The sequence below is a fragment of the Nipponia nippon genome, unplaced genomic scaffold (assembly GCF_047370975.1).
Source record: "Nipponia nippon isolate SJK-2023a ecotype South Korea unplaced genomic scaffold, ASM4737097v1 scaffold_5, whole genome shotgun sequence".
Taxonomy (NCBI): Eukaryota; Metazoa; Chordata; class Aves; order Pelecaniformes; family Threskiornithidae; genus Nipponia; species Nipponia nippon.
In genome coordinates, this window is record NW_028262369.1 from 53907304 (window position 1) to 54157274 (window position 249971).

Below are 249971 nucleotides of genomic sequence, written 5' to 3' on the forward strand. Positions count from 1 at the left end.
TTTATTGCTGCCTATCTACCTTAGAGAGTTCAGTGGGGGCAGAAAAAAGAAGTTTGGACAGAGGTGGCATCCTGCAGTATGTCCTATTGTTTCTATTTAAGAGTAGGTAAAGGAAATAGCAATTTTAATCATTATAATTTCTAAAACTTGAAGGAAAAATGAAACTCCTTCAAAATAATCCGTAAAGTAGCAAAGTATAATATCATATCTATTTTACTGTTGGAGAAACACACGTTTAAGTATTTGTTTCAAAGCCACAAAATGAATCTATTTTGGAAGCAGGAGTGTCTAGCTAACAATTCTGTTTTATATTCATTTGTTCCCTCCCCCACCCTTTTTTATTAATTAAGGGGAAAGAATAGGAATAGGAACCTATAAAATAGTATAAATGGATGTTTTCAAAAGCAAATCTTTCGGCCCCAAGACACCAGTTGCTGACTAAGAATCTCTGTCAAAAAATATAAATGGATTCCAGAAACACAGATGTGTTTCTGAACAGAAATGAAATGGTTCTCCTCTACCAGTAGGATCAGTCTTTGTGGCACTGAATGTTCCTTTCAAGCTGGCAATTACTTGTCTGGAAAGTACCATTCTTGCACGCTGCATGTATTGCGTGTGACTCTTAATTGGAGAAAGCAGCACATGATATAGCATTTCCCTGTGCTACCCTCTGACACCAGCATTACAGAAGAAATGGTTTGCAGGCACAGGTGCAGTAACCCCAGCCTCTGATAAGCAGGTGTGCATGGTCACACAGCCATTATTTTGTGGACTAATCTGTTGTAAAGGTCTCCACCTTGTGGCTGCTACTGTGAAACGTGCAGCCTTTTGAACTATAAGCACCATTAATACCCTTTAATTAAAAAACTTAAAGTCAAGCTGTACGCTTTGCAATTGTCTTCTTGCTTTGCTAAATAGCCTGTTGTGAATCGTTAAAAACATATAGTAATATGAAAGATGGCTTTAAAGTGGTGGTCTCCTGGGCTTCTCTGTAACTCAGTCCTAAGATTCATCTGAGTGACAGAAGTATGGTGTCCAGCAAAAGGGAGATGAGATGTGCTAGAGCTTTACACCATGCTGCGCATAAAACCCAAATTTGCAGGCTGTGCTCCAGGTGGCAGGGCCAATTAGTTTCACAACTGCTGATTACCCTAAAACAGTAGAGAGTGATAGAGATGTAATGAGACCTGCAAGCCTTTATTTCTACGATGATTTGCAACAAGAAAAGACCTGTGTTTAAGTTTTAGAGCTGACAAGTAGAAAAGCTGTCTGTGAGCATAATTGGGATCCGGTGTATTACAAGCTGTGTATAACGCTATTGATGCAGTCACTTTTCTGAGCAGATCCTGAGTGAAAAATTATGGACAAAAGGAGAACCCATCTACACAGAAATTGGATAGACATAGCTAACTATTTCAAATTAATACTTTGTTGGTTCAGAGCAATTCTGTATGTGGCTGCTGCTGGTGGGTACTAACACATAGACTCACACCGAGATGACACAACCAGAAGAGTTATTTCCAGGACAGTGTGTGTAGAACTGCGCTCAAAGGATGCTGTACTCAGATAGCCAAGTGTTGATGACTAAATCTGCTGTCACGTGCCTCTTCTTCACAGATCAGGATAGGAATGAACTCAGTTAGAGCAATACTAATTTGCTTAATGGTAAGCCATGTCACTGGTGCAAACCAGGCAGGCAGGCCATCCACACTCGAGAGTAAGAAAATAAAAATATCCACCACATAACATGAGGCAACCTCCTTTTGACTTACTAATTGGCTGCATAGGCCACTCACTGCTATTAGGTTTTAGGAGCCATTATTATAACAGTTTTTATTTCACCACTAAATGCTGATGGTGAATGCTATAAAAGACGATTGTTTTAGATAGACCTAAGCTTTTGTCTCCAATTATTGTGTGTCGTATGGAATATCTTATTCATGTTGACAGAGTTTTTTTAGAGATCACCTTGTAAAAAATTTTGCCAGTTTTTCAAAGGGTGCCTGTTAAGGGAAAAGAGTCGGTGGCTTTAAGAGAGAGACTGTCTTCAAAGGCAGGGCATCATTTCACATCAGCCTTTTCTGTAATAATTCCTACTGAGAGCTAAATGATGCACCATAATGTTGGTTGCCCACTTGAGAACAGAAAGAAGCTATTATGTTGCCGTTTAACGGACAATGCAGTGCTGTTTATAAGCAGTGGACTGTCAAAGCACTTGGTGTGCAATGAAATGCCACAGACTGGAAGCTCCACTGAACTTTTTGCTGAAAAATAATGTCACTGAGAAATCTTGACATTTGGAGTCTCCAGACACAATGTGCACATCTGCCAGTGACACAATTCTCTGTCATGTTTCTAAAGGAGATTGAAAAGAGGAGAAGGATGCTGTTTGCATTCCTTTGCATTGTTGTGCGCACTTTGCTTAACCTTTAGCAGACCTATGGAGACATCAGCCTGGATTGGCCATGCTGATGTGCTGTGTGATCCTATATCTGTACTCAATTAGGCATCTCGTAAGTGCAGATCAGGACTGCAAATCACCAACTGTGGAAAAGACAACTTTATAGCGGGGTAAAGGGAAAAGCATCTGAGGAATACTGCATGAAAATACCTCAGATGGCAGAAGAGAGCTAAGATATAGGTCAGATTTTGTATATAGTTGCTGGCTAAGAGACGGCACTGGAAACTGCTTGTAGAAACCTTTTGACTAGATATGGTTGACCAAGTTTAGAATGGAATAGAATAGTTTCAGTTGGAAGGGACCAACAATGATCATCTAGTCCAACTGTCTGACCACTTTAGGGCTGACCAAAAGTTAAAGCATGTTATTAAGGACATTGTCCAAATGCTTCTTAAACACTGACAGGCTTGGGGCATCGACCACCTCTCTAGGAAGCCTGTTCCAGTGTTTGACCACTCTCTTGGCAAAGAAATGCTTCCTAATGTCCAGTCTAAACCTTCCCTGCTGCAGCTTTGAACCATTCCCAGGCATCCTGTCCCTGGATGCCAGGGAGAAGAGAGCAGCACCTCCCTCTCCACGTCCCCTCCTCAGGAAGCTGTAGAGAGCAATGAGGTCGCCCCTCAGCCTCCTTCTCTCCAAACTAGACAAGCCCAAAGTCCTTAGCCGCTCCTCACAGCACATGCCTTCCAGCACTGTCACCAGCTTTCTTGCCCTCCTCTGGACACATTCAAGTGCCTGAACGTCCTTCTTAAATGGTGGGGCCCAGAACCGCATACAGTACTCCAGGTGGGGCCGCACCAACACCGAATACAGTGGGATAATCACTTCTCTTGACCGGCTGGTCGCGCTGTGTTTCATGCACCCCAGGATGCGGTTTGCCCTCTTGGCTGCCAGGGCACACTGCTGGCTCCTATTGAGCCTGCTGCCAACCAGCACCCCCAGATCCCTTTCTGCAGGGCTGCTCTGCAGCCACACTCCTCTCCTAATTTATACTTGTGTCTGGTTATAATACCTGATGGAAGGACAGTAGAAACTCCGATAGCATTACAGAATTATTCATGATTCAAGTTGTTGTATCATATAATTATTAGTGTAATATATAAAATCAAGAAAAGTCATAAACATAACTAAAAAGTTCTAAATGCCTTCACAAAACACATACTACTCTTTGACTTTGGAGCAGTCTTCTCTCCAGTATTCTTAGCAAGATTATGGCCATCTCATGAGACAGAGAAAGCAGCCTCAGCCAGAGGATGATTGAATCTCTGCTTACTCTCCCAACCCTGATTAGCCCGACCTTCTGAAGTAGCTATGCTGTGTCTCAAATGTGCCATTTCCAAGAGAGAGACAAACACAATTGTGGTGCATTAGGCCAGCCCTTTTAAGCAGAACCTGTTCTTTCATTCTTACCTTCTCCATCTCTGGCCCCCACCCCCAAGGAAATATGAACTGATTCTCAGTACAGGACTGTACACAGCTGTATTTTAAATAGTTGTGTTTGATCACGGACACTGGTATTCTGCTGAGATTACATATCTGTGTTTGATCATGAGAGCTGGTATTCTGCTGAGATTTGTACTAATTCTAGCTCCCCACTTAATAAGGTCTTAGAATATATTCTGAAAAGAGAGTTTTGTTTAAAAAATGAAATAAAATCAATCTCTGGAAGTCCCAAGGTACCCTGATCACATTCATTTTCTCAACTTTTATGAATTTTCTTGCTCTCTAAAAAAAAAAAAAAACACACAGGCTTCATCAAGACTCTAACTAGATTTAGCTACATCAAAACCAAATGGATCATCTTCCTTTGCCAAGTCAATTTTAAAAGACTGTGACAAATCTGAATTCTATAATTATTGATATTAATTAAAAATAAACAGTGGGTCACTTCTTGATTTCATCCATCTAAACTTTCAGCAGGTCATACTATTTGTTTCAATATTATCTTTCTGCAGAAATCCAGTGAGAACGTAAACAACTTAGAAATTTATATAACTTTCATTTTTGTACAGATAACCTCCTTTTTCTTCCCACATCTCAATTCTCTGGCAAAATTGCCCTGGATTGAAGATGGTCACACCACATTCTTTACCCACTGTTTCCATTTCAATGCTCAGAGGAATACAAGTCCCAGCATCTTAATAATTGAGTAGTTGCGCCTTTGGGTTTATGTAAATGCTGCCTTGTTCGGACCACAAGATCCAGTAAATGTCTTTGCATTAGATCACTTATATAATCTATACCTTTGTTACTATGTCCTGGCACGAGGAGATACACTTTGCATAGAAAGCAGAGCTGTAACTGTGCTATGTAAGCAATATTTGGTACAGCAGCTTCTGCTTGGTTCGTAGAAATGTAGCTTAATCACTTAGATACCTATTAGTCGTTACAGCTGTATGACTTCAAAATCTGAATGTCAGGTAACAAGCAACTTTAAGTCCAAAAGGGAAACCAAAGTTGTATCAGGGAAATAACATGACTGTTTGTTAAGAGGATAGTTGTCTTGAGAGCTCTGTACATCCAAACTCCATTCAATATATGGAGAAACCAGCTCTAATCGCAAAAGCTTTAGTGGTACCAGTGCACAGTTTATATCTGATGTCTTGCAGTGAAAGCAAGATCCTATGTCCTTCCTATTTCTGAAAGCTGTTTTGTTAGTTACATAGTTAAAATGCTGGAGAACAAACTCAGACTCAGTGAAATAAAATGCCTTTGTTTAAAACCAGTTACTGAAACCTTTGAATATTTTATTTTGCAAGAAAAGGTAAGCCTTCTGTTTCCAGATGAACTTTTTAATTGAAGACATGCAAGAATAGTGTCCTGATGAGGCCCTCTACAGTACAGCTTATTCTAAAATACATTTTAGATATTGCATACTAGTATTTATTAATCTACAAAGAAGATCCATTCCCAGCTCCTTGAGTTACAGAGCCTGTGCTGGAAAACTTACACTATGCACACTGTAGTGTGGCAAATAACAGAAGAGGTTAGTTGGATGCTGAATGTTGCTGTTTAGCTGTACATTCCCTCTGTTATAGTTGAAAGTAAATTGTCATCAAAGTAGACTGGCTTTCCCAAGACAGCTGCGTGTCCTGGCTCAGACATCGTCCTGTCATCGTAACGTGTGGACAGCGGGAACTTGGCCTACGGACTTAAGCAGCAGTCCTGCTACTCTAGTCCCTGCATTTGTTGAATTATTATACGTGACAATACACATGACACATAATCAGTGAAGGAAACCTCATAATGGAAATTAAGTGCAGAAATAGGAGAAATGAGAAAGTTGATCAGACTACTTCTAGTCTGTTGTGTAGCCTGTCATGCAGTCTCTCGTACTGAAGTAGCAGCTTATGCTGGGTACAATCACATTGCCTGTATAAAAAGCAATAGTCTGATCCAGAGATGGCTGAAAATGACGTGAAGAAGCCCCTTAGTCTCAGTGAACTTCAGTTCAGGCCAGTAATGAGTTATTGTTTATATTTAGCTGTAATCAACATTATATCTGATACCTTTCTACATAACAGACAACATTTTGCTTTTAAACTCAGACCCAGGAGCTTGAAGACAGGAGGTAAATCTAACTTGAGTAGATAAACACATGGCAAGAACGGAGCATTTAAATAGGAATTTGTCTTTTTAAGGGTAGCCATGATTGTTTTCTTACAGAAACTCAGAAACTTTTCTTGTGTATAGACCAGCAGCTGTAGTTGCAGGAACAATTAGTTCTTCCAGCTCAGCTAATGTTAGTTATCCAGGATGTAAACTTACAAAGATCCGCTGGGGTTCTTCAGAAAGGGCTTGTCATCAAGTTATACAAAGTAAGGAAAATATGCAGCTAACTCTTTTGGACCAGAGACAAACCACAGGCAATGACCAAAGCGTCACTTGATGCTCTACCGAGTTGGAGTAGAATGGGTTTGCTTGTCTCATACGCCACTGTGGTTTGGCTTCAAACCAAGTTTCTCTCTTGCAAGTTAGACTTTATAAGAGAAGTTTAGCCTGTGACACGGCACTGGCAAATCTCATTTTAGACTGAGGTCTTGAACTAGTGACAGCAACCATTGCTGCGCTCTGACAGCAGCCGAGGGATCCAGTGACCATAGGAAAATTACTGCTGCTTCTTATAACTGGCTTTAACCACTGCACTGCTAGTACCTGGGGGTTTTTGCCATGCTGCACTAACCTCATGAGGTCCATATGGGACCTCATTTTACACCCACTATAGCTGCAGACAAGCTTGTTGGCTTCAGTATGTTTTTTGTAAGGTAAAGCTGAAAAGCTGGTGTAGACCAGCTGCAGCTGTGGGTATTTATGCAAACAATTACATTTTCTCGAGTCTCAGAAAATGAGCTTGAAATCTTGCCAACATAAATTGGTTTATAAGTTCTCCGATAACTCCTGCTTTTAGTTAGTCTGGAAACACTATATGAACAGAGCTTTTTAAGGGTACCAGAATCGGAGTTAAGTTCTGGTCAGCCATAGGAGCTGGTGAAGCATGCAGAGAGCAGGAGAAATGGAAGTAAGAGCTGGCTGACAGCTCCAAGCTGCTCGGAGAAGTCTGGCTCCTGATTCACATGTCACAGCATCTTAGTGAGTGGGTATGAGTAAAAAACAAACATAGAGTTTGACGACTAAAGCAATTTTCATTCATCTGGAGCTTTATATGAGAAATCAGGTCCATTGTTTTAGTTTTTATTGAGGTAATAGCATATCCTTCCTCCCTGAATCCTTTCTATAGTTCCTCTGAGGGACTAACAGGCGCACAGTATGAGCATCCTTACCTCTGGAGTGGCAAAAAGAAAACAAAAAAAAAACCCCTGTTTCATACTAACATCTTTTACAATTACATATTTAGTCGCTAAACACAGTACATGGTACCATTCTTTCGTTTCTATCCTTGCCTGTCCAAACAGCTGTGTTTCATTAAAAGACACGAGATTCTTCTACAGCTGTGTATGGGAGAAAAGTGTACAGAGTAGTAGACTACTATGTGGCTACTAAATAATATAGTGTCATCCTTAATGCGTCAGACCATTTGCTTTAAAAGATGCATGCAGAAATAGCACAGATCTAATAAGGATGGTTGTGTGTATGCATCGTAGCATCCCAGCAAAGATGCTAAGTGGTATTTGTAGTGCATGAGGAATCGAGAATATGAAATGATGCATGTCAGAAAGTATGACACTGTGTCCAGGGACACCTGTGGCTTGTGGTCTCCAGCTTTAATAGCTAGAGGGCTGTACCTCACTTTGGCTTTTTTTGTTCAAGCAGATGTTTCTCCTGCTTCTTGTAGTGCCTAAATAAGAGAAAATCTGAGTCACAATTCTGAGTGGCAAAACGTATTTGTAGTTGGAGGGACTGGAATGCCACCTGACTAGTGGCAAATACAGATCCTTGTAGGAAGTACTAAATTTGAACTTTTTAGACTGACTAAAGCAACTCAATTTTTGACAAAGGAGAAGAAAACAGCTCCTAATAACAAGGACCTGATTGCTAAGACTGCTCAGCTGATTCAAGGAGGTAAGGATCAAGGGCTGTGCACTTGGACATACCGCTGCATTCTGGATAATGCTGTCAGCATCAGGCTGAGCACCTCACCCAACACTGATCTCAGAGTCCCTCTCTGTGGAGCGCAGGTTGGGCCCTCAGCTGGCTCTACCTTCCTCAGCAACCAAACAGCAGCTGTGATCAGAGTGGCATTGGTCCACTTGTGCTGACTCAGGAGGTTGTATTCTTTCCATCTGGGATGCAGAGCTCCTGGTACTGGTGGTTCATACTTTGGGCACCATTTGGCTCCCTGCATTGTGCTCTGCATAAGTCTACTTTTAAAATCCATTCAGGAAAGGATACAGATGGTCTAATCTGGAGCATGGAGTGTTCTTGGAAACACCTGAGTTCTTTTGGTTGAACAATAACAAAATTACGTCAAAGCAGACATTTTATCTGGAAAATTTCAGACCAGACCATCAGTCTAACAAAACCATGGGGGCCTGAAAACAGGGTCATAATGGAAACCGCCACGTAACTTCATGATAAAAAATGAATTAATCTAGCCACCTGAGTATGCATGTAATGTGTGCATGCATATAACAACTATCTTTTATAAGGGGAAGCATTTTTTATCCCCCTTTCCTATGAAAGGCTTTTTATTCTTGTTATGAATAAAAGCTTGGGTCCATTCTTATTTAACTTATCCCTTTAATCCTAGAAAATGATATGCCTGACAGAAGTCTCCCATTTCCCAGTAAAAGGAGCGTCAGGCTATAATGAAAAAAATGATATGAAAAACATTCCAAGTTGTAAGAACATCTCCATTATGCCAAGAAGAGTGTGATTGTGGAGAATATAGCCCATCTTGGTCGTAAAACTAGCACTCCAGCTACTTAGAAGTCTTGGAAAGTTATACTTGGTAACTACTGGTGAAGTGCTAACTTGCAGTCTGGCAGGATTTTAAAGGATGCCTTGGTCTTTATGGGCTTAAATGTAAAAACTGAAATTGCAGACTAAAAAGATCACTCAGAAATGATAAACTTATACACTGGGTGACCTTGGTTTCTTCAAATGCCAGGAAAACACACTTCACATGCCTGATGATATTTAGTGCTGTCTTGCTGAAGAAATTTAAAGGAGGATATTTAATAACGTGAGAAATATTTAAATCAGCCAAGTCTACACACACAAAAATATTGAGATCGAAACTGTGAGCTAATTCCTGTAACACTTTCATGGGGATGAGGATAGGTAGTGGGACAAGTGCCATGTAGTTTTCATCATAGGCTTAGCCTGTATAGACAGATGCAGGGAATCTGGACTTATAGCTGTTTTTAAGCAAAATAAGTTTCTGACAGGCTTAAAAGGAGCAAAGCATATAACTCCGGAGAACTAAACATTTATTTTCTTATTTTCTTCTTTGTTATGTGAATGGCACAAACACCCAAACTCATTTGTTATTTAAGGGAGTAGTTTTATTTCATGATTTATGATCAAGGAAGTCTAGATCTCTGTTAGTAGAGCTTTGTGAGAATATACCTATAAGGCAGCTCTGTTAATTGGAAGGCCTTTCTGCCAAGAAGTGTTAATATGATGCTGTACCCTAACTAGCTCCTCCTGAGAAATTAAAAATAGAAGAGTTCATTCCAAGGCACGAGGTGCAGTAATTAAGCTCACGGGCTGCAAATCTGCCAACTGCATTCCAGAGGGTAACTCCTGGTATGAGAGGAATGGGATGCTTTTTGATGTTATCTATTATTCGAGTATCTATCATTGACTCCAAAACAAGCTTAAGTCTGTGGACTGAAGTGGCAAGGCAGCTGCCCTTTGTAACAGCGGATTATGATACCTGAAGTAATTTCCTCTTCTTTCGGGAACTTACTCTGGTCATCAGCCAGGAAATATTGCTGCTTGCCTGCAAGATAAGAGATTGCAGAACTATATTGCTAGACTAATTCTGTTAGAACTGCATCAAATATCTGATTTCAGATATTCTTCTTCAATGTATATGACTTGCTTCTAGTATTAAGATAATCGAGAATAATTCTTTGTACTGAAAGTTGCTGTTTGCATAAAGTGATGGAAGTTTTGTAGATTTTCAGAGTTTCAGAAGCAAAAAAGTAAAATAACTCAAAAATATTAATGATACAACATAAAACTACTAACAAATGCTAGATTTTCTCTGGTCAAATTAATTAAACAAATGTATCATTTCTGGGCCAGTTTTGAAAAAATATGCCCTAAAGAAATCTTTTTTCCCCCAACTGTAAAAAGTACACTTGCTATTTGAATTCTCATATCACTAGAATCTCTCTGTGAAACTAAACTTACTTTCCAGAAAACCTTTCCTGTAGAAGAGACTTGTGTAAAGGTTATGTACAAAACATTTGGATATAGGGATGGTGTCTGTGTGTGTTTCTGTGAAATTCTTCTTATATTTTAGGGTTGGTTTCAACCTTAACTGTGAAAAAATAATTTCATATCATATTCTCTAACTTTATTAAAATAATAGTAAAAATCCATACTTTCTGTAACCTGTTTTCAAAACATTTCATTCTGATTTACCGGTAGAGGGAGATAGTGTTCTTGAAGCTCAACCTGAACTTGCTAGTTATTTTTATAATACCGCTCGGTTGCCTAATTGTTTGCAAACTCTGTTGAAAATCCGGACTTGGCCAATAGAATACCTTGACATGCTTGAGAATACAATCATTGTCAATGATAAAATTTTTAGAATACCTTTATAAAGTGCTGCAGGAGTTGTGCAAAAATTCCTGTATCCAACAAGCAATTACTCAAGTGGTGAAAGCAGTAACTGTGTTGGTAACATTATCTTATCTATTTTGTTACATCTACATATCTAGTTCTCTATAAATGTAATTTGGTGAAAAGTTCATGAGTGCAGTTTAATGTACATACATGAGCATTTCTTGGAGAAATCAAATGGGTGACTTGGCGATTCTCCTCAGTGATACGGCAGATCTGTACTGTATTACGTTGCATACCTCTGATCCGGTGGTCTTTGCTTTTTCTTACAGTTGCAGTGAAACAATATAGTAGCACTTTATGGAAACCTAACTTGGAAAAGTCTTGGAAAAGTTATTTCAAAAAGGACCTTCATGCAATGATACTGATAACCTTTCTAAAATCCTGACTCAGAAGTTTAGATTAGAACTCAGAAGAGATCTGTAAGTAAAACAGTAGGGACACATACAGTTGCATAGAACTGTTATTGTATAGGTGGCATTCATCACCCTCAGACTAGATGTAGGTATCTGCTGCATAGATGATCCTAGTTGAACTGGTCACCTCTGACTCCCTTTATTATCCATAAATTAAGGCCTAGATGCCATTCACTATATTGATCTGATCTCCATGGACTGGAAAAGGAGCTTAAGGTGCTTAGGCTGGATGTGGACATCTATGGTCAGTGGAAATATTTAAATTTTTGGTGTGATGAAGCCCACACTGCCTCATGCACCATATTTAACATATGGCCATAAGTCAGGTTTGCATGATGACATGACTGTGGGTAAAAATAGTTCTGATCTGTGGAGAATTAGCATGTATTTCTTGTGTGCAGAAATTTAAAAAATTAGGTAGAGGATTTACTGATCTTCATGGAGCTGGGCTTGAAAAATGACCTTTATGGCATGGTTCTTCTTTTGCTTTCAGTGTATGATACTGCTCCCATTGTTTTCATAAGAAAATACATTAGCTTGCTCATTAGATATTTCATATCTTGAAATAGCACTCTGATACAGATTAAAAAGAAGTACATTTCTTAGTAGCTGTTCAGACATGGTGTAGATATTTCTAAAACTGGCAACATTTGGACTGCAATTAAAAAACAGAAATGATTGATTGTGAGTACGGGCTCTTTTTAGTCAAGAGAATGCCAACAAAACATCTTGCAAATAATAAGGAAAAATTTAGTCGGTGGTAGAAACTAAGCTATAAAACCTTTTGAAAGAGACTAGCAAAACTTAGGAAACTTTGCAATGGAAAAATTTTACTGAAATACAGACTATTTTCACTTTCAAGGCTATCTCTACAGCAAATAACAGGTGTTTTGTACTTTGCTTGTGTTTCCCTCCTTACAAATATTCAGGGGAGGAAGAGATGCATAATTCCCTTTTAGTGCCAAAGAATCTTGAGGTACAGAGAAAGGAGAACGATGACCTTAAGCGAGGTGAAATTTAGGTCTGTGTTCCTCACTATTTCTGCTACAGATTTCCTGTGTGATTTTCAGTAAGTCACTTAGTCCTTTCTGCTTTCATTCCTCATTTGTATGATGGGAACTATGGAGCTCAAGGTTATGGAGCGTACAGATTTTGTAAGGATATGTTGATTAGAAACGCATTTGTACTTTGTGCTCAGAAGTGCTTAGGCTATAATGTGGAGAGTAAAGGTCGATAAAGAGATCAAGAGTGCCTTGTGCAGTAGGTACAGGCCCCATACTTTTGATTATTGTGTTTCTCCATCCATCATTTTATCTACTCTTTCTATCCAAGTGAGCAAGGAAGTAGCACAGCAGGTCCTAACTTGGTCCTGGTCTTGACAGATAATTGTATTACTAAAAGCAGCAAGTCTGCTTCTGAGCCAGAAAGAAAACTTTTGGCCCCTGACTTTTACTTCTATGTCATGATCACAGGATGACCTGTTTTATAAAACAAATGTTTTATAACCAAAAGCAAAGTGATTTCATCTTGCAGATGAGGGATGATTCAGTGCTATAGCAGGGTGAAATGGTCTCTTGGCTCAGGCACATGGTTTATTAAACAAACTACTCCAGTTGCTACAGCTACTTACTGCTTGTGTCTAGCTCTTTTTCACTATTATGTGATATTCTGAAATGCATTGAACTGTGGATCAACTGATATCTATATTTAAGCAAACTTCCGTGGAGCAAAGGAGATTGAAAATGGCAAAAGATTATCTCTGTGTGACTTCTAGATTCTTTACAATTCTTTACTCACAGCATCTTAAAAATGTCTAATTTTTACAACTTTTACATTAAAGGCTGTCTATCATCTAGAAATGTTTGCAGAACACATAGAATCACTACCATCTGCCTGTCTACTCTGATTTTGCTGTAAAGCATTAGTTGCCAAAGCCATGAAAAATTCCAGCATCACTGTGCCGATAATGCAGGATGAGTTTAAAAAGGAAGCAGCAGCCAAAAGGTACTGGGTGGTCAGAATTCAGGCAGACATTATAGGTGTGAACAGTTCAAAACACAATTCTGGGTCCAGCTTATCTCTTTGCACTGATACCTGAAGGGTAGGAGTAGGAAATATAGCCCTTATCTTGATTTCAGATTCAAGCAAACCTTTTGGGAAAGTGGAGATCAGAAACTTGCAGTTCTTTGGAATCTGGATTATCTAACAAAAGCATCAGTTCCTACAGAGATGTGATCATGCTAGAATCCCAGGGTTTCTCTTCTTAACAAAAGCAGGTGGTTTCTAGTCATATGGATTTGGGAGAAATCTTACCATACATGACCCCTCTGAAGATTCAGAAGCCAGAAGTCAAACAAAAGTTACATACATGCCATTTTTATATTACGTCATAGGTTTTGTATTGTTGGCAAGGTAATGTATCTCTCAGGAAGATGTGAATCTTCTGTGACTAAAAACACTAAAAGGCATCAAGATTATTGGGTATAAAGGCTATCTTGTTCTGTCTGCAGAAGAGCTTTTAATTGTATCAGGCAAAATGCCTTGGTCACAGAGAGGAAAGACGAGTACTAAAAGCATACTGTCTAAACGTGAGACCGTCTGCATGGCTAAAACAACACAAGTCACTGGCTGGGAAAAGGTCAGTGTTTACTTGATCACTTCAGATTTTAAACCCTCATCGTATAATGGCATTCACGTGACAAGATCTCCCCACAAAAGTAGTGCTGGTCTATTCGTGGTCTTTGTAGATGAATGTGAAGATTTTGCCACATATAACCAAAGATTAATCTATCAGTCCTTTCTCTTTTCTGCTCCTTGTTTGTCTTTCCTTGCAGATCTGTTAGCCGCAGCTCTAGGGAGCTGCCTTACCTGGTTTCAGGCTCCTCAGCATACCTGCTAATTCCTGTTGTAGCATTCCTCTTCTAGGATGGCATTTTAACCCTACCTTTCCCAAAAGCAGCATAGGTTCTGCCAGCACACTACTTCAAAGCACAGAATTTGAGACCCAAAACATTATTTTCAGTTTCAGAGTAGTGACTGGCTTTGATAAATACAAAGTTGTACCTCTCATATGCAGGACTAGAGTGTGTATGCACATAAAATACAAAGACAGGATTAAAGACTGGTTAAGAAAACATTCTGTTTGCAAACTGGAGATATCTTACTATACAATACATACACTTCTCACAGAGAGAGACAAAGCCAGATACCCAAAACAAACAGTAATGATTCCCTCCTTTTCCACAACAATTAATCAAGTTTAAAAAAAAAAAAAAAAAAGGAGGGATGGGACTTTGAGGAGGAGTGGGAATAAAAGCTTTAAATGTGTATGGAGTTCCAGAGAAAAAAAATATTGTCAAACGTCTGTGACAAAACGGTTCAGAGTATCTGGTATACGTGCAGAACTTGCTGACCAGAAAAGAGGTGTCGTGAGAAAGAGCTCTGGTAGACGCAGCCTGCTGAGAGCGGTCCATGGGATCCCAGAAGGAGAATCTGTTTTGGTATCAGCAGTTTGCTCTGTAATTAGGGAGTAGCACCAGCTTTAAAAACAATCACTTTGGTATTCTCCTTCAGATGGAAACTTCAGTTTTTGAAGTGGATGCTTGTTTACTATAAATGAGACTGAAACTGACAACTCGTTCTTCATTAGCAGCCATCGGATATTAATAATTTTTAGCTGCAAATTACAAAATGGAGCAGATTCAGACACAAGCCCAAAGGGTGAAAAGTACTTTATTTCCTTCTCAATCTTCTAAACTAGTGTATTTTCCCCACAGCATACAAATTTTATGCTTTTTATATTTGAGACAAGCTAGAAAGAGAGAAGGAGTTAAATGACTTAACCCTTTACTCCACCTCATCTAATAATTTACAGCTATCCAGGATAAATGTACAGGCCAGACTGTTAACACTTTGCTCACACTCAGAGTGGCAGTGTATGAGTGTGGTGGGAAGGCACTGGACAAGTCCACTTGTGTTGAATTCTTCTATGCTACCAAATTGCATAAACAAACTGTCAGATTCCAGCCCCAAAATAAGCATGAAAATAATATCAAGGTGAAGTTAGAAATGTTCAAAATTAGGAAGTAAGTGTCAAAGACAACTGTAATATCTGTGCATACAAAAGAGATGCTGAGACTCTGTGGGAAATCATGAAGGTGGTGGCCCGCTGTGGCACAGCTAGGTCTTCGGGGAGGTGGGGGGACCTCTCCCCCCTGGGTGTACCCCAGCCCGGCTCCCCTTCCCTCCCCCTGTCCCCGGCCCCCCTGTCCTGATAATCTCCAGGTGTTTCTGCTACAGTGTGCTTTGACAGTGGCATGGGCCTGACCTCGGAGTGTTTGTGCTTAGTTATTATTCTGGCATGCTGTCAAAACTTTACTGTAGAGCATGTCAGAAGGAACATAGTGAGGTTTTTTTTTTTCAATAGATGATTCTTTGGCAAACTATGAAAATAATTTCATTGGAGAAGAAAAAAAAAAAAAACTGTTCCTCTTGCTACAGGGCTTTCTTCCTGCAAATTTCAAAGGCCTGCTATGAATAACACTATGAATAATAGAGATTCCAAGCTTCAAGGATATTTTATAGTGGAAAGTGTTAGGCAACCAAAATAAATATCAGTTTCCACTGTTACAAAATTAAGATTTTTCTTTATGTTTTACCTTAAAACCCATGTTAAATGGCCCTTTTTTAGTGATGCAGCACTATGTGTCCAAAAGGGTTATTTTTTTCATAGAGACACTAGGTTTGTTCTAGCTTGTTTACATCTAAATGAGAAATAATTTAAGACAGAAAAAACATGATGGCTTTCTTTGTGAGGAAAAATGTAACAGGAATTCATCTTCATAAAGGACTGAAGAAAATCCTTAAATCCAAGTGCTGCCAGTCTGTAGGGTGTTCAAAACACATATTCCTATTTTATGGCTTGAACACATCTCTACTTACAAGATTTGTGAATATTTTTGACAAACCTGGTCCGAGTTTTCTTCTAGCAGAATTACAGATGAGGCAAGTTTTCCATGGTTTGGGGTTTTATTGCGAATGCTTTGCACAGCTCTGGTTATGTGTGTGCTTCCTTCTCATGACATCAGTGCTGAAGGGGAGAAAGAATGTAAACATCTGTTTTTTATAATTCAATTCCAGGCTTATAACTTGATTAGGATAGGCAATGTTTCTACATGATTAATTTTCCAGTCACAATATGATGACTTCGAGCGTGCAATTTTAGCACCAATTTTAAGATTAGTAAAATAAGGAGGGAAACTAATGAGGTAAATTCTGCTTCATGGTCTACCTTTCCTAGCTGCAGCAAATGCTGTGTGCCTCATCCACCTCACTCATCCCACTGAAAATAAAGGATGCGATTTCCCTCCCAGTTGGTTTTTACAGTGATGTCGCAGTTGCTCCCCGCAGTACACGATGCAGCCGATGGGAAGGGAGGCTCGTGATGGCAGCACTGAGGTGGATTGGATGGCAGCAACGTGGATTTGGCTCCTGGCTCTCCCCCCAGTCCTTTTGTGTGGCGTTGGATCTGCCACGGAGGACGGGATTTTCAAAAGGTGCCTGCTGGGATGTAGCTGCATCCTTAAACAACTAAGGAGCTCTGAACTATAGAGCCTTTAATCTCTTCCATCACCTGAGCAGGGTTAAACCACCACTCCGGCCACTTTCTTTTCTTCCTTGTTCAGCCTTTTTCTTGCACCAGACTGCCAGTGCCTGGAGCCGTGGTGCTGATCACATTTTTGGGTCTTTTCTACCCTCTTTGATAGTCACTGTAAGAATGCTTTCATTCATTTCATTTCATTTCATTAAGAATGCTTTGATAGTCACTGTAAGAATGCTGAGGAAAACTGAGGCTGGAAAGGGCCTCGGGAGGTCCAGCCTCTGGGTTTCAGGTTGTAGTTGTGGAAGCGTAACCGAAGCGACAGGAGAACCAGGGCAGCAGTGCAGGTAGGAGCGATTTCAGTCTCCTATCAGGCTTTTATAATAAGAAAACAATAAATACACTCATCTGCCCTCGTAGGGATGAGCTCGAGTCAGCACGGCTGTCCTCACACCCGGGCAGGTGTGGGCACAGACGCCGGCCCGTGACGGGCAGGTCTGCACCTCACCCTCCGGCGCCCCGCTCCCGCCAGGGAGGCTCCCCCGCGGGGCCCGGCGCCCGCCGGGGCCGGGGCGGGCGGCTCGGGGCGGAGCGGGAGGCAGGAGGCGACCAGGTGCGAGTGGCGGCCCCGGCCCCGGCCCGCCCCGCTAACGGTCGCCGCGGGAAGGGACCCTGAGGTGAGGGCAGGGGCCGCGGCGGGCCACGGGAGGCGGGGCCGGGCCGGGCGCCGCCTCAGTCCGCGGCCGGGGCTCCGCAGGCGGCAGCCCCCGCCGCGCCGGCAGCAGCTCCCGCGCCCCGCGGCATGGACGGGGCTCTGCCTTCTCCCTCGGGGCGGCGCTGCCCCAGCCCTGCCCGATAAGAAAGGCGGAGCGGGGCCACAGCCGCGCGCAGACAAAAGCTGCGGCGCTTCCTGCCCTCCGCGCTGAGGGGAGCGGAGCGGGCGGTGGGCGCCAGTCCTGCGCTCCTCCGGGCGGGGCGTTGCAAGTGCCTTTCCGGGCCGCCGCGGGAGCTGCGCAGGCTGCCGGGGAAAATGGCTTTCCGTGGGGGCAGCGGAGCGTGGGGGGCGGGTCTGGGCGCGGTGCTGTTGCTCGCCCTGTGCCCCCGCGCTGCCCCCGAGCCCGGCGCCGAGAGGGAGCCCGGCGGCGAGGCGGTGCCGGAGGGAGCCTCCACCCTGGCCTTCGTGTTTGATGTGACCGGCTCCATGTACGACGACCTGGTGCAAGTTATCGAGGGGGCATCCAAGATCCTGGAAACGTCGCTAAAAAGACCGAAGAGACCGCTTTACAACTTCGCGTTGGTGCCTTTCCACGATCCAGGTAGGGGTTTCTCCCTGGAGGGTCCGGGCGGGATCCGGGCAGGGGCAGGGGCGCGGGGGCTCCGCCGCCGTCTCCCGAAGCACGGCAGGCGCCGAGGTGGGCTCGGGGGCGGGACGGAGAGCCAGGGACACCGGGAGGACAGCGGAGGAGGTCCTGCTTAGGGCTGGCTTTAATAAAAGGTGGTGTTTCCTGGGCTTCCAGGGGACCGGAGCGTAAGTATTTCTGTCACATCTTAGCCGTGCTTGCCACACGGGTGTCTCCGCCGCGGTAACTTGCCAGCAGCGAGTCAGGCTTTCTGAATCCCCTCCGTGCAGACAAATACCAGTACCTTCCAAAAGCCCTCAGGATGAACTGAAGTGGACTCTGCACTGTATGCACCAACGAGTAGTTTAGGGGATGAAATACTCCTCTTAATAGTTCTAATACGAGCTGCAGTAGTTTCAGTGACCCTTTTCTCCTAGTAGAGAACACGTATACTAAACTAGTAGTGAAGCTACTAAGTTTTTTTTCAATGCCCGTCTATGGAAATACACTTATGAACATATATAATACAGTTGCAATTTTCCCCTGGTCTTGTTGTCCCATGTTTACATTGAGAAACTTGCACTGAAATGATCCAGAAGCTTTACATGGTGTGTTTTTTGGTTTGGGTTCTTACTTCTTGCCCTCATTCTACCTTTTTTTCCCTTCTGCTGTACATCGTGTGTTCGTTTCTTTCAGCATCTGTTTTCTATTCCCTTCCTATCCCTTTTCTCTAGCTTTCTTCCTCTTTCCTTGTCAAATATCTTCTGGTGACTGGAAGAGGAAATAATGCCTGGGGCATCCTGTTCTTAAAACCTTTAAAAAAACGGGGGGGGGGGGGGGGGGGATATCAAAGAACAGGGAAAAAAGCCCTTGAAAATTACCTTTCTGGTTGTAGTTTCCATGGAATATCTCAGAATATGATATTCCAGAAGTCAATTCTTGAGAGTTCAATTTTTGGAGGGATGTCATCAAATGAAAACAGACATCTCTTCTATTTCCCCCCAGTCATAGATACTTGGGCCTACAAGATATGTGTTTGCTGTTGTTATAAATACTTTAAATCAAATGCTTGGAAAATTAGAGCAAAACTTGTCTTTGCAAATTTTGCTGTTTTGTTATCTATAAGCTTGTATAAGTTCTCTGTTTTTTTTCTTATAATGAGTCCATTGTTTTGGTATCAGAGTGTTGTATCACAAAAGGATCTGTTTATGTACCTTACTGTTTTCATCTTTGGTGTCACTTCTCTTCCCCCCCCACTACTTTTTCATTATTTTATGGAACAAACATGTATGGGACTTAAAAAGCATCAGGCCACAGAAGTAAGCAAAAAGGAAAAGATTTTGGGCAAGTGTAGAGCCTAGAACTCTTTTATATCCTTTTGGAAAATCAGGCTGGGAGTTGTCCTTGGAGCTCCTTTTCCTTGGATGGGGCAGAAGATCAACATGATGGGTTGGGAGTGTTTTGTTTTTATTTTCTCTCCATAATCACACTTTATACATCTTCCTTTTCTGCTCACCAAAGTGATCCACTGTAAGAATTGATAGTTCTCTTTTCCAGAGGGCTTGGGTATCTACACCAAACATGAAAGCAAGAAGATCATCTTGAATGGTGCACTTTTAGGTTGCAGGTTTGTGTGGATGGTCCTTTGTTCTTGTGCAGCCTCAGTAGAAAGAAGTTCCAGCTTTTATATCATGGGTAGTTCCAATGCTTAGCTTTCATCACAGGCCACTTTCAAATCTTTTGTTTCAATAGCTACTTTTTTTTCATACTTATCCCATATGTTTTCTCTTCCTCGTTCAGTTTTTCTTCTGCACATTTTCTCCTTCTCATTCCTTTTCTCCCATCTCCCTGACCCTCTTGCTTCCACTGGCTCTCCGGGATCTTTTCTTCTGTTACAGACTGATTCTTTTAGTCATGCTTTCCTGTACCACCACCTTCTTGCTCTGTACATACTTCACTAGCAACAAATCCACTGCCACCTTCCTCTACTTGATTCACATTTTTTTCCCTCACAGACTTCTTGCTTCCTTGCCTCCTCCCCCATTCCCTCTGTTTCCACAGGAGATCCCTTTCCTTGGCAAATGTTAGATTTCATTCAGTAGAGTAACTGAAACTTAAACCTGCAGAGAGCTGACCTATACAACAAAGAACTGCTGGCAAACATATATTGGTGTATCCTGTTACATGTTTCTATGTGGAAGTCCAACTTCCCTGCACAGGCAGAGGGGGCCTTGCTTTTTAGCATTATGGATAACTTGTGAGGCAATAAAGCTGTTTGAAACTGGAGAATGTATAATTTTAAACTTAATTTTGTCTGAATTTCTGAAAACTATTTCTCTATGTCCTTCTTAGAGTTAGAAGGACACACCTCAGTCCAGTGTCTTGAATTTTATGGATGTAGCAGTTGAGATTGCTGGTAATCTGGTGTCTTATATCTGATGATGACCAAGCCTAGGCACTTGAAAAGAAAATGCAAGAAATATTGTTGTGACCACTTCAACATCTTTTTTAATCTATAGAGAAGTAACTTTTCTCAAAAATCTAATAAAAAATATTGCTTGGCTTGTATTTCACAGTGTCCAATTCATTTACCTAGTGCTGTTCTTTCTGAAGACTGCTCAACTAAATTGATAAGCATGAGGTTATTTTTTTTTCCTCCAAGTTGTCTGGTTATTTGCTCAACTGATAATTTTTCTTCAAAAAGAGCTTTATATGTAGCTGCCCCACAGACAAAGTTTCTTGATGTTTTTGTGAGGTACTGTAGTCCATGAGGCAAATGGGACTCTAAAAGGAGTGCAACATATAGTTGGACATCTGCTCCAAGGAGCTTCTCTTTGTATAAAGCTGTCCTGATCCAGATACACTCATTATTGATAGGTAATTACAATGTAAAGTTGGTGTGGATTTGGCTTTTAACTCCATTGTTTTCCTAATTTATGTTGCACAGTGTATGCTGAACAGTGCCCTAGTCATTCACTTTGCAGTACTGCTTGATTAGTACTGATCAGTGAAACAGCTCAAGTGCTTTATAAGCACCATAAAGAGTTGTTGACAAGGAGAGTCTATTCACCAAAATCATCAAGAATCTGTCTTGGAAGAGTCCTTGACATCGCACAGGGTACATCTGAATTATAAATAATTTGAGTTATTTAAAAATCCTCCTATATTCTACTGGACTACATTGTTACCAAAGTGCTGCATATTAATGCTGCATTGTGATATGCCAACACATGGTGGTCTTTGATGGTAGATTTAAATGTAATGTTATGACTACTGCAGTGGTATTTTGCTCAGACTGTGGTGTTTTGGTAAAATGATAATAATTAACAAGTATCGAACCTGAGGTTTTGGCATAGCCCAGACGTATGACCTACAGAAAAGGTCTGTAATGGGTTTCACATTCTGATACTGCTGTACCATCTGGTGGTATGCTGAGATCTCCATTTTGAAAAAGCCTTTTGTTTTGGATTCTGCTTCATGTGTAAGCATGTGCAACACTTTAACAGGTTACAAGAATTTTTCTGTTGTGGTGTTTCAATGCCTAAACATGATCACAGAAGTTTTGTAGGTAGTGAAAAGGGCTGCTGACAAAGAAATCTCTTGCCAGACTTGTGTTCAATGGAAAAACTGGGGGGGAGAATCCCGAATTAAGAAGAGTTGGCACAGGAAAATTTTGAATTGGAGCTAAAGCTTAAGATCAGCAAATGCTTTTGTAGTTGTGCATTGTGGGTCCTGATCTCCTACTAACTGACTCCCATTGTATCCTGTGGAAATGGGACTGGACTCAGAATGTCTTATTTAACACCTGTGGCCAGCTTTTCTGTTTTTTCTTTATGCCATTAAGGAATTTTGGAATGGAAAATAAGCCTAAGAGGACAAATTCACCCCTAGTATTTTTCTGTAAAGCTAATGGAATTATACCAGTAATAACTCTGACTCTGCATGATTTAATCAAGCATTCCTTTAGTGTGAATGACTATTTTATAGACCAAACTCCATTAACTTACTTTAATTACAAGAAAAATGAAGGGAATATATAACCTCTGGACTTCTAGTGCACAGGATGATGTTTGCCTGTTAATACTTTGCATGTCTACAAATCTCTGATATGAGCATCTCCTAACCCTTTTGCTTACAAATCAGATAGGCAACGTGTTGCCTATGTGAGAAAAGGGAGAATGTTAATACTACTTCGTTCGGATGGGAAAATAGTATTGAACTTAAGTCATTTACCTAGGGTCACATAGTAAATGTGTAGGAGAACTAGAAATAAATTTTTTTTTTTCTTCCCTTTGATCCCACTCCCCTCTTTTTGAGAGTAAAGCTCTGATTTTATCATGGAGTAAAGGCACATAATTATGTTTAACTTTATAACCTGGGGTCACCTTTATTTAACAGGCTTGCAATGCTATATCCATAACAACGGTTAGGCTGCTGAGCCACATACTAGCTTGGAACAAGTTCAGAAGGTCATATGAAAGGTCTGGGAACTTTGGTTTTTGCAGGTTTGATAGCTTTTTTTAGAAGTCGTAATGAAGAAAAAATAATGGTTTTTCCAGTGGAGGAACATAAAAAAATCAAAATTAGGCTATTAATGGAATTAAAATTTTTTGTACTTCCTGATATAAAAAGTATTGCAGTTATACAAATGGATAATAAAGGGAGATGGAAAGCTGTGTGTAGAAATGGAGAAGTATAAGCTCTCCTTTACGTGTTAACTTCTGCCTTGAAAAAAACACTTGTGAGTGGTGAAGAATAAATTGTCTTCTGAGAGCAGCAATGAGCCACCACTTTGTCATTTCTGTATCTACAGGTAAATGGTATTATTGCCTCTTCGCTGCCCAGCGGGTTTCTTACATCAGGCTCTCCTGTTAGCTTTCCTCCAACGTGTTGCCCTGCACTTAATCTTTTGCATTCTTCTGTCACTTGAGGTCTTTGGCCTCAGGCTTTACTCTCAGATTTATGGGTGTCTTTTAAAATTTTCAGGCAAAGGCTGAATGTATATAAATCAGTTGTCCAAAACCTTTTCCCACTTGGGAGAAGCTGAATGGTCCTTCTGGTATAGCCTGAAGAAGGAGGTCATTGTCTTCAGGATTCCCTCTGGTTCCTTTGGGTGGGGGAAGAAATGCTTCAAGACTTGGTATTAGTTTTACTAAAGAACAGGAACTTGCCTGTGGAGAAACTGTATGGCAGTGGTTTCCAAAGCAGGGGGGGCAAGCTTAAGGGAAATACAGTATTTTGTACTGGTATCTGAGTGTGCCAGCACCACAGAAGTGGAGTTTGTACAACAGATGGGGGCAGTACAAGAAAAGTCTGGGAGCTCCTGTGGTGTGCCATTCCCTTCCAGTTCTCATTCTGGGGGTCATGTAGAACTGTTGGTGTCATTGCGTTTGTGGGTAAGTAATAGCACTTATTTGAGTCTGGTCTGTTATAAGCCATGCTGTGGTGTGGTATAAACTCCCTTGGTACTTCAGCGGGTGGCATTCAGCACTGTGTGAGTGTAATACAGTGGTTTTTAATTGAGTTTTGAGTGCACTGTGATGGAACTAGGGGGGTTAGAGAAGGGGAGGGGGGAGGAATATTGCCAGTGTTTTACAGTATATCTTTTGCTTAAGAAAGAGAAGATTCAGTGGGTTGCTGCTGCATGCATGGATCTTGGACGGACCTTACGTCAATCTGTTGTATTCTGCAAACCAAGCAGTGGATGGAAATGGGAAACTGCCCATCAAGAACCGAGGATTTGGTGGGTTCTAGGAAGGTCTGCTTGTTTTTGGGCATTAGCTCTTCCTGTCCACATTCAGTGGGTCTCCTTACCTTCTTCAGTAGGTAAAACTGTTTGAAAGCTGTCTAATATTTGAACTAGACAGATTATTAGGTTGGCAAGGAGGAATAAACCGCTTGCCAATGAAGTTCCTGTAGGCAAATGTTTTGCAAACACTGGTACTTAGCAAAATCCCGTAGTTTTTATAGGAAGGAAAGAGGAGAGTTGCCCCAACTCTGTTTGGTAAGAAAGAGTAAGGTCAGAGGCAAAGAAAATTATTCTCTCTACTTAATTCAAATAGTCTTCTTGATTTGAAAGTTGAGTGGGTTTCATGTTATTCCCAAAATCCCAAGTGGGAAAAAAATGTACTAGCTGAACAAGTCCGATCTCCCTGTTCTGGTGCTGTAGCTCTACTGATACATCACAGAATATCAGGTTAAAGTTGTCACGGCTGATCTTTCAGAGTAGTGTTCTTTGGTGGTCCCAGAAATTTCTGAAAATCCTATCTGAAAAACTGAAGGTTGTGTAAGTTTTTTTTGGGTGGGCGAGTTTGGTTTATTTTGGACTTCTTTAGACATATAGTGACAGCAGTAATGAGTGCACGTCCAAGTTTTGAGTTTTTCTTTCATGTTTTAGAAGACGCTGTAAATTTACAACTGTTCAGTGCTGTCTTGGTATGTCTGACATATGATAAATGATAGCCAGAACTGGGCATAATAACTATTAGATCTGCCCTTTTGTGCTCTGACTGTTGAAGTGTTACTATTACCTATTATTTCACCGTTGACAACTTCAACAGGAAATACTCTGTTTCCTTAAGGCTCAAATACTGCCTCTCTGTTGTTGTTACTACTAATGAGCTTTATTGTTACTGTCATCAATTGAATGACCATCACCAATACTGTATAATAGTGAAAAACTCTGAGTTGATAAGGATAAAGTCTAAAGCACCTACAGGTATTTTCCATCTCTGTTGAGACTTCTATGATAACTGTACTGACCGTGTGTAACAGGTGTTTTGAAACCTTATTGTTGTCCTTAAGGGAGACATTGTGATGTCTTCAAAATCAATTCTATGTGATTACGTGGCTGTTTTCTTGGTCCTCTAGAAGGATTTATCTGGGGTCCTTCAAAAAGTAGCTGTTTATATAGATTACAGAAGACAGTATTGCTAGTGCCAGAAGCTCCAAAATCTCTGAGACACTGCAGAAGTGTAACATCATCCAAAAGCCTATTAGAACATCACTTAAAACTTATTTTTTTTACTGTCTTAACTGTGCCTGTCCAGACCTGAAGGTATGCACAATGGAAAATTTTCCTACTGATTCTTAAATCTTTTTTTTGCAAGGGAAAGGATTTTATCCCTGTTTTTGCTCGAAGATGAAGTGGAGATTGTCTTTTGCTTAGGAAAAAAAGTGATAATGCCTCAAATATGTCATTCTATTCTGCTTTGCATTATGAATTATTTTTCATGTCACATTTGAAATTGTTGCCTACTGAACTTATACAGAAGCTACTTGGTCTATTTTGGTTTGCTATCCCCAGTTCCAAGTGGTGACAATTATGTGAAAAGCTCTGTAGCTCATTAGTAGTGCATCTCAGTGTTATTCTGTCCCAATAATTGTTACTGATGTCGTTTGGCAAATGAGGCTTGCTGTTTAGCAGTGTACGCCTGTTCTCTATAGCCTCTGGAGTTTACATAGAGGATACTTCCCATGTTTTGTCCAAAACAGCAGTCACTATTACAGTGCCATTGCAAACTCAACCATTAGGTATGCAACAATGTGGCAAATGGTAGAGTTTTAAATTCGCTCCCAAATAACAGTGGGTGTTAATGTGAGAGCTTTCTATCAGTTGCCTTAGATTCTTTTCATTACTATTATCCCTCCATGCACCCGAAAACTCTTTTGCTTCCCAGTATAGTAGCTTTTCCTTCATATCACTTACTACAATTGTATTTTCTGAAGACTAGTAGTAGCAAAATGTAGACAGACTTTGCTGGAGGATCACACACCTTGCTGAGAAGGGAAGGGTGGTGTGTAGGTTCTGTAACTTCTGCTCCAGATACGATTGTGTCTTTAGATCATTTGCAGTGAACAGAACCTGTTGAGAAGCCACACATCACTGTTCTCAGGGACATCGGTATAAAAGTATAGATGTACATCTCAAAATACGCATTTAAAGAGCAGCACAAATCCACACAGTGACGGTATAGTATGAAGCTCCGGTTGGTCTTTCAGCTGCTGCTGTTCTGCACAAAAAGATTTGTCCCTGCCTTCCCATTAGAGATTGCTGCCCCATTATTTCTGTTACTCTAACTATTTGCTGATTGATCTTGAGGTAAATATAACACAATACTGAACCAGATTACAAAGTGATCAGACTGGTGCCAGTTAAACTGAAAAAACAGTGAACACTTGCCCCAGATAAAAAGTGGCTGGACAGAATATTTCACCATGTCCTGAATTACCCAAGCAGTGAATATGGTTTAATCTGAAATGCTGTGTGGAAGGAGGATCTGTTGAAGCTGTGTTCTCTGCCTGCCTGAGCAGGTGAGGACTGTGGTTTCTCCTCCTTGTGAAGCAGAGAATGGTAGTTACTCTTGTCTAAGGTAGCAATGTCTGATAACTGGGAGCAGTGGGGAGAAGGTAGATACCAACAGTGTAAGAGCTGAATTTGCAGTCTTCTGACTTCCTCCGTGCTCCTTCTCCTCTTCTTCCCCCCACTTTCAATTTATTTCTCAAAAGTTGCAGTAGCTTGTGTTTCCACACAAAGTCATGTAGAGAAGCCAAGTTAATTCTATGTGTGGCAATAATTGTTTAACAGTAAGCCACATTGGCTACAAGTCTTGATAGGAGCTCCATGGTATGGAAAGAAAAGAGAAATTGCTGATGATGTATGCATTTACTGAATTGGTTTAAATGCCCACAACTCAAATTTCTAATGATTAATAAAAAGCAGATATTTGATGCAGATCCTCAAGTGCTTTTAAGCTATGACTAAGCTGTCCTGCCCCGAGATTCATATATTCTGTCTCTCATCTGGAGAAAACAGTTACTTTCTGAGAATGCACAATAGTGAAATGAATAAGGAGGCATAAATATTATATACATCTTCATCTCACTTTAGCTGAGGTGATAGCACTCATTGTAAGATGAATTATCAGTGAAATATACAGAGGGAAGTTGACAAGGAGGCAAACCATAGAATTTTTGCCTCTTGAAATGCCAACCACACTCTTTTAAAGCAGCAATGCTAGAAGATAACTGTGAAAAACAATGCCTTCTGTGGTGGGGAATTAATAGCGAATGCCTTTACTGAAGAGAGGAACTTGAGTTCTCAGAGGAGGATGAAGGGAAAAAAACCCAAGAACTGAAGGCTGCTGAAACTGAGACTCTGTGATCCTTAATCTACCACCCAGCAGTACCAGCTTGATTCGAATCAGGTATGGGGACATGTTCGTGTGCCTTTTGAAAGCTCTGTATTGTGTGATACAGAGCTGGGCTGCGTGTTAACTGCAGGAGGGTAAACAATACTTGTTCATGTGTAGGGGGCCATGGAGTGATGGGACTCCATTTGCTGGTACAAATTGTGCTTGAACTTTTCTTAACCAACAGTGAGCAAAATGAATTTATATTGGGTCGGTGCTTTGTTATGTGTCTGTGACATTCTTCATCCTGCTGTACCAACTTGCTAGGAACCTCAGAGCTATTTCTGTTATGCTGTGTGGACTTGAGGTATGTGTCTCTGTAGTCTTTCTGACTTGTGCTTTACACTTTTTGTGTGTGTATTGGAGGCTGCCTGGAATTTATACTAGAGTGGATTCAATTCAGTCAGTTGAGGGTCTTGATAAGCTGGATTAAGGAGTATGGAAAAAGACCAGATATTTCATTTAGTTAATGGATTTTGAATGCAGCCTAAAGAATAACAGGAGGAACCCTTTAGATGGAGAAAGCCCTCAGATGCCAGTTGGTATATATTTTCCAATCAATGATTTGATTTTTGGCATATGCTGTGGGCTTTGGTTTTGAAGGAGACGCGTACATCAGAGAAAATATTAGGAACATATGGTTTTCAGTTTGCAAATGGCAAAACAATTTCTCTCTTGAAAGAGACTGATGGTGTTACTTGATCAGCTCACCATGCCCTGATAATCAACAGTTTTGTTAGAAGAAATAGGATGGATTTAATGAAATGTGGTCTGGGCTGGCTGTTTCATGTGCTTTCTTTACTACTGCCAGGGAGAATGTGTTTTACCCCTCAATTACATTGTTGAATATAATTCATTTTTTGTAACTATTGCCAGTGTTTAGGATTTCCTGTTTTAGGTGTGTTGCTCTCGGATCTGATCTATGAGATCCTTCAATTATGCCTATTGTGAATTTGTGCTGTGCAGTTGTTGGGTGAACTCTGCGTCCAAGATTTGCATTTTGTAGAGGGATAGTTTGCAATGTTATGTTTTTTAAGTGGGATCAGAGTGGTTTAGGTCACGCATATCCCTTGTGGTTTATGGTTAAACTTCTCTTGTTGCCTTTTGAAGAACACGTGCAACCTATTCTTTGGTAACGGTAGATGTGAGCTGAGCTTTTCCCTGTTTTTGCCAGAGGAGAAGCACAATGACTTCATGTTCCTGAAGCACTTGAATGGGATCATGTTATGTCATGATACATGAAGCCATGATGCTGAGGACAGGATTCATCCCATTTCATTTTAGGCACTTAACTGAAGAACCTCAGCTGAGAGACTAGCCACCCAAAGGCTCTTTCTGTAATTCACAAAAAGAAATTGGTACCTTTATGGAGCAATTCATTGCTTGTGAATTTTTAAATACTGTTCGGAGGCCTCCTTTCCTTTCACTGACTGTAGAGGGAGCAAAGGTTAGTTCAGTTGAAGCCTTGAATTTAGGAGGTATGAAGTCAAATGAGAAGCTCTCTACTTCCTGACGTTTTCCCGCTCTGGGGCTGACTGTCCAAATAATAGACACTGAGATGTATTTTCATACTGTTTGTCATCCTACCATATGGATACTGAGTGCTCAGACGAGCCTAGCTCACATGGAGGAATAGGTTATGGTGTCCTCCCTGGTTCTGATCTAACCCCAGACCTTCAACCCTGCTGAAGAACCTCCCCTGGTAGGGTATTTTGAGCTACAACTGAGTAATTCTCAGAGGCAGCCTGTGCAGGCAGCTCCAGCATAAATTGAGGGACTTCTGCAGATCTGCTTTGTGGAGGGTGTTGGTGGATGCCTAGTGATGTGGCTAATCGGAACGTCTTATACTTCATTTGCCCTTACCGCAGGTTGTCAGCAGGATTTGAACCTTGGGTGTTCAGCAGAGACCCTTTCTGTGTAAGCTAAAGGAGTGATACTGGCAGCTATGAGACTGATAATCTCTGTGGGGATAAGCCACAAATGGAGGATGTGATGCACATTGTTAATGTGTATTGCAAATGTAAACAGGCTGTGTGTATTTATGAAGATATGTTAACTTATTGTTCTGTATCCCATGTACTCTTCCATCTTGATTTTCTTTGGCATCCTTGGTACTCCTCTTCACAGAGACACTGTCTGCAGTCTTCTAGCTCTGCTCAAGTTGTAGCCCTTTTCCTAAAATATACTTAGCCACAGATTTCAGTCTGCAGAGCATTACTGATAAAATATATGCATATTTGAAAGTGACGTGTTCCCAGACACCAACCCAACAAGCTGCATACATCACATGCAACGAAAGATAATTGAAAGTGTTGAATTTATTTTCAGTAATGTGTCCCTATTAGCAGTCTCATCTGTTCGCTCTGGAATAGCGGCTTCCTTACCATATGCTCTTGTTAATACAACAGTTAGTGTGTGATATTAGGTACACAATGAATCAAGCAAATAAGTGTTCAGAGCCTATGCATAACATAATGGGACTCCCAAAATAAACTTGGATGTGTGAGCGTTGTGCAGAGAGAGAGTTTTAAACTATTCTTTCGAGGTGCCTGAGGAAGACAGCTGGCCCCCTCATGGTGCAGAGCCTATTGCAGAACTGCAGTTGAGAGGGAGTGAGCTTTATCTGTATAGTTCAGTGCTTCAGTGTTTTCACGGGAGCTGTAATTCTTCCTTCCTCTGCTGTTTTTTTTCCCAGCCATAGGACTAGAAAATATGAAGACAGCTTTAAAAGACAATTTCATGTAGGCTGATATATAGTAGGTCAAATTCACACTATCAACTTTATAACTATAGGATAAATTGCAACCAGTAGAGCTTGCCTGCAATGAGATGTAACCAAAAGCAGAATGGGACCCCAGGTTTTTAGACTGGAAAAACCCTGCTGAAGTGGAGTGAGTGGGGGTGAGCTTGCATAAGTAAATGAAAATGAAGGAATGTCTTGTGTTGCTGTAGTCCCAGCTAAATGTCTGGTCTGTTTGCTCAGGATAGCAGCCCTAATCTATGACTATAGGTTACTGCTGGATTCCTGCCATCTTGTTTAAATTAGATTCATAGCCTGGGGGGTGGGGGGTGTAAGCAGGAAGCCATTGTAACTTTCATGCTTTGGACACCAGTGTATTTTCATGAGCTGAAGTTAAGTGTCTCTGGGGATGCTGAATATCACTGAAGCATTTCCTGAGTTCTCTTAAGCTGTACAATGGTATGTCCGAGTCTGTTTTCCAAAGGACAGAGCTTTTTGTTTAGTTAGTGAGGTCTTAGTTGGTTCACTGAACTAGTATGCTTTTGCACTTATAATTTATTGAGGAACAGAAGAAAAGGAGGAAAGTTGTGCAGAAAAAAACCAAAGTCCTCAGCCTTCGAACAGCTAGGAATACTGTGGTTTCTTTTATGCCCCCATATTAATTTATATTTCTATTTACTAAAATACTCAAGAGACTGTGACTTTACAACTACTGTGTTTGAGCTAGTTTTTTTAGGCTGTAAATAGGTGAAATGCTTAGGCAAGCACATGGTTTTAAGTAAAAGAGCAATAGCTGGAGCACCCAGGTAGAGAGACAATGATTGCTGCCAATCTTTGGGCAAATCACTTTGCATTGTGGCACTTCTTTTCCATTTTATGTTACTTAGCTTGTAGAGCACCAACACGATAGTAGTGTGCTTTTAATTAGAGATCTTTAGCATTGCTATGCACACATTAACTACTGTCTTTTGCCAGAGTTTGAGTACCAGAAGTACTGCTAGCCCCCAGCAAGTGGCACAGGCAAAGCCAAGCCCCAGTGTAGCCCGTGGTAGACTGCTGAAGGAAGACATGGCGTGCACTGGTTGGGACAACATTTTGACTGGTTTCCTACAGCATTGGGAGAACATAACATGGTGCTTAGGCAGTGGTGCTTGTCCAGGAGTGTTGCCTCCTGATTTTAACAACATATTACTTAAAAACCTACATCTTGCTGTCTTAGGACACTTCAGATGAATGGGGTTTTTTGGTGTTTTAGGTTTTTTTTGTTTGTTTTTGTTTTGGTCATGTCTTCCCCCTTTAAATTTTACATAAGCTGAATCAAAGCACAGGAAATTCATGTGACTTACACAGTCCTCTGTGTTAACCACAAACCCACAAATCACTTATTTGTCCCTGAAATGTTTATTCCTTCTTTTTCTTCCCTAATCTGTCAGACTCCCACATGTTTTTATCTTCTTTGTCTCTGCCTTCAGCCCATTCCTTCCTCAAAGTTTCCATTGACCCTTTTCTCCCAGAGGTTCAGTGTCCCTTCTCAGCACTCCCCTCCTTTATCTCAAGATTTCTTGGCAGTCTGGAGTATATTTTGCTTATACAGACTGGATCCTGGTGATGAAATATGTTGCTGCTAAAGGCAACGTGTTCTTGCTCTGAAAGAAGTGCTGTGTTAACCACAAATAGGTTTGTGCAGGAGATGATGGAGAAATCTTTCCCTTGCTCCTTTCAGTGTGTCTGATGGCTGATGTTTACCTTAGCATGAATGAGGGTGGTAGCATGGACACGTATCATTCTCGCTTTGCATATTGGCCATGCAAGCGAGTGTGTTTCTAGAGTTTGTTCTGGGTCTGAATTGGACCAACTGACTCTGATATTTTGTTCTCTGAAACTTTGGCTGAATCTGTGGACATACATTTTCTTAAAGGTGTAGTTATATTGGATGAAAAAATTACTGCTCTGCACTGCTATCTGCTTCTCTCTGAGGTTATGGCCTTATCTGATCCCCAGCCATGAAGGCTGCTTTGCAATTCTAGGTTCATTCCAAAATGGTCCAGATTAGCAGAGACTGCTGAAACTCTTTGAGCTCGCTAGCTTAGTTAGAAAGAGTGTGTATGAATCACTTTGCTGCCCAGTGGAGAAGGTGATGACTTGTGTTAGGACAGTTCTGGAGAGCAGGGCTGGCAGTTTGTTCGGCTGGCATAGCTGCAGTGGGAAGGGAATGAGCATCCCTAGCACTAGTGAACTGAATTGAACTGGAAAGATTGAGCTATGCAGCATCTCTGTGTGTGCAAATCTAGACAGTCTCTGTGAATGCTGACAATGGGAGAAAAAAATGCGGCTGCTTTGTGTGTCAAGCTTTGTTCTAAATATTGCTGTTGTTGCTCGTGCTTAGGGTGTGAAAAGCGGAGATCATGTCATTACTGTAAAAAGTCAGCCCTTTCCCCACCCTTGAAAGTGTAATTGAATATTGTTCTGTTACCTAAAGTGAACCATGGTATATGAAGATAAAAATAATGTGTGTTGGCTAAATTGCATTTTAAAGAATTTGGCAATTTTATCACTTCAAGCAAATCTTTTAAGCTCCTGGTGGTTTGGCATAGTCACCTATACTGATGTGTATCCATGTTTTTTCTTTCAGAGGGAAGACACAGAAATACTCCACAGTGTAGAGGTGTGTGGTAGCTTATCGAGATGGAGCTCTAGCTTAGCAAGTGGTATGAGAGGATGAATTTGTTTCTGTAAAGGGCATGAGGGAAGCAACTTAAGAGATGCTGTTGCATGCCTACTCCATGGGGATGAGTTTTGTTTTGTAAAGAGTAAGGTTTGAGATGAAACAAGCAAACAAGAAAAGCCCTAAATAAGTGAAGCGTGTTTTGAATTAACTCTTTAGTTTGCATAAAGCTTGTTTAGAGGCAGATTTGAAGTGCATAAAACTTTCAAACTTTAGAAATTTTGGCCATGGATATTTCGGTGATGGCTCAAGCCCATCTCACCTTTGTGTTGTAGCTACATACCATTAAACAGTTTCTTAGTTACTTGCAATGAAAAGTCCCATTGTGTAGATAGAAAAGCCATTTTTTCCACTTCAATATTCTGTCCCATTGAACAGGTTTTGATCTTAGTTAACATGGAGTAAATCCAGAGTAATTCCATTGCAGTCAGTGATGTTAGTTTGGATTTACACCAGTATAGCTGAGGTCAGAGTCTGGCTTTGGTTGTCTGGTTTCTTAATTTGTTAAACATTACATATTTCTCAAACATCCTTTCACATCTCCTCTTCAGACCTTGCAGGCTCCTCCTACTTTCCCAAATTCCAAGAGTAACAATGTAGGTGAAATTTACTTGATGAAAGATTGTTTAAGCAGGGTCTGTTTTTTATTAGCTCAGCTGTTTTTCATTTTTTTCAGCACTGTTTGAAGTTTCATTGTACTCAGGATAGGGTCTGAATTCATCATGCTTTTCCTACTTGACTCAATTTTGTCAATTAGAAGTGCGATGTTTTAAATTATAGGGTGCTCTCCAACGTTATCATTGAGTAACAACTGTATGCCTTGGTGACATTTCAAAGCAGTTTTTAACTCCAAAGATCAGAAAAAGGATAAAGGTTGTGCCTTAAGGCATCACTGTTAATCAGCAACATAACGTGTTTGAAAGAGCTTAGTAAATGCAAGATGTGACTTCGGAGAATGAGATGAATTAAATTTTTCCTGGTTTTGTTTATATTTCCTGACATGACGCTAGCTTTGTAGAAGTGTACTCTGAACTTTATTATGGAGAATTTTAGTTTACCATGTGTGAGAGAGCGCTGGAATTTCATCTAGGTTATTCTGTTAGTTAAATTAGGTTTATTATTACGGTTAGATGTTTGGATGGTTTTATCTGTGTTTATATAGTTTAGCTGGTACACTGGGGTCTTAGTCCACATAATCATACCAGAAATGAATCCATAATATTTGTATTAATGTCTTTACAGTTGGACTTCTACTGTTACAGTATCTCTACTTTCACGTGATGATAAATAATCCTGCCCAGAATAGCCAGCTGTTACTCTAGGGATAAAGAAAGGATGGGAGATGGGAAACACCACCTCCTTCACAGTTTGGAGACCTTGGGCACAAACAAACTCTGTCTGTAGCTAAGCAAAACACTTAAGAATGTTTTTGTATAGATTCGGTTGATTTTGATACGATTTTCACATATGCTCAAGCGTTTTTCTGCGTGAGGCCCTAAAGATTTGCCTCGGGCAACAAAGAGAATCTTTGGCAGAACTAGTGATTTAAACCCAAGTGCTACAGTCTTAATCATTTGGATGCCATTTCGTACTGCAGAAACCTGAATGAGAGCTTCACAGAGACTGAATCACTATTCATGTCTGTACCTGAATCTCTCCTAAATTCCATGTAGTGACAATCTACATCATGACTATACCAGTGGGCAGTTTGTAAAAACAGATGGTTCCTTGATCCTGCACAACAGACTGTTGTTTAAAGAGAGTTAGTCATGCACTTATGGTCTTTGTTCCTTTTTCCTAGTGTTCAAGAAACTTAGCCTGACTATTAACGTACACAGAAATTTCATGTTGGTTTGTGAATGCCATTAAGAACTGCATATTTTGTTGTGGTTTTGAGCCTTCTTTTCGATGCAGGAAATAAGGCATAAACGAGAAGCTCTGAGTAACAGTAGCACAGCCATCAGTTTGTATACTTGCGCTTTCTTCTTAGAAAAGACACTGCACTGGGCTCGACAACTGCTCTCGTTTCTCAGTCAGTCAGTGGTGGAAGCCTCATGGCTGGAATGAGAAAGTTCTTAAGAATATCTTCAAAAGCAGAAAGGGGGTTGGCAGAGGCTGCCTTCTAAAGAGGAAGAGAAAGCCATTCCATTATCATGTGCTGTCCCGAGGCCTGAGACTTGCATGGAGCAGTGAAGTCCCACTGAAGGGGTGACATTCAGAAGTATGTTTTTTTTCTTCAGATCTGCACTGCTTATGCTGTTTAAAAGCATCTGTGGTTAAGAATGTTCCTTTTCTAGGACTGCACTTCCTTGCTTTACAGCTAGGTTGTGCCTGGACAGTATAACTACCAAACCAGAGCTCTCATCACTAGCAGGCCTTTTGTTGGCAAAGTATTTTTGGAAAAATGTGTAACTGGAGGTGAAACGGGCAGTTGAAGATTCAGTGTTGAGTCACTACATGGCTGGACTCCCAAGCCTTGCTGCCTGTGAAGGACATCAGGTATGAGATTGGCACCTGACTGTTACAGAGAGACCTTGCAGCAGGAGCACAAAGCCACCCACAGCAGAACAAAGACAGAATACAATCTATAAGGGCAAGATCAATCTATTTTAAGACTAGCTTCAGCTAGAAGAATATATTCTGAGAGATGTATAACTAGTGCTCTTGTTCTTTAAAGAAAGATGAGTGATGTGTTGTATGATGATTTGGGCCACTGAAGTTATTAATTCATACAGTCTATTGAAAATTATTTTTTTTCCTTTCTATTTTTAATGGTGTAGAGTTTTTGAATGAGTTTTATTTTCTAGCACTACTGGAATGTTATCAAGCTCTCATAATTTTAAAAATTGTTCTGTATTATACGTGAAGCCACTTGGCTTTGCCCTGAAGAGGCTGAGGAGTGCTCACTTGCTAACTCTGAGAGGACAGTAGTAGTGAACTACTTGAGGGTGGACATTGCTGTAGTAATGTCTAGAATAACTGCTGCTGTTTAGTAAATGAATGTCTTAAGATTTAATGATATGAGAAGGCTAGATGTGTTGTGTCAGTCTGACAAAAGAATACGAGAGATGAGAAGCCCATGGAAAATGTGAAATAAACACTGAAATTGTGCCCCTACCCATTCAATTATTTGCTAGGACAAATGGATGGGAAACTTTGATAACAGGGCACCTGAAAACACCATCAATTGTAAGCAAACTTCAGCTGATGTGGGTTGGCCTGTGAGCCCCTGTATTTCTACTGAACAATAACGGAGAGCGACAAAAATCTCAGATTGCACTAAAAGCACACTTTCTGTGTTCACTGGTGGCATCCTCAACCACTGGTGGCTGCCAGCTGCAGCAACTAAGAAATTAGCACTCCCCTTTCACCTGTCTTGACTCTGGCAGGGGAGTGGTTACCATGTAAAATATCCCAGCATGAATTGTCAGAGTGTATTTGAAAGCACCTGCATGTTCAGAGAGTGAGTATTTTTCAGGGCCTGCATTGCATCTGGAAGAAAATATGCTTTTTGTTGACCTACATAAACACTACAAGTCAGGTTGTAGCGTTGATTTTTGGAGCTTGATGGCTTCAAGGCCACAGATCCAAATTCTCCAAAAAAGAAAGCTTTGTGCTCTGTGCTGTATAAACAGGCTGAACAATTTATTGAAAACAATAATCGTGGTAAATGCATTTGTCACGGATGAGTGGTTAAGCTTCCATTTTTAAAATTTTAATAATTCTTTAAGAGTAACTCTGGTAATTATTTAGTGATTGGTTATTTTATTTCCATGTGAGAGTTCCGTGTCTTTCTAATAGTCAGCGGAGTACATCCTGGTCTTGTTGGACCAGGCCAGACAGAAGGTGAAACTGGGAAATACAGGGATCAAGACAAATAAGCTAACTTCTGTCTAAACATCAATAGTGGCATGATTTCAAACAAATTTTAAAAGATGAGCAAACAGAAAACAAGGTTTCTGCATAACGTGTTCCTGTTTAGCTGATTTACGTTATCCTCATGTGAAATGAAAAAGACTATTTTGTGTACGGTAAAAAAGTTAATGTTCTCATAATTTTTTTTTTTTTCCCCTTCCTCCTCCCTCCCTCCTCACATCTGCTTTTTGAATTAGTTTGGAGCATGCTTGCATTTTTACACTAGTAAAACTTAGTGGAATTTTATAATCCACAGGTAATATTTAATGTTTCCCTCTCTTCCACAGCTTCCTAAAAACTATTAAACACTCAAACCTGCATCAAGAGCAGAAATATTCTTATGACTTTTCCTTTTTCTTCTCCCAAAGCCATGAAACAGCTTTCCTATGGCTATTAACCTGTTCTGTTGACGCATCCCACTGCACGCTTGGATACGCAATGTCATGTTCCCTGCGGTCAGTGTCAGGGCAACGAGCCCTTGCAACGGGGCGATAGAAATCTGCACAGAACGTGATTCTGCTCCTGCCGAGGCTGCTAACCGCAGCCAATTGCACTGAACTGTGGTGTGTAGATAAGCGTGGGTAAATCTAGATGGATTAGTAGCTACCCAGTTAAGCTCTCGTGTATCTTGCTGTAATGAGCTGCCTAGAGTTATTGCTTGCATAGAAGAGTTGGCAAAAAGGCAGTGTCTTTGTGAGCGAGCTGCCAGTGAAAAGAAACAAATGCCACTTCTGGGACTCACAGGTGGCATCTCAGTATTACCGCAGGCCAAGTGGCAGGGCCAGGCCCTGTAATCTAGATGTGTCTGTGTTATTTTTGTGAGCTGTGCTTTGTGGCCTTAAAACTAGTTTCTTGTAAAACACTTTTGATGGCTTAATTCTGAGTTTATCCTGAGCCAAACCTGCAGATTTGGCTGCCTGCTTGAGTTGGTAGCTGCTTATACAGGGAGTGAAGACATTGCACTGTACTGCTACTAGTGGTTAGCAAAGGCTCTTGCTTTACCTGTTCAGAGGGTGGGAAGGGGTAACAGGTAAAGCTGAGAGTTTATTTTTCTGCTGTGGAGTCCAAACATTGATAGTCTATTCAACTTTAATCCATGCAATTTTGAAATCCTTGTGTTTGTATCTTTTCTGTGGAGACACCTGCAACATCCTTCAGCCTAGTAGGGCAGCATCATGTATTTGAAAAACTTCTCATGCCCAAGAGATTTTAGGTAGAGTCTGAAGGATGAGGAAGAAAGTGACTGATGAACTTTTAGGATGCTGACTCCCAAGTGGAGCTATTTCACACTGAGATGGCTCAATAGCTGCTGCCTCCAGTTCCCTGTGTGATTTGCTCTGTGTGCATGGCTGAGCTGTTGGTGATGAAACCCCAGAGCTGCTGTTTCACAGCTGGAAAAGCAAACAGAAATTGGTGCTTTCTGAATGAGTGCATGACTCTCTTCCAGCTTTGGTTCTTTTCTAGTCTTTTCTCAGTTGATTTTTAAAATTATGTTGTTATATTATAAGGTGTTTTGCTGGCTGTCTGAGATCTCAATTTTATACACCAAATGACTGTCAGCAGAAATGATGCAGGCATGAATTGGGGGATTGTTTACGTACCATGGAGCTTACATAGGGTCAGTGGATTTGCAGATTCTCTTTCCAAAGTGATAAGTAAACATGTCTGGCTTGCAGCCAAATCCTTGGCAGCACAGTCAGAATTGGAGACTTGTGTGTAACAGGATTTATTTAACAAATATTCTCAGAGATTAATTGTGTGACTACTGTGGGGGCAAGTTCTGGGTTTTGATTCCTCCCCCAGATTCAAAGAATAAAGTAAGTGCAATGCTACAGAGTGGGGAGAAGAACATTTTGTTACTTCCCATGTGGTTGTTAAATGACTCCCAGCAGCAAAACTTATGGGGACTGCATTGTGCCAGTTAGGAGAGTTGATTATGTGGCTGGTCCTCCTCCGTATAGCCTGCACTGCTGCCATGGAGGCCTGTGTGTGCTGCTGTTCCAGAGTGAGAGCTGGGAAGAACCAGAAGCCACACTGCAAGGCGTTTTCACTGGTTTGGACCACAGAAAGGAAGGAGACACATAAGAACATTGTCACCGCCAAGCTATTCTGGCAGCCTTGGAGAAGCTCCTCAGCCTGGCCGCGTGACTCCTTTCTCCTCTCCTTGGGGTTGTGGTGGCCATTCAAGTTTTTTCAAGGTCTTGGTTCCCTATGGTTCTGCCATAAGTTTATCCCTTACTGAATAATTTCTGCTGCTTAAAAATGTTTTTGTTGGTGCCTTTTAGAAAATTACACAATTACAAATGATACAGGCAAAAGTTAAGGGATGGGAAAGAGCTGCTTCCAGCTGACTCTCCAGTTACCAAAGTAAACAGTGGTCTAATGAAGGTATTGAGAGGCTTATCTGGCCATGAAAAACTTGCTATATCTTTCTTTTTAAATTGACATCTAAATCCAAACCATGTTTTTTTTTACAAATAGAGCTAAAATGTTTCAGTATCCTCTTCTGCCCAGATTGGCTTTATCAGATAAGCAATTTTGCAGTCGTGGCTTCTGCAGCTTTTTCCCATCACTTTCTTGTGCAATAGAATCCTACAACAGCCCAGGTTTGAAGGGACCTTGAAAGATCAACTGGTCCAGCCTATCAAACAGAGCCTCACCAGGAGTACGAAAAGTGTCTGTTAAGTAGAAATAGAAAATGAACTATTTACAAAGTCTTTACTGTTAATGTTAAGAATAGATTGCTAAAAGGACCAAAAAATTAACTTGAAGCTGGTACACCAGTAACTGACCTTTTTCTAGAATCTTTGAGTAGACACTTTAACATAACAAATTAATTGATGCTTCTTTATTCACAGCAGTACTCGAGGCAACATTGAACCATCATTAGAGCCCTGGGGGTAATATTCACAACTGAATATTGTCAGAGTGAATAATCAGTATGTACAGTGTTATCTGCCGTAAAATTCCATGTTCTGTCAGCTTCATGTGGATTAGTTTTGCGAAGTGGACGTTTATCTAGAATGATGCATGGGGATTTGAATTTGCAGTTATAATGGCTAAAAGCAAACGGTTTGGGTTTCTAATGGTTTTACACTGGTAATCCTTTAGCAATTCATTTTATAGTGTAATACTTAGAGGGGAGCTGGGGCCTGTGCTAACTGAAATCAATAAAAACCTCTGTTATTGACTTAAAAAGAAAGCAGATGCATTCTTAATACTAAAAGGAAAAAAAGAAAATTTTTGGTACAGAGTAGGCTCATATGCAGAATACTAGGAGTTTTGTACTTAATATGACACATCTTCTGTCCTAGCAGCTGGTCTCAGATTACTTTTTTTGTTATGCTTGGAAATCTCCATTCTCAAAGGATGGCAACTTGATATATCATAAAGCATTTTATAGTATTGAAATGATGATGTTCATGCACATATAAGTATGTGCATATACATGCACACACAGAGGATGTTATCTCATGGAAGCTTGTTTATATTCTAGAATTTTCTAAAAGAATTTTTTCTTCTTTGTGTTCTTTTGAGAGACAGGTGGCTTGGTATGAAAAGTGAGGAAAATTTATTTAGTGGTGTTTTTAATTATCCAAGGGTAGGTAGGTCTGTGGCTAGAGTCTCATTATTATTGTTTTTCTTTGTTTAGGGCTAATTGACTAATTATGTGGTTTGCTGATAATTTTCAGAGCAAAATTTATTTAAATAACTTTTCAAGGATTGTGTCTGGCATCTGAAGGAATTTTAGGTCAGTCTTTACTTTTTTGTGTTTCTCTTATCTTTCTATGGAGGCAAAAACCTGTTTTGTCCCAGGTCATGTAACTCCCTCTTGTCAAAGAAACCCCAACAGACCCATTTAAATATGATACACCATATTCCATCTATGTTTTTGGTTTGTTTTTTTTTAAATTATCTTTTACCACGTGAGGGCATTACAAGAACACGAGCCTGTTAAAGAACAGCATAGGACTAATATGATAACTTATTCCAGAAAGTCCTTGTTTCCGTGGTCTCTTGACAGTTTTAAGCACCAACTGATTAGTGCTGTAGTCTCCATAAAGCTTATTAGGAGAATGGCTCCTTCAAGAAAACATTGACTCCTAGTTTATTAATAACTGGGCAGTAATTACACACGTTGAGTACTGTTCCTGACTTGGGATATCGCTATATGCTACGTAGTGTGAATATAGCGTATTTATCATCATCATGGACTGAGTTGTCCTGGTCTCAGGATGCTCAAGTTGCTGTTGGTAACTTTATTTGCTTACGTGGTCTGTTTTTATATAGATGTGGGTGCTGAATGCGTTAGTAATTTCATATCCTTCATGAAAGCAATGTGGCTGCGGTTTCAGCAGGAAAGAGCCAGTTGCTTTTTCAGTGTTGATCAAGTCTCATGATCAAAAAGCTGACTTGGCTTGAGTAAAGTAGCCCTCTCCAAGGATCTTCCAAGTTTCTTTGAAGGAAGTAATCTGCAAATATAATCTTCCGAGAAGCAGAGGCTTTTAATTAGACTTTGTAATTGGATTCATCTAGTCTGGAAAAATAAAAGAAGCTGTGATTTGTTTGGTTGTTCTGTTTTGTTTTTTGCCAGCTGGCCTATGGACCCCTCCTATGGTGAGATAGATTTGGGGACACGGTAGGAACCACAGTTCAGTGAAGAAAGAGAAGGAGCCTTATGGGCGAGCTTGCAGTAACCTGCAGTGCCAAGAGGCTCCCGACGGTGGAGCTCAGCTATTCCTAGCTGGCAGCAGCGCAGCCAGTGGTGTGGGCAGCAGCTCAAAATGAATCGTTGCTAGATGTTGTAGTAAATATGTTCATTTTGTAATGCAATACCAAATATAAATTTTGAATTTAAAAATGGAGTTTTAAATTGTATTTGATTTGACTTCAACATGTTAAGGTTATTAATCACAAAACAGCACTGTAAAATTTGTAGTTATATTCATTCCTGCCCTATTCTTCAGTGTAAGTTCTTTATCCAGTGCTGTTACAAGTGTTGAAAGTATTGCCAAAATACACAGACCAAGAGATGAGACAGAAATAGACCTGGACTGAACTGGAGTTCAGTCTGGAGAAAGAATTTAAAGAGCATTATGAACTGGATTTTACTCAGTTCAGATTGTTGTTAACAAGGGGAAATAAACAAAAACAGAAAGTAATCTGATGACCTTTTCAGATGTTCAGTGTGAACTAAGAGCGTGGGCCAGCTTCGGGAACTGATTGCTGCCCCCATGCTGTACAGTAAGGAAGCTGTCGTTGTAGTTCTTATCAGCTGTTTATTCTTTACTGTAGACTGAGGAAAGCAAGTTTAGTCAGTCAAAGCTTGCATGCTGTATAGTGTCAACAAACGCTTTTTTTTTTTTTTGTGTGTGTCTGCTGGTGCTTTGTCTTGTTAGAAAAGAAAAGAAACAATATGAACTTCTGCACTCTTGGCAGTACTGGATGGACAAGCATAAAACTGAAACCCTCTGTGCACAGAAGAGATGCATAAGAGCATGGGCCGCAGTTCTGTATGTAGTTAGTTCACTGGGATGGCTCAAGCCTTGAATGTGGGGGACCACCTAGTTGTAAGAGACTCGCATAATCTCCATAGCTCTTCCAGTCCTTTGGCCTCCCTTAGGGACTGTCAGCCAAGTTGCCAGCTGTGGCTGTGTTTTTTGTGATTTGGGCAATCATCCATTGAGAGCTGGCTAGAGACAGCCAAAGCCATTTCAGAAATGATGGCTGCTGGCCTCCTGATGAGAACAGACCTCCAGCGCTGTTCAAAGAACCAAGGGAAGGGAGGAGGAAGGGGATCTCCTGCAGATGCCAGGATTCTGTATGTCCGTGTGTCCCCAGAAAGGAAAAAAAACCTTATGTCATGTCAATCTTTTTACATCTGGGACATTTAATAGCCACTGGCATTACTTTTACATTTTAACCACATGGAGTCAAGTTTTCTGGTCTCTTTGTCTATTGCTGGTGCACAAATAAGAGGCAAAAACTTCTGACCTACTAGTGGAAGCAGAGGGGCTGTTCAAATAAATTATTTTCTCAGAACAGAAATCAACCTGTAGACCTATTTAATTCAGGCTTGGTTTTTCTTATTTCCAGCCCGAGGGAGCAGATTTTCTATCAGTGGTTCCACAGTGAGTATGATGTGCCACCCGTGCTAGGGGCTTGAGAGGCTCTAAGCCTGTCTTGTGCATCATCCATTTAAGAGAGAATTTGTAGCAAACCTAGACTTATTTTAAAGGTCTCTGGGTAGAAGAGGTTACTCTGCACATCCTGTGGTTTATGACTGTAGTTCTTAGAAGGAAGAGTTAAGAGTGTGCTGGTTGTTATTGTACTAGGCAAATCAGCACCTGATTTTTATTATTTGTTATACTTGTGGTTAATAACTTTTAGACCAACTGCATTTGAGGCCCATAAGCTAAACTTAGTGCTGGTTGCAGTAGACAAAAGATGATAATATTAGATTTTTATCCACTGTAGGTCTCCAAGCTAGCTTTTCTTTACTTTTCTAAGAAATGTAAACGTACATAATGCCCTTTCTTTACCATTGTTATTTTCCTTTCTTAAAAGGAGACACAGGCCCATAAATGTTATAACAATGGGAAATAACAATACAAATATGCTACTTACTAAGGCACATTTTTACTAAAATTTCTGTTAAGTTTCTGATCTCTAAGTTTCATCGAGGCTTTGGCTACTGCCCTGAGATGATGGGTGAAGAATTCGATGTACAAGGGTGATGGCCATTGCCATCCATGAGGATGGAGCTTCATAATGCTCCACTAATGCTCTGTTAGGCACCTTAGCAGTGCTTTGCAGTTTGCATGGACTATTTGAATAGCCAACTAAAGACAAACTCCATGTGCAGTCTGACTCCTTCCAGTCAGTTGTCATCTTAAGCTGAAGTTTGCATATTAAAGTTAATAGTCATAAGTCATGCGGCTGAAAAAACTATTTAAAAAAAATAAAAGTGACTGCATTAAGGAAACATGTGAGCTTGCTGTGTGTGTTTGGCTTTTTTTCTGTCTGGTTAAGAATCTGGTAAAAGTTGCTCACTGCAGATCTTGGCCTCTTTAAAAATTTAATTATACCCAGGTTAGAGTCTGAAAGCTAGAAGTAACTCCAGTCATGAGGGAATATCATTTAGGAAGAAACTTTAAATAGCTTATTACATGTTCCAGTGCTAAGCATCTTGGCTTACTCCAGTGCTCCCTGAGTCCATTGGGAGGGTCTTTCCAGTGGGGTGTGCGTTAGCCTTGGGGGACTCGTGATTGTAGGCATCGCCAATGCTGCTTGTGCTTCTGGAAGAATTCAGCCAGGCATTTATCCACACAGCTCCCATCATCTTTAATGTGAGTTGAAGGTGTCCTTCACTTCAGAGCATGAAGTAGAAGGCTATAAGTTTGGGGCTTTTTTTCCTAGGTGGTGGTTAGTAATACTCGTCTAGCTCATTTTCAGAATCCACTGCTTGGGTTTAGTAGCCTACTACAGAAAATTGTAATCGGTTAGAAGTGGAGCAGCATTTTAATTGCAGTAATGGTTAAAACAGTAATTCTTCTCATTCTGTCTAAGTATGTTTTTCAGCTGTTTGAGGAATAAAAATGTTCACTATAATTTGAGATGGCAATTAAAAGTATTTTTCTTTTATTTAGTTGTACCTGTGATGTCATACTCTGGTATTGGAAAGGACAACAGAGCACTGTGGAACATTTCTGATGGCAGCTCATGAGTGATCTGCAGTGGTGTGAGGTCCTGATGTATAGGACCCAATTTGCTGTTAGGAAATTAAAGGTTTCTGCTTATGTGCCCTTAGGACAGACAGCTGGCTGGAGGCTGGTTTAGAGTAACTGTCATTATTCTTATTTTCCTAATCCTCGGCAGGTAGCTACTCCTAAAGGTCTTCAGAAGAATTATAAGCAGAGCTTTACAATGAATTGGACACAGAAAAGGAAGCTTGAGAAGAGAGCATTAAATCACATAAAGCTCAATGCTTAGCACTGTTAGTAAACAGCTGTTACAGAATAATTGTGCACCAATTTCTTTTGGCAGCAGTCCTGGCGTAGGCATTTTAGCTGTCCCAGCTGATCATTCTCAATCCTTTATCATCTCTTCACTTGTGGTGGTAGAAGTACTTGAGAGCGTGTACAGGAAACGACTGGAAGACAGATCTGCTACAAACGTTTTAATTTTTTAATATATCTAAATAAAATATGGGCAGGCAGGGGTGTGTATGTATATATGAAACCCATATTAGTCTTCTGATCTCAAAAACTGTCAAAAATGCCATAGCTGGGAAGCAGCACTCAGATGGAAAGGCAAGATGAGAACTGCTTAAGCTGGCACTGATCATGAGATGAATGTATGTAACCATGCCCAGCATGTGATTTTTATTTTTTCCCCGCCATCAGACATACATATCTCAAAAGGTAAGTCCTGACATATGTTAAAAATGTATGCTAGGGTGCCTCCACTGGATTACCTAATTCCCATTCGCATCATCAAAAATCTTTCCTTCTTCCCCCCCAGTCCTGGCCCTTTGCCATACGTGCATTTTCAGTGATCCCAGTAAATCAGAATCTCCCAAAAGTGTGTGAAAATAAGACATTTATTTGACAGCCTGAAGATATGAATAACTCATTTGCATAGTGTGACCTGTAAATTCTTATTCATACTGTTTCACTTGAATCATGATGCTTAATGTACAGTGAATGGTGAAAACAGTGATTGCGTTGTAAATGCAACTTTCTGATGAAGATGTAGTGATCTTATGCGACTCTGAAAATGATTTTTTTTGTGGACCCACGCTGGAGCAGGGGAAGAGTGTGAGGAGTCCTCCCCCTGAGGAGGAAGGAGCGGCAGAAGCAACGTGTGATAACCGACTGCAACCCCCATTCCCTGTCCCCCTGTGCTGCTGGGGAGAAAGAGGTAGAGTAATCGGGAATGAAGTTAAGCCTGGGAAGAAGAGAGGGGTGGGAGAAAGGTGTTTTAAAATTTAGTTTTTATTTTCTCATTACCTCACTCTGATTGGATTGGTAATAAATTAAGCTAATTTCCTCAAGTTGAGTCTGTTTTGCCTGTGATGGTAGTTGGTGAGAGATCTCTCCCTGTCCTTATCTTGACCCATGAGCCTTTCGTTATATTTTCTCTCCCCTGTCCAGTCAAGGAGGGGGAGTGATAGAGCAGCTTTGGTGGGGCACCTGGTGTCCATCCAGGGTCAACCCGCCACAATTTGTTATTAAAATATCAGGGTTTTGTTGCTGTTGTGTGGTGGTTTTTTGGTGCTTTTTTTCTGTTTTTTTTTTTTTTTTTTTTTTTTCTCATTTGTAGTGTACTAGTTCTGAGGTTTATTTGTTCTTCGGAAGTAGCCAAAGGTGTGGTGTTTATTTGGGGGGGGTATGGTTTGTTTTGTTTTTTAATCCTGGGTATAGTTTTGCATCAGGGAAATGTCCTTGCTCTGAATTAGAAGAAGGAATTCTGTGGGTGAGAGCGCTCCACAGGACTTAGCATCTCTGCCGAAATTCCTTCAGCTACCAAGTATCAATTAGAGCTTTTTTCTTTTTTTCTTCCAGAACAAACAAATTTAGTGTTCTGAGTTGATGAGAGCTAGGGAAATGGCTTCCATATTCCTTTGCCAGATCTCCTAACACAATCAGCTGTCCGAAACAGATATTTGGTGCAGATGTCTTATGTGGTCAGGATTAAGGGAGTGCCAAATTTGCAATCGCTCTCAGCAGCAATTATGTGTGATTGTGTGTCATTGGGTAATTTGTGGTTTTCCCAATGTGCTTGCTGTTCGGCTTGTATATAAACATGCAGCCATTTGAGATGTGGAAGAAAGTAAAGGAAAAACATCAGCACCTATCAGAATGGCCAGTTTCTCAGGTTGCTAGGGACTTCTCTACTTATTTACAAAGGAGATGATCCTTCCTGGGGCAACTTTGGTAAAAACCAAGCCTCTTAATCTCTGTCAAATGGACTGGTACTCAATTTGATGTTGTCATATTTCTTGAATTGCTTAGGTACAAGCTCTAACACCATAGTGGGTACATCAAGTTTTCTGATTCAGTTTAGGAAGTCAAGGCTTTGTTCAGTAATGTGCAACCATTCCTTTAAAATGTTTCTTTTCCGATGTTATCAGTTTTATGCATGTGTGCGATATTAAGTCAGTTTGAAAGAACTGACATTTACATTGTACTTTAGAGATCAGAGTTTAGTTGCCGCCTAAGAAAGACACGCCGTCTTGCTGTGTCTGTATCGGGTTTTTCACCTCTTGCACAATCACTTCTAGAGGACCAGGGACAGCTTTGGAGTAGAATCACAGAATGGTTTGGGTTGGAAGGGACCTTTAATGGTTATCTAGCCCAACCCCCCTGCAATAAGCAGGGACATCTTCAACTAGATCTGGTCGCTCAGAGTCCCGTCCAGCCAGACCTTGAATGATTCCAGGGATGGGGCATCTACCACCATTCTGGGGAACCTATTCCAGTGTTTTACCACCCTCGGAGACCTCTGTAACACACTAGTCTCAAATATTTCAATATCAGTGCCTAAAAATGGATTCATCGTTCAGCATCAGAAAGGACATATTCTGTTAGAATATTTCATGTGTTGATCTTTGCCTAAAGAACTAATGAAGTTTAAAAAAAAAAAAAGGGTTTTTTCTTCTGCTTTTACTTGGCTTGTTTGCAGGATCTAGTTTCTGAGTAAATATTTTGTATTTAGAATGATACATTTGTAACTATGCTTGATTTGAGGAATGCCTGACTTGGGTGCTTGGCTTCTGCATGCAGTTATTGAGACTTGGGGCAATTATGGATGTGGATAAACGTGCAATTAGACCTGAGTTGACTGGCTATATGTGTACCATTAAAGATGCACAAAAGAGCAAAGTTGTGCCTTCACTGCTTTTCTCAGACACCAAAACCTATTTTGAGTACTGAAACGTTGGTCTCTTTCTTTTTAAATGTTTACTATTTTCTTTTAACTTGACTGTATGCTTTTTTTTGATGTCTTCCCTTAGTTTAATGCCACAAAGCGTTTCAGCTGTTTAGATGAAAGCTCTTATACGAGGTGGACTTTTACAGCGTGCTACTGTAAACCTGTAAAACCCTTTAAGTTCCTTCAGAAACTCTGCCTCAACTCATGCTTCACAGTTAGCGTCTTCAAAATGCTAAGAACAATTCTCCATCATGATCTATATAATTCTTTAACAGTGCTGTAGTGTAGCATTGCACAGGCACTGGTGTTTCACACCTGCCTCTGTGCATTCGTTCTACAGAGCCACGTCCAAATTGACGACTGCAACTTGATTTAGACTTTACAGTTTTTGAGGTTCTTCCCATATCAGTAATCTAACCTTCCTTAAGAACTTTCTGTGGTGCTTTGTGAGACAACTTGCAGTTCTTTCCCAAAGTCTTTTTTTGGAAATAGTTTCAAGCTGGCAAGTAAACTTAATGTACTTCTAGTAATGTCTTCTCACTTTTATCCATTCTGACCGTTTTGAAGGCCTGTGTTTACCTGCACTGATGAAATGGTGTTGCTTGGGTTGCACTTTGAGGTAGCAGAATGAGGATAAAAAAATTAACTTGGCGAAGGCTATTTCAGCTTTTTTTGCAAGCAGGTCACATAAGCTGGTGGCACGACAGCATGTGAAAGACAGTAGATGCTGGGTTTTTGGTACGAGTTGGCGAGCATTCAGATGGTGAGAATCAGTCACACCACTGTGTAGACCTAGAATGGTGGGCTTGTAAGCTACATGTGAAGAGTACTGAATAACCTTCATACAACTGAGAGAAGATCAGATCATGTGGATGGGGGAAGCAGTGCCAGCCCAGAGTTGGATGGTTATTGCCATTCCAGATGCCTTCTGTATCGGTAATCGATTAGTTTAGTGTTGGCAAACTGACTGTAGCTGTAGGTTTACATGAAGTACTAGCATCATTGCTTACAATTGGAAGGAAATATTCCTGATGGCCCTCAGATAAGAGCTGATGTAGAGAGACATGGTTGCTGTCTTATATTGGGAGTGTCTGTCATTCATATTGCCACTGTTTGTCCCTTAGAGGAGATCATTATTACTGAAGATGTGAATGATCCTATTCACTCCTTTCTGGGGACTTGCTTGGCTTCAGGGGAAGCAGCTGAACTCTGGCCTTGGTTGCAGAATTGACTAGGGAGATCCGCCCTCTGCATGGCTCCTGTGAAGTTCTCGGTTCTGTCCTGACGGTAGATAACTCTCTTACTTGATGCTGACTAGGCCATGCTCCCTTTCTAACCTCTGATCTAGGTGCCATTTCAAAGATCTGCTCTTTACTGAGCTCACACCAGAGGGCGGCCAGAGCCTTGGCGTGATCCTGTGGCGTGCTGGCAAGGCCTCGGGCTTGGCATCTGCGTGTGCTGCTGGAGCGAGCCCTTGCTGCCTGCGGAGAAACAAGGCAAAATTCTTATCCCATCTAAACTGGATGTGCTGTTTTAGCTTAGCTGAAGTAATGCTGCTTTTCAGATCTTTATTTTACAGGGAAAGAAAGCCTTTCCAAAGGATTTACTGCTCTAGAATTGAAAAATGTAATCCCTCAACTGTGGGGGAATAATGGAGCTAGTGGTTTTACTATATGTATAAAACCCATTCTATTATATGCTTTAGAACAATGGTTGGCAGGGAATAGATTTGAAGCAAAACAATTTGGAGGTAGCTTTATTATAGGCATTTGCTTTAGAGAATACCCAAAGGAGGCTGGTACCAGGTGGAGTGGTAAGAGCGGGAGCATGGCAGGATGAAGTATGTGGAGGAACAGCGAGTCCTTATAATGGCTCTTTTGATGGTAGCGTAGCATTTTAGTAAGTAACATTCACAAATAGATGGCACAAATCAAAGCCATACAAAAAACCTCCCCTTAAGACAGTTTAATGTTCTAGGAGAGGTTTTGTGTTATCTCTTGGGTGACTTTCAAACAAATTAAAACCTACGCTTAGCAAAAGGAACTCATAAATAGAGCCCCCCAAACAAACGCGCGTGAGATTATAGTAGACTTTAGTCGTGGCTGTTGTTGAAACACCAGTGAAATAAAACTTTGGACTGTTTAAAAAAGAAAAATGTCTAGATTATATGGAAGATAAGTACATACTAACTTTTACAGAGCTTGGAAAGCGCTGTATGGTCTGTTGAGGCAGCACTTGCATGTAAGCTACAGCTGCATTAGGTTGGCACCACTGCAGTTTCATGCTTTTCTTTCACCCTGACTGCATAATTGTACCCCATTTTATATGCTGGTACTCAGCTGATCTCTGAGTGGTTTGGGGCACTGAACTAGCAGAAATCTATTCACTTTTTTCTTCTTGTGCCTGTCTATTTATTTATTTATTTTTGGCTTAGCACCCTGAACCAGCCTGCTGAGCTAGATGAATGCTGTTACTGGCGCGAGGACAGGGCAGCAATGGCTGCCCAAGACAGGGAAAGAATGAAGTGCACAAGTGCCAAGACAGATTAAGGTAAACTGTCAGGAAATCACAGCCATAGGAGAACAGCTGGTTAGAGTCACATTTGATACCAATTAGGAAGGCAATTGTTGAAGGGGCAGAGGGAGGCTTGTGGTACAGCTAGTGTGATTGGGAAACGCTCAAATATGTGCTGCTGTTACTCACACACACCAGTCCGCAGCCTGGTAGACTTCAGTTTGATGTCCTGCTGTTTCTCAATATACAAAGACACGGCAAACACCACAAATGAAGTTGATTCTGCTTCAGTTCTTTCTGGCAAATGCTGCTAGATACGCTGAGGTTGGGCATTGGGCTCACACCAGGCTTTTCCAGCTAGAGGGTACATGTTTTTTCAGGCAAGAGATGTGGTTCTTTTTTTTTTTTTTTTTTTTTTTTTTTATATCAGTCAGTGAAGCTTGTATGTATATTCTGTTTAGAGAGGCCTCTCCTTCACGTTTACCTATACAACTGTTTCTGGGAAAATACATTATATTTTGGTGCAGCCACATTTGTTTGGGGGATTTTTTATTCCCTTCTGATTACTAAGAGCAATTAAATGATTGGTCAAAACTAAATGTGAGAAACAACACAGAATGCTTTATGTGCCTATAAATGTTTAAGACACCTAGAAGTTGGTAATACTGGAATGATATTAGAGTTACTAGATTTAGAATCATAAATTTCAGTGCTGGGTATATAATTCTCAATTATTCCTTTCTATTAACTGCTTTTAATTTGTTTTTTCCTACCAGATTTTTATGAATCTGAAACAGTTAGCTCTTCAATTGAGGTTGTATTTTGATAACTTTGTTTTCCTCATACTTTCCAATTTTTTTCATCCTAGAAATTGGTCCAGTGACAATAACCACAGATCCCAAGAAATTTCAATTTGAACTCAGGGAACTTTATGTTCAGGTGAGTAACTTGTTCGTTCTCTATGTGGTTGTAGCAAAGGCCCTGTTTCCTTCCTCTGATCTTTCCTCTTGTGTTGATGTTTCTGCTACAGTGCTTCATCAGGATGTAGGCCATCTATTTCTGTCATTTTACCTGCACAAACTGTTGTCTTCCTGTTCTCTGGACATCTTAATTTATGATTATGATTAATTACGTTGTCTTAGTTTACATCATTGTAAGGGGACTCAGTTCAATGACAGAAGAAAGAATAGTTAGATAATGCTAACATTTATTTTGCATCTTCGTTAGTCCTGCCACTTGTTCACAGACACTTATAAAGTGTTGTACTGTGTTCTGGAACTTATTTCCATGAAACCCCTTCATTAGCTTTAACTAATTTAGGTACGAAAGGACTGTGAGACCCATCAAGTATTACTTAGGTAGTGCCTCCCCTGCCATGTGTTCCTTAGCACCTACTGATTTAAAGGCATCAGGTTGACTCTATGCAAACCCTGTTGAATTGCTTCTGTAGCTGTGCTTAGGAGACAAGTGGCAGTTTCTGAACTAGCACACCCGTATGTCTCCCTTGGTGGACTTTCCCTGGGTGTGAATAAACTACAAATGACATCTGGATTGGGTGATGGAAAGAAAGGGAAGTATTGGAATGGAGTTACCCTTAATGAAAGAAAGTATGATCCTATTGTCTTGTCTTTTAATCAAGCTAATTGCTTCTGACCTGTGGAGAACCTTGCTGGAGTCAGTAATGCCAGACAGACCCTCCCTTAGAAACTGGCACATGGTGTAATCCCTGTAATAAAAGATTGTTTGAAAGCCAATAGCACTAGTTTGGGAAGAATAAGTAGTTTAAAAGTTGGCAGAAAGATTGAAATTCAGAGAAAACAATAGTAAATCTTCAAGGAGGCAGAAAATGCCAGCCATTATGCTTTTCTCCTTCATAGGGAAATTTAAACTTTAAAAATCCTTCCAGTCTTTACTTTTTTTTTAAAAATAGCTATACTGGAAAATAATTGCAGCTATTTTTAAAAAGTATATGATTTAGATGAAGCTTTTGGGAATTTAAAACTCTTCATTTACAAGCAAGTTGTTTAAAAGTCTCTGTCTAATGAATTTAAGATAAGATTTCTTTCTTTAATCCTGATTGATTGCATATTTTGTAATTACTTTCAAGATGTCCTTATTCAGCTAAATTATGACTTTTACTGACTTGCCTTCATTCATTATATTGGTGAAGGGCCAAAAAATAAATTAAAAAAAGTGATTAGAGTAGGACTGATAGGGCATCTTGAAGTGGTTCTCACAGAAAACGTGAGCAATTCCTACATGTTTGTTATTAGTATTTTTCCTAGAAAGGCAGTTAAAATATGCAAGAATGAATATTGTGGAGGTAGGGGAAATTTTAAGGTAGGTTCATTTTGAAAAAGGGTGTAGGGCAAATATTCTCATTAATGCACAAAGCTAAAATTAAGGCGAAGATAAATTATTTTAAGGACTCTTATGTGTAAAAGGTATTAGATCAAAATATGCTCTCCAGGAATATTGCAAAACTTGTTCTCCCTGGACATCAGGGTAAGCTCAGCTCTTGTTCTCCAAAAAATTCCATCTGGTCCTAGAACGATTGGAGGGTCCGTACATGACATTAGAAATAGGCTTTTGACTGGCATTTGACATCAGGTAAAAATTGGTCTGTATACATTTCACTGAAGAAACTAGGACCTGTTCCTTTTACATTCAAAGTGATAAAGGAAGTATTCCTTTGACATCTCATAAGTTTATCCTATTTTGCCTGTGTTTCATCTGTAATTAACTGTGAATCATTCTTCTGGACAGCATGACAATAACTTGTACTTGGGCAGCTGTGGATTCTTAGTGGCTTTTTTTTAAGCGTTAACCAGATTTTTTGTGTATTCTCGTATTAAATACAGTTTTCACAATGGATACTTATTTGCATAAGCAATATACTTAAAAGATTTTCCTATAGACAAGATTTAAAGTATATTCACATAGTTTGAGTGTTAAATGATCCTATGATACAGATGCCGATACACTTGCATCAAGTTATGAAAAGGCCTTATTTGAGTATTTCTCAGTGTAAAAATGACAACTTAATGAAAATAGTTTTCTGTAAGAGTGGTTGATAACACTTTTTAAATCAGATAATAAATTTATGCTTTTGTAAGTGAATACAATACCACTTAAGTAAATAGTTATATAGATACTAATTTTAGACCTAAGAAATGTGAATAGTACAGATGAGCTGAGCCAACAACCTACATTTCTGTGTGCCTGTCCAAACTGAATGGAAAATAAGACTTGCTGAGCCTTACTCACCTCTGTCTTTCCAGAAAACTTCCCAAGGTAATTGTAACCATACTTAATTGCAATTTGGAGAGAAAGACAGGAAACATTTAAAGTAAAATTTTTTCTTTTTTTTTTTTTTTTTAATAGAGCTAATACTTTTTTGTTTTGTAGTTCTACCTAACTGCCTTTTGAGAGTACCCCTCTTCTACATTATGAAAATAAATAAATTCATGCTCGTTCTCAGAATAACCATTAAGCTTAGCAGTGGTTTTCCTATTATACGTAGAAAATTGATGCTGCCATATAGAATATTATATGAGACAGTAATCTAGCAGACTTGAAGTGGGAATAGAGATTTCCTTATTCTAAGTAGGTGCCTGTAGAAATTACTATTGTTTTGTCTTGGCCTACAAATTAAAGCTTTATGTGGAAGAGTCTTTTGCTGAAGGTGACATTCGTTTTGCAAGAGCAGGAAAGAAATAACTTGTATATACTGATCTGTCCCATAGGATTGTATAAGCATTGCCCAGATAAAGTTCTGAAGTGTATCGAAAAAGTTTTTGGAGAAGTCTCTCTTGCATTTCAGGCAGTTTGGAGTCTACCACTTGCTTTTCCCATAAAAGTAAGACTACATTTAGAAAGGACTGACTTACAGACAGAAAAATGGCAAAGTATCTATTCTTTAACATAGATGGGAAGTTTATTGATATTCTTCCTTTGAAATGGGATTAAAGATACTGATAGATTAAAAATTGATACTGACATGAATGTTTCATTGAGGACAGATGGAATTCTTAAGGACTGGGGGAGACAAGGGGTTTTCTGGTTTATATGTCTGTGTGAATGTTTAACCTCAAAACATAATTTCTGATGGCATCTCAAGAATTAAAAATAGATGCAACAATTGCATTATCTTTTTTTCTTCTTCCTTCCCAGCATGTAGAGATTTGTATATGAATATGCGTGAAGGCATGTTGATTGTAGAAATAAAAGAAATAAGTTTTATATTTAATCTTGAAAGTGCAGAGAACTGTTGCTGTTTACAGGGGCAGGTTTTACAGTTTGTATTCAGCTCTTTGGAAAGTTCTGTCTTCAATATGCCAAGTTAATTTTTATCCAAGTTAAAGTGAACTTTTATTTAAACAGTATTTTCCTCTAATTCTTAATTTAGGAAGAGAAACTCATCCTTTCATATAAAGTTAATAAAGTCATACTTGGAAGCATTTTGATTAAACACATGGTCTGAAAAATCTCCAGCTACACAGCTGTCTGCTTAGCAACACAGGTCACTGGGAGCACATCACCTGTGCCCCCTCTGCTGAGCTCCCTGCACTGGCTGCCCCGCAGTGTGAAGTCTAGGTCAAGTTCTTGCTGTTCTGGTATCTGAAGGTCCTCCTGGAGGTCTGCACTGCTTGGCTGAGATCATTTCCCATCTGCGTCTATGACCATGACCTCCCATGACTGCTGGATACTACCAGAGCAATTAAATTGTCAGCCAGTAAGGGAGCGTGTGAGTATAGGAAATGGAGCTGTCACAAGAGCTGGAGCTAAACACAACATGGTGCTCCCAGAAAAGATAAGTGTGACCATGACACCAACTGTTTTTGGACTAACCGCAGCCCTTCCTTTGAGTTTATTTTCCCTAAGGAATTGTTACAGTTACTGCTTGTGAGTGTGATTCTGTGACAGCACTCTGCAGAAACCATACAATGCTTAGGCTAAAAAAAGTGAATAATTTATTAGAAGCTGAGAAAGTATCTGTCTTGAATGTCCCAAAAGAATGTTATTTGATATGTTCTTTTTTCTTAGAAAAATGCTTTGTTTTTCTTCTAATTGTGAACAGGGTGGTGGAGACTGTCCAGAGATGAGCATTGGGGCAATAAAGATCGCTCTAGAGATTTCTCTTCCTGGTTCTTTCATCTATGTATTTACTGATGCACGATCCAAAGATTATAGACTTACCCATGAAGTACTTCAACTCATTCAACAGAAACAATCACAGGTACAGAGGGGATTTACATTCTGAGCTGGTTTATGTATTTGATGCCGTGTTTTCTCAATATTGAAGGGTAAGATTCTTTGATGTTGTGAATTAAGTAGTGCAAGTGAACTTTCTGCCAGTATATGTATTGGTCAGCTTACCAGTTATGTAGATGTTTTTATATTGTTCTGAAATCAGTATTCTGTGAAGTAGAAGTGCTGAAGTAGAATCACTTCTAAAGTGATTTTTTTCTGTTCCTTTTCTTCATTACTTTTTCCATCAGTAATGAGTGCAATATGGCTGCCCTTCATGCAAAGTAATATGAACCCATGCCATGTGATGCAGTTCTTTTTTTGTTGTCATGCCTTAATGCTGTCTTTGCCATGTTTTCCTGAAGTTTGCACCATGTGCCAAATGATTTTTTTTTTTTATTTTTTTTTTTTTTAAATACAGGTAGTGTTTGTACTGACTGGAGACTGTGATGATAGGGATCATATTGGTTACAAGGTCTATGAAGAAATTGCCTCAACAAGTTCTGGTCAAGTTTTTCACTTGGACAAGAAACAAGTTAATGAGGTAACTTTGCTCGAATGCTGCAATATATAGGGAAAACAAGGCAGGGACTTATACTCTAAATCTTTAAATGACCTGATTGTGGGTTAGGGAGGATTATGTTCTGCTGTTGGTATGTGGGGTCTGTTCCACCTTTCCCTTCCTTCTTTTTCTATCTGCTGTATCAGGATGCAATTCTGCAACTTTTATGTTGGGAAAGTGTGAATTGCCATATCTAAACAGAACCTCACCAGCTTCCCTCTACCTGTGCCAGAAGGCTGCCAGGAGGAGAGCCTTTAAACTAAGGAGCCGTTCTATGCTCGCGTAGCTCACTGGCTTTACTACTCTGAATGGGAGTGCAGTATCAGCTTTAAATGAGCATTTTGTTAGCAAGCAAAGGATTGCTAATAAGCCTGGACAAAAATGTTCCTCACATTATGGACAAATAGGCCTGAGCTAGCAGGTTTCCATTGTTCACAAAGTGGCTGTGATAAGTTTTTAATTGAGGTTATTGTTTCAATACTTTTGACAGCTCTGCTGACTTACTAGTAATTGTGATTGCTGACCCACAGCCTTGAATGACTATTTTCTTTGAAAACTCCAGTGAGTCTTAGGCAGAAATGAAATTTCAATAGTACATGAGAAAATAATTTGGAGAGAGATGAAATCACATGTTAGTTATCTGGGGAGCTGGAATTGTTTATAAATGTTGTAAACATTTTCCTTTCACTTCCTGGTATAGGCAATAACTAGATGAGGTTTTTTAACAAAAATTTATTTCAGTTTGTTCCTTTTTCTTTCTTTCCTAGAATTTGGACAATGACAAATGTTGGAGATACATTGTAGTTTTCCTACTGTTGTTGCCTAGAAAAATTGAAGTTCTTATCAGGGATGTTGTAAGGTATTGGCAATGATGTGATCAAAAGGAGGAACTTCCCAGAGGATTTATCCTCCAAAAGTTAGATAGGTTAAAAGTCAGAGGAAAAGAAATTAGCTGTTGGGACCGTGCAGTTCCTGACCTGCATTTTGCAATTATTTCTGTATGAAGGGTAAAACTTCTCTCTGTGAGACTCCGTGAAATCCCTTTATACAGAAGGAATCATGATACTGCCAATGGGAAATGGTCTTTGCCAGGACTGAAGTTTTAGGATAAAGTTTTTGTTTGATTGTTATGTTTTCTTCTGGTTTTGGGAGGTAGAAGTGAGCAGAAAGAGCAACTTCTAGATGCTAGGCAACACTGTGTTCTTAAGTGGAGCTGGCATGCACTGTTCTGTCGGCTGTCTGCCTCTGTTTTCTGAACTTCTTGGTACTTTCCCATTTCTAGGAATACCAGCTTCTGCTTGAATGGCTAGTCTGTCTTTGAATTTTGAGTAAGGTTTTAAGCAGGGGGTTTCAGTAGCCACTTTCGCCTCCTTCCTGCTTCATCTCGGCATTTCCTTTGAGCAAATAATGGGCTCCTCATCTGTGAGCTAGACAGCCCATGGCCTGCACAAGAGCCACAGACTGATATCAAAAAGTAATGGTATCAGTAGGTGCTATTCTAGCAGGGTTTTTTTGGGGGGGAGGGAAGAGGACACTGCTTTATATAATTGCATCTCCTTTCAGTGGCCATAGGCTGTAAGAGATCGTCTAGGTGAAAAAAAAAAAAAAAAAAAGCCCTCTACATCACTTTCAGAAGTCTTCCACAATAACTGCTGAACAATTTGTATTAAAACCAAAAGACTTCGAAATAATTTTAGTGGTCATTGACCTTACATAAAGCTGTGTCTGGGCTAACGTACTGTGAAAATGAGTTTACTAAAATACTGCCATCCCAAATAAAATCTTCACTGCAGACTTCAATTCTGGATCAGAAATCCTGTTTTCAAGGAGCATATCTGCCAATGGGTGGATGCAAATGAACAGGAGATGTAGCAGTAATCTGCATCAGCTGTTTATGCTATATCCTTCAGGCAAGATTCAACAGAAATAAAACTTGTCCTCCTTTCTATCTGAGTAGTCAATGATGTGTAAAGAATGAAGTATATAAATGCTAAAACGTATTCACTGTTTTGGGCCTAGAGACAGCTAATTCTGAATTGTAAATTAGGAAAGAGCTACGAAGTCACTGACTGAATATTCTGCCAAGCCAATGTCTTGTTTTGTCAAAACACTTTTGATTGTTCTATCCCCAAAAAACCCAAACAAAGCTATTTTTAGTGTATAAAGTTTCATACCATTACTGTCATCCTTGCCCTTTGTGCATTAAGTGGAGAATGAAGCAATATTATAAGCTAGCTACAAGGAAACACAACAAAACAATACTTGATACTTATCCAATGCTTGTGTTATCGAGAAGACTAAGAAAACTTACTGCCTTTTTTCACTTCTGAAAAGGAAGTTACGATCTCAAATACTACAATTAACTTGGTCAAAATTATTGTCAATTGGCAAAGTTGTGTTGCAATTCAGTCCAGCAAAGCGTGAAAAATATAAGTATCCACTTATTTGCTGAATGAAGCTCTTCTAACAGAATGAGAGGAAGGTCATATTTTGACAAATTTGCCATAGTTCCTGTGCATTAGATTAATAAGAGTAGTTTTAAAGTCCAAAGCACAAGTTTTTTGTTTTTAGTATCTAAAATTCTTCTAGCTTTTTCCTTAATTTGGGGTATCAGGTGTACCATCATCTCCAGAGGTAACTCTGTACTCAAAAACCATGACAGGTTTATAATAGTAAGACACCAAATATGTTTTCATCATATTTGGTAAAATTTGATGAATTATCTGATTACAGGTCTGTAAGGGAGGAAAAGTATTTCATTATCAGAGTCCTTAAAAAGGAAAGGATTACTATTCAAATTTTGGTTTTGAAGTTCTACTTCTCTTAACAATTTGTGAATACTACTGTACGTAACTACAAATTAATTAAGTAGTCTTCAGTTTGAAATTTTTCAGACTGGTCTCTAGTTTTGAGATTTTTATCCTACTGAGTCAGTTCTAAAGTGAATGTCCTTCTGTCCAAAAGAACGGTAGCATTCTCGTTTTGTCTCCAATGTCTTGGAAAGGTTGTTATGCTTGTTTTATCAAACCATGTAAGTCCTGATCTTGAAAGATGTTTCTTTAGGGTGAGATTTCCTTGGCTGCAGTGAGGTTCCGTGGCTGCTTTTGTAGGCTCAGGGCTTAATTTGCAATAATTGCTCGAAATTAAAATGCATTGAGCATACTCATCAAACATGGGTTAAATTCTTCTGTTAAGTACAGAATCTGTACTTTCATAACTGTATCCAATTTTATTCGTATCTTTCCAGAAGCTACTAATTTAGACTTGAACTGAAGTTATGTTACACCACACTTACTCACCTCATAATGGAGTACTGTAAGGAAATTCCTGTAAATGATTCTGGTGCCCAAAGGCTTGTACTGATGCCAGAACTGGTATTAAGATGAACAGTGATGATCAGCAGAGTATGAATTTGGTACAGCTTAAAAATGGCGGAGATTGATTAGTCATTGGTGGTTCAGATCATGCCTCCAGGTCATTTTGATTGTTTGTGGTAAAAATGAGTCATTACTGTGTCTGATGAATTGGACTGATCGGTACGGCTAAAGCTGGAAGTTCACAAGAACTGAGCTAGTGAGTAGTAGTTTTCCATTTCTTTTAGTATTGAAATACTTACTTGATTTTTCTTATTCTAACCTTCCTGTAAGAAGGGAAAATTCTCCCTAGGCTGCTTAAAAATACAGCTTTCTTACTGATTTTTAAAATAAGTAGAAATGGATGTTCCATATAGAGTTCCATATACAGACCATTGATAGGAGGAGAAATGAGAATGACTGTGAAGGAGACTGGAGACATGGTGTTGACTTTGGTGGGAAAAGCGGGTGTTAAGTAGCTTGAAAGGTGGATGAGACTAGATGGAAAAAAAACAAAAAGAGTTTGGAATTTGGGTGAGAAGCCTGTGAAGAAAAGCGATGATGTGAATGAGAGGAGATTGGGAGGGGACCGAAGACAGAAATAGGACAAGACTGTTAACAGAATATGTTAAAAGGAATGGTGCAAAAAGGGTCATTCATGTGGGGAAGGTGCAGAAGGTTAATGTCTGTAAGATCATGTGGATCTGGAATGGAGTTCAGTATTCTTCACACTCACGAATGCTTTGCTGTGAACAGAAGTCTCTAAAACCCACTGGAAAAGCATCCTATTTCTCCTGGCTGTTAGGCCTCACAGAGACTGGCAACCTAGGAGTTAAACCTACACAGCTCAGGTTAGTGTTAAAAGTCTGCAGTGTGTATGAACCAAGCATATGTTTGGATGATGCTACATGAGGAAGCAATTTTAAATTTTGTTTCACTTTGTTAAAAATGTAAAAGGCCTCTCCACTGCTTTACAAGAATAACATGAAGGTGACAAAGTCAAAAGCTCAAAATTACATCTTAGAATTAAGGTTACTTGCATAGCCCTGTTTCTTGCCTTCTCTTCTCCCTTCATCCCAAACAGTCAGTATCCATTTTCATAGAAAAAGAAGAAATGGTTTCATGGCAGGGGCAGCTGAATGCTGCCTTGGGAAGTATGCTTCGACTCTGAAGGTATGTATTGTCCAGTGAATGCCAAACAAGGAAGGGGGGGGGGGAAAAATAGTTACAGCTGTCCTTTCTTTGTTTTATATGGAACTTGGATTCTCTGGAAAAAGTAGTCTGTGATCATGTCCGTAAGGACTGTCATAAAGAAACTGCAAAAGGGTGTTTTAAAGACAGTTGAAAGCAGGCAGGCTTAGTTCATGTGTTTCCTAACTTTGCAGAGCTTGAGATTCAACACTAATAAACTTTTCAGTTGTGTGTTTTTTATACATGTAATTATAATTACGTATAAAATTTATGATTTATTTTCATAGTAGAATTTTCATGTGCACTGTCTCAGTCATATTTTTAGATGTGCATTTAAAAGCAGTTTTAGAATATTTTTCTCTTTGGATGGAAGTATGAACTTACTTGTACTTAAGCAATGAAACAGTTAACTTCAAATCCTGTTGCTTTGACTGAGAAATATTCTCGAGACTCAGAATAAACAAATGGGAATAGAGACCATGCTCCATAGATTTTTTCCAGGTTTCAGTATGCATTCCAAGAAATGACCTGACAGCAGGGCAGGTTGCAAGAGCAAATTCTCTGGAGAAGTGTTATAAATTATTTCTGTATTTGCCCTTCTCCCTCTAATAATATTCATTAAGTCACATTTTGGCAGAACAACAAAAGCTGCTGTTGTTTTGAGGGCTTTCTGTAAGGGTCCCAATGGAAAAAAAAAAAAAAAATCTACTTCCAAACCAGCGTTACAACAGTATTGCAAACCTCTTTGGAAGGACAGGGTTGGGAAATGGATCTCCCAGAATTGCCTATTGAACTTTGGGGAAAAACTTAACTATACAAGCAAGTTACTGCCAGACTTAAACAGCCGGGTCATTCTGTTGCCTTCCATTTTCATTTTTGAACTTGAAAAACTCTCAAAAACTGAAGTTGGGTCCCACTCTGAATTTAAGACCCTTACTCGCTCTCAGGAGCTTCTACTTCTGATATATACTTGGGTTAAAAACAAAGGTGTTCTTGCTTTTTTTTCTGAAATGGCAGTTGCACAACATAATTCTTCCCTGGGATGACACATTTTATTTTAAGGGCAATTTCTGCTATAAGAGAACTCCTAAGTAGCCTCAGGATCATTAGCCAGCCTGCATACAGTTAATAAACTGGGATTTTAGCTAAGGTTTACAGCAGTTGCTGTAATATCTAAGTACTTCATTGCTGTATCTGTTTGCATAACATTCCTGTGAGACAGAATTGTGGTGGTGTTCCCCTTTTGGTTAAAGAGCGTAAAGAGGTTAAGGTGGTGTGGCTAATGTGATGGCTTGGCAGTTTTGCAAAGTAATTGCACAAGTTAAAAATACAAGAATGAGGACAGAACCCTTGTCAACTTAGTCAATGTACAATTGTAGGAACAAGAGGGCCTAAAAATCATACTTCGTGTAACTGGATCAATATGTATTTATATAAGACAATACATTTACATATGCCTAAGGTCGGACATAGTTAGCATAACGTGTGCTTGAGAGCCCATGCCTAATGTTTAGTGTTGGTTGGACTTCCCTGAAGATCTTCAGCCATCTCCACTTTACTTTGTATTCACAATAGGTCAAAATATAAAATGTGTATGCCTGCTCTTCAGAAGTATTAGACATTTTTGTAGCCGTACTTATTTGTGTTTCGTAGATTTTTTTTTTTCAATGTAACAAATGGTAGGACCTACAGAAGTAGGAGTACTTCTTTTAGAATCCTGGCAATGATTTGTATTCATATCCTCATCTGACTACCTAGCTGTTGGAATGAAAGAAGAAAGACCAGACTCCCATTAAAGGTATACTGGGTAGAAGAGTTCAATCCACTAACCACTACTGGCTTTGGAAAAATTCATGCTGACCAGTCCCTGTCACCTTCTACTTCATGTGCCTGGAAAGATAACAGAATTAAGTGTGTGTCATTAATACTAAAAGATAATCGGAACCAGAAGAACTTTATGATGTGCTTCAAGAGCAGATAAAAGTTCTCATTCTGTAAGATACACAGATGGAAACCTAGTATCCTTGATATTCATGTTATACAGCTGAGATGAAAGTATGGCAATACTGGTCTTTTACATCTATTCCATTAAATAAATTACCAAACTATAGCAGATGAGTAAAGGAGTCTAGAAAGCTTTTGCACAGTAGAAGACTTTTCATTAAGAACAAAAACCAACTTGGTAAAGATTTTAAAAAGAAAAGTTTGAGCTAAATCTCTGTTCTGGACTCAGATTGAATCTTGGTAAATGTTCCAATATTTTTACATTGCCAGAATTTGTTTTCATTGCCTGCAAATTACCTAGTTCCAGAAGGGACCATAAAACTTAGTGTGTACTCAACCATCCAGTTGAAAATTCCCTTAATTTAAACTCAGCTGGCTTAAATTGATCTAAAAATGCAAGACTGAGAGGTTTTTGTCTTCGAAGCTGACACTTTGAAGCCTTCTAAAAACAAAGCGATGTTAAAAATAGGTTTGTGGGGTTTTTGGGTGTGTTGTTTTTTTTTTTTTTTTTTTTTGGTTTTCAATGTGTGTTACTGCTTTAAAGAAATAAGATTAACTGCGTTACGTTCACATTTATATGCTAACTCAAACCTTAAATTGGTCTAGTGGATTTGGGTAGTTTTTGAATGAACATTCTTATTTGTAAAATGAGTCACAGATGGGAGCAGAGGGAGGAGAGTAGAGATGGAGGAAAGAGAACATAACTAATTCTCAGTGCTGAGATTTCTTAAAGAATCTAATAATACCAATGTTGGTGGTTTTCTGTTATGTCAATGCTTTTTTTTTTTTTATTGTGCACTGGTAGCTGTATGTGAAGTGCTCTGTCTCAGACATGTCATCTCTCTCTGACTTTGTTAACAAGTAATTTTATTAACAAACTTTCCCACCTGTACTGGGAAATGCCACAAGGAATCACACTCAGTATGCAACTCTGGAAATCAATCAAATCATTGTGATTTACAATTTCTGAACTGTGTCATCTTATGAATGTGTACAAACTTATTTCTGTTTTGATGCAGACATCTGGATCATGTAGTGGTAGTTCAATCATACTTAACGTTGACAGAGCAGTGTGGAAGCTAACCCCTTGGACCCATGTTTTCCATTACTAACAGACTCAGTGAGACAGCTTAGTATGTGCCCTTCAGATTAGACTTTTGACCTGGTTCGATTGTGTACTCATAAACTATTTAGTGGATTTTATCAAGGAGGCTTAGCTCCCATTTCTCGTAAGATGTATTCTCACCTTGACGAAAACCAGCCTGGTCACATGCAGTGAGCACTATGCTGGATTGTCTCAACAAAGAAATCGAAAGCTAAAGAGTTGATTCCCTTCCACACCCAAAAACAGTTGATGCCTGGTGTCTACAGAACATGCCCAAGAGATGCTGACAGTCTGTGATTTGAAGAAAGGTGGCTCAGCAGAAGTTGAAACCAGTGTTTGTATGCCAGATATGTTTCTTCTGTTCAAAGGCCAGCAACTTTCCTTAGAATAACCAGAGTAGCATCACAGTTGCAAGTATACTGGTTGTTTGAGCAACAGACCTGTGAGGAGTTGGATTGCAAGGCAGGCTCTTCTTTTCCCAATGCTATTTGAATTGGTGTCGGTATTTTTGTGGCAGAGTGTTGTCTGAATTGACTTTATGGTTAATTGAAATTACTTTTTTGCCATTGACAGGGGAAAGGAGCAGAGAAGAACTGGATTCACTTCGTTTTTTTAACTGAGAATTCCTTTTCTTATTTTAAAGTGTTCTTTATTCTCTTAAAGTACACTAGACTCCCATGCTTCATTAAATAACTGTTGCTTGTGTTTCCAGTGGTAGGCTGCAAGGTATAATTTACCTTTGAAAGACAGTGAGCTTTTGGAACAATGTCCATGGCTCAGCTCTCCTATCTGCCAGAAAGGATATCTGGGGCTCATAGAAGTATTGGTTTTGATTAGATTTTTGTTTTGAAATAAATGGTTGCATGCTGATAAACTTCCCACTGGAGAGCCTTCCCACTTGCCTCCCAAGTTTGTAGAAGTAACATGGTCCTGCAGTGGCTTGAAGTGAACTATGCTTTATGAAAGTGAGATTTGTTGTAAAGGCTATTAATATGATGTAATAGACTTAAAGATGTAATTAGGAAAAAAAAACCCAAAACACAACAAACACCAAAAAAAGTTTCAAAGCTGGAAGAACCTGTCTTAACTACTTTTGCTGAAGTTATGTGCCATGCAGTTTTGGTGACTGTGGTTTAAGACATTTTCCCCTTCTTTGATGGGTTGTTTTCAGTCCAGATTCTTTTAATGATTCTATGATTCTAATGATCTGGCTTGCGGCATGACCCCAGAAACAGATAAGTAGGGGAAGGAAGGAGAATGAGCAGTTGCAAGGAAGGAAGATACAGGAATTCTTTATGCTGATTTCACCTCAGAAACAATTCGTTCTTGTGCCTGTAGTCATGAACATATAAAAAACAACATATAAAACCTGAGCACCCCAAGGAAGTAACCAATGGCAGGATGATAACTGGGCTCCAGGTGCATTTTATAATCAGTGTGACTGCTGTTAGGCATTGTTTTATATCTTTTGGTAAGAGCTGCTAGAACAGTGTCATTGCCAGTAATCTCCTCTCAAGATGCATTTTCCTTCTTGTGGTTGCTGTCAAAAGTCAAAGTGCTTTGGGATCGCTGGGATCATGTATGCTCTCAATTGGTAATTTTATCATTATAATTGTAAGAAACTTAAATCTCTCATTCAATGCAGAAATAGGTTAGAGCAATCTTGAACAGGTATCTTGTGTTGGTTTATAACGTGGAGAGATGGTTTATAAGCTTTAGTAGTGCTTACAGATTGACCTAGGTAGAATTGTGTGTTCTTTCCACCTGTGTCTTCTATTCTAGCTTACTTTCACTGAGAAATAACGTTTTTAATGGAAAACTGAACAAATTATAGAGAATCTTCTCTCATGAGGCTAGAGTATGAGAGCGAGCTAAGCTGCTGAAGGCTTGGACCTTCTAACTCTTCCCAAGCATGAGCAGTAAGCACAGAACTGATCAGGAGGGCTGGATGGGTGTGTTGCCATCTCTGCCCTGCCGGTTGCTGTGGTTGCTGCTCAGGAAGAAGCATGTCAGGTTGATGGTCATGAGTTGCGGATGAGGTTGCAATGACTAGGAGCCCCCAAAAATGTGTCATGTGAGCTAAAACTGTTAGCTAATTTTGGTTGGTTTTTTTTTTAAATAATTTGGGAATAACAGGATTTTTTTTCCCCCACTATCATATCTATGTTACAATGTAATTTTGCCAAATTTTCAGGTATATAATATTAACCCTTCTGAGCTTAAGAAGGAATCTTGTGTATAAATACCAATGTGATTCCAATTCTTATATATATTGGCAAAGTTCCTGCAACAATGCTTTACCTTCTGACTTGATTTATTTTGCTTAAGTCTCTTGAAAGGAGTTTAAGTGAGACTGGAAAATTCCTTTCTTCTGAAAATTCATGTAGGTTCATTAAATTTTACAATTCCTTTAAAAACTTTCCTGTCGAGTTAAGATCCTGGAATTAAATGGAAACCTTTCCATATACCTAGTACAAAAAAGTAGTGTATTCATTCTCAATATCATGTGAGTAAAGCAGATTGGATTTTCTTTTGGAAGCATTTTTGGATCCAAATGTATAATTTCTAAAGGTAAAACTTAAAATTAGCTGGATCTTTTTGAAGCTGTGTGATTCCTGTTCCAGCATCCAATGGCTTATCTAAAGTAAACAGAGCTGCTGAATAGCACCAGCTGCTGCAGAAGTCATGTTTCTCTCTTTGGTCACGTTACATCAGAGGTTTTGAGTAGTATAGTGTCGTGGTTTAACGCCAGCCAGCAACTCAGCACCACGCAGCCGCTCGCTCACTCCCCCCTTGGTGGGATGGGGGAGAGAATTGGAAGGGTAAAAGGGAGAAAACTCCTGGGTTGAGATAAGAACAGTTCAATAATTGAAGTAAAATAAAATAGAACAGTTAAATAGGTAAGGCAAAAGCTGCGCACGCAAACAAAGCAAAGCAAGGAATTCATTCACTACTTCCCATGGGCAGGCAGGCGTTCGGCCATCCCCAGGACAGCAGGGCTCCATCACGTGTAACGGTTACTTGGGAAGACAAACGCCATCACTCTGAATGTCCCCCTCTTCCTTCTTCTTCCCCCAGCTTATATACTGAGCATGACGTCATATGGTATGGAATAGCCCTTGGGCCAGTCTGGGTCAGCCCCCCTGGCTGTGCTCCCTCCCAGCCCCCCCACCCCCCCCCGCCCCCGCGCACCCGGCAGAACATGGGAAGCTGAAAAGTCCCTGACCAGTGTAAGCACTACTTAGCGACTATTTAGCAACAGCTTAGCACTACTCAGCAAGAACCAAAACATCAGTGTATCAACATTATTCTCCTCCTAAACCCAAAACACAGCACTATACCAGCTACTAAGAAGAAAATTAACTCTATCCCAGCTGAAACCCGGACATATAGTTAGTTTTATTGTGATTTTTGTATGTTCTTTTTAAAGTATGCCTAAGTACCTTGCTTATGTAGACCCTTATGGAGAGGGCAGACAGCACTGCTGTTACATGGTCAATGCTGTTTCACTTCACATTGCACTAGGAGCACTCAGCGTGTCTCAGGTGAGGCATTACTGATAGTGGAGGGATAACAATTTATGAAAACATGTCCCCACCATTTCAAATGCTTTTTGGATGGTGCTCTTCACTTATTTAAATTTCTTTCACATTTGCACAAAGATGCAAAGGTTGCTGGGCATTCATAGTATAAAACATAAGAACAAACACTCTTTTATTTAAATCAGGCTGGAATCTAGTTTCTATGACACAGTTATCTTGCACCGACACCTATGGCATAACCCATTTTTTAATGGAAAAAGTATGCAAATTATGCCCAACAAGCCAAGGAAACGAGACTCTCTTGGGCTGGTGTGTTGAATTGGGTCCTAGAGCTAAGGACTTACTCTTGAGCCCTCCATTGCCTACTGATGACACATCCAGGTTAGTTTATTGTTGATTTCCAAGTCTTGTGTGCTGACCAGTTGAACTGGCATAATGGAAAGCTCCTTTAAAAGATGTTTCTGAATGCAGTTATAGTTACCTGTAAGCTAAAATCATGGTTCCATATTACTGTGAATCATATTCACAGCATTATACGAAACCAATATTGCTTCAGTGGGATTAAAAAAAAATACGCTGCAGCTCTGCGATGTACAGAGCTATGTAGTATAATTTCTTTTGACAGGCCAGGTGTTTTTGGGGGGGGGTTGATTGTGGTGGGTTAGCCTTGGCTAACAGCTGGGCTCCCACTCAGCTGCTCACTTGCTCCCTGAAGACGGGCAGGGGGAGAAAATAGGAGGAATGGGGTGAGAAAGCTTCTGGGTCAAGATAAAGACAGGGGGATTGCTTACGAATCACTGTTGAGAGCAAAGTAAACTCAACTTAAGGAAAATTAATTTGTTGCCAATTAAAATAGATATTTAATTACTCATTCAGGCAGTGGGAAACAAAGACAAGTATGAACACCTTTCCTTCTCCCGTTCCCAAGCTCAACTTCACTCCTGACTCCTCCTCCCTCCTCCCAGTGCCACAGGGGGATGGGGGTTGTGGTCAGTACATAGGGGTTTCTCTCTGCCCCTCCGTCCTCCTCACACTCTTCCTCTCCTTCACTGTGGTCTCTCCCACGCAGTCCTGTCAGGAAAAATCTGCTCTGGTGCGGGGTCCTCCAGGAGCTGCAGGGAATTACCAGCTCCACCCGGTGTCCCCTCAGGCTGCAGGGAGATCTCTGCTCCTGCACCTGCAGCACCGACTTCTCTCACCTGGGTACTGCAGGGCTGTTTCTCACACTTCTTTCCTCACCCCTCACTGCCTAGGCAGCATTTTGTCCTTTCTTAAATACATTTACACAGTGGTGCCACCAGCGTGGCTGAGGGGCTCGGCTGTGGTGGGGCTGTTGGAGAAACAACTGAGACCGGCTATGTCCAACACAGGGCAGCCCCTGGTCTCCTCTCACAGAGGCTGCCCCGCTGACAATATCCTTGCTACTGAGAAGAAATACATGCATAAATCAGGTTATATAAACAAATTTTATAGTAGTGTCATCTGCCTATATTATTCTAATTTTATACTTGGGCAAAATACAATCTCATCTCCTCTTGCCTACCACAAACCTGAGGTAAACCCTGTATGATGTGCTCTGGGAAATCTGGCATCACGTATGTGACCCCGTTTCTGTCAGTCCAGGTCATACTGTTGGTGCTGAGTGATCTGATAGCGCTCAACTCCAGAGTTAGTAGTAGTTGAATGAGTGAGACCTTAGACTCTGCCTGGGTTTTGGTTACCTTTGTTATTTTCTCTTGAAATAGGTGACGTAGACCACTGCTTTGCTCCTTTTTTTTCTTTTTTTTTTTTTTTTAAATTGATAATCATTGATTGAAAATGTTTAAAGTTAAGGACTATAATTCTGTAAGGCACAAACTTGGTTTTGATCACAAGACTTTCTCTTCTAAAGCATTGTCCCCTCTATTCTGACCTGTATGCTGTGCCTAATAGTAATTTGTATCAGGTGTTTTAGGGGAAAAAAAATTGAAAAAGTCCATAGATGGTAATTGCTCAGTGCATCTGGATGAGGGACTTTTCCTTCTTGCTTCAGGCAATTAATAGTTAGTTGGTGACCAGAAATATGCATAGATTTGTATTCCTAATTCCTTTTAAAAAGTGTATGTGTGGATGTTGTATAGAGGTATATCCAGGTCTGTTTCTGTATTCCTTTAAACATCGTGCCGATCATGGCTTCAGTAGTATCTTCTATTAAAATTGCATGTCTTGTAAGTATTAACATTGTTAAAAATATATTTGCCCTAATGTGGCAAATAAGCCCATTCACTTCAGAATTGATAACTGCACTGGTAAGACAACATACTTTTGGTCATTGTTTTTGCAGGCTGTCTGTTTTGTCATATCGTGTGTATTGATTCTTACATTGAACAGGAGAAGTTGAAGCATACCTTTGCTTTGATGTTGGTGCTTTGTTTCCTGGCACGCTGTCGTCTTTTCTTTTGGTATTCCTGTGCTCTTGTGTATTCCTGATACAAGTTGAAATTCTGTTTGTGCTGTCTCCAGAATATCTTTGCTGAAATGGATGCATTGGGTGATTGTATTAAGCAAGTCCTTTACCACTGCTTTTGCTCAGGGTGATGTGGTAGCTGTGTGTCATCAGACCATAGGATCATAGGTGAAAGTAGTGATCTTCTATTATAATAGAAGTTAACATGCAATCTCTACAAGGCAGTAGAGACAGTATTTCAGCAGAAAATATTTCAACAGCAAATACTGTTAACAGTATAATAACAACTGTTATTTTCTCTTCTAGGTGTTAAAATGGGTTGAAGAAGCAGTTCAAGCCTCCAAAGTGCATCTCTTGTCTACAGACCATTTGACCATGGCTGTAAATACTTGGCAGATCCCTTTTGATCCAAGTCTGAAAGAGGTTACAGTGTCCTTGAGTGGTCCTTCACCAGCAATTGAAATTCATGATCCATTAGGTGAAGTAGTTTATACCTTCTTTTGTGATAGCAAAAAAAAAGTGAATGAAAAAGACAAATCGTCTCTACTGTCTCCAATAGGGAAGGCCGTATTTGTGATTCATAAATGTCACATTTTGAAAACCAGTATCAGGCTTTCAGGATATTTTAAAATTTTATTTTATTTTTAAAATACAAAATCTTTGGATATATGCACTTCTGATATTTAAATTGTTCCCAATGTTCCATTTTTTGACTCAGAGAAAACCGGAAATCCTCCCTATTCTGGCCACTTCATCTCATCTCCATCTACTTTCTTACTGTTTGTCCTTGCATTCCAAATTTCTGGACGCTTTTTGTTTTTCATGTATTTATGTAGTGACTAGTCACTGAACCATCATTTAGGGGTTATACATCATGATGGTTTTCTATGTGGTCAAAGGTAAACCAAGGTCTGGATTCTTTGAACTATGAGAGCATTCAGAATCAGACCCTGTCTCATGTGCCCCTCTCTAGCTGAACACTGTGTGATGAGGAATGCAATGACAGATTTGGATGCTAATTTGTAACTGAAGATATTTTGAACAAATCTGCTGTTCATTGTTACATGGATGCCTTAGGAACCTGGAACAGCACTCCAGAAATAAATTCAGATCATACTTTGTATTCTCTGAATGACTTTTGGATAAGGCTATAGCTTAAGTTTTAGTATCTTGGAAATAATTTTATGCACAGGATGGGTTCCCTGCAATATAATCTGATCTGTCCTCCACTAAGGCATCCTTCTTTGTTTACAGGAAAGAAATTTGCTCAGAGTGTCTCTTCAAACCATGATAACACACAATCCTGGGTGCAACTGTCAGGCTTAGCTGAAGCTTTGGCCTCATCTATATGTTTTCTTTTCTCATAGGTCAGCTCCATGTGTCTAAATCCACATAGTTTCACTGAAGTTAGTTGAGGCATGTCTGATAAGCTCTTAAAAATTGACACTGGGACATCCCATTCTTAACTTCACCTTTCCCTTTAGTGCTCTGAAAGAGCCAGATGTGTTTTCATTGCTGATGGTATTCATAGTCAGCCTTGAAGGGAGCAAAATGCCTCTGTAGAGAATCAGTTCCCGCATACAACCATCCGTATATTTGTATGCGTAAGTGTACATATAAAGCGTGGTATGGTGCAGTATGAAAACTTGCACTTTTATTGATGTCTACGATGTCTAACAGGCTAAATTCCCTGTGATGATCTCATATGCATTCCGACCATTAGTCACATGCTAATGCCCCTCTGCCAGGAGAACCTGGCTTATCAGTATTTTTACTTTTGGAGTTTATCCTGCTTGAAATAGGTCTGGAGGATGGAAGAGTGACTTGGGTGGCAGGCAGGTTAGAGTAAGCCTGTTCTAGGATCCCTTTAAAGGGATTTGCTTCTGTGCTGCCTCCTTTCACCAAGAGCTGAGTATTTTCTGTAAATAAGAGAACTTGTTTTGCTTACAGTTTTTGGGTTTCCCACAGCTCTGTATTGTTGCAGGCTGTATTAAATTTCCCAAGTGAATTAAAAGAGTGAAAATAAATGAGCATTTTTAGTATTCTGGGAAAGAATAACAGGGAATTTTGACTGTTGTAAATGTTAATGCCTGCTAAGTAGCAAGTCAAGTATCGAAAATACATCAGTACAGAATAACAATATTGTATATACTCCCTGGTTTTTTTAGGCAATACTGTATTTACTCCCTGTTTTTTTTGTGTGGGTGTGTGAGGTTTTTTTTTGTTCTTTAGGCAAGCAAATCAGTAAAGGATCAGGACTGAATGAATTGCTAAATATCCACAACTCTGCAAAGGTAGTAAATGTCAAAGATCCAGAGCCTGGCACATGGACAATTAAGGTAAAGTTACTGCAGAAATCATGTATAACTTGTCCTATAGCTTATAAGGGGATTGTATAATGATTTACTACATTATTTATCATCGATATTCATAGACGAGTTTGTTATAATAAATGTCCTTTCTGACCTATGTGTTGTGACATATTCTGGAGGCAGTAGTACAAAATTCTTATCAAGAACATAGACTTACAGAATGGTTTGCGCTGGAAGGCACATTAAAGATCATCCAGTTCCAACCCCCTGCCATGAGCAGAGATACCTTCCACTAGACCAGGTTGCTCAAAGCCCCATCCGACCTGACCTTGAACACTTCCAGGGATGGGGGGCATCCACAACTTCTCTGGGCAAACTCTTCCAGTGCCTCACCACCCTCCTAGTAAAGAATTTCTTCCGTGATGATAACATATTAGACGTTACTATCTCAAATCAAATCCTTAGGTTATCCTTTTCCTTTGGATTGAAAAAGGATGAAGTGAGCACTGAATTTTTGGAGTCTAGTGAGCAGGTACACTCTGTAGAGAGTGTGGACACAGAGGGGCTTTGCTATGTATGGCATGTTTGGAGAACTAGGAGAGAGAAATGGTGTGCACTTTGCAGGCCAGAGATTTCATTAGCAGGTTCACAAAGTCAGTAAATATACATTTAATTCAAACTCCTTATAAGTAAATTATTTAAATACTACAGTATGTAAATAAATTTGTTCACGTGAGTGCTATCCTAGCACATACAATTACAGAATGCACTCTAAAAGATTTGGAAATGTTAAGAAGTTAAGATCAATGTGATTAGCAGTAGTAACCAAACAAGAAAACATCATTAAGACTCTGCTGAAATGGTCGTCTTGGAACTTAATGTGACCCCTTGATCAAGCTCTCTATGCCAAAAGTTGCTGCTCCCACAACAGTCTGTAGGAAAGTTCCCCGAGTGTTTGGCTGAAGGCTCCTTACACTGCACACGATCAATGTGCACTAAAACAGATGAAGAGCAATCATACTTGCTGGTTCTGAGAGTTGTAGCAAGCAACCAGCTCCTAGGTAATGATACATTAACATACTTGCTTCTGAAATGAAAGAACAAAATGTCTTAGAGAGGAAAGGGCCACTTAGAACTATGATTCTATGGGATTTTCTCTGGGTGACAGTGCTAATTTAAATGTTTGCTGTTGGCCACGTGTTCCTGTGAGTGCCATAGCATGGTTGTGAGGCATGTGGTGAGCAAGATGTGTAAATGCAATAACATCCAACAGCACTTATGACCTGTTGCTACACAAAGAACTGAAGCTAGTGTAGCCGAAATCTTTATTGTTTATAGATCAATAAATGTATGTATAAAATAGGTGTAAATCAGGAACAGAAAGTGGATTGCTTAGACTAGCCTTAACCCGTAATTTAGCAGAGACTCAAGGTAACACAGTATATCAGGCCAAAAATTGTTTACCTGTAACCATAATAGGGAAAAGGGATGGGCAAGAGCACTCTTACTCTAATGTGGTAAACTGGAAGATGAAGCTTAGGACGTGGCTAGATTTAGGGAAACGTATGTATTCATCATTTTGTTTTATGACATGTTCATTATGTCATTTTAATCAACTGTTCAAAATGTAATTGCACCCAACGTGAATGGAGTGTATTGGAGTGAATGGAGTGTACTATGGAGATAGTATTTAAATAAACGTAAGAACTAGCCCCAACGTTGTTTTTATGGCTAGATGTTGATGTTTCAAAACACTTGAAATGTGTTAGCTAACAAATGACACCCCGCTACCACACTATGCCACAAACTTGTGCGAGCCGTGTTCATGTAGAAATCACACTATTTAACTATGCCTGTTTCATGGACAGATTCTCTTCAAACAAATGAAGTCATAAAGTCAAATCTGTACCTGGAGCTGATTTGTAGGGGGCGGCATGTTGTGACATAGGTCCTTAGAGTGGGGGAGAGGAAGGGAGGTATAATGAACTGTAAGTTTTTTTACATCATCTTGTCAACTTTGTTGTGTAACTGTGGCCTAAACTGACTCATTCTTTGTCTTGTTATTGTATACTTCTTTATGTAGGTAAAGCAGCATGTTCCCAGCTTTCCTAAATTGATGTGGAAACAGTCATAGTGGTATAGGTCCCTTCCAACTGAACTATTCTATTCTATTCTAGAAGTGTAAATACTGTATTGCCATTTTTTTTGAGGGGAAGTCATCTGTGTAAGATACCTTTGTAGCCAAGTTCACAATGAGCTGTGCTGAATGGATGCATGCTGTGTATTGTCTGTGCCATATGCGCAGAGGCAGTTTGAAAAGGATTATTAATTCACATACAGCACTGTAGGAAACTATTGGTACTGCTGCAGAACTGGAACTAGAAAAGCATGTTGAGCTCAGCAGCTCTTTGCAGAATTGTTTGAATGTCTGTCTATGCTTCCAGGACCAGAAATGTTGAAAACTGTGGTACAGAGACATCCTGGTGGTCTGCAAAAAACTGGTTTGGATCCCACTGGACTTAGTAACATCAGACATCTTGGGTACTGAGAGAACTTTTCCTACAGTCAGTGCCTTAGTATTCAACTCTGTAGCTTGTTGGAGTCTTTTAGGTTAAGTATGCAATCAGGTAAAGATTCAGTGCCCTGCAACACGGAGAAACAGAGTGCAGAAAAAGCAAAGGCCCTGTGTGATCTCTCCCTGGCCCTGCATGGCTGTTGCTAAGCTGAGGCCTTTTTGGATGTGAGCTGAGCCATGTGGAACCACTTGTGTATGCCTGCACTGTATTGCCCAAATTTTTGGATTCCAGGAATTACTGAGAGGAGCTTGCCACTCTTGTAGGCTTGGTGTGTAACACCCTTCAGAGCTAATAAGCTCTGCTAAATCCGAGGCTGGCACTCAGCATGGTGCAAACTGCCAAGTGGCTCAGCTGGAAGCAGGCCAGCGTGCTCAGCTAGATGCAAACGAGACCCGGCCAAAGCATCAGGCTGCTCCTGCAGTGAGGGTTTTAAAGTTTTTTGGTTTTGTTTTTCTAAGCTCAGCATAATGCTGTCTCCAATCTGTGGAGAAGAAAACATGCAAATTTACATGTTTTGGGTTAAAAAAAAGAAAAAAATGTTCTGAATATAGTTGAAATATTTATTTACTTTAACTTTTATGAGCAAACCAGGTCTTAATTAGGTTTGTGCAAACAGCTTATATAGGTACTTGTCACCCGGAAGTGCAAAAAGTTGTCATTGTAGTATAACAGATCACGGTGAGCTAAACAGTATTAGCCTCCACTAAATCAACTGGAGAATGATCAGTCCAAGAAGATCCCATCTTAATCCACAAACAAGTGTTAGCGCAGTTTCAATGCTCACTGAAGTCTTTAAATCACAGGTCTGAGTAATATAAAACACAAGTATGCAATCTAGTTGCCTGCTGTGCTGCAGAAGGCCTCCAGTTGCCTACAGGTACTTCAGTATGAGGACATCAAATCTGTGCATGTATGTGTCTCTTTTATAAATAAGTTTTCCTTCCAGGTCTGCTCTAGTACTCTTGGTTTACAACATGACAGGAGTCTTTTTAGAGAGCAATGACACGAGATGAGCACGTGGCTCCTCTCTCCATAGCCTATCAGTGAACAGTACAGGTTTTGTGCAGAAGGAAGCATGCTGCTCCAGAAAGATGGTCCTGCTGTTGCATGTGTTTTCTGCACCTCCGAGCTAGCTGTGAGACAAAATTTATCTGCTGGTCCTACTGCTGAGATACGTACCGAGAGATGGGCCTCAACAGGAACGCTCTGACTTCTTTAACAGAAGAGGGAGCATCAGTTTGCTTTTGCTAAATCCCTCCCACAAAGACCTGTCCTATGGACTCCTCTTAAAAGACTTCTTTGGAGCAGTTTGGGAGGCATCCAGCATCTTGCAAATGACCGTTACCTGCAAGCTCCAGAACAGCAATATTAGAAGGCTCTTGTATCTAATTACTCCTTAAAGGCCTTGCCTGCCCTGTGTTTTCAGTTGAAAAGGTGAGTGAGTGATGGAGGTGAGTCAGTGGGGGAGAGGCAGGAGTGAGAAGCCATCAGCTGCTGTTTTGTTCTGTGGTTAATCAATAGGCCATAGCTTTTTCAGCTGAGCAATGCCACAAAAACTTCCCTGCTGTGTTGAGTTAAATGATTATCTGTGTGACTGAGAAAAGGAGAGGAAAAGCAATGAGAAATCAGCAGAAAAACTTGTCTGTTCTTGTGATTGAGACAGGTCTTTAATGACTGCTGTTGTTATTCCCTTACACCCTTATAGCCAAATGCAGCTGGTTCAATGGAGTGTAATGACAAACCAGTCCAGAGTAATTTCTACTGAAAGACCACATTCCTTAAAGCCTAATTCAGCTGCATATCTCTATCACTGTAAATATAAATATATAAATATAGCCATGCAATTAAAAATTTGTTTAGCCACTGTAGCTTGGTTTTTCTGTTGTGTGAAAATTTAAGAGTTTGCTTTACAAAAACCCATGCATTTTTTTCATACATTTGTTTATAGATTCATGCATTTTGGGCAATTTTATTTTGTGTTGTTTGCAAGACAGGAAAGCATTTTTTCCTGACATCTGTGACAAACATGCATTTGCTCTTCTTATCATACTTGTCCTGTCTGGGAGGAGAAACACTAATGTACAATACCAGTGATCCATGTTAAACTACAAATAATAAAGAGAGTCATGACAAAGATACTGATTGGAAAGCAATCCTTTGGGATGAAATTTATTCTTAGGTGTTTGCTAAGACTGCCAGCTCCTAGGCATGACAATGATAGGTGCATTTATTGTTACTAGTAAATGGTAAAATTTTATAAGGTTATTCTGGCCTTAAAAATTCACAAATATCCAAAGGTCTGAATAATTAATGAAAAGAAATAATTTCTCAATGTATTTTTCTATCGATTGTTTACTCTGCTTTAGTCACTGGCTTGTTTTGTTTGCACTAAGATTTTAAGGCTGTGATTAAAGACTTAGAAGAAACTTTGTGAAAAAGTTTAATAACACCATAAATTCCTTGTACAGATGCATAAAGCTATAAAAAGAAAACTTTCTCACTGAGTTTGTCTAATGAAATTTTAACTGCCAATTAACGCTTGATAACATGAGTTGTTTGGCACACTTAAATATTTCTTTGTATTGTTAACAGCTGGTTTATATAAAAAAAGGCTTTAGTAGTGATTTTTCTGAGGTGAAAGGCTAACCAAATAGAAGCAAATAAAGGTTGTTTTAATCAGATAGACATCAATTTGTCATAGTGTCTAAATGGCTGTCCCTAGACAGTTAGTGATAAGAAACAACTGTTTAATATTCACATGCAGCTGTATCAGAGGTGGTTACTAAACTGAAGGAATTATGTATTTGAGAATGGATCAGATAATACTCTTTAGAGAAATAAAGCTCAGTGGAATTATTTCATTTTAATACTGATTTTCTTTCACATTGCAAGTCTTGTGTGCTGTATCGTCTCCCTGAACAAGAACTCGGAGTAGGTTCTAGTAACTGTGGATTGATCTTGGCATAATATATTTTAGGTATCACTCTTCACAGCCTTTCGAAGCTCCCCCCCCCCCCGCTGTTCTGGTTGAATTGTCCATGGGTTTGCCATTAAGTCTGTAAAAATCTAACTCCATGCTTAGTGCAGTGCAGCAGTGTGTTCGTTCTTTCTCCCTTCTGCCCACACCTGAAGGGTGTGGGAAGTAGGTGAGGACAAAAAGCCTTGGGTTCCTCTGCACTCTTGGCAAGTAGCAGTTGTCCTTTTCTTCCTCAGCATAGAATGATAGAAAGTAAGTTAAAGATAATTCAAAATAACTGTAGGATTGAGGACTTGCATAAAAGCTACAGTACCCTCAAACAACATAAAGCTAAGGCTTTTCAAGAGTGGGTGAATGGATGGGGGTGTTTTGTGATTTGTTTTTTGCCAATTCAATCAGAATGACAAGGTGGCAGGGTGGTGGTGGTGGTGAATAGAGGTGAGAGGTACTTCTGCATCCTCTGCTTTCCAACTGAGACCTTGGCTGGGAAAGAGAAAAACCTTTAATACATAGTATTGATTGAAGTTGGTCTGTGTTTGCCACTTGTTTCATGATATGCAGTGCCTATGATGTTTACATATGCTTCATGGGTAAAATTAGTTTTATCATAGAATACGAGGTTGGAAGGGACCTCGGGGATCATCTGGTCCAACCTTTCTAGCTCAATCTAGACAAGATGGCCCAGCACCATGTCCAGCTGAGTCTTAAATGTGTTCAGCATAGTGTAGTCAACCACTTCCCTGGGGAGATCATTCCAATGATTGACTGTTCTCATTGTGAAAAATTTACCTCTCGTGTCCAATCGGAATCTCCCTGGGAGTAACTTGTACCCGTTACCCCTTGTCCTCACCATGTGACTCCTTGTAAAAAGGGAGTCTCCATCTTCTTTGTAGCTCCCCTTTAAGTAGTGGTACATGGTGATGAGATTACCTCTAAGCCTCCTTTTCTTAAGGCTGAACAAACCCAGCTCTCTCAGCCTATCCCCATATGGCAGGCTTCCCAGACCCTTGGTCATCTTGGTGGCCCTTCTCTGGACCCTCTCCAGCCTGTCCACATCTTTTTTGTATACTGGGAACCAGAACTGTACACAGTATTGCAGGTGTGGTCTGACAAGCACTGTGTAGAGAGGGATAATGACTTCTTTATCTCTGCCCTTTTTGATGCAACCCAGCATCCTATTGGCCTTCTTGGCCACAGCAGCACACTGTTCACTCACCCCAGGTCCCTTTCCATGGAGCTGCTCTCTAGCCAGGTGGATCCCAGTCTGAGCTGCACTCCTGGATTATGTTTTCCCATGTGCAAGGCCTTACACTTGTCTTCATAAGGTTCTTGTTAGCCCACTCTTCCAGCCTATCCAGATCTTCCTGCAGGGTGGCTCTCCCTTCCAGAGTATCTACTTCCCCACTCAGTTTGGTGTCATCTGTGAACTTCATCAGGCTACACTTGATCCCGTTATCCAGATCGCTTATGAAGATATTGAATAGCGTTGGGCCCAATATCGATCCCTGGGGGACCCCACTTGTGACGGGGTGCCAGTTTGAAAAAGAGCTATTTACCACCACCCTTTGGGTGCAGCCCGCCAGCCAATTCCTCACCCACTGCACAGATCACTTGTCCAGACCATAACGCAGCAGTTTCTCCAGGAGGGGGTTTTATGTATATTTTAAAAGGGAACTTAGTAATAAATAAAAAGGTAACGTAACTTATTGTAGCACTGGAAGTAAATTGTTTATATATATATTATCAGAAAAAATTTTACACAGATTTTTCTGTTGACTTGTTTCATTTATTATTTTGTAATACCCTTTATAATGGTCAAAATCCTAACTTCCAGACAGTCTTCCATTACAGTCACTGGCCTGTGACAAGTAGTTGTGGATCTTATATGTTCGTGTTGTTATTTACTTCTGAGACAAATTGGCTTTTTTTGCTGATGCTACAGCTGTAGGGACCAGTATCTAAAAGTAAAGCTTTATTAGAGGCATTTTGCTTACAACTTTTGACATAAACCTCCTTTCTGTCTTATTTTTAATGAAAGCTGAAGTCTATCTATTGAACTCATGGATGGATCAGAAACTTTGCAATTCCTGAAATGCTAATTATACACATGGTCTTTCACTCTGTTGCTTTTTCAGACCTCAAGCAGTGGAAGGCACTCTGTTCGGATAACAGGTCTCAGCACTATTGACTTTCGAGCTGGGTTTTCTAGGAAGCCAACATTAGACTTTAAAACAACATCCAGTAGACCAGTGCAAGGTTCGTTTCCATTTTATTCCATGCTAAACAATAACCATTTTCAGGCCCACAAAATCAAGTAGAACTCTCTGATGATCTCTGGTGAACTTTGTGATAAATCTGGGGCCACTGTTGGTTAGTTCTTAGGCCTTGAATGTGTGAGAGCAGCTAATGTTCCTGTTTTATTATACTACAGTATGTTTTTGTATTAGCTTGGTTTTTTTATGTCACATAAATCCAGATATTTTTAGCTATGAAATGCCTCAAAATTGCAACTCTGTTTCTGTTACTTATGGAGCTTCAGAAAAAGCCTTTGGCTCTAGGGTATGGTGAGGAGTTAATAAAGAGGCTGCTATTTCAGAAACACCTGTTGGAAATCAGTAATTTAAACCCTAATCAGTGCTGTGTCTCCCGACAGCTAATAAGCAGAGCACAGCTTAGCACAACTTAGTTTTTTGCTGCTTAGTAAGTAAGGGTTGAAACTGAACAGTGCATTCATGGGGTAGTGGACCATACATATGGAATTTAACCTTTCCTTTTTTAATAATTTATTTTTTTTAGCACTTAAAATAGCATGTTTCTGTTTTTCTAGGGATTCCTACCTTTGTGCTGCTAAATACCACGGGGATCTTTCTTCCAGCTAGAGTAGACCGACTGGAACTTCTGAGTATTACAGGGGAACTTCTTAAGACTTTGCCTGTGAAATACTATCCTGACAGAAAGCCCTATGGACTATGGAATATTTCTGACTTCATTCCACCAAATGAAGCTTTTTTTGTTAAAATAACGGGCTATGACAAGGATGATTATATTTTTCAGAGAGTTTCCAGTGTTTCATTTTCTAGTATTACTCCTGGTAAGAGATTTTAACTTGAACTGAATGTACGTTTGTCATATCTGAATCAGTTAGAAAAAGATATTAGATATCAATTTTAACTTACACAAGTACTTTCGGTGCTGTTTCCTTCCAGAGTTCTATCTCTAGATTGTGATGAACAAGTCAATGTTGTTATCTGCTAAGTATAACTTTATCAGAAATTGAATTTCCTTTAATTAAAAGGAAAAGATAGGATATATGTTAGTAGCTGTTAATAATCTGTTGAGGAATATTTGCTTTCTTTAGATGCTCCGAAAGTTACAATGCCTACCAAGACTCCAGGATATTACTTACAGCCAGGGTCTGTTCCTTGCCATGTAGAAAGTCTTATACCTTTTACTCAGCGTTTTACTAAAAATGGAGTAAAACTAGGAGTGGATCAGTTCTTCAAGTAAGTAGTGATCTTTTTTCCCCAATACTGTTTTATTTCCTATTTATATTCTATGGTTTCAATGTATTGTTTACTATTACATACTGCTTATATCCTATTCCTTCCATTCTGTTATTTTTGGTGATATTCATTAGAGAGGCTGTATTCTATGGAGAGATTTATTTTATATATATATATATATATATACACACACACGCATGTTTGAGGAGGGTGTACGCTTTGTATAAATGATGAGATTATATGATTCTGGCCCAAATCCCCCTCAAATGTATGCTCTTAAATTATGATAAACTGTGTCTAAAACTGTAGAACGCAAATGCTTTTAACTTATATTTTTAAAAATTTATGTAAAGTAGTTTGGTAACTAGCTTTTTTCTGGAACTCACCCCTCCCCCACAATGATACACAGATGATTATGTAACATACACTAACTTGCTTTATTTTTAAAGGCCTTTCATGGATGCCCTAGAAGTATGTCCTATGACCTACCCTAGTAAATTTTCCTCTTCAGAAAATCTCTCAAAATAGGAAAACTTACACTGAATATACTAGAAGGCTCTTCAAATTTCTGTATAGAAAATGGATTGCATACTCTTCCTCTGTAGAATGAGATAAGAAAAAAAAAAATTCATAAACGAATTAAAATACTCATAAAGTCTATTTTGTAATTCTGGTAGTTGAAAACAAAAGGGAAGTATGTACTAGAGAACAATGTCGGCAGCCTCCGTTAGCCTCTTGTAAAGCCTGAAGCAGCAGAAGACTAAAGGCTAAGTTCTAGCATTCAGTTGCAAGTACATGACTACCAAAATAAATAAATTCTGAAGCTCCCTTGTATACTGTTAGCAGTGTGAAATGCTCCAGCTCTTTTTTTTTTTAAGGGGTGCCATTTACATTTAGTCAACCCTAGAACATACGTTAGCAGCTGTGTAATTTTTTTCCATTCTTTAGTTATCAAATCATATACTTCTACTCCTCGCTTTTCACATATCCAGCACCTTTGTGATTGGACTGCATTTTTCATTTTGGTATGACAGACCAGTTGAATGAACAGATCATCCAAGTTAGTTTAACAAAATATATCTCAAGCCAAATATTATTGCTCACAGTTACATGGGATCTAATTTGTCTTGTCTTGTCTGCATTTTATTAGTGGTGAAGTTCCATACAGGATTTGTCCAGCTTACTAGTTTGATGCAGATTTGAGCTATATTATTGCTCTGCATTGAATGAGTTTTGTTTTGATGACAAGATGTCATCTTTACTCAAATTTTTTAATACTTATTTCAAAAAGTAAATGGTTTATAAGTTGAATATTATAGTTCTAGCATGACAGTTGTTCATGCGCAAGTACCATTAGAATGAATGTAGGTTAAGGGTTCCTGAAGTGAATGTACTTTGAAAATTTTTTTTACTTTGATTCCAGAGGTACTATCAGCTGTAATAATAATTTCTAATTATAAATGAGTAACGTGTAGGAAAAAGAAATTTATCTACAATTGCAACAGCTTTGTTTTTCTAGATTTCTGCATCCTGTTGTGGTCTAGTAAGAAAATTTAGATTTTGATTAATATCCTAGTGCATTTCTGACAAGTCTGATTTAGGAGACCAAGAACAGTAGTTAAGCACCTCATTCCAGTGGGAAATCGGTGGGAACTGAGCACTAATGTGTATTTAAAATCCCTTCTGTATTATAAATGGCAGATCGCACCAACCCTGCAAAGGGCAGAATTAGCAAAAATAACGTGTGAAATTCTGACAAGAAAGGCAATCCATTTAGTTAATGACAATAATAATAAGTTAAAAAAAAAAAATCACTCTGAATCAACTGTATTTGTGGTTGTTAGTCAAGTCTAGTGTCTGATTTGCTAAACCATGCAGAATATATTCCTCCAAACTATGTGTTAACGAGTGCAGTATAAGTGAATCTTAGGTTTTATTTCATTCATGTGAGCTGCAGGCTGCTGCTGGTAACTTCCCAAGTGAAAACGTGGTATGGAGTGTGGTGGTGTGTGATGACCAAGAGGTGAGGTTAGATGCAACGTGAATATCACTGTGCTCTCTGCCAGTGTTTCTATGGTAACTAATAACCAGGATGTGATTTGGTCTTCAGATTTGCAACTTGGCTAAGGGAGTATGTTTGTATTTTCCAAACTGACTGGATAAACAGCTTGATAGGCAAATTGCATATATTGTACAATGATTTGCATAAATAAATGACTTGTTGCTGAAAGCTGCTGTGTTATCCCAGTAATACATGTTGCAAAGAGTTGTCTGCAGTTACTGCTTTAGAGTCAGTGCCAAAGTGTGCAGCAGATCCCTGGAGGTGTGTATTATTCATTGCTGCCATTGTTGTATTTATTTATTTATTTATTTATTTTAATGGACCACTGCGGGTCTCTGCCAAGCTTTTCTACTCTGGACACATTTCTTTTTATGCTTCTGTTCTCAAGGCTTCCATGTTCAACATCTGGTATATAGCAAAAGTCAGGAATGAAGAAGAATAGGATTGCATAACTTCACTTTTAACATACTTTCCATGAAAGGGAGAAGTTTCTCACTTTTTACTTGGAAGAAACACTACCTTATTCTTTAGAGTTGGCAGCTAATGCCATTTCCATTTGCCAGCATTGCACTGTAAAATGTTGTAGATTTTATATATGATATATTAGGTTATCTAGAATAAGTATGAAGTAAGAGAGAATAAGTAGAAAGCCATTTAAGGTCACTATATATTGTTTTCATTTGTGGTGTAGTTGGATTGCCTGTTTCATGGTGCTACAGCATTGAACTTTCACATATATTCCAAGGCTCTTTCTCTTGTTCTTTCTATATCCTTTAGGGGTTGATAAATCAATCTATTCAGACAAACAAAAGAGAGACAAAGGGTTCACTAATTTGGTGTTTTCCCAGAATGTGGCAATTACTTGCCAAAGCTATCATGGATATTTTAGCGCTAATCAGCTTTGTTTATATGCCATAGCAACAGGCCACAGGGAGTACTGGGACGCTGTAGAAGAACCACTGTTTTGCTCATTTATGTCATCATCTGTGTTTCTGTTGTACCATTAGTTGTATAAAATGCGTTTTTGAATCTTGAGAAGCTGTAAGAGTGTTTGTTTTTAAGCACATGTAACCACCAGTCAATGTAGTTATACTTTTATTTTATTGACTTTAACATTGCATGTGATAATGAGCTTTGCCCTTGCTGTGATTTATAGGAAAAACTCCCAAGTATTTCTCTGGATTCCTGTTTTATTATCTCGCTCACATCTCTTCTGTACCCACCCTCCATTTTCAGTCTTGAATCCATCAATTCTCTCTCTGTGTTGCACTGTTTATTTTTGTATGGCTAGGCAATCAACATGCGGAATATTGGATTATTATAGTTATTGCTGGTCATAAGTTCAGGGGTGCAGCTGGCAGAGCAGAAGTTGGAGTCATCTTCATACCGATACTTCACTTTTTGCTGGATTGTAAATGTTTGGAATGGAGGTAGTCCCTGCAGTTTAAAAAGTACGAAGACAGCTGCCTGGATGTAGTCATCTTGTAGTAGGGTAGATGCTGCCCTCTCTACTGTATGAATCTAATAGCGGATTTGCATAGAGAGGGGGAGGGAAGTAGATTGTATCTGGTAAAGGATGGGATCTCCTTTATGTGTAGCCCCTATCTGTACCTGGGAATTTGAGAAACTCATGCTGGGAGGATGAACCCTTGTTACCTTTGCTAGTAAGAACCACAGGTTTGGTACCACATACTGGCTCTACATTGAAACTTGTCGGTATTAAGGAAAGGTATCTTCTCAAGTAGTAAATATAACAATAGAGTACAAGCAGCTGAGTGAATGACTGAAAATACAGTGGGTTTAGTTATTGCGTGACAACTGTTGACATATGTTAAAGGCATATTTGTAGATGTACAAGTGAGACATTCTGCAAAAACTTACATTTCTTAATACTTACAAAAAGCCTGACAATGTATATATCGTTTCTTTAAATAAAATCGATAAAGCTTGATCCAGTTTGATTCATCAGAGAGTCTATTTTTCCTCGTAATTATTGTGACAATCTCCTATGTCTGCAGTCAGGAAACCAAGTTCTTGTACCTTAGTGAGTATGCCCTTTTCTTCCTCCAGAGAATCATCTAGTATGAGTTGGGAAATTGCCACGGTCTCCTTGTCTGATGAAGGCTTTTATGAATGTATGGCAACTAGCAGTGCAGGAACTGGACGTGCACAGACGTTTCTGGATGTATCAGGTGGGTAGTAGTCCATCCTTCGATGCTGAAGCATGGTAATACATTGTGCTGGAATGTTTAACAGAGAACAATGGCAGTCAGGGCCAATAAAATACATTTCCAGTCCTAAGTATGTTTTTAATTAATGTGGTTTTTTTTTCTTACCCATGTACACAAGTGTGCTGATGTTTATTCAGCACACTTGTTTTAAATATTAACATTGGATTTATTTTAATTAGTTCCCACTATCAGTTGGACTTGCAGAATAGATATGGCCTGTAGAAGCAAAAATTGAAATCTCAGATTTCAATTGTTCTAATTTTTATTTCAAGCTGTAGCAATTATATGTTTATTTGATTATATGCATGTATTATCTTATAGACAAGGAATTACGAAAAGTTGCATTCAAAAGTGTTCTGCATTTTTTTTAAACAAGATTCGTTAAATTGTTGGAAATCTGTTCTTATCTATTACCTTGAATTTTTAAAAAGTGAATAACTAGGATGAAGGGAGTAAAATTAAATGAGGAATAAATCAGGCTAATCACAAAGGTAATTTTGAATAAACAGCAGTATTTGGTTGCTAGCCATTTTGGGGCTAGCATTATCTGTCCAGTAGATAATTTTAATCACTGTTTTTTGTTTTATTTAATTTAAAATGTTCCTAACTTCATAAAAATCTGAATTTTAAGGACAACTAGTTATGAATCTGGTCATCCATTTAGCATGAGTTGGTGTGCCTTATGTGTTAAAGCAGTTTCAAAGTATAAGGCACTGATATTCCATTTGCTGAGGGAGAGGGAATTTTCCTATGTAAGTTAATGACCTGCTCAGACTTGGGGTGCTAATGATTGACCCATTAATTATTACTAAAAGTTAGTTGTGGTAAGGGAGAATCTTTCCTGAAAAGCAAATAGTGTCATCCTGGTCAAGCTTTGGACATAAAAATCTGGAGCAGGAGAAAGGAAGAGTGTATAGTTGGTCTTCTGTGAAGGCGAATGTAAAGCTACGCTGCTTGTGTATCTGTCAGTCTGACCACTGGGACATGTGGATGTTGGTTATTGCCTGCAGATTATAATCTTGAGAGTTTCAATTGCAGATCAGCTAGAAATGTTTCCCAAAGTAAAACAACAGGCTTTACTTCACAAAGTTAATCCTTTTACTCTATCGGAGGAATTTAGTTTAAAGTAACTGTAAACCAAGATGAGCCCCAAACACAGATCGAGAAAACATAAAACCAGGCATGGTCTTGAACTGCTTCAGCAGACAGTAGAGGCCTGACCTGCAGGAAAAATTAAGAGCAGCAGCTTACTTATGCGTGTGGGTGGGTGGATGAAAGCTCTGACCATACTATAGCAAATTTTGTCACTTCATTTTTCACCGTTGCAATGCAGTCTGAGGGAAAGGGAAAAATAATTTCTATTTTGAAACAAAAATCCATTCTATATAGCCTTCTGTTTGTGTTGATCAGAGATCTGTCATGCAGAAGTGTAAGCTATTGCTCTTGATTAGGGAGAACACTGGAGCTGAGCCAGTTAATTTACTGGCAGTGAGGATAGTAGAGCTCAGAACAGCAGTTTAAATTCAGCCTCAGTGTTTCATATAACTGCTTGAAATTGAAGTTGTCTTTTATCTCCTGTAGTAGCTAATTCAGGTTAGTTAACCTGGATTATGAATCATAGAATGACAAAACAATTTAGGCTGGAGGAACCTTTGGAAGTTACCTAGTCCAACTCACAGCTCCAAGCAGAATTAACTTCCCAGCTTGATTGTGTTTCTCAGGAACTTGTCCAATCAAACTTTGAATATCCCCAAGGATAGAGATTTCACAAGTTTCACAGGCAGCCTTCAGTGCTTAACTACCCCCACTAGAAAATACTTTACACGTCTAGTCAGAATTTCCCCTGCTGCATATTATGGCCACAGACTCTCATCCTTTTTTTTTTTTTTGTGTGTGTGTGCCCTGAGAAGACTCTAACTGTGTATTCTCTAAAACAACCCACTCAGTAGTTGAAGAGGGTGACTATATATCCCTTCACCTTCTCTTTTCCAGGCAAAGATGTTCCTCTCACTGCAGTATGAGCAAATCCAAAGAAAATGGTGTGATATCATTGATTCCATGCAAGGCAAAGTTTGTAGAGAAACAGCCCTCTTAAAATAAGCAGTAAATTTGAGGAGAGGAACATCCTTTAAGTCTCACAAAGTACTCGAGTAGAGTAGAACAGTAACATCAATAATTACCCAAGTCCTAGCTCTAGAGCACTATTTTATATTTTGGCTTTGAAAATCCTTTAGGCAGATAGGGTATTCCCATACGCTTGTTTCAAACCATGTTTTGGAGGACAAGAAGCTGTTATATTCTGCCCCAGAAATTGTGGCATAAAGATTCTTGGCCTGGCAGTTGCAACCATCCTCTTCCTCAGAGAGAAAACTGAAGAAGAATCCTAACTCTTTTCTTGTGATATTGGTAGCACTTGAAAGTCAAGAGTGATGAGGGGAAGATTTCCCATATCCTCTCATTAACAGAGCACTGAGAGATTGACTGAGACTGACTCACTATGTAAACATGAGCAATTACGTCTGTTTTGAGCCATGCAGGGGATTAATCTGAGGGAGATGCTTTGAAATCCTTGTGTACAAATATTTGAAAGAAAATTACTTGAATTTTCTTCTTTAAGCAAAGTAAACAATCTTTTCAAGTATTCTTAGTTTGCCCAGCTGACAGGCAGTATATCACAGATAATCCATTTTGTCAACTGCTGTGTGAAAGGTATTGGAACTGTGTCAACATTTTCTCATTTCAGAAAAAGCAAACACTTGAGTTTGACTTTGTCTTACTAGTAATAAATCTTTAAAATGTCAAATGGCTTGTTAGCTTGTGCAGGCACTTTAACTGAAGTGCTCTGAATACAGGAGATTCAGCTTAGAGTTTGGCTGGGGGATTGCTATGTGTATGCACTATTGTGGTAAGAGGCTAGTGTAGTTCAAAAGATGTCATGCCCCACCAGACTGATATTCAAAAGATAGGGATTTTAGTCCTGTACTGGCCTTCATCTCTCTCTTTTCTAAGTTTCTTTAAGTAACATACACGGTGATACGCCCATGGAAAGCATTAGAAGACTTGTAGTTTCTCTCAAACAACCCAAAACATAAAGTGCAGAGGAGAAACTCTGTTTTCAGTAAGCAAATCTAGCTTTTCTTGACTCTCCTCTGCATGTGTTAAAATACGCAGTTTTGGTAATAAGGGTGCTTGCTGTTAGGGACAGTGCTTATAGGGAAGGAGAGCTGCACACCTAGCATGCAGAGTGTATGAGTGATTCACTGCTGTGCAGAGATCTAGCATAAAGCTTATGAACCACATCTGAGACTTAAGTGAGGAGGAGTTATGGCTGGTTCTGAGCTTAGGAGTAACTTTCACCCTTAATAAATATAGACTTCTTTTTATTTGCTGTTACTCTTCTTAGGATAATTGTTTTTTTGGTGTATACTGATAAAGATTTGGTCTTGCTGTTACAGCTGTCTTATTTCTGCTAAAGCATCTCACTCAGAATGTTATTCATTGTAGATCTTCCTTTTTTTTGAAGAACCAGTCTAGGGAAAAACAAATGGCATATATATACACATATGTTTTTAATGGAAATCCATAAAGTGATACATAGTGTATTTTCTTTCTCTAACATTTAAATGTTGCCTCCTTTACAGTGATATCTCAAGAAAGACCAGGATGAATGTTCCTATTTTAAGCATCTGTGGTTTCAAAGTTTAATTCCAGTACAAAATTATTGCAGCTGCTTTCTTCCAGGAGTGTGATAGAAGTGTACAGATGAATAGAGTGGAAAGCAAATAATAACAAACAGTAGAAGTTACAATGTAAAATATGTACAGATAGGAAGGAAAACATAATGAAATTACCTAAGATTTGAGTGGAAACTGTTAAGGTATGTTGTAAGTGGCTGCAGCTCCAGTCTAAGAATTCTTCCTGCCTGGCTGCTGGAGCTCAGCCCTGTGCACCCAGGGACCTGAGGGTCTCTGTCCCAGACCCATGTACACTGCTGCTGCTTTCCTGTTTGCACACTCATCAGTAGTGAAGCTGAGCATTTATCACAGATGCACACAGAGGACACTGGCACAGCTGGCTCCACAGACAAGGTGCTGCCTTCAACAGCAGATACATATAGGACTTGCATAAAGCATGGGACAGCCAACTCCTCTCCTCCTCCCTGGCTGGTAAGGGTTGAAGCTAACTAATGAGAGCACATATGCACTGCTCTCTAGAGCCACGTGCACATTTGCAGATCCCTTGAGTGTTGGCATGGCCCCTCTGTCCCCCTGATACCCCTGCCCAGATCCTGGGCCCTCTTACCTGCCTCTTGCTAGCTATTCCAGCTTAAAGTTTGCTAACAAACTGCACACACACGCCCCTACGCACACCTGGTTCGGGAAAGGTACAGAATTGTACAGAGCCTCGCCTGTTCCAGTAGCTGGTACTCAGACCCCAGTCCCTGCAGTAGCTGACACCACAGGCCTGGGGTGCCTACACCCCCTGGTCTGACTCCAGTAGCTGGCACCCAGTCCACTCACATTGGTCCCCCCAGTAGCTGGCACGTAGTCCTTGCAGGACACACACAGAAGGCATAGGGCATGAGATCACACAGCAAGAGAGTTAAAAAAAGATTTAACAAGAAGACAGGACAGACTGGTGCAGGGCTCAGTCAAACAAGAGTACTGACTGGCAATGTTTTACATGGAACAGGTCCCTTTTATGCCCCTTTCTGCCTACTCCCCGCTTTGCTCCTCCCTGGTTCACTTCCCCTGTGTATTCCTTTATCAGTTTGCACAGTTCAACAGCTTCCACCCCCACCCCCCATATCTGAGATCCCCAGGTTTGTGTCCTTATCAGTTGCAAAGTCCAGGTTGGCTCCTCTGTGAAATGATGCTTGTAGCTTCTCGATAGCCCGTCAGTTAACATGACAAAGTTGTTTTCTTGTCATTGTCTCTGCTATTGTACGTCTGTCAGGTCTGTGTCTCTGTATACTGTGTTTTATATACCCTTTATATACCCTTTTCCTTATCCCATTTGACAAGGTCCTTGATCAGATAAAGTTAGGGGAACAGATGCTCTCTCCTTCCACATTCCCCTATAGAAACCATCACGGAAAGAACTTAATAATGATGCGTAGAGCAGCTGTTGACTTGGTTTCATTGTTGCTATTAGAAGAGCTTGCTAGTAACATGTTTTTTTCATATACCAGCCTGTAAAAATCAGGTTCCATGTGTGGTCACGCCTCAGTCAGAGATCAGACTCTGAGACCTGGTGGTGGTCCTGTCTATTCCTTCTTTTGCTGTGGCACTCTGACCTCTTGCTGGCTTTCCCCAGTCCAAGATAAGCTCAAAGAACACAGTGCTTTACATACTCTGTCATACATGATGTGATCTTTCATCCTATGTGATACAATAGTTTTGACCTAAATCAGGGGTGTTCTTGTGATGTAAGCTCCTGTCAGGTAGTTTAACATCAGGGAATGAGGATGCTGCCTTGGGTTCTGTTTCGTGGCTTCAACAATGTGAAATGAAACTAAATGTTAAGCCAATATTACTTTTTTTTTTTTACATTAGTTTACTTGAAGTTGTTTATCAAGAATCCACAAATGAAGCAAAGGTTCCAAAATCTTTTTCTCTTTGTTTTTTATTCTGCTCTTTTTACACAGAGCCTCCACCCATGATTCAGGTTCCTAATAATGTCACAGTTGTCCCTGGTGAAGGAGCCATCTTGACCTGCCTAACTTTAAGCACAGTACGTTACAATCTCACCTGGCAGAGAAATGGCAGGGATGTGAGGCTTAAGGAGCCCCTGCGAATAAGGATGATGAGCAACCTGTCTTTAGAGGTGAAGACTGTAAAGCTTACAGATGCCGGCAAGTACAACTGCATTGCTTCTAATGAGGGTGGATCTACCACAGCGTCAGTCTTCCTTACAGTGCAAGGTAACAAGGAAACTGCATGTTAAACTTACTCTGTCAAAGTTTATATTTTCTTTGTCTTGTGAGCTGTCTCTCTCAGTAACTTCTGTATTTTATTTATGCCTGTTGATAAGACTGCTTGGAGACTGACAGAACATTATATACTTCTGCCCTGTTTTAAAATGGCAATGGGAGTCACCAAACAGCACTAGTGCTCATTTTGCGAGACTGCCTTGTGCTGTGTGTCTCTGTGAGCTGTGGTTTGATCCTCCTTGTATAACTGCCAGTTTAACAGCTCTACAAGTGAATGGAGCCTGAGGTAGTTTTGCTGTTAGTGTCTGCTAAAGAACAGAGCACAGAAATAGCTACACACACACACATGCACACATTACTCCCCAATATTTGTAGCCAGCCTCTACTTTGGGAAAATTTGCAGGCTGGCTATGTGGATTTTTTTTTTTTTTTCAGTGAAACTATAACTATATTTATATATGTGTAACTGAGTTGGTAAAAGTTTCTGTGTTCATCTGGATTATTTTATATCTCTTTGTAACAGAATAGTACTTCTGAGTTTTTCTGTGTATTATGTTATTGTATCTGTTTTATAATGGCAGTCAATATAAGCTAAGAACTAATCACCATTTTATGAAGGGCTAGATTTTATGAAGGCAAGGACGTCAAAGCTATGTCAGAACTGAAAAAGACGGTTTGGGTGAGACCAAACAAGGTCTAGATCTGTGCTGTTCCTTCATACCAGGAATAAATTTCAAAAAGATATGTATAAACGCAGTAATTTGTCTTGGAGCGAATCCTTTTAAACTTTGGAAGGTATTGCAAGTTTCTCTGTTTGCCTTTGTCATGTGGAGGTTTGAAGCTTTGGTTCCTAGCTGCGCCTCTGTGGGTAAGGAGATACAGAACTCAATGTTTTAGAAAGGAAACTATTCTTTCTACTTGTAGGTGACGGACAAGATTTCTGCTTGCTGATGATACTGGGTCACGCTCTGTGCAGAGTGGGTAGCTTCATTAACTTTGCTGCTGTAATTCTAATACTTTGTTAACTAATGGAAAACTTAGAATTATGGAAAAAAGAAAAATTCAATGGAATTGCCTGGCTTAAGGTGCTCCAAAACAGAGAAAGGTCAGAAATGGAGTTGTAAGACTTACTAATGGCATGTAGCTTTTCTTACAGGAAGAGCATATTGGTTTACCAAGATGGAATAAGTAGGTGTGCAATCAATTATGTAGGACCTATTACAAAATACAGCAGAATGAAGTGTTTCTTCATTGATCTGTTTGAATTGCCCTTAGATGGCTACAGCAGAGTTATAACTTAAATTTCTAGCAAGGCTAAAGGAAAAAAAAGCCATGAAAAAACATCACCCCCCATACGTTTGGAAAACTTAGTTTTAAATTCTACAGGACTTTTCCATCAAGGCACTCGTTCAAGCGTGTCAAAGGCAGCAAGAGAAGCACCCCCCTCCCTTGTTCATCTCTTCTGGGATTTAGATTTTCCTCCCTAACGTCTGTAGACCAGCTGGGAGCTTTAACACAATGACCAAATTACTTCTGTCAGTTTTTTATAGTAAAGCTAAAGTTTACTGCTGCCACAGCAGACTATTAAGTTTCAAATCACTTATATATGTAGAATGATTATATCAAATAGTTGGGAATTACATTTTTGGCTGGTACGTTAACAGCTTTAAAGCATGTCTGAGATAACCCTCTTGGACAGTTTAGACAGGCCTAGTTGAGAGTTTGAGTTGTGTTTTCTTTCATTTTTGATGAAAGATGCTTAGAACAGAATAAATATGTAGGAAACGCTAAGCTGCAGCTGAATTCAGATTTCTTCAGTAGTGTCTGCCTCTTTTTGGAAAAAGTCATCTACTGCCAACATTTCAAATGGCTATAGGCAGAAGCTGAATGGTATCAGGATGGTAGTATGCACTATTATTTGTGATCATTTTGGTTTGCTTGGACAAAATTATTTGTCAGATTTCTGGAGGTACTCTTGTGTGTGATTGTGTCAGGTACAACCTGTAGTGCTTGTTAGGGTCCAGAATAGTATTCAAAAGAACAGTTTATATTTGGCAGCAAAAGAGTGAAGTATTTGGCTATATGTAAGAAGCAAAAGCTTTATAGTGTTGTCATTATTAACATTCTGAAGAAGGAAATTTGAAGCCTTGTTAATAGATTGAGATGGGTTCATGCTTTGTGTAGTTGCAAGCAATTCAGAATGTCAAATTAAATTCATATTGATAGTCCTTTATTATTGTTGGGACAATTCCATATAAATCCCTGAATTTTGGATCATAAGAGAATAAACACTGCTTTCATCCCCATTTTCTTTCTAGAGTGGGAGTTAAGGCAGAGAACAAATGTTGGTAGCTCTAAAAATAACCCAGTATCTGCTTTACATGCTGAAGTGGGTTGTAGTAAACCCTTGTTTTGAAAGCTTTCAGTTTGATGCTGCTGTTTCTGAAATAGAACATTCATCTGAATTTTGTGCCAGCAGCTGTACAAATACAGACTGAAATCTTGAATGAGAGTTAACTTTTTTCCCCCAGTTGCGTGTTCTGTGTTAAGAACAACATACTATACTAAGTCACTAATTGTCCCACGCTAGTACTGAGCGCAGCTAGATGAAGATCCCTTTTAAAACTTGTGCCTATTTGTGGAGTGGCAGTATACTGCTCAAAGTAGTCTGAAAGGTCACTGAATGCAGTTTTATACATTTCAAGGAGTATACTTCTGGGATTGTATTGGTGCTTATTGAGTGCTATGACTAACTTTTAAAGTACACGCTCATCTTTGGACCTTGTTAAATGGTGGCTGCATAGTGTGAATTGCTCAAGTCCTCCCAACAGATTGGTGTTATATGGAAACATAAATTAATTTGTAAGGGCATTTGCTACTTTTTCAGATGCTTCGTATAATATATCAGAAGCCTGGAGGAGCATATTGCAGCCACATGAGGCTAAAGATTGGCCAGGAGTGTGAAACATTGATGATCCTATAAACTTTTCAGTGATATATTTCTCACTGATGAGACAAATTCCATGACCATGTAAACTTTTTCTTCCAGCTTGTTAAGGTCTTGTAGGCAAAATATGGGTTTGTTATATGCATGTTTATCAGGTTGAATTAATATGGAGTATTTTGGTAGCTTGATGTTTTGTTCCTGATGTTTTCATACACATAAGTAATGTTGATTTGGGGGGGCAGGGAGGATTTTGAGGAATTTAGGCTTTTTTTTTTTTTAACTGAAACAGTGTGCATGCTGAAGAGATTGATTTGTGGTGTTTTTTTGTTTCCTTACCCTTCCAAGAATTTCAAATATATGATTGAATTTGTGTGATGCTAAATGTGATTTTATGATAGTCTTGGCTTTGCGTGTTTTCTGGTGTGAGTAAGTAAGAGCAGACAATGAAGCACTTCTTTTAATGATTGCAACTGTCTTCTGCCTCTACAACACAGCTATGTAGTATGTAGAAACTTTTACAGCTTTTACTTGTGTTTATGCTGGCAATTAGTAGAGATGTTTGAGTTTAGTAATCTCAACATATGATGAATTCCAGCAGTAGATGAACAGGAAGTGAGGCAACACTGAATATTTGTCTTATTGGGAGTCATCTAAGGTAATGAAGTGCCAGCTGCTGTGCATTGAGCTCATTGATGAACATCATGCAGGTCAGCATACTACTCTGATGTATTTCTTTATCTGAATGTACAAGTACAATAAAATCATACATGCTGTAGCTACTGTTCTGTCCATAGCATGGTGGGTTCGCTTTACCTGCTTATTTGCTGAACATTTAAAAATATTTAAATGCCTGTCTGGTATCACCATCACAACTGAAAGGCATTTTTAGCATCTGCTTACAAGTAGCACTGTTAAATAATTCAGAGTGATCTGTGCTAGCAGGTAAGTGCTAGAAGCACCTAAGCTGCACCTGCAAAAAATAAGCATACATATTATGTGTTCCACCTGCCCACATAAGAAATAAAGTGTATGTTTGACTTTGGGCTATGAAGAATTGTCATTGCTGTAATAATGATCTGCTAAGTAATCTTTTGTCAAGCCAACACATGACAAGAGTACTGTCCTACTGTATAAATGGAGTCAACTACATTAGATGCACAGCGGGGGAAAGCAGGACCTATTAGCCTGACAAGATGCAAGTGTGCTGTCTACTGTAGGGAACTGATGTGGACACTTACCAGCCAACTAATAGCTTGAAATCCAGGCTGAAAAAAAAAATTGCCCAGGAGACAACGTGTGTGACTTGGCTCAACCAAAGCAATGGTAATCTCGGGTACATCCCAGACAAGGAGCAGAAACCAGAATTGAATCAATGGATACACACTGTAATAATGGGCAAGGAGAAATTTGTTATACTGTACTGAGTTCTTCAAACACGGAGTAAACAAGAAAGGGAATAAAATTGAAGTATTACTGCTTTACTTGCTATTTCAAATTTAGAAAGTTAATTAAATGCAAGATGTCTGTCCGAAGGAATGAAAAGCAGTTTAGTGCCTTCTGTGCTTCTTTCTAGGCTGTTATTTGGAACTGTCTGAGAAGGTGAGTTGATATTTTTTTTTCTAGGCCACATATTTTAAAGTTACTACCTCAAATCTCTTATCACTGTGGCACTTCCACCCCTGTTAGAGCAGGAAGTAAAACATTTGAACTGTCAGCAATGTTCTTTGATGTAAAAGTCAGTATTCTTTGAAAGAAAGAGAGCTGAATCAGTACATATTGGTCTGCTAGGTGCTAATTATACAATTATAGAATCATAGAATCATTAAGGTTGGAAAAGACCCTTAAGATCATTGAGTGCAGCCATTAACCTATCACTGAAGTCCACCACTAAACCATGTCCTCAAGCACCACATCTACCCGTCTTTTAAGTACTTTCAGGGATGGAGACTCAACCACTTCCCTGGGCAGCCTGTTCCAGTGCCTGACTACCCTTTCAGTGAAGAAGTTTTTCCTAATAGGCAACCTAAACTTCCCCTGGCGCAGCTTGAGGCCGTTTCCTCTCGTCCTATCACTTGTTACTAGGGAGAAGAGACTGACCCCCACCTCACTACAACCTCCTTTCAGGTAGTTGTAGAGAGCAATAAGGTCTTCCCTCAACCTCCTCTTCTCCAGACTAAACAACCCCAGCTGCCTCAGCTGCTCCTCATAAGACTTGTTCTCTAGACCCTTCACCAACTTTGTTGCCCAGTCATTCACAGCAGGCTCAATGATAGTCATTAATCTGTTTTTCAGAAACTAGCCTCTTGCACAGGAAACACAGGTTAGCAGAAGGGTCAGGAATTGCCTGAGCAGCCTCTCTGGAGTTCTCTGTCACTCAAGAAAATTAATGAGTATCCCCAAGTTCATTTGTCTTCACACAGCTGCTGTTCGCAAGAGGTTCTTTTCTACCTTTGGTGAAAGGGAACTGATGGGGAAAGAATTGTTTGCATTATTAGATCAGACACTCTTATGGCCTGATCCCATGAGTTGGCCTGAATTTATTGTTTGGGAGGCTTCTTTTGATAATATTCCCTGGGTGAGATCATCTGCAGATCAGTGCAAAAGCAGGACAAACAAAGCTGTCTCATCCAGCTGGGAATATCTGTACATTTTCTGTGTCTTTTAGATAATTTGTCACAAATTCAATTAAATAAGTGATGATTAAGGTTTTGTAGTTGTTTTTGTAGTATTCAGATTATGCATTGTAGGAAGAGTTCTTACTCCAAAGAATTTAAGTCCTAACTTGATGAAAGATAAAAAATTAGGGTATTAAATAAAACAGGAAATTAGTGTCATGTATCATAATTTCTGTCATTTGATTTCTTGCTCTTGCTCATTATTTTCTTCATAGACATTGTCTTCCTAGACACACACAGGTCTATGGGGCCAGATGGGATCCACCCAAGGGTACTGAGGGAGCTGGTGGAGGTGCTCACCCAGCCACTTTCAGACATCTATCAGCAGTCCTGGCTAACCGAGGAGGTTCCAGTGGACTGGAAGTTAGTAAATGTGACACCCATCTACAAGAAGGGCCAGAAGGAGGATCCAGTGAACTACAGGCCTGACAGCCTGACCTCGGTGCTGGGGAAGGTTATGGAGCAGATCATCCTGAGTGCCATCATGCGGCATGTGCGGGACAACCAGGGTATCAGGCCCAGTCAGCATGGGTTTAAGAAAGGCAGGTCCTGCTTGACTAACCTGATCTCCTTCTATGACAAGAAACGTGGCTGGAGAGCTTCCTGGTGGAAAAGGACCTGGGGGTGCTGGTTGACAGCCAGCTGAACATGAGCCAGCAGTGTGCTCAGGTGGCCAAGAAGGCCAATAGCATCCTGGCTTGCATCAGAAATAGTGTGGCCAGCAGTATTAGGGAAGTGATCGTCCCCTTGTACTCAGCACTGGTGAGGCCGCACCTCGAGTACTGTGTTCAGTTTTGGGCCCCTCACTACAAGAAGGACATTGAGGTGCTGGAGCGTGTCCAGAGGAGGGCAACGAAGCTGGTGAAGGGTCTAGAGCACAAGTCTTATGAGGAGCGGCTGAGGGAGCTGGGGTTGTTTAGCCTGGAGAAGAGGAGGCTGAGGGGAGACCTTATTGCTCTCTACAGCTACCTGAAAGGAGGTTGTAGCGAGGTGGGGGTCGGTCTCTTCTCCCAGGTAGCAAGCAACAGGACTAGAGGAAATGGCTTCAAGTTGTGCCAGGGGAGGTTTAGGTTGGATATTAGGAAAAATTTCTTCACCGAAAGGGTAGTCAGGCATTGGAACAGGCTGCCCAGGGAAGTGGCTGAGTCCCCATCCCTGGAGGTATTTAAAAGATGGTTTAGTGGTGGACTGGGCAGTGCTAGGTTAATAGTGGGACCTGATGATCTTAAGGGTCTTTTCCAACCTAAATGATTCTGTGATTCCATGATTCTTGCTGCTTTCTCAACAGTTCTAAATGTAGGCCTTTAGAAGGATTTCTAAGAGGAGTTTTGGAGGAGTGGAACCATAACATGTTTAGAGATCAGTACTTCTAGATGTCTTCTGACCTACCCAGACCTCTGGTTCAAGGCAATATACCATGCAGATCTCTTGGAAACTAGCTTCTTGCAGGATATTTGAGCTTTGTTACTGCAACAGTTAATAAAAAGCACAAGGAAATCATTAATTAAACTTTATTAAAAGTAAAACTTTATTTATTAATAATGAAGTATTGTACTTGTAGCTGTATGAAAAAGTGTTGGATTGGCAACCCTTCAGCAGGGCTGTGTGAAGTCCTTGGTAATGCATTGGAGCATAAACAAGTTCAATTTACATTTCAATAAAGTGAACTGTCACTCTGTCATGTGAAGATGGAGACTCTTCCCCTGAGAAGAACCCCCTAAGTTCCAGAGGCTGAAGTCCCTTATTTCATGTTCCATAGAGTACTGGTTTTCCAAGATGATGTTTCTTTATCTGCAGCATGTCAGGGCTGCTCTGCTGGAGCAGGAAGCCTGACTTTTTCATTTTCATTTATTAAAGTGTTTTCTAAGTGGTTTTTCCTGAGTCTACCAACTTCTAGGGCTGAGTACAAACCCAGGACAAGGGACATGAGGAGGAACGAGCCCATTTCCTTTCCTTCTGCAGGTCTTTCTCCTGCAGGGAGGTAATTGTAAAGGCCAGGCATGCGGTATGTATGGTGTCAGATGCTTTCTTTATGGCCTCTTGTTCACAGCTGTTGAATACTTATCGTGCGCTTAACTGTTTCTGATAGAGTCTGCGTATGGTCAGTGAATGCCAAGTTACAAGGAAGTGCAGGGAGGTGACGAAAAACAACTTTGGTGAGAAGACTCTTCGTAGTGCATGTCTGCATGTCTTTTGGAAAGTAGTGCTTTTGGCTGCAGAGAGAAAATGGGTGGTCCTTCCCCGCTGTCTTTCACAGCACACTTTTAGTGCTGTGGTGGATGCTGCATAGTATAGCACAGCAGATCAACTTGTTCTGTCCTGCGGTAGCAAAGGGTGCTGTTGGCATTGGTGAAATTTGCAGCTTGTGCATACTCCCTGGCTGAACAACAAGAAGATCCCAGTAGCGCTCCCCCTCTCACCCTATAGAAGTTAAATTTGTGCTTGGAAGCTTTGTGGAGAGTCTCACAGAAGCAACCATAAATGCTACTGCTGTGTATCTTTTACCTGAGCTAATGCATAAGCAGTTATGGAAACAGCTGTTTCCGTGGTTTGTTGTGCAGTGTCGCCTTTGCAGAGTGTCAGGGCAAGGGATGATGCAGGACGGCAGACCTCGCGCTTCTGCATGGTCAAAGGTGGATTGGGAAGGAGATCAGTGGGAACTTGGCAGCTAAGTGAGACGTGAGAGCAAGTGAATGAAGCAAGATAATAATGTCCAAAGACAACATTCCTTTTTAATTAGGTTCACTTGGTTGATGCCGAAAGTACAGATGAATGTGGCTGGCTGATTAATGCTGAAGGCTACTTTTCGTTTATCCCTGTTGAATGTTTTGCTTTTTATGCTGTAACAAATCTGTCCTCGGCTTGCTATTCAAACAGGAGCCTTAGTCAGTTTTTCTGTGTACGTGCAATTTTTCTTCTATACTTCTTTCATTTGGCTTGTGAACAGAAGTATAAAATACTGTATTGAATATTAATTCCAATGCATGTTGCTAAAACATGATTTAAACTTAATAGAAATCAGATGAATGGAGAAGATTCCTTTTGTGATTGTAGTGACGTTATGTGTATTTGTGTTATTATTTTATAAGATATAATGTGAACTCTGTGCATGATCTGACATCAAAGTGGCAATCTACACTCTGGGAGGAATTCCTCAGTATCTGCATTACCCCAGTCTTCTGTCTCACTTACTGACATATGTTAATAGCTAGCATAATGGTAGAGTTGGATATTTTTTCCTCCCTGTGCCTTCCCAGTATCCACTCTCGACACTAACATAATGTAGGCTTTTAGACTGTTTGAGATCAAAGCCATTCACTTCCATTTATATGTTTCCATGTGGAAAAACTAAGGCATATCCATAAAACTCGCAGTAACGCAAGAATTCATAGACATCACTGTGGTCACACAGGACTTCAGTCTGAAGAGAATTAATTTTTCACACCATCACTACAGTTCCTGTATTACAAAAAGCAGGGCTTTGTGATAAGCATCTGCTCTTGCAGTATCTTGGTAGTTAGAAGTCCAAGCAGGTCAATTCAGACCCTTTTAATTGATGCTAACAAGAATGGGTTGTAACTAGAGAACTGCTAGTGAACAGACTGGACACAGAGATGGGGTTCCATCTGGTCTCTGCCAGTATTTGTGTGTATGTAGGAGAGTCTGGATGTTTACTGTAAGGTCCTGAGGAAGTGAAATTTTACAAAAATCAAACCCTTGTAAAAATTTGCAGCAAGTGTGTGCAAACTGCTACCGTAGTTGCATTCTTACATGGTGTTTTTTTGATCTAGACACATTTAAATAGTTGTTCTTATTTAGCCTTGTTAATGCATTACTTGTCAGGTGAGTAGGTTGAATCATTCAGTTCTCCAAAAATGCTCTTAATGTAAAAGGTAAGAAAGAATCTTGAGGGTGCTGCACAAAAATATTGATACTTTACGCTATCAATGGTTCAGTCAAATATCTTATGCAGGGTGACTTTTGGGGAAAAGTTTCTGTTAAAAAGGGGGAGGGGGAAGCATGCAGAAAGTAGCGAAAAAACATTGGCAATAAATCTGTTTTTTACTAATAAAGGGTAATAAGAGGGTTTTTTATGTTGTATGAAATAAAAATTTGGTATTTGCTGTCCCTTTTTCATGTGAAGTTTAACTGCTTTAAATGGTTTTAATGAATATTAAGGCCAAGGACTGGTTACATGTGTGAATGCTTCAGACCCTGAAATCTTCACACCAACCTTCTTTCTCTTCAGGAGCTTTACACATGATCTATGCTGTTTAAAAGGTTTTATTCTACAGCCTTGAATGGGATTGGTACTGTAAGGAGCTTGTGCTTCTTCTGCCCATGTACAAATCTTCTCTGCTATGAGAAAAGAAATCAAATTGACCTGTCATACAAGGTGCCTGCCTGCCTCGTTGCTTGGTTGCTGGCCTCTGAGCAGGAAAACAAGTTGGTTAATTAGTGGCAAATGTGGCCTCACTGATACTCAAGCTACCAGCTGGAATTGCAGCTGTGCATATTCACTTTTTCAATTCATTTCATTGATTGTATGTTAAATACAAATATTTCTTCCACCACCTTCTGCTCACCTGATAATATCACTGTGTGAAAATAACTGCATGGGCAATGGAGTGTTGCCAAAGCATGATGTGTAATTGCCATCTGAGACAAACAGTTTCGTAATATCAACATGAGAGGAGACCTTCCTGAAGACCAGAGCATGCAGAATATCTCCCAGTGTCTCTTGGCAGGATTTAAAACAAAATAAAAATAGCTGAGAAAGCTGTGCACATCATGAATCACTTAAGGACAGTTCTGTAACTTGCATCCATTTCTTGCCTCTCCCTGCCCCCTCGTATCTGGATTTAATCCTAGTACTTCTGGAACTATGGCTCTGCCTTCCACTGGTGCTTTTCCTCTGGGAGCTCAGAGATTTCAGAGCTTTTATGAAACATGGGAGGGACTTTTTAGGACCCTGCAGCTTTTTATTAAATCTACTGTACAAGTGAAAAACTAATGAACTTGGGGAAGGTTAATGGACATAAATTTAAGAAAGGAAATTATAAGGCATTATATGTATCTGTGTTTACAGTTTTGCAACTGTGTGCAAATTAGCTGCTGTTTATTATTTACTTTATGCCTTGTCTTTGGCAGTATAGCTGTGTGGTTTTGCATATGCCTTTACTTACAGATCTCGGCATCCCTTACAAGCTCACATGTCTAGTTAATGACTGAAAACAGAGTCATCAAGTCCTGGCAATAATAGTTCTGCTCCCCAGAGCACCAGGTGCCATACTGCATCAAAAAGCCTTCCTCAAAACAGCAATTTCTCTTTGAAAGAGGGGTTTTATGTGCTTAATGGGAGCATGCAGATAAGTTTGCATGAAACACTAACGTGAATTATTCATGAAACTCAAACACAAAACATAGTGCAAATATTTTAAATAAAATTGTACTAAAAAAGCTAAATCAAAGTTGTGTCCATGACTTGCGTACTGGTGTTACTGCTGATTATATTTCAAAATTACTTATTTTCCTTGCAAACCTTGCTCTCCTGTTTAGTAAGATGTATTGCAGAACAAATCATTCCATATTAATAGTGATTGTGGCAGACAGTAAAATGTCTGATATCCATGGGACAGTTACGTACTGTTAATTACTCCCTGGCCTTGTAGTTGTAATGTGTTGTAATTAGTCTACATCATCAAATGAAGTTGGACCTGCAGAGGTGCAGACACCTTGTTAAAGTCAGCTGAGCATGACTCGCTTGATAGTATCTATAGATGTGCCAGCCTGTTTCCCATATCTGTGCTACTCTTGATAAACCCTTCCATGTAAAAGGTGAAGAGAGCTCCTGCTGTTCTTATCTGTGTTCTTAAATGGTTTTCAAATGCTCAAACATCAAAATAATTTCTCATTATCTCATTTTCTACCAGTCACTAATCCCCTCTATTTAAGTGTGCTGAGATCGTGGGGAGGAAGATTGTTTTCTAAGTTCTGTGTTGTAATACCATTTGCTTAAAAAGCTGCTAACTAAAACCCATAGTGGTTCTGCCCTGAACCTGCCTCGCTTCTGTCCTAGAAGCAGCACAATCTTCTGCAGGGAGATTCTTCTTCCAGGCCAGAAACACTGTGGTTTTTAGTTAGCAGCTTTTTAAGCAAATGGTATTACAACACAGAACTTAGAAAACAATCTTCCTCCCAGCAATGATAATGAAAAGGGCATGGTGTTAATTCTTCCATAAAGGCATTTGTAGTAGCACTCTGAATTGTTTCTGTTTGCATTATGACAGACTGAACTAGAAAGATTTATGCTGTTCACCTGGAAGTTGCATAGCATCACACTTTCATCTTGTTCTTGATGGATTTTGCCACACATAAATAGACTGTATGTACTGGTTCTTAGACACATTATTCTTCAGCAGCCACGAAAACATGTCAAATGTCACCTGAGTCTATGGGATGGTGTAATTCCCACTGAAGATAATAAAAGAGCTATGTAGAGTAGCCCTAGATTCAAGATACCTCTGTGTTACATGTATTTAACCTCTCTTACTCTCCCAAAAGGGAGAGTAAGGCTTAGATTTTTCATTCTATGGTTGCTAGTAAAAAGATCAGCTGCGGAGGAATACATGTTAATAGTGTGTGATTAGCAAAAGGCAAAGCTCCTAAGATGAAGATTGATGCTACTGATCTAATAGTAGCTAGTTTCATTCTGTAACTAAGATGAAGTAGCGTCAGTTAGTACTATAAGTTGCTACTTTTCATCCATTAAGTAGTGTGGATCTTTTTCTTGCTACTATAAGTGAGATAAAATCACATATACCACAGAAGAAAATGTCAGTTGCCACAGTGAATGGTTTTGGTGGTCTTTTTCGCTGAGGAAATCTGTCTAAGGATGTAAGTGAATGAATTCTATGAAGTTCACCAATCACTTTTCTGGTGAAAATGCAGCTGGAATCCGTAACATCCATTGGTGGTGTTAACACTGCAGGTTCAATTGTCTTCAACATGATTTTGCTGTTAATTTCTTTCTGTGTGTGCACATACATCATGACTTTTATTTTCATTGTTCAGGTTATATTCTTACTGTTGGCCTGTCAGAAGGCTCGTGCTCATTAGCTTTCATTTTCAGGAGTCTGCACAAATTTGACTCAAATTTTTCAAAATTGTCTCTGTTTCTGCTTTGCTGAGTTTTAAGCATGCATTAAAAATTCTAGGTTAATTATTACATAATTGTTGTGTTCAAGTTGAATCCACGTGAAACCATGAAGGCATGCGTGTTTTATGCTGACGAATTGGTAGGCTGTGCTAGAGGAACTGAGGAAATGAGTGGACTCTTCTGAGAAAGGATAGTTAATTCAGGAAACAGAAACTCTTTGAATAATGTTATAAGTAAAAGAGACTTTAAAGAATGTGTTATCACCAGGCTAATTATATTTTAGTGCAGTCACTGACCTTATGATACAGTTCATGTCCATCTGATGGTCATTACCTGTGTTAAATTGAAACAGTTATAGGGAAGCATTCATGTGACCTTTATTAGAACTGTTTACTCGCTTTATAGCTGTTTGAAAATGGGAATAAAGTGATTATTATAATCTCCAAGTATTTTCTAAATGGATCTTTTTAATTGCTGTTTTTAATTTCTTTTACTAGAACCACCTAGGGTTGCCATTTCACCTAAGAATCAGACTTTTACAGAAGGCTCTGAAGTGTCTATTAGGTGTTCTGCAACAGGTTATCCAAAGCCAACAGTAGTATGGACACACAACGATATGTTTATTATTGGTTCCAGCAGGTAGGGGTTATAGCTTTCTCTATTTATTTTTTTTTCTTTTTCTTTTTTCCCCTATGTGGGAAAGAAGTTTTGAAGAATGCCAAAATATTCTGACTATTTCTTCCACAGGAGTCTGTGAGTTTTGGAAATAGTACCTCAACCTTCACTTTTATAACTCTTTAATTTCAATTTCCTCATCTCTAAAATAGAAATACTTTAGTTGTCTTCTTTAGAAGGCTTTTTACAAGATTAATTTAAATGCTTTTCACAAAATGCGTTGGTATTCTCTGGTAGATATACTAAAATTGTTGCTTATCATGAGAAAAAACCAGCAATACCTGTTTATAAACCATCTGATCATGTAACTGTTAATGTCAGTTCTTTAACTAATCATTTTGGTTGGTCTCTTGTGTGTTCCCAGGTATAGATTGACCCCAGAAGGCACCTTAATTATAAGAAAGGCAATTCCAAAAGATGCAGGAATTTATGGTTGCTTGGCAAGTAACTCAGCTGGGACAGAGAAACAGACATCCACCCTTACATACATTGGTAAGTAAAAGAAACAATGTAGTGAAATTAAAAAAGGCAACTAATACATCGTTAGGGAGGAACTGTTAAAATTAGTAGAACCATGCAGAACATACTGGTAGAAATTTCAAAGAACTCAGAAAAGATGTTGAACAGCTCACAAATCTCCCTTTTGTTTTCTATTCAAATCTGAATAGTATCATTGGGTGATATTCGACTTTTTCTTCTTACACTGTTTTTAAGGAAAAAAAACCAAACAAACAAAACAAACACGACTAAAATTGGGTATTAAAGTGGGGTAGGCTTGCAAACCTGAGTAGGTCTTTGGAGAAGGAATCATGTTTCTGTAAATTCCTGTAGCGTGCTTAGCACTGTGGAGTCCTAGTCCAAACTGTCTACTCTAAACGCTACATTATTGTATTAATAGCAGACTACTAAAATTCTTGATGACCAGCAACTGGCTGGAGCGGGCGAGAGACTGTGAATCTTCTAACTTTCTATATGATGAAACTCTTCCAATTCTTTCCTTAAATTCCCATATATTCTACGTATGGTCCAGGTGCTCTGGACACTCCAGATTCTACTTTTTCCATTTCCCAGTGTTTGTCTGTCACCTTACATGATTTTTAAGGATTTCTGACTTTTAATGCAAATATTCTTCCATATAGCAAGAGAGAATTGGAGTATTTCATGGTTTATGTCTTAAAAATGGTATATGCTTTGGATGAGGAACTCACTTTTTCTATATTGTTTCTTTTTAGAGGGCCCAACATTGACCATAGTTCAAAGTGAAATTCTGGTTGCTCTTGGAGACACGACTATTATGGAATGTAAAACAACTGGAATTCCACATCCCCAAGTTAAATGGTTTAAAGGTGCACCTATTACTTTGTGTTTGGTTTATTTACTTTAGCAGTAATATTTAGAACAATGATCCTGAAGTGACTTAACTTTCTCAAAAGCTCGAATTCCTTTGCAATGCCTAGGGAATTTTATTTGTTCCTTTTTCTGAATCTCAGTGGTATCTGCTACAGTTTCTTAAGTAGCGAGGCAGGATATTGGGTATCACAACTGCAGGAGTTTTTATAGAGTTAAATGGGAGTTAGAGAATCCCATGTCTCAAGACTGAATATTTATTTTCAGAAAAAGCAGTTGGTGCCTGTGTGTGGTTGTATAAGCCACCTGTCTGCTGATTTTCTGGAAAACCGGTAGTCTTGTTTGTTAGATATTGCCAACAGATAGCTTATCCAGTCCAGTCTTTCATCTCTGACAGTGGTTGGAGGGAAACACAAACCCCCTTCTGGTCTATTTGCAAATAACCTTCCCTCAAAAGAAGCTACTTCTGAACTCTCTACAGTTAACGCTTGGCTTGTATTTTAAAGCAGGCTTTGATACTCATCCCAAAGAGTACATGTGGGCCAATTCTGAATGTTATACATCAGTACTGTGGCTCCTGTTGAGCTTGAGAGGTAGCAGAGCTGTTTTCTCGGTTTTACGGAGTTCCCAACTTGGTACAGAGCTGGCAGACAAGTGGCCGCCACATGTAGTCAGTCTCTAACTTGGGAGGGAGAAATACAGCCTGGCACACTGTCCTAATGCTGATCTCTGTCCAAAGCTACTTGGGTTTGTGTTCCCTTTGTGAAACAAATAGATAAAAAGGGATTGTATCTGATGTAGTAGTGAATTTTTCCGCTTAGTTGAGTGGAAATCAGAGTACTCATCTACTAAATGAATACAGGCATGTTGTGAACTAATCTCAAACTTGGACACTGTTTTGTTGGAATAATTTTGGTAAATATCCTGTTATGTTTCAGTTACTTTTTTTCTATCTGGACTTAGGTGACTTAGAGTTGAGGGCATCAGCATTTCTCATTATTGATACTCATCGGGGTCTTTTGAAGATCCAGGAAACACAAGATCTGGATGCTGGTGACTATACCTGTGTAGCTACCAATGATGCAGGGAGAGCTTCTGGAAAAATAACTCTAGATGTTGGCTGTAAGTAGCTTGCAATCTGGACAGTAAAATACTCTAATTTCAGTGTTCTGCATCTGGTCAATGGTGCCTTGGTTATATGAACCCTTCTCACAAATACATTTAAGTCTGTGGGTGTTCTGGGAACACCTTTTCGCTAAGCTGTTTCCTTGTCCTATTTGGACTCCAGCTTTCCTTCACTCTTACTTCTTTTGCAAAGCATGAAAGTTATGAGGAGGGAGAGAGAGGCAGAGGAGGAGGAAACTGTTCAAACCTCAACCTAACATAGTCCTCAAGTACAGAATATATTTTACTAAGTTAAGTTACTATGTAAGATTCTTGTAACTTAGTACTTCATCTCCTCTTTTCCTAATTATTTTTAACTGCTTGTAGCCTGACACATCACGTCTTGTTAAATGCATATTTCTGCCAGGCACATTCACTTTCTGAAACAGTGAGCAATGCTGTTTGAGGGATATGAGGAGCTTAACAATACTAACACCTGAGTATGCGTGTTTGTCTGATGGGGGTGGCTGTATCTTCTTTTTTTTTTTTTTTTTTTTTTTTTTTTGAGATCTTTAGCTCATTGCTGAGCTCCCTATTTTACGTACAGAGCATGCAAGGCTGGTTTCGTAAGGTTTTGCTAGAGTTGGGAATCTGTTGTTAGAGGAATAATTGTGCATAATGCGACATAAATTTAGGTTGCCAATAGTGTAAGCAGAATGCTAATGTCATGTTGCAACCACCATTCACTTTCTGTGTACTCTTTTTCCTCTCCCCCCGCCCAGCTCCCCCAGTTTTCACGCAGGAACCCAGTGATGAATCTGCGGATATTGGCTCAAACATCACGCTGCCATGCTATGTTCAGGGTTACCCAGAACCAAAGGTTAAATGGAGGCGGCTAAATGGTGCTTCCCTTTTCTCAAGACCATTTGCAGTTAGTTCCATCAGTCAACTCAGAACAGGAGCTCTATCTATTAACAGTAGGTAGACTGAACGTTTTTAAATAAAGATTCCAGAAGGAAATATGACATATGCAATGGATTTAAGTTACTATACTACTTTATAAAATTGTTAACTTTGTAAAAAGGCTGGATTTTTATCAGACTGTGTTTCTGATACTGACTTCATTGCTTTTGACATGCAGTTCGTTTTCCCATGAGTTTGTGAATTCAGTTGTGTTTGGTCATTGGCTTCACTCTTCTTCATAGAAATTATTACACCTTTTTTTAAACAAGTATGGGTTATGTTCTCTGTTGATACTGAGGGGCCATAGATTTTCAGTTTTTTGGTTTGGGTTGTTGTTTTTGGTTTGTTTGTTGTTGGGTTTTTTTTGAGAGAAGTGTTTTCTAAACCCATTGTTTTAAGCAAGTCCTAACTTTGGTAATAACTAGAAATTCTGCAAGCGGCTTTGTGAGTTCAGTTACTTGGAGCATTTCAGTCACCCATAGAATAGGTGATGTTAGTCTGTTTTCTTAGTTAGCTCTTTATTCCTTTCTAGATATAATCAGCTTGGGTGACGTAATTCCTCTCTACTGTACGTACAGTGCAGTAACTCATGTCATATGTACTACTATGTGGATGTCTGTTCACATACAGGCACACATTGCTGTATGTAGTAAGCAGTATTCCACAGTAAATGCACTACATGATAGCATATGTATGTGTGGATATATAGTGTACTGCCATATGTTATTTATGCACATTAGTATATACTGTATTAAACTATATGCAATATGTCATGGAATTGGTTAAGTTGGAAAAGACCTTTAAGATCAAGTCCAACTGTTAGCCTAGCACTGTCAAGTCCACCACTAAATCGTGTCCCTGAGTGCCACATCTACACATCTTTTAAATACCTCCAGGGATGGGGACTCAACCACTTCCCTGGGCAGCCTGTTCCAGCACCTGACTACCCTTTCAGTGAAGAAATTTTTCCTAATATCCAACCTAAACCTCCCCGGGCGCAACTTGAGGCCATTTCCTATAGTCCTGTTGCTTGCTACATGGGAGAGGAGACCGACCACCACCTCGCTACAGCCTCTTCTCACGTAGCTGTAGAGAGTGATAAAGTGATGAAAAGTATCATATATATGTATAGAATACTTTTTTTTACTCAAGTGCTCGTATAGTCATTGCTTCTGTACTTGACAGATGGAAAGGAATGATCTGGCCAAAAATGAATATTTGAAACTGAAAGATAAAAGGATAGAGTATCCGTGTATTGCAAACTTTTCAATATCCCTTCAGATGCTGCAATCTGATTTATTCCTTCCCACTCCCTCCCCCTCCATCCCCCCAGCTTTGTGGGTCAGTGATGAAGGAACTTACATCTGTGAAGCTGAGAACCAGTTTGGAAGGATTCAGTCACGGCCAGCCACGATCACAGTAACTGGACTGGGTAAGACTGGTTAATGTCAGTGATGACAGTGAAAGGAAAGACTGGCAGCATTTCAATACCTGGAATATACTGGAGGAGGCGATAGTCAGTGGTGTTTGTACAACAAATAGTATGTCTGTGGGTTATGTACATAAATGGTGACGTATCTGTGTGCTTTTATCTATAGCTATTTTTAAACATATGTAGTCATCCACACAAACCGAAGAATACATTTGCATGGAATATTGTAATTTATTTCAGTGAATTTAGTGTGTTAGAACACTGTCTTTTCACTGGCTACTTTAATTTGAATGAGTTCCATTTACACTTTGTAACATGGACCTTAAAAAAGTGATTTATCTCGTCTTCTGTTTCTTATTCCTAAGTAAATTTATTAAGGAATGAAAAATCACCATAATAATGAATGCTAATGATGGGGTTTCTGCCATTTAATTCATCTTAAAAAAAAAAAAAAAAAAAAAAAGGCAGCTATGAGCTTGCTTAGGTCAGTGTGTTGATATAACTGGGAAGGAATCTTAGTGATCCAAGAAGACAGTAAATGTCTAGCTTTGACAATAGCTGTGCTATTAAGGAGTTGTTTATTATCTCAGTTGGACAATTGGCAATAAAAGGAAAAATAATGCTATGGAATGTATACATTTGCGGGAGGATAAGAATGAAGTCCATCTGCCACAACGAAACCATTTGTTAACTTAAAACATGTGGTGGGAATCTGTAATGCTAGTAGTATTTGATAGACAACATGTTTTTACCTATTTAAAAGTGTTATTTAATCCCCATTCTTTAAAATTAGTTTGCAATCATGTGCACAGGAATGCTTTCTGTTGGCTTTACAGACCATGCAGAATTTTTTGCTTGGCTGTTGACCTCTCTTCTAATACCTTAAAATTTTATGACCAAAGGAAATTACCACTTATTTTTTGTTCTCACCAAACCTGCTACTTCTGTTCTTTGGTATTTTTCCCAAGTAAGGAAAAACTATATATCAACTTGGTATCCAGGGGAACATGATACCCTGTTTGCAGGGAAGTGCTGGATTGGATTTCAGCTGGACAATGTCTTCCATTTGCTGCCATTCCTTAGTCTTAGGATCATTGTATGTGTATTCCTCCAGCTTTCTTTTCTCTCCTATGCTACCCCACACCTTCATTTGTTTCTTTTTTTTTTTCCTGCCTGCATCGTTGACATTTCAGCTACCAGAACTCCATCTGATATTTTTTATTGTAAAATTAAGTATGTTGGAATTTTCATGCTGTTCGTTGACGGCTACATTTTTTTTACCTCTTTTTATTTTTTTTCCTTTCTATTTAAGTCATATAGTTTTCATTGTAGGAAATGTTTCTTGCTCTATATTTGTATAGTATCTTGCACAAGGAGACCTTTATCTGAAGCTGCTGCAAGTAGCATTAGTGATGGGACTAATAATAAAAATTCATATGTAATACTTTACATGAATATATAAAAATTCCTAATAATGTCCTCTAATTCTTTCTTTTGTTCAAGTTACACCTCTAATTGGAGTAAGTCCAGCCACAGCCAATGTAATTGAGGGGCAGCAGCTCACTTTGCCATGTGTACTGCTTGCTGGAAACCCTATTCCAGACCGGAGGTGGATTAAAAACAGTATGGTGGTAAGACTGTTTTGTTTCCTGTAAGATTTATTACAGAGGAAATCTACAACTGACATTTCAAGCCACGATAACAACTTGGTTTAATTTACAAAAGTCGATGTACAGATATACTGATAGATTTTATGCTTACAAATAAAAATGCTTCACAAGATTGGACTGGCTCACTGGAAACAAGGATCCAGTGTCATCAAGGTGAATTACAGCAGACAACCACCACTCAGCAGGAGCTGCTGCTTCCTCAGGAGAAGCCAGTTGGCTGTATCTGTAAGGCAGTAGCTGCTTCTGAGTTTCTGCAGGCGCTGTCATTTGGAGTACAGCTGTTCCCCTGAGAAATGATTATTTATATTATTTAAATATATTTATTTATTTATAGTTTATTACTGTTCAAGATATGAAAGTGGAAGTGAACTGTGGCATCCTGACAATTATGCCTCACTGATCACTGCCCATGCTAGGAAACTTCTAACTCTGAAGGGAGATCAGGGAATAGGAGATGGTAGTGGTAGGGGGGAATGTGAAGGTCTAGAAAAGAACTTCGAACCAAAGTATTTGTGAATTGTCCTTTTATCTGCTACTTTACTTACTTTCAAAGCAGTTTTATGCATTCTCTTTAGCTCCTGAATTTCAGCCTTAGGCTCCAAATATAGGAATGCTAGTGGAATATCCCACCAGAATGACAAAGGTGCTGGAATTTACACACTGGTAACTGAAAAGCATTTCTTTTTCCCTCTTTTTTAAAAATCAGGATACCAGAAAATTTCCATAGATTTAGGGTTTTTTAACATCATGACTTTTAATGTTGCTGATGGGATGAGATAAATGTCAGCATCCCTGTACTGTGTAGTGCTTTCATAGTGGTGCACTGCTCAGAGCATGAAAGCATGTATGTTTTCTTTCCTGCTTGAGAGCATACCATTGCTATTTTATAACTCCCGCAGACAGAAGGGTTGTGTAGACACCATGCCTAGGTTAGTTGTCTCAGTGAAGTTTCATTTCTTTAGTAGTAGCCAAATTACTGACTTTAACATCCCTATGAAGCCCTGATTTTTATCTTGCATGCTAATTTCTCCCTACAGCCCTTTCTCCACAGCTGTAATTAAAAAATGATAGCAATTTTTTTTATTTTATTGTTACCAAGCAGAACCCTGGCACTACTTGACCCTTTGCTTGCTAGGGTTTTCTGCTCAGTTTTTGAATCACTGGGAATCATCGGACTTTTCTTTAGATAGGTAAGTGCAAGTAGCACAGGCTGTAACTTCTATGAGAAATACTGGCAGGATCCTCCTTGTTGAGTTGCTAATTCCTCTGTATAGTAGTGCTAGTTTCCTGTAATTGTAAGCTTGCAGCAAAAGCTACACTCCAAGGAAAGCATTGGAGTAAGTTATTTTTAGAGAAGAATGCAGCTTTTTCTGAGCACAGCATGACTGGAACAATTTTGCATTCTAACACCCTTTCTGTAAGGCAAGTCTATGTTGCTGAGCTCATTGATTTTTGTTGTTGTTGCTATAGGGTATATAACTTTTAAAAAATTATTCTTCTTTTGTAAATGTTGTAACTTTTCTTATCTTTCACAACGGTATGCTTCAGAGCTGATCTCTTCTACTCGATGGATATGGCAAGTTAGGTTTCGATAACCGTAAAAAAAAAATCGATTTGTGGAAGAACAACAAGTCATTGCACTCATCAAGAGCTGATCTGTGATCAAATTGGTTACTGGAATAACCAATTAAAAATACAGTAAAATAATTCAGCCAAGTTTGTTTTTGCTTCAGTGTGCAATTATAAGAATGAGTGGCAGTTCTATATGTGCTGTGACAGAGCAGAGTTGCCGTTGCAGATCTTAATCGCACTCCAGCAGTAAATACGAGGTGCTACCAAAATTCTTATTTAAAATTAGTTTTTTATGAAAGATGAAAGGTAGGAAAAGCTCTAGTAAAATTCTCCAGGAACATATAATTTTTAAGAATATGAAATAGTTAAGTAAAGCCACACTGCATCCCAAAGTAAATATCAACAAGTATTTTCTTCAGTAAAACATTACATCACTCTTTCGGCAGCTGGTTCCCAATCCCTACATTAATGTTCGCAGTGATGGAAGCCTGCACCTTGAAAGAGTTCGACTGCAGGATGGCGGTGATTATACCTGCATGGCAAGTAATGTGGCTGGGACAAGCAACAAAACTACTACTGTTAACGTGTATGGTAAGGAATACTCTTTTTGCTTTTGTGCTGAATGCAAGACAAGAGTGCATTTCTTACTAACAGGAGCTCTCATTAGAGCTTTTTTGTTACAGTTATACTAATTTCTCAAGTTTCCTCTTTTGTAAGAGGAACTGCACAGGAAAGAACTGAGTGATAGAGACTGTTTTTAAAATAAAACAAAAAGAACACCATTTTGTGATCGTAGAAGATCTAATTTTTAAACATCTGCAAAGGTTGGGTTGTGCAGTCTTCATGTCTAGCTTTATTAACAAAACAGACGCAAGTGGAAGTTTACTGGAAAATCATGAAAAGTGCTGTCTTTCTTATAACTGTTATAAGGAAGCACAACTCATGGGAGAATTACAATTAAAATGAATTACGAGTCTGGCAAAATGTGTTTGTTTCCCCCCCTGCTTTTTCTTTTCTTTAATTAAAACATACCAAAAATTACACTGACAGCAAGACAAAGTGTTAGCATTGTGGTAACCCATCTGTATTTCAGCTGAAGATACTTGTATTAACTCTGTGTGGGGTCACAACCACTTCATGGTTTACAGCCTGAAATTTTCTCACGTGTTAAATTAATCTTGGGAGATTTATTTTAAGCTTCACTGAAGATGCTGGAACACCCTTTTATATTAAGAATAGCTATTATTTTTTAATACAGACATGTACTCAGTGTCTGGTAAGGTCTTACGTGTCAACACTAGTTTTTGGAATATTTCAGAACTTGAGAACAGAAAGGAATATATTTGTATGTTTTTAGAAGGACGTAGTTTTTGGTATTATAGCCTTAAATCTGATCTTTGTTGTTGTTGTTAATTCAACACCAGCTCAGTTAAGTAGGGGAACTGGCGTTCTTGTTATCACTTGCTACTGATTTTGTGAAGTGGTCTGGTATTTTTACTCAAGTTCATCTAACAGTCAGTCCCTGCAGAAACCATCACTGCAGTTAGCACAATTTTGTAGCATTTATAACAAATATTAAGTAAGCTTGGAGTGTGATTAGTTCTTCACTCTCATATCTGCTCTGTTCAAAGTATTGTCCATCAATGGAAATTAATTCAACACCAAAAATGCTGAACCCATTCTCATGAAAGGTGCTGTATAGGTTGAATCACATACAGTATTGTTTTGGGAAGCCTGACCTAAAATGTTATCAGAGGATATTGTGACAAAGACTTTCTGAAATGATTGCAATCAGCTGAGTGAAATACATACAGTTAGTTTAAAGCTATATCTACCTAATTCAATGATCATCCTATGGCTGACATGCTTTATTATGAACAGGTATTTATTCTGTCATGAAAGAGGGGAGGAGAAAGTGGCTAGTCATTGTCAATGTTAGGGTTCAAAGAAGAGGCTGAAAATTCCCAAACCCTGCTGCCTGTATGATGTAGTAATTGAACATAAGGGTTTTATTGTAAGAGTTGTGCCATGGTTTGAAATCTGTCTTAAAACACATCTGTGTGTGTTTAATATTTGCATTTATTTTTAGTTCTGCCTGTTATTCAGCACGGACAGCAGATATTTAGCACCATTGAAGGAATCCCAGTAACATTACCATGCAAAGCAAGTGGAGTTCCTAAGCCATCTATTGTCTGGTCCAAGGTAATTTCTCATCTTCGAGCTGTTCATGGTGAAAGATTAATTGAAAACATCATTTAGTTGTGATAAAAACTATATGCAAGAAACATGGCCAAAAGCCTCATTTGTGAGGGACCTGGAAATCTGTCTTTATTCATAACTGCTTTTGTTTCTTAGAGCAGTGCTTTCTGGCCATGGCCCAGCCATAAATCAATGTTCTGTTCTTTGGAAGAGCTTTGGTTATTGCTGTATCTTTGTTTTTAACACTTTAGAAGTTTTTCATATTCCTGTTGTGGGTTGATAATTCGAGATTAGGCAACCTGCCACAGATTGAAAGTTCATTTTTGCTTTGGAGCCTTACTTTTAAGATGACTTCTTCCTCTGAAGAAAGCATGTCTAATAATGGCATTCTGGGGTTAACCATCTGTCACTTTTCAGTCATGTCCTTGACAAGATGTTTTGACATCAGAAATCAATGTCAAAATTAACTCAGCTGAAATTTTGAATTTTTTTTAAAAATTGGGGTCTGCAAAAAGTATCAAGTTTTCTGCATAAGAATCCCTGTGTTTCTGCTGTTGTTACTGCTCAGACAGTGACACTCAAAGAGTGTGAAAAGTTAGCTGAAGTTAGTTAATTTGTATGGATGGAATTTTGGCGCCAGGCTTCGTAGTTATTTCAAAATATTTTGTCCATCTCAGCCATAAACAATAGAAACAGTACTGTAATGTAAATTAAAATATTGCTCAGTTTAGTCAGACTGCCTGCAAATTTTTTGGTCTATATAACTGTATTAAAGAGCATGGAGCATATTTCACAATGAAAAATCTGACCCAGTGTTATATTAAAATTATAGTAGTTTTCATATCAATGGATCACAGCAATGGTGTAAGCTAGGGGAGATGCTACAGGAACTAACATTTTTATATTCCTTTAATAGTTTTAATGTTTTCATTAGATTTTATTCTATCTCTGCAAGCTTTGGCTTTTATTGAATTAAATGATTGTAATTTGTTTTATTTTAGAAGATCCAAGCACTGTGGACTTTTTTTTTTTTTTTTCTTTCCACAGAAAGGAGAAGTAATTCTTCCTAGCAATGTGAAATTTTCTGCAGGGTCTGATGGAAGTCTGTATGTAGCTTCACCAGGAGGTGAAGAGACGGGGGAATATGTGTGCACTGCAACAAATGCTGCTGGTTATGCTACACGGAAAGTCCAGCTGACTGTCTACGGTATGTATGAGCTAAAATCAAATATAGTGGTGTTGTCTCTCTCCCCCCATTGCATTCTACTTTAGATGGGATAAACCCACTCAGGTGGATTGTGAACTAGGATACCCACAATGCAAACAGGATTTAAACTAGTCTCTAACTAGTGCTTTTGACTTTGTCCTAGATCACTGGATCCACATAGTAAGCAATTTTACAAATGGCTGATACTGAAAGGCCTATCCTTCAGCTGTTATGATTCTCTTAAAACCTCCTGATACCTGTTATGTGTTGAGTTCGTGGACTAGGATCTTGGGCTGATCATAATTTCATCTTTTGTGGAAGCGAATAGGAAGTACCTGTATAGGAATAGAAGTCCCTGCTGATAGAAGAATAAAGATCCATTAATCCCATTGGTCCCAAAGCTTCCTACCATCTCCCAGTATTAGAAAAAAATTTTATTTAGGTGTAGGCTTGCTTTGCAAGGCTTTTATGGCTTGTAGGTGTTGGTGCTGTAGTGTAACATAGTTCAGGCATAGGTAGTTTGCAGCCAATACAATACGGAGCTAGCATATGCATGAACTACATATACCTGTTGCTATCGAGCTTTTTGGGTAGATAGTGCAGTCTCACTGGTATTTGTGGTATTGCATGTAGGCATCAGCCAGTGTCTGAGGTACAGGCACTGTACATCAGCATTACAGTGATTTATGTCTATTGCAGACCTGTCGTTAAAAAGAGGATTGTAATGTTATGTACCTGATAAAAAAAAAATAGATGTTTAATCTGAGGTAAAATTGTATGGTGTTGCCTTTGTACAAATACGAATATTCATTGCAGCTTCTTAACATGTTCCATGTTATAGTGAAACCTAGAGTATCCAGGCCTGGAGACCAGCAAGGAAATGCATATGATAAACCCATAGCGATCTCAGTAATTGCAGGGGAAGATGTCACACTTCCATGTGAAGTAAAGAGCTTGCCACCCCCCATAATTACCTGGGCCAAAGAAATGCAGCTCATATCTCCATTCTCTCCAAGGTAACAATGTTTGATGAAAACAAAAGAAAAGTGAAATTGCATCTAAGCTTTCAAGATTTTGGAAGGATATATAATTTCTAATTGCTGCAGGATCAATCAGAAGGTATTAAGTTGTCCTGCATGAGGACCCTGTTTTACTGTTTACCCTGTTTCCCAAAACAAGTGTATGTGTCTCTTCGGATACTAAGACCATGCATCATTGTACAGCTTCCATTCCAGTGTGTGTTTATATGCAGTCTCAGGAGACCATGACGAAAGAGATCCTGTTACATTTGTACTGCAGTGGTGCCCAGAGACTCGCATAACCGGTGCCTGATTGTAAATGTTTAGAAACTGTTTTTCTTTCCTTAAGCACTTCATATTTATGCTCAGGGGAGCATTGTCTGTTATTCATATGAAGTCTGGGCTGCCAGTAGAACACAGATGATGATAAATGTTTGGGAGTGCTTGCAAGGGCTCATTGCTTGCTGTGTTTTGGATCCAAAAACTCTCCAGATATTCTTGAACATGTGAAAACATAGCTAAATGCTCACAAAAATGTTGAGTTGACAGCTTTAAAGAATGAAGAGTTGGGTACTGTCTTGTATGCAGCATGGGCCACAATGTTGGAGTTCTTCCTTATTGTTTTAGTATTGTATAAAATAAGAGAGGAAACGAGTAGGTGATTCTTCTCTCTGTGTTCCCAGTTGAAATGCCAAGTACTGTCACGGGGCATGCTTGTGCTTTCTAGTCTTCGAGATACCTCAGAACGGGTAAAGGCTTACAGCTGTATTCATAAACCAGGAAATGGTAACACTGGCCAAATGCATACTGTAGCAATTGCTGTGCCCGTTGTCTAGTGTCTCTCACTGATCCAAGTGGAAGGAATCAGCCAGTGTCTGAGCTGAATTAAGGAATCATACAGACTGAAGGCAAGCCTCTTTCCCTTGTGGCCAAATCTGCACCTCAAGAGCCACCCATTCCCGCGAGTCTGCAGCAGGCTCAGCAAATAGTAGCTGCTGGGCCAGCATATTTGGTGAAGGAGGCTTGTGCACAGAGAGTTGATTTGTTGTTAGTAATAGGTGTGGAATTTTCCGCTGTGTCCTGTGAGCATGTTGCATGCACTAACGAGTCCACATTCTTGCTCCCTTACTTGTCCTCATTTACCTCAGGAGACATTGATAAATTAGGTTACTTACTCATGTCTGTTGTGGAGAGATGCAAGTTGTGCAGAGTAGCAGAAGTCCAGCTCAGCCCATTCCATAAAATTTTTTACACATGTCAGCAAAAGTTAAAGAATTAGTCCAAACAAAATTGTTTGAGACCACCCAAAGATGATGACAGAAACGTGACCAGTAAACAAAAGAAGAGTGAAATCAGAAATGAAGGAACTTTTATCAGAAAGCAAATGTAATTAGTGGACAAAATAATGGAAGATAAGTTGCCTGAGCAATCTAACTTTTGGGGTTATTTAAAAAAAAAAAGAAAGGTTTGGAAAGATACGGGCAGCAGAGGAGGAATCAAAACACCAGACAGATTTGGGTGGCCTGGAGGAAACACTTTCTTTCCATTTATCTCTCCAGGCCATTGCAATCCAAAAATTCACCATTTATGCCCATATGATAACATTGTCCTAATTAGACAGTGTCAGAAAAAGGAAGACAGATGATACCACCAATTCCCACCAACTTTGCTTAAATTCTGTATATAATCTTGAGTGCTAGACTTGAATTTCTTCTTGTCAATTCTTAGCTGTCATTTTTTCTTCCCTCCTTATTTATTTTCCCTATCTCTATTACTTTTGACTTTTACATAAGAAGATTTTGGCTTAGCTGGCCAATGTATTTTGTAATGTTACAGGCCTGTGACCAGAACCGTAGTAAAAATTAATGCTATGTAGTTAACTATTTACAAATGAATAATGACAATTTCTATAAACACTTGAACTGGCAGTTTTGAATCAGAATACTCTTCAGAATCCCCTCTTCCATCTTGAATCATCATCTTTTTTTTGCCAGGATGAAGTAGTATCAAAAGTTGTTTAACTTTCTCACCCTGCTGACCTGGGCTGAGGAAAAATTTTTGACAGAAGGTAGAAGAGCTCCATTTCTCTACCTGTTGGTTTTTGTTCTTTTGGGTGTGTTTGTGTGGGGTTTTTTTTGTTTTGTTTTTCTCCCATTTCTAGAAAGAAGACAGATTTTAATATGTTCTGTAAGTAGCTAGAACCAAATTTTGTAATTTGGATCTTATATTTTAGATATCTGCTGTATATTCTGAATGTAGTGGCTCAGTAAAGAGTTAAAAAAAATGAGTAATTGTAAGTCATAGTTTAGTAACATGGCACAGCTAAGTGTGCTCTGTACATTGGTGTTATTTTAGCTCATAGCAATCATTAGCAGTGTGTAAGTAGAGGTCATTCACCTTTCAATACATGTTTATACAGTGTATCTGCTTCTTATTTTTCCAGACACACTTTCTTACCCTCAGGGTCAATGAAGATCAGTGACACACAAGTTCCCGACAGTGGAATATATATCTGTGTAGCCACAAATATTGCTGGGAATGTGACTCAGTCAGTGAAGCTAAGTGTACATGGTAAGTTTTAACTTAAAGGTTAATCATCTGCGGGTTTCTGCATGGAATTTAGCATCATGCAGAGCTTTTCAAACGTTTTTCCTTATGTACATTAAATGCTATTGACCTATATTCTTTCAGGTCATATTATCTTCATATGCAAGTTGTTGTTATTGATTATGTGGAACACACACACACACGTATATATATATATATATATACACACACACCCCCCTTCCTTTAATGTTCCTTAGACTCGTGGAAGAATTATAGCACAATATGACATTTGATTCTTTTTAGGTCAGTGAGAGGGATTTTAAGAACTGAAAACTTGTTCTGATGCACTTGGATGTTCTCTGTGCAAGAGGTTTCTCAGTAGTAAGTTTGCAAACAGCGGCTGAGAATAGCAAAGCTGGCTGAGGCTTACAGGTGTCAAGTTCCCACCAGCTTGATGGGAATGACATATCCAAAAAATTTTGGTAGCAGATGTCAAAGTTTGCTTGCACACCTGCTCAGGTGGTAGTGAAACCAGTGTGCAACTGTGCTGCCTGTGGATAGGCAGCTGTTCCTGTCTTGGTGCACAGCTATATGCATATACATTGTGCTGTACCCACCTTTGCGAACTAATACCTTAACCCATCTTACTGTACTTTCTCTATTCAAACCAGCACCCTGTGTTTGTGCCCACCTTCCTCCCCTGCCATGAAGGTGTCTAGTTGCTCTTGCTCAAGCTAGGACCCATGTTCCCTTCCCTCTCCTTCTTACCATAGATCATCGCATTCTCACTCCATCGTGTCTCTCCTACTCTCGCCTTAATGGGACCCCAACCGCAGTCTCTTAACTGCTTACACAATGTCGCGTGTTGTTAGCTCCGTGCTCTCTCATTTATTCCTCCTTACCTGTGTCAGACAGAAACACAGGTTGTGGCACATGTACCTCCTGCCAGTGCTAAAGCACATAGGAGAGGGTGCAGGAGCCATGGCCTGGCACAGTCCAGACAAGGCTGATCAATAGTAATTGTGGATGTACTGATAGTTCTCCTGTGGTTCATGTAGAGTTTGGAAGTGTTGCTGCTAATGCCCGTTGCCAGCACATGTCTTTGAAGTGGACTACATACCACAAATGTACCAAATTGGAACTCATGCCCCCAGCAACTCTGAAACCTTCAGACTACATTAATTCAATTACAATGGCTATAACAGACTACTGTCTGGCTCTGTGTATAGAGAAGTCTGATATCAGTGCACATCTTTGTTTATCTGTAATTGTACTTTAACAGAGAGTCTGGAAAAATGGCACTTGTTATTGTTTCACACATTCTTTATAAGTCTTTTTATTGTCAGCAAACCTTGGAAAGAAAAACATTGTGGCAAAAGAGTTACGTTGGATTTATATTATTCTTTGGGACCAGCAAAATCTCTTCCAGTCATATTTTATCTCCTTGTCCGAGCTCATGTTTCGAAGCGTACAAAGATCAGGGATTAGAGGAAGGAAATTAAAATGACAAAGGGAACATGTAATTAACTTTATCATAAAAGCTTTTGAATTGTTGTGTTCTGAAGAGCCAGTACCCATAGCTCTTCAAATGTGCTCAGTATAATATTAATAATATTAAACTACTCATATAGAAGTCATGCAGTAGAATTTGAAATGTAGCTTCTTCAAATAAATTAAGCAGTAGGGTATCGTACACCCTATCCTATGCAGAGAACATGCAGGTCTGCTTCCTTAGTCACCTGAGGGAATTTGGTTTCAGTGAATAAAGAAGGACATGTTCTAAAATGACAAAAACTGAAAAGACTTTCATAGAGTCATAGAATAGTTTGGGTTGGAAGGGACCTTTAGAGGTCATCCAGTGCAGCTCCCCTGCAATGAGCAGGGACAACTTCAACTAGTTCTGGTTGCTTAGAGCCCCGTCCAGTGTGACCTTGAATGTTTCCAGGGATGGGGCATTTACAGCCTCTCTGGGCAACCTGTTCCATCGTTTCCTCATCATAAAAAATTTCTTCCTTATATCTAGTCTGAATCTTCCCTCTCTTAGTTTAAAATCATTACGCCTTGTCCTATTGCTACAGGCCCTGCTAAAAAGTCTGTGCCCATCTTTCTTATAAGCCCCCTTTAAGTACTAAAAAGTCACAATAAGGTCTTCCTGGAGCCTTCTCTTCTCTAGGCTGAACAATCCTAACTCTCTCAGCCTTAAGAATGATCTTGTACATCATTTTCTTCACATTACTATGGACTAAACTTGTCTTCCTTAGTTCCTCCAAAGATACAGCGTGGGCCTCGAGTTTTGAAAGTCCAAGCTGGCCACAGAGTTGACATACCCTGCAGTGCCCAGGGGATCCCTTCCCCAACAATCACTTGGTTCAAAGGCAGAAGTACTGTGCCAATAGATGGTGGGCAGTTCATCCACAGCCTGGATGGAGCTCTAAGCATCAGCAACGTCCAGCTTCCCGATGCCGGAATCTACAAGTGTGTCGCTAGTAACGTAGCGGGCAGTGATGCGTCGGAGATAACAGTACAAGTTCAAGGTATTTATGTTAGGGCTGTAATCTTGCCTCCTGCCCTGGCTAGGTATAGTTTCATGCCAGTGCTGTCTGGTTTATGTTTTGGAGAGCAATACTCTTTTACATGATGCAAAATCCAAATCTCCTTTAGATGTTGTGTTCTGATGTTAATTAAGGAAAATTAGAATAGGCAAATAGTCTTCGGAGAGTTTGCAGAAATAAGAAAAAGAAACTCAAAATATATTACTTTTTTTTTTTTAATAAAAAAAATCTTCAAGCTATTTATGGTTTGGTTTTGTAGTAGGTAATTAAAATCAGATTCCAGTATGGGAAACGTCTTTTTCAAATATTATCTCTGTGTTCAGATGTCTCACATTTTCAGACACTGTCTCTGAACCTCAGAGCCTGGTGTTGCAGCTTTAAATGGAATTGGAATTTTGCATGAGCTGAAATTGAGCTCTTCACTTAATCAATTGGTATGCTATTGAAATGATGATGAGGCAACAATGGGTCGACGTGCCAATTTAAATATGTAGTATAACTCCTCACTTGATGGGCTGACATACATCAATGTGGCATGACTGACTTAAGCTAAGCAGGAATTATTTCTTCTTTGTAATAGTCTAAAGACAATGTTCCGATTCCTTTGGATTAGAGGTGCTGAGAACCACTTGTTACAAACAACAAAGGACTGCCAGTAACTTTACTTAATTATAAATAATATTCATTGTATAGTCTCACTCCACACACGAGTTCAAAATGAGATGCAAGAACAAAGGATGGTAGTAGTACCAATATGTGGTATGAGAATCATGGAATCGTTTAGGTGGAAAAGACCTTTAAGATCATCAAGTTCAACCATTAACCTAACACTGCCAAGTCCACGACTAAACCATGTCCCTAAGTGTCATATCCTACACACTTTTAAATACCTCCAGGGATGGAGACTCAACCATTACCTGGGCAGCCTGTTCCAGTGCCTGACTACCCTTTCAGTGAAGAAGTTTTTCCTAATATCCAACCTAAACCTCCCCTGGTGCAACTTGAGGCCATTTCCTCTTGTCCTATCGCTTCTTATGTGGGAGAAGAGACCAACCCCCACCTCGCTACAACCTCCTTTCAGGTAGTTGTAGAGAGCAATAAAGTCTCCCCTCAGCCTCCTCTTCTCCAGGCTAAACAACCCCAGCTCCCTCAGCCGTTCCTCATAAGACTTGTGCTCTAGACCCTTCACCAACTTCTTTGCCCTTCTCTGGACACTTTCCAGCACCTCAATGTCCTTCTTGTAGTGAGGGGCTCAAAACTGAACATAGTATTTGAGGTGCGGCCTCACCAGTGCTGAGTACAAGGGGACAATCACTTCCCTAGTCCTGCTGGCCACACTATTCCTGATACAAGCCAGGATGCTAGAAAAAAAAAAAATAAATTAAATGGTATTTTTCAGATTTTGCAGAAACACTGTCTCTACCTTCAAAACAAATATAGTGAGTTTTAGTGAGAACCAGTTTCAGTCAAATTTGAAAGCCTCTTCCTGCTGCTTACTTCCTAAATATTCCTGTTGAAATCAAAACTGCTTCTGTAGTACACTTCTTCACTATAAAGGGCATTATTGGAGTCTGACCTTATGTGAAGGAGTGAGTCTTGGAAGTGTTTTATATTGCCAGATTGTATTTTCACATTTGGGAGCAGAGATCAATAATTTTTGGGGGTCTAATTTTCTTTCAGAGTCTCCTACTATCGATGATCTGGACCCTCCATACAATAGTCCCTTTCAAGAAAGAGTGGCAAATCAGCGCATTGCATTCCCATGCCCAGCAAAAGGTGTGTATCATTGTTATCACCTTTAGTGACAAAAGTATGTTTTTCTGTTGACTATTGAAAACTACCAAGTTTATGTGTACTCCTTGTAATGGTAAAAATGTACAATCTACACAGTATTTTCCATATATACTTTATGTGTAAAAATTCAAACTAGCAGTGATTTAAATAACCACTGTGTGCAGAAGTTCTGTGAAAAGTCATTGCTAGCCAACAAGGATATTATAATGTTTAGGACTAAGATTTTTAATGTCAAAATCATACTCTAACAGTCGGGGCTTCCTCTAAGTTTGAAAGCTCACAGCCTCCCTATGCATTGTTCTTGCCAGTAAGACTTCCAATAAGCAGTGTGAATTGTTTGAATCTTTCTTATTCTGAGCTGAGTGAACCGTTTCTTGAAGTTTCACCTTTTTCTTGTTAGGTATTCCAAAGCCTGTCATCAAATGGCTACGTAATGGAAGAGAGCTGACAGGCAGTGAACCAGGGATTTCAATTCTGGATGATGGGACACTGCTGATCATAGCTTCTGTTACACCTTCTGATAATGGAGAGTATATCTGCGTGGCAGCCAATGAAGCTGGAAGCACAGAAAGAAAATATAACCTGAAAGTTCACGGTAAATAATAAATACAACTATTGGGGAACTGTTTTTGAAGAACATCTTCGTTTTTGTTGCTGGAAATTGCACGCCCCATATCTGCTCATGTGCAGTTAAATTATAAAATCTAATCTGAGTACTTCCATTTCTATTATTCTGCTACTCTCTATATTTTTTCTATTGTTTCTGTTCTCTGTGACTTCATGCACAAACCATCTTTGTTTTCCTCAAAGAGCTAGGTGCATCTCATTTGTAGAAGGCTCTAGTTATACTTGAAAACTTTAATGGAAATAGCAAATGAAGAGTTTTGTACCATAGAAATTAAAGATTGGGTGATAGATCTGTGTTTCAAATACAAATATGAGAAAAGTTATTTATCAGAATGAAGATAGAATAGGAGAATTCTTGCTCCTGATATTCTTCCAGAATCCTAACTGGAAAGTAGAAACTCTACAGGTGGCCTTGAGATATGTTTTGATATTTTGCTTCTTACAGAGTACTTTTATTCCAGACTTGTTCACTTCCCATGATAGTTAGCTCTGATGCCTGAGCAGGATGATATCCTTATCTTTATTCCAAGAAAAAAGAAATTACATCTTGTGCAAACAGGGCTCATCAATGGGGTTTGAACTTTCTAATCCACCACATAAGGCCATTCTCTTTGCATTCATAGTGGGACAAATGATAAGCAGATGTTCTTGGGAATGACTGGAGCAGTGAAGAGGAAGGATGACTCTCTGGAATGTACTTCCTTTATATGCTAAGCAAATAACATGGGATTTTAAGATTAAGATTAAATTTAAGATTAAATAAAATTAAATTTAAGATTAAATTTTAAGATTATTCTCTTAAAATGTTGACGGCAATTGTGTTTGAGTGAATTTCCCTGGGATTCTGTTATTGGGCAAGAGAAGACTTGTTTTTTGAGAAAGAGAAGAGAGGACATAGGTAGATAGGTCCAGAGCTAAAACGCAAATGGAAGCATTGGGGAGGGAATGAAAAGGGTCTGAGAAATTTAGATTACAGTGGTCCTTGACTTGGGGGAAAGGAGGAAGTGGGAAATCAGTGGAATAGAAGGATTAATATATGACTTGGAGCTTTCTTGTAGTTCCTCCTGAAATTAGAGATCAAGAAAAGGTGACAAATACATCCGTAGTTATTCATCACCCTGTAAGTCTCTTCTGTGAAGTCTCTGGTAACCCCTTTCCAATCATCTCCTGGTATAAAGAAGATACCCAGGTATGTATGATTAACCTAACTGAAGTAGCATAGCCATCATCAATCAGTTTTGTGCTGACTTTTGAGTGCTTGGTATGAGAACTCATTTAAAGTAAATACATGTATGTGCCTTTATGTATATTTAAACTGCACTAAGAACACCCACACAGAAAGCCATCCATTAATTCAGCTGTTCAATAAGTCAAAAATAAACTTTTTATTTTCAAGATTCCCCTAGGAATTATCCTTAGAAATCTCCCAGTATTGTAGATGCCAGAGCCCTTGCAGAGGGGACAAATAATGGTATTTTCTTCATTCTGTAGATGGAGAAATAAGAACTCTCGGAGGTTTGAATTCCTCAGGATTATCCTTGAGTCCCATACTTCTACTTGTAGCTGATAAGTGATAGTTTAAGACGAGGAGAGACCCCTTCATGCAGCTTTGTGACTGACCATTACTGGTAGATGAAGACTTTCTTTTGGTTTTCCCTCTCTATTGTATGTTGATCTACAGGTCATATTGAATAGATTGCAGAAGTTGAGGAGATTAGTGGTGTAACGGAAAGGGGAAACAGATTATCCTTAGACTAAAACTACCATTGTCTTATAAAAATCCAGCTGTGATATTTGGCTTATGTAACTTGGATCACGTAAGGCTAATGTCTTGGGTTCTTTTAAGGTTGTGGAAAGCAGTACTCTCCAGATTTCACACAACGGGAAGATACTGAAGCTCCTTAAAGCTGCTACTGATGATGCTGGACAATATTCATGCAAAGCCATAAATGTAGCAGGAAGTTCTGAGAAGCTGTTTAACCTAGATATACTAGGTTAGTTCCGTGTTTTTGGGTTTTGTTGTGTGTTGGGTTTTTTTTTGTTTTTTTTTTTTAAGATGGTGATCTGAAAAACGGTTGCTACTTAAGAAGCCATTAAATTTCAAGTTATTATAAATGAATTCTTCCTTTCACTGCCCATTAAATCATTAAATATTGGCTGCCAAAGCACTCCTCATGGTGGCTTTTGAAGACTGAAAGTTTGCCATTCTTGTAGTAACACAGACAAAATGCTGTTTTTTGTTTTTGGATTTTGGTCTTTGGTACTTTGTTTTGTATTTTGGGTGTACAGCAGTCTAACATAGGAGTCATCTTACGTACAGTTCACCAGCACAAGTGTGGAAGTGCTTGTCATGATAGAAATGATATGATCTAGCAGGAGTCACTTTGCAGTGAAAACTAAAGTTGTTTCAAGGGAATAGCAGGATCCACCACTGCATTTCTTCCAGTTTCATAGTATACCTTCCTGGTTAAATACCACTTCTTCCTGTAATGTTTGTCTTTTTAAAGTTCCACCAAGTATAATAGGTGCTGATACCCCTGGTGAAATTGCAGTCGTCCTCAACCAGGAAATCAGTCTGGAATGTAGAGCCAAAGGCTTCCCTTTTCCTGACATTCACTGGTTCAAAGATGGCAAGTAAGTACATCGTAGCTTTTAAGGTCCTCTCTTAGAATACAGAGGAAGAAGGTGCACTGTACCAGCAACCTCAGCTTTCAACTACTTAGTGTTAAGTTATTGTCAGTGCATAAAATTTGTGGTGGTGTGAAGTGGTAAGTTCTTTAATCAAAAGTTAGCATCCTGCCTTTCTTTGTGAACTGTCCCATTGCTGACAGTGGCACTTGCAGAGCAGATAGATTTACAGTATTTGAAGCCAGACAATGCTCGAACCAAGACAAATGTAACCATTTTTTTGAGTTTATTGTATCTGGGTTATTTTAAACATTTCTTTAGTTAGAATACAGTTGTTTTGCTGACGTGATTTGTTCATTGGTAGACAGTACCCATATCTAACATTTTTCTAGCTAGTGCCTTGTGCAGTTCTGCTTATATACATTGAAGGTTTTAAAACATTTGTAGCCTGCATGTTTCAATTCTTCATCTCATCTTCCAGGAAAGCATACCAAGAGAAGAATTCTTGATGGCTTAAATATTAGCTGAAAAACAGATTGGGCTGTGTTTTTAAATAGTGTTGGTGTTTAACAATGTAGTTCAGTATAGGCATAGGCTAGTACTCACAGATATTCTGATGTGAAAATTCCTTATTCTTTGGTATTGATATGTTGATACTCTCATCTAGTAAATGCAGACATTTTGTTACCAGCAAAGGACTGTCATGATCTAAGTAATTAGAAAAAAGAAACTGAGATCAAGAGTAGGACCCTGGCTCTGATGCTGGCATCCTGGATGACCTGAGTAAAGTACTTTTTGTGTTTTGGTTTCTTCTGAAACTAGGAGTAAAGTTTATTATAATAGTTTTGTCACTTTATGGTGGCCCTTTGGATTAATGCTGTTGCTCTAGTGCTAAATGATACTCTTTAATGGTACAATTACTGCTATTAAAGGGCCCCTTCTTATTACTGTCAGTTTAAATTACTGTTGAAAGGATGGAGTCAGAGTTCTATGAAGCAAAATAATCTCTATTCCAGGCCCTTGTTTTTGGGTGATCCCAATGTTGAGCTTCTAGACAAAGATCAAGTTCTACACATAAAGAGTGCTCGAAGGATTGACAAAGGTCGTTATCAGTGCAGCGCCACCAACACTGCTGGCAAACAAGTTAAGGAGGTCAAGCTGATCATCCATGGTAAGTTTATAGAATGCCTGATCCTAGAAGATCCTTTAATTTTACTCATAAGATTTCTTTTTTGAATAGAGATGCTCAGACAAATATGAATTAAGGCTCTGATCTTGCAAATTTTTTTGTATAAACATAACTTAATACTCATCTGTTGACAAAGTGGTCGTTTTGAACATTTATGTGTGTCAAATTAAGTATGGATGTAGTCATAGAATCATCAAGATTGGAAAAGACCCTTAAGATCATCGAGTCCAACCATTAACCCAACACTGCCAAGTCCATCTATACCATGTCCTCGAGCACCACATTTATCCATTCTTTAAATACCTCCAGGGATGGAGACTCAACCACTTCCCTGGTGAAAGCCAAAAAATCTTGAATTTTAAATTTAAATTTTGCTATTAATTAGTTTCAGCTGAATTATTTTATTATCACATTGGCTTCATTATTTTGTTCATAATTTTTGAGGAGAAAATTAATTAAAGATTTTTATTTTAATACGCTCATGGTCTTATTTTCTTTAACCTAGTGCTAGGAGTAAATTCAGCCAGGAATAAGTTAAACTTAGTGCAAAAGTATAAAGTAAAGTGCAAAACCAGTAAGAATCAGACTCAAATAGTCTTTGGAAAAGAATGTTCCACATGATCTTCAGGTAGTGTGGTATGTCATTGGGGTCATTTATAACAAGAGAAGAAATGCTAGCATGAGATAACCATCTTTATAGCACACTGAGTATACTTTTTGTCTTTTTACAAGCAGTGGAGTCTTAGCAAAGACATGGAGAACAGACAATTTCTGTGATTGTTCTAGATAAGGTTAATGTAAATTAGTAGATTATCAGTTGGGAGAAAAGGAGGGGAAAGGTTCATGGAAGAAAGAAGTAGTAGTTTCTGAAGGAAGACTTCAAAGGAGACAAGAGGAAGAGTTTTTCAAGACTTGGAAGACAAAAAAATGTATGAAAGCCCAGTCAGATCTGAAAACTGAGAGAGCACAGTGCTAGCAGAAATTAGGGGGAAACAAGTGCAGAAATCTATAGGTGAGATAACACTCTCTTGCCCAGAGTGTGAAGTGTAGGAATTTGAATGTATGAGCCCTTAAGCTGATGAGTCCTCATTTGCTATGGATTTGATTCTGAAGATTGTGTGTCTTTTCTACTGATGACTGTGAACTTACATTATTTCCCTCATCTGGGACGTTTCTGAAGCATGGAGCAACCACATGCACAGAAATATACCTGTACACCAATCATAGTGAAGTCTTTTTCCATCAGGAACAAAGAAAATGCTGTGAGGACTTGCAGATGATTGTGGCTGTGGTGAGATTAGAGGAATAAAAAACCCTAGATAAACAAAATCCTCACAGATGAGTAGACCTTACTTCAGGTTCTTCAGAAGAGAGAGGTGAATTTGTGATAGTAGAATGGAATGTCTCTTTACTTTTAAATTTCTCATTAATCCTGGCTGGACAAACAGAAGCCCACGGAGTGAGGAACCTAGATGCTAATTCTTGCTAGTTCTTACGTTGTTTTAGCTGTTCAGCACTACTTTTGGCTTTGATATTCTCCCAAAACACCATGTTAAAACCGTTCCCCATCTCTGTGGATGAAAGCATTTGCTGACAGAGAAATGCATTAACCTTTGAACTGGGTGTGTTTCAGCATATTTTATAGGTTCGTATATTTTTGCACACAAATTAATTAGGAAAATATTTCATCATGATTTGATAATCTGTAAGACCTGTCTCATAGGTGTAGATCCATTCATTGACACTTTGCTTTACACTTCTGCAGTGGCATTTTAAATGAACACTATGGAAGTCAGTGGAAGTCTAGGATATACTGAGCATGTTTGGCAGCAGAGGAGTTAATGTGTCTGCCAGATGTGTCTGGTACTTTCAGCAGTCATAAATTTAGTTGTTGCCAATTGCACTGTGTTTTTATTACTTCTACAGAGATTTACAAACTCTTTATATTGGCTGATTTACATGAGAGCTTGTTTGCTAGAAAAATCTGAGTACTGCTGCCTAGCGAGCAAGGGAAATGACTATGGGCCAAAAGTTTCAAAAATAGGAGCATAAACCTAGACTGTTAAGCTCATATTTAGTCTCAAAGTAAGTGACTTCATCTTCAGAAGTTTTGAGTACTGGGCAGTTCCCACTCCAGTTGTAGAGGCTCTTGGATATATTTGGTATTTTAAATAGCAGGTTGCTGTTCCTTGTTGGGAGGATGCATCTTCCAAGGTATACAGGGATTGCTCTTTCCCCCTCAGAGACAGGGAAGAGACAGAGCCATGCCCAAATGCATTGCAGGACACATGGAGGCCCAGCTGTCCTAACTTGGCACATGTTGGAGCCTAGAAGGTAAAATGTTTCCAGGTACCTCTAATGGGGCAGCAATGCTTTGCAGTGCCCCTTGCTGTGGCACTTGTTTCTTAAGTATATGGTGGCCATTTGATGTTAGATTCCATTCGTGTTGTGTTCTCTTCATGCTTTTAACTCTCAGTGTGCCCCAGAGAATTGTACAGGCAATGTATAACTCTGCTGGGGGGAAAAAAAACCAACAAACACAAAAACAAAACAAAAGAAACCAACCAAAAAACGCCAGGAAGGGTTGGAAGTCTGATTAAGCTGAAATCTTTTATTCTTACAGCATTCTAACATTTAATCTATTTAAAATCTACACAGACTTGTATACTGAGGCTTTAATACTGTTGTTTTGTCTTTTGAAATAGTCCCTCCTAGTATTAAAGGAGGGAATATTACCACAGAGGTGTCGGCACTTCTTAACAATCTTATAAATTTGGAATGTGAAACCAAGGGAATCCCTGTTCCTACCATTACATGGTACAAAGATGGACGCCCAATTATTTCCAGCCCCCAAGCTCTCTATGTGGATAGAGGGCAATTCCTGCAGATACCTCGGGCCCAAGTATCAGATTCTGCAAAGTACACTTGCCATGTGACCAATGCTGCTGGAGCTGCTGAAAAAATATATGACGTGGATATCTATGGTAAGCAAGAGTTTATTGAACTTGGTTATTTGCCATGTTACAGGCAGTGTGTTTTGGAAACTTTTATGCCTTCCGAAGGTCAGCAGCTTTTGCAGGCCTGTCAAGGGTGAACAGCAGTCAACTGTGGCATTTAAAGACTGGCCTGTATTAGCAGGACCACATAGAGAGAGCTTTGTGCCCTGTGCTTTATGTGACTTTCAAAAAGCTCTTGACTTCAGGGGCCTTGATACCATGCTTTAGTGAAGTATTGAAGCTATTTCTTCTCCATGTATCCTTTCTCTTTCTTGCATGTTGTCGCGAATGGGCGATTAGTCTAGTCAAGGGGTCAAGCGCATCCGTCACACGTGCATGCTGAACAATAGTTATCTGAAATACCTACTCTGGGTGGGATCTGTAGCGTACTGTTTTAAGACCTTCAGATTTAGTTCTTTCGTCTCAAAGTCCTGCAGAACCTCTATTTTATATAGCTGGTCAATATTGAACTACATCATTTGACTTTTTTGTTTCCTCTTTGTCTTGGCTTGCCCCGGCAGCAAATTCTCACATGAAATTGTGCGTGACATAATGGCATATAGAGCCAAAGTCAGTGGGGAGGAACTAACCCATTTGCTCTTAATACATTTTCTGGCTGCAGAGTTAATCACTTGCAATATATGTTTCCTTTCTACAGTTCCTCCAGTAATTGAGGGCGATGCCGACACAGCCCAGAACAGGCAGGTGGTTGCTGGCAATTCACTGACGTTAGAGTGTGAAGCCGCTGGCAACCCTCCACCTCTCCTTACCTGGTTAAAAGATGGTGTGCCTGTAAAAGCAAGCGCCAACCTCCACATTATATCTGGAGGGAAGAAGCTGGAGATTCTGAACGCCGTTGAGGCTGACCGGGGCCAGTATTTGTGTGTGGCCACAAGCATAGCTGGAGAACAAGAAATCAAATATGAAGTTGAAATCTTAGGTGTGTGAGCAACAGAACTACTGATTTATCAGATTTCCATAAACCTAATAAAGCATGCTTTTATTTTTGTTGGTATCTTTATATGAAAGATCACTTAGTCCAGTTGCATACTTAGTTAAACTTGGGCACTGCACACTTTTTCTGTCCAAGATTATGGGGCACCTTGAAGACTCTTACTTTCAGGTTAGTTCTTGAAGAGTTTTTGTGTATGTGGTAGGTAAATGTTATCCTTATGAACCTTCAAAATTCTTCTAACTTGCCTTTCTAGAAGAAAATGATAGATATGAAAGGAATCCATTAAAAAATATAACTGAGTAGTTGCCTCTGGGGAAAGAACACCCTTCTCTGAATTTGAGCTGTGTGGTGCAAATTTTGAACCTTTCACGAAGAAGGTTTTTTCTTCTTTTTCCATTGAATCCTTTACCACAGTCTGAATCTCAGCAGTCCCTTCTGAATGTCTCTAGGAAAATGAATTATACAAATGTTAATCACATTCTCCTGACATGGAAGGGTTTATTTAAAAACTTTACAGGCTTGATTTTTAGGCTTTGAGCTGCCCTCTTGAAGAACATTGCATACTATTGCATGCAGATGTAGAGCATCCATTCTGCCACTCCAGGTATATCTCAGTGGTCTTGCTAGTCAGTGAAGGAGCGAGGAGGAGCTGTATGGCGGTGCTTCCTCCCCAGCCCAGCCACTCCTGCGAGAGAATGAGACAGGGTGAAAGAGGACCTAGAAGAGGGTCCTCTGCATCTTTGTTTTCTCCTTCTGCTGAGAGAGGGTGCTAAAAGTCCCTGCCACCCATACCCCGTTCACAAGGTTGTTCAGACAGAATCTGGAAAAAAGCAAACCAACCAAGAAACAATAAAAAAGAATGAGAAGAGTAATTTGAAGGCACAAAATATCATTGGGTAGATGTTTCTCTTCAAAAAAGAACAGTATGAACTCCAAATCTGTGCGTGTCCCAAAATGAGATAGATGTCAAGATTTTTTTCTTAACATTACTATTTGAGATAGACTTTTATGACATTTCTAATGCTTAAATGTTTCTGTTGATGGATTTTTCTCTCTTACAGTCCCACCATTTGTGGAAGGTGGGGATGAGCTCTTGGACTCCATTGTGATTCTCCATAGCCCTTTGGAGTTGGATTGTTCAGCGACAGGGACACCCTCACCAACTATTGTGTAAGGGGATTAGTATGACAGTAGAAAAAAAAATCTGCTGGTTGATTAGGTGAGCTTGGAGGTAGTCTTTATAAACTGCCAATGTTATTTAGTGATGGTTAATGTGTGGAGGACAAACTCCTGGCTCCACTGAAGACAGCATCAGGCACACACATGGCAGGATCAGGATTTTGTTTTAAAGTAGTTTGGTACGTTGTGCCAATATGCGTGTCCTGGAAATTAGGATAGATAACAAGAGCTTACAAAACTCTCATTCCCTTACTAATGCAACTGTACACTTTTCATCTGCCACCAGTGGCTGCTTTTGCTTTGGAGATTTCCATCTGTCTCTGGTGGCATCTGCTTTCACTACTGCTTCCCAGCTGTCACCTTTCTGACTTCTTTAGTGCCTGTTCCCCTATGCTCCCATCTCCTGATAAACTGTTTTGGTCTGTGGCACTCAGAAAAGCAGAATAGTACCTGACATTTCCAAACCTTCCTAGAAACGCAAATAGAGTTACAAAGGCATTCTGTTTAGTAGAATCGTGCATATTTTAGGAGTGTTGTTGCTCTTACTTTCATAGAGATCTGAGATTGTACTTTCTTTTTGGTAGGTGGTTGAAAGATGGTCAACCAGTTGAAGAGGGAGCTGGACATAAGATCTTATTAAATGGACAAAAACTTCTCATCTCTCGAGCTCAAGTGTCAGACACTGGCCGCTATAAATGTGTGGCTGCAAATAAGGCAGGAGAACATGAAAGGGAATTTGATGTTACTGTGCATGGTAGGTTACTCAAGGGGGAGGTTGGGGGGTTAGGCGGGGGGAAGCAGCAGACTGCCTTTATTTTAAATTGCGGCAAGAAGGTGCTCAAATTTTCTGTAAATGTTAGTGGGTTGAAAAATTGGAGATGAGAGTAGATGACATAGAAGCAGAGCTGCTCTTACCTGTGGAATATTGCTTCTATATATTTAAATATGTGTTCAAATGATACTTCATTTTTGTTTCTGGTGCTTCTTGCAGTTCCTCCTACCATCAAATCAGCCGGGACTTCCGAGAGAGCTGTTGTGATATACAAGCCTGTGACACTGCAGTGTATAGCCAATGGCATTCCCGGCCCTTCCATAACTTGGTTAAAAGATGGTCAACCAGTAAACACAGCCAGAGGAAATATAAGAGTAAGCACTACTCTTTTATGGGATCCAAACCATGAAAGATAATTAAAATAATTTATACATGTTAGTGCTTCTTTTCCTTTTGCTTCCCTCATGCTGTGATATAAAGATGCTAAAGATAGATCCTGGAGAGCAATGGGCTTTTTACCTGAATAGGACAGTATCTCAGATTGAATAGCAGCATTTAGTAGACTGAATCCCATTAGACGCTTCCATACCAGAAGAGCCCATGACTGTAAATTCAGCATCCAGCTCCTTTCAGTCGTACTTTAACCTTCAAGGTATTGTTGTCTGCCAGTTATGAGGTGGCTCTACCCACTTGTCACTGTGAGACAGTATGTAAATGAGTTTTTCTATAAGTACTGCCACTGCAGCACCTACCTATACATTCCCTTCTCATTGTGAGATTCTGACTTTCAATGAACAGCCCCTCCCAGTGCTTGCATGCTCCAGGGGGTTGAGCACTTGTAATGGCTTTGATTTACTTTAGGCTGGAGCAGTTTTTGACATCTTGCCAGTGGCAGCTTTCTCTGCCTGCAGCCTCCTCTTCACCTTGCTTGCCTGCCCCTGTGCCGTCTAGGTCTCCTCACAGCTGTACAGCTAATAATCCTGATGTCCCAGGAACACTGAAGTCTCTGAACAACCAAGACACCTCTTGCATGAATATTAGCCCCAGGTTAGAAGAAAGATGAGCCTTGGCTGTGTTCAGCGTAAACGTCTGCTTTGCCATTATACTTAGCGGCTCTGCCTGGGATCATTGTGTAAAGTGGTTCCCTGCTCTCTGTTTTGGTACAGCTGGAGTCCTCAGGCCGTATTCTGCAAGTTGTCAAGGCCCTGCTCGAAGATGCTGGCCGATACACTTGTGTGGCAACAAATGCTGCAGGAGAAGCCCAACAGCACGTTCGGCTTCATGTGCATGGTAATGTTTCTGCCTCTAATCAGAAGCTAAACATGGCTATTTTAAGGCAGCTTTTTTACATCTGTATTCCCTTCCCTTTTAAACTCTCTGGCTTTTTTGGTGTCTCTGCACATCCAACTTTCAGTTTTCTTTCTTTGTCTCACTCCATTAGTAAGGTCAGGGCAAAAGCTGTCTTTCTTGGGGTTTAGCCTTTCTCGTGTGGTACCGAGGGCCACAGAAATGAATGCCTTTCCAGTTAACTCTTCTGTTCAGAGGAGTTCTGTTCAGAGGAAGAAACAAAACACATTGCCACTAACCCACTGCTCAGAAGGGTACTCTGTGTTTGTGAATCAAGATATGATGTCTCACTGTTGGCATTATTAATTTGATCCAAGTCTTCTGGGGATAACGGCATTCTCCGTGACCTTGCAATGGGGAAATTTTGCAGGAATGACTTTTCTGAGAAAGAAACATTCTCTTATGAGGGGATTTTTCAGACTGTTTAAAAATAATTTTATTTTGCAGCTAAAAAACAGTATAAAAGGAATTAGAGAAACTTGAGAAGCTGTTGTTTGCATGTGAATTTAATAAATGCTGTCACCACGATTTACATATATTTGCCTCAGAAGTGGTCACAAAGTATTGTGCATTCTTGTTGTGACCCAATCTTCAAAGGATACAGGAGGTGAGGGAATGGACTGTGGCAAAATGCTCATGATGGAGTATGATTATGTTGACTTTCATTGTCAAACCAAATTTCCAGTAACTGGAAAACACTAAACTGAAATGAAGAGAGATTACAGTATCTCCATAGATGAGACTTAGAGAGAGAAACCACACTCATTTTATACTGTGATAACTGCATCATAGTTAATTTTAGTGTCAGTCCCATGCTCACAAATACCTCTTTTGTTCTCAGTCTTCATGTTCAAAGTGTCATTATATAGACTTTAGTGAGGTAAAGAGTCTTGCTTTGTTAAAGCCGTGTACAACATTCAGTTTAATGCTACCAGTTCAAGTGAGATGAGCTTGCCATGTTAGAATTACTGTGTTATGTTGTGCACCCATTTCCTACAAGTCCATTTTAAGTGCCATTTTTCCTGAAAAAAAAAAAAAAGTAATAAAAATAATGTTTTATTCCTATTAACACTAATGAGGTTATATAATTAGAGAGTATTCTTGTTTCAAAGACGAACTTTCTTGAGAAATTCCTCGGTCATCCAGCACTTAGTTGAAGCTTGTGCAATTCATTGCCCAAAGTTTCTCAGAGGGCAGATTACTTTGTGATTGGATGTTCTGCTAGCTGAGTGGCTGAATTAATGAAAACCTGATGCCTTTGTCTTTTCCCAGAACCACCCAGTCTGGTAGATGCAGGGAAAATGTTAAATGAAACAGTGGTGGTGAATAATCCAATCCATCTTGAATGCAGAGCGTCTGGGAACCCTCTGCCAGGTATGCACATGCACCTTTGAGAACATGAAGCAGATCTGATTAAAAGTTTTCATTTTTATGTGTCTTTTGAAAATAATGGATGTTCTGAATGTGAAATTAATTCTGTGATTTTTAAACTAGCTAGAAACTATTAAACACTATGCATAATGGGAAACGTCAATATATCAACTGATGTGGAGTAAGTATTGAGGAATTCGGTAATCCCCACCATTTTTAATTAAATGAATGAAAAACGCAAGGGAGTAGATTATCTTTGTGTGTACAGTGATGCCTTGCCCATAGAGAAGACTACTGTTAGACTTCTGCTAAATCAGATTTAAACACATCCACTCTTTTCCCCTGTCAGGTCAATATTTTATAGTGTAGGGCAGACTTAAAACAATACCTTGTGTATTGAGTGTGCCTGCCAAATGTGGCCACATCTAGGACCTTATCTAAAGTCTACTGAAATTAATAGGAGACGCTTTGTTTGGTCTGGGCCCTTTGCCTGTGAGAATGAGTAGATTTTCTGTGTGTGTACAGTGCTTTCTATGGCTTACCCTGATGATAAATTACACTAATGAAATTGTGGGTTCTCCTTATAATCTAAGGTTTGAAAACTAGACTGTGTATATCTGTTTGTGTTTTATTTTCCTCACATTTTGTGGAATTCTTTTTTTTTTTCTTTTTTAAGGCAAGTTTCCCATAGAAATCATAGACATTTACCCAAGTGAGTGCCAAAGGAGTTTGGCTCCTGTTAAGACTGATGGATCTTTTGAATTGTTTCTGAACTGAAAAAAATCTAAAGCAGTCTGGATTTTAGTTACTTCATTGCTGGGATTCTTTCAGTGCTAGGATTTTTGGATTAAGTCTTTTTTTACACTTAATCTTTTTTTGTTCTTGTTGTTGAGATATGCAGATAAAAATTTATTTCCTTATTTTTTCCAATGTGTGTTTTTTGTTCCTACCTTCTTCTGATGGGCTATAAAAATACCATGTTAATATGAGAATAATTTTCTGTATTAATTATTGTACAGCAAAACTTGAGGAATATCTAGTATAGCGATTTATTCTTGTGCTGATGATAGTCCCATTTTCAGAAGGAAGGTGTTACTAAATTTCAGGTGAGCGTCCAGGTTCACCTTCTCTACCTTTTTAAAGAATTAATTCTCAGCAACGTGTTATTTTCTAGAATAATTTATACCTGTATAAAACAAAATTTGAAATTATTGGGAGTATATGTAAAATGTTATGAAAACATAAGGATTTTTATATCCATTTTGCACTCTCTTTTTCTCATCAAATTGCCAACTATTTTAGGGCAAACAAAATGCTGGAGTTCATATAATTTATACAATGAAACCAGTTTTTTCACCTCTTCTATGTATGATGTGATGCTACATGCTAATGTCAAGATCTGACTTCAGCTAAAAAAAGTTATAGCACAACATCACACTGAAAAAGAAGCTTACCTGCAGCCTTGTTCATCAGTCAGGCCAGATTACTTCTTGAATGTGTGTCTTTCACAGAACACTTATGTGCTACAGAAAATCATTCAGTAAGTAGCAGTTTCATCTAACTGAATAGTGAAGTGATGCCAGTAAAACATTAGTTACATATTCTGCTGATGGAGGGTGCCATCTTTTGGCTAAGATGCAAAAAAGTCCTCAGATTTTGTTGATGAAGTTCCTATAAAAATTTTCCTTTGGAGTAATACCAATACAAATTCTGGGCTTTATTTTCAGTTTTTCGGCCTGCCGGTTGAACTTTGATTTGGTTGCTTGCATTTTGATTCTAGTAAACTTTTCCAGGTGGTTCAGTTTAACGTAGCAATACTTCAGGGTAAAAGGTGAAAAAATAATATATATCATATTACTGCATATTTTTAAACAGCTGCTGTCGGCCTTGGTATGAGATGAGTAAATCCTCTGTAAGTATGCTTTGTGTAATAATTTTTAACTTCCGAACATTTTTTTTTTCATAAATACATGGTGCGCATGGACGATAGTGTCAAGTTTGCTATTGAATTATCTAGGCATAATCAGTTTTTTGCACAAATGTTACAGATTTCCTCATTTTCTAGGTACTTTTTATTGTTATTAGTTATGATTAATATTGATGTTGATTTGTAAATGTTGGTGTTATGTATCTTAAAACTTAGATGGAAAGTTTGGAGGCTGTTTGGTCCCTTTGTTTGTAATGGAGGTATTTTTGGCAACTTTTCCATCTTTCCTTTCATTATGCAGCTATCACCTGGTACAAAGACAATCATCTGCTTACCAGTGCTGCAAGTGCCACTTTTCTGAACAGAGGGCAGGTTCTGCAGATTGAAGGTGCTCAGATCTCTGACACTGGCATTTACAAGTGCATGGCTGTCAACATAGTGGGCACAGCTGAGTTGTTTTACAGTCTTCAGGTTCATGGTAAGTATTACAAAACTTATGAAAAAACACCTACATGCACTTTTCAAGTTTCAAGTCTGCTTAGCAGACTCACTATTACTCATGACACCATGGTACTGGAAGACATACAGCAGGGGTCAGAGGGAAGAAAATTCACTCTTCTGTTTTTCAGCGACATTAGAGTACATGTTTTGAATTAGGAAAATGTGGTAAGAGAAGTCAATTCTAGGAAGAATGAGCAGAGATACCAGATTTGTGGAAGGGGTATTTGTTATCACTTCAGCAATTTGGAGGGCCTTGTAATTGCTGGGTTTTGCTGTAGATGACTTCGAAGCTCACAGTGGATAAAGAAAGGACACAGATCAAATGCTCTTTCATAATCCAAGAGTTTTAAAGAAAAATGTACTGTGTCTGATAAGATGAAGTGGAAGTGTGGGCGTTTGTAGACACGAGACACCTGATCGAAAGCCAAATTGGCGCTTTTCCACTGATTTCAGTGGCTTTTGGATGGGGCCGAAATCCAAATTCTTATCTTTGATACATGCATATGCATGTAGCTGATTTTCTGTAGGAGTCTTCCATGCAAAACTGTGGCCCAAATTTGATACAGTGTCCCCAGCTGAGATGCACACAGAGTATGTAGTTCCTATTAACATTAATTAACAAATAATGAGTTGGGCAGTACATTTCCATGGAATTAATGACCATCGTGGGAAAACCTGATGGCTCAAGACGTGGTCAAAGGCAATTAACCCCACCCAGTGATTAATTCCCAGGAAATATTTAGAGCCAAGGTCATTATTCTGGTTAAACCGAAAAATGAAAACTAACTCCTAAGTATTTGCATGAGTTTTCATGGATGACAGAATTTCAGTGGATATGTCTGGAGTTTTCTAGGGAACTATTACTTTCTGATTTAGACACATAAAATTGTTTCCCCTTACAGAACAGAATATATGCAGTTGCAGCCAGAACTAATTGCATCAAAGGAAGCTGAAACACCTAATGCATTAACCTACTTAATTTAGTTTGTGTCGTGCTGGGCTTACAATTGAGCGCTTTTTGAATTTACCATGAACAAGTTTATCATCCAGTTTACTGGTTGTATTCAACAACTTATGTTGTTATAGTGTTGTAGATGCAGTAGCTATGGTAGAAGTTATCAGATCATTTTTGCATTAAAAACAATGCTTGATACTGTAGGCTTAACATGAAATGAAACTAGGCAGGCATACTGAAGGAAGCAGGTTGAATTCCAGTTTAGTATATTCATATGATGTCATTGTATTAATTTTTTCCACTTCTTTTTCACCACTGTAACTTTTGCAGGCATTTGAGAAAAATGGATGCTGTTGTAGTGAAATAGGGGAATTGTGTGCATGTGTGTGTGGGAAAAAGATTATAAAGTCACACTTGCTTTTTTCCTGCCATTTCTGCTATTACTGGAATTTATCTAAGAGTAGGTAGTTGAGCTACAGGCTGTTGGAGGTTGCTGAATTTATTAAGAAATCTTATTTTCAGTACAGAATTTTATAATTTTTTTTTTTTCCTCACATAGGGTATGTATGAGTAGATCACACCATTCTCATCACTTTCTAGGAGTGACTTCAAGTATTAAGTTTTGTACTGATACTGACTGTAAAGCTTTATTACTAAGTCGTTAGTAGTAGGAGCAAATAAAATTGTTTTGGTTCTCCTGATAAATGAAACATCTCCATTTTTTAATACTTCTTGTCTCCCTTTTTAACATAGCTCTACAAAATTTGCTAGACTGTATACCTATAGTAAGTGTTTTGAGATGTTCCATTAAGATGTTTTTTGTCATCAGACAGGCAGATGTTATACAGTCTAATCTGGTAAATGTTCACATATGCTCTGCAAGGCCGATTTATTACTCTGTGTACATATTTGCTTTATGCAGTTTATATGGTAAACTTCTTTCTTTAATCCCCACCACTCTTAATGCCTTTCACAAGGTCTAAATGGAATATTATAACAGTTTGAGGGAATATTTTCTGGATTTATGTTATGGTTCCTGGGTTTTGCAGCTGTCCTCTGGGCTGTGGGCCCAGTCCTGCTTACCTTGCTCACAGTAGTTTTACTGAAGTTATCTGACTGCTTATGTAAGTAAAGAGCAGGATTTGGCATAGAGCAAACAAATGACAAGAGCTCAGTAGGAGTAACATGAGAAATCATTCCAACAATGTGGTGCCTTGCAGAAAGAGAAATAATGTCCAAAAGTAAGCATCCCATTTAATTTAACTGTGATTAATACTCTTACGTAGCTGTTTCAGCTTTGTTGTCTTTTCTTTTCAGTCCCACCATCAATCTCTGGCAGCAGTGACATGATGACAGTCGTGGTTAATAATCCAGTGCGACTGGAGTGTGAAGCAAGAGGTATCCCTGTGCCTATTCTGACATGGCTAAAAGATGGTAGCCCTGTTTCCAGCTTTAGCGATGGACTCCAGGTACTGGGTTCAAATCCTGCTATCTGTGCTGTTTCGTTGTGGTAGGAGACCTCAAAACTGGTACAGTTTAATGGAACTGTATAAGCTAAAAATTTTGCAATGAGAGCATAGGGCCTTTTGCTCTAGGTTACTGGTGCAAGTTCAGCTCCAGTAGTTACTGTGTGAAGTAGAAGATATGGATATATTGAAATAAGGTGGTCCTTTCAACTGATTTCATACTGAGTAAGAGTTTGCATCAGCAAATTTTTCACTTACTGACAAGAAGAGGAAACTGGACCATATTCCTGTGCTGAAGAGATCTGTAGAGCTCAAGGTCGTGTAATATCTCATTACATAAAATAGTAATTCATTTAAAAAAAAAAAGACCCCTTATGTAAGGAGATATTTCAGAGTTAAAAGGGAGAGGGCATGGTTGCTTTATGAAAGTTCATTTTATGATCTGAAAGGAAGGAGGGGAAATTTGTATACTATGAGGACAACTTGGGGCACAGACAAAAGGTGTGACAGAATATTTGAAACTGGTAAGAGTGAGGAATGTCCAGATCCTGCAAAGATGTGCGAGTGCCAGGAGTTCCCTACGGACTTGCATGAAGTTAGACTTCATGCTTTTGCAGGTCTCGATTGAAAGAGAAGTGCAGGGAAGAGTGTAGGGAACAGAGACAGGGTGGAAAGCAGTGGCAAAACAAGTATTTCATTTTTAAATGAAACCTAATAGTTCTCTCTGCTTGTGTTTCACATGGAGACATGTATTCTCAATGTGTCATCTTTGTATTCCAGGTTCTGTCTGGGGGCCGAGTCTTGGCATTGACTAGTGCTCAGATCAGTGACACAGGAAAATATACTTGTGTTGCAGTGAATGCTGCAGGCGAAAGCCAGAGAGATGTTGATCTCAGAGTTTATGGTGAGATTTTCTGACAAATTCCTCCTTTTTTTTTGGTCATGAAAACTGTTCATGGAGCTTTAATTAAACACACTGTGGCTCAGACCTTTAGCAACATTGAAGAAAAATTGTTCCAACCCCTAGTGAAAGGCAAAGTGATGAGGTGTGTGTCTATGTAAGTAAAAATGTACATATACGCACACATACGTACACATGTATTAAAGTATGTATGTTCCTCTGTGAAATCCTTGAAGAAATGTAGCTGCAACAGTGAATTTATAAGTTTAATACATAAAGGCTCATTTATAAATGATAGGACAAAATATGTGTTTTTCTTTGTGTAAAAAAACATGTAGATCCCATGGGTAAAAGATATTACCGGGGCCGGAGCTCAGTTGTCTTTATTGAACCAGAATGAGTCAATGTGAGTTTGCCATACAGCTCTCCAGTTTCTGTTCCATTTTCAAGACCTTACTATGCCTGCTTAAAAGGTGGTGATTTTTTTAGTGCTAACAATGACACTGTATTGAGTCCAACCAGTCAACTTTGTCTCTTTCAAGAAGCCGGGAACGTATCTTTAGCTTTTATACTTTGTCAGTTTTCCAAATTATGTCAATAAGTTAATTCTTAAGTCTTTTTGACTGAGCTCATGTGAATTCATCCTTCCTTCTGATTTCTTGTAACTTTTATGAGCTTTGTCCTGACTTCTTGTGACTTGTATAAGATGCCTTTTCACACTGCTTTCATAGTGATCATTGGTGACGTACTGATATCGAAGAGCATGACATACTGCCAGGAGGAGTGCCAGGCGTTTGACTGTAGCAAGTTTTAAGTTTCCCAGGACAGCTCAGTGGTTCTGTACACCAGTGAAATGAGGATGAACAATGATCTGCCATTTGTTTTAGAAATCTTATGGTACCAGATGTGGAGAGAGGGTTTTGGAATTGAAGAACCTCTGTGGTTTTGCTTCTGCTTTCAGTAGGTCAGTGGAGAAAGAACCGTTTTGGGTCTGCCAGTCTCTAGCTTTATGGCAACTGTAAGCAGAAGTCTGGAAAAACTTGCAAGAGAAGTTAGAGGTTTGGATGTTTTCTAAGGTGAATAGGGACAGGTAGCCACATTATTTGTTTTGGGGTTTGGCTTTCAGAATTGCCTTCCTTGTAAATGCACTGTGGTTAGGATACTCGTGACTTGAGTCACGGCTACTTTTGCATCTGCAAGGGGCAGTTCAGAAAGTCAGGACTCTGGCATGGCAAGCAAGCTCAAGGTTAACATGGGCTGCAACATTTTATGTCTAGAGCAAGGAGTATCAAGGTCCCTATTGGAGTTTGAGGACAGGTGTGTATGTATACGTAACCAGACAAGTGGCATGGATATATTTATTATTTCTTTTTTATTTTCTGGAACCTCTCTCCATTTTAGCTAGCTGAAATTAAAAGCATTACTTAGAAGTTGTGTGTGTGTTTAAAATTACTATTGCCTTAGAATCTGGCCAGGGTTGAGCTCAGCTGCAGGGCCGTCTTGAGTGAGGCTGTCACCAAAAAGTAATATTACTCTTAGGACTTGCCTTATATGGGTAATCTAATTAACAAGTCACAGGAGAAAATTAATTTGGAGTGCAGTTGGAGCTGAGATGGTTAGAAATGTGCGGTGCACTGAGCCAGTCTAGGAGTTGGAACAATCTGGGTAACATATAGTTACCATGAGCATAATTAGATTAATTTTAAACCCTGTTCCTTCAGAAACAAATGCTTTAGTGTCTGTCTCTCTCTGTTTCATAAACTTAGTTTCCTTTTGAACACATTTCAATTAATTTAGCTGAGAGGTAAAGTAATTTGTGAAGAGGTATTTGAAAATAAATTCACCTTCTGCAGTAATAGATCAGCTTCCAATTTTCAGTTCCACAATAAGATAAACAGGTTTTTTTTTTCAGTTACTATATTTCTTATCCACAGAGACCAGACTTTTCCCTAAATTATTTCCAAACTGTGAAATCAGCTGCTCTGCTTAGTACTTCCTGTGCGAGAAAAACAAAGCTTTATTGTTAATGTTATTTTTCAGGACATCTTGAGAACTGTATTGCTGGTTTACTGAGTACCACTTTGGGACATTTTATAAACTCGTGTGCTAATTAATTCAGTACCTTTTTGTTCAGAGTGAAGCCCAGAGTATTTCTCACAGACTGTCCCACTGCTTCGCTTCTTACCCCAATATTTTGTGCAATCAGACATGCAATTTCTGGACTAATGGATTGCAAAACTAAAAAGCAAAGGAAATGTGACAATAAAGGTTCTTCTATTTGGCCCTGGTCAACTTTTTTTGGGCAAACTGAACAGTCATAGTACATGACAAGCATAAAAATCCCACTGGATGCGTGTAACCAGACAAAGTAATTATTGCTAGGAGAGTTTTGATTTTGTAAATATTTTAATTGCAGATCTAATGTTGCATTAATGTCAAGAGTTTACGATGAACATGCTTTATGTTTTTAAATGACAAGAAAGGAAAGGGAATCCCTATGGGTTGTTTCAAGGATTTAAGAATATATATGCCACTAAGGGCATGAACAAGAATTATCTTCTGGATTGTGCTTAAACAGCCCAGTAAAAGCACTTCTGCTCTCTGCAGTTTGCTATAGTTACCTGTGTTAGTGATGAAAATGAAGGCACCTCACTTGCTGTGATGTGCATGACAAACACTCCCAAATTCTGTGTCTCACTGGCTCCCATCTGGGAGAGGGAACCTCCGGTAGAGAGCTGGTGGTAAGCAGCAGCAACGCAGGCCATGATGGCCTACACCGCTCTTGCTGTTTTCCAAGTCAGCCTGTGTCTGACACCAAAATACTTTAAAACTCTTAATGTGGTGGTATTCTGTCAGTGACTCAAAGCTGCCTGGGGAGTCTCAGAAGATGATACGGCATGCCATTACCAAAGGACATTCAGTTCAGCCATGAATACTGATACAAAGCCATAGATGGCAAAGAGTTTTTGGTCTTTAATCTTTTAATCTAAGCTCATCTTGTCAGTCTAATATTTCCTCCATGTTCTTTATGACTCCAGCCATGAACACTTTCCCCATGGAAAACTGCCCGCTTGCTGTGTTCCAAGATTTAATTCTCAGTTGCCTTCTCAGTTGCTTTGTTTTTCTGACTGTGGAAACACAAATAATTTTAAAAATGGGGGAAAAAATGCATTTTCTTGAATCTTGACACTGTTCAAGAACAGCTAACGGGCTTCAATTTAAATGTCCAGAAGCATTTCTTTTTGTTCTACACAGAAAACTTTCATTCCAAAAGCTGATTTTTCTACCCCATAATTTGGAAATAATAGTGTAATAATGAGATTATCACTGAAACTGTAGTACAAATCTAAATATAGTGCTAAGTGCCAACTGCAATAATTAGCTAGCAGATATCACACAAAACAGATAGACAATAAAGTAATTGTAGATTATGACTTGATGATTAAGTCATTAACCTGTTCACTTGGCTGCAACCATCTAAGTTCTCATTCTGTCTTCTGTATTTGGCCATCTCTGGACAAAATTCTTCTTAAACTCAGGGTTCTCCTTAAAGCCAAGTATCCATCTTGGCACTGTCTGGAACAGTTTAAGACATTTTCAGCTTCTGGGCCTGATTATTATCTTGTGAGCCTTCTCACTCATCAGCTCTTTTTCTTTTTAGCAGGAATGTACTTCCCCATTCTTTATATACTGGTAATTTTCCTTTCTAGCTATATTTCAAGGATTTTTTTGCTAGTCTAGGCTTATCTACATGGTTTCTCTGTAGCTGATATCTCACTAGCATGTATCTTCTGTATGGGATATTCTGTAAGTAACAAAAATTATTCCAGTGCTTTTTGTGATATAAAGGAGACTTCAGTTGTGTGTCAGAAAGGTAGTAACTGCCATTTTATTTTTGTTAAGTTAAGACTGCTAACTCTACAGTATGTTTACTCTGGGAAGTCTGCAATGCCCAAAGGTCCTCTTGTTTTGATTTATTGCTGTAGTTCCACCAAACATCATGGGAGAGGAACAAAATGTCTCTGTACTCATCAGTCAAGCAGTGGAGCTGCTCTGCCAGAGCAATGCTATTCCCCCACCTGTGCTGATGTGGCTCAAAGATGGACGACCCTTGCTGAAGAAGCCGGGTCTTAGCATCTCTGAAGATGGAAGTGTACTGAAGGTAAACTGGGTGGTCAGGCTCTGGTGGTGATTGGTTTCTGGGGAGTATACCCACCATGAAGGCACTAGATACTTGTTAGAGTTTGGATAGCATTAGGCCCTCTGGTGCAATAGAGTAGTGGTTGAGGAGTGAGGGTAGGTCGTAACATCTAGATGTCTGTGTACAGATTTTGCAGGAGTAATACTGTATTATTAATACTTAGAGAGACAGATGTAAAAATAAAAATTGAAACCTGAACAACCTCTCCCTGAAATTTCATGTATAACAATGTAAGAAGAAGAAATCCAGGTTTTCATTTTCTTCCTAGATTGAAGGAGCTCAAGTACAAGACACTGGCCGTTACACTTGTGAAGCGACAAATGTTGCTGGGAAAACTGAAAAGAACTATAATGTCAATATTTGGGGTAAGATTTCTTATGCATATTCCAGGAGTGGAAATGGAGCTCAGAGTGAAATTATGATGTGAGACACTAAAATCCTCTGTAGTTCATAGACGCTTAATAGCTGAGGTTCATGCAGGGAGATGTTATTGTATTTGCTGTAGTTTAACAGTCCCAAGAAAGTGCACACATTTTCCAAATTCCTTTGATTTGGTTCTAAGTTAATACTAGCTACTTTGTAGGCTGTTGTCAGGCTGGGTTTGCATGTATGATAGTAGTTTAGAACTATAAATAACTGGTTTTGTATCCATAGCTCCTATTTGTTCACTTTAATGCCATTTAAAGTAACCTACCAACTTTCCATTTTTTTAAATGCTGAAGCATGGAAATTCAGATAAATAAAAGCTGGTTTACCTAGCTTTATTTGCTCTGCAAAGTTATTAGTGCTGAATCATAAAAATAGCTTTAGTAAAATTTTTCTATGGCTAGATGATGAATGTGGCTTAGGACATTTATTTTAATAATTGATTTTGAGTGGTTTTTCTGCACTATCATTTTCTCCCCATATGCAAATTTGAAATGTGCCTTTTTTTGCTATTACAAATTAGTTTCTTGCTTTGAACCCAGAAGACTAGAATTATCTAACAGTTTATAACGATAAAACTACAATTTTTAGTAGAGAATTCTGTCATTATTTATTCAAAAGAAAACATTCCTGGTATTTAAATTAGAGGTGGATATTTTAGTAACATGCAAGAACATGCGATTTTCCCATGCTAATGCATATACCCATTTACTGTGCATGTCGTCTTCATGTCTCATCTCTCCCTCCCCCATATTGGTAAGATCTGCAGTGTTGCAAAGGACCTTTGCTGCTGGAGGGATATGGATTTGTTCTTTTGTGCAGTGAGACCACTTCAGTAGGATTTTGAAAGGAGGGATAATTCTTTGCTAGTTAGCAGCTTTGATGGAATAAGCTTAATAGAAACCAAAAGCTGCCTGTGAAAGTCATCTGTGGGTAACTGTTTAGAATTATAGTCTTTGTTTACACACAAGGACAAAAAGTCCTGCTTGCCATATTTTTCAGTTTTAAATCCAGGAAATGTATCCTTCTGAGGACTGATGAGATCCTGAGAGCTAACTCTGGTTCCAGGAACCAGCCCATGTGCTAAATGTAAGATGTACCTCCGTAGAGAATGGCAGAAACTTTTGACTAGAAGCAGGACAAATAAAAGGTTGAAGCCAGTCCAGTACAATAAAGCCCTTTGCAGTCAATCGTTCTGAAACTCATACATCTGGTTGCTGCTAAATAAAGAGTTTGAAGTATCAGAAGGAGAAGCTGTCTTTTGTCACAAGCATTAAAAATGTGCTGGATAAGTTATTCACTAGTGAGATTTTATTCGCCAGTTTCAGCCTATGTTCTCCTCTGCTTTTTTTAGTCTCTTTTCAAGTGTTACCTACACTATTTTCATCTGATGAAAATGGTTCCCCTGTTTCAAGAAGGCAATTATCCCTTCCCTAGTGATTGAACTGAAGTTCTTTAAGACTGAGAATCAGAGTGAAAACAGTGGTCGCTTTTGTCTGCAACTGGTTTACAGTCACAGAGCTGTAGAGCAAAGCTGGCACTCCGCTACAGTAGGGCAATCAAAGGGATGGGGTCCTTAGCGTTGGATGTGGCAGCCAGTGTGTTGCTGCAGGAAACATTCAAAGGAAAAGCTTGGGCTGAATTTTAAAAGCCACTTTCTGACTAATGATGATATCTGTAGATTTACGTGCTAAGGCCATGAATGAGGCAGGCTCTTAGAGTTGGAGTCAGTTTACGTGATTCACAGAAACAGCTTTGTTCTGTGAAGTCCATTCAAAAGTCAGCCAGAAATAGAGCCTATACATGCACCAGACCTCAGAGGCTGGAAGGATAGATGCAGTCATTCACAAGTATATTATTCCCTACCCATGATCTGGTTTGCATTGTCAGTAAGAGAATACAATCCTTGTAATTGCTTCAGAGCACAATGGGACAAATTTGTATGAGGGTCATTTGGGTCTTGCTGTTGGTTGATAACATTTTGTTTCAAATGCTGCAATTCTTTGGCATTTCTTTTCAGTGTCACCAAGTATTTATGGCTCAGATGACATCTCTCAGTTGACGGTAATTGAAGGGAGCTTGATAAGCCTGATATGCGAGTCTAGTGGCATCCCACCAGCCAGTCTTACCTGGAAAAAGAATGGTAAGTAACCATCCATTGTCTGTTTTATGAAGCAAATGTGGTAATTCTGACCTGCCAGTTTTAATTTTTTCCTGTGAGCATTTTAGATAGTGTGTTCTGAGGAGTTCAAACATGCAGATATCTAAACAATCCTGATATTGAGTAAAATGAACCACAATAGTAGATTATTCCCTTCTCTTTAACTCACCTCTGCTTGGATTAGGTGTCATTAGTCCTAAATATGTGCCAGAGAAGCACAGTGTGGAGATTCCTGAGCTGACTTAAAAATGGACAGTTTATACGTGTTAGTGAAGCACTTTAACCCCTCTCAATATGCTTATGTACCATGGGGTAGTAAGACAGCATCAAGCCTTATTTGTAGATCCCAGCCGGCAGGGCTGTAAATCACTGTGAATTCCTGTGGTCGAGGGTCTCTGCCCTGTGATCCACTGCATAACATAGACGTATCCTCTGGGTTGTTTTTAAATTTGCAGCCATGGCATACTGTCAAGTGATGAAAATGCATCCAGTTATAGTAATTGCTTTTGGGATTTACTGAACCTCTCTCTCATCCCATCTTAATATTTAAGAGTAGTCTGCACACCTTTTTGCTTTAGGGGTTAAAGTAACCTTGACAAACACCTTCTTATGAATCAGTAGACAAAAGCAGGTATTTTTAGCACCTTCTTTTAAGCATCAACACTGTTGGAGACAGAATATTAGACAAAGTAAAATGTTGAACTCTTCAGTATGGTAATTCCTGTGTTATTAATCAATCTTACCTATTCATCTGTGTCTTTCTAGACAGCACAATTCAGTGTGGTATGTGCCTACCTTAATTAACTTTAACTTGTGGAAAGAGCAGATTTTAATTACAAAACACTTTTTCTAATGCATAAAATTTTCAGAGAAAATGAAGTTTATCAAGTTCTTTTTAAACCCTCTCCCTTGGAAGCCAAAAAGGCATTGTATGATGTGTTCTAGTAACGTACTGCAAGGCTAAAGTGTATACGCTTAAATGGCAGAAAGAAAACTTGAACCTGTTGGGAAGTCTAGAAAGGCAGTTAGAAAGTAGTACAGTTTAGAATGTTACTTGAGAGCAAGGTTTTTCATCACGTTTGACATTTGGTGCACTTCTTCATAGAGAAGATTTTAAATGCACAAGTGGGAAACGAAAATTCAGCTTATAAGAATTATCAGTGGCAGGTGTATTCTTTCTGTTACAAAGTCTCCCTGCGGTTTGTAAAGATGAAGTCAGTTCCCTAATCTGAGTTCTCCAAGATTGAAAATTCTGCTCAGAGAATGTAATATTATTTTGCTGTCACGTTTCTGTTGAGGATTTCCTGGGCAGAAGTCTATGCGCATGTGCTGTGTAACACACAATACACAGATGGTCTAGCTGTAAGAGTAAATTACATGTTTCTAAGCACTGTCTGTGCTGGGTAAGATGATTATATACTGGACAATGAGTCAGATTTTACTGAAAATGTTGAATTTGCTGCTTAGTGGAAGTGTCAAAGGCTTTCTGGATGGATGTGAGTGTAGTGAGAGTTATTGTGCTTCAGCTCAGGTTGCTATATGTCGTGAAGTCAGCAATTAATATGGGAAGTCCTCAGAATCTACTTGCATGAAGTTTCTGATGTCTGGGAAAACTCTGATAGAGCAGTTCTAAAATGGACAATTGTGCAGCTCAGTAACTTTTAAATGAGCCAGTGGCCTTTACTCCACGTGAGCAAGCTCATTCCCATTTTCTGTGTTTTTATCTGAAAGAATCTCTCTTGCAGGCTCTCCACTAGTGGCTGACCTTTCAGGACGGGTGCGGATATTATCTGGAGGCAGACAGCTACAGATTTCAATTGCTGAAAAGTCTGATGCTGCATCTTACACTTGTATTGCTTCAAATGTAGCTGGAAGTGCAAAGAAAGAATACAGTTTGCAAGTGTACAGTAAGTTAACATGAAAAATTTTGTTCGTAGTTTGAGTTATGAAATAGGATTATGTTATGAAAGTGTTATCAGGACAGCGATGTTAAGCTGCAGAATTTTCAGAGATTAATGTCTAGCTATAGGACAATTTCAGGGTACTCTGAGGAGAATGTTAAGTAATTAAAATTTTAACACTTTGGACTCGGAGCTTGACCAAGACATTGCATATACCTGTTGACAGTGCATTTGACCACAGATGATTATGAGGATGTAACCCCTCTAGGGGTTAGTGTAACGTTTCTTGTCACCAGACTGTAGGGATGATGGCAACTAATTGAACTTAGATTTTCCAGTTTTACTGCAAGTTCTATATTTCTGTCAGGAATCAAAGGAGGTATTTTTAAACAATCCCATGAAAGAGAAAATCTTCAAAAATCTGTAGGGATTGACAGCATCTATTCTAAGCATTCGGGGCAGTCTTTTTTTAATTGAATTTTTTTTTCCTGTTTGCATTTTAAAAATTGCCTGAGAGTTACATTTTAAAAAACATTTTTACTTTATGGGGTGAGGGCAGGGGAGGTTATTTGTCTTTTCTCAGCCCTGTGGAAAATGCTATGAATTGCGGAGTGCCCCTAACTGATTTGCCACCTGTAACCCACAATAACTGGTCTTTATGAAAATGCTCATCCGGCAAATTTGATTGTTCTGTTCAGGAACAGGTAAAGATCCTGAAATGTAGCTTCCAGTTGACCTCTAAACTATGTTTCTTTTTCTTTCGTAGTTCGACCAACTATATTAAACAGTGGTAGCCACCCATCAGAAGTCGTCGTCACCCAAGGAAATGAAATTTCCTTGGAGTGCAATGTACAGGGCATTCCAGAACCAGCAATAATGTGGATGAAGGATGGCCGTCCACTGGTCAGTGGAAGGGACATAGCAATACTTCATGATGGACACATTCTTCAACTGAAAAATGCTGAGGTGTCAGACACTGGCCGCTATGTCTGTGTTGCTGCCAATGTGGCAGGGCTGTCTGACAGAAAATACGATTTAAATGTTCATGGTGAGTATGTGCAAAATGGGGCAGACATAACAGAAACAAATTAGACTTTTAAGTTCACCAAAGGACATCCAAGAAATAGGTGTGTGGCTAAATGCACCACCTGTATCTATTGCAGGCTTTACATGTGATACGGGTTCAATTGCAGTGTTACAAAAATCCAAATCCAACTTTATAACTCCCGAATATTTTAGAATCTTACTTCTGTCCCTGTTAATGTCAATCCACCCCCAGTTGCTCCATCTCCCAAGAGGAGAAAACCAAGATATGGTATAATTTTGTACAATGTTGGGATGAGTGTCATGGTGGGAAATATTCTGTTGTGGGAGACGAGAATCAAGGTTTGACTGAGGACACCCTGCTAGTGGCTGCTACCAGAGGACAGTTACCTGAGGACAGCCAGCATCTCAAGTACCTAATTATCAGGTTCTCTCATTTTGCACAATCAGAAGAATTTCAAGATGATACCTCCAACTATAATTCATCTCCATAATTTGACTTAATGGAATTGATTGGAATGTCACGTTATCTTATAGTTACTGTAATTCTTTACACATGGTTTTTTACGTTTCATTGAACACTGAGTATTCATATTTTACTGTGAAAGTAAACACAGGAGTTCTCATTATTGAAAATTATTTACCGGTTTTATTTATGTATTTTTTTTTATTTGGAATGTTTGCTGTACTGTATTATCAAATTTCTCCTCAAGCTACTCAAAGTGCTTGCTCCACTCAAAGTGGAGGATCTTGGTCAGTTCTTGACCCCAGGCTTTGTGTTCTAAAGTATGAACTGTAGAACTGCAGACCTGCTTCCAAAGTGGAAATATTCTTATTCCTGGCAAAGAAAAGCTAAAAATAAATTTGTGGTAGTTATTAAAATAAGGAGAAGCATGTAATTCTGTCAGTGTTAGAATTTTCCCTGGTGTTCCATTAGATACTGGAAATTATATTTGCTAGGGATTTTAAGCCATAAAATAAAGGTAATAGAACTGATAGAATTTAATTTTAATATTTCCATGCAGTTGCACAGTAAGAAATTGTCATTAATATGTAGTATTAAATGTCTCAGTTTTGTAGCTCATCACTTGTCCAGCTGAACTAAGGTTCAGTGAGTTATTATTTAGGTGACAGAATGTTTTAATTTTTATTTGTTCTGAAGTATGGCTTCTCTTTACTCTTGTTCTGTAGTTCCCCCAAGTATTGCTGGTGACCTGCAGATGCCTGAAAATATCAGCATTGTGGAGAAGAATCCCATCTCTCTGGTTTGTGAAGCTTCAGGAATTCCCTTGCCATCAATAACATGGCTCAAAAATGGATGGCCTGTCACTTTGAATAACTCAGTGCGCATTTTCTCAGGTACAAAAGCTGTAGTTATTTTTAAAAAAAAAGGGGGGGGGGGGATGAAGGGCCCTACGCACCTATAGGTATTTCACATGAAAGAAGGTTTGATTTAATAATCTGTAATGACAAGGAGAGAAGAGAAACTGTTATTCAATGCCAAGCTTTTCAGTAAATGGGGTCAGATTGACTGGAGTGCCTGGTGAATAGCTAATATAAACTTTTAAAGTTGTTACCATACTTTATGTGCCTGAGCCAAAGGCATGGTAACTGTTCGGTCTGTGACATGGAATAAGCCGTTATTCTGGCTGTTAGTGTATGTTAGTCCAATGCTTTTTTCCAGAAATATGTCAGATGTTACTATGTTGCTTTGTCAGTGTCACTGCATATACTGTATGAGCTCTTTCATTTGATTAGTTTTCTCTACCTCTTCCTCTTCACAGTTATTTTACCCTTTAAAGGTGAAAAATCTTTGAGAGAATGAATACATATGACAATAAACAAAACACATCTTTCATTTCTGTGGGTCTGTATGTAAAAACAAAGGGAAAATCTGCTCATGACCCTCAGAAATTAATGCATGTAAATACTTCCTGGCCTTGGAGCTAACCGAATCTGATCGTCAGAATGTCATATAATAAAATCTGGAATTAGGTGATCGGTCAAAGACAACAAGAGAACGCTGCATTAGCACGAAGACTAGTCCAAGGGATCTGGAGAAACTTTTGATAGGCAAGCAGAGAAACAGATCCAATTCATTAGGGATCTTGATTTTCAAGCTGGAATAACCTACAGAGAATTAGTTCAGATGCCTTTTTATGACAGTAGCAATTGACAGAGGTGTCCAAAATAGGAGGGGCTCAGTACCTGTTCCTGTAAACCATCTTCCTGCAGTACCACAGGGAAGTGAGAGTATTTGACTGGCAGCTGCAGTGATGTTAAACCTTTGTGTTTACAATAGGAAATTGAGTTAGCAGCCCTTGAGATTACAAATGGAAAATGTGTACGAAGCAGGCAATATGTTTTGCATTGACTTCATGTGTCTGGGGATCAGCATTGTGGAGTGTGTAGAAGTAATTAAGTATCTGGTTACGACTGAGATGTATAGATGGCAACTGAGATGTTTCTTTCATCTTGGGTTTGCTACTCACAGCTATAAATCTCATGAAAATAAGTTTTGATGAGGTTTCTAATGCTCCGACATAGCCACCATGCAAAGCCAAGCCATCCTACAGCATGAACACAAGAAAACTATTGGACAGGTAAAGGAACTGGAAGGTGTTTAGAAGCTCAGCTGAGACTGGATTTGAGGCTGGAATTTTTCAGGGTTTTTTCGTTCGTGTAGCTTTTAACATTACAGGTAGTCTGTCTTCTGCTTTCCCATTTTTATGTATGGCACATGAAAAAGGAGTGGCTGTCTGATTATTATCTGGTATAAATCTGACTATCTGAGTTGGTATGCGTTCCTTTTTGTGTGAAGTTGCCATCAACAAAAATAATTTCTTCTGGGCTTGATTGTTTCTGTTCTGTCTGTTGATTTCTACACCCACACTAATATCACCACCTGGATTGCAGAGTCAGGAAGGGTGAGAGACAAAAAGATGTTTATTGTCTCTGAACGTTAGCTGCAGTGGGAGTGGGGAAACAGGCCAGAACTCAGTGCTTTGTTTTCCGGCAAACTTTGTGCTTTTGTGCAGTTCTTTAGAAAACTACACGTTGTGGTAATGAACTGTAACCAACATGGCATTTGGAACTTAATTTGTGCTTGTACAGCTGTAAAAAAACTAAAACCAACAACAAGAAAAAATCGCCCTCTTCGACTAATTTAAGAGGTAAAATCTTTGCCAAAGCAAGATTTTGGTTCTGTTGATTGAAAACATACTTGGCATTGCAGATGATTTAAACGTGTGGACACACTGCTGGCAACTTTGAATCTGTTAATTCACATACTATGCTGATGTTTCCTTTTAATGATGCTTCCTACATACTTTAGGAAAAAAAAAAGAAAAAAATTCCACCATACAACATCTGCTTTCCTTGCAGACCATGCACTAAGCTGCATACTAGCTTTAGGAAGGAGAAAAGCTTTTATTAAGTTTTAGCTAAATGTAGAAAATCATATCTTGCCTCAGCACTGGAGCCCTGGGTGTGCAAGTATGCGATACCACAGAAAGTTAGTCTCCTGCAGGCAGATATGTGCTTGGTTTTGCTTCTTATATGGCTTTGTTCAGAATGTGGGTGGGAGAAAGGATCAGGGTGACATGAGTCTGCAAGAACTGAACCTTCCTCAGTCTCCCAGTGCTCCCTCCAGCAGGTAGGATTCCTTGAGCAGGGGCACATCCATCAAGCAGGTCATCAGTTTCTTCCCTCAAAGCACATGACCAGGAACATAAATTTCTGGGATATAACCCAATAATGAGACCCTGCCTGTCCCAGGCAGGACATGCACAGTTCAGATGTGATTTACTATGAGGTAATGATTGCTCATGTAAGAGCTGCTAATGAGAAACTGGAAAAGGCTGAAGGATGGCCACCACATTTGCTTTCACACTTAAATGCTCACTGATGTCTGTTTTGCTGTTCCTCTGCCAAAAAGGAAGCAAAGAGAAATTATTCTGCTAGGGCAAAGTGGGGATATTCTTGGTCCTTTGGTCAAACATATTTGCAAATCTTCTTCCTTTTAAACTAGCATGCCTGTGCAAATGTGTTCTGACAATGGCTCTGCTATAGTGTTATAAGAACTACGTTATTTTAAAACCTTACATGTAAACCAGTACTGTTGTCATCTGTTATTATTATTGATGGCACAATTAATATAAATGCTAGAAGAGATGAGTGGAATATTATTCCTTATCTGTACATGTCAAAATACCTTTATGGAGTGTTTGTAAAAATAAACTTATTTTTATGCGTACACACACCCTGCCCCCCTCTGATGAAGCTTTGTTATTTTTTCCTGGATAGTCATCTAGATTCCCAGTATAGCAAAGTACTTATGTGAACAAAAATCCTGCTGTCTGAGACACTGTATTCTGTCAAAATTTCCTGCATAGAAGAACGTGCACAAATCCTACATATTGCAAACACAGATCAATCAGTTATGTGTGCACTGTAACCCTGCATGTAGTTTGAGTGACCTGTGTGGAGCAGGTTTGATTTTTCTCTGCACGAACTTTACAGATGTGTCTCGAAGTTTTCAGTGATTGTTCTGGTTGGTCTCTGACTTCCTCCAGAAATTCTCAGAGAATGTCTGAATGCCTCAAAGTTCACTTAGTTGTAATTTCTGGAGGGGAAAAAAAGGGATGCGTCAGGATAGTTTGGAAGTTACTGACTAGAAAGAATAGTATGATCAATATTAAGCACAGATCTAAAAGCACTGAGGAGCTGAGAGCCTGATCAGGCATACAGAAATGATGGGAGTAGGAGTAAGGTCAGTCACTTTTGTCTTACTGTTTGTTCAACAAAACAAAGCACATTTAAAAAATACACCACATTAAAAAAGTTTACAGCTGTAAATTTAACCAAAACATAAAAAAAAAATCAGGAGTTAGCACAGATAATTTGGGAGCATATTGGTTGGAGCAGGACTTTAATGATTGTACTTTTTTTTTGCTTTCTCCTCAGGAGGCAGAACGCTCCGTTTGACACACACGAGTGTAGCAGATGAAGGTCAGTATACTTGCGTAGTGACCAATGCTGCAGGAGAAGTGAGGAAAGATTTTGACCTTTCTGTTCTAGGTAAGTGCGTGATAATTTTTGTTACAGTAGAAGATGATGAGAGGGTCTACTACATACTTTGCTGGTATTTTAAAAATTATTATGCCAAAACATATGTCCTTAGGGGGAAAAAAAGTGCATTTGATAACATGGTCAGAAAACCAGGTTTTAAAGAGAAGTTACGTCTACATGTGAATTTGCTGTTTGTTTGGTGTTTAAAATTAAGGTTCTTCAGGCATAATTTGGAATAACTGGCAGCTACTTCTGTTTTGTGGTTTGTTTGTTGGGGGTTTTTTTGTTTGTTTTTTTTGTTGTTGTTGTTTGTTTTTTGGTTTTTTTTTTTTTTTCCTGAAGAGGAACTATGTCAATGTAACTGGCTTCAGTTATGTTGTTATTTCAGTTGGATAGAAGTCTGGGGGATGCTGACAGCCCAGACTCCCATCCTCTCTTCTGTTTCTTGTTGCTCATAGCTTCACTCTCCCTTGGGCATGCTGAACAAGGTGAATCAGTTTATAGGTGATCTGAAAAGGTGGGGGTTTTGTGTTTTCCTGGTCAGGTTAGTTTTCAGCCAGATCAGTTCCCTGCTGGTTCTCCACTGGTTCTCCTATAAATACCAGTACTGGTGAAAGGAAGATGACAAGAGTGAGTGGTCAAGGGAATAGTGCTATTTCTTTTGGCACCAGCCTGAATTTAAGCTGGTTTAAGTCAAAAGAAAACTATGGCCTCAGGAAACCATATGAAATTCATGTGAATCTGTTGCATGTAATGCTCAAATGCAGAAAGGTGCAACGCCATATGATGATACTCATGAATTAACAGCAGTGTTATTGTGCAGCAGTGGGTATAATATGTATAGCTGAGTGGTGTGATGGTAATAGTCTGTTGCAACAAAGATGTGAAGGCAAAGCCAAGACCAACAGGGAAATAAAACGCTGGAGCTGGAGTTGTTTTTGCAAAACAGAGATCTCTGATTCAGTGGAAACCCTCTGATTCAGTGGAAACCTTTAGTCAGTAGAGCTGTTGGTATTGTAAAGCATATAAACCACGTGTGGTAGTGGGTGATCCTGCTAACATATTTAGACAACAACTAGTACAGCAGGCTCTTTAGATGGCTATTTGCAACCCTTAATATGTAATTTTGTTACATTACTTGTTTTTAAAAAAAAATGGTATTTTTCCCAGAAAATACTGCTTTTTGGTTTAGTAACTATTTGTTATTTTTATCAATAATTACCAGGCCTGATGCAGGTTGTCTTATACCATTACCATGTATAATTTTTCTTTAAGTTTCTTTTCTCTAAGGTGCTGAGTGCTATTAGCTTCCATTGCCTTCAGCTGACTTCTGTATATTCAGCCTGTAAATGATAACTCACATTCATGTCAGTTCATGTTTATTTGATGAGCTCATGGAAGTGTAAGTCTGGTAGAATGGAAGAGATGGGTAACACTGAAAAGCACTCATTGTTGTACTGTTTTCTTTGGAGGGTTTTAGTTGCAGGGTGTTCGTGAGGGTTCTGGGAATCTCTCTTACGCAGACTTTGTTTGCCTTGAAGAAAAATGCTCAGTGAAGCTGATTTCAAGTGAGCTAAGTGGAAAATTCCATTGTTCAGTCTTCTCTTCCCTCCCCCTAGTAATTTCTTTGTCTTTCTAGAGGAAAGTTACTGGAATGTGGCCTGATAGCAACACAGAATATTCACCGTCTCACTGTAAATAGGAACCGTACAGAGACATCCCAGTGTTTCTCTAAATTGGTATAGGAGGTGCAACAGGCGAGCCGGTTTGCATGGAGAGCTTGGTGTAATAAGCGTAATATTTATATATTTGAAAAATGTTTGGTGTGGCTTTGTCATATTTCTGAAATTAATATGTGTTGACATCTTACTGTATTATTTTGGGGCCAAAGCAATGAGTTGCTCTGTTCGTGAATGGTAACTTTTGGCCTGACTTAAAAGTCCTGAACTTCATGATTTTAGGTTATATTTTCCCCCATCTCATTCCTTCACTAGTTGATACTTCTTTGTCTCATTGCATTTGGACACTAGAAGCCATACAAAAGCCTGTTTTTCATTGCTTGTACAGTCACAGCAGAGAATTTGATCATAACTGCATCACAAGCTGGTGAGAGCGGTAGTACTGGCCACGTCTTCCTGCATGCTGAATTCTGCTAACCTGCGTCTCACCATGTGTCCTGTTCAGAGGTCAAGTTTTAGCCATGCTGAAGTAGTATCTTTGCCATTCCAGTCAACTGAGATGTAAACGTCTTTCAGTTTGTTTTTGTTTTTTTTCTTCTTCATTCTAGTTTGTACCCTTCATTAGTATCAAAAATCTGGTGTAATATTATTTTTCTCTGTGGACAATGAATTCTGCATATTACCATGATTCTTATTTTTATAAAACTTTTGCTTCCAACTTAGTGGTAGATCACAAACAACCTGCTGAATATATTTTAATTCATCTCTCTTTAGGTCTTCTATCTAGGCTGAAAGTTAGCATTTTGTAGGATTATTAAAGCGTAGTATCTGGCTCCCTAGTCCAGCATTTTTGTTGCAAAACTTTCCAAAATCTCTTGGAGACTGGGCTTTCTTTCTTATAACTATAGGCCTCCTTTTCAAGCTCTTACACTCCATGCCTACTTTGATTTGTAGTGCCATTTTCTTTTGGCCTGAATCTACAGATGCCTCTACTTTGAAAGAAATAGTTGATCAGAGCTCTTCACCACCACAGCTACTCACCAACACATTCGTAATCTGGCATGCCTCATCCAATAGCACATTAGTCTGTGTAGTCCTGTTAACCAAGATTATTTGGAAACAAGTCATCAAGTGGTCAGCCATACAGTAAGAGTTTCCTTGTATTGAGTTAGCTATTTGGGGGGTGGATAGGTATTTTAAGGGTATGATTTTGTCTTCTATTTCCCTAGAGAAACATAGTTTGTACCACTGCAAGAGGCCTTTAGACCTATATAGTTTGTTCATCTGCCTGTATGGAATTAGCTGTATTTGCATAAAACACACGTATGCCTTTACACAGCATCCACTTGTTGGTAATCTATTGTATTGCTTTGAGCATGCTGGTAAGGAAAAAAACCCACACATGGTATGTGAATAGACAATCTGACTTTTTTTTTTTAAATAAATCAGTTCTTTCCCTAGAGTTCTAGATCGATGCTTTCGATTACTGTTGGAAAACAAACAACTTTTAAACTTAAGCACATGGTTTTGAACAAATAAATCACTCGCTGCTTAATATGGGTGATAGAACTTGTTTGCAAACTTATAAAACCTGCATGAAATCAAAGCTAGCCTCACTAACCAGTGCTCATCACCATTGCCCTACTGACCATACTCAGAAATATTGCCCTACAGGCCATAATCCTCAGCACCCTGAGTGTCTCTCTGGCTCTGAAGACTAAGTGAGGCGAGTACTTTATGGGTCTGTGGTCCTCTCTCGCCCTTTGCGTGGACTTGTATGGTTGAGGGGTGCAGAACAGAATGCATGTCTGTTGTACAGGCAGGTTAGCTCTACAGTGTCTCACATCTGGACCTGTTTCTGGTAGATCTGAGCCGTTCATTGATGTGATTAAGGGAACCATATGCTGAGATATAGCCTAAGTGTGTCTTTGTTGTATTTAAATTGGTTGTAAGTAATACTTGTTAATGTTGTCTTCTTGTCTGTTTGTAGTGCCTCCAGGGATTGTGGGTGAAAATAAACTGGAAGATGTGAAAGTGAAAGAGAAGTTCAGAGTTACCCTAACATGTGAAGTGATAGGTAAAAGTATACAATATTATTTACCTTTACTGATCAAACCCATGGTGTCGATCATCGTTGGTTCTGAACAGCACGTTTTTAATGGAATTTTCAGTTCAGTAGAATTTTTAAATTTAACCACGGTGCTTATAGCCAGACTAAGCACTCCTTCTTATAAAGGTTGTATAAAATGTAACCAAGAGGATAGTTGCTGTGATATTTCTTTAAAGTCCTGTGGAATTTAAGAGGAGGTTTATATTACTTCAGAAGGCTCGAAGACTTCAGAATACATATGCCAAAACATCTCCCTAAAGGATATATTTTAAAAGGGCATCTGAAACTGTATTTTTCTGTTTTTCAGAAATCTTGGCATATCCTAGAGGCTATGCAACAACTAATATTTGTCATTTTCTTTACTCCATTAAGGGAACCCTGTACCACAGATCACCTGGATAAAGGATGGGCAATCTCTAACTGAGGATGAAAATCACAAGTTTCTGTCCAGTGGGCGTTTCCTGCAAATCACCAATGCTCAAGTCACTGACACAGGGAGATACACATGTATTGCATCCAATACAGCTGGAGATAAGAGCAAAAGTTACAGTCTTAATGTACTTGGTAAGACAGCTGGGCTGGCTCTTGCAGAGAAAATATTCATCTCAAGAAAAAGCAGATAATCACATTGGAATTTTGGAGTACTTTAATTACAGCCATGCTTAGGTTGCCTGGCTATGATTAAAATTTTATAGCTTAGTAATTGATAAATAATAGTAGTTCAATAGAAAGAGCAGTTCTGTGCTTTAGACAATATAGAGCTAGAAAATGCAGAGCTGTAACAGGGTATTGTATGGAATGAGCAAGACAGTACATTGGTTTATTGTGATTCAAGGAAAGAGTATCTGAGGAGCACTTCAGATTGTCATCGCTTCATAAAAGCTGAAATCATCTGCAGTTCTCTTTTCCATGACGGTTATTGCATAACCAAATGCAAACAATGGCGAGTTTGTTTTCCACATCCTCATTTCCTAGGCTCATGCCTCCTACCAATCTGCTGCTCACAGGATCATCAAGCAGTAGGTCTGCCAGCTGCTGCACAAGAAGTGGTGGCTGGCTTCCTGGTGACCTGTGTTTGACAGAGGCTAAGGGTGGATGGAATCCACCGACAGGGGCTGACTGTTGACTTCAGGACGAAACATAAAACCAGATGAATGTTGTCTGGTTCTGGGTTTCAGTGTGCCTCGTAGGAATGCCTCCCAGCTATTTAAGGCTGCAACCAGATTCCTAGACTGAACAGGTGTCGTGGTTTAATCCCAGTTGGCAACTAAGCACCACACAGCTGCTCGCTTGCTTTCCCTCCCTGGTGGGATGAGGGAGAGAATCGGGGAAAAAAAAAAGTAAAAGCTGTGGGTTGAGATAAAAACAGTTTAATAGGACAGCACAGGAAGAGAAAATAATAATGATAAAAGAATATACAAAACAAGTGATGCACAATGCAATTGCTCACCACCTGCTAACCGATGCCCAGTCCGTCCCCGAGCAGTGATCATTGCCCCCTGGCTAAGTCCCCCCAGTTTATATACTGAGCATGATGTCATATGGTATGGAATAGCCCTTTGGCCAGTCTGAGTCGTCTGTCCTGGCTGTGCTCCCTCCCAGCTTCTTGTGCCTCTGGCAGAGCATGGGAAGCTGAAAAGTCCTTGACTTGGTATAAACAGAACTTAGCAACAACTAAAACACCAGCGTGTTATCAACATTATTCTCATTGTAAATCCAAAACACAGCACTATACCAGCTATGAGGAAGAAAATTAACTCTATCCCAGCTGAAACCAGGACAACAGGGAACAGAAAATTGGCTTGTCATAGAGGTACTTCGTCTGGTTAATGATTTTGTTGTTCCTAGTGTCTCCAACCATTGTGGGTGCAGACAGTCATGGAAATGCAGAAGGTGTCACTGTTATCCTCAACAGCCCAACATCGCTGGTTTGTGAGGCTTACTCATATCCTCCAGCTACAATCACCTGGCTGAAAGATGGTAATCCTTTAGAATCAAACAGAAATATCCGCATTTTGCCAGGTAAATTTTATATTGTTATTGAGAAATAAAATAACACTTTATTCTTTTATAGTTCAGTTTCCTGTTACAGATTTTTTTGAAAAATCAAAGGATATATTTCTATTAAGTACGATGTTTGTACTTTTGTAGCTCTTCCTATTCCAATATTTTTTAAGTGCTTCACAATTAACTGATTATTTACTTGTATTTTATTTGTATTCAGGTATTTATCCTTTTGTTCCGTAAAGCTAAATGATGGCAAACAAGTTCACCGTGAAGTTAATAATGAGTGTAATTAACTTGAAATTAAGTATGGAAATTAGATGGAGAGAGATATAAACAAAAACGTTAATAAAAAGAATGAGGTGGCATTTTTCTAGGTCATTAGTAGTTTGCCGTTTTTAATTTGTGGAGTAACTCTTACCTAGCACATCTGTGGAGGTGGAAAACAGGAACAACCTTCACTGATAACACTGAAGTAGGTGAACAAGTACTTTAGCACTTTAGCATTGTTAACTGCAAGTGTTCAGAGGAAGAATGAGTTGGTATTGATAGCAAGGAATTGAATTACTACATGGGGGGACAATTTCTAGGAATGCAATCTGAAAAGAGCTGCAGCCAAAAATAGTGACTCATCTCTGAGAATGCAGACAATATAAATCATAACTAAACATGATTCTATGGGAAGGAAATTGATGGATAGCAAGGCTGTAGAGGCTACCTGAAGTCTTAAATCCTACCTATTCATTCATGTTTATGCTTCTCACATTGTGGCTGTTGCTTCTGTCCATTCTCCAGAGGGAGTTAAGGGCCTCTTTCATATGAACTGCTACACTGAACCAGGCAGTTCAGAGGCTCACATCCACCCCTGTATGTTGGATAGACTCTTTTTGCTTAGTCTTACCAATTATGCCTCCTTTCCCTTTTTCTGTGAATGAAGTGCAGAATCCTAAATCACTTTTTTCTGTCTAAATATCTTCAAGAAATTTCTTGTACAGAACTATGTTAACAAATTTTCCAAGAATCTGTAAGCAACAGGAGTTGCGATCAAAGCACTCCTGCAAATTATGTGCTCATTTATTACACAGTATACATGGTGGTAAGCAATCAGTTTTTCATGCTCATCTAAGGGCAGAATTTGGACCAAAGGATCGAAAATATGCTGCAGAAACTATTTAAATAATTGGGAAGCAAGAGTATAATGTAGATGCTATTAAAGAGTGATGTCTTTTGGCAGGTGGTCGAACCCTGCAGATTCTAAATGCACAGGAGGACAACGCTGGAAGATATACCTGTATAGCCACAAATGAGGCTGGAGAAACTTTGAAACACTATGAAGTGAAAGTCTACAGTACGGAAATACTTCCAAATTTTTTACCTTTTTTTTTTTTATTCTTCTATTTTTTTCCCTTTGCAGTGTTACCTATCCTGGTGAATACAAGGATTTCTGTTAGTAGCTTTGTTTAGCAAACATCTGCATTAGCTCATGGCATTGCTTGAGGAAAGACACTAGTAAAGGTTGCTGTTGCATCCTTTACAAGTGCTGCTGTTGGGCTAAAAATCTTTGTACCATCCAGGAGAAAACATTTAAGAAATGCTGAACTCCAGTTTCTTCTTAAATGTGTTTTTGGTATGAATTTCAAATCAGACGAGTGCAGCACAATGGGAGATGTGAGCAGAGAATCTTGTGAGCAAAGAAACTATTTTAGCAAAAAAAAAGGAAGGGAGGGGAGACTTTCTTGAGTAAGGTAAAACAGGAGGATACTATTTTTTTGTCCTTCCATAAAATAGTGTATGCACAAAAGCTTTCCCATTCCAGGCTTCCTGTCAGCACATTTTCCTTTGAGGATCTGTGCCTAATAATTTATTTTAATGCTCAAACTCTTCATTGTGGGCTCAGTCAAGCATGATTTTTCATCCTTTTTTTTTTTTTTTTTTTTCTTTATTTCCTAGTCTGAATTGGAGTTTGGTTTGCTCCCTCACAGTAACCATGCTGTTATTTTAATTACACTAAGTCCCTAATAAGGCCCCATTGGATTCGGAATAATGAGAAGATGACAAAAGGGTTCGTTATTGAAGTATGGCTATGTAGCAACATAAAGCCCTCCACCCCCAAATGCCATTGCAACTGTCAGTTATTATGGTACTGTAAGCATTAGGGAGAATTTTAAATTTCCCATTGAAAAAAGAATGGAAAATGCTTTGAAAGCATTTGAAATAATTAAAAAGATATTATGAGACCAGGGGGGGTAGCGTAAGAATTTTGAAACGTTCTGGTTTGATTCTGATTCAGAAGGAAATGAGATTTTGCAACACTGGGATTTCAGTGGAATGGAAATGTTGAGTTTTGATCAGCTACTCCGAGTGTGGACTTCAGCTCAAACATAAGTTTCTGAGAATATTAGTTTCCATTAAAATGCTTCTTAATGACTGCAGTACACTGAACTTTATAGAATTCAAGCCAAATACGTAATAAAGTGCTATAGCTAGGTAAGCCTATAGTCAGGTTTGCATGTCTAAAACTGTTGAACACAGTTTTATATATTTTTATATATAATACGTATACTAAAAATAGCTTAAAATACATATATATGTATAAATATAAAAATAAAAGTTCAGCTGTGGGGAAGAGGCATATTATAGGGGGGATGCCCTTGCTTTCCCTGAGGTTATCATCCAGGTTTTCCCTTTGTCCAGATAATTTTGAAATGCTGCATAAGACAGTAAGTCATGAAAGTCCCTCTCACTCCCTTTGTTTTTGTGCAGTTCCACCCACCATTAACAAAGGGGATATCTCAGGGATGGGTCTCTCCCCTAAAGAAGTGAAGATCAAAGTAAACCACAGCCTTACCCTGGAGTGTGAAGCTCACGCCATTCCTGCTGCTGCCATCAGCTGGTACAAGGATGGACAGGCCAGTCACAAACTTAATTCCTTCTAATGGGTGGATTTCGTACAGAAACAACTGCATATTCACTATCACTATTAACGAACATTCCTGCAGTGTAACAGGCTCACTTGCACTGCTGAAGTCAGCAGGAAGTCATCTTCCCACCATCCTGCTGGCAGCATCACCCCTCATGCATTTTAGGGCATTTGCTGTTGGCCAGACCTCTGCAAATTGACACCCTTGCTTTTTTGTGGGTGCTTGGCAGTGCCACTGAGACATCAGTGCTGGCGTTTCCAGGGCCTACCACTGGCCTGCGCTTTAAAGGGAGGGGGACCTGCCTAACAGTAGCATCCCATGGTATGACCACATGTCCATTTCCCATTGTGTAAAGTCCCCAAAGGCCCTGTTGTAGAATGGCCCCATGCTTGGTTCCTCTAAGTGCTGCCCTTGCAGAAGTTGCAGAGAGCCTCCCACTTGTTTCTGGCAGAGCTCACAAAGCCACAAAAGCATCTGGCTCCTCTGTGAGGGGGAATGAGGCGTGGTTCCTGCCACACACAGTCTTCACAACAACATCAGTCTGGAGGAGAAGCAGTTTGGAAGGGCAATGCCACAAAGTCGTACTGATGTGCAGTCTACTGGTGGCTGGCTATAAATAAAAAAGAAACGGTGCAACTCTTCTGTAAGAAAAGAGAATATAATCTCTTGTTTAGCTGTTCTTGGTAGGGCACTTATCATGTGGCAAACTGCACCTCTGCAGCTGGACCAGCTCTTCCTGGATTTACTGAGCATGCAGAAACAGCCTGGAGTCACAGGAGAGACTGTGTATATGCCCTCCATCTGTTTCGAGCATGTGCTGTAATTGTAGGATCTCCTGGGTGTACTGATTGTATTGCCAATGAAAAATGATGTTGGGGGGAGTTGCAAGGTCCCCAAAGAAAGACAGTGGCTTTAAGCAGCTTGCTGCCACTGCCAGAGCAGCAGCTTTTCCTTAGGTTGCCCCTAGGTAAATGGCTTTCACTCGTATCCGTGGACTAAATTAATTGTCCCCTGCAGGCCAGAAGTTCAGTGCTGACTCCCTAATGTGTTCCATTTTTGTCATTGAGAGATGCAGGTTGTATTAGTGTAGTCTCTGCTGTTGTGTGTGATGTAAATTTTAGGGACAGTAACATCTAATCTTGTGTATCTCTGCATTGCAGCTGCATCCATTTTATGTTCACACCATGTCCTTGCTGGGCAGCAGATCCTAGTGGTTGTGTGGCTGTAGGGTGAGTTAGATTGAGTTGCTCAACTCATAGAAAACTGATTGTTTCACGTGTAGGTTTTCCATCAGCTCATTGACTTGGCCAGTGAGTTCAGGGATTGAATCAGCCTGATTTAATCAGATGTCACAAGAGCCCTTGCCTGATGGGGATGGCATTGCTCCTTTCAGCAGCAACTTGCAGCTGGGGTTAGGAGTGATGTAAACCCATGTCCTCTTAGGAGTCCAGCCACCAAGATCAGAAAGGTGAAGATGCAGAGTTTCTGACAACCATGAAAAGAAAACTGTCTCCAGGAACTTGGAGCTTGATCAAGTTTACTCAGGGAGGAAAAGCTTTTGGTCTGAGGGAAAGGAGGAGCAGGTGAGAGGAGAGCTGGGCTGCACCACTTGTGGCCAAGGCTGTCATCCCAGGAGCACCTGGGTTAGGACTAGGTCCTAAGTGGTGACCCTCAGTAATTTGGTGTCCTAAGCAACTGCTTTCTTTGCATAGATTGAAAGCAGGCCTTGCTGGAAGCATTAACAAAAATTGAAGGTTGTTCTGTTGGTAGTGGTACCAAAGCAGAGGAAATGCCAAAACCAAAATATGTTCTTACTCCCGGTATACTGCCTTAGGAGGATTTTGAAACAACCTGAATTTGACCAAAAGAGAGATGATATCATATTACTTCCACAAATATGGCTATTTCTAGTGTTTGTTTTGCCAGGTATTAATTTCCATGCAAAATTACATTACAGCCACTTAAACCAGATGGTCATATCATTATCCAAGCTAGTGGCCGTACTCTGCAGATTAAGGAGGCTCAAGTATCAGACACCGGTCGTTACACTTGTCTGGCATCCAACGTTGCTGGAGAAGATGAAGTGGAATTTGATGTAAATATACAAGGTAGACAAAATTCGGATAATAAAATTCTTCTGGTAGCCTCCTTGTCTAATGTTCTGGGATGTTGGAGTTCTTTATAATTTTGTATCCTTTACACCTGCTTGGTCTAATCCAATGCTTTTGTGTCTTGTGTGATTTTTATTTCATGTGTATTTTGCTCATCTTTAAGAAATACAGTATGTGATTATTCTTTCTTTCATATTTTGTGACATATGCAGCACTTCTGAAGTTGGCAGAATGACATAGTAACTCTGATCTTCCTCTAAACTACATGAAAAAGTTTTAATTTAGCTTAAACTAAGACGTCATATTTTATTTACCTGTATTCAGTCGTACTTAGAGGCCCCAGACATAAGTATCCTGTTGGCCTACGTACTGTGTGTAAATACAAGAAAACGATCATTAGTCATTTCTGAAAATTTAGACAAAATTAGAACTTGAGTAAAACCAGATAGCTTACTATTTAAGTATTATTGTTGATTAATACCCTCTGTGTTTTGTTTTCAGGTCTTCTTACACTGTTATTTATTAGTCTTCAGAAAATATACAGTAGATTGCTCAATTGTTCATTCTGATGAAAAGAACTAGAATTTTCCTGGCTAATCTAAATTGGGGGAAGGATTTAATTTAATACCCTTAATTTTTATTGCTGCTGTGTAACAATTGCAGTATCTTTTCATTTCTTGACTTTAAAACTAGCTATTTCTGCTGTAAAATTCTAACGTTTTTCCCCTCCTTGGTTGTAGTTCCCCCTCGTTTCCAAAAGCCTTATAAGGCATGGGAAGCTGGTAACATGGTAGATACAGGAAGAGGTGGAGAAAGTAAAGATGTGATTGTCGCCAATCCCCTTTCACTGTACTGTGAGACCAATGCTGTTCCTCCTCCAGTTCTTACGTGGTATAAAGATGGCTATCCTCTGCGCTCTAGTGATAAAGTACTAATATTACCAGGTGAGTATTAAAATGGCACTCTCTGACCTTAAGAAATGGTGGTAGTGCTAGCATTTATGTAGTAATAAACTTTTCCCCTTCAAAACACTGCACTAATGTTCTTTTCAGATTTCCTTGACTGGAAATGTTTTTTTCCAGTCCTTGGACTTAAGCCGTTTCCTTCTTTCATTTAAAAAGTAGTCTCTAAAATGGTGTGAATGTGACCATTTAACTTTCCTATGATGTGTTGCAAAATAAAATACAGCAATGATACCTTCCCTCTGGTGTGTTCCTGATTTATGTCCTTATTAAGTTTTGCTTTGGCAAAATCATAATTGGAGTAGAAAAGCCTCTTAAACAGGGAATGAGACGTGGAAATAATGTTTCCAGCAGAAAAACGGCCATGAGCTTTTACTTAACCTCATATGGGAAAGGGAAAGAGGTGGTTATAACGCTGAGAGTACAAAAAGGGAGCATTTCTGTGCAGAGGATGGTTTGGGATGGCATGTGTGTAAAGGAGGGCAGTGGTGGGGATAATGTCTTTTTGTCTACCTATTGCTCATCTGCTGGCAGACCAATGACAACCACTCCCAAAATGTATTCCTAATATGCCCTCTCTTTCTGAAGTTATTTATGTGGCTATGCCTTAAATGAGGAAGAGAGTGAAAAGTAAAAATAGTATGTACCTATAAGCTTCAGAAGTGAATTTTTTCAGTTTGCAACAGCTTTACCAGAATATTATGTGCTTATATTTCCTTTTGCCTATTAGTTCTCTGTCACCTTGTTGAGAAATATTTCTATTTTTGATTGAAGATGAATGTCTGGCTGCATATTGCTGAAGAACGTTATTCCTTTCTGTGGAATTAATTACTCTTTTCTAAGATTTCAGTGTGAACATTGCTGAATTCCAAGTATCTGTAAGTAGAAAAAGTAGCTAGGAAATAAAAGTCTTTAGTTACTTATAATTCAGAACAAATGCTGACCATTCATAAATTTGCTTGCTCAGGTCTCTAGTGAAATGTGGTGTGGAAATGATGGAAACTGCTTGATGCTGCATTTAAATCTTGAATGCATTTTCCTTCCAGGGGGGCGAGTGTTGCAGATTCCACGCGCACAGGCTGAAGATGCCGGGAGATACATGTGTGTGGCGGTAAACGAAGCTGGGGAGGATTCCATTCATTACGATGTCCGTGTGCTCTGTGAGCTTTCCAGCTTTCCTTTTTCTTTTTAATGACAAAAAAGAGTTCTGTGGAAACTGATGAAGCATTAGAGTTCAGGTTTACTTAATGTTTTTGAAGTTTATGAATTTTGTGTATTTGCAAACTATGAAATTAATGTGTTTATATAAGGTGCTAGAGTTTTGTAGAAATAAACAGAATTGCATGCAAATAGTGTTAATGTTATTAGTTCAGTATGTTTTTAGGTTGTCATTATAGGAACTCGATTGTGTTATCCCTCTCGCACTTCACCAGAAAGAAAAGTGTATCCAGGTTTTATCAGGGTATCTCTTGTTCCCTATCCAGTTTCCAGTTCAAAATTCTGACCTACTAGACTTTTCTCTCTCCTTATTTTGGTCATCATTTTCTAAAATACCTGCAAAACTCCCAAAGGCATGAGGGAATTGATGAGTTAGATCAACCATTGAATGCCTGCAGAGTCCATTTTGTATGATCTGTTTGCAAACATTGTACAGAAAGCTTCTGTATGCTGCTTGCATTGTCTGTTGATGTACTCAAGGTTTTTGCCTTGGGAAATGCTTATTTTTTTATCTCTATTTCTGTATCTACCACTGAAAACATTGATTTATTGTTAGGAAGAGGGCTTGCCTTGAAAATCCTGTTTTGTTCTGGCAGCAAAGAACATCATGGACTAGCTGGAAAATGAGTTTTCACCTCTTATTTATGGCTGCTGTGAATAAGCATACTTCTACAGTCCCTTGAGTTATACTGATTTGTTCCAGCTGAACTACTCTTGGGATTTTATTACCTTTCACTGTATTCACTGAAGATTTCACTACTTTCTTACAAAAACCCAGTCTAAAAGATTGGTGGGCAATCTTAAAAAAAACCAAACAACCAAAAAAAAACCTAAGCAAAAAAACCCACAAAAAACCAACACAAAACACTGGGAGATGCTAAGTCACGGTATTCTTATCATGTTTTGCTCTTTTGTAGTACCACCATCCATCAGTGGAGCTGATGGTGATTTGCCTGAAGAAGTCACTGTGCTTGTGAACAAGGTTGCAGTGATGGACTGTGTTGCAAGCGGCAGCCCTTCTCCAAGTATCACCTGGCAAAAGGATGGCCACTTCCTAGCAGAAGACAACAAACACACATTTTTGTCCAGTGGAAGGAGGTTACAGGTAGCTCATAGTGAATAACTGATTTTTAGCATTGCAAACATAAGCTGTGTATAAAGACAAAACTGTTTAGATTTGCTGAGTATGAGATTCTGACTTTTTTTTTTTCCTACAAGGTGCTGCAAACCTAAGGAGTTTTTGTCCCTTGTCCCTGTCCCTCAGCTGCTTCTTTCCACTCCTGTGCAGTTCCCTCAGTTGTGCTGACACAACTGTTTGTGGGGTCATACTGTGAACCGCATCAGTGAAATCACTTGGTTTAAAATAATGTTGATTTTTGTGGAGAACAACTTCTTGTCAGTTTTGTCCAAGTTTCTCTAACAGAGTTTAATTATTGCAAAATCCACTTTTTTTTTTGTAATGTAAAGAAAATAGTGAATTCTGAAGACCCCCCCCCAATGGATGATGCTGGATGAAACTGTTAAAACAGTTAGAGGGCTGGGCTTAATTCTCTCCATTTTCATAGCATGATCTAAGAATACAAGAAAATATAAAAACCATATAGAACGTTAAGATTTTTATTTCAAATATTTTATGAATAGTTGTTTTGTTATTCAATTTGAATGAATTTAATGTGAAAGATACTATGTTGACTTTTCTGGAGGTTTGACATGCACAGGTTTGCATAACAGATTCTGAAAGGAGTAGCATCAGTCGAAGTTTCTCAGATTGGCTTCTTCATAACACTGCAAAGGGATTAGCAAAAAACCAAATCAAACTAAAAAAACCTGCAGACTTGCAGGCCCCGAAGACCTTGGGGTCTTTGGGGAGGCATCAAAACTTGATGCTTGAAGAGTAAGTTGTCTTATATATTTGTTCAACAACAATCTTGTTTCTTTTTCTTAGATTTTGAATTCCGAAATAACAGATACTGGCAGGTATGTCTGCATTGTGGAAAACATAGGTGGAAGTGCCAAAAAGTATTTTAACCTAAATGTTCATGGTAAGTACAATAATCCATGATTTTCTGGTTGTCTTCTTTCAAATGTTAGTTTAGCTTCAATGTGTTAATTTTAACACAGTGCTTAAGCACATACATTAGCTTTATGCATCTAAGTTGTCTTATTGGGTGTAATGGAGATTCTGACGTACTAGGAATCAAGTATAAGTTTAAAGTACCTTGGCAAAACATAGCTTGTGATACCTCATGGCTTCAGCTCTTTATATGTATTCCATGTAGGTAGAAATTATTTTTGAGGGAGCCTTGTGTAGTCGCTATGTGTGTATATTGTGTAGGTGTTGCTAAGCCCTGAAATCATGAATTACAAACTGATAACAGAGATATGGCATTGTAAAAGCTTACTTTTTTTTTTTTTTTTAATTTCTCCATAAGATTCCTTTCAGTTCTTTTTTTTGTTGTTGTTGTTGAGTTAAAATAGGATTAAAATAAATTTAGGACTTTGGCATCACAAGCCTAAAACAAATACAATCAAGAAATTAAGACATTTTCCATTATTTTAAAAAACAGTCTCTCCACCACCTTCCCTTACCTCTCCTGATAGTTTCAGAAAATCAGGATATTTCTAATTAACATTTCAGAGTTAACCTTAACTTCTCCCTTTATTTCTGCCCACTCTTCCTCCCACCACTTTCAGCTTTTTATTCTGAACTAACAATCAAATAAGCGTTACTCCCACAACATCATCTGCACAATTACATGTTAAAACCTACCAAGGAATACTGGCAGCTACATCTTTATCTATTTTCACAGTACGATTTGGAGACTTACATCACAGTCTTCTACATATGATCAGTATCCTTTTTCACATTACATACTAGAAAGAAGACAAGTGCTGGCTTCTCTCTCTCACTTAAATACAGTACCAGCATCCAAGGAATTTGATGATTTAGGTTATTACATACAGAAGAAATAAATTTTTTTCTCATTCACACATGCAGCAAATTTACATACTAAATGAAACAAATTTATAGTGCCTTTTTCTACTCAGTAATACAATTAGCCAAAACCAGTGTTGTCATGGGAAGAATTTGCCCTGGAGTCATTCTCTGAGAAGTTATTTTCTTTCAGTGGAGTCTATCCAGATTTCCTGATGTTTGAGATTTTTTAAAAATCAAAATATTTTGCTTTTCTTGACATTTCTGTTTTAATTTAAACGTCTTGTCTTCAAAATATTTGTTTATAATGACTATAGTCTAATACTATTATTTTAAAAGAAATATTTGCATGAAGCTTCAATTCTAGCTCAATAGTATTACCAATTTAGGTCTATTAATCTCTGAATGTGGTTTTATTTGAAAAATTAGACTATAGCTGTTCAGGAGAGGACCACCCAGGGTGAAGCACTGATGAAAATGCATTATCAATAAGCAGCATGATCTTTGTTTCATCAGTGTCAAAAAAAGGTTATTTTCCAGCATTTTTGTCTGTTTCTAATGGAACCACTTTCATAAATTTAAATAAAATATTAAAGATGTTGCTCTTTAATAAGTTAAAAAATTTACTTCTTGCCTCAAAGGTGAGTAATAAAACAAAAATAAAACCTTCTAAAACACTGAAAATAAGCATCCATTTTAAAAATCTCAACCTCTAACCTTAATACATAATAAATAGGTAATTTTCACACTGAATACAAAAATTGAGCCCCTTACTGCATCTGTATGCAGATTACCTCTGGTACATTTGTGAGTGACTTGCACATGCCATGAAGCTTGCAGAATTTGAAATGTACCATTTATATAGTTTAAGCAAAATTCATTAAAAGATAGCTCAGATTTGGCCCTGTATATTTAATTGCTCACTATTTTGCACTGCCAATAATCACATCTGTGGGAAAGTAACTGTAAAAGTAAATAAATATAAATAACTATGAAATGTCATCAGATCAGAATTCTCCATTTATTCTAGTGAACCATTTTACACTCATTATCAGGGAAATAACCTTCAGTTATTCCAAGCTGAAAAATATGGACTGAATTCAGCCATTTACATTGACTTCTCTTGTTTCTGCAGTGCCACAGAGGAGCAATAAACTTGGCTTAATGACTGTTTTGTGTCATTCAAGTGACAGAAAGCAGCTGGAGTATTTCTGGTGGATATGGTCCAAAATACTTTAACATTTCTGTCTTTGAAGAAGAGGATTCCATGTGTTCTCTGGAATGATTTTTTCCACCCAACAGAGCCAAGAACATGCTTTTGCTTTCCTCTTAAGTGTTTTATATATCCACACTGCAAAAACATGGAAACTAAAACTTGGGTTTTATTAAAAGGAAGAGATTTACAGTTATTTCATTTTAAATAGTTCTTGTAGAAAAGTCAAATGTCAAAACATTCTTGTGTTTAAAAATATTGAGACTCGTAAGCTTAAAAATGCACCCCTTAGAGCAGTGCTTGCGTGCCAGAATTTTAAACTGCTTAGCTCACTATTAAACAACAGGTTTGTCTGGTTAACTTCTGAACTGTATCAGAAGGAATCATTTTTTTGTTCTCTATAATGAGAAAATGGACCATTTCAGAAAGAATAGGAGCAATACAATATCAGGAACAAATTATACCTAGTCATTCTACATATCCCGACAAGGTAAATTTAATCTGTCCTGCCTTACATAGCAAGTGTCCTATGAGTACAGTGTTTTAAAATTGATAGTGCGTTAGTCAGAAACCACAGGTTCTCTTATAGGTTAATTAGCCTTCCCAAGTCTCAAGCACAGAAGGACTGCAGATGAAACCATTGAAATTTTTGTGAATTATAAGAAGAGGAATGACCAGTAGATTGGCTTCAGTCATATTTCCAGATACATCCAAAAAGCAGCGGATCCATTCATAGGATCTGAAAGATTTTTGCAACTTGACCCTTTGGCAAAACTCAGCACTTCAGCTTTGTTTTAGTAAATCAGGATCTTGTAGAATATTGTTCGCTGGTGCTACGGTAGGTGCTATTAATGTATTTCTCTCTGCAGTTCCTCCAAGTGTTGTTGGTACTAATCCTGAGAATTTGACTGTGGTGGTGAATAACTTCATCTCTCTGACTTGTGAGGTCACTGGCTTTCCACCTCCTGATCTCAGCTGGCTCAAGAATGGGAAACCTATCAGTTCGAATACCAACACTTTTATTGTGCCTGGTGAGGAATCTCAGCTATTTCTACAGCCTTTGGACTCAACTTCTGTCTGTTTTGCCTTGATAAGGGCAATGACCATTATTTATGAAGCCAGTATATCCTTAGTATTGCTCCAGTGAGTAGACAAGACGCTTGGCCTACTGTGTTTAATAATTTCTTGGCTGTTGGGTGGGTTCACTTTTAAAGAAAACTAGCTCAGACTGAAAGCACTGAAATAAACTATGTGGAAAAGACTAGAGGACAAGTCACATAACAGAGGTGCCCTGAAACAGGTGTGGATTAAAGTTGAGTCACTTTGGCTCACCTGTCAGAGAAATGATGAGAAATTGTGATGGAGGCTAAGTTAAATTCTGATGGCTTGGATGACAAAAAGTAAAAACCTTCCCATTGACTTCAGTGTGAAACTGGATTAACCATGCTGAACTCTCAGGAAGAAATCCTTGTATTTGAAGGTTGTCTTAACCATTCGAAACTTCTCACTCAATAAGGTCCCTGAGTGTCTGTCTCATTTCTGCCTCTGCTGTTTATTTTCAGCCCAAGGTATCAACTGCAGATCACTTGCTGTGGTGCTCAGTCCTGTCTTGCTGGTATTATGTGTCTGGGGGCTGTGTTACAGCACAGGCTAAAGCATAGACATGGAAATTGCTTAATGGCAGTAGAGGTGCCTGTGCAGATTTGTAATGTAGGCACAGGCAATAAGTAGCTTCATGAATGGAGACGGGTGAGACTGGGGAATGAAGAATGGGACAGTGACAGAGTTAAGTGGAAAAGGCAGAGTTATGTTAGGAGACAGCAGTTAGCAGCTACAAAAGAAACAGGTCTAAAAGGAGTATCTGTGGTCCAAACTTATAATTAACAGCACTAATGAATTTTACCCTAAAATTTTAGTTTTCTTGGCTGGATTTTTTTTTTTTAATGATTAATGAACTTAAAAAGCAATGGCAATGCAGTGCTTTTTTGAATCTGAGGTTAATTTAGTGCCTGTGCTTAGTCTGGACTTGCAATTTTAAAATAGCATTTGAGATTGATACAATAACCACAGAATAAATCTCAAGCCTTCTCTATTTACTTCAGGTGCTCGTACTCTGCAGATTCCCCGAGCCAAACTACGAGATGATGGTGAATATATTTGTATTGCCAGAAACCAAGCTGGGGAAAGTCAGAAGAAGAGTTTCCTAACTGTTCTGGGTTTGTTTTTTAATATTTTCTGAAATGATATCTATTGCTTTGAAAATGCAGTATTTTGTATTTATTTTTATAAGGTCGTTTCCTGTCCTCTCACAAAACAAAGGCAGAAATAACTCTGAGCTTCTTCTGCAGTGCCCCCAAGCATCAAAGACCATAGTGGAACCTCACTGACAGTGCTGAATGCGAGAGTGGGCACCCCAGTGATGTTAGAGTGTGAATCCAATGCTATTCCACCACCAGTCATCACCTGGTACAAGAACAGGCACATAATTTCAGAGTCTGCAAATGTGGAGATCTTAGCAGATGGGCAAACGTTACGAATCAAGGGTGCAGAGGTAGGCCAGACTTGTGGGATGCTGCATCTGCTGCTATTCTGCTGCTGTTAAGCAATTATTTTGCTCTTTATTGGTGTATTCTGCTAGCTGTACGTAGGAGATTTATTTGCTGGAGGCCTTTCATTCTGTGAAAAGGACCTTGAGTTGGCAGAGGGAAAGGCTGTTAATATATCTGAACCGTAGCATTAAAATAAGACTCCATAATAAGTTTTGTTTTAATTTATTTTTATTTTAGGTTTCTGACACAGGCCAATATGTGTGCAAAGCCATAAATATTGCAGGGCAAGATGATAAAAATTTCCATCTTAATGTTTATGGTGAGCATACTCTGCATGATCTGCAGTAGTTATTATAATACCATTGACATTGTAGAGTAGACAATTCAAAATCATTTTACGAAAAGATTTGGTAACCAAACCATTCTTATTGCTTCCATTCAATTTATAGTGCCACCAAATATAGAAGGCCCTGAACAAGAGTCAGTCAATGAAACTATCGGTAATCCTGTTACCTTTATGTGTGATGCTACTGGAATTCCTTCACCAACATTAGTGTGGCTTAAGAATGGAAAACCAATAGGTAACATTCTCTCACACTCTTTTCTGCTCTTTTTTTCCCCTTTGGGGCATCACTGTGCTATTAGCTGTCTATTTTTTGTTTCTTCTTCATCTGTCTCTAGACAGACGCTTATGTTAACTAATTGGAATCTTTGTTTTGAAATTTTGATGGAAAAATTTCTCAAGATGCGTTTGCTCTCTGTGGCCTGGTTTGACATGACTACTTGTTTACATATTTTCAGAAAACTCTGATTCTCTTGAAGTTCATATTTTATCTGGTGGAAACAAGCTTCAGATTGCTCGCTCTCAGCTTCCAGACAGTGGGACCTACACATGTATTGCCTCAAATATAGAGGGAAAAGCTCAGAAAAGTTATGTGCTTTCCGTTCAAGGTAAGACATGAGAGTGCAGTGAGCAGAACTGGTTGATAATTGGTTGAGTATGATACTATGTCTGTCCTAGAGACACTGAGATAATATAAACGTGTAGAAAAGTGGAGAATTCGGACCATTATTTCTGTCATCTGCAACCAGTGGGGAAAAATGGTTGGAGGATTATATACTGTTAGTCAGAAATTTGCATGAAAAAGAATATTCTTAACCTCTGATTGTAGGAGAACTTGCAAGCAATCAGGAAGGCTGTGTGTGTTTGTTGCTGATCACATCCTTCCTCCTGCTGAACACTGAAGCTATGTTGGCTGATTGTGTGGAGCACCACACATATATGGATTCAGAAGCAGTGATACCTGTTGCCTTTTTTGCCATAGCAAATAGGAGGAGATAGCAAAGAAATACTGGCAGAATTTCCTTATGACCCACCCCCCACCCCCCGCCTCATTCAAATGAGAAACCCTAATTTGTTATGGAATTGTCTCCTGCCTTGCTGCGCATCACCCTTACATTGCAACTATCTCTGTGTTCCTCTGCTCCTAGTGACTCACCCCCATTAATTGTGCTAGTTCCCTCCTGTGTCTGATAACACATGTGTTGTATAGCATCTCCGGCTTTCTGCCATCGTTCCTTTCCATGCCAGCAGTTGCTGGTTGAGGAAGAAGAGGCAGCATCAGCTGTGAGCTGAATGTGCTGGCACATCATGCGTGATAGCTGTCCATCAGCAGGCCAAACAGAACTAGTAACTGTTCGTCATAGTGATCGTTCTTTGGGGGTGCTGGTTTTTTTGTGTGTCCCTGCCTGCCAGCCGTTTTTTTCCCCAAGTTTATGAATTGAAGTTTATGAATATCAAGCTGCTTGTTTGATCGAGTGTTGACTGAAATAGCTTGGAATGCTCGAAACTTACTGGTGGGACTGACAGTCTTGACTTGATGGGGATAGCATGACTGTCATCCTTGTTCTTTAGGAGAACAGGCTAAAAATGGCGACTGGTTAGGATGGAGTGTGTGTCTGTTAACAGGAATATGATGGTCTTGATGCATTAGAGCATTTGACTGCAGTAAGCATATGCTCAAGAGTTAAACAGGCATGTCGTTGCAGTGCATTGTGATGTTCAATGAAATGGGATTTTGTCATAATATTATTGTACATGTTAGCATTGTTTGAGCAGATAACTGTAGATATTAAATATAATGGCAAAGAGACATGTTTTTTATAATTTTGTAAATTAGCTGTTTTAAGGAATGATTAAAATGGCTTTGAATTTATCTTTGCAGAACCTCCTCTAGAAACAGTATAATCATATACTTTCTAAACTAGATTTGAATGGAGGTACTGCAATAAATGCTAGTACTCATGAGCTACTGCAGTGTAACTTTTTATAGTTTAGATTATGTTTCTTGCTGATGAATCTTCTCTTCCCTCCATCATGCATTTCCAGTTCCTCCTAATATTGTTGGTTCTGAAATGCCTAGTGAGGTCAGTGTCCTCCTGGGAGAAAGCATCCAGCTTGTCTGCAGTGCCAATGGAGTGCCCAAGCCTGTTATGCAATGGCTTAAAGATGGAAAAACAGTTGCCAGTGACGATTTACAAAGAATAAGGCAAGCAAAAATAAGCAACCACTGCATTCTTATATAATTTTAAACCTCGTAGGGCCCTAAAGAGGGGGCATAAAAGAGGGCTCTAAGGAAGGAGTGTAAAGAGGGCCTGAGTCTTAGCTTAGCCAGATTAAGAACATCATCTCCCTCTAGCTTTTTTAAATCTAATATACTTTGTTACTACTTTGATTTTTTTAAAAATTTTATTGTTTTTGTACAGAGATAAGTGTATGATATCTATTTCTTTCTCAGTTAATAAGTTCCATTAAGTGCCTTTGGAGGGGAAAGATCTGAGACATGGAAGCATTTTACTCTTGATGCTTTTCATTATGGGTTCTTCAAAAGCCTGGTTGGAATTGCATCCTAATACAAGGTTAAACAGGACTTCTCCAGGAAAAACTTCCTAGCCTATCTCTAATAATAATATTTTGCAAAAATAATGGTTCTCTTGCCGAATTCCCAAGACGGATGGGGTAGTTGATTTAAATGTACAAAACTGACTGTTTATTTGCCAGGTCATAGGAATAAGTAAACAAACTCATCATGTTTTATGACCTTCCTTGTAGAGTAACTCCAGATGGCAGCACATTAAACATTTTCAGAGCTCTCAGTTCTGATACAGGAAAATACACTTGTGTGGCTACTAATCCTGCAGGAGAGGAAGACCGAATTTTCAACTTGAATGTATATGGTGAGTTTTCACAGATGTGAAACTGAAATCTGGTCCATAATCCTATCTTTGTAAGCACTCCCAAGAGAGGGACAAGAAATGAATGCCAGTCTTCAGGGTAATACTACATGCATGTGTTTCTAATTTCATGTACTGTAGATATCACCGTATATTACACAGGATGTTCTGTCAATGACAAAACAATTGAAATTGCTGGTAAATGTGTTTTGGGATAAACAGAAATTAATTCCTTTGTATTTCATAATAGAGGAATTCTGCTTGCAGTGATCTTTTTTTCTTGTAAAGAAAGATACACTTGAGGCTGATTTAGTATGATACTGATTTTTTTGTTGTATTAGTTTATCTTCACTAATTCCAGTCAAAGTACATCAGCTAAAACCAGAGTAGTACGGTAGGGAGCTAATAGTTAAAGGTCCCTAGAGTTTAAAAGAAAAATGGTAGAGTTTTGAATGAAATTCTTCTCTTGCACAATTTGACATACAGAAGATAGTGAGCATAGGTCGTCTTTAGCAGTGTAGAGAGTGGACATTTTAATTTGTGAAAAATGTGATCATGAAGTACAATGACCAGTGTGAAGAGTTCCGCATAGGCAGCGATTCACAGTGGTGTAAGTGTCCGTCCCAGTTATACAGAGACTCACAATCAATTGGAATACGAGCAGAGTGGCAAGAGATGACCTTTGATATAATAAATAACAATACTGAATGACCACATCAGATCTTTTTGGGACAGAATGGCACTACATAACAGTGGAGACTTTTTTGGTCAGTTTGTATTGGTTGAGGTTCAAGCAATAACCAACAACCAACTTAAATGGTCTTATCTATGCAACTGTCATGATGCATGATAGGATCTTAAGTCAGCCAGAGCTTGGAGCTGCGTGTGGCTGGGCCTTCTTTATATAGTGAGTCCCCTATTGCCCCCAAGACCAGGGCTTTCAAACTAACATATAAAACCAGAAAGCCCAAAAAGCAGTTCTGTTAGAATAATCATCCAGAAATACTCAACTTTGCATTTTGAAATTTTCTATGTTTATAAATTAAGTCAGCATATACATCTAGAAGTTAATAAACTAACTTTCCTCTTGCATGATTCTAGCTTTCACTTTATTTAAGATTTATTTAAGTAGGTAAGTTTGAGTGGCAGCAAACTGCCAAGTCCCATCTGGCCCTTAGGTGGTTCAGCCCATCCCCGCTAAGGCTTGACCACTTGCTCCTTCCTGCATTGTCATTCTCTCCCCATAAGCTTCCCTCGTTTGCCACAGCCTGACAAGTCAGAGATCATTTTACTATCATTCTAAAGTGCATCTGATTTTAAATATGTAAATGGATATTTATTAGTGCTCAATATTATTGTTAGAGGATTTACTGTTTAAAAAAATGGGGATCTTCTCATTTAATTGCCTATGGGGCATTAGATGCAGGATTTCCTGCAACATAACACATGTGGAATAATTTTAAGAGCCAGTTATAATATCTTCCTTTTCAACATTTGCAAAATGTAGTTCCTCCAACAATAGCCAATGATAAAGATGAACCAGAGGACCTCACTGCCCTTTTGGACACCTCCCTCAATATTGAATGTACTGCTACTGGAACCCCACCACCACAGATAAACTGGCTAAAGAATGGCCTTCCTCTGTCTGTCTCCTCCCAAATCAGGTTGCTGTCAGCTGGGCAAATTCTCAGGTTGGTTTTCATCTATATTAACTAGCTGAGTTTTCTGTTCTCTTTTGCTATATCAGCATAATTCTGCTAGTATTTTTGGAAGCAAGAATAAAATTTGATCCAAACCGTGCCATAATAAAGATAATGTATTACATTTACTGCTTGCTTAAAATGGTTTTCTTTTTAGACTTGCCCGAGTGCAGATATCTGATACTGGTGTGTACACTTGCGTAGCATCTAACAGGGCCGGAGTGGACAACAAACATTACAACCTTCAAGTTTTTGGTGAGTTTCTCTGAAATGATTATGTGAAGAATATTATTTCTTACTTTCTTAAACCTAATATTCAGTTTTCTTTTTCACCAACACAAAGTTGCAGACAGCCACAAGTATATCTTACATAGGTAGTCATTAGGGAAACATTAATTTTTCAATGTGATGTTTTTTTTAATGGAAAGTTTTTTAACCCTAGAGGAGTCCTTACTTGAATTGGCACCCATAATGTGTCACAGGTTTTTTAGAGAGAATAATAATATATAATTTCTAAGTGAATTTTAACACGTGCTAAACATGAATGTAAGTGGGAAAATCCAAAAGGGTAGCTGCATTCCAGCCTCTTGTATATGCAGAATTAACATCTGGGTTGTACTCTGTATGAATCAGATCTTTGTTTCGTGGCAGTACCACCAAGCTTGGATAACGCAGGAGGAACAGAGGATGTGACTGTAGTAAAAGGCAGTTCAGCTTCGATGAAGTGTCTTACTGATGGCACTCCTGCCCCAACTATGTCCTGGTTTAAAAATGGACATCCTTTAAGCCTCGGAGCTCACCTGACGTCAAGTAACCAAGGAATGGTCCTTCATTTTGTAAAAGCAGAGATTGGTGACACAGGCAAATACACTTGTGTAGCATCCAATGAAGCTGGAGATACCAGCAAGCACTTTTCACTAAAAGTGCTGGGTAAGTGTTAACCTTCCAGTTGAACAAAATGCAAGCAGTAAATTAGTATCTGCTCTGGACAACAACTGAAAAAATGTCTAGGGATAAGGAGTATTTTCAAGAAACATTTGCTGTGATAAATGAGAGAAATAAGGAAATGGAAGATAACTAAAGATGTATGAGTGTAATATACTATATATTTTTTTCCCCGTTTCTCAAGTACTGAAATATGCTATAATTAATAATAAACTAATTTACAAAGTAATTTGGTTTAAATTAATAACTTTGGTTAGTAGGAATTCAGCTTGACAGAATGATAGCATAGCTGAAGGTACAACAGCTAAAGGGCTAATAAATATATTCACTGATATTATATAATATTTTTTACTTGGGAGTATGAAAACATTTTCTAACTAATAATTCCAACTCAAGGTATGCAAATTAACAGACAGAGGCAGATGGAAGTTATAGATACTCAGCGAATTCATGACACAGTCAGAAATAATACTAACGTAGACTAATTCTACAGACTCTAACCACAAGGCTGTGTATCAGGTTTTCTAGGCTTTTTGAGTCAATAAAGAACTCGAATGTTTTTCTTTCCACAGAGCCGCCTCACATCAATGGTTCAGATCAACCAGAAGAGCTCTCTGTCATCATTAACAACCCTCTTGAACTTCTCTGCATCTCTTCTGGCATTCCAGTCCCCAAAATCTCATGGATGAAGGATGGGCGCCCACTTCTGCAAAATGATAATGTTCACATCCTAAGAGAAGCCCTTCGAATAACCAGTGCTCAGGTAAAGTATTTGTTTCAAAATAGGCTCAGTTTTGCAAACCCTAGAGGAGTGCGCAGAACTGCCTGCTAATAGGACCATCCTAAGAGATGTCCTAAAAAGCCTCTATAAAATTATCCACCTGCATTTGTGGTTGGAGAATATATTTTTCAAGCCTTGCCTTGGAGTTTCCTGTACAGAACAAGTAGTAGTATTATAGGTTGAGAGTGCTCAAGCACTTCTGCCTCTTCTGAGCATTATTACTTCAAGTTCATTTCAGAGTTATTTTAATATTTTTATTTATTGGTGCGTCTCGTTACAAAGCAGAACAATGAATGCTAGGGACTCGTCTTTTTCTGGATTTATTTCTGGTTTTAGTCTGTGTCTGTAATCTGTTGTTCGTTTCCTGCCTATTTGACTCTTGTTACTCTCTCTTGCTTTTCTTCTTTTTATAGTTTTATAGTTCCTCCTCAGCCTTTCTTCTTTTTCCATTAGCTCGGATTTTCCTAATATCCATTTGCTTCTCACATGTATAAGCCATAGATTACAGAGAAAAGCTGCATTTGCAGTGATCTGTGTGCAAGTTAAGAAAAAATAAATAAAGACAATAGAAAGACTTTCAGATTAATTCAGACAATAAAAGTCCAGGGAAATATAACCTTTAAAAACCTGCACCAATAAACTAAGGCTGTATGCAGCTATGGACAGCCAGACTGAAGTTCACCAAACAGAAGTGGGACAGGTCTCGGGTCTGATTGCTGCTCATTGTGTTTGTAAAGCAAACACTTCTTGGCTTTACAATGAAGCCTTTATGGGAAGGAGAAAGCATAAAGATATCAATGAGCATGCGTGCACAAAAAGATTTCCTTAGTACTCAGAACTGACCCTTTCTTAGATGGCTACCTATAACCAGTTCTGTCTTTATTGATTACCTGTATCACAAAGCATCACAAAGAGAAGAGTTCTTGCTGGAGGCACATTATCCAGAGAGATTTTAGGGGGTCCTGCAACTCCTAAGCCATCTCTGTACAATCCCACCATGGTAAAATAAAGACGTTTTCAAGACCTTTATTAATTTATTTTCAGAAATTCCTTATCTACTGTGTGTTTAAGTGCTGCCTGTTATATGTTGCCGTCAATATTTGTATTTCACAGTTTTTCTCAATTGTTCCCATATTCTGAGGTTTCTACTGAAGTTGTTTGTGTGTTTCTAGGTGGAGGACACAGGAAGATACACGTGTTTGGCATCTAGCCCAGCAGGAGATGATGATAAGGAATATTTAGTAAGAGTGCATGGTAAGTTTAATTTAGGAAAAAAAATTATTCCTTCCAACTGTAAACTACTAAGGTATCTCATTTAACACGTTACATATTACTAAAGAAGAAATATTATGTGTTTTGGGAAAGTGATATTATACCATATGGTTATAATTAACATTTCTGAATAAGGGTAACTATTCTGAACACGACACACAATTAAAAGGGAAAGTTCCACCTGATGCAACTGATTTCTGTTATAATTCCAAGTCTTATATTTTGAATACCTAGGAAGGTTATAGATATCAGTATTCAGCTGTATTGAGTTTATTGTGCTTACTGAAAAAGGATGTGAAGTATACTGATATCTATGATCGTCTTAGTTTTTCAGTAGAAAAAGGTAAGAAATGTATTTAGAAGTGAATACATAACACGTAATGACAGTAAAGTCATGGGACTTCTGCAGTTCTCCAGTATGCCTCGAGTTTATTCTTGAAGATTATAGCTCCCATGTTTATTGATGAACAGTTTACGGAACTTTGGTGATCTCTGCTCCATCTGGCTTAAATGCTGGTACTCTCACTGAGAATGGACTTCAAATTCATTTCTGTCACAGTAGTTTCCAGTGCGTTGACTTAAGAAACAAGTTCACCAGTAAAAATGTGATATATTTAACACAGGTATTGAAACGTAGAACTAATTAATGATACTGTGGCTTTGCATTTATTTTAAACTTAAGAAATAAATTGGCAATTTTCAATTAATAATTTTAACAGTAGCTCATATGTGTGGTGTTTATTTTTTTCTTAATTTTTGTAACAGTTCCTCCTAACATTGCTGGTACCAGTGGTCCACAGGACCTCACCGTGTTGCAGAACAGACAAGTTATACTGGAATGCAAGTCAGATGCTGTGCCACCTCCAGCAATCTCATGGCTTAAAAATGGAGAACTCTTAGAGGTATAGCGGTTACATTATTTGTACTAGCCTTTTGCTCCCTTTATTTTTTACACACAGTGCTTGAGGTTTCTTATTCTGCTCACTTGCCCCTTCAGTGCAGTCCAAGTTATGGTGCCTTGAATTCAAGAGAAGCTGAGTAGTCCCAGTACAAATATAGTTAGTCCTAAATGAGTACCTGAAGCTAGCAAGCATGTGAAGTGGCCATCCCGCTGTTACTTGTTCTTTTTTCCTTTAGGGGGATCCCTTGCTCCTCCTGGATCCTCTGAACAATGCTAGAAGCCTTCGGTATACTCCTGAATGGCTTCCCAGGAAAGGTAGCTGAGAAAAGACTACACTATATATTTCCTTTGGGTATATTATGCATCCTCATATTCTAGTAGCATTTAGAAAGGAATCAAAATTCTTAACGCTGGAGAAAAAAAAAAAAAAAAAAGAAAATGGGTTGCTAATCACCACAGTTTTGTATCAAATGCATCTTTTTCACTCAGAATTCCATGTAGTGTCATGTTAAGGCATCGAGTCTTTGCTGGTTGAGAGACAACTAGCAAGATGAGGGTGGTTTATACAGAAAGAATTTTTTACTTCCCATCCTCATCCTTGGGATCCCTCAGAAACCAGGTGCTTTCCAACTGAACAATTTAAGTTCAGTTCTTAATTGAACTTAATTGATAATTTTCCCTCAATTGATCTTTATTCATTAATAAAGAGGAAACAAATTCAGCTTATGAACTGTGTCTCCCTTAACTGTAGTCCGTCAGTAGTCTTCACCTGAAGTTCTGCTTATTTGCTTTCCTTCTGACATGTTATTCCTCAGACTTTTTCTCCATTGTAAATTTAGAAGAATGAAATATTAGTGGAAGAAGTAAGAATATGATGGGCGATTATATCTTACTAAGTGCTGCTAGGGAATGTTAACTTGAATGTAGCACAAGAACTGGCTAGAAAGAAGTTTAACAGAAACACTCTTCTGCTGAATGGTTAATTCTTTAATTGGGTAGTGATTTATTTTTTTTTTTTTTATGAAAGCAAGATTGGGCAAGGCTTGGAAGTTAAGTATGTGAGTGCTTTTTGCCTCAGTCTTCCTTGGAAAGCTTGTGTTTTAAAAGCAGTACTTAATGAAAATAAACCACAAAAATAAGCCATTGTTACAAATATTCACCAGAAAACAAAGAATAGAGGAACACTATGATAGACATATGTATTCAGCTGATAACTTTTGTCTCCTCTTGCCTCATGAATCAATGTTAGTATGTGAGGGCTTGGTTGGTCAATCCCCTGCCTTTTGATTTATAATAGAGTAGGGAATTTCTCTCTCCTCCAACACTAAATTTAAGTTATAAATTTAGTTCAGATATGGCACTCTTAATTTGTCACATGTACTTTAAGTAGCAGACTTAGGTTTATTCATTCTGTTCTCTACCATCCTTTTCATTCTTCAGCTTAGTTTATATAAACATATACTCCAGATATCAGGAAAACATTAGTGTCCTCCTGAATGCCTGGTTGCTTTCTCAACCTCAAAGAAATGTAATAGCCTACTAATACTAAGCAGCTGGGAAAGAACTCTCCTTGAGTATGGAAAGAGAGGTGCTCTGTGGTATATCATTCTCCTTATCTTGGAAAAATTGAGGTTTCACGGTGACAAGAGAGGATTGGAGAAAGTCAGGTTTTCAGGTTGCAGTGTTATTTCAATTTAAATCATCACTGCATTTTATGAAACAGCCTTGTGGTGGAGGGTGTCATTCCTCCTGGTTTTGTTGTCTTCCACTGTGCAGATTTTGAGGTCTACTCTAGACCTCTATATGCTTAATGATGTAGTTGTGCAGCACCACCATTTTTGGTAGCCGAACTATAGAAAGATCTAACCTCTAGAGCTTTGGAGTTCTTGCACTCTTCATTGATTTGGAAATGCACCTCGAGTGTTAAGAAGAGTAGGTAGGAGCGTCTTGACCTAATCTGGCTTTATTTAAACACTAAAAGAATTGCTGAATTTGTATTTTTTCAAAGATGGGTTTTCTGACCTACCTTGAGTAGAGCACAAGGATTAAATGATAGCTTCGTTGCCTGTCTTTTGTAATCTACCTGCTTCTGTGTTTAGAAACCATAGCACAGGCTGTGTACTCAACAGGAAATACCAATCACCCAAAATCTGGCTGTGAATCATTTCACCTGTGAGGCTTCAGCACTGTTGTTTATTCTGCCCTGGTAGACTTGTTGAGTTGGTGCCTAGTATGAGGCCTGCATACTAGGCTGCTAGTGCAGAGAAGTGCAGAACCAGAGGAGTTTCACCTATCTGTTGTAGTTGCTATTCTCGGATCTTCTAGCCAAAAGAGCAGATGGGAATGTCAGCTTCCAATTTAATCCGAAGTGTGGGTAGCACATACTAGAAAAGGTTGAGTTTCTGTTCTTTTTCTACTGTTTTTTGTCCAGTAAGGTTTTTGAACACTTGTAGTTGATATTACTGTCAGTGATTCGTGCAGATCTGATCCAGACTGGTTGTGGTAAAAAAGCTTTGACTTCAAATGGCTACTTAGCAGGTGCTCTAGAGGCACTGTAGACCTGCAAAGCTCTTTATTTTCATAAAGAGAACAACAGTAAAGTTAAATCTGTCAAACTCTCTCTCTTTCCCCTTAGGGAACTCCTCGAGTTCGAATCCTATCCAATGGGCGATATCTGCAGATCAATAATGCTGACCTCAGCGATACAGCAAGCTATACATGTGTGGCAAGTAATATCGCAGGAAAAATGACCAGGGAGTTCGTGCTGACAGTACATGGTAAAATCATGGAATCCAGTCTTGTGAATTTTGGTCTTTGTATGGTATCTCTGCAGGAGTTCAAATGGCAAGAAAGAAGCATTAGTCGTCTCTTTCTAGCCAAGTGTTGGCCACTTAGGCTGTGTCTAAACTGTGGGACCATGTGTACCACCACCTGAGTCCACAGCTGTCCCTCACACTAAAGGACCTGTTGGGGACTCACCAGGGCTCCCTCTCCATCCATCTGTGCTTTCTGCTGATGGAGGATGCTGTGCATCTAGCCATCATCCTGATATGGAGTCAGGATACATCCAGAATGAATGCCCAAATCCAGGACTGAGAAATGCTCTTGGACAAATTTGGAAAAATTCTTAAAAGCATTTGACTGGCGCCTTGGGGTACTAGGTTTCATCGCTGGCTTGGCCACCAGTTTTGCAAGTTACTTGAAAACTATGGCTCCTTCTCTGCAGCTGTAAGCAGGAGATAGTAGGAAGATAGAGCTTGAAGAGCCCTATCCATCTTGATACCTGTCCTGTACTGCCATAGGCCTGAAGTTCATTTTAAACCTATTTATTTTCTTACATCTAGTCTGATGAAAAACTGTTCTATTCTCACACTCAGATGATGATAAGGAACTTTTTTACTATTTCTATTCTGTTCACAACCCAGTAATATGTACCTGCATTACACTGTGCCCCCGCTAATTACTGTCCTTACTGGTCCACTTAAAATTCTTTTTTCTCCTTAATTTATAAGTAGGAAGCAAGGATATCGCCACAGCCTTATTTTCTGAATTAAATAAGCTGAACTCTCTTACTGTTTTAGCTATATGATACCCTTTGTGGTAACTTGCAAAGATGATCTTTACAGTGCATTTCAGACAAACTTTCTTTTTCATTCCCTACTGCATCATGGCAATTATCATGCACTACACAAAATGGTAAGAAACTTGTTTCTGGCTTTGCAGTGATCCCCATACCTGTTACTGCATCTGTTTTCATGTGTTTAGTTTCAATCATTGCAGTGTAAAGTTTTTTTTCTTACATCATCAGCAATTTTTCCCTTTACAGTGGCTCCTACAATCCGAAGCAGCCCTCAGACTGCTGTTGTGCATATAAATGCTTCTGCTGTTCTGGAGTGCACTGCAGAAGGAGTACCAACCCCGAGAATTACATGGAGGAAGGATGGGGCTATTTTTACTGGAAACAATACGAGGTATTGTCCAGAAGTCAGCATAAATATTCTTCATTGTTTTTTAAGAATGTATTAATTACAGAAAGCTTAATTAGACATCTGTGATTTGTAAATTAGTTTTGTTTTCACAGATCAGAACTAATATTTGTACTATCATCTCAAATAGACCAAAATGTGGAAAATACGGTGATAGAAACAGTAATACAAAGAATTTGTTCTAGAGAAAAGTAGTAGTACCAAAGGTCTCATCCTTTTATTGTTAAGAAGGACAAAAAACTCCTTTGGCAACCAAATGTAATAATAATTCTTCTGATATTAAAGATTTTGAACAGTAAACATGGAAGATCTTTGTATTTTTATATATATATGTATATACAGAGTTTTGGGATGAAGCCAAGCAACTTCATGCAGACCAAAAGCTACTTGAGTGTACTCTGTAGTTTCTAATATATAAAACTTTCTATACATGTTCTAGTATCGACTTTTATTGTAGTGAATGTTTTCTATCTTATGATTGTTTTAAGGGGATGTAGTTTGGCATTTTCTAGAACTGAGCAAATGCTGAAGGATTCAGTTATATTTCAAGGAAAAAAGAAAATGTACAAGCATTAATTACGTTTTTTTAAGGTTAAATGAGAAACCCTTAAAAAGGGCTTTTGGATATTTTCTGCAAATCTGTCATCATTTATGTGAAATCACTATGTCAGCTAGATTTCATAATTTGCCTGGTAAATGGATGTGCTGGGAAAGAGTGAAGTCAGAATAAATGCAATAAATGAGAAAACTCTGTGTGCCCAAATTAAGACACCATGTGTTTGGGCTATTTGTTGTGTATGCTGAGTCATCTTTTCCTTCTGCACTACCAGGATAGCCATGGTTCTGTTGATTGAATAGTAGAAAAAAAATATATGGCTTTGTTTCAGATATTCCATGTTAGAGGATGGATCTCTACATATCCATTCAGCACATGTTACTGACACAGGAAGATATGTGTGTATGGCAACCAATACAGCTGGCACTGAACGCAAACGAATTGATCTGCAGGTTCTTGGTAAAAGTTTGAGAGAAATATATGTGTTTTTACAAGTCTGAAGTCCAGTTAGTTACATAATTTTTCTTGTTCTGCCAGATCCAATTTTAAGTTTAGTATAAAAATCAAGTAAATGTGTTCAGGCAGTTCAGCTCTCTCTATATATGTATGGGGGTGGTGGTGGTGGTGTGTGTACGTGTATACAATTATTCTGAATAATCAGGCTTTGTTTGTCCTTAGTTCCTCCAACTATTGCTCCTGGACATACAAATATTACAGTTACTGTAAATGTGCAGACCACTTTGCCCTGTGAAACCACTGGAATTCCCAGACCAGCAATTAGCTGGAAAAAGAATGGGCATCTGCTTAGTGTTGACCAGAACCAGAATACATACAGGTGAGAGATGTTTTCTTTTCACCATGAGTTTACAGGGATGATTTTGGCACTTTAAACATCTAGCTGTGCTTAAATGTAATCTTGTATAGCCAGAAAATTCAGTGGTCTGATTACATGAGAAGAAAAGAAGTATTTCAATGGCTTTTACTTTCTTCTCTTTTCTTTGTTCAGACTTCTATCTTCAGGTTCCTTAGTAATCATTTCTCCCACTGTGGATGACACTGCTGTCTATGAGTGCTCTGTGTCAAATGATGCAGGAGAAGATCAAAGAGCTGTTGAGCTCACTGTTCAAGGTAGAGCGGATATTGCTATTACATGTGTATGCCACCCAGAATTTCTTTGGGGCATTCCAATATTGAGATGAGATTTTTATATCATTCTTTTATGATACTGATATCCATAAGTCTCTGATATTCTCAAGAAAGATAAGTTTTATTTCCAAGAATTTATAAAAATGAAAATGGGCAAGTAACCTTTATGCTGATCTTCATTTTTAGTGCCCCCATCCATAGCAGATGAAGCCACAGACCTTTTGGTAACAAAGCTGTCTCCAGTAGTCATTTCCTGCACCGCGTCAGGAGTTCCTGTCCCCTCAGTTCATTGGACCAAAAATGGCATAAAGTTGCTTCCCAGAGGAGATGGCTACAGAATTCTCTCTTCAGGTACTGTGCTTGACTGGAGTTCAGCTGCAGAAAATCAGTGAAAGGGTGCAATTGTGCACATCTAGAAGTAATTAATTAAATAAATGCAAAAAATCCCTCAAACCACCCCTCTTCAATTTCTTAGAATAAAAATATAGACCTCTTAAGGTGGATGCTGTAAGAGACTTTTACTGTGAATAGAGGATACTGCTGTATGTTGTAATGCACTCTCTCTGCTGCAGGTGCTGTTGAAATACCTGCTGCTCAGCTAGCACATGCAGGACAGTACACCTGTGTGGCCCGGAACACAGCTGGCTCAGCTCACAGACATGCCACTCTTCATGTTCAGGGTAAGATGGGAAGCTGTAGAGAAAGTGCATTCCGTCAGTAAATGTTGCCCATTTAATACATACGTATGCTGCAGAGCAATGGTGAAGCCAGAGTGGACCATCCCAAGTAGTCTCTTACTCAGCTGAATTCTCTTGTGGATTCACTGATTATTTGCAAAGTCACTGCTCTGCATGTTACAACTGTAGTACCTTGGATAGAGCCCCCCAGTCCATGCTGCTCTATTTTATTTTTGTAAGATTTTTGTTTCTTTGCCTTTTGGTAAGTTAAAATGTATCTGTGATGGCAAATTGCATGAGATAAGGGCATATTCTGTACCCATACTCATGCTGAGTATATTTATTATATTAAAGAGCACTTCCACTGAGCTCTTCATAAGGATGGCAGAATGTAGCCATTGCTAATTCAGCCTTCTCAGACTCTCAGGTTATGCAATTTTTAGTATCTTCTGTATTTTATAGCTTTGATGGTTAAACCTATTGCATTTTCCTTTTTACTGCATTCCACAGAACCACCGGTTATCCAAACTCAGCCAGGGGTGCTGGATGTCATTGTGAACAATCCCATTCTACTACCATGTGAAGCGACAGGTACACCTCGACCCATAATAACATGGCAAAAGGAGGGCATCAGTATAATCACAACAGGTATCCTCTTAAAGCCTGTAACTCCAGCCTACTTGCTGTAACTCAGAAACTTATTTTCTCTTTTCTGACTATTCAAACTTAAATATAAGGAGCCCATATAAGGAACACAAAACAAAACAAAAAAGTGTCATGCTTTGCTTATATCTGTTTTAGGCAATGGTTATATGGTTCTTCCTGGTGGCAGTTTACAGATTGCAAAATCAACTGTTGAAGATGCTGGCACTTACATGTGTGTTGCTCAAAATCCAGCTGGCACTGCTCTGGGGAAGATCAAACTGAAAGTTCAAGGTAAATCATCTTTTAAACTCTTGTAATGATTTACAGACAAGAAATTTGTGCATGCTTTCTGTTAGTCAAAACACAGTTCTGAGCAATAGAAATGAACCTAATGCTTTCCTATTTGATGTCATGCTGAATAGAGCCCAGGAGGTTTATTCCTTTTAGTTGTCTGCCTACTTTAGGATCAAAATATGCTTTGAGGATTATTTTCACTAAGAACCGAAGCATTCCATGCTTCTTACAACATTTAATTATTTTAAAAATTTTCTTAATTCTTTTCAGTTCCTCCTGTTATCAAGTCCCACCTCAAGGAATATGTTGTTCTTGTTGATCAATCTGTCACTCTGCAATGTGAAGCTGAAGGCTACCCTGGGCCAGAGATCACTTGGCATAAAGATGGACAGCAAATAGTGGAGTCCATTAGAAGAAGAATTCTTAGCACTGGTGCGCTGCAGATTGTGTTTGTACAGCCTGGCGATGCTGGCCGTTACACGTGCATAGCGGCAAATTTGGCAGGGTCCAGCAGTTCTAGCATGGAGCTCACTGTGCACAGTAAGTGGGACTGTACAGAAACAATGTGCATTATCACAGCATGAACCTATGGAGGGTAAGCAGCTAGGATGTAAGGGAAAAGTTCAGGAAAATTTTGGTACTTAATGAGTTTTATTGGGTTGTAGTATCAGCCAGTTGCTTGAATTTAGGAAGAACATTACGTTTCCTTAACTCAGTTTGTACTTTGTTACAAGTATTTCACACATTTTTCTGACATGCTTAATGGTGGTCATTGATGGAGACAAGAAACAATACAGAAGAGCTAGGGAATGGTTTCTTCAGTCCAGTATTGTATGCTGTTACAGTGGTGCTTGTGTAATACATAGAGGTAAATCACTTCAATAAACCTTCTCACAGTTCCACCCAAGATTCGCAATACGGAGGTGCAGTACACAGCCACGGAGGACTCCCAGGCTGTTCTGTCCTGTGTTGCTGACGGGATTCCCACACCAACAATAAGCTGGAAGAAGGACAATACGCTGATAACAGAGATAGTAGGAAAATACCGGGCTGTGCCAGATGGACACCTCATTTTGGACAATGTTGTTGTAAGTTCCCTAAATCTAAGCTATGACTTGACAGGTTTGGCAGTAATAAGACCCTGCTTCTCTTCATTTTCACCCACTTCTGGATTAGTCTTTGTTTTATTTTGTATTCTTGTTCTTAATGTTCCAAAGTCTTTATAAATATTTCATTTTCCACTGAGGAGTAAAATATCTGTGAAAAATTTGTAGTGATAAATTTGCAGGAAGGGCAAAAAGGATCATAGGTCATCTTTCAAATTTAGAGGAAGTAAAAGAGTTCAGATGAGCATTTCTACTGAATGCTTGTTCCAAACCTTTTGGCAAACCTTTTGAGATTCTCTTATTGTTACAAGTGGTAGTGCTGTGTAGGATATATAACAGTTGAAATTTCTCCAATATGCTTTCTTTCAGTCTGAAGATTCTGGCAGTTACACTTGTATTGCTGACAATGCTGCTGGAGAAGACACACACAGTGTCACCCTGACAGTTCATGTACTTCCAGCTTTTACTGAACTTCCTGGGGATATAGCTTTGACTAAAGGAGAACAGCTCAGATTAACTTGCAAAGCAACTGGGATACCTGTACCCAAAATATCATGGACCTTTAACAATAACATCATTCCAGGTGGGTAACACTGGGTGTTAGTGGTCATTCCACTCTAGAGTTGTTTTCCCCCACTCAGCATTGAATTAGTTTAGGATAAGGAAGAAAAAAAAAAAAAATCTAGAGAGAACAAACTTGTTAGGCAGTGGTTGTGTGAGGAATATCTTCAGTACTATGCAATCATGTAATTAAATTGCCTCTGAGACAAAGCTGTAAGGAAGATAATTAAGAAGTTGTTCCTATTCTGTAGCCAATAATGGAACACATTAAAAACATTCAGTATCTGATGATATTTACTCAGCATCCAACAACTAATGCTATTTCTCTTAAATATGAAGAAAACCTCAGCAGTTCATAGAATGCAGATGCACAAAGCTCAAAATTGAGGGACAACTTAAGTGAATACATGCATGTGGGCAAATGTCATAGCAGTGACTTTTCTGTGCATTTCTGAGATGTCTCAGAAATGAAGTGGCACAGTGCCATTGAGCTATGTTGCTGAATAGCACTGTAATTCAAACAGTCTTATGACATACCAGTCACTGAGATGTATACATTTGAAATCATTGAAGTAACCCTTTACTGTGCATTCTCCCTTCAGCACAATATGATGATGTAAATGGACACAGTGAACTTGTTATCGAAAAAGTATCTAAAGATGACTCTGGTACCTACGTATGCACAGCAGAAAACACAGTTGGCTCAATCAAAGCTATTGGTTTTGTGTATGTGAAAGGTATGTAAAATAACAGTGGTTGTGGTCCCTATTGGACAGTTTAACACAGACATCTGTTTTGATAGTGGAATCATAGAACTGTTTGGGTTGGAAAGGACCTTAAAGGACCTAGTTCCAACCCCTCTGCCATGGGCAGGGACACCTTCCATAGACCAGGTTGCTCAAAGCCCCATCCAACCTGGCCTTGAACACTTTCAGGGAGGGGGCGTCCACAGCTTCTCTGGGCAACCTCTTCCAGTGTCTCACCACCCTCACAGTAAAGAATTTCTTCCTAATATCTAATCTAAATCTACCCTCTTTCAGTTTAAAACCATTACCCTGGTATTTGATGCCTTGTCTATGGCTAAATGAGAAAAATCGGAACAGGTTGAAATTCACACTTCAGAAAGTCAGAGATGAATGATACCTACCAGCAGTTTCATTAAGGGCATTTTATTTTGACTCTGCTATTTCTCTGCCATCACTTGTTTTTTCAGAGCCTCCAGTCTTCAAAGGGGATTACCACTCTAGCCGAATTGAGACCTTGGGTGGCAACGCTATGTTGAATTGTGAAGTCAGAGGAGATCCTCCTCCAACCATCCAGTGGAGCAAAAAAGGAGTTGGCGTTCCGATTAGCAACAGGATCCGACAGCTTAACAATGGTTCTCTTGCTATCTACGGCACTGTAGTGAGTCACTGGTCTGTTACGATGTGTTTCTGCATTGTACTTGATTAATAAAGGTATTCCAGATTGTATTGTTTTGAAAGAGTGAGGCTAGACATTTAATCCACTTTTGCTTTTACCTTTAACAGATGTTGTTTTAATTCAGACTAGAATTAGACTCAAATTATTGTGACAAAAAAACCCAGGGGGGCTATCATTCTCTTTAGTTGTCAGAAGGATTGAATCTACATACTAATCGTTGGTGTGTGAAATCTTGGTCATGCCCAATTAAATGGGACTTTTGCTTTTGACCTTAAAAGAGCCTGGGTTTTACCCAGTCAGGTCAGCTAAAAAGCAATTGCGTTCTCCATGTGCAAACTTCTTAGCATCTAAATTCCTAATATGAATGGCAAGACTTATTTTATCCCTATAAACCAATGCTTGTATTTTGAAATGGGGTTGAAAACAGCAGCTCCCTTGAGTTCATTTAAATAAAAAACAAAAAAAAAATTGATCCTCAGAATTAAGGAGTTGAAGGAAATAAAAAATGGAACAACAACAGTAAAAATAATTCACAATATCAGCTTAATGTTAATAAAAGCAAAATGTTGGGATGCTCTAGAATCTAACTGGGAGCCTCTTAAGATCCAGCACATGCCATGTCGGGTTGCAGAAAATTCACCTACAGGAGGTGCACTGGTAACCTAAACCCTCATTACATGTTGACAGGTTATATGAGTATTTGATTTTCATTTCTTTAGAATGAAGATGCTGGTGACTACAAGTGTGTGGCTACCAATGATGCTGGTGTGGTGGAACGTAGTCTGACACTAACGCTTCAGAGTAAGACTCAAAGTGATAAGTTTAATGCCACTAGGTTGGGAGCGATAACCTACCTTTGGATAGGTGTATGCAGCTCCCATTGAAGTTTTGGAGGTTGGGCAATGCACTGCAGGTTAAGGTTCATCTCATCTTTTATCATTAATCTTTAAGAGTCTAGTCTAAGCTAGTGATTGGGGTCAAAGAAGAGAAGCATATAGAGGGTGATTCAACCTCATCTTAGAAACCAACTTAGAATGGGGTGAATCACCTTCTGAAAGGGCCCGTTTCTCTTGGTTAACTAGAGAGGATGTCTATACAAGTGGGTTAAACTAGACTGTTAACTTTTAAATTAAGGAATTTACGTGAGATGAATCCCAGCTTTCACTGACAATATTTTAGAATTATTTTTTCACTAGTGGTAGAATTAATGAACATCCCTTTTCTATTATAGCCTCAGGCAATATGGATCGGTTACTTATGTCTCAGTTGCCTCTGGACATGATTAATAGCATCTTCTTGCAGCTTTTATGAAAAGACACACGTTTTATCAATAAAGACGACTGTGTGCTCATACAGTCAGGCCTCAATCCCAACTTTGGTCTTCAGGTTGCTACATATTAAAAATAGCCTATCATTGTCATTTTAACTTCCATATATTTTGACAGTGGAAGATCATAATAATTTTAGTCAAAGTAAACTTGTAAGCACGTAACCATGTGCTATTGCCTAAAGAAACCTTTCTCTTTCAGGTCCTCCAGTCATTACTGTTGAACCTGTAGAGACAGTTATTGAAGCTGGTGCCACAGCAATGCTCAACTGCCAGGCAAATGGAGAGCCTCCTCCAACCATCAAATGGTCCCGCCAAGGCCATCCAGTTGTGAGCGATGAGAGAGTGACTGTCCTGTCTAATGGCTCCTTGCGTATTGTTGCAGCACGGAAGGAAGATACGTCTGAATATGAGTGTGTAGCAAGGAATCTAATGGGATCTGTTCTTGTTAGAGTACCACTGACTGTCCAGGGTAGGTGCATGAAGTATACGATAATGACTATCAAACTGGTAGATTCCAGCATTAATTGTGAATAAATATGATGAAGATTGTATCTTATCCACATTTTATGGATAAGATATTTTATCCTGTCTTCCATATACACATTAGGTACATGCTAAACCTAGTCCGAGATATCAGGGGGTTTCTACTTCATCTAGCTTTCTTCCTTACGTCATACTCATCCAGCTGTGTGAGAGAGATGAGAGTGAAGGATTGAGAGACATAAAAAATAATGAAAGGATCTTGAACTAGATCCCTTCCTCAGAACATATATCATAACTTAATTGTACCTCTAAAAAAAGCATTTAGGAGCATAAGCCATAACTATTTCAGAGCAGCTGAAGTGTTCTCTGAACTGTAGTAAGATGCTTCTGCAGTAATGAAGTGAGTTGGATTTCCAAGTATGGCTTATGAAGTGCATTTTTCACTTTGCTGTATCAATCTAAGGGAGTTATAAGCACAAGCGCGTTACAAACAGAGCATCATTTTTCCCATTGCAGTGCATGGTGGATTTTCTGATTGGCTTGAATGGCGAGCTTGCAGCGTAACTTGTGGTCAAGGTGTTCAGGAGCGAGTCCGTCAGTGCAACAACCCTCTTCCAGCAAATGGTGGGAGGAGGTGTAAGGGGCCTGATACAGACATACGCAGCTGCCACAACAAGCCATGTCCAGGTATTTCTTTAATGAATTGATACTTTTAATGTGCCTTACACCAGGTGCCCTAACAGTGAACCGTTATCACCACAGATCTTCACGACAGATTAATTTTTCTAAGAAGCTGGAATTCTTTTTGACTTCTGTGGAAAGGAAGAGGAAATTTCAATAAATACCGCAAAAATATTTTTTAATTAAAACTGGGGGGTTTTCTGTTTCTTAGTGGATGGCAACTGGTCAGAGTGGGGGCTATGGGAAGAGTGTTCAAAGAGCTGTGGACAAGGTAACAGGACCAGAACCAGAACCTGCAGTAACCCACCAGCTCAGCACGGCGGGAAGCCCTGTGATGGCAGCGCTGTGGATACAGTCATGTGTAATATTAGGCCTTGCCCAGGTAAGAGAAGAGCGGTTCAAAATTAGTTTCACAAGGGGCTTCCCATATATGTTTCTTTTTTTCCTCCAAACACGAATTCTCTCAGCTTGTTTCAAATTATTAAATTATAAAAGAATAAAGCTCCCATTTTTTTTTGTTTTAAAATTGCTTGTAATGTATTGAACAGCACTAGTTCTTGGAAACGGAAGTCACAGAAGTAAGTGCAAGGAATGTTCTCAGCAATTTCTCTTGTTTTTTTTTTTTCCCCAGTAAAAATATTAATTTTGTATTTTGATGTTTTCCAGTACTTGATACCCATATTCTCACAGAGTAAAACTAACTACTCTAAATTTATTCTGCAAAGCCAATTAAAATGGAAAAAAACCCCACCCAACCACCAACTATTAAAAAGCCATGTAAAACATGATAGTTAATAATTTAAGACATTATCTGTATATTTTCCTTTGTTGTTTTAATTTTCAGCCACGTCTTTCTCCTAACCAGCTGAATGTTCAGGTTTGCTTCCTCTCTTACTAGTACTTCCTGCGTTTGACAGGTTGTAGTTTATTCATAACCCTTCACCACTGGCATGTTTCCTTCTATACAATTTTTATTATATTGATTTTTCCCTTTTTCCCTAGCTCTGCTACCACCACAATGCCAAATGTTCATCCACCAGCCTGAGATTAATTTCTCTAGATCTTGGTAACAAAACCAGTTCTGGCTCCTCCTTTGGCCTAGCACAGGACAGTCAGAGCCATGTAACTTATGAAAACACCAGATTTAATCAAGTGTTCAGTTCTGTTGTTCCAAAATTGTAGTGAGGTGAAGTGATGTATTCAGAAAACAAAAGGAAAGAATTTAATCTCTCCTTTGCAAACTGTTGATCCATTTCAGCTGTTGCTCAAGGCAAAGGTTTTTTCAAGGGCTTATTCAGGATATTTCATTTATTGATATTAAACAATGTAGCTTTTTTGCCTTAGGCTGTGGAGCTGTAATTTCAAGTTAAAGCAGCTGTATAGTTTAAACAGTTTTATAGCTGTGCTGCCTTTGCAGTTGATGGCGAGTGGAGTTCTTGGCTGCCATGGGGTCCTTGCAGCGAGACTTGCGGGAAAGGTACTCAGACACGACTGAGGCTCTGCAATAACCCTCCTCCTTCACATGACGGATCATACTGTGAGGGATCTGAGGCACAGATGCAAGTTTGCCACAAGAGACGCTGCCCAGGTAAGATGCATGAGACACAAAGAGAACAATGACAAACTTGTCATTTCCTTTCCAAATTCTATTTAATTTATATCAAAAGCTTTCCTTTTCTAAAAGTGTAGCCCCTGAAAAAATTCCATTCGAACCTTTTATTTTCACTGGCCCCATCACTATGTTTATCTCCTATCCTTGTCTCCCTTCACCCTGCCACTGTGCAAAAGCAGCATTTTAAATCCTTGGCAGTTAAGTTACAGGTTTTCTAAACATTTCTTTTTTTTTTTTTTTTTTTGTTTTCCTAGGTTCTGTTATTCATTTATCCTTTTCTTCCACATTTCAATGAGTCCTTCATGACTGGATAGGAAAACTCACATTTTTGAAATATGACCTCTGTATTTGGCTGAGTGCAGGGATAACGAAGGGAATTTCCATGAAGTGGAATGTGCAGCAGTTCAGACTAGATCCTTCTGGCTTCACACTCCATTTTGCACATGCCAGATCCTATGCGGAGACACCACTGTAACTATCAACTGGTAGAAGAGAGAACTGACCTTGTGGTAGTTGAGCAACTAAGGGCTCCATGTTGCACATTTATCCGGCTCGATGTGCTGCTGCTGAGGATGCTGTTGCTTACAGCTAGTTTCCGACTAATTGGCCTCTTCTCAGCCACCAACTCAAGTGCTCACACAGATGTACCCATAACAGTTTGTGTCACCACGTCTTGGGAGATCAAAGACCCTACTACTCAACTGCTTAGACCTGGCTCATGTGAGATAATTTAGTAATAACTCCTATAAACAGCTGAGCCGGTAAATCAAAGGTTGGTTAGGAAGGGGAGGGAGAGAAGGTGGTGATGGTTACATCTTTAGACAGTGGAGCTGCCACCAGAGGATGCACAAGTGAAGACTGTGTTTTTTGAATGGCACTCGTACCGGCCATCTGCCCAGTGTGGTAATTTCAGGGACTACTTCGTATATGGGTTGACTTGCTTACAGATACCTAAAAATGTGAGAGTGACTGAGCTTGAGGGACTGAGTGATCCCTGACCATGATTCTGGTCAGGCTTACAGTCATCTGAAAAACAGGCCATGCCTTTCTCCAGCTTTCAGTTCTGGAAATCCCTACGTAGCTGACATGTTCTAGAAAGAGAGTCAATAACATCCTACAATCAGTTTTACCCTGAGGTAGCACTGATTTACTTTATTTCTGATGTCAGAGACTGTAACTGCACCATGCTATGCCTTTCTCACCAGTGGACGGGAAGTGGGCCATGTGGAGCAGCTGGAGTGCCTGCACCGTGTCCTGTGGAGGAGGCAGCAGGCAGAGAACGCGCCACTGCTCAGACCCAGCCCCACAGTTTGGGGGTCACAAATGTGAAGGAAACGACATACAAATTGATTTTTGCAACAGTGATCCTTGTCCGAGTAAGTGCTGTGGGTTAGGCTGCTTGCCCACTTACTGGGTTTGAATGTATGTGCGAGAGGAAGGAAGCCCTCCGCAAATCACACACTCCCACAAAAATTAGGGGGTCTGAACACAGGCAGGTGGTATTAGCTGCCCGGTAAGAGTGAAAGCATCTCTTCATCAGTCAGTGTGACTGGACATTTTAAACATAAACTATTAGGAGCACAAACCAGTAGCAGCTGGTCCATAAGGTCCTGCCGGACTGTCAGAGGTCATGCACCTCTCTAAAGTTACAACTGTCCAGTCGGAAAGTACTGCCAAGTGAATCTCTCTGTATCTCACAGTAGAGTGTAGCGACTCATTTGGTTAACAATATGTGCTGCATACTTTCCTACGAATGACAATGTTCTGGAGTGGGTTAATATACTCTGAGAAATTGCTGAATGCTGGACAAGATAACTTACTTATATCTTTGTCTGGGTTTTTCATTTTTATTTTGGGAAAAGAAATTAAAAACTAACTCTCCAATAGGAATATTTTTCTAGCTTGACTGTCTGGTTTTAAGTATCTGCTATTAAGAGGAAGACAGATAAAAATCTGACTTATTTTTACAGTTCATGGCAACTGGGGCCCATGGAGTAGTTGGGGAACTTGTAGTCGAACGTGTAATGGAGGCCAGATGAGGCGATACCGGACCTGTGACAATCCTCGCCCTGCCAGTGGTGGAAGGGCATGTGCAGGGGCTGACATGCAGAACCAGAGATGCAGCACTGAACTGTGCCCTGGTGAGTGCTCAGACTAACACAGAAATTAAATGCACCTTTCCCTGGAAGACTTCAGGGTATACATAATGTATATGAGATTTTCATATTATGAAAGGAATGTAGAACATTCCTGTAATTACTTACAATTTTGTACAATCTAATAATCCACTCTCAGTTTTTTCTTTAAATGACTGTTACCTTACAAGGATTTCCCCCTTCACATGTTAGATTTTCCCAAAGTGAGCTGGAATAATTCAAAACAGGAAATAGCGTATGAAAATCTCTCCTACACCTAGCAATTCTACTTAGTTTTTACAGTAAATACAGTTTATGAGGCTCCCAGTGAACTCTCATAATGTATTCCAGGAGCAGGGAAGAATGCTCAGCTCAAATGCTTTAAATAAAAAGGCAGTTAAAGGAGTTAATTGATTTATTGACAATATATAACTAAGGGACAATCAATGACCTTACACATTCAGGATCAATATCAGAATACAACAGAGAAACCACAATGCTAGAGACTTATTAAACACCTGCAAATTTCTAACCACCCTTCTATAACTCATCCCAGAAAGAGATTATTATTATTATTATTATTATTATTATTATTATTATTATTATTATTATTATTATTATTATTATTAATTCTGATATAATAATTTTTAAAAAAATATTAAATCTCTCCTCTCTGCACGCCCCTTTACATGCCCTTCTCCTGTGGGAGACGTAGGAGCTCCAACTTTATGCATACCTGTGCCACATTCAGCACGCTGCTGTCCCACACGCTGGTGACAAAGCCCCTGATGAGGCCACATCCACACACCCAAGGTGTGGACCCTGCTTGTTGCGCCCCACAGCATCAACCCCCAGTAGCTGGATCCCAGCTGCTTGTGGTATGTGAGGACGATTCTCTGTTAGGTCTCGATGGAGGTTGCAGTGTCAAGCCCAGTCTGATGGTTCCTTGTTAACCCTCCTCTTGCTTGGGTTTATCCTCCCCAGTCACAACTTTTCTTGCTGCTTTTGTACTTTTCAGTTCCCTCATTACTGTTTTTTTGGCTAATGGTTGTCTTAAGCAAACTTTCTTCATTGTTACTTTCCTCTTGCCAGTTTTGGCCAAATGTCATATTGGATCAGGCATTTCCAGATACTATGTTCACACAGTGTATAGTCATCACCTGTTGTTATCAAGGCCGTAACATCAAGAGGAGGCCATGCAGATTCCTGCACATGTGTACTTCAAGCCAACTCTTAACTGACCTCTTTTGAGGGTTTGGATAGATAGAAAATGTGTTCTTTATTTGCAAGATTTATGGTTGGTTTGTTTTCCATCAATTATATACCCATGCAATCTCAGATATTTTCTTTGTAGGAGTAAAAGCACTCAAAGTTCTAGACAGCAAGGTTGTCTCTCTAGTGATACCTACCAAAAACTATGACAGGAGAGTCTGAATATTGACAGCTGTTCTTTACGAACTGGTTTGCGATGGGTCTGCATACATGCAACAGTGCTTTTCAGTTTTGAAGTCAGCTTCTGTGTAGCCTGATACTTTCAGGGAACAGATGCAGAGACTGGCAGGAGGTACCTCTACAGAACCTCCTGGGGAGAGCGGCTGGCAGAAGTCAGGCAGCAGTTGGTCGTATATCTCTTCTCCCCATAGAGCGATGCGTAGGCAGCCACCCAAAGCCAGCCTGAGCTCACCAGCTGCACAGCAGACCTCTCTGTATGCCACCCTTGGGGAGGACTTGCACAATTGTGCAGAGGGACACATGTAGCTTACACTGTACAAGGCTTCCCTGATCAGCCATGAAGTGGCTTCTCTTCAATATGAAATATTGAATATATAAAATAGGGAATAACTGGACCCAGCTCTTACTAAACTTCCAACCGTTATACTGGAAACATCCGCTGGAGGAGACTCCTTGTCTCCAGGACAGCTGATACACAAACAGAATTTTAAAGGCGGTGTGTTTCTGAGGGGAGAAGTGTTCACACCTGCCCATTAAGGTGTTTTTGTCATCCTTTTAGCTATTTCTTTTCTCTATCACATTGGTTCCATCAAGAAGGAATGACACAAAAGCATCACTGATGCAGCCTGACACATTTAAAATGAAAAGTTGCTTTCTTCATTCTTTCTTTCTTCAGTGGATGGAAACTGGGGGCAGTGGCAAACATGGAGCCAATGCTCTGCTTCTTGTGGAGGAGGGGAGCAGACCCGAATACGTCTGTGCAGCAATCCAGCCCCGTTAAATCGTGGACGTCCTTGTCCTGGAGACTCCTCCCAAATATCCAGGTGTAACACCCAAGCATGTCCTGGTGAGTTAACTTACAGCCTGCATGCAATGACAATATGGTGAAAGCCCGCGGCACTCCTAATTTGACTGGTACTCTCCTATGTCTTGGCCAGTTAACCAAGTAATTTAATTTTTTTGGCTTAAATCTCCCCTGCAACTTCAGCTGGATAAATTTTTTGTTAACCTGTTACAAAGCACTAGAGTATGCTGTTAAACAACTGTCGCTTTTCAGACCGCGGTGAGTGCATAAGGTGATTCCCATGTTATTGTGCGTATATCTCAAACCACATATACAGCATCCTGTTATTTGCAGGTTGTGAGCTTTACTCTTGCACATAATGTAGTAATATATGCAGAAATATCCTTACTTCTTAAAATGCTGGACGATATTTCTGAATTTTCTCTCCCCCCAAATATCAGACAGCAGAGTTTTCACATGGGCCTTTTTTTTTTTTTTTTTTTTCCTCCCTTCCCTCCCCTGCACAGGTGGGCCTTCACGTGCCAAAGGCAGCATCATTGGAAATATTAACGATATTGAATTTGGAATTGCCTTCCTGAATGCCACAGTAACAGACAGCCCTGACTCTGAAACTAGAGTAATACAAGCAAAGATTACAAACGTTCCTCGGAGCCTTGGTAGGCTTTTTGTTACTTTTTATCACCTTTTTCCTTGACCCAGGCTGAATTCTGTGCAATGGCAGTTTTTACCACTTCCTTTCATTAAGTGTCACTGAAGAAACTGATCTAAACTTTACACAGACAGAGAGAGGAAAAGGGAATCTTCAGTATTTACTTCTATACATTAATATTTGTAAAACAATTCCTCTGAATATCCCAATACGTATTTTTTTTCTGGTTTAAATCTTAAGGGTTACACTAGTTATAGGTCTTCTTATTCAACTCCTACTGATGTGGGTCGCATGATGTTAAGAAAAAAGCTCTCAAATGTTGTTGCATTTCCTTCAGGTCCAGCAATGAGAAAGCTTGTTTCTATACTCAGTCCAGTTTATTGGACAACTGCAAAAGAAATTGGAGAAGCAATGAATGGGTTTACACTCACTGATGCCGTCTTCAAGAGAGAAACTCAAGTGGAGTTTGCAACTGGTTAGTTACCTGTGATACACCATCTCTTTCTGTTTCCAATAAGCTTGAGAGACACTGCATTTCTTGAAAAATAGCACATAACTGTTGCTGAATTTTGACTCTTGTGCTTACGTCAATATTTTCTGAATGACTGTGGCTTTCTGAGGCTTAAATACAGCTTTTGGAGCTGTAATTTGAAACATTTAATGTTTTTTTGTTATAGGTGTGGTACACCTTACAAAAATATTAGTGTAAAATAACTGGTCAAGGGATCCCAATTCAGATACTGTGTGGCTAACATGGGTCTCTGGTTAAGATGTTTCATAAATCAATGTGATCTTAAAATTCATAGGTGAGATTCTGCGAATGACTCATATTGCCCGGGGCTTGGATTCAGACGGAGCCTTGCTGCTGGATGTTGTTGTGAGCGGCCACGTGCTGCAGCTCCCGTCAGTAGCTGATATTAACGTGAAGGTAAAGCTGCTCGAGATAGCACCCCCCTTCTCTCATCGAAACATACTTCCTCTCTCATCTATATTAAAGCAGTAGACACTAAGTCCTGAAAGCTGTTTCACTGTATGTAACTTATTTTGTGCCTGGTTTAATTGACAGATGTTAACATTGCCTTTGAAAACAAAAAGTTGTCGTCAGGAAGGTAGTATTGGTCACTCAAGATGTTTAGATGTCAGAAGGTAGTATTGAGAAGTGTCTTCAGGGCAAGTTATCACAGGCAGGCATGTCAGGTGTTGCTTTCAATAGAGCTATAAAGGTGCATCTTAAACCTGTCTGACTTTTTGGCTTCCCTGGGGATGGCACCAGCTCTTTTATACCATGGCACCTTGCAAAAATTTCTGACTGTTACTGATGATTTGTTTGCAGCTACAATTACACATAGTCTAGCAGAGAAACATTCTTGTGGCTGATAAAGTTGCAAAGACAGGGGATTAAGAAATTCTGAATCAGATTACATTACAGGGTATTTTATGTGTTTTTATCATGCACGCTGTCATGATGCTGTTAATGATGTGCTCCTTTCTCTGCTATAGCATCAAAACTTTGTCTTATGGAGATACCTATTATGGCAAACAGTCCTATTACACAATTCATCTGAAATCTTCTACAGAATTTGCTTTTTCAAAGAATGATAGTTCTCTATGAACTTTTTCAGGAATGATTAGAGAGGGCAGTTTGCGTGATCGCATGGCAAAAGGTTATAATCTGAATTGCTCTGCTTATTGTTTCTAGGAGATATTCTCTACTGCTCCTAGTAAGATAGCTTCTATCACTGACCTTGTACTCCTGCTAGAAAGATGGAGTTCAAAGGGACTGTTTTTCTATATTTTTGGTTTAGTGTAAGAGATGGAAAACATTTTGCTTAATATAATATGTGGTATTAAAGTTTTGGTTTAAAACCAGGTGCTTGATGATTGGTTTTACTGTAAAAGAAAGAGCATTCTTTAAAGTTGTTTCCATAAAGGTGGTAATTAGTTAGCGGTAGGCAACCAGTGAACATGTTTTAATACATATGAAGTTCTTGATATTTTGATACACTGCAATATGTAGCATGTGCAATATTTATACCTTTTTTCAGTGACAGATTTTTCTCTACTGATTGCTTATTTAGCACGTTGTCAGCATCTGACTTAGAATACAAAAAAAAAATTTAGATCTCAAAAAATTGTTATTGAACAATAAGATAATTTTCAGGTTTCTTTAGAAATGTTCTGCTGTGGCCCCCATCATCAGGATCCTCAGTACCACAGCCTGTTTCTTATTTAAAGAAATATACCAGATGCTGTTAAGATTCAACAGTTAAAATAACAGTAAAAAAGGCACGTATTGTGTGAAATACGATTTGTTCAGCTGTTAAGAAAAAAAACCCCTTTCTTAGAATACATCTCATACCACTTTAAAATACGCAGACCACAGCGGTGTTGGCTGTACTCAGTGGCTGATGCCTGAATCTTGCGGTTTCAGGATTACACCGAAGACTATATTCAAACCGGCCCTGGGCAACTGTATGCCCATTCTACTCGTCTCTTCACTATTGATGGAGTTAGTGTTCCCTATACATGGAACCACACTATCACTTATGATTACACTAAAGGAAAGATGCCTTTCTTGGTGGAAACACTCCATGCTTCCTCTATTACAACAGAGTACAACCCACTGGAAGAAACTGTGGCTTTTAAAATCCACGCTTCCATTGCAAAAGGTATTGTTCGAATGTTTCACAAAAATAAAACAATGGAAATATAATATCTTCTCTTCCTAGAATTCATTACCTATATTCCCAAAAGCTTGTTATGGCCTTGAAAGAGGAAATGCTGTGAAACTTGAGTAACTTTATTGTAGATCCTGGAACCTACATGTCTTGTTAATATACCCATAGACTAATATGTAAAAGCTGTTGCGGTTTGCATTTACTCTTCACTTGTAGTTCTCATCGATGATGTACATCTGCATTTGCTGACGCTGCTAACAGCATCACCAGTAGCTTCAGATAGTCAACCTAAAAATACTTCTCCGTTTCCTTACATGTACCTTTCATTCTTTAAAATGAAATCACTGTTGCTTTTGTGGGGGGTGAAATGTTGGTGGGATTTTATGTTTGGGTTTGGTTTTGAATAGCTATTAAGAAAAAGGATTGTGTATTTTTTTCTCACAGCAAAAAACACATAAATGTAAGTAAGGTACTAATGAGATGGAAGAACATTCAAAATTCAGCACTAAAATGGGTAAAATATCCTAAGTCATTCCTCAGACTGAACTTCTCTGGAATTATTTGGCATATACAGAAAATATGATGCTGAGCTGCAGCTTGAAAATTTTTCTGGTACTTCATGGATAGATGTTTTTTAAGGCCAGATATGATGGTGCACACTTATGCAGTGCTGTGTAGATACGTGCTTATGTACGGTCTGTAAATCTGGTGAGTCCTAACACAGAGGTGGCAAGCTAGGAGCTCCACCATCTGTTGTACTGTGTCTTAGCATAACAAACTGCTGGCTTTTATTAACCTTTTACCTAAGTGATCTTAAGGAATAGGGCATATATTTGTGAAAGTGGGTTTTCCTTTCAGAAGTCATAATTGGTTAGCAGAATGTCCTGTTATCTTTATAAGTACTATTTGGGCTTTTTTTTTTTTTCACAGTAAGGCTTAACATCATCTTTCAAATTAAATAACTCAGGTTTGAAAGTAAATGAAACAGTTGGATTGCCTCTCAGTCTTTCTTTCCAATAACAACATTCTAAATGAAGTAAAATAATGATTTTCCTACTTGCCAGACTATGAACTCATTTGTGCAATTTGAAAACCAAGTAAGATTTTTTTTTTTCCCATTTTAAAACGAGGTCTGATAAAAGGAAGTCTCCAGATCAAGTTATGCCTATGCATAAATCTGGCCAAGCCTTTACTGCATTTGCATTTATTTCCTCCAACAATTAATATACTGCTTTTTTAAAAATTTCGTATTTATTGAATCAATTTTCAAGCAGCAAAATACATGTGGTCTTTGAGCAGTCTCTACCAGAGTTCTCCATTACAGATATAGTACATGGTGATTTATTTGGTTTGGGTTTACATCCCTCCTTTTACGTGAAGTGAAACTGAATGGTCTTTATTCTTTTAATAATGAAAACTTTATGGAGGAACTTTGCAGGATGTATTAGGCTGGGATTTAACTTGCAGTCACTCTGAGGGAAAGCCCCTACCTGTTTAATGTTTTTCAAAACAGCAAAACCCATGAACTACTGACTTCTAGTGCCCAAATAGAAAAACCACTAAAGTCTAGATTTTAAAAGTTTCTATTTTAGTGTCCAAGTATAAAAAATCTTTTATAAACAGCTGGGCTGCAATTCTTAATGTTAAAGGGTTTTTTAAAAGTAACAAAATGGCCATCTTTTCATCCACAAGTAATATGTGCTTCCTTTACCATACAGGAGATCGTAGCAATCAGTGCCCTGCTGGGTTTGGTTTGGACTCAACTGGGCCTTACTGTTCAGGTAATGATGTGACAGGGGTAGTGTGTAATCATAGACTCATAGAATGGTTTGGGATGGAAGGGGCCTTTAAAGATCATCCAGTTCCACACCCATGCCATGGGCAGGGACAACTTCCACTAGATCAAGTTGCTCGAAGCCCTGTCCAGCCTGACCTTGAACACTTCCAGGGATGGTGCATCTATTGCCTCTCTGGGCAACCTGTTCCAATGTCTCGCAACCCTCATTGTAAAAAATTTATTCTTTATTTCCAATCTAAATCTACCCTCTTTTAGTTTAAAACTGTTACCCCTCATCCTGTCCCTTTACCAGGGCCCCTACAGGCCCTAGTAAAAAGTCTCTCCATCTTTCTTATAAGCCCTCTTTATATGCTGAAAGGCCACAATAAGGTCTGCCCAGAGTCTTCTCTTCTGCAGGCTAAACCACCCCAGCTCTCTCAGCTTTTCTCTATAGCAGAGGTGTACCAGCCCTCTGACCATTTCCATGGCCCTCCTCTGGACCTGTTCTAAGAGGTCCATGTCTGTCTTGTGCTGGGGGCCCCAGAGCTGGATCCAGTACTTAACCACCAGAATCTACATCACCGTTGCCTAGAGTTTCAAAGCATGCAGTACATACTTCAAAAAGTGTAAGTTACCGTTGATAAAAGCGTGTGGATCCGAAGGCAGATGAAGCCTTTGCTTCTGTACTCATCTAGAATATAAGTAGTGCCCAGACAGCTTTTCATCAGTACCTCAGATACAACTGGGGGACGTTGAGCCACAGTATCTGCTGAGCCTGCTTATGTGATCTGTGTGGAGAGAAGGACGAGCGTTGGCAACCTAGGCAACAGCCCACGAGTTCCTGCTTAAGGTTGCTAAAACAATTTTCCACGTGCAATATCATCTGTAAAACAATATGAGTTCTAAAACTTTAATATGGAACATGTAGTAATCTTTGCACGTGTATCTAGGAAATCTTAAGTCTAACGCTGAAACCCATCTGTTCTGTTGTAAAGAGATTCTCTGGAAAAGATTGTATTAAACGTTCATTACCGCAGCAGTGACCCAGTCCTGCAGAGATAACGCAAGATTCAGCGAGGCGTGTTAGTGTAGGTTTGGTAACCATAAAAATAAGAGTGGGGAATGCACCACTGAACCATTTCTGTGAAGCTGCTCCATTGCTACATCTAGTTTTGCCCTGTGGGCTCTACCAGACACATAGCTCTTATGAAGGGTTTGTTTGGTATAGTTTCTTGAGAAGTCTCACTGGTTTTTCAAACGTTTCCTTGTTACAGATGAAGATGAATGTGCTGTGCGAAATCCTTGTTCCCATACCTGTCATAATGCCATTGGATCTTACCACTGCTCCTGTCCGAAAGGCCTCACTATCTCTGCGGATGGTAGAACGTGTCAGGGTAAGAGAAGTATTGCTGTGAGTAGGCTGGATACAAAAAGCCCCATGGCACTTATATCGCTAGGGAAATGTTCTGTTTGGGCTGGGCCATTCTCTCATTATAACAATATAATGTCTTGGTGGTATTCTAATTATTTCATATCTGAATATATTTGCAATCAAGTATTTCATAGTTGATCTTGCTCAAGACCCTGCTTAATTGTGTTTCATTTTGACATAGTGAGGTTTACAGCTTGTTTTTAATTATAGATATCGATGAGTGTGCATTAGGTGGACATACCTGCCATGCTGGCCAGGACTGTGAAAACATCATTGGCTCATACCGCTGCGTGGTTAGATGTGGGAATGGCTTTAGGAGGACAGCTGATGGATTTAGCTGCCAAGGTATGGAGGGGTCTTTGGGTTTTGGTGTTAGCTTTCATAAACTGAAAATGCTGTCTTTCACACAATTGAAAGTAACATTTAAAAAAAAATACATCTCCAAATGTGGTGTCTCTAAATTTTCATTATTAAGGTTGTCTGTTTTGGCTATTTGGTTTTTTTGTGTTTTTTTTGTTTGTTTGGTTGGTTTTGTTTGGGTTTTTTTGTTTATTTTTTAAATCTTTTGCTTTTTCCATCTTTAGAAATAAATTTAAAAACCTATCGGGGAATAACCTAACATTCTTGCTTTTGTGTCCCATGTGCATTTTCTTTTACAAAGAACTGAGAGAAGTAAACACTTCTGAACATACCTCAATAGTGTAATAAGTAGAGCTCAAAGCAGAGTCCAGAATGTTGACTTAACCAAAACACTGTTCAGGTCAATGACGAGAAGGCAATTCACAGCTATGGTATCAAGGATTTGTATTGTTCAACAGATGTTAATGAGTGTCAAGAGTCCAACTCCTGTCATCAGCGTTGCTTCAATACTATAGGAAGTTTCCACTGTGGTTGTGATCCAGGATACCAGCTAAAGGGCAGAAAATGCGTGGGTATGAGTGAATTTTTGAATGTTACTTCCCTTTTTCCAATGGACATAGTTCAACATCTGTTTGTTGCTATATTTGTTATCGGAAACTTCTATGAATGAAAATCCTATTATGGATGCTATACTTAGTATGTATTTCTGAATTTGTTTGTAAAGCAGTACTAAAAGCCAGAGGAAGTGGGAATTGGGCTGACTGATAAATGTGCATGAAATGCATTCAAATGCATGTACACAGTATAATTACAGCTGGATTATTCTGCTCTTTAGGAACTGCGCATAAGGAAGTGAGTTCATTTCCATTCTTGCTTTTTTTTTTTTTTTTTTTAAATAAGATGTAAATGAGTGCAGGCAGAATGTATGCAGGCCTGATCAACTTTGCAAAAACACCCGTGGTGGCTATAAGTGCATTGATCTGTGTCCCAGTGGAATGACCAAAGCAGAAAATGGAACTTGTATTGGTGAGTAGAAGTGTTAATGTACTGCACGATGATGGTAAACACAGGGACAACAATGAATTTTAAAAAAACAAAAAAAAAAACAACAAACAAAAAAATCCTGTAAATAGTGCCTCTCCAGTTATTAAGATTTGCACATATTAAGGCACCAACTTTTTTTCATTTATGGGAACATACATATTTAACTTATTTGTAATTGGTATTAAAAGAATAGATGTATCCTTGCCACTTCTAGTTTTCCATTGCTCTCAAGAAAGAATGGTAAAGCTTTCCTCAGCAGGTTTTCTGTGTTGTCATCTTGAATTCTACGAATTGTTCATTCACTGAAATGTTTTGCCCCATATGTGAATGCTTTCTTAAGAGTTTGTCTCAGGAGCTCTGAATCAAGATCACAGGTCCTTGCTGTTTAGCAGGGATGCTTTTAAACATAACCAATGTTATATACAGTACCAAATATTGTTTTCTAGTGGGAGATGACAGGAAGATGGATTATGTCTCTTTGGAGCGTAGCTGATCATATTGGAAACCTCAATAAAAAGTTTTGAAAATTAACGGAAAAAGTGTGTGTAAATGCAATATGGTTGAAAAATTTATCTGTGTATCTACTCAAAATCTGCTTTCAGATTGTGAAACACAGATGGTGATTCAAAACACACACTGTTATAGAGTAATGCCTAATCAAGGCACCAGGTAAGAAAAGTATATACTCAGAGGCCAAATCTATATAGGGGGCCAAATTCACTTGTGGCTTAACTGCGTTCCTTCTACATTAAGAAGTTTAAAGCTGTAAGAAGTTTCAAGAAAAATCTGACTACTTCCCCTTGTCTTGTTGCCTGCAGACATTGATGAATGCCGGGATGGAACCCACCAGTGCCGCTATAACCAGATTTGTGAGAACACACGAGGAAGTTACCGTTGCGTGTGTCCAAGAGGATATCGGTCCCAGGGAGTTGGAAGACCTTGTGTGGGTAAGCTGTCCAGTCACGGTAGTATCACGTATTTTCTGCTGCTGCTTTTTGCTGGGTGTTCTGCTGTAACGTATCCAACAATGCTATCCCATTTGAAGACTATGCTATATAGACAAATTTGCTCTGAAGTTCAAAATTACCCATCTAAACCAAAGCATTCCATTCAAAACAAATAGTCAAAACTAAATGATTCCAAAGGGAGATTATTATAGGTCCATACTTTGAAAACAAAATGCACAAGGGTCTCAGAGAACTGGTGGATGGATGTGGCAAGCCACCACTCCACAAGAGGCTTCATTTATAAAAATCAGGTCAGATTTGTTAGTTGATTGGACAGTGAAATGTGCCTGGCTGTACCCTCGACTGCACTGATTCACACCTGAAGGCAGCCAAGCAGGGAGTGATGTGGATTCCCCTAAAGGAAAACACCCAAAGGAAGTGTTGCAAGAGGCACGATACACCTGGAACTCACCTCTGCAAGTGAATGGCACAAACACGCTTACCCACCCACTAGAATTGCAAAGGGTGTTCCCCAGATGGGCAGAGCGGAGGAAGCTGATATGTATTTATCACTCAAGGCTCCCCTTTCTGGTTTGGGTGGATCACAGCAGGGAAGGAGGATTCCTGTTAGTCACAGGAATGCTGACCATGTAGTTACTCCCCTATGCTATCTACGTAGAACCTTTTGGCATAAAAACGTGCAGAGCTTTCTCCCACGCACACATGCATGGCATTTGAAGGATGCTCTCATAGCTCTAACATGGATAGCAAGAGTTTAATGTATGGTGTCAGTGCAAGTGCATAGAACACTTCCCCAGCATTTAATAGACCTCAGGATGGCACTAGGATCATTTAGATTCACCCTTTCTGTATTTATGTAGAATATTTAAAATATAATAGCTGATCCACCCTGATAATAATGATTTATGAATGTTGGTATATGACACTAAGCGAAGCTGGTGTCAGTTGCTCTCAGGTATCATATCAGAGAAGCATTCCTCCATAATGACTCTTTCAAGATTAGCTTTCATAAGTGATAAATAGCTGCTTTGGAGAACAGGATTTTTTTTTTTCTTTTTAAACAACCTAAGATTTTGGACTACCAAAAGCCAGGAATGTTGGTTGGTTTTTTTTTGTTGTTGTTGTTTTTGTTTGGGTCTTTTTTTAAAACAGATTAAATTGCAGTAAGAAACTGTTTGGCTGTAGACCAAGACATTACTTCCACCAGCTGCCTCTCTACTGAAATAAAATTAATCCCAGACTCCTTAACATATATTAAAACCATTTAAATTTCTGACAATAATAAGCTAGATAAAGTCTAGGACTACAGATTTTCACAAAACACTAGCAGCTGCCCGAAAGCTGTCTTCTGACCAAGGAGCACTGAAAGCTCTCTCTTAAATTATGACTTTCATGCACCTTTGAATTTTTCTTTGGTTAAAAATCTATTTAAAATATAGATGTATCGAAGATATTAGTTCACAATAAAATCTAGTTTTTATTGTTAATGTTTCCAGTGAGCACAGGGAAGAGTTGAAAAGTAAGTAGGGCCCCAGACTAAAACAGAGGAATTGAACTTTGTGCCTACCTGTGCCACTCTTACCCTGTGTAGAGTCCTTTGTGCCACAATTCCCTGTCTGTTAGACAGGGATAAGATGCTCATTTGTCATCACAACACCCATAGATATATGCATTTTTGCATATAACACGTGCAAGGCTACCTAGAATTTAAAATCAAACATTCTTCAAGTTAAAGAATGCATGAGACTTTAGCTATTTTAGTTTCAAAGTCATTTCACCTTGTTCTTGTAAATATTCAATATTCATAGTGCGTAATCAAAGGGATACTGTCCAGTGGAGACTTAGGCTTACCAGTCAGTCAGTGATCACGTCTCACAGGGGTGGCGATGGTATAAATGCAAGTGACTTGCTGCCTTCAATTTTGCTTGTATTGCACAGGATGATCCTATGAAAGAAATTGCTTGAATTTTCACCTGTTTTCTTTCATTATTTCTATGATAGTCTTATTGCTCATCCACAACTTGTTCCAAGGACATTGGTTGTTGTAAAGATGTTAGTGCACATACCTATTGTCTGTTTTATGCAGGTAAAGAATGTTAAACTCAGCAATTAGAAAACAGTTGAGCGTTAAGGATATAACGAGTTTCAGTATTCTTTTACATGTATACCAGTAATACGTTTTTCATCTTAAGCACACACTGAAGGAATATAAACTTAAAATTCGTATTAGTTGTTGCCATATTAAAAATGAAGTTCTCTAGTTTATAACACCTGACAATATTACCCTAATGATATTTCAACTAATATATAAAGTTTCAATTATGTGTTTGTAAAATAACAATTGGAAAATACTGCAATACTCTGCAATAATTATCCCTGGACTTCCAGCTCTCAAACCAATTATTAATGCCCCCAAAAATTCTTTAAAACTTTAAAACATATAAAGTATTAAACACTTAATAAAAATGCAATCTAATATTCTACTACGTTTCTGAACAGTATTACTTTTTAAATACCATTATCATGCATTTGTGTCTTGGAGGGTTACAAACTATACTCAAAACGCTATGTTCAGAGGGAACCAAAATGAAACTGTAATATTTAAACGCTAGCTTAATGGCATTTTTACAATAATAATTTAAAGAATACACACTTTCCACTAATATGAAATAATTAAACCCTTATTGAGTCACCATTAAGATCATTAAATTCTAGTAAAAAAAAGGTTTATAATATATGTCAATTATGATGTGTTGTTATGTATGTTAATATCAGGTTATTTATTTCTGGTCATTGCGGAGTTGCACATTCCTGTTTGAAATTAGCAGATTTTTGTCTTTTTCTAGTAAAGAATGAATATAAGTTTGAAAAGGAATACTGTATATGTCAAATTTTCAGTTGGGCCTGAAGTAACTCGATGAAAATTTTAGAAAATTTTTTTCTCGTAGTGCCAGAGAGACTGTGAGAGAAGGCCTGGTTATTCCATAGTAAATATCTATGGGTTAAGCCACGACAAGCACTCATATTTACTTTATTTTTCATGAAGAACACTCATCATGTTATATCCTTAAACCCTTTACCATACTTTGTATGCTCACTACTCTGTTTTGATTTAAGGATGGATATTTACTGCTAGGCTTGGTCAAATTACTTTGGATTACAATTCAAAGGGACCAACAAAAAAAAAAGCAAAAACATTCCTTAGATTAAAAAAAAATATATTTTTTTAATTGTACAAAACTGAACTAATATTTACTGTTAAATCTCCAACCTTTCATAGCTGGAATGTCCAATAACAACATGAAAGGTTAGAACATACCTGATCACCTTCCCCTGCAGCCCTGTGACATGTCCTTGAGACCTAATTTTTCCCCCGACACAGAGTACAATAACCGTATCGGAGCTTTTGAGCTCAGTTTGAATGAATTTCTAACGCTGTACTTCTGAAGAACGCTCCATGTTAAGTATCCTCCTTTAAAGCAGGGTCCGACAGCCTCTCCCACCCATCTGTGGAGCACTTAAGAAAAAAATAATTACGGACGTAGTAGTGAGCAGCTTAGGCTGAAACAATGAACAGCGTGGGTTCTAAGGGCCACTTATTTCTCAGAGTCTGTCTTTTCTGGTAACCAGCAGGAGCCGCAGCTGGCAGCTTTCAGGCTATCACATGGCCCTGCTTGTGCAAAAGCAGGGGAACACTTGGATCCCCGTTTTATAGCCACACCTTACCTTCAGTAACACTCGAGGAAAGACTTTCAGCAGAGTTCTTGTCCTAGGTGAGCACAGTCTTATGTCACAAGCAGCCTTATAGGAAAAATAAAGGTGTGTTCCTGTACAGGATAGAATAACCTGCCTGCTTGGCATTGTGTTCTCCATATTTTACTGCCTACTCCATATTTTACTGCCTTCAAGATCTCACTTTTATGTCTTCAGCTTGTTCCACAGACTGAGATAAGTATATATGTATATATAGATACATATAGTTATGTGTTGTTGTTTGTTTTGTTTTTTCTCCTTTCCACATGGTTTGTTGCTCTGGATCATGTCACATGAGCAGACATTAATGAATGTGAACAAGTGCCTAAACCCTGTGCATTTCAATGCACCAACAGCCCCGGCAGCTTCAAGTGTATCTGTCCACCTGGACAACATTTATTAGGTGATGGGAAATCTTGCGCTGGATTGGAGAGATTGCCAAATTATGGTGCCTATTACAATAGCTATAGCTATGCTCAATTCTCCCCTGTGAGAGACAACTATCAACCTCAACAATATTACAGGCACTCCTCAAATCTCTACAGCTCCTTCTCAGAGTATAGAAACAGCAGAATACCTTTCTCCAGGACTAGAAGGAACATTAGAGAAACTTGTCCTGAAGGCTATGAGGCAAGAAATTACAGATGTGTAGGTAAATGTCAGTCATATCTATGCAATTCTCCTTCTTTTGGTCCTTATTTTTAGGTTACTGTTTCATATATAGCAGGGGCTGATGGTTTGTGGTGCTGTGGTTTTTTTCATACTACCCTGATAAATATTTAGAGAGCTCTGCATGTTCTTGTCTCCTGAGCACGTTGTAGCAAAAACCTCCCCCTTGTAACTTGTTTTCATTGTGCTGCTTATTGTGTGTTTGCAAGCTATTTTCCTCTGTTATTCTCCTTCTTCTGATTACGGTCGCTCACGTTTGTGAATTTTCTCACACTTCAAAAAACACCAGTAGACCCAATCTAATCCTGAGGATGTTGCTTATGCCAGACTCCCACTGATGGTAGTAATAATCTGGTTCAAAAAGGTTTTGAATAAAGATTTTAGAATTAGAGCACACCAGGGCCAATGCCAGCACTGCTACAGGATGGTTAGTCACTGCCATACGGGCAATATAAGCAGAAGCTTTTAAAATATCTGTCGTTATGATATATAGTGGGTTGCAATGTAATTCACTGAGTGTGGAGAGACTGATTGTAAGTAAACAAATAGGGGGTTTGTCATAAGTTGTGACAATGACAACACTACCATGTCTTTCCCCATGATGAGGAGAGCAGGGTAGCTACAGTAACTCGCAAGCTCTGCCCCAGTTGCTTAAGACAGACGTGCAAAGCCTCAGAGCACACTCTAAGACCAACAGGAAACAAGGCTCTTCGGCACCTCTACCAGGCACTTAGCTCGCTTCCTCCTTACTCCGTGAGCTTTTCTGAAGGTTTCAACTGAAAAGCTGCTATTTTCACAAGTACTGAAACTTTAGTTCAGCTCCTCGTGAAAGGAACAGCAGTCTGTACTGTTCATTGACCGATTTGCACTAAATGCGAAGAAACTAAGAAGTTAAAAAAAACCAAACCAAAACACACTATTGCCCAAAAGTTAGAAATGTCAGGTTTGTCTCATGTGGCAGTAGTTGGTGTCTGTGGATCTGGGCCCTCTGTAACTGCTGGTCTAGAGCCACAAAATGGGCGCTCACGCCCAGCCTCCCTGGAGCACGCTGCCCTCCCTGCCCTGGGAAGCCAAACAGAGCGGGGCAGGAGTGGGGCCACCACTGCGCTGTGAGCCAGGGCTCGCCTTGCCTTTCAGGAGGGATCACCAGACCTGATGCTTTACACAAAGGACAGATGGGGATACAAAAAATGAGTTCATCTTTTGAAATATGCTTCTCTTCAGCCAGATTTTGCCAACTTAACTCACATTTTTAGTATCTTAAGATAAAAAAATCAATTATTTTGTGATAATACTGCTGAGTTCAGGACTTAAGGGTATTGCAGTTTAGGCCTTACCAGAGCTTGTGCCAGTGCATTTAACATAGCAGGTTGTGGTGCGTTACCTGTGTGCCTCAACCTAGCACATATGCCAGTGGCACTTCTTAGGAGGCATAATATCCTTCCAGGACAAATACAATGATCTACAGCTAGATTCTAGCGACCAGAATTATTGCTAGAATTATACAGCAATATATAATGTTGAAAAATACGAATATACTTTTATTAATAAAAATTACAGATAGGCAGACATCAAACTTTGTATTTACATTATAAAGACATTTCAGTAGTCGTACACACGCAGTTTGTTATGGGTATAGCAGTTTAATTGAAAGACCTAGGAATATAGCTACTGCTGATGAAAGGGTTAAGCTAAAATCTTCACCTCAGCTTCCAGTTTGAATTAGTTAATATTCTTGTACTTCTGTTTCATTGGAATAAACATCTAAACTTAAAAATTACTGTCTAATATCAAAAATACACCACCCAAATGATGCTTTTTTAAAAGCAAGTTCTTTCAATAGATAACCATCAGGATTTGGTAACAATATAGAGTAAATTTCTACAGCTATATCTGCTTCTCTTCTGTGTTTGCATTTTTATCTAACGCAACCCCTGTAAATCAGATGAAGAGAGGGGAAGCAAAGACCTTCCTTCCACTGTCTTAATCATGCAGGTCTTAACTCTTGCACGAGACTAACTTAAGTAGGATCTCTATTGGTCTCCTGAATTAGGCAGTTTCAAAAGAAATTATATATCATCTGTGTCTAAATCACACTGTTCTGCTTTGAAAATTTTACATGAAGTGGTCTGGTATATTTGAGAGGGAGATTAAAAAAAAAAGTTAAGAGCATTTATTGATAGTCTTTCCAGATACTGAGCTTAATTCATCACCATGCCATGAGGAAGATCAGTTTGGAAGGCAAACAGCTTTGCCTGAGGAGGGATTAACTATAACAACTCCCCCACTGTCAAGGCTTCCTCTGATGAGATAACTAATCTGGGCATTTCCTAACCATATTGCCTAAAACCTTATTATTAGGCAGCTCAGCTTGCTTTCCGGGGAAAGACTATATTTGTATAACCTTGTCAATGTATACGGATTGCACATCCCCCTTAATTCCCAGAACTCTGTATCAGGACTGGCCTCTCCAGCTAAAATACATATTATGGCTGCCATCAAAAGAGGTGAGGACTTTAACTATTAAAAAGTTTTAAGGAATGGCACAGGTAAGGTGTGAAAGTACTTGCTAGTCTTAGACATTCAACCCAGTCAGAAAACAAGATCCACACAACTTCCACCAACTCTGTCCATACACTTGTATATAAATAGGACAAAAAATAACTCTGTTCAATACCAGGTTCAAATAATCCTGATGCGTACGTGTTCATGTTTCTTTCCACAGACGTAGATGAATGTGAAACCAGAGACACCTGTCAGCATGAATGCAGAAACACCCTAGGAAGTTACCAGTGTACTTGTCCATCTGGTTATCGCCTTATGCCCAATGGCAAAACCTGTCAAGGTATGGGGATCCCTTTGAGTGTTCAGAAACATATTTGTAAATAAATAAGATACAAATCATGTGCAACACATGTATAAGCCACCTCTTTGAATTTGCTATATGAGATTTGGCATTCGAAATTTCAAGTTTCAGAAGTTTTTATATTTCACATTTTAATGCTTTATAAAACATCAGTAAATGAGATAATTGCAACTTCTTATTCTGTGAAGTTTCCTGATGTGACCTTTATGTTACACATTTAACTCCAGGCAAGTAGGCAGCAGCTCTAGGGTCAAACCCAATATAATCCTTAGCTTGCCTCTGTCAAAAAAAAGTACTGTCAGATTTTCTGATCCACAAAAAAATCCATAAAAAATGAACTAAAGAACTAGTCTCTGTTGACAAGACAACTGTGGTTTATGTTGGATCGTGGCTGTAGGGCAGCTCTAGCACAATACACCATCCTGCACAGTGGTAAAATGCCAACAATAATAACAGTTGGAACACCTGGCTCCAGTGCCTCAAACAGCAAGACCGGATTCTGAAAGCTTTCACTGTGTGCAGTCTGCTCAGCCTTTACTGACCCAGCTAGTTTTTAACCCTTAATTTCTTCTACCAGCAATTGATCATTTGCATGTTTTTTACATGCAGATATTGATGAGTGCCTCGAACAGAACATTAATTGTGGATCAAATCAGATGTGTTTCAACATGAGAGGAAGCTACCAGTGCATAGACACACCTTGTCCACCAAACTATCAGCGAGAGCCTCTTTCTGGGTACGTTTTATTTTCAGCCCCTTTTCACCCACCCCAAGCTCAGATCCTTAACCTGCATTCATCAGAAGAAGCTTTATCTAAGTATGACTGACACCAGTAAAGCTTATACTAGCAAAAGGTAAAGCACTGACATTCAAGACAATCATCGATTTCTCGAGCAGCAGTATTCCATGTTTCCCCTGCGACAGAAGCATAAACAGTGGCCTCAGGCAAGCCGGCTGGCTCTCAGTATCCATGCAGCATTTTACTATTAGTTCAAAAGGAAATAGCACCAGAATGTTCCTTTACTGTATGAACCCCGGCGGGCAGCATGCTGCGATTCCTTCTGCTGATTCAGTGTCATTCATTTGTCACTTACGGGGCTGCCTTTGCATCTAAGTTTTCTGACTTACTTCTCTAAAGGCCTAACTTGCCATCAGTTTCAAAGCATTTAAAATATTCTTTTAGTCATGAAAATAACGCTACAGTTCATAGTAAGTTATTTTTAAGCTACTCTCTATTTATTTCCCTGTTCTGGAAAAAACATAGTAATTTCTTTTAATCTTTTAATATACTCAAAGAAATAGCTTGTTTCATAGTCAGAAATGATCTTTTTTGATCAAACGGAACTGGAATGACACTTAAGTTGAAATGGATAATATTCTTTGACCTCTGACAAGCAGAGCTAACAGATATTTCCTATTTTGACTTTTGATTAATAGAAGTAAAATTTACTTTGCCCTTCTTCATTCCAAATTCTTTATTTTACGATCTCACACACAGACACCTCGAATGGAGCTGCCTGGTACATTTTAAACCAACCTTTCCAACTCTAACGTTTAAGAGCAAGGTCACCAAAACATATACTATTGACTTCAACGACAAATATTGTATTCAGTATCTTTATGTTACCTCTTGGCACTTTGAGATCATCCTGTTGAGGGAAAATGGGACATTAAACTGGGCTGCAACTTTAAAGGAACAATGGATAAAGACTGCATGGGTGTATTATCTTTATAGAGAAATTTAAATTGTGCAACAGGGGAAGAATTTATCCTTCAAGACCTACTGCAGTACTTACAATATCATGCCTTCTCCCTGGGCTAAAGTGCTCTGCTTTTTCCTAGGTTCTGTCTGAAAAACTGCCCGGCCAACGACTTGGAGTGTGATCTGAGTACCTACGCCTTGGAATACAAACTCCTTTCCCTCCCCTTCGGCATTGCTGCCGGTCAGGATTTAATCCGGCTGGTTGCCTATACTCATGATCAAGTCATGCACCCAAGGACGACTTTTTTAATGGCAGATGAGGACCCAGCAATCCCATTTGCCCTGAGAGATGAGAACTTGAAAGGAGTAGTGTTCACCACCCGACCGCTGCGAGAGCCAAAGACTTACCGCATGGGAGTCAGAGCCTTATCCTACGGCGTCGATGGAAATATTGAATATCGGACAACTTTCATTGTTTATATAGCTGTGTCAGCCTATCCCTATTAAACACCCAAACTACTTGACAGTAATCACAGTATTTTAACCACATTCATAAATGCTGGTGGGTATTACCACTTCCAGACTGACTCTACTGCCTGCCAAACAGTTGCGAACCATGTAACTTGAAAATGGTGCTATGCTCTTTTCTTTTCCCCTCCTTCCCTGAGGCTGCCTATCCAGTCCCATTATTCCAATTCAAGAGGAAAATCCATGGCTTTGAGAACCTGTTACCACTTGCTTTATTTATTGCACTGGAGTAGTCATTTTCCACAGTTTGTTCTGAAAACCAGCAGAAAAATCAAAGTATGGGCTGAAATATGTGGTCAAAGCAGTAAGCAAGGAGCAGCCTCTGTGGTCAAAGCAGTAAGCAAGGAGCAGCCTCTGTTGAAAGCAACTAAAGAAAAGCCTAACCACAAGAAAAAAAAACCAAACGTAATTTCAAGTGGTCTACATATTTTAAAAGTTGCTAAGTGTTTTACAATTTTATATCTATTAGATTTTTTTCTTATCAAATACCTGATAGAATTAGGGCTGTAATATGCTACATCGTGTGCTCAAGAAAACAAATACCACTGTACCTAATGGTTGCAAATGCTGAAACAGATGATATTAAAGTTTGCTTTCAGCTAAAGAATCTACAGTACAATTTGGAACTGGTGCATTTCATTTCCATGCAAGTTTATAGATGTCACTATTTTTCGGACGAAAAAACAACATGGCTACTTCTACTTTATACAGCAGGTATTTTATAACTTGGTTTTTTTTATTCTGACATTCTGGTATAGCCATTTATTTAGCTCAATACCATATCCATTTCACTACTCCCAACTCAGTCAGTTAAAATGTTTTGGGTTTTTTGCAAATGGAACATTTTTCTCCAAAGATGATGTAAGTTTGGTTCAATAATGTCAATACACTGTACACAAGTAATTTTGCCAAGATGTATTCTATTTTTATGAAAGTGTATATATGTTTTTTCCTATGTGTATTTTCTATGCAGTATCTCAAGAGTGTTTTACAGTTAAGTTTGCATAAAAAGACAATGTCAATACATTGAAAATAATCAAAATAAAGGTTCCCATTGCCTTTGAGATTGCTAGGAGTTTTATCACTGAAAAAAACTCTTTCCCATTTGTAAAGCACTTGCCTTTAGTGCCAGTGGAGAATGCAGAAAGTAGCGTGCCCAGCAAACCGGGGAGCTGCGTGCACAAATGCAGCCAAGTCTCCTGTTTTTTGTGCTACTGGCTTCCCAACATCCTTCAGTTTTTAAAAAAAAGTCAGGGAAACTCATGTACTTACCATAAGACCTCTTATTTTATCCAGAGCCTACTGACCAGGAGACATCTCATTTCCTCAGAAATGGATTTTGCTAAGAGTTACATTTTTGTTGTAGGCAGTATTTATTCATAAATATACTCAACTCATTGCCAAACATGAACTAAGTCACTATAATTCCAATGCATATTTAAAAAAAACAAAACAAAACAAAAAAAAATGAACAGAAAAAAAAATTGAAGGGCATTAAGATTGGAGCCCACTGGAAATCACCAATGTTCACTGTGAAAGTTTTGCTGTTTTCAGTCAAAGTGAGAAAGAGATGTCAAGGGAGCCCCTCCAGTTGAGAACTCCACCGGGGCTGAACTGTAGACTCTCAGGTTTCTGTGTTGCATGATTGGGATGCAAAGAATGGACCAAGAACAACTCATTTCAAGTAAAGTACATTTTTAGCAACAGGGTCAAATTGCTCCGCAATGGAATTTTGACTCTTATGCTTCGATATTACTAACCATTCCCAAAAAAGCCCAAACAATAACAGACTGAACAGGCTTTAAGGCAAATTTATTACTTCTTTCTTTTAGGGTTAGGAACTTACCAGCTGGAAGTCACTTAAACACTTCCAGACATATCCACAGCTTTGTTTCCACTATTTGCTTTCTCACCCTGTGCTTTTCAGGTGCCCAGCTGTAGCTCAAGAGGGAGGAGCTGCTTGCCCCCATGGAAGCTGTTAGTTACACTGAGATGATGCCACAGGATTGAGGGACCAGCAAGATTTGGGTTATTGTGAGCTTTATGGTTTTCACTCATTGACTGGTTGAAGGGAAGTTACAAATAAAGGAGAACTTGGGCTGTGCCCTTCTTCTTCTTGGACATCTTGTTCTATGATGACAAATTTCCAATCTCTTTTGCTTTAAGAAAAGAGTTGCAAACATGTTAAATTAAATCTCAGAGCAAATATACCTGCTGCAGATCTACCTCCACAAGCTATCTGACCCTATTTCTAATGGGCTGGAAAGTATTGTTTATTATTAGTTTTTCCATTCTAACTTGAGAGCTGAGAGGCAGGTTAGTATGTGTGTATTTGTTAAAGCTTTAAAATCCTTATTTCATAAATCCAAATTTTATAAATACAACAAATATTCTACTGTATTTATTACTACTTTAGGTAAGGCTAGCAAAACCCTGGGTGCAATTTTCGGTGTCTAAGGGGTGTATGGCTGAGCCCCTCCATTAGTCTGCAGAAATATTTGCAAGATCGAAGGTTCATTGCAATCCTGTGAAAGGATGACATGGTCTGCATACGATTTGTCACAAGACATTTTGCAAATGTCCTCCTGTCACAAACAAGCCTATACAAAATGTCCATCTAAAAGACTTGTCTATACAAAAGGAAATGCAGGTGAAAATTGGGGTGGCCAACAGGCAAATAGCTAATTCTGAGTAACTCTACCTGCAGGTGTAGTCTAGGCTATGGCTAAATAGTTATTCCCCATATCAGTAGACACCACCCCTCCATCAGAGAGGTTGAGAATACATGTGCTTTTGCAAGGATTTCGTCGGCAGGAGGGTCAGCTTTTTGAAGGGGATTTTTAAAAGCTGGCTGATGTCCTACTGCCAGCCCAGATACAGCATCAGGTTTCTTTAACCCGCTCTCACTGACTGGTTGTAACTTGGGATAACCAGGGCTGGTCCAGGAAGCAATCCTGGCTTTTCTAGAGGAACCATATTTATGTTTGCATCAGGGCTGAAAGGGAACTGCTGGCTTTCTGCTGGCCTTATCTCAATCGTCGTGACACATTTGAATTAAAGAATGCATCAAAGAATGTTGGAAATTAATGACTTCCTAGTTAAAAGGCTGATCATCATTCAGCTTGAGGAACAGACACAGCCCTGTGCCTGTCTCTTTATGGTCAACATTATAGAGCCACAGATGCACAACAGGGGCAAAGACCTGACAGGGAAACCACTACGAAAGTGGAGCCAAGGATGTGTAGGGAGTGCTGAAAGGCACCATGCAAAGAATCAGGAACCCTGTTAAATAGTTAAACCATGGACATGGTATACTTAACTGCAGCGCAAACACTCTTCCTAGCACGCTAAGAGTGGTATATGAGAATCGTAAGTTCTTATGAAAAAACCCCACACCACCACAACAAATAATAGGTTTTTTTTAAAAAAAAAAGGAGGTCCCAGTGGAGCAATTGTTTTGGAGTAGTTCAGAGATGTGCTGAATAAACAGTTAATGCTTCAGTGCTACTTGGTGCCTGTGCTACCATCCTTTTGTACAAGCCTACAATTTCCACTGCTCATTTGATTCCGTGGGAAGGTAACACAGCATTTCTTCCTGACCCTACTCCTGAAACACCACCCCATGACACTGGCTACCTCCTCTGTTCCTGGGCCTTACCTAGGCACAAACATGAGCACATAGGCACATGAGCACATAGGCACACACCCTATGAAAGACGGCAAATGTGTTTTATACATTATAGAGCTGAATTTATACATATTGGTAGTTTAAGTGTGACATCTTGTGGCATTCCAGCAGCATGCATCTGGGCACATGAGTCTCCCTGAAGCTCACCTCCAGGTGAACACACATTAGATACCGGCTACCCGCTTGCCGCAGCACTGCCCAAGAGCCCCCAGCCCACACGTGTGTTCCAGGAACACATCCTGCCACATCTGAGCCTTTGTCACGGCACAACTGGACGTGCTTTTCCTCCTGCAAACAATCATTCCTTATTAAAGCATAAAGGAAATAAATGACTTTTTTGCAAAAAAATTGTGCAATTCCTTCTGAATAAAAGTTCTAGCAGAGGAATGAGGCATGAAAAGGATTTCAGGGACAAAACTAGGGCCAATTGCCAGCGAGGATAGAAAGTCCGCAACTGCCACCACCACCGGTTACATGGCAGGCGTTCAGGAACTGAAGACAGGTGAGGTATCCCCCATTACACCTTCTGTAGAGATCCAGCTTGTCAATCCCTTGAGAGAAGCAATCCACTGGGGTTTTGTTTTTTGTTTTTCTTCGCACACTGGCTGAATTTAAATGCTATTGAATCCATGCAGAATACATGCAGAATGCACTGTAGGTTAAAGGGAAAACAAATTATCAGATGAGAATGATGCTCAGAAAAAGACAGGAGTAGCAGTGCTTGACAGATAAGCACTTGCCAAGTAAGATCCAGACAACTGATGCTAAATGAAGCAGAAGGATAATGAGTAACATGGTCATCATCGCTCTCACATCGGCGTGGCAATTACAGGCAGAAATCTGCTCTTGGGGTGCAAGTGGGAGCTCTGGTACCCTTTGACTTCAGAAGCATTTCTAGTTCTGGCAGCTCAAATCTAAGGCTGCTGCCAATAAAAACTTGGCATGATACGACATCCGCAGATTAGTTTATGAGGCTGGAATCCAACCGCCCACCCCCTGGTTGCACACAGGCGGAGAACAGGACACACAGCACTGTGTGAGGAGGAATGCAGTGCCGACGCCACACCGGCTGCAAAAGAAAGCTGTCTAGCACATTTCCGTTTAAACTGATCCCTGCCGAGATGCTGTGATGTACAAACATATAGATGGGTGAGGGCTGCCGGGCAGGTCCTGCACCTTGTTTCTGCGGACAGCCTGCAGGCAGATGAAGGCTCCTCCAGCTTTCTAGGCTTCAACCTCTGTTTCAGATGAGATTTTTGATTCAGCACAAAACCAAATGGATATAATCTGCAATGATTCAGAACCACACTGAGAAATCAAACACTGAAGTCTGGAAATTTAAAACACCTTCTACACCAATGTTCATTAATGCTGAAAAGCCTGAACAGTCAATGACTTGCTTAAGCGCAGCTGTATTTCTTGCTGGGAAATCAGAGATGGTTTCAACTCCTGCACATACAGCAACGCTCCATTCATGTGGAGCTCCTGCTCCACATGGGCTATGAGATAACCTTGGCAAATGACTTTTTATTTGCGCTTTCTTTCCCTGGACAAACTTTGAGGAACAGGGTAGCTCTGGGAGTGAGCTGAAGCAAAGGAAACACCAGAGTGCCAGCTGATTGCCAGAGCTTGGGGTGTTATGCATCATGCATCCAGCAGCACTAATAAACTTAACATCTGAGCACAGCGTATCCAGCCATACCCTGTGAATAATGATGTTAAATGTAATCCTTAACTGGCAAGCAGATTTTTGTAAACACGTTTGCATGTCTGGACACACGTAACACAACTCCAATCACTTTTCAGATCATTGAGCTCAGCTATTCAGCATCTTCAGCCTACAACTGGTGCCAGACAGTATGCACAGCCGATTCTTCTGGTTTGATAATTTAGTGTTAGAAAGGGAAATAAAGAATACCTGCTTACAGATAAAGGCAGATGGATAAAAAGAAGTGTTCTTTAATATTTTACGCTAACACAGATTCAAATGATAATTTATGAATAGCCAAAGGATGAAGGCATCAGAAACATGATCAAGCCAAGAAGTTGTTCAGATTACAGAGCAAAGGTTAAGAAGTGCTCTTAAGTAATGCTGTGCGATTGCTGCAAGGAGAAGAGAATCTCAGTTAATTTTTCACTGTATGTGAGGATTATAAAACTGGCCATTTTGGGACTGAGAACAAGCTGAGATCATTTCTTGGATAAAACAGGCGTAAGAAGCAAAAAAAAAAAGGTATAACAAATACAGCGCTTGCGTTAGAAAGATCTTTCCTAAAATGGGAAGAGCTAGCACACAAAAGAAAGGACTGCACAATTCCTGTTGTTCTCGACAGCTTAACTAAGTGGCTTGAAATGTAGTGAGATGCAGCTGACTTCCTTATTAATAACTTCTCATCCCGCTTGAAGTTATAGACTAGTTTATGTACAGGTCAAGGGAAGACACCTTGAGTAGAATCTCTCTCAAGCATGATTTTTCTTTTTTTTTAAACCTGTATGCTGCCTATGAAAACGCACAGGAAATCTAATGTGCAGAGTTCACCTGGAATTCAGAGGGGTTCGGCCAGCTAAGGATTGAGAGAAGCCCCCCTCCAAACCTTTTAGCAGCTTACCGAATAGCAGGCCCAATCATACAAACCATAGTCCAGCCCTTCTGCTTAGATCACAGGACGTGTCTCAAGGAAGCCTCTCATAGAGAATGCCTGAGAGGTATCAAGAGATCTGGACTGTACAGGTATGATCTAGCCCATAATTAAAGCAAGGACAGGCTCTCTTGCTACGCAAACTAGCACAGCCACTGGCAAACACTTCAAGTTGTATGTAAAAGCTTCAAAAAAAAAGAATGTATCTAATTTTGGGTCTACAACTTCAGAGGCAAAACCCAGCCAGGATCCCTGAAGAATCCTGTAAGTGGTCCTAGTTACCTCTGTCCCTAGTAAACACAGTGGTGTATAAAACAGAGCTAGGTTCCAAGCAACATCGAAGTTCCTCTAACAGTCTTCACAGGATTTTAGCCCGGTTGCCTCTAGAATCTGATGCTGTAGATCTAAAAAGTGAGGATGGAAAAGCTGGGAGAAGAGTGAGTCCCCAAATGCCACAGAAACAACAGAAGCGCGCCAGTTCTTCGATGAAAGCAGGCGCACGAATGGGACTTCTCTGCATCCAAAGAGGAAAATACAGAGTGCTCTGATGCAACCATGTGAGTGACTGAATTTGAAGCAGCAAAAATATAATGAGAAATCAAAATTAAAAACACATGCTGGAGGCACTACAGGAGCCTTAATGATAAACTGGGGAGGGCAAGGTACTCGTGTACCAGAACAGTACTGTTCCGGCATAAATATCCTGGCAGTTCACCACCTGTGGACAAATCTTAAATGTTAGAGAGCTTCTAAGTAGGAGATAGGCTGAAAAGATGTTCAAATCTGCGACAAAACTATCACCTCTTCAATTTCTCTTCTGCTTGAAGGAACTGGACTTTGAATACAAACCTTGTAAATACCTCTGATTACATCAAATTTATTCATCCTTCCTCATCGTTGTCTGCTAACAGAATTAGCTCACAAATCTTCACATATTTACCAACTGTACAGGTCAGATTGCTTTTCTCCGCTCTGGCCTTGTTTGAAAGAAAATATTTGTGGTTTGCTTACGGGTTCCTCTGCAATGCTCTCAGTGATGTGGAGACCGACAGAGAACCTCAAATTGGGTGTAACCCTGCAAAGCCTTTGCCAAAATATTACCGCTAACATTTTGCAGCTCATGTTTTGAAAAGATTTTGGATGCATAAACAATGTTGTCCTTTAATAGATGAGGCTGTAGCACAGAAGTGGTTTGTGTTCACCTACTGAAATGCACAGCAAGGTAATATCACGGTATTTTTACCATGTGTGGTAGCTTTACTGCGTACAAGCAAAGAGCCATCAGTGATTACCAAGGAGTCACATCAAATGAAAGCCAGTCACAACCTTGCTAAAAAACCCTGACTGCCTTCGAATTGGACACCTCATCTAATCAAATCTCTCTTAATCATATCAACAGTTCTCAGCAGATATTAAGAACAATAGCAAAAGTTAAGTTTCATGTAGAGCCAATGTAAAATGAATTTTCCCGATAGAGATTTGAAAATTATAAACAGGACAAAAAGGATACATCGCAGAATGAATTACCACAGCATGAAAAAGAGCATTGGCAGAGCAGCTAGTAAAAACAGTCTGCATTTTGCTGAGAACTGGCTTTTTTGAGAGGTAAAGTTGTTATTTGAGCAGTCAGGTTCAGCAGTGAAGTTCAGCCTTTGCCAGACTAGCCACTGTTTATTTATAAAGCCCTCTTGACTATCTAAATAAATCACGTAGCACTGGTTTTGCTCCCACCTTGTGTGTTAGAAAAGAATTAATAGAAAATAACAATCACTGTATCTCCATCCTGAAACTTGAATCTAAACCAGTCATGCTAAAATCTGACACATTCTCATGATCTAGAGACATGTGACTAAATTACCCATCAGTAGATTTTTACAAGTATTTGTATGATTGAGAACTGGCTGTGTCTGGGCATTTAATTTGCATAACACATTGTAACACATGCTGTACTATGTTCGACAAGACAGTACTTTACTTGGGGTTTATTGCACTTATGTGCTTATGTCACTACATGCTTAACATGACCCCTTAGTGCCACGGTCTGGTACTTGGCTAGTTTTCCAGCAAAGACAGTCCTAAAAGTGGAAGATGCAAACATTGATAGCATTTTGACAAAGACCTCTGACCACTTAAAGCTGTGCTTGAAAAAACCCATACCTTTTTCCTCTAGCTAAAATAAATCTCAGCCTGACATCCCCTGATGGATGGATAGATGGATGGATGTCTGTTCAACATGGCAAAACTGAAACTGTCTCTTCACTGTCTTTTCTGCCTGGCTTTGTTTCTTTCAACAAATGCTTCTGATACTTGGATGCACAACCCAGACAACATCTTCAAATTAGACATTTGGTCTGAATTACACTGAAGTAAAAGGTTTTTTTTTCCTTATACATCATAACAATACAGCCATCTCTATCCACACCTAAAAAGCTGTAACGACTATTACAGCATGAGCTTTACATGTCTGAGCATCGACTTTTCAGCTGTCTCTCAATAATGGCAATAACCTTTTCTCTGACCACAGCAAATCATTTTTCCTCCACTCGCAATAATTCTGATTGCTGCTACAAAGACCTTTATCTTAGTCTAGTAACATAAGCTGCTACTTATTTACTTTCAAGTCCTCTACAGCTTTTCTTTAATGTCAAGAAACAGCCTTGCTAGACTTTCAAATATGTTTGCTCCTCCTCTCAAATTGCCCTTTGTACTTGGCAGGAGTTCCACACACAGAGAAGCACATCATTTTGCTCTTTCAAATCTTTCTCCAGAGTACTCCTCCGTTAGGACACCATTAGAGATAAAAGACAACAAAGATAGTGAAATGCATAACTACAGGAAAGGCGTCTAACATCTTTTTCTGTACAAGTTATCTAAAAAATTAGTTTTGGAAGGTATTACACATCTTCCAGTGCAACATCATGTTGGTAAACAGCACTTTTATAATGATTTCCCCTATGAAAGGGTTGGTTATTGAGGTTTTTTTTTTTTTCAGTTTTACAAACTCTGTATCTGAAGTCTAGGTAAACTCCATTCCATTACAGACAGAAAACAGGCAAGATGTGCGTACATGGATTAAGTCCTGTTCTGCAATGTGCTCCTACGGAAAGGGCAGGGGGTTCCTCTGCGTCACGATCTTAAATATAAATGATGCACTGAAATTTGCCCACTGAGGCTACACCGAAACCCGTGACGCAGAAGTAGCATTCTTAAAAATATGAACACTGCTATCAACAAAAACAGTTTTAGCTGGCAGGATATGAACAAAATGAGTCCTTGTTGCTGCTAAGTACAAGCACACAGGAGTGGACAGTGACAGACAAGCGGTACCGTAAGGAAGGACCCAGACGGGTACAATAAGCTTTGGACTGCAGATGGCCCAATTAGACTTCGCCATGTACTGCAAATAACAGCTGCTGCCACCTGCATTTGCAGGTCTCAAATGATGGTGACAGAAAAGAAAAATTCCATAGATCAGTGAACATCAATGAAGATAAGTGTCTCTCATCAGTACCAAAAAATCCCAATAATCAAAGAAAGACCTTCTCTAGATCTAAATCAGAAAAGGCACAAGCAAACACCGGATCACGTTTCATATTACACCATAGATTTACAGATTTAGTCCAAGCGAGAGCTGTTACTGATTCCTGACAACGTCCTGAGCAGCTCTTTACAGAGTATGTGAGCACTTACAAATGCAACCATACTTCCACAGCACACTGGGACAATTTCAAATCAGAAAACAGAATTTCAGTCCATATTTGCTGAAGCAAGGGATAGGATTTTTTTTTTAAATATGTTTGGGATTTCGTTCTTTTGTTTTAATTTTTCTGATGAGAGCAGAACACACAGAGTATCAAAAACCTTTGCTAATTAGCAAGCGCATTTGCTAAGGTTTGACCTTAGTTCTGAACTTCTGGGATGAAATTCTAGTTTTTTCAGTGTTGTGCCACGCATGGAAGGAACATGCATTTTCAATATTTATAAGACTGTCAACAAAAATAAGCACCTGGCATGTCTTGCATTCAGGCTTCTAACAGCGTAGAAAAATATACAATTACAATACAACATAAGGGAGGCAACCACGGATTACACATTTTATACTCTAGTTTACCAGGCCAGACTTCCTTCAACTACTGATTTGGTTACTATCTAGTTGGAATTTTACATTCAACAGAATTTTGCAAGGGCCAGTTCCAGTACACGAGTTACATGTTTTTATTAAGGATCAGGGCAGGACGAATATTAGCAGATGGTAGACCCAAAAGGTAGAGGATAAAATTAAGATTAGAGTTGCAAACAGAGTTGATCAATTGAAGATACTCCCCCCAAAACCAGGATGCTGTTCAAAGATCAAAACCGACACATTTCACATTAGATAGGAAAATACAATTGTGCAAACGTAACATGCACGATGCCTGGTTGTGGCTGCTTTTCAAAAGGAACCGAGGGATTACTGAGGATCACCAGCTAAATGAGAGTTAATGTTCTCACACACAGGCGGGAAAAGCTTCCTACTGATATCTGAAGAAAAGCATTGTGATGTGTTCTTGTTTCATTTTTTATTAGTTATTATACAATTTCATCTGGAGTATCACATCCAATTTTGGCCCTATGTTCCAAGCAAGCTGTAGATCACCTTTGAGAGACTCTGATGAGAAAAATAAACATTCCTATTGCCTGAATTATCACAGGATAGATAGATCTTTTCTGTTGCTGAATGTTCTCAGAAGACATTGATTTATATTTTTTAGATTAAATCTGATGTATTGCAACACACACACAAAAAATCAAGTATTATAAAAATTGTCATTTCTGCTGCTGGTAGCAGCATTGATATGACAGTTATTCAGTGAATCTTCTACTCCAGTTTTCTATAGATAGATTTTGTAAGTAAAGAAAATATTTGATTGCATTTACCTATTATGCAGTGGGATTTTTTTAAGCTGTTTTGGTGCTATTTAAATTAAGTTTACTTCGTAAGATGAGCAACAGTACTTGTAAATCAGAACATCTGGTAAAACCCTGCAATCTGCCAGACAGTCTTGTGAAAGAGTAATCGCTCCAAATAAGTGTTATTTGCAATGCGCTCTAATATTGTTCCAGACATAGTGATTATATAAATGTAAAAAACTTAAAAGGATGGAAGTAACATCATATCCCCCAAATCATCAGTAAGTGTCCGTATTTTCTGAAGTTCACATATGAATCACCAGCGAACTACTGTCCTGGCAGAAGTCAAAGGTCCCAGAGGATGAACATACATGACGTTCACAGGAAAAAAAAGGGAAAAGAAAAAGGGAGTGAAAACTACAGATATTTATCATGCTCTATGGACAACTTCATTGTCCAAGTGACTATTCATAGATTAACTGAGACAGCTAAGTTTGAGACTCATGAATTAAACTGCTCTCAGTAACAAATGTAAGGTTGGAATGGACTTCAAAAGAACATAACCTGGGCCAATAGGAGTATTTCCTTTCATTCAACAGTTATAAGGAGGGACTAATGGCAAATATATACACTTTCTCACTCTTCATTATTTAGTGATGTGATTTTGCTACAAAACACATAAACTAGGAAAGTTGCATTTAAATTATCTTGTATTAACCTAAACTGGTATTTCAGAGAGATTGTCTTTGTCATTAAGAAGATAAAAGTTTCAATTTAGCTTTGGTTCCAAAACTGGATTGAAAGACAGCTGTGTACTGTGATCAAGGTGCTCTAACAGCATCACCTGCAACAATAATATAGTCAACTTAAACATTCCTTCTGATACTAAAAAAAACTTGGGTGGGAAACTGTGTTGAACAGCAAGAATGAATATTTTATAAAATTCTATATGACACAGAAAGCTACAGATGCTACATCTTTTACAACTACTGTGGTACCCATGTTTTTTTCTCACTCTTACTCTCATCAAAATTTGCTTAAATTTCACAGTTAGCAAGAGAAACGAGTAAGTGAAGCAGAGAGTTCACAGAACTGGAAGGACAAAGTTCAGAGGAACGACTGAGGAGTTCTTCCCTCCTCACTCCAGGTACCCTAAGCCACTGAGAAAGCTGCAACTACCCCCAGCAAGAAAGGGACTGAAGTAAATTATTAGGGCCATCGGCATTTGGCCAGCGTCAAGAAGCTGGGAAATGACTGTTGCTGCCTCTCCATATAATTAAGTAATGGCAAAGTTTTACTGGCTGCCCAAATAAGACTCTTCAACAGATGGCCGTGATACATGACTTAGTAAATGGAAATTAATCAGATCCATTTACAGTGAAGTAATGTCTCTAAAATAACTGTCCCCACTCTACCATCTTACAGTAATAGGCTTGCAAAATCACAACAGGTTAATAATACAACCTCAATTTCACTATTCTCTTAGCGATGCAGACTGAGAGGAGAGCAAAGGAAGGACACCAGGAAGGAACTCCTGTGTCACCGAGATACTTCTCCCACAGCATTTCACCTCATTCAAAAATGCATCCATCTCCATCTTAAAACTCATTTGATCAGAAGGCTGTTTCAAAACCACAGTGATACAAAGCTTAATAAGCTTATTCTAATTTCCTGCACAATCTAACTTACAAACTGCTTGAAACTACTTGACTTTTGGCTGCTGTTGCTCTTTAGTTTAAATAACTCTCTTCCTCTCAGTCCCCCAGATCCTTATTGCCTGGAGGTATTTACACACAGAAATCAAAGCCCTTCTTTGCTAGAATTAACAAACTAAACTCTTCTATGGTTTTCTCTTGCATCTTTCCATTATGTTATTTATTATTGCAGCCTCTCTTTTCACCTGTCTTAGTTTCAGTAACTTGTTCATGGGCAGCCAAAAATGCTCCCGGTATTCCATATCAGATCCTGAGTTTGGTTAGTATTTTTAGACTACTTTCTCTACTTTCACTGAATCCAGGACCCTGAATTTCTGAAGTATGCTGGTCTAAATGTCACCAGAAAAATCTGAACAACATGTCACAATAACCGCGAAGTTTTATCTGGCCACATAATTAACTTCACTGAGTAACCCAGGCCCTCAGGAGAAGAACACTAGGGCGTTACCATTAAGTAACGCAGAGTCATCAGCCCAAGCCAGAGCCCTGGAACAGAATGTTATGAATATAACATCAGCCCTAAAATAGTGCCAAACTTCTGCAACCTTTGCGAATTCCACAGCCATCTCACCCGACGCCCATAGGATTCTCAAAGACAAAAACAAATAAACCTATCTGCTGGCAATGAGGGCCGTTCCCGTTTCCTTCATGACTATATATTCCAGTTAGTCCCCACTGCCTACAATTTGATAGCTGATCACTGACGCCAAATTCTACTTCTCCTCACACATCCTGTGTCTGCAGCCCAACCCATTACCATCAATGCCCCGTTGACTAAACAAACCAATACATCATCTCCACCAATACTGAGGGATTCATTTATCCTTTCAGTGCCTCTCAGGCTTCAGTTATGTCCTCTAAGATCTCGTTGAACTTCACTGCTCCACGTTGAAACTTGCCTGTAACACTGCTGCTAAGCCTCTCATTAACATATGATATTTAAAGTTTACTTTAATGGGCCCAGTTTGTCACTGGATCTCCTAACGCAGCTGGTCAAAACAGAAGGCAACTACCAATGCTGTATATCCTCTAGTCACCATTGTATTTCAGTAAATTTGAGGTGAAACAAAAAGGGCTCACCCTATACCTACACCACCTACAAAACAGGATAGTCAGATAATGGTGCCAGTCTGTCCTTCATGTTTTCCTCATCAAAAACACTGGAAAGAAACACCACAATAATCTCAATAAAGCCTCAATACAATATTCAGGATTTGTACATATTCTGGAACTCTTTTAGAATGGGAAACTACTTACCTTCTGCATAACTCCTGGGAATTTAAAAGCATTGTAAGGTTTAAAATTTATTATACACAGAGGAAAAAAAAAGGCTTGGATCTTTTGTGGTATTTCACTAAGAGGTAATAGGTTGGAATACATTACAATATCATCTATTATTTTAGGCATATATTTTACTGATATAAGTAACTAATTTAGGGAATTTTCCTACTTGATGCTTTCCTAGGATCATTTAGTAATTACTTGTAGCAAGGTCCTAAATGAAATATTTATCATCACATTTATAAAGTACTGCAAATAACTGAGTTTTCCTGTTTGTTCTTCACTCTGTGTAAATTAGGCACAACGTTTAGACACTCTTTTTCAACGTACTTTTAGAAATAAGTGTTCAAGCTTCATCAGAAGTTGAATAATGTGCAAATTTGTTCTGTCTGCCTTATAGAAAGCAAACTGAATGAAGCTCAGGTTTGCTCTATGTTAATATCTACAGGTCTGAATTTATGCTGGCTCTCTACCAAGTTGCAGAATGATTTACTTTGCTGCCAGCTATACTGAAAACACCAGCAGTCTCAACTCCTTACTAAAGTGTTTGAGATAGTTCCATGATTAGAAAGTCTTAGGTCAAGTAAAAAGGACAATGCATCAGAAGCTCTGATGCAGAGCAATGCCAATGTTCTGTATTGCTTACACCCGAGTAACGCTGCAACAGCCCATCTGTCCATTGTCCTACTAGTCTACTGTGGCTGATACAGACAGTTCAAGCCACTGTGTTACTGTTTTGGAATAGTCTTGCACTTGCAGTTTGTGATCTGCACCTCTGATGACATAAGCTTGAAAAAATGTCATATTTAATACTCTGATTTTTTTCAGAAATATAACCCTTTAACCTATCCTGTTCTCACAACTCTAGTATTTGGATAGAAAAATCACTTTAATGCATTAAAAGTAATCATCAAATGGATTTGGAATTTAAATACCTATGCCTGAAACACTTTGCTTATAAAACAATTTTTACTCAAGCCAAAGTCACAAATTCACCCTTCTCTAGGTTTAATAGAGCTAAAAAAAAAAAAAAAAAATATCTGTTTTCTGTTTCTGGGATTTTTGCAGGGATCTGCTCCCTGGCTGTTATTCAGGCTACACTTTGTGATGGGTTTAGTCTAAGCGCCGGGTAGGATAAATAATACCAGTAACAGCAATCAATGAAATGGGTTTCTGACACTGTAGTTTCCTAAACGTTACACCAGAATGTATGTAATTTACCCATCTATACCGTAAAAAACATACTATTAAGCATTTAAAGCCAATGAATGACATCAGCACAAATTATAGCTTTGTAAAGTACCACCAAAAAAGCAGGGTCCTGGAACTTCAGACTCCAAGCACCAAGGCAATACCCAACTAAAACTAAGGGACAGACAGTCAATAGTCAAAATCTGAAAACTTCCTCCCCAGAATCTACACCACAGAGGGAAAACCTGCTCCAAATTTCATAATCTTAATTTATAGCCTCTAACCCTGAGTTTAAGTACCAGATTCATCTATTCAGTTAAAAACTCTTGGAGTTTTTAAGACCCCTACCAATAACAACTCTTCTGACCCTGTTCAGCTCATCAATGAATAAGACTCCTGGGGTGTTGGTTTCCCTAACCCTATGCCTAAATTAACTAAAAAACCCTCTTAAAGTATTATTTGCATACTAAGCCAGCATATAAAGCACTAGTCCTTCCGATGCTAAATCATCTTCTTTATGTCTTCAGATTATACGAGGGCCACAGATTGCTGGCCTTTGGGTTTCCAACTCCTAATCCTAAGTATGGGATTCATATATGCAAAACTACCCCCAAAACATGAGACATTATCTCCTACTAACATCAAACCACTGCTTAAGTACACAGTGTCTATGGAATACAATATGGCGTTAAAATCACTAAAAAAATGAAACAATTCCTAATTCAAGTATAGTTTTACCCCTCTATGTTTTTAACAGATAAAACGGGCCTTGAAATTTTCCATACTCCTACCCTAGCCCACTGTAACTCAGTTATGGGACTCAATTTTATGGGACTCACTCAAACCTTGAAAGAAAACATAAGATGCTAGGCACTTACTGGTACCTGACAAGTTCTGGAGAACCTTGCAATAGTACACGCTCTTTAAGATTTGGATTCTGAAAGTTTTCTGAAATCTTTTTTCAGCTTCCACCACCCACGGATTCCAGAAGGACATCAGATTTTTGCTTCTGAGATTTCTCCTAACTCTAACCATATCTCCGAAGTCCCCAGATAACAATTCAACACATCGATATATAAGTTAAATCCTTGAAACCTAAACCCAATCTTCTTTATAGCCAGAGATGAATCCCTTTATAAAGTAAAACACATGGCTGTGGTTCAGGTCTGCCCACGCTTATTGGTTTTTAAAGCTGTAGATGCCTAAATATTAACTCCAGCCCACATCCTTATGCTAACCTCAATTATAAGAATGAGGTCAATCTTTACAGTAAGTGACATGGGAAGCAACTGAAACATATAAACATCTGAAAACGTAGATTGAAAGTGAAACATATAAAGTGAACATTAATGAAATACACTGAAATGCTGTTACTAAGCATATACTGAATGTAGCCATAAATGAGGATCCTAATAGCATGAACCCCAAAATCTGAATTTTACTTTGGAGATCAATTCCTACAGTAACACAGAAGATAAGAACTCCATCAATCCTCAGCCCTTCTTTTAACCTGAGCTTCAAAACCAGAAGGTCTAACTCTGAACCCAAATATATACTTAATAATATCAATATATTGATCAATCCCTACAGTACATGGGAGTAAATGGGCCCTACCAGACACCTTCCTAAAACTGAAAGCCACAAAGTTGAATCACTAGAGTCTTATAATCTAACTTTAATTCAAACCATAAACTTATTTTGAAGTCCAGAAGGGGGATGAATCATTTAAACAGAAAACCGCCAATCCCTACTACTACCAGCCCGCTTTAACAATTAGGGCTTTTCAAATCCACTGAGTTCTTGAAGGCTCATCTTTCCAAAGCTTAACCTTGACCCCAACCTCAGGCATAGTCACATCTGAGGAAGGATATGGGGTCTAATTCAGATCCCCAACCCTAACAGTAGCTTTTAATTATGGTAGTCCATGCTGTGAAAGAGGATTGTTTACGGGAGGTAAAGAACTTAACTCCCTACCGGAAGGGAGCTCCTACCATTCATGCTCCCAGCTACTTGTGCCCTTGAGAAACAGGTAATTAAGTGAACTTCCAGTTTTAGATTTCTAAAACCTAACACTTATTTCAGTTCTAACCTCGGACTTAATTATAGGCAAAGAGAGACCAATGCCTAGAAATTTCCTGATATAGCAGAAAGATATTCAAATGATAAACAACTAAAGCTGGTTGCTTCCTTCATTTTGCCTCGTTATTCCCTCAGCAGATCAGATTAAGAATCCTGCCTTTGCTGCAGATTATTCCTTTTTCAGGCTTAGATCAGCACTGCACAACCTGTGATGTACCATAGCCTTGCTGAATAATTTACATTTTTGCAATCATTTTATTTGTTGGAAGAATATTCCTGTTATATTTAAACAGCAAACGGGCTGCTGTGTTCTCAGTGCCCTGTTTTGAGCTGCTGCAATCATGCAGTGTGTGTGTAACTCCTGCAGGAGGATTGAGAACTGATTTCTCAGAGGCAGAGTTCATTTTGAAAGCACTTAAAAAAGAATACTACTATTTCAAAGGTCATTGAAACTGAAGGGAAAATGAATATTTTTCCATTTTTTAATATCTTTAGCTTTGACAAAGAAAAAGGGACTTACCATGCTGAGATAATCCACTCTGCCAAACTTGTCAGTCAACTCTTGTACACTGTAGGTCTTTTACACAACAGAATCCTAATAGGCAGAAGCAAAGTACTGAACATTTCAGATTAATAATTCAGACTCTTGCAAAACTATAAATGATCAAAACAGGTATTTACAATAAGAAAAAAAGACAGCCTCCACAAGCCTCTGGCAGCTTTAACTAAAGCTTTCTCTAGTAGAATTAATATACAGTATTCAATACTGCCAAGAGAGGTTTTTTGTACATGAACTTATTATTTGACCTTCAAGATCTTCCTGTCGAATACACATCAGAAGCCTTACTGTTCATTTCTCACTCTGAAGTAAAGCAACAGCAGAAAAGTTCCAAAAAAGAAAAAAAAAGCTTCTCAGAGAAGTATAAATTAACTTGTCACTCTTATGTACAATTATGCTGATCCAGCCAGTCTTTCCCCCTTGAATATACACATTTAAATAGACCATTTTTGCTTGGATACATAAGAGGTGAAAGCTTGAGAATGTGTTAAAAGGATTATTTATAGTAGCCTGAGTGTGATATCTACGAAAGATGATTCTTCATGTTACAAGAAAATTACTTCATACCAAGTCTGGCAAAAAAACCCCAGAACCAACCAACAAAACCCAAAACCCTTGCAATACCGTCTGACACCTTTGCACTGCTATTTTGCCAAAGCAAGGGTGTTATTCTTCAGTCATATAAAAAGTGGTGCCTGCTTCTGGGAATCTTTATTAACAGTCCAGTAATGAAATAACTGTGGTCTGAAAGGATTTTCTGCATCTTCCATTCACAAATTAACCAGGAGTCAGTGCTAATTCACCTCCTACTGTTTAATTGGGATCCCCTGTAACTGTTAAACATAATTTCTTATGTAATAAACAGACATGTATAACTTCTTGCTCTCCCAGTTTTACTTCTTTTTTCTACCTGAAGCACCTTGTCTTTCTCATGTTCATTTTCCTTATTCTTATCATATGCCATCCCTTCATATTAATCAAATCTTGCATGAAAATTTTTTTCTTCCTATAGTTGAATCTCTTGTTTTCTTCCTGTTATTACTCAGTAGGAGAATTAGTCCATACACTATATTAATAAAAAAGAACAAACAGTATGGAATATAATTCATTTTGTGAGACATTTTTATGAGGCAGTAGTCACTTTTTAATCAGGCTATCTGCATCCAAATCAATAACCATTTCACTAGACCCAAGTTAGGAGGGGAATAATTCATATACTGGGAAAGAAAGAAAAGTTGAATATTTCTGATTTAGTAAGGTCCTGCTCTGTGAAAGATTTCTCCCTGTAACTCTGTCATTAAAAGTCTGCCCTGTTATATGAATCAGAGCACGCATTCCACACAAAATGAGATTCCAGCCTAGTTCAAGTAAATCCATGCTCTAGCTTTGGGATAAAAACCTGTAAAGGTCTTTTACAGGAAATTGTTAGGACTCACTTAGAAATATGATGATAGCTATGAAGTGATGATCTTATGGTCAAGGCTCCAGAGGAAGTCAAGTTATGTACATCTATAGATGTAAACAGACAGCAGATCTGCTCCTCCTCCTCTTCAAGATATTCAGTGATGTCTGCAGCTGTGCTGAGTATAAAGCTCTTCTGGAATAAAAAGATTTCTCCTACTGATTTTGGTAGTACTGTAAAAATAACACAAACATGTAGATTCTATCCTTCATCTTCCATCTATCATTATGGGCTCATCTGTTATCGCTGTGTGGACAAATATAATTTCTAAGTCATATTTTTCTTTCTACTTCTTACTTTTAAACAATTCTCTCAACTTTTTAGGAATTGGAAATGCAATAACCCTGTATTACATCAACTGGATAATGCATGTGACCATCTGACCCTTATTACAGCAGCTTGCTACAGCAGAATTCATTGCAATACTAGTGCTACTCATAGTACTCATAAATCACAGAAAAGCAATGGTATTAATATTCCTCTGTCTTAAAAGTCAGCATATTTAAGTGCTCTTCAAAATTAACATTTTTTTGCTATAATAAAATAAAATATGCCAATAAAATGTAACCAGTTCTGGCATGGAAGAAAGTGACTGATTGTAGAAGGCAATACAGGGAAGTGACCTTCAATCAATTATCAGATGTCTGAAAATAATTAATTGTAATGCCATGCCCCTGCCACATTAGGGCTTTTACTTCCTCTACATCATTCTCCTTCCTCGCCCCTCCAAGACCATAAGCCTGGAAGTGTGGCAGTCCTTCCTGCAAGAGCAGAAGTTTTCTGCAATTCTTCATAATTTTTCTTAGTAACTCATTTAATGAGACTCCTAGCACTGTCACTTAACTTTCAATTAAATTCCTTCTATGATTCCTTGTAGGCTAAAGATTAAAAAGAGGTACACTAATCAGTGAATATTTATCAGACCAACATGACTCTAAATACATGCTCTTTTGTTTTCTTTTGACTTTCTTCGCTCTTGCTCAGTTCACTTTCTCTATATAACTTCTGCTGGGACACCCCAGCTGCTCTTATAGCCAACTGAGTTCTCTTATCTCTTTCAGATCACTCCAAACGTAACTTAGTTTTCATATGAAAATTACATGATGTTTTGAGGATGCTGATGGGTTAACAATGGGGATCAATGATGGGACTGAAAAGCAACGAGGCATCCATCAGACCAGACCCAGATTAACACAATGACTGTTTTCTGGGATTTCACTTGCTCATGTTTTCTCTGCGATCCCCAGTGGATATGAACACATCCCAAAACCACTATCATAAATGTGACTGACTGATGAGCTTCTGAAAAAAGCCAAGACCTGAGAAGGCATAAGAATACAGCTCAGTCATGGGCATCAACGTAAGGAATACATTAATCCAGAAGTAAAAGATAATAATAATAGTACTGTAACTACGATGATCTCAATATAAGCGCAAAGCAGGATTTGGAGGGAAAGGCTGTTTTTTTTGTTTTCTTTTAAAAAAAAATGCAATCAGCTAATGAAGTTAGGAAATACAGATAAGATTTTGGATACACATGACAAGATTTAATGAAGGGTTTACGCTGCCTGAAACCCTTGCCAAATTAAATGACTGGTCAGTTGATACCTAACTGAAGCAACCAAATATCAGACAAAAAATAATATTATCTCTTTTCAGTTGGAGTGGCTAACCACAATATTAGGTCCATATGTTGCTCCAAGATGAAGAAAAATGGTGGTGAAGCCATGTATCTTTATTTACTCATCAGGAACGTAATGAGTCCTGTTTCCCTAAATGCAGCAGAAATAAAAATGAGGAAATGGAACATTTTATACTTTCCCTTTTTTTACAGCTCCAAGTCCATTTCAGACGGAGCTCAACCCAAAAATGGTTGAGATGTGTCCCCACCTCACCCTCCCCTATCCATGCAGCTCCCTGCTTACTGTTTCACTGTTACTCTTATGGCTCTTTTTACTGGCGCACGGACCTTTGCAGAACAGTAGCAAGTAAAATCTGTCCATCACGAGAGCCCTGACTGTGTCCGTATTTGAGCATATTTCTTACCGCCTCCCAGAAACCATGACAGTAATTTAAAGCACGATCAAGTCCCTCCCTGAAAATAAAGGGAAGACCAGCAGAAGCTGGTCATGATACAAACCCCACTTTACTGTTGCCTGATCACACACTGTGAAGTGCCAGCACAGATAGATACCATTTCAATGCAGCTGTGACACTACAATTTAAAGGTGTCTTTCCACGTCCTGTTAATCCGCTTATGGAATTATTCCATACAGCATACATGGAGGCTAGACCTACCTGCAAAAGGAGCTTAATAATGTATATGTTATGGAAACAGAGATTTTTATGAAAGTGTTTAACTGGCACTTCTGAAAATCCTGTTTTACCCTTCAGCATAAATGACATAACTAAAACTCAGACATCAAGCCTATTGCAGAACTGGAAATCAATCTGAACTAATTTCCTACCTGAGTGCCTTAATCTCCAAAAAAGGCTTCCTATTTCACCTTCAACCAGTCTTTCAAAAATTATGTTCTTCTTAATTAATATTTAATTATATAGAAAAAAGTACTATAAAGAAGAGCCATACAGAGATTTTCAAATATGGATATGGAGAAGGTTGAGGTCCTCAATGACTTTTTTGCCTGTCTTCACCAGCAAGTGCTCTAGCCATACCACCCAAGCAGAAGGCAAAGGCAGGGACTGGGAGAATGAAGAACTGCCCACTGTAGGAGAAGATCAGGTTCAAGACCATCTAAGGAACCTGAAGGCGCACAAGTTCATGGGGCCTGATGAGATGCATCTGTGGGTCCATCCATCATATTTGAGAAGTCATGGCAGTCCAGTGAAGTTCCCCCTGACTGGAAAAGGGGAAACATAACCCCCTTTTTTAGAAAGGGAAAAAAGGAAGACCCAGGGAACTACAGGCCAGTCAGCCTCACCTCTGTGTCCAGCAAGATCATGGAGCAGATCCTCCTGGAAACTATGCTAAGGCACATGGAAAATAAGGAGTGCCTGGTGACAGCCAACATGGCTTCACTAAGGGCAAATTGTGCCTGACAAATTTGATGGCCTTCTGCAACGGGGTTACAGTGTTGGTGAATAAGGAAAGAGCAACTGACATCATCTACCTGGACTTGTGCAAAGCATTTGACGCTGTCCCGTGCGACACCCTTGTCTCTAAATTCGAGAGACATGGATTTGATGGATGGACCACTTGGTGGATAAGGAACTGGCTGGATGGTTGCATTCAAAGAGTTGCAGTCAATGGCTCGATGTCCAAGTGGAGATCAGCGATGAGCGGCATTCCTCAGGGGCTGGTATTGGGACCAGCACTGTTCAACATCTTTGTCAGCAACATGGACAGTGGGACTGAGTGCGCCCTCAGCAAGTTTGCCGATGACACCAGGCTGTGTGGTGCAGTCGACATGCTGGAGGGAACGGATGCCATCCAGAGGGACCTGGACAGGCTGGAGAGGTGGGCCTGTGTGAACCTCATGAAGTTCAACAAGGCCAAGTGCAAGGTCCTGCGCAGGGGTTGGGGCAATCCCAAGCACAAATACAGGCTGGGCAGAGAATGGATTGAGAGCAGCCCTGAGGAGAAGGACTTGGGAGTGTTGGTTGATGACCAACAGGTCCCGGCAATATGCACTTGCAGCCCAGAAAGCCAATTGTATCCTGGGCTGCATCAAAAGAAGAGTGACCAGCAGGTTGAGGCAGGTAATTCTCCCCCTCTGTTCCACGCCCTTGAGACCCCACCTGGAGTACTGCATTCAGCTCTGGGGCCGCCAGCGTAAGAAGGATATGGACCTGTTGGAGCGAGTCCAGAGGAAGGCCATGAAGATGATCAGTGGGCTGGAGCACCTCTCCTATGAGGACAGGCTGAGAGAGTTGGGGTTGTTCAGCCTGGAGAAGAGAAGGCTCTGGGGAGACCGTAGAGCAGCCTTTCAGTACGTGAAGGGGGCCTACAAGAGAGCTGGAGAGGGACTTTTTACAAGGGAGCGTAGTGATAGTTCAAGGCGTAATGGCTTTAAACTGAAAGAGGGTAGATTTAGGTTGGATATAAGGAAGAAGTTCTTTACTATGAGGGTGGTGAGGCACTGGAAGAGGTTGCCCAGAGAAGCTGTGGATGCCCCCTCCCTGGAGGTGTTCAAGGCCAGGCTGGATGGGGCTTTGAGTAACCGGGTCTAGTGGAAGGTGTCCCTGCCCATGGCAGGGGGGCTGGAACCAGATGATCCTTAAGGTCCCTTCCAACCCAGACTATTCTATGATTCTATGAAATATATTTTTTTCTGCACAAGCAACAGAGCAAATTTATGACAACTTCAGTTTTCATGTATCACAAAAGTAAATGAAACCCACACAGGTTGGTAAAAATCCAGTATGTTTTGTCAGGTGCTGCTAGCTAAATTACATTGACCTGAAGGAAAGGAAATACTGTGGAGTACCAGTTTCTATTTGAAGCTTGTATAACTAATGCTAAAGAAACTTTAATGACCACCTAACAGTCATTCAACTATAACAAATACACATTCCAAATGAAGATAACTGCAATTGAAATCCAGTAACTGCAGTTTGGGAACTCATCTCATCAATCAAATTTTACAACCCCACATCACATCTGATAATCCAAAAAACTTAATTCGTAAGAGAAATGAAACAATACAACCCTACCAAAATAAATGTATCCATAACACATAATAAATGTAGCAGCCAATCATGACTAGACATATTTTCAAGTTATTTATGTACCTAATTGTCTTCCTATGACTTAATTGAGTACTGGCATGTTAACAGAAGCATGATAATAAGTTTGAGCTTCTGCTGCTTTTTATTTACTACCTTATATGTATTTTTTCACCTCAGGTAGCTAGCCAGTATTAACTGGGACTCGCAGCTGTACTGGCTGTGAAATGATGGAAGAGTCAACAAATCTCCATATCATGGATATCAAAGTAAGGATATACTCAAAAATGTAGTCTTAAATGTTTTGCTTGATGAAATTATAAATTATTTAAGTTATGAGGATTTTAGTACTTTTCTAGAAAACCAATCTCATGTTGATACTATTTAACTACCCTAACAGCTTCTTCCATAGGCTTTAAACATCTATAGACAGGTATCTTTCCGCTCAACCCACAGTTTCTTTATCAAGCTTATAGTCAACTCCACTAAAGACAGCACTGAAGTTCTTGTTATAAGACATGTAATATTTATTCAAGGTAATACACAGAAGGAAATAAACTCCATAAAATCTCAGAGCCTCAGGTTCCCTTTTCCACAAAGTAGAGCAGTAGTTACTTCATAAGCAGGCTGGCAGTGGGCAGAGAACCTTGAATAGCAAATCAACACTGTGTAAGTGCTCCAACTTAGCACTTGTCTAAATAACTCTAGAAACTTTTACAAAGATTATATGTGTTCCTAGAGCAATGAAAAAGCACTCTTTTATTTACTGGAATCAATTAATTGAAGTGTGGCTGTGATAGGAAAGCAATTAGAAGTGTCCACAATGCAGAAAGATTGAATGAAACTGCCTCTGTTGTGATAACACAGAAATTAGAAAGAAATTCTAGCATAAAAATACTAAAGCTGCACAGTCATTGGACCAAGTGAGGAAAACATTCAAACACATGTCTAAACCCACTCCTTTTCGGAGGCGTCTACATTATTTTCCTTAAGAGACTCAAGCTCATGCTTAAGCGCTTTCCTCAGTTGGAATCAATGCATATTATACCATATTTATTATTTTGGGATAACAAAATTACTTTGGGATTCAAGTAATATTGTAAGACAGAAGTATCAAAGATCCCTGGCCTTTATGATAGTTTCTGAATAAAAAATCCCCCCCAAACTCTGAGAGTCAGGACCATTAGAAGTTTCAATGGAAACATCCTCTAGCTCTGAGAGAGAGTTGCAAATAACCATTTCCGGTACCCTGAATCTGGAACCAATAAACAGAAAGACCACTGAAACAATTTAGGTCTCTTTCATTCATTTTTGATGCTTTACATATAGTATATTTAATAAATTTGAGATTCGACTAAATTCTTTGATTTCTAGCCAATACCTTGGCAAAATTTCCATTCATCTCAGGGAAAAGTAAAATATATTCAGTGCAGAAATGGCAAATTACTTATGACTGCATGAATTAGATCTCAAAACTTTTTGCAGAAGATACACCATCAGTAGCAGATAATACTGCATATTTTAGGCTACTGTCACCTAGGCTACATTTGACAGGAAAGAAAATATACTCAGCATTTGCCTATAATGATTTTTTATTGCTATGCAATAATATCTAATGCCTTCCAGATGCATTCAGGACAATTTGTTCATTTCACTCAGTAATCAAAATGTGTTTTGACTAGTAAGTCCCTATTTAGTTTTTTCTGTAATCATTTTTCTTAATGGGAGTATTTTCCAGATGTGTTAGTCTAGTCATCTGGGACCTCTTCCAACTCATGTGGAAAGTTTGCTGTCATAAGCTGTCATTGGCGGTTTTGTTTAACAAGCTAATTAGTTAACCCCAGCATAGTTATAAAGCAATATATAAGGCACTGAAACATCACTGAGAGCAGACATATTCTTTGTTAGGTAAGTGTAATACCTACCTCTACTCAAGAGAGTAGAGTGTTTTGATCAAAGTGCTCTTCTTCAAAAGGAAAGTGATGAACTGGAACAGAAAAAAACAGACAAGTTTTCTTTTTGAAAGAAGATTTACTTTTATCCTGCATTTCCATCTGACATATTTAAACACTAATATTTCAATGATAGATTATGGTTTATAAAATTATGTTGCCTAATAAGTAATGTTTTGACAGTATTTTTTTTTTTACTTTACATTTATCAGTATTATAACCTTAGAAACTGTTGTACTAAAGTGCATCCACATTAAAAGAAGACTGTGACTGTAGTTTACATGTAATAGAATTCTGCAAAAAATTACTTCCGTTATTTGTTAATAATGAATTTTCCTAGTCTTACTACAAAATTTAACA

At 39.1% G+C, this 249971-nt stretch overlaps 1 protein-coding gene and 1 long non-coding RNA gene across 5 annotated transcripts; one reads left to right on the forward strand and one right to left on the reverse strand.

The window, feature by feature from the left end:
* The first annotated feature begins 17500 nt into the window (after positions 1 to 17500).
* HMCN1 (hemicentin 1) lies at positions 17501 to 224533 on the forward strand. 4 transcript variants are annotated; one of them, XM_087733811.1, is made up of 107 exons: positions 17501 to 18048; positions 50961 to 51031; positions 55173 to 55331; positions 55764 to 55886; positions 69852 to 70023; positions 71778 to 71884; positions 79546 to 79666; positions 80238 to 80501; positions 80769 to 80913; positions 85046 to 85167; positions 90854 to 91129; positions 104417 to 104558; positions 104959 to 105086; positions 105827 to 105940; positions 106905 to 107063; positions 107828 to 108022; positions 109342 to 109440; positions 110944 to 111071; positions 113129 to 113273; positions 114772 to 114884; positions 115929 to 116088; positions 116930 to 117104; positions 119551 to 119678; positions 121916 to 122188; positions 123887 to 123982; positions 124401 to 124595; positions 125686 to 125816; positions 126474 to 126621; positions 127135 to 127261; positions 128272 to 128426; positions 131150 to 131428; positions 132099 to 132380; positions 133457 to 133565; positions 134159 to 134328; positions 134566 to 134720; positions 135513 to 135636; positions 136966 to 137067; positions 139293 to 139469; positions 141765 to 141916; positions 142694 to 142817; positions 146801 to 146976; positions 147284 to 147380; positions 149462 to 149584; positions 151348 to 151509; positions 152270 to 152551; positions 153739 to 153906; positions 157513 to 157626; positions 161287 to 161373; positions 161779 to 161970; positions 163255 to 163428; positions 164645 to 164758; positions 166174 to 166319; positions 168289 to 168439; positions 169183 to 169386; positions 170451 to 170564; positions 171540 to 171727; positions 172568 to 172664; positions 175640 to 175801; positions 176873 to 176986; positions 177119 to 177321; positions 177557 to 177638; positions 177769 to 177900; positions 178121 to 178270; positions 179709 to 179868; positions 180432 to 180556; positions 182061 to 182244; positions 182411 to 182508; positions 182905 to 183183; positions 183771 to 183961; positions 185152 to 185233; positions 186017 to 186153; positions 188788 to 188929; positions 189979 to 190123; positions 191026 to 191153; positions 191373 to 191529; positions 191701 to 191822; positions 192027 to 192191; positions 192413 to 192520; positions 193028 to 193165; positions 193319 to 193453; positions 193727 to 193996; positions 194354 to 194544; positions 194932 to 195145; positions 195726 to 195860; positions 196337 to 196527; positions 197265 to 197346; positions 198075 to 198344; positions 198875 to 199045; positions 199251 to 199421; positions 200457 to 200627; positions 201857 to 202027; positions 202622 to 202792; positions 204915 to 205085; positions 205550 to 205699; positions 206030 to 206167; positions 206499 to 206620; positions 208124 to 208361; positions 210089 to 210151; positions 211422 to 211541; positions 211790 to 211924; positions 212398 to 212511; positions 212840 to 212965; positions 213802 to 213930; positions 218006 to 218356; positions 221099 to 221218; positions 221849 to 221975; positions 223082 to 224533. In XM_087733811.1, exons 1-107 carry the CDS (start codon positions 17763 to 17765, stop codon positions 223446 to 223448), a joined length of 16938 nt encoding a protein of 5645 aa, XP_087589937.1. In that variant the 5' UTR covers positions 17501 to 17762; the 3' UTR covers positions 223449 to 224533. The 4 variants fall into 4 exon arrangements, with proteins under 4 accessions (XP_087589937.1, XP_087589939.1, XP_087589938.1 ...); XM_087733813.1 differs by lacking the exon at positions 218006 to 218356; XM_087733812.1 differs by lacking the exon at positions 121916 to 122188.
* LOC148052213 (uncharacterized) lies at positions 205000 to 212411 on the reverse strand. The gene is made up of 3 exons (XR_015699119.1): positions 212272 to 212411; positions 210783 to 210935; positions 205000 to 205102 (listed from the first exon to the last, which is right to left on the reverse strand). It is a non-coding gene; the product is annotated as an uncharacterized LOC148052213 (long non-coding RNA).
* Positions 224534 to 249971: the final 25438 nt, after the last annotated feature.

Coding starts and splice junctions, on each gene's coding strand:
- HMCN1 (XM_087733811.1), top strand. CDS start 17,763: ATGGCTTTCCGTGGGGGCAGCGGAGCGTGGGGGGCGGGTCTGGGCGCG. Junction 193,166..193,318: donor CATCAGTATAATCACAACAG/GTATCCTCTTAA, acceptor TATCTGTTTTAG/GCAATGGTTATATGGTTCTT. Junction 206,168..206,498: donor TCAAGTGGAGTTTGCAACTG/GTTAGTTACCTG, acceptor TAAAATTCATAG/GTGAGATTCTGCGAATGACT.